The following is a 202,919-nucleotide window of genomic DNA, read 5'->3' on the forward strand; positions in this document are numbered from 1 at the left end:
TGGTCAGCAAGAGGGAACATCACTTGTCATCCGCGATTGATCACTTTTCGGCTAAACTGGCGGAGAAGTTCACGACGGGTTTTACGGTAACTAAAATCATCGGACCTTCCGTATACGAGGTTACCAAAGAGGGTAAAACCTTCACCGCGCATATTAAAGACTTGAAACCTTTCCATGAGGGAAATCCCCCGGAACCTGACCATGAAAAATCGGACCGTGAACAAATTGACCGCGGAAATCCGGAGCCGGATTTAGATGAAACCCTGGGACCGTGACGTATAACGCGAGCTATGGCCGAAAGGACAAAATTGGCAGTTGCCGCCTGAGAACCTGGTTGAAATCGGAACTTGAAGTTAAACTGATAGAATCCATTTCCTTTGTAACATGTTTTGGGCTCAGTTAGCTTCTGAAAAACATTGTTCCATGTCAATTTCTTATTGTTTAGTAACCTTTAAGGCGGTTTTCTTAAACTGAAAAGTGAACAAGCGTTACGAATCAATCAAAACAAACAGTATACAACTATTCAATTAATCGAAAAAAATATCGAATAAAGAAAGTTTTTTTTTTTTGTTGTTATTATGCAGAAAGAGTAGATTTGGGGTCAAAACTGGTCTTTGCTAACGGTTTAGTCACTAGTTTGATTTTACTTAATATTTAGATTTCACAAAATCGACAACCAATTTACCGAAGAGGAGGAAATATGGTTATTGGAGGAGATGCTGAGCAGGCCACTTCACGTCGTCCTCAACCACCTGCCTGAGCCAACCACATCGTCGAGTCCTAGCACCGGAAATGACTCAGCAGCACACGAGCCTTACGATCCGGCCAACCCCGGTTTTGTAAGACCAGATCGGCATTCAGCCAAGCCGACCACCACCATGTCACTGAATCCCAGCACGGGAAACACAGCGGCCAGACCACAGTCAGAAAGTGTCAGCCATGGGCTGTTTAAACGTAAGAAAGTCAGAACACTGTTCAGGCCCGTCACGGCCAGCATGCTAAAACTGGCCAGAAAGCCAGGAAACTGTGTAAACCAAATGGAAGTAGACGAGATCAACCCGGGCCCACGTCCAAGACGCAGTCCCCAGTTGACCGCTGATCCACAGATGGCGGAACCTGCTACGCCTGTATCCGCCATTGTTGAAGTGGTTAAGCCTGCTACCGCTGAACCTGTCACCGCTGAACCTGTCACTGCAACAGGTCCAAAGGTGTTGGACCTGTTGAATCGATTGAACCTGCTGCTCCGGAATCCACCTTCTCTGAAGTTGTTGGACCTGTTGAAGCATTTGAACCTACCACTGCTGAAGCTGCCAATGCCGAACCTGCCACCGTTGAACCTGCCATGGTTAAAACTGTCATTGACAAAGCTGTTGAACCTACTCCTGTTGACTCGGCTAAACCTGAAAATAAGAGAAGTAGCACCAACCATCCGGGCCCACGTCTAAGATGCAGTCGCCAATGGAAGATACCGAAGATCCGAACCTCAGCGGTTCTTCAAAAGAAAGTATCGATGGTAGCACCACCGAGGCCGAGGGAACCATCAATAGGCCGATAAAAAGTGTACCATCAACCACGACCGACAGATCGACGCACCTTGGGCCACACGACTACTGGGTCATACCAGAGTTCCCAGAACTGGAGGACTATCCAGAGTCCTTTTCAGAGAGGCCTGGAGACCTGTTCACCAATCCCCAAAAGATCCAGACTCCGATGGAGAAACTGAAAGAGACCTTGGCATCGTTGGAAAACCTGCAGAGCCGGCCCTTCCTGCCAGGACAGAAAAGCAAGCGCTATTTCAGCGCCTATGACAAACAAGGGCGGATCTGGAAGGTAACTCAGACCCGAAACCAGGCAAAACCAACTTTTTTTCATAAAAATTGAGATAATAAAGAAGAAAAAAGTCAGTTAATTCAAGCAGATTATAAATGTAAAGCTATATTTTCTCAGTTTTTAACTACGCTTCTTTCACCTACTGCATAGAAAATGTGTTAATGATAAATACTCAGCATGTTAAAATTTGATTGAAAGATAAAATAAAAACGAATCTCGAGTTAAAATTAAAATTAAAAGATAATTGTCTTGAAAACTTCTATTCTTTTGATGTTAGGCTTGCCGCTTAATAAAAAATGTTCATTAGACTCTCAATACTCTCACGATATAGCATGAAAATAATAAGTAACTCATGACTTTAGAATGATATTTAACATTCTCAAATAATTGTAGTTAAAAAAGGTAATAAAAATAAAATATAACTAATTAAGAACATTTATTAGAATTGATTTGCATAAAGCAATTAAAAATAAATAGTGCATGTAGAGTAATATAAATTGATACTAAAACTCTTCAATGGTAGAATTAGCCCTAGATTGTTAATAATCATTGATAAAAAATTTAACTTGATTGAAAGACGAAAAATCTTGATCCATGATTTTTTTAACTAAGACTAAAAAATCGAACGCGCTTTGTGCGCTTCTGTCAAAATGTTTAATGTCGCCAATTTAATTAATCGTTGTTTTTACAAATTTTACTCATTTATAACTGTTGCCATGGTAACTGTTGCCATAGTAACTGTTGCCATAGCAACCGTTGATATGGTAATTGTCACCATAGTAACCGTTGCTATGGTAACTTTTGCTATAATAACCGTTGCCATGGTAACTGTTGCTATGATAACCGTTACCATAGTCACCGTTGGTATGGTAACTGTTGTCATGATAACCGTTGCTATGGTAACTGTTGCTATGATAACTGTTGCCATGGTGACCGTTGCTATGGTAATTGTTGCTATGATAACCGTTGCTATGGTACATGGAAAAAAAAATATTGCTACTGGAGCCATCTACTAGAGAGCTACTCCTAGAGCGCTACGACAGCAAAACGTCTTCCTACAGTAGCAATACTGTATGGCTCTGGTAGGAATACTTTAGTTAGCTAAAATGGCTAACTACATTTTTTAACGGCGCCATTTAACAAACCACATACACACGTACCTATATCTAATAACTGAATAACAATATTTATAAATAATGATTTCAATATATAATAATATTTATAAATAATAATCCGAGCAAAAACAGTTTCACTGTAAAAAAATCGCGCCAAGTCCACGTTCATAAGACTATTAAGAAAAAAAAATTTTATTTCTTTACAAAAAGATATAAAATTAAAAATTAAAAAATCCAAGTAACCGATATGGTTGTATATGATTTTCGGAAATTAAAAAAAAATTTTTTGTAAATTTAAAAATTAAAAGAAACAATTTTGGAACGTATTTAGTGTGCGTGGTTACAAAATATTTCACTTTTTATGAAATTCCTAAAATCTATCTACTAGGACTTTAAAAAAAAATTAAAGTACACAATCATGCACACCAAGTACGTTCCAAAATTGGTTTCTTTTAATTTTTAAATTTACAAAAAAATTTTTTTTAATTTCCGAAAATCATATACAACCATATCGGTTACTTGGATTTTTTAGTTTTTTATTTTATATCTTTTTGTAAAGAAATAAAATTTTTTTTTCTTAATAGTCTTATGAACGTGGACTTAGCGCGATTTTTTTACAATGAAACTGTTTTTGCTCGGATTTCAGTATTTTTTGTAATTATAATAAAAATTGACAATTTAAATTTAATACATTTCCGGTGGCAAACTATCCCCTTTAAGCTATAGTTCATGTAAAAGTTATTCTTGCGCCGCCTGGCATATGTAATTGCAAGCTGTCAAATATCTTTTTTTCACTGTAGTTTTCCATCTATTATAAGATTAGCATGCATCCTTATATTATTTAGTCTCTGGCCGTCCGCTTTTTACATAAGAAAAAAGTTAAAATCTAAAAATCTGGGTCACTATAGTTTGTGCTGATTATTTTTAATAATTTTAAATAGAAATTATAAAGATAATTGATAATAATCAAGTAATACGCGTAATAAAAAGCATGAACTACCATTATAAAATATCATATAAAAAAAAAATCAAAATAAATTTGAAAAAAAATTTGTAACCTCAAAAAACCGTTCTGCTTACGGTATATACACACTCGGTAGTCTGGCTTGAGAACGGAACTTGGCGCCAGACTCTATCGAGTCTGTTGATTTCAACAATTAAATTTATTAATTGATGAATTTCAAATTATTTATTTAATGTTGATTGAATAAAAAAATTAAATTAAATTACATAAAAAAGGTCAATAAAAGATTTAGATGATTATCATAATAAATTATTATAAATTATAATTTAAATAAAAACATGGTTCCATATTATTTATCACTAATAAATATAAATGAAAATTAATTTAGCAGATATTTAATAATTTTTAGAATTTTTTTTAACAAATAAATTATGGCAAAAAAAATGAAAAAAAAAAAATTGACATGTAGAAATTTTAAAAAATCATAAATGCAATTTTTTAAAAATAATTTTTCAGAAAAAATTTATTTGTTAATTAAAATTAAAAAATTATCAAGTGACTGTTAACTTTAATGTCATTAAATATAATTATAACCAGAAGTTTGACAGTTTTAAAAAAAGTAATAAATAATATACGAAAATAACAATTTTAAAAAAACGCCTAAAACTTAGAAAAAAAAATTGTTTCAGTACAATTTTTGTGAATTAAAAAATGTTTCTTTGAGATCATATAAATAATATTTTATTGAGTAGTCATCAGTGGATTCACGATAAACAAAACAAATACAAGACTGCGCGCGAAATCTGAGACTACAGCGAGGCGTTTACTGCTCACAGCAATCCCATTTTGCTCTCCCAGCGATACGGTTTAGCTATTTTAGCTAACTAATGTATTCCTGTCAGAGCGATCTACTAGATGGCTCTAGTAAGAATCAAAGTTAGTTAAGTGGGGATAGCTACAGTAGCATAACAGTATGGCTCTGAGAGCGATATTTTTTTTTCCGTGTAACGGTTGCCAAATTGGTCACCATAGCAACGAAAAGCGACAACAATGAAAACGTCACATCAACTTTTTAATAAAGCATATGATTATTTTGATTTATTTCTTCAAAGCTTGTCGAAAATAATTATTTGTATTTATTTTAGTTTGTAAAAGATAATTTTTAACTTACAACTGTCAATAAACATATTCTTACAAATCATATTGATAAAAAACTAAATAATTAATAAATATATACTAGGGTGTCCGTTATTTCCCAAGTTGATTTTTTTTTCGCGATCGCCCCCTTGATTTTTAGTTCTTGGCCTAAAAAAAAATATCTTACACAAATAAGCTCTTAATTACCAAATTGAACCGTGCCGAAGTCGAGTTACATTTCCCATTTAAATAACATGGGAATTTGGAACTTTTTGCAATTATTTTTTTTTCTTCAAAAAAAATGTCACTACGATTATGATCAGTACATATTCTGATGAGAATTTGAATGCTCTACAAAAAAGTTTTCCTATAATTTTTCGATAAAATCATTCCTTTAGAAGTTATTTGTGGTTAAAGTTGTGTTTATAGTTATTATCATAGTTTTGCAGTCTTGCTGTAAAGTTTTTTGTGTTATAATCATTTATTTTATCTATAAATGTTCCAAAAATTTTATCAAAATGATTAATAGTTACAGTAACGTTAACAATACGATGTATTGAATACATTTTTAATAATATTGCCGCTTATTTGTATTTTTTCTGTCTCTATTCACATTTATTTGTTAAGCAATTTTTAGTCGCATTATTAGAGTGCCAATGAAATCAAATTTTATAAACCAGTTGCATTTCACCATGCACGCTAGATGTCAAAAGCGATTTATTCACTGAAATATATTTTTCGGGACATTTTCGAGTTAGATCTTGAAAAGCAACAAAATCTTTTGGATATTTGTTCATTCATAGTATTTATTTATGTATCATTTTGGTTTTTGGCACCTCTTGCAGCATCAGCTCTATACCAAGATATAAATTACATAAAGACTGTATCATTACAGGACGACCGTTAAGAAAATTTCTGAGGCAGTATTGCACAAATTCAAAAACCATCTGTGGTGTTTAACTGGTGAAAAAGCTGATTTGACTTTTTTCGATTCAAATACATAACTTCACGTAAAACGAAAAATGATTAAGACCGTTGGGTTCTGCAAGGCATATTCCAAGAAAATTATGAAATTTTTTTTATCGAAAGATAAATATATTAACAATTCACTACCAAAATTTCAGATCGGTTCACCACACCGTTTTTGAGAAATTAATTTTCGAAATTGCATCATTTATACGCAGAGGTGTAGAGAGATGGTAAAGTTAGTATGAAATCTTCCATACCACTCGAGTGATGCAAATAATTTCATACTATAGTATATAACTTCATACTATAGTATATAACTTCACATATAAAAGTTATATAACTTCACCATCTTTCTATACCTTTACGTGTAAATGTTGCAGTTTCAAAAATTCATTGCTTAAAAACAATGTGGTGAATTGATCTGAAATTTTGGTGGTGAATCATTAATATAATTATCTTTCAATAAAAAAAACTTCATAATTTTCTTGAAATATGTCTTGCAGGATCCAACTACGTTAAATTATTAAAATGTGATGAAAATTTCGATTTTGATCCCCCCTGAACGCTATATAGTTAATGCAGATAATGAAATTATCAATTCAAAAAAAAAGATATTGATTTCTTTCTTAAATAAATTAATTTTTATTAATTCAAATTCGATGAAAATTTTTTTTTTTGATTCAACATAAATAAAAAATTGCTAGAGATTAACTTTGAGACATGAGCCACCAATAATGATTGTTTGGAAGGATTAGACATTGTTAATAATCTACAATTGTTAACGATGTAGCCGAAAGAGCGCTTCGATGAATTCAAAAATACATCAACAATTTAACGCATAAAAAAGAACAAAAACAATATTTAGTGCAAATTATTCATGAAAACAAAAACAAACAAATTCATGAATACTTATCATAATGCGACTAAAAATTGCTTAACAAATAAATGTGAATAGAGACAGAAAAAATACAAATAAGCGGCAATATTATTAAAAATGTATTCAATACATCGTATTGTTAACGTTACTGTAACTATTAATCATTTTGATAAAATTTTTGGAACATTTATAGATAAAATAAATGATTATAACACAAAAAACTTTACAGCAAGACTGCAAAACTATGATAATAACTATAAACACAACTTTAACCACAAATAACTTCTAAAGGAATGATTTTATCGAAAAATTATAAGAGAACTTTTTTGTAGAGCATTCAATTTCTCATCAGAATATGCACTGATATAATCGTGGTGACATTTTTTGTGAAGAAAAAAAAATAATTGCAAAAAGTTCCAAATTCCCATGTTATTTAAATGGGAAATGTAACTCGACTTCGGCACGGTTCAATTTGGTAATTAAGAGCTTATTTGGGTAAGATATTTTTTTTTAGGTCAAGAACTAAAAATCCAGGGGGCGATCGCGAAAAAAAATTCAACTTGGGAAATAACGGACACCCTAATATATACAAATCGATCCTTGAATAAAGTGACAGGATTTTACATGGCGCAATGAACGTACATTGGGTGACATTGTTCGAGTTAACATACCATTGTTGTCAATGGCACTTCATCTTTAAAGCAATGTCGTCGAGTCTCAGGAATAAAATTTAATTTTTTATGTCGAGAACAAGTCTCCATATTCAGCACACACGACACACGACTGGGTCTAAAAGCTTGGATGTTTTGCAACTCATTGACTGGCAAATTACATTAGATTACTCGAAGTATTGGTTTTGATTAGATATAGAAAGCATTTCCGAGTCAAGTGATAATTATTACTACCACGAGTTGGTGGTGTTAGTTAATAGATAATTGATGTTTCGAATAAGCCAGTTGGACTTCTCAAATGTATTTCTGTGTCTTGAATTTCCGCTAGACAATTGTAAATTTTTAAACATTTGACAATTTGTTAATATCAGTCAGTACTTTACCGATCTTTATGAAATTTTGCGGGCTCATTCTGTGAATTAATACTAATATTAAGTTCGGAGATGAGAAAAATCGGCCGCTTAGTTTACGAGTTGTGGGTATTCTAAAACTTTTTTTATTTTTAAAAAATTTTGAATTTCGTATATTTTATGGAAGTAATTTTTCAGATGCAAAAGATAGATAAAATCTATTAAATTTATCTCACACTTCATTTAATTATCTTCAATTTAAGCTATTATTTGTCTAGTTTTGATGATTTTTTAAATTAAGGAGGTACTGCGAAAAATCACTTTTTTTTTTAGAATATTCTTCAATTTTTTAATACGCGTACTTTTAAGTGTCCTCTATACAAATAAATTTTTTGTAATAGTCCTTGCGGGGCTAATTTTCGAAATATTAGCAATTAAAAATCGTACATCTAACATGTATTCCCTATCCTGATCGTAGTTAAAATGAACATTTTATTAAATAACAACCATAATTTTCTTAGAATTTTTTTGAAAAACTGAGAATATTTAATTGAAGTTATAACAATTTTTTATCAAAAATAACATAAACGAGCGGTATTTATTTTTTTATAAAAAATGTTTAAAGTTAGCAAGTTTCGATATTTTATATGAGTGGAAGTAGGTGAGCGATAGTCTGTAAAGAGAAGCAGCACTAGTGTGTAAGATAGAAACCAACAGCCATAACATATTTGTGTCTTTATTTGCCGCAGTACCTCCTTAATTCCGTGATTTAGAAAATTTGAAAAAAATTTTCAATGGACTTATTTCGGCCCTTTTTCTTTAAATAATTTTTAAGCCGTACAAGTTAGCTCAAACCTATTAAATTATTCGTCGACTTTTGATACTTTCTTCAATTTATTTCGTAGTTGGAAAAATTAAAAAAAAAATAATAATAAATTAATTTTTAGTTTTTATCATCAAATGACTTTCATCTGTTACAAATCCTATTTTTTAGGTAAATTTCTTTGAATATCTAATTGTTGTAGTCGATTTCATATCGTTATTTGCAAAAATACAATAAAAAATAAGTATTAGGACATTATTGCCTTTTAATAACGCGTTTTTTTCAATATTCTAACAAGAAATCTACCTATCCATGTCGGGTGTGGCCGGATGGCGCTTTTTTATTTTAAAAAAATTGGTACACGTAAAAAAGTAAACTGTAATAAATAACAGTCGATTTATAATAAGCAATGATCAACTGCTAAAAACTACTATTTCAAAAAGTAAAATCGTGATTTTACTATTCACTTTATAATATTTACCATTTAAACGTTACAATTTACTCTTTACATGGAAGAAAATATTATTTCAAACAGTAATATTCGCTATGTAAATGTCTAAAATGTTAAAGTATAATTCAAGTATAATTCAAAATTAAGAATTCAGACTTTGATACTTATCATTTCGTACCTAAAAAATGATCTTATGATATGTAAAAAGTATAAAATAAAGTTAGTAAATTTCTAATACAAGCAACGTCAATATTTACAAAGTAAAATGGTAAATTTTAAACGCAACGCTAAAAATCAAACTGTAATTATTGACTTGCTTGGACGGGTAAAATGAATATTTTAAAAGTATAATTTTTACTGTTTGAAATATTAAATTCTCCCAGAGTGAGACCCCCTTCTCTTTCATCTAAGTTCCCCTTCTCCTCATAATATGGACTATATATTGAAATGGCAATTTTTACTGTTTGAAACTGTAATTTTTTAAGATAAAAGAGTCGTTATTTACTACAGTGATAGCTACTAATCACTTATTTTGGATATTAAATTATAAATTGTGGCTTTTATACTCTCTACATTAAGTTCTGTAATATTTATATTTTTGCCATCCCGATGTCCGCTTTACTGTTTGAAACTATAAAAATTAACCGGAATCCGAGTGAATATTACAATTGACATTTTTACGTGTAAAAATTTTTCTTTCAATCTTGGAAACACATTGTTGATATTTAGAATCCTACTACTAACAAGAGTTTCAGTTGTTAAATCAATTTATCATGCTCTTGCGTTAATTTCCGTAACTTCCCTGTAATCATCTTCACTACTGCTACTTTCCGTTATTTTATTCAACGCCACTGTGATTTCGTCTGTAACATCTCCTTCATTACTAATAAACGTTACTTACGTTGGAACAAATCCACTTATACTTGCGTTTTTTTCATTCTCATTATTTGAATTTTTTTCGTCTCCGTAATTCAGAGTTTCCGTTCCATTTAATTTTTCATTATTAACCGATACTTGACATCAACTCTGAATTGAAACGATTTTTGTTCCAATAATGCGTTTAAAGGCCACTCACGAATTATTATCACCGAACTACTTAATCTTCCTATTCAGACTAGGCCGTAGTAAATGTATTTTTTGAAATTTTATTTTTCTTATCACTTTTTGGAAAAATTTTTCAATCATAAAGTAAGAAGTTGTAAAAATTTAATGAAAATAGTATTGAGGTAAAGTACCCAGTAATTGAACAGGTTTCAAAGTAAAACGTATTTGACCCTACTTTTAATATATAAAGATGTAATTATTAGTTTAAATTAGTGATTTTCATGAAAATATAAACAATTTTGAATTTATTGAAGTGCAAAATAACGCAGACAATTGAATATTTATATTTTGACAACGTTTTTAAGATAAACTATCAAGGAGTAGTAGTTGAACAATCAATTTTGACAAGCCGCAGTAGTTGAACACTCCGGGAGCATTAGTTAAAATAATAAAATATATGGCAATAGGCACAGCAGGCTACCCCTCTTTACATCTCAGAAATAACGTCTCGAGACAATAATATCTCAACAATAACATCTCAGACATAAATGTCTTGGTGCAATTTTGAATTTGTGTGCTAATTTTATGCTCAAAAATAGACCAACGAACGCGCGTAATCGTGTTGCGCTCTTTTAACATGGTTTTTGGTTGTGCTTATGCTCGAAAATATAGGCCAACATAGACGAGATATCATTGTCTGAGATACAGTCGACGCTCTCTGTATTGGACCTCTCTGTATTTGACCGCTCTCTGTATTTGACCACATTCTTCCTCTGTATTTGACGATTTTACACAGCTCTTATGGACAAGGACGAGTCAAATACAGAGAATGGTCCTGTACGGCGAGTCAAATACAGAGAGCGTTGACTGTATGATTGCCGAGATATATTTGCCAAGACATTATAGACTGAGAAATTATGAGGGGTCGCCGGCACAGCAAAAATTTTCAACGTTTTATTGAAGTATCAAAAGAATTATAACATATTATTGATTAATATTAAAAATAATACTATGAGTATTTAATATGTTCATTGAAAAATGAGAAATATTTGTATTTAATTTTTTAATTACATTTTTTATGAATGACAAAGCGAGTTTTCAATTATAAATAAAAAAAAAACTCAATTCAAAACGTTCAATAATTTTTAACTGAACTAATTTTTAGCTATAAAACTTATTTAATTTGCTGTAATTAATACAAATCACAATGCTGATCACTAGTCTATAAACCTATTAGAGATTAGAATGCTATTAAAATTATACGGCCCCAGCTTGTTCAAGTTCTGGGTACCGCTTTGAAAATTTGGAGGTATAGTTAGACGCTAAAATTTAATATAAAAATTATAGTTTATGTCTTTGCAAAAAAATATGTATTATTTAGAAAAGACTATTTCATTGGGTGGCACAATTTTTTTTACTTAAAGTGATGATATACCGTTTTTTTTTACTGATTGTTCGGTTTACGGTTTAGTACCTTTTTCATAAAAAAAATAGCATCCATCGGCTATTCTCGATATCTCAACTTTTAATTTAACAAAAATATAATTGTTTTTTTGTTTTATTTATAATTGAAAACACTTACAGAAATCAATTACTGTATCATTGAATAAATATAATATGCGCATATTACTTATAATAAATATGCGGATTTTGTATTACAATTCGAAAAGTCTGTTCAAGTGCTGGTCCCATTTTTATAAATGTTCAAGTACTAGATACTTTACCTCAGGAGTCAAGCAAAAATTTTATGACTGATGGAAGCAAGATCATGTAATTAAAATAGAAAATTAATTTTTGTACGCATCAACATAATTCGCATCATTTAGCATTCAATTTTTATTAATGATACCTTTTTTACACAAAGTAGCTAAGCTTGTGGTCAACTAATCCAGCTTCCGACTATATTTCTGCCGTCTGTTGGCAATTTACGCAAAACCACTGAAATTCTTGGATTAAGAGAACAAACATCTAAGTCTGATAGGGTTTACTAAAAAAAATGAAGTTAGATTACCTTGTATTGATCTATGAGTCATCCTTGGCATGAAATTGATAGGCATCTTACAAAAACCGTTTATAGTCATGATCATCACATTCTGGAACCGACTAATTTTCTTTTTTCAAATTTTGATATTCGGCTTTAAGGGCCGCATTGGGGCTCATAGTTATAGACTGGTTTTCTATTGATCGTAAGATTATCTATCATTGATCAATAGTCAATCATAATTGAATACGTTACGCTTTATTAAGCCTTATATCCCTTGATGTACAATCTGGGATACAATTTTCAGGTCAATCTGTGACGAGATACTCTAACAAGTGCTCAATTTTTATATCCATTGAGTAGTTAATTATTTATTTAATGAAAATTACAGTAAATAAAAGTTTGAAAAATTCAAAAGTGCACGCCTCATAACGCTTATTTATTTTTTAAGAAAAAAATAAATTGTATAATTGATTATTAAAAGAAAAAAAAATAATTAATGAAATTTTTTACAGAATATTTTATGACTTTTTTTTTAATTATACCACCCATTTTTCGTTTCATTTGCGCGAGTAATCTAAAAAAAATTAGTAATATAATTGCTCGATCTCGTTTTAACTTGATTAAATGCCGTCACAGTTTTCACGTGAGAAAAATAAGAAAAGTTCTTTTAGATTTGTACGTGTGTATCATAGTGAATTTTAATAAAAATTCATTAAAAGAAAAAAAAACTACGTAAACTAGGCTATTGATATAAAATAGGGCAGCAGTTTATCGAATTCTAAAACTAATAAAAAAAGCCCGGTCTCGATACATCAATTTTTTCGAGAGTTATCGTGAGTACATATAAAATTAGCGTACAGACATCCGGACTTCCAGGTAAAATTTTTTTCGAAACGTTTTTTTTTTTCAAAGCAGCAACATGATTATTATTAGAAGCTATAAGATGAATTAATTAGAGTACTTTTTCGATGTACGTCTACTGGTATTATCGTATAAGTGCAATATAGTTGTGATAGAGGTATTTCAAGACCAGAAAATTGATTTGCCTTGACGTGTCGGGAGTAAAGCAATACACTAAAAGAAAAAATTTTTTTTGAAAAAAATTGGCATTTTTTTTATTGCTATTCGAATGAAATATCAACCTATACGTTAATTAAACTTGTAAATATAAAGTTTTAATGTCTAAAAAATCTAATTTTTTAGTGTTTCTTGAAAATTTGGCACATATTTGGAAAAAATAAAAAATTTTGAAAAGTATGAGCATTTAATTTTTGATAAAAAATACATTCTGTTGAAAATTTTAAACGTAAAATGGAAAAAAATTAATTTTATCAAAAAAGTTTTAAATTGGGTACATGTTATTAAATATTTTACCTTTTCATGAAAATGCACGGAGAGAAAATTGTTTTTGAAAAAAATTGGCAATCTTGTAATAAGAAATTAATTTGTTAAAATTTGTGAACAATTTTATTTCTTAGTTGAAGAAATAAAAAATTTTCTCTGTAACTTTGTTATTGAAAAAAAAAGTTTTCTAGACTTTGGAAAGAACAATTTTGGATAAAAATTCACAAGTTGTTTATCTAAAATTATTTTTTCCCAAATCTAGAAAATTAAAATTTTGTCGGGATAAAGCGCTACCTTGGCTTCACGCTATGAGTTGTGCAAAAGAATTATATGAAAAGAAACTTACATTATCTTCAATTTCAATTATTGCTCCGTGTGCAACGGGACTAGCGCCAGAGGTGACAATTTTTAAAACTTTAGGTCCAATCGGCGCTCATCATAAAAAATAGAAAAATATTTAGATAATTTAAGATAAATGATAGCTTATCCATTATGGTTTTATCTAATCCGTCTTTGATGATGGAACTTCATTTATTGAAAATAAAATTTCTCACCGTTTAGTGTAGGCAGCTCATTTAATCATTACCACACCTTTAGGAAATAATTTACATAGCGTAAGAGAAAGGCTTTGACCGAAGAACTAACATTCTTTGCCATCTGTAATGTAATACCTAATGTTAGCTGAGCAGGTGAATGATTTGCAGAAAAGAGTCGATGGCCTGGAGAAGAATAAGGATTCTGGGAAATCAAAAGCTGCTGATAAGGTTGCTAAAGTAGCCGAATTATTAGTTAGTTGTAATTTTGAACAACATGCTCTTCAAATGGAGTCACAGGCACTTGCGGATGAATTGTCAATTTCTGGTCTACAGGAAACATCAGGAGAAGATCTTAAGAAAGCTGTTGAGAATTTACTTATCTTGACAGATACTTCAGTTGATGCATCGAAAATAAAGTTTTTTGCTCGACGGGCAGAAAGCGTCAACTTTCGGCTCGCTGCGCTAAACGAAAGTGCCGCTTTCTGCCTTCGTCGAGCAAAAAAATAGTATACACTCCACGGGAAGTAAATAAGAAAGCCTCAGATCACATGTTTGTCAACCTCGGCTTCGCCTCGGCCGACAATTACATGTGATCTGAGACATTTCTTACTTTACTTCCCTAGGTGTGTAATATACTATTGTTCGTCGAATTGGTAAGCCAGCGGAACCGAGAACGCGTTTTGGAAAGCAGAGAGATCGAGATGTTTTGGTTAAATTTGAAAGTAAAGAAGTAGTAGATCACATTATTGGGAAGGTAAAGGATATTATGATTCCGGGCAATAGACTTTTAGTGGATGATGATGTGTCATCTCAACCTATTCGTATACATCGCAGGCATCCATCGGCTTTGTATAAATTTCGGCAGCAGGTCCTTAATACGTATTCGAAATTGATTCCAAGGAATATTTGGATAGCTGGAGCAGCTGTTTATGTTAGATTTTCATCAGAGAAGCCACCGTTGAGATTGTTACCTTCATCAGACATGGAGGTTTTGCAAAAGAATCTGCAATAACTTATGCTCACTCAGTCATTATCAAGTTCGGATGTATCAGCTACTTCAATTTCAGTGAATCGACAGCCTCTAAACATTTGTCATGTGAATATCCGTTCGCTCAACAGTAATTTTTGTTTATCCAAGGAGTTTTTTTAGAACATATTCTTTTGACATCATAGCTGTCAGTGAAATGTGGTTAAACTTTAACATGTCAGATGCTCAGTTCAAAATTCCATCGTTTACCTTATTTAGAAATGATCGTACTAATAGAAATGGTGGGGGTGTTACGTTGTATATTCGGAATCTTTCTGGAGGTCTCGCTGGTAATCACGCTGATGGTCTTTCTGGAAGTCTCGCTGGCCATCACGCTGACGATCTTTTGAAGTCTCGCTGGAAATCACGCTGACGATCTTTTGGAGATCTCGCTGGTGATTACGCTGACGGTTTTCTGGGAGTCTTGCTGGAGATCACGCTGACTGTATTTCTGAAGGTCTCGCTGGAGATCACGCTGACGGTCTCTCTAGAGGTTTCACAGGAGATCACGCTGACGATCTTGCTGGAGATCACGCTGACGATCTTTCTGGAGGTCTCGCTGGTGATTATGCTGACGGATTTTTTGGGAGTCTTGCTGGAGATCACGCTGACGATCTCGCTGGAGATCATGCTGACGATCATTCTGGAGGTCTCGCTGGAGATCACGCTGACGGTCTCTCTAGAGGTTTCGCTGGAGATCACGCTGACGATCTTTCTGGAGGTCTCGCTGGAGATCACGCTGACGATCTTTTTGGAGATCTCGCTGGTGATTACGCTGACGGTTTTTCTGGGAGTCTCGCTGGAGATCACCATCAGCGTGAATACCAGCGAGACCTCCAGAATGATCGTCAGCATGATCTCCAGCGAGATCGTCAGCGTGATCTCCAGCGAGACTCCCAGAAAAACCGTCAGCGTAATCACCAGCGAGACCTCCAGAAAGATCGTCAGCGTGATCTCCAGCGGGACTCTCAGAATGACTGTCAGCGTAATCTCCAGCGATACCATCACCGTGATCGCTAGCAAAATTACCAGCGAGACTGGCAGCAATACCATTAGCACAACTTCTAGCGAAACGACCTCCAGCGAGACCATCAGCGTGATCTCCAGCGAGACCTCCAGAAAGACCGTCAGCGTGATCTCGAGCGAAACCGTCACTGTGATCGCTAGCAAAATTACCAGCGAGACCGGCAGCCATACCATTAGCACAACTCCCAGCAAAACGATCTCCAGTGATACCGACAGCGAGACCTCTAGAAAAACTATCAGCGTGATCTCCAGCGAGACCGTCAGCAAGATTTCTAGCGTGACCTCCAGCGAGACCTTTAAAAAGACCGTCAGTGCGATCTCCAGCAAAATTACCAGTGAGACCGGGAGCAATTCCTTTACGCGATCTCCAGCGAAATCGCCAGCTTGTCACTGTTCACTTTTATTCATTTCATTAAACATTTTAGTTACAACACGGTGTTTCAAATTCTCTTCTTTATTTATCTGAGCAGCACAGACTTGTATTTGTTTACAAGCACCTTCACATCTGCAAACTAACCTGTTTTTTTTTGACATATTTTTTATATTTTCATGTTGGATTAGCAATCTAAATTTTATTTTTTATTCAAGCTGCTGTCTACATTTAATATCGATAAACAAAAACAATTTATTTATTACGACCAATCAGAACGCTTGGCTACGCCTATCTTCTGTCTCTCTCCTTTATAAAACTAAATTCTCGGCCCTAATAATTATAGATCTTCTTAGAACCAGGAGTGAAATAATTATCTAGTTTTGTTGAGAAATTTATATTTTTACTGTTGGTCGAGGAAATCTGAAGATATTAAGAGAAAAGAACAATAAAATTGTTGTCAGTAAATTGTAAACAATATTTTTTGAATCAAATAACTAATTTTTTATTTTTCAGTATTTATTAGTTTTGCAAATTTAAAGAATAATTAGATTTTAAATGCTTACAGACAAAAAATATTAAAGGGTCATTCTGGTTTGTAACATTAAAAAAAAATTATTTCTTTTTTTCTTTCTATCTAAAAGTATTGTGTTACAATTTTTAAGTGATTAGACTATTATAACTATACTATTTTACGATGTTTATGTTTTCAAACTAAAAAAAAAAAAGTTGGCAATCTTGTAATAAGAAATTAATTTGTTAAAATTTTCGAACAATTTTATTTCTTAGCTGAAGAAATAAAAAATTTTCTCACAGTAATTTTGGTATTAGAGTGGAAGAAAATAAAATTTTTGAAAAGGCTAAAGAGATTTTGTATAGTACCGGCATCGCTGACTAACTTTAGGTAAGATTTTTTTTTTTTTTAATTAAAAAGCTTTAAACGCGTTTATCTCAGAACTGTTTTTCTGGTTTACGTACATGATATCTTCGGAACCACTGACCCAATATTAATGAAATTTAAACCAAATATTCTATATAGTAGTAGCTATTGTATCAGCTACAACAAAATCAAAATTTTGATTTTTACTATTTTTTTGGCACTAAAAACTGGGTAAAAAAGCCGCATTTTTCTTTTTTTTTTTAAATGTCCGTAATTTTATTTATCAATAAATATTAATCTCCGTAGCTGGTGCAATAACTACATATACATTGAAGGTAAATATTTTTGGTTTTTTTTGTTTTAGATGAGCCGTTATCAAGTTATCATTGACGTCAGCGATATACCAACTTTTGGAAGAACTCCGTTCACTCGTTGTTTATTCATATAAAAAATAAAAAAAATAAATTTAAATATTTTTTGTGTAATTCAAGAGTGTATTTAATGAACTGAAAGAATTTTATATTAATATTTACAATAGTTTTAGTTTAAAAAAATCATGAATATTTACTTTTTTTTCAACGCCAGAAAAATTAGAATGACCTCTTAAGGTATACAGCAAAAAATATTGTGTTAAATACGGTCAACACAAAATTAGTGTTATTTTAACACAAAGTGTGTTGAATTTTAACACTAATTTTGTGTAGACCGTATTTAACACAGGAATTGTGTTGATTTTACACAGAATTTTTTACTAGTTGTCGTGGTTAAGGCATACCGTAAAAAATTCTAAATTTTTGTATACTTATTAAGGACATGATGATACAAGTACCCTAAAAATTTGAAGTCGATTGACCACCCATAACCCGAGATGAATTCAATTAAAATTTGAATATTTAACATAAATTGCATACGCTCTCGGCAGTTCTGTACCAGTTTCTTAGTTATAAAAAAAAACTAATTGTCAGAAACTTTCAAAAAACTGACAGTCTTTTAATGTATTTGTTGTGAGTTTAAAAAAAAATAAAAAAAAATTTTTGACCGTCTAATTATTTATAAATAACAGATTAAAGTTCAACAATTTATGAAAAAGTATATGGGTGATTCTCTGTAAGGATGTTTTTTGCTGTCACAGGTATTTTTTTTATTAGAAAAATTGTTATTTTGTTACTAAAAAAAATTTATTACGAAAGTAAAAAAACATATCTATTTGGAGCATTGAAAACTAAAATGAAATAAATTTTGGTTTTTTTGCTATAAATTCGAAAACCACCGAAATAACAGTTCCCTGGGCTGTCCCATTCCCAAAATTAAAACTTTAAGATTAAATTTTAAGTTATTCGTCCATAATATATAATTTGGTCCATAATGTTTATAAACTTAATTAGTTAACTAACAATCTTCTTCAATAAAAAGTACCGAAAATTAATTTGTTTCATTAAATTCATTAAACCAAAGTTTGTCCTAGGCATTTTAAGAACAGTCCCCTACCAGAAGTTCAAAGCAAAAAAAAAAATCCAGCGTGTTTTTTTACCTTTTGTAAGGTTTATAAGGACCTAACTAGCTTCAGTTAATAACCATAGGGCTGATAGCGCTTTATCGCCATTTTATTTAGTGTCAAAGCACCGCTTGTGCTGGAAACATGTGTCTGGGCCACTTCAAAACTCAGTCCCCTGACAACTATTTTTATTTATAATTTATTTATAAAATTGGATCGATAAGTCTTATTATTATTCTAATTAAGAGCGGTTTATAGTTGATTTTCAAACGTGTTTTTCTCATGTATGTGATAAAATTTCGAAAAAAAACGCTTCGCTCTTCGATAGATAATTAAATTATCTATCGAAGAGCGAAGCGCTTTTTTGGAAAATTTTCATTTATTTATGCCTAAAATGCGTTTTAAGATTCCATTTGTTGTACAAGTATGACAGAGATACTTTCGTTTGTCCAATAGAGGGCGAGAGAGAGAAAAAATGTAAACCCTTCTTAATGTAAACATTTATTGAGAACTTGAAAAGTTGAATGCATTGAAATAGTTTGCTTGATTTTTCTCAATTTGATAAAAAAAACAGTCCCCTGTGATGTTATATGGCAAAAGATACACAAATATCGAAAAAGCAAAAATTAAATCGGATGTTTATTTATTATGATTAAGCTGATAGTTTTGTAGCCCTTGTTAATTTTTTTTCTAATAAAATCAAAAATAATTTGGTCGGACAATTTTGTACAGATTTAAGACGTCCTTACAAAGAATCACCCATATATCAACGGAGTCGGACAGAAAAAATTGTATGGGTTGCGTTTCCACGGGTACAGTCTTGCGTAGAAATTATGAATTACTTAGCTACAAGCTCATATACTTTTGCGGCGCGTATAATCTCTAATTTTTGACAATATTGTACCTTAGCAAATACCTTAAAAAAATAGATCAGGTATTTTTATTCAATTCTTCGGTTTCAATCCTCATAAATAAACACTAAATTATCTTTATAATATTAACAAATAATTAATTAACAAATTCCATCCATTTTATATCAATTCTTTATTTTTCATACAAATTATAAACATGTTTTTTTTATTTATTTTTTTTTTTTTTTCAAATACTGTACATATACTGAATTTAATTATACTTTTAAATCTCTAATTTAATGATATATCTTTTATTTTATTTTATTCTCATTTACTCGTAAAATCGTCTACTTTGATCCTCATTTCGTTCTATTAATAATTATTAATAATATACAAGTGTTTTTCTTCACACAATGCTTTTTTTTATTTATTTATTTTTATTTTATGAACAAGCTCAATTATTTGATATGGCAGTTCCAGGATAGAAAAAAACAAATAGTTTTTTAAATTATTTGACAAAAAAAAAATTACTTATTATAACAATATTTTCTTCTTTTAATTAATTTAAATTATACGATCAATGCACCCTCACAAATACGATTACAAAATAACCATTTTTTTATTTTTAATCAAGTATATGTATATTTTATAAATTTTATAAATTAGTCAGTAAATTATCAAATTTAATAGTAACTTAGTTTTATAAACAAATAATAAAAAAAAATTCATTATTTTAATGATAATTATGTAGATGTGTGTGTCTATCTGTGTTTACCTCTCTCAAATTGAATTTATCACAATAAAAATTTTTGAATTTCTCTTAATGGCCTCTGGAACTTGATTAATAAGAATGATCGTCATCTATTTACAATGTTTAATTATTTCTTCTTTAATTTTTTTTTTAACGAAATTCAGTAAACGATATATCGCCTGTATTTGAAATACAATTACGAGCTGCTATTTAAATTTTTATTTATTGATTTTTTATCTTAAACTACATCTGCCGATATCATTAATAATTTTATTTAAAATTTTGATATCATCAATATAGAATGAGAGAGTACTATTTGCTATCTTCGCAGAAGACATAGATAAATATATATTTATTTTTTCATAATCTTTTCTTATGTAATTTACTTAATTAATTACTGTTAATAATAATCTTGTCGGTGCTCATTTTTTTTTAATTTATGTACTTCTTTTTATTTATTAGTATAATTATTATTATATTATAACTGTTATTATTAATTATTCCAACAAAAAAATTTTGACTTTAAATTTTACATCGGACCGATTTTTTCAATAATACTATTGAGAATTGTATTTATTTTTATACACTATTTATCTATCATCTCAATAGTATAATTGACTAATTAATTTATTAATCAATATTTTTTTAACTGATAATAATTAACAAATTAACAGCTTACACGGAAAGAATAAGATTACACTAGATATCATCCCAGATCATACTCAGTGATATCTGTGGCGAAAAAAATTCCAGATAGTAGCTAGTATAATTCAGATTATACTCAGTATAATCTTGAATTATACTCAGTATAATCTTGGATTATAACCAGTGATAACTCCGCCATTTTTTTTCTAGCACCTGCGCACTTAGCATTATCATATCTATTATGTACTTTAGATATTAAGACAGTCAAATGTTGTTTTAAATATTATCTGAAATTTTTTTTCACCACAGATATCACTGAGTATATCTATATATCTATATATCTTGTTCTTTCCGTGTCGATATCAAAAAAATAAAACTAAGAAGTACAAAAGCTGCCAATGAATTTTTTACCATGCAAATTTAATCAATCAAATTAATTATTTTATTACACAAAATTAGTAAAATAATTTTTTTTATTTTACTCTTATTTTAGGTAATTAATTAATTAAAGAAAAAAAAAAAAAAAAAAACAGGAAATATTTCTGACTAAAGAGAGATCAAAATAAATTGCCACTTATTTGTCCGTAAAACTTAGTTAGAATACGGTAATTATAATGAAATATATACTTAAAATATGTTTCAATTAATCGATTCTTTTTTTATCAAATTAATCAAATTGTTAAGCTAATTATAAATCAATATTTTTCACAAGAGATTCATGAAAAAATAATTTTATTAATTATATAATTTTAAAAATTCAATTGCTTAATTGTGAATCGATTGTTTTAATAGTACTGAGTTGTGTATTTTAAGTACCAAACTTAAATAATTACATTACAGCTGGTAAAAATCTGTTGTAAGACATGTTTAATTGAAAAATTAGTTGATAGAATGTTTGTTTTTTTTTTTTTTAATGCTATGAGTAACCAGAGCAATTGTTATAAACTTTAATAACTATTTGAATTGTTTAGTGTGTAATTACTGTAAATAATAAAAAGATAAAAACAAACAGTTACACTAAGTAAGAAATTCAGCCACGTTATAATAAACTATAGAAAAAAAATATTTATGAATCCTTACAGTACACAATACAATTATAAGAATTACAAACACATAGAGCCTATTTGCTACCTGAAGTTTGGGTGGGATCGCACAAAAAATTATTATTTTAATTAATAATTAAGAAATTACCAACCAAATTAATTGAACAACATATAAACATTAAACTGCGCGATTTTACAGCAACACTTTTTTTTTTCACTTTTTTTAAAGTACAAAAAATTAATTGTTCCATTCATTTTTATTTTGATAATTATTTACGTGGGATTTTTACGGCGCATTTATGATAAAAAAATGTAAAAGAAAAAAAAAATTTTGAGTTTTTTTGCCTTAGAAAGTTGGAAAAAATTTTGGCTCTCATTTTTTTGGATAAAATTTCTATTTTATCTTTTTTTTTTTTTTTTGAAGTACATAAAAAAAACAAACAATTAAAATAAAAAAAGTTGAAAATTTGTTATCAACTTTTTCTTTTTTAATTGTTCGTTTTTTTATGTATTTAAAAAAAAATATATCAATAAAATCAAATAGAAATTTTGTTCAATAAAATTAAAATTACTCACTTGTAAATATTTACCTTTATTTTTACAAAATTTTTTTATTTTTTAAAAATACCTGAAGAATTAAAAAAAAAAATTTTTCCAAAATATCAAATAATTTTTTTTTTATAAATATACAAATTTTATTCGTAAAAAATTTTTGTTTAAATTTGAATAGAAAAATTAATTTTTAATAAATTTTTGTGCATTTTAAAAAATGATGAAATTTTACGTTTTTTAAAAAAAAAAACAATTAAAACTTATTTTAAATATTTTATATGCTATGAAAAAATAGTGAATAAAAAATCTATGCTGCAAAATGACAGTTAAACTGTTTGATACAAAAAAAATTGATAATTGAAAAAATAATAATTAATGTATTGAAAAATTTAATGAATAGTATTTTAAATTACAAAATTTACGTTCTTAAAAGAATTTTTAGATTTCATTCATATCTTATCAACTTTCATTTAATTTTTAAAATTATAATCACTTAGATAGCTTTATACAAGATAGATCATTTATAACAATGTTAATTGTAATCATTGCATTAATATTAATATTTATTAACATATATACTCTTAGCCGCAAATATATGTATATTTCATTTTATTAATAAATGTATATGTATTATTGTAATAATTATTATTGTATGTCCAAAATAGTTGAAGTAACTCTGATTAAAGTATAATACTAAACTGTATTAATCATTTATAAATAGTACTGGAGTCAACCCAAGATCACGTGTGCTAATTTTTATTAATAATTCTATTAAATATTCTTCATAAATACTTTGCGGTATTTTAATTACTTTTTTTTTCTAATTATTGTCAATTCCAACATTTGCACTAAATTTTGATTGCCAAATGTCTCATTTTTTTTTCTTTTTTCATTTTTTCAAAACTAATTTACAGAACAAAAAAACGTACAAACAAGTTACAATTATAATTAATAGTACAATAATTAATTTCACTTAAAATTTTATTTAAACAAGTGAAAATTGAATAAAAATACTCACTGGTAAATAAAGACCCGGGTTGATCCAGTAATCAGTGCATTCAATTTTGAATATATAAATTTCTATATTTATTTATATATATATATATATATATATATATATATATATATATATATATATATATATATATATATATATTTTTAATATTAAAAAAAAATATTTGAAGTTAATTTATAAATATACCCTCGCGGATAAATGAGTAACGTAAATCATTTGAGATCACAGCTTACAAACGAATTCATAAGTATTGATTTACGTTATCACGATAAAGTAACAATATAAAACAAAAAAGTTAAAAGTTTTGATCCAAGTACACCATACCTGATGATACATTTAATACACAAGTATGTAATAATTACATACTAACAATGTGTATTGTAGTGGTACCAGTTTTTACTATTATAGTTGTAGTTGCAGATAATTAGTGAATAATATTTATATTATTGTTCTTACTTTTTACTGATAGATATATAAATATATATCTTAGTGGTGATATATATGTATATATGTCGCGTAAATGTATGCGAATTAATAAACATTTACAAGCGTAAATGTGTGTATTTATAAATGAATGATTAAATGTAGTGGTGGTAGTGGTAGGCACTGATGGGGGTGGATGGCTGCATGGCGAGCAGATTTTATCAGACTAATCTTTGACCAGTTTGTATATGTGATGCTGAGCACCATGTTCAGACGTCGACACTTCAAAGACATACGCTGTACACAATAACGTTTCTTGTGTATCTCTATTTGTAACAATCTAGAATTTATTTTTTTTTATTAGTATTTTTATATAATATTTATTAATAGATATATTTGTTGAAGTAAAGCTATTTGGTTTGACACGTAATTAAATTATATTTTATTATTTATTGGATAATTGTCATCTGTGGCATTATTTGTGTTTTTAAAATATTAAAATAATTGAATTATTTATTTATTAAAAAAATAAATAAATAAAATAATTTAATTAATTTTTTTTCAGTTTTTATTAATTAAAGACGATACAAATAATCAAAAAAAAAAAACTATTAATTTTTTACTAAAAAGCTTTTCAATAAAACTAATTTTTTTTAAACTGATCGCGTTATTAATGCCAAAGAACGTATAAAGAAAATTTTTATTTTTTTATCAACTTGGGAATGTAAAAAAGTAAAAATTAGGTTTAAAAATGCAAAAGAAATTTTTTTCAAGTCAAAAAAGCTTGAAAAAAATAGTTTCAGGACCTCAAAACATTAATATCTAGTGAAAAATTGATTTTTGGTAGACTGAAAACACTAATCCCAATTTTTTGATTTTTTTTAACGAAAAGTTAACAATTTTATTTCAATTTTTTTCAATCAACTTCCACAAAATATGAAAAATTGAAAATTTTTTAAAATTGCCTGTATAATAAAAAATTTTTTAAAATTGTCATTTGTTTAAGATCTTAAACGTGACACAAACCAAGACTCTTTTAAGACGCCAAAAAAAAAATTCCAAGAGCAAACAATTAATTTTTAGACATTTTTCAGACGATTTTGCCAGTTTCTTTAAAAAAATCTTAAAGAAAAATTTAGAGAATATTTCAATATGAGCTCACAGCGACGGCGCTCCAGCAAATTTTTATAGAGCGTCTTAAAAAAGTCTTGAAGTAATCTTAAAATAGTCTTAAAAAAATCTAAAAAGCGAATTTTTCACCGCAACATTTTTGAGGGTTGTAGTCAACCAGTCAGATCGACAATATTTCGAATTATCAAAACTCCAGAAAATTAAAAATTCCGCTACATTCAAAGTTTATAAAATACATTAGCTTAAATAGAATACCAGCCGAAAAACAATTTTGTAAATTATAAAACACCGAGTTATCGAATATAGGTAAACATAAATCTTTTATTCCTCAAGAGTTAAAATTAATTTAATTTCAAAAAAAGTTCGTTCCGAAGTATATTCATCCGAATACTCATCCATACGAATAATGATTTGGCCGAAAATTACTCATCCAAATAACTATATATTTACATTTCTCGGCTAAATGAGTGTTCTTCTGTTCATTCATTTTGACGTAAAAATTTTCGTTGTTATGTTTTTTAATTTATTGAGACTTTGAGACTTTAAAAGATTCTATTAATATAGCTTTAGTTTTTTTTTTATTCAAGTTTACATTTTTCGGAATTTTAAAATTTGTAAAATTAATTATTTTAAATTACATTTTATATTTACTTTCTAAGTTCTAGTAATTTATTAATTCGGAATTTTATCAGTCTGACTAGTTGTCTGCAATCCATTTTTGAGTATTCTCTTTTTAAATTGAATTTGAAATTGTTCAATAATTATTATGTCTTGGTTTGTGTCACGTTTAAGATCTTAAACAAACGACAATTTTAAGACACTTTTAAGACGATTTTTTTTTTTACACGGGCGGAATGTGTTAATGTTTTTAGTCTAGCTTCAAAAAATCAATTTTTTATAAAATCAAGAAATTTTGGAGTCCTTAAAAGCTATTTTGTTCATTTCTTCATAAAAGCCCTCTTAGCTTACAAAATTTTTTTGCGTTTTTTTAAACAGATTTTTATTTTTTTTATTCCTCAATTAATTGAAAAATAAAATTCTTTTCCTACACGCTCTTTTGGCATTAGTAATTTTTTGTCATTCTGTAATTTTGTAATTTTTCTAATAATTAAAAAAAAAATTAACTCTGAATATTAAAAAAAAAATTGTGAAAAGTAAAAATTTTATAATTAAAGGTTAAAATTAATTTGAAAAAATAACCATGAATAACAATCAGTGATTTTATTAAATTTAAATATACTACGATAAGAATTTTAATTCAATTATTTTTAAAAAATATTTTTCAATCAATAATTAAGTGCTATCTATTTAAAATGTCGTCCTAGAATTTAAAATAGCAAAAATTATTTTGAACCAAATAGCTCAATCTTTCCCATAAAGCAAAAAATTTTATAAAAAAAAATTACCTGAAGAATTGTGAAATTCTCAAGCACGCTGTTCATCATATATTTTTCTGGCAGATGCTTGAGTTTGTGAATAAAGTTTATCATGTATTCACACATAGGCGAACGACTGATACGATAAACAAACCTTCCATTCTCAAACCTTGCATATTCAGTCTCCACCTTCTCTACCACTTGTTTTCCAAACGAACATACCTTTGTCGAACATGTTATCGTCATGTTCTCGGTGCTTTCATATCTGTAATTAATCAAGTAAATTCCAAAATTAATCATATTAGTAATAAACAAACAATTAAAGTTACACTAAGAGAAAAAATTTATCTTAAAAAAAAAATAATGTTATAAAAAATTAATCTGTTGAAAATTTTAAACAATTTTGTTTTTTAGCTGAAGAAATAAAAATTTTTTTCTCAGTAACTTTCTCATTGAAAAAAAAATGTTTACATTAAAAAAAACAATTTTGCAAATTTTAAACTAAAAACTTTTTTTAAAAAAATTACTGTGAGAAAAATTGTTATTTCTTCAGCTAAGATATAAAACTTTCAACAAATTAATTTTTCGTTATGACAATGTCAATTTTTTCTCTCACTGATGAAGACAAATTTAAATAAAACATACTGGCTTGTTACACCATAGAAAGCGCCAGCCTCGTCTTGGATATTTGTATTGAGATCCGCCCAAAATTTAACAAGGAAGAAAGCTGCTTGTGGTCCCTTATCATAGAGCTCTTTTAAACCTCCTTTCTTTTCTGGAAATTTGTCATAAATTTGCCTGACATCAACGGCTTCTAGAAGTGGATCCGTATAAGTCGCTGATCCTCCTATGTGGACGAACAAGTGTTTATGGTACTGAAAAAAAAAAAATATTAACGAATTTATAAAAAAAAATTAGAAAAACGGTAGACCCTGAAGGCCATCCGTGCAACTTTTCCCGCTAATTTCATACCTAGGTGCTTAAAATTGCACCAATGATGTTTTTGAGCTTCCTGAGCTCAAAAATACAATTTATGTGTTATTTTGAGCTCTCTGAGCTTAAAGGGATAGCTTTTCTATGCTTTTTAGCTCAAAAGTGTGATAGAAGTTTGATAAAACACAATTTTTCAAATTTTCAAACTGCAGTAACTTTTGAATAAATGAATTAATTTTTACGCGGTTGGCAGCATTCGACGCAATTTTTCAAGCCCCATGAAGATTATGTAAGTTTAGTTTGATCGAACCAGGATTTTCGGAGTAATTCTGAAAAAAAACTTTTTTCGGTTTTCTTTCGTCAACGATAACTCACGAACGAATGAACCGATTTTGACCGGACCGGTGGCGATCGACATGGTTTTTTGATGATAAGAGCTGATTAGTTTTGAGAATCGATCGGTAGAGCTGTTTAAAAGTTATTCTAAAAAATGTCGGAGTTATGTTGAAAAAGTTATGTTTTATTTTTATGTAAAATGAAAACTTGAACTTACAATGTCTTGATCTCGATGTTGATCCATATATGCTGAAAACTCGACAAGTCTCAGCTTATGTGTGGCAATCGAACGTCCTTCCCAGGGTGGAGGTGGTTGTGCCTGTACCATGTCACCGCTAGATACCGCAGTCGCTGGTTTTCCCGTGTAAGCTGGCTGTGAAAATGGCTTGACATCTTGCGATGTTCCGGGTTGCAATCCAGGTTGCCAGAAGTTCTGAAAACAGTAATTTATTATTCAACGAGTCAAGTATATTTTTTATTAGTAAGTTAAAACACATATACTAGTCTATGTAAGTATAAAAAATTTTTAAAATATCACAAACAGAAGAATAGCATTTTTTATTTTTTATTTTGGTATAAGATAATTAAAACAAAGAACAATACACAACAAGTGCCCCCTAAAGGCGAGCAACAGCGCGGGGTATTATTTTAGATTAGGAATTTATATTGTAAAAGTTAGTGTAGGTCAGAAATAAATAAATATGAAGCAACAGAATTACTTGCGTTATTCAGTTTTAAGGGATCATTGTACAAAACATGAAAATAAAGTTAGCCGATATTTCAAAACTTTTAGAAATTTTTTATTGAAAAAATTTCAATTAAAGAATTAAAAAAAAAATTTTCACATAAAAAACTTGAAAAACTATAAATGTAATTTTTTAGAAATATTTTTTTAGTTGTAATTTAATTAATAAAAAAAAAATCCAAATTTTTTAGACGTCTGCTAACTTCAGTGTCATGTACAAAATTTTATTAAGGTAAAAGTCCATATTATTGATAGAGCCCTACTAATGACACCCTATTTAATTTTATTCTTTTATTATTAAATCTGTTAAGGTAGTACCTCCGCGAAAAGCATATTCAAAGAAACTTATGGAATTTTTTTTTATCGAAAGATAAATATATTAATAATTCACCACCAAAATTTCAGATCAATTCACCGCACCGTTTTTGAGTAGTTAATTTTCGAAATTGCATCTTTTACACGTAGAGGTATAGAGAGATGATAAAGTTAGTATGAAATCTTTCGTACCACTCGAGTGATATAAATAGATTTCGTACTAACTTTACCATTTCTCTATACCTCTACGTGTAAAAGATCCAATTTCGAAAATTAATTACTCAAAAACGATGCGGTGAATTGATCAGAAATTTTGGTGATGAATTATTAATATATTTATCTATACTAATATTATAAAGAGGAAAGATTTGATTGTTTGTTTGTTTGTTTGCATTGAATAGGCTCCGAAACTACTGAACCGATTTGAAAAATTCTTTCACTGTTGGAAAGCTACACTATCCCCGGGTGACATAGGCTGTGTTATATTTTCAAATTTTTGCTAAATACCCGTGCGAAACCGGATTGAACTGCTAGTCTTTCGATAAAAAAAATCCCATAAGTTTCTTGAAATATGCTTTTCGTGGAGGTACTACCTTAATAATCACAATTGTTGATGTTTCATCACAATTTTACATGATTTTAAAATTACAAAATAGTAAAATTTAATTCCAAGGTATAAACTATTTACCGCAAAAAAATGTCATTTTTTCAAGCAGGACAAAACTGCTTATACATTTGTAATTTCTATACAATATCGTTAAGAAAGACCTTATTTTCAAATCCAGATTTCTCAATGTTTTTTTTTTATGTAATGGCATTGCTTAAAATTATTTTAGATTATTTATAGTCTCAATAATCATATAATCATTTATTTATACTTTATCTAGTTAAAATTAATTTTAAAATAGCGGATGTCAATGATGGGGACACAAAAATTAACTTGCGTCAACTAACGACACAGGCCATAATGTAAGGTAACCAAACCCCCTCAACAAACATATCAATGTATTAATGTTTACATACTGTCATGAGATTTTATAAGAATCAAAGTATTTAAGACTAGAAAAAATTGCTAAAAAAAAACCTGGTAAAAAATATAGAGAAGCTAGGTCTTAAACGAATTTTAAAATAATAAAAATTATTGATAATTTTGCATTAGTTAGTAAAAATGATTATTGTTAATATAAATTTAATAGTAATAAAAGACCTGTCATTAATAGGGTGAATAGTAGGTCAATAATCGGCTCTTTGAATTTTTTGCGCTGTCAATAATACATACATTCGACCTGTTGGTTTTAAGTTGATATAATAATTATTAAATTTATTGCAATTAAAGTTAATTAATTTAATTATATAAGTAAAAACAGTGATTAAGATATCCTATAAAAGAAAAAGTTGACAATATTGATTTGAAACACGATAAAAAAATTCAAATATTCATAATCACTCTTATAGTGTCAATAATCGGGGCTTTTACCTTATATAATAGTAAATTGAAGTATTGTAACAATCAGTATACGTATAGCGCTGAACAAAATACCACGTATTGTTAGTAGAGGAACACCAAATTTTTTCTCAATATAAAAAATATTGTGAGTGGAAAAATACTATTTTTCAATATGGAATTATAACCAAGTAGCATACAAAAATTTAAGCAGAGTCATGATTAAGTTAAAAAATAGATAATTTCATCGAACACCGGACAGATGTATCCTGATGAGCAATATGCATCAGATAAAATGAAAAATACTGAGAAAAAGGAATGTCAGTAGAAAAGCTGTTTGTCAATAAAATAGTTTAGTCATTTAGGGATCGACGATTATCTGGATCTGGAACTTACCGGTCCAGGATAGGAGGGGTTGGAAGCGTGAAGGGCAAGGGTCCCGATGAAGGCAGAGGGCATCTTGTTGTGTATTATACTCCCAGCTGACACAATCTGTGCACTTGACATACTCGACATTGTCTGTAGAGTTTTCTCCTTCGTCATGTGATCCTGACAAATTCAAATTTATTACAACCCATCTACTTAGCAAAACTTTATAAGAGTTTGGAGAATCCAAAAGTGCACGCCTCATAACGCTTATTTACTTTTTAAGAAAAAAATAAATTGTATAATTAATTGTTAAAATAAAAAAAAATAATTAAGTAATTTTTTACTGAGTATTTCATAATTTTTTTTAATTATTGCACTCATTGTTCGTTTTATTTGCGCAAGTAATCTAAAAAATCTAGTAATATGATTGCTTGATCTCGTTTTAACTTGATTAAGCACCGCCACAGTTTTTACGTGAGAAAAATAAGAAAAGTTCTTTTAGTTTTGTACATGTGTATCATAGTGAATTTTAATGAAAATTCATTAAAAAAAAAAAAAACTACGTAAACGTGGCTATTGATATAAAATAGGGTAGCAGTTTATCGAATTATGAAACTAATAAAAAAAGCCCGGTCTCGATACATCAATTTTTTCGAGAGTTATCGTGAGTACATATAAAATTAGCGTACAGACATCCGGACTTCCAGGTAAAATTTTTTTCGAAACGTTTTTTTTTTTTTAAAGCAGCAACATGAAATGATTATTAGAAGCTATAAGATAGATTAATTAGAGTGTTTTTTCGATGTACGTCTACTCGTATTATCGTATAAGTGCAATATGGTTGTGATAGAGGCATTTCAAGACCACAGAATTGTTTTACCTTGACAGATCGGGAGTAAAGCAATAAACTAAGAGAAAAAATAAAAAAAAAAAAAAATTGGCATTTTTTTTTTATTTCTATGTAAATGAAATATCAACCTATACATTAATTAAACTCGTAAATATAAAATTTTAATGGCTGAAAAATCTAATTTCATTTTGGAAAAAATAAAAAATTTTGAAAAGTATGAGCATTTAATTTTTGATAAAAAATGTATTCTGTTGATAATTTTAAAAGTAAAATAAAAAAAAAATAAATTTTATTAAAAAGGTTTTAAATTGGCTACAAATTATTAAACATTTTACACAGTAAAAAAATTTTCGTAAAATTTAACATAAAATTTTGTGTAGATGATTTTTTTACACAAAATTTATGTTAATTCTACACATACTGTTTGTATTGATGAAATCAACATAATTCTGTGTTAAAAGTAACACAAAAATATGTTAAAACTTTCATTGGCTGATTCTCGGATTTCTACACACTTAAATGTTATCCATAACACAAATAAAGTGTTGATTGTAACTTTTTCTTTGTGTTACTCAGATCAGCTGTCAAATATGTGAGTTTTACTAATAATTTAAATATATATATATATTTTGTGATTAAAAAAAATACATGAGCAATTGAAAATAATAAATTAAAGGAAAAATGCACATGTAGAAAATTAAAAAAACTGTAAGTTTATTTTCTAATAATTTATTAATTTCAATTATTTATTTTTTTGTCTAATTCAAAAAAATAAATGAAAATTAAGTTAGCCGACATCTGAAAATTTTTACAATTTTTTTTTAATGAAAAAATTATTACAAAAAAATTAAAAAAAAAAAATTTCACTTGTAGAAAATTTGAAGAATTATTCGTGTAATTTTTTAAGTATTTTTAACTTGTAAATAATTTGTCAAAAAAATCAACATGTCTGCTAGATTCATAATCATAAAATTTATAATTTTTCTTATTTTATTTATTTCCTCATAATTTAAAATTTATTCTGTCTTCTAGATTCACACTAGAAAGGACATTAACTTTGTAATGAATTTTAAGGTTACAATTCTGTTATCGGATGTTTTAATATAAATTACCCTTTATTTACTTAGTTTTTAATTGCTATACACTACAATTGTATATTTATTAGCTGCATTTAAGTATTTTACGTAATGACACAAATCAAAATCCACCAAATTAAAATGACGTTGAGGCTATCACATTTACATGTCTATCTTGTGTGGCATACGTGACTATATATGAAGAATTCTTTAACATAAATTTTGTGTTGGTTGGCCAGTAACATTAAAAAAGTGTAGTTTTACTTTGAATTAACACTTGAGTGTGTTAAAAAATGGATGGATTGATCAATACAAACCGTTTGTGTAGAATTAACATAAATTTTATGTAAAAAAAACATCTACACAAAATTTTATGTTAAATTTTACGAAAATTTTTTTACTGTGTACCTTTTTACAAAAATGCACGAAGAAAAATTTTTTTTTGAAAAAAATTGGCAATTTTGTAATAAGAAATTAATTTGTTAAAATTTTTGAACAATTTTATTTCTTATTAGTTTATAATAATAGTTTATTTAGCAATTTGCTATTTCATTGTATCACAAAATGAATACATTAAGTTTTACATAAGGTAAAAGCCCCAATAGATGATCACGTACCAGTATATGATCACTCCATGTATCTGTATATCTATATTCACAAATATAGGTATACAAATACATGGAGTGATCATATACTGGTACATGATCATCTATTGGGGCTTTTACCTTATATACAAATATAAAAATATCACATTTTTAAAATATCGTTTTTACATATTCTTTCAATTCTCTTTTAAAATAAGGAAGTCTATTTTCTGCTTTAATGTTTTCAGGGATCTTATTATATAAGTCGAAACCTTTGTAGATTAAACATTTCTCTGTGGAGCGTGTTTTCGTATGTTTAATATTTAATAATGATCGATTTCTTGTGTTATACCGATGATTTCTTAAGGCTTTTGTCATTTGGTCATACATATATTCCGACGCTTTGTTTAAGATAATTTTATGTACAAATATACAACAATTATACACCATCTGCTGTCTAATATTCATCCAGTCTAACGTCGATATCATGTTATTTATACTATTTATACTAGTATATTTGTTAACACCTAATACAAGTCTCACAGCTCTATTTTGAACTTTCTGCAGCTGATTAAGCTTATTTTCACTGAAATTGAGCATTAATGAGCTGCAATAATCAAAACATGGAGCAACATCTGATTTATAATAATATTTGTTCTATATGACACCGTATTTTCTATTTTATCCATAATATTTAATTTTCTCGCGGCTTTTCCAGCTTTTCTTAGCGGAAGAAATAAAAAATTTTCTCAGTAACTTTCTTATTGAAAAAAAAGTTTTGTAGACTTGGAAAAGAACAATTTTGGATAAAATATTACAAGTAATCGATCTAAAATTATTTCTTCCCAAATCTAGAAAATTTTTTTTTCAACAAGAAAAATTTCCATTTCTTCAGCTAAGAATTAAAATTGTTATAAATTTTCAACAAATTAATTTCTTATCTCAGAAATGCTTTTTTTTAAACAAATTTTTTCGCTCATACTATGTATACTATGAGGCGTGCAATTTATTCCTCATCCGTCACAATGCAATATAAATACGTTATTAAATAAAAAAATATTAGACATAAGAAAAAAGTGAAACGTGGGTTGAAAGTGAGAGGTAATATAATGTCTTGGCTTATCGTCTTCGTTTTTCATTTTCAAGCTACATTTAACTCTGTACATCGATGCACCATAATAGTGTGCTGTCATCTTCCTTTTTATACATATCATCATTTTTATCATCATCCTCGTCCATTTCACTCAACTCATACTTTAGCGTTACCTCGCAACCCTCACAAGCCAATACCAACATCCTATATAGAATAGGAGTCCTGGAGTGTTAATCGCAGTGTGTCTCGCTGTCTCGCGTGGGACTCGATCATTCGTCACTGTGAGTAATCGAGTACTTTACTCTCGCGCTTCAATCAACCCTCCCACGTCTAACCCCTTCATATAATAATAATTTCGCTTTTTTTTACGTGCGGTAGGATAAAAAAATGTCTCCAAATAATTGATGAAACTTTTTTATATTTTATTGCTGAATATTTTTTTGGAATTAACATCATCAGTGAATTCCAATCTTTATACAGAAGCTATCCAATCAAACCCAACAATTTTTTCAGTATTAAACATTGAAGCTCAATAACATTGAAAAAAAAAAAAAAAAAAAAAATATAAAAACGGAAATGGGAACAAAAATAAAAAATTGGATTGGGATGCGAACGAAAGTATATATAACTATGACTGCAGCGAGTCTATATTTATTGAACGCATACATTGTTCAGCCAATGGGAAAATAAAATGGAAAAAAAAAGTAAATAAATAGAATAAAAAAAAAATTGTTGAGAACAGTAAACCGTACATTGCACGCGTGCTGATCCACCACTACCGCCGCTACTACCACCGAATCGATTCGTTTAATTGAGAAAGGCTCGTGTATTTTATTTTTTTATTCTCTTTTTAACCAAAACCGTACGCGAGTGGTATGTCGAATTTAGCGAGTAGAGTGACCATGCACTGTTTATCGACATTCTCCAACATTTTGTTCATCGCATCGCTCGCAATGTCAATTTTATCTCCCTTACACTACGCTTTTTTTTCTTGTCAATTGTTTCAACGTTTTCATTGGAATTACATACACAATAAAAATTATAAGTATTCAAACAATGGAAACTATTTTCTATCTACTATAAAACTTCGTTTATCATTCAATCCACTTTAACTGGAAAAACTTTTTGTTTTTAAATATTCAATTATTTTATGAGTTCAAGATAATATACTCTTTTACAAAAAATTATTGATACATAAGGTAAAAGCCTCCATTATTGACACTATAAGAGTGATGAATATTTGAATTTTTTATCGTGTTTCAAATCAATATTGTCAACTTTTTTTTATAGGACACCTTAATCATTGTTTTTACTTATATAATTAAATTAATTAACTTTAATTGCAATAGATTTTGTAATTATTATATCAACTTAAAACCAACAAATCGAATGAATGTATTATTGACAGCGTAAAAAATTCAAAGAGCCGATTATTGACCTACTATTCACCCTATTAATGACAGGTCTTTTATTACTATTAAATTTATATTAACAATAATCATTTTTACTAACTAATGCAAAACTATCAATTTTTATTATTTTAAAATTCGTTTAAGACCTAGCTTCTCTATATTTTTTACCAGGTTTTTTTTTAGCAATTTTTTCTAGTCTCAAATACTTTGATTCTTATAAAATCTCATGACAGTATGTAAACATTAATACGTTGATATGTATGTTGAGGGGGTTAGTTACCTTACACTATGGCCTATGTCGTTAGTTAATTGTCGTGTCCCCATCATTGACATCCGCTATTTTAAAATTAATTTTAACTCGATGAAGTATAAATAAATGATTATATGGTTATTTAGACTATAAATAATCTAAAATAATTTTAAGCAATGCAATTACATAAAAAAAAAAACATTGAGAAATCTGGATTTGAAAATAAGGTCTTTCTAAATGATATTGTTTAGAAATGACAAAGGTATGAACAATTTTGTCCTACTTGAAAAAATAAAATTTTTTGCGGTAAATAATTTATACCTTGGAATTAAATTTTACTATTTTTTAATTTTAAAAACATGTAAAATTACCATGATATATCAACAATTGTGACTATTAACAGATTCGAATAATGAAATAATAAAATTAAATAGGGTGTCAATAGTGGGGACCCTGTCAATAATAAGTGCTTTTACCTTAAATAATTTTTTTATTCAATTCATATAGATATAATTTGCAATTTTAGTTGGACGAGCGAAATAAGAATTACACTTTACAAGAAAAAACTATAAACGACCCTTATTAAAAAAAAAGATTTAAAAAGATTAAAACTATTTAAAAAGATTCAAAAAGATTTGAGTTGACTGCTATATATAGATATACAGTTGCCTAGAGTGAATCTTTTCAAATCTTTTTTTTTAACAAGGGGATCTAGAAATGAATTTGAAGCTAATTATTCACATCTAAGTCTAAAAGTTTTATCAATTATTATTAAAAAAAATAATTTATAAGACTAAAAAATCTAAAAAAAAGATTCAGTTAATTTTTTATTGTTAAAATATCAAAAATTAAATATAAATTGGGTAGTTAAAAGCTTGTTGTTATCCATCAATTGTATATTTTAAGAGTTCCGACAGATGGCGGCAAAATGCCATTTCTGGAACTATACTACACGGGAAAAAATCTCTGGGAAAATTTACGATACAACTATTGTAAAGCTGGACTATACTTTTATTACTATTAATTGTCAAATATTTTAGAAGAAAAAATACTATTTATTCATGAAAAAATACGATATTACTATTGTAAAAAGTAAGAGATGAAAATTTCCAGTGCTGCCTCTGTATCTTTCCAATAGAACTATAGCAAATTTTACAATAGTTGAATTGGAATGTTTCTCAATTAGTCTGAGTGATGGCCGTGCACAGCGCTAGACTCCGATTTTATGTAAATGTTAAAGGATATGGGTCTTAGTTTATCTCGGATAGCGTAGAGGGAGAGTCTCTGGCTGCCAACACAGAGTTCTCTGGGTTCGATTCCCAGATAGCACGAAAATGTCGGTTTCTTTTTTTCATTACTGTACAAGTACCAATTAGTCCAACCTTCTATCTCTCTCCCTCCCTAATATTTTTTTTAAAAAAACCAACTGTGAATTTTTACAATAGTTGAATTGTAAAGTTCACAAACACATATTGTATAATTTGCTCTATAGTATTCGACTTTTTAAGACTTGTTAGTCTTATTTGTTGGATAAAATTTACAATAGTAGATCGTAAAAATTACTAAATGAGAAGTATAGTCCACCGTTACTATTTTATTTAGTAAAAATTACAATAGTAAAATAGTAAAAACTTCTTCAATTTTCATTCCGTGTAGAAAAAGGCGTTTTGTAAGTATAAAAAAAAATATTCAGACATTTTGAAATTCTCATTGCAAAAATTTCTTCATATTTTCTCATGTCAGAAATTTTATAATGCTACCTTAAGCTTTCGTTTCAACTTTTTGTTTTTTTTTTAATCCCTTCGTAATAGATATCCGTTATACTCGATAATAAATTGAAATTTTAAAAAACGTGTTCTGTACATCAACAGATATTTCTAATATACATCGACCTGCAAAGGATTTTTTATTCTTTTTATAATTTTCTATTCATTCATAAAAATAAAAATCCTCCAAACTTAAATTGACAGTCTACAACTAGAAACTCGGTTATTTGATTCCATAAAAAACATATTACAAATAATTTCCTGCAAACTATATTAAATTTAAAGTAATTACATTAATTAAAACTGTTATCCGGTTAGAAAACTTTGAATTCATAATTGAGGAGCTGAGTTTCAAAAGGGTATCTTTTGATAAATATTTGAATTTTTTTTTTTTTTTAATAATCGGGTGCAAAATCCTGAACTCTATTGATATTTTTCATTAAATTTTATGAATTCAAATTTTTTCAGTATAAAAAAAAATAATAAAATTTACGTTTTGGATCAAAAGGAGATCTTTTTGTAAAATTTAATAAATAATTCAAAATTTATTATTATTAGTATTAAATTATACAAATTTTATTTATATATTTACTATTATTAGAATGTTATTTATGTTTTGATTTTAATTTAAGATTACAAATTATCAAAATTAATATTAATATTAATCGCTTTACCATTAATATCAATTTTTTAAAACAAAAATTTGAAAATTCGAATTTCTATTCCCGCACGCCTCACAAGCGCCACTTACGGCTACTTTTAATACTAGATTTAAGCGACCTCTGCTTCCCTGTTTACTAACTGTATAACCCATTTTTATCCACTTCAGTTTGAATTTATATTGTGATGTTTACTTCTTGTAACTTTTTTCTTATGAATACGAGTTAATTTATTTTGTGATAATTTAATTGATGCTGATAAAAGTTAAATCAAAACTAAGAATTTAAAAATTTGCTTTATAAAAATGAACAAGGCAAATGTGTCATTAAGGTAGTTGTTGCGTGATAGGCATTTCAACAGAAAATTATGAAATTTTTTTGATCGAAAGATAAATACATTAATAATTCACTACCAAAATTTCAGATCAATTGACCGCACCGTTTTTGAGTAATTAATTTTCAAAATTGCATCTTTTACACGTAGAAGTATAGAGAGATGGTAAAGTTAGTATGAAATCTTCCGTACCACTCGAGTGGGCCAAAGATTTTATACTAACTTTATCATCTCTCTATACCGCTACGTGTAAAAGATGCAATTCCAAAAATTAATTACTCAAAAACGGTGCAGTCAATTGATCTAAAATTTTGGTAGTGAATTATTAATATATTCATCTTTCAATAAAAAAAATTTCATAATTTTCTGTTGAAATGCCTATCACGTTACAACTACCTTAATTAACAGTGGAGTAAGAAAAAAAACACGGACTAGGCCGCAACCAGTATCAACTCAACTTACTAAGTATTTATCGTTATTAAATGATATATTTAATAATTTATATAGTTAATTGTTCTAATGTTTAATAGTGAATTTTTCATAATTGGTTTTATAAAATATGTTATTATTTCCAAAAATAAAAAATTTGTTGAATTATTTTTGTTTGTTTTGAATAAAAAAATATTATTCGATGATTATTCTGTCAAGTAAGCCAAAAATACCTTTTTTGTCACTTAGGATCAAAAAGGTACTTTTTTTTATCACTTTAGATCAAAAGAGTACTTTTTTTTTATCACTTTGGATCAAAAGGGTACTTTTTTAGAAATTCGGATCAAAAGGGCACTTTTTCTAAATTCAATTAATAACAACATTGAGAATTATAAAGTTTTTTTCATAAAAATTAAATTACGCCTTTATCACCACGAGCAATATGCATGAGAATAAAAAAAAAAAGTTTGGAAAATCCAAAAGTGCACGCCTCATAACGCTCAATCATTTTTTAAGAAAAAAATTAATTGTGTAATTGATTAAAAAAAAAAATTATAATTAAGTAATTTCTTTGCGCACGCAGTCTAAAAAAATCTAGCTTGATCAAGTGGCGCCATAGTTTTCACGTGACAAATAAGAAAAGTTCGTTTGGCTTTGTACGGTTGTATCCGTGAATTTTAATAAAAATTCAATTTAAAAAAAAATACATAAGCTAGGCCACTGATATGAAATACGGACCCAGTTCATCGAACTCTTAAACTAATAAAAAAGGCCCGGTCTTGAAATATCAATTTGTTCGGGAGTAATCGTTGGTACATCCAAAATGGGGTGACATCCGGACGTCCACGTAAAATTTTTTTCAAAACGTTTTTTTTTTTTCAAAATAGCAACATGAAATGATTTTAGAAAGTAAAAGATGGTTTAATTTAAGTGTTTTTCGGTGTACATCTACTTATATTATTAAATAAGTGTAATGTGGTTGTGATAGAGGCATTTAAAGATCACAAAATTGCTTGATCTTGACGAGTCGAGTATAAAGCACAACCTCACGCGCTTCGCGCTATGAGGCGTGCAATTGATAAAAAAATTTATAGTTTAAAGTAAACAGTTTTTTACTTGTATTGAAAAAAACTAAAAAATAAAAAGATACCCTTTTGAAAATCAGCTTCTCAATTGCAATTAAAATTTTATTTTCAGAGGGAATGAAAAAAATAAAAAAAAAATAATGTTTACTTTAAATATTTTATAGAATTACATGAAACAAGAGAATAATAAAATATAGACAGGTAAAACGAAGTTTAGGTGAATAACGTTCATGGCATGCGCCAGTGCGGTAACAGAGGCGCTCAAACGGGTAAAAGCACACGATACTAACAAAAGCTTTAATCCACCATATCAACTGTGAGGGTATTAGGTATAGTTGTACGAATATACAAATATAGGTACATATGTACATATAAAGGACCGGCGTTGTTAAATGTGAATTTTACGTAACCCCAACACGTTTCTAGACTTCGACACTGTATATACCTTCTGTGGCATACTATTCTCCCTCCGCAGTTTTGACAAGCTATATATCTGGATAATACTGTTGAGGAAAACGTTTTACCCAGGCAAAACAATCGCCCAACCGTTTACTTACACACTCGGCGGTCATTCTCGGCTCTCCTTTATGTAGCATACAGTACATCACTGATTTATTAACCCAACATGATTGTTATTGCTTATTATTTATCTATGTAATGTGTTTTAAGCAAGTTACAAGTCACATGTTACTGTGATTTCAATTAAAAAATTTTTATTTGTTTTAAGACTTACCACTTTAAGCTTAGCCTGTATTTCACGAAGCTTTCTCCTCGCTAGTACTTGAATGTGTGAGGAAACCTGCTTTCGCGTTCTCGTTTTACCGGTCCTAAGCTTTATATATCGAGCAATCAGTTCATTTCGACCTGGAAATGAAAAAAAACAACTATTATTAAATAATTAAATCAAGTTTAATTACTTTTTTTATACACGGAAAAAAAAATTTTTTTTTAAAAAATGGACATTTCTGGGACAAGAAATGAATTTGTTAAAAATTATAAGCAATTTTATTTCACAGCTGAAGAAATTAAAATTTTTCTCAAAGGAACTTTCTTATTAAAATAAAGATTTTCTAAAAAATAACTTGCGAATTTTCAACCAAAATTTTTTTTTGCCCTAAATGTATGAATTTTTTTTCTTTTTATATTTATTGTATGCATTTATATCTTCATATTTATTCTCAAAATTCTTAAAATAATAATAAATATGTAACCTATGACTTTACTATAATTTATTTTGAAAAATGAACAATGTTTTATTAAGAAATTAATTTGTTAAAAATTTTCAATAATTTTCTTTCTTAGCTGAAAAAATTATAAATTGTTCTTACAGTAAATTTTTCAATGGAAAAAATTTTCTAGATTTAGGAAAAAAAATGTTGGATAAAAATTTGCAAGTTATCTATCTAAAACTTAATTTTTCGAAATCAAAAATATTTTTTTTTCTACAAAAAACACGGAAAAAACGAGAATATAGTTAATAAAATTCCAGATCATACTCAGTGACATCTGTAGTGAAAAGAAATTTCAGATAGAAGCTAGTATAATCCAGATTATACTGAGTGATATCTGGATTATGCCCGATGAAAAAAGTTTTTGTCTAATTATATATGAATATATATAATCATGTATAATTATATATAAGCATGTATGAAATTATGTATAATTATAAATTTTTATACATGGGATTATATTTAGTTATATATAAGCTTATACATAATTAGATCCGATCATACCTAGCTGTTATAACCCTATATATAATCACATATAAGTCTATACATGATCAGATCTGATTATATAGACGGAAAGAACAAGATGACACTGGATATCATCCCAGATTATACTCAGCGATATCTGTGGTGAAAAAAAATTTCAGATAATAGCTAGTATAATCCAGATTATACTGAGTGATTTCTGGATTATACTCATTGTAATCTGGATTATACTAGCTACTATCTGAAATTTTTTTTCACTCAGTATAATTTAGGATGGTATCCAGTGTCATCTTGTTATTTCCGTTTATGAGTCTAAAAATTTTTATTTTTTTAACTAAGAAATAAAATTGTTCAAAAATTTCAACAAATTAATTTCTTATTACAAGATTGCCAATTTTTTCCAAGAAAACTTTTTCTCTGTGCATTTTCGTGAAAAGGTAAAATGTTTAATAATATGTAGCCAATTTAAAACCTTTTTGTTAAATGTATTTTTTGTCCATTTTATTTTTAAAATTATCAACAGAATATATTTTTTATCAAAAAATAAATGCTCGTATTTTTCATAATTTTTTACTTTTTCCAAATATGTGCCAAATTTTCAAGAAAAATTAAAAAATTAGATTTTTTAGCCATTAAAACTTTAGATTTACGAGTTTAATTAATGTGTAGGTTGATATTTCATTCGCATAGCAATAAAAAAAAAAAAAAAAAAAGATCTAAAACAAGTTGTGAAATGAGAAAGTGTAGAAAAAGATATATGATATCTATGCACTCGTATATATTATGAGATGTTTTGCTTTTCTACACTACCGCTATTGCTACAGAGTTAGACCTTTAGCAGGAACTCTGTTTATTTGCGTCATTCGCTCGGTTTGAGGCATGATAAAATTATAATTTTAACGCCTCAAATCTTACAGTAGCGCAAATTAAAAATAAATACCATTAGTTAAATTTATAAACCGAAGTATAATATTAAATATGAACATGGACGTAAATATAAAAATAAATAGTGTATTTATAATATGACTTAACTTTATACTTAATGCTTGTCTACATCAATTATTTTATTTTCAGAGTAATGGACTTTTCTCCTGTCTACTGTAGTAAGCAATTTAGTGGTCAAAGTAATTATTTATCGATCCGGAAATGAAAGGATAGAAATCGAAGAGGCGAAACAACTGTCTCATTAGATTTAGATCATTACAAGTAAATCAATTTGCACGTCTAGTATTTAATCGTTATCGTTCATTTTAATTCACTGTAAGGTAAAAGCACTTGTTATTGACAGGACCCCCACTATTGACTCCCTATTTAATTTTATTATTTCATTATTGAAATCTGTTAATAATCACAATTGTTGATATTTCGTAACAATTTTAAATATTTTTAAAATTATAAAATAGTAATATTTAATTCCAAGGTATAAACTATTTTCCGCAAAAAAATTTCATTTTTTCAAGTAGACCAAAATTGCTTATACGTTTGTAATTTCTTAACAATATTGTTAAGAAAGACCTTATTTTCAAATCCAGATTTCTCAATGTTTTTTTTTAGTTATTTTTTATTTATAGTCTAAATAACCATATAATCATTTAATTATACGTTATCGAGTTAAAATTAATTTTAAAATAGCGGATGTCAATGATGGGGACACAAAAATTAACTTGCGTCGACTAACGACATGGGCCATAATGTAAAGTAACTTAACCCCCTCAACATACATATCAACGTATTAATGTTATACTGTCATGTGATTTTATAAGAATCGAAGTATCTTCATCTTTGGGTTTACTTGTATACCGTTATCTGGTTTTTACAAGGCTGATAATCCCCACCCTTTTTAGAGCATCAACAATCTCACCACTTTATCTCTCCACTATATTGCGACTGTGGCCCGACTCGTGCTTTCTGTACCGTATTCACCCTGAACCTCACCTTCTCAGGCTGTTGGAACAGAATCATGGGGAAACCACAGAGAAAACCCATGATAGTACCGTCGGAGCTGGGCTAAGTCTACAGTGATTGATAAGAAACTCTTCTTTATCGACCACTGGAGCATTAAGCCCCTCTCCTAGTGTGCAGAGATCCCTCTCGCTAGCCAACGCTGACTAAAGTAGTCACCCATTCAAGTTGTTGCTTAAATGTGTGATCGCCCAAGTCAGACGTGTGCCGCCCGGCTATCTCTGCCACTTCCAGAGGTTGGCAACGTAACGTAACGCACATATCTTTAATTATAATCACTGAAAAATATTGGTGCGTGCTGGGATCGAACCCAGGTCCCACTCTTTCGAAAAGCGAGCACCGAGCCGACCAGGCCATTGCCAGCCTCTAAGAATCGAAATATTTGAGACTAGAAAAAATTGCTAAAAAAGAACCTGATAAAAAATATAGATAAGCTAGGTCTTAAACGAGTTTTAAAATAATAAAAATTATTGATAATTTTGCATTAATTAGTAAAAATGGTGATTGTTAATATAAATTTAACAGTAATAAAAGACCTATCAATAATAGGGTCAATGGTATGTCAATAATCGGCTTTTTGAATTTTTTGCGCTGTTAATAATACATACATTGGACCTGTTGGTATTAAGTTGATATAATAATTACAAAATCTATTGCAATTAAAGTTAATTAATGAAATTATATACGTAAAAATAATGATTAAGATGTCCAATAAAAAAAAGTTGACAATATTGATTTGAAACATAATAAAAAAATTCAAATATTCATGATCACTATTATAGTGTCAATAATAGGGGCTTTTACCTTAATTATTTCTCTTGAATCAAGATAGTTTTTTCATCAATGCATTAAAAATGAAAACATTACAAACAGATTTAATGAGACTTAATTGTCAAAATCTTACATGAAAATGAAACATGCAAAGCTCAATGAACTGGCTCTGCAAAACACACATTATAAATTGATGTTAGATTGCGTAATTAACAGTAAAGTACCATGAATAAATGATTATTTTAACTGAACAATGGCATAGAAGTAAGAAATTCGTTAGTTTTAATTGATATTCCGAGTAAAACACAAAAATGAAAATTTAAAAAAAATGTAAAATAAAGTTAAAGTGTATACTAAAGGGTCTTTGCAATTAAATGAAACGTTTTCCTCATGAAATTTAATATTTCCGGGAAAAGCATCCGCCTACTTTTCCTTTGAAGACTCTCGAGAGACTTTGCCCCGACACTCGTCAACCCCGAGTTGCTTGGCTTTACTTCCCCTACTTTTTTCTCCTCTCGTCTCAACCTCATTCCCACAGCCATCCGCGAGCACGATGAGCACGAGGACCAAGTATAAGTCTCGTTTTCTCTTGTCAGAGCTCCTTAATGAATTTTGAGGGCACCCCGGGAAATTCATTAAAGTCTAATCGCACCCACCCTCTAACCACGTTTCTCTCCACTTCTCTTCCTCCTTTTCCTCTTCTACCTGCTTCTCTGCGTCGCCTTATTTTATTTTTTTTCACTACTTTCATTCCACGATCATTCTGCAATATTGATTACACTGGGATTTTATTTTAATCGCTGGCGTCCACTGTCTTTCATATTTCAACGATATTAAATCCTCGACAGCTGAATCTTCAGATGGAAAAAATACTTAAGCAAGAGCAAAGAATAATGAAGACAGATATTGATGATAATATTGTCAAGTGAAAAACTGTTCAAGTTATTTAAATTATTTATGAGGCATATAACGTCATTGTGTGCCAGTTGATCAACATTAAAAGGGTATTATTGAGGTTAATTAGCAGATACTTGAGGCATTTCGGGCAGTAAGTACTTGACCTCTTGCTTCAACCTTTTACGGTTCCAAACCTTGATCAATTATTATTGCTACTGTTATTGTCATCTATACAATTAAGAGAATAAGAAAAATTTTGGCTCCGGCGAATTTATGTGATAAAATGAGTTTTTTTTAACCCTTCATAGGTCGCATAATGAGCGCGGCGCCGCCTTTTCGGCATTTTTTTTTTTTTCTCGAAATTGAGTTCATTGATAATTTTGAAAAAAATTAAGTGCATTCTTTTAACCTTTCTAAAAATTGTGACGTTATCAAAAAGCATAAAAATATTTACGAAGTAACTTAAAAAATCAATTTTCGGAACCGGGCGGCGCTATGCCGCCCGGTGCGAGTGAGCCTCCGGGAGATTTTCTAACTGCGCTGTTGCCAAATGTCGTTACCGCCACTATTTCAATCTGTTTTACCGCATGTGAGGTACAAAAATAAAGTAATGTTTGAGGTTAGTTTCACTGTTTACATTATAACTTGTGATTTGTTCAAAATACTGTAATAATTACACTCATATTAAATATTATTTATATAAAAATAGTAATAATAATACAATTGGTAAATAAATTATTTTATAATACATCATACTAAAATTAACAGATGTCTGGCTTTATATATTACTAATTATTTAAATAATGAAAAAACAAAAAAATTTCAGGTGAACAAATTAAAAAAAAAAAAAAAATAACAATGGATGCCAATTTTTCAAATTATTTTTTTTGATTGAATTTAATTCTAATTATGATAGATAGATAGATAGATAAAAAATTTATTTGGCTCTGGAACCTAAGCTCCCTCAAAGCCATCAATATTTAAATTACATTGGTTTACATAGGTTACAAGATTACTTAACTAATTAAAGGTTTGCAATTAGATTTAATTTCAAATATTATAAAATCCAAATAGATTATTTAATACAAACAAATAACTTAATTTAAAGTCATAATAATTCTACAATAAAAAATATTTAAATAAGATCCAAAATAAAGATTGCAATTGTTAATTGTCATGTTCAAAAAAGTGATTGAAGCAAGCATTTTAAATTCAACCAAATTATCTACAGCCACAGTCTCAGCTGGCACTGCATTCCAGATACGTATGCCATGAATTAAGAATGAATTATCATACATGACACAATTAGCCTGCGGTATACGAAGATAGTCTTGTCGGACATCACCTCTACGCAGTGCTACAGGCAAAAAGTCTAGTTTTGAGCCGAATAGCTGCCGATAATTTAGTCGAATTTCCTTATAAAACAGACAAGCAATGAAATAATCTCTTCTCGCTGCAAGCTTTAGCCAACCTAACTTTTTAAAATATGGAGTAACATGTTCATATTTTGGTACTTTATAGATAAATCTAACACATGAATTCAATTCACGCTGCATCTTTAATAATAATTTGTTTGACATATTCGTATACGCCGCACAACAATAATCAAAGAGAGGAATTATTAAAGTAGATACTAGCTTAATACGTAAACTTTCACTAAATATTTCATTGTTTATTTTTAGTTGTGCTAGAATACTCATAGCGCGATTGCACACATTTGTTACTTGATTCTCCCATGAGAGAGTACTATCTATAGTCACCCCAAGGTATTTTACAATGCTACTATAAGGAATAGCACACCCCTCTACAAAGATTGTGTCGGCTAGTCTTAATGATAATTAATTAATGATAATTAATTTAGCGGATATTTGATAATTTTAAGAATTTTTGTAGCAAATAAATTATGACAAAAATAATTATAAAAAATTGACATTCAGACGTTTTAAAAATTAAAGATGCAATTTGTTAAAAATAATTTTTGAAAAAATTTGTTTGTTAAAAAAATTAAAAAATTTTCAAGTGACAGCTAGATTTAATGTCATATTATAATTTTATAATCTGGTCTTAGATGTTAAATTTAATCACATGTGATAAAAATAAAAAAAAAATTTTGTTATTCAATTAAATTTATGATAAAATATAAAAGTAAAATTATATTTAATCATAAAACATTGAAAAAATACTTTATCTCACAAGGAAATAGTATTAGTTTACATTTGGCAACAGCGCGTACATTTTAACACGGCGGCGGAGCGCTCACCATGCGACCGACTTAGTTCGGAAAAGACACGCTACCTACGAAGGGTTAATTAAATTTAGTATCACTGGAAAGGTCTTGACCTGAATTTGTGCCTTTTTAATATTTCATATGCTTTTCAGCAATAATTAATTTATCATGATAAGTTTTTGAAGTAGTTCTAAATAGATTCAAATTTCATAATAAACATCATTATGAATGTGGTTATAAGTCAAAAATTAATTTTTGATATTTTTTCAGCGATAGTTATTTATGATTTAAATAATTGAAAGAATAAAGAAAATTTTTTGACGAGCATATTGTTTTGGAAGGAATTTTTAGGTAAATTTCTTTAGAAATCTATCTGTTGTAGCCGGTCTCATGTCGTAATTTTAAGAAAATTTTGTCATAACATGTTTCGTTCCATCGAATGATCTAGAAAAATGGCATAGGTTCAAAAGTTTATACATATATGTAAAATGTGATATAACGCGCCATGTCAGCAGGGTTGCGCCCACAGTTCTCAACCGATCGTTATGAAATTTTGTGGGCTTATTCTGTGGATCAATACTAAGATCAAGTTCGGAGATGAGCGAAATCGGCCGGTTAGTTTACGAGTTGTGGGTGTTCGAAAATTTTTTTATTTAAAAAAAATTTTGAATTTCGTATATTTTATGGAAATAATTTTCCAAATGTAAAAGATCGATGAAATTTATTAAATTTATCTCAAACTTCATTCAATTGCCTTCAATTTAAGCTATTATTCGTCTTGTTTCGATGATTTTTTTAATCAATTCCGTGATTTTGAAAATTTGAAAAAATTTTTCAATGAACGTATTTTGGCCCTTTTTCTTTAAATAATTTTTAAACCGTAAAATTTAGCTTAGATCTATTAAATTTATTTTAAAGTTCACACGATTATCTTCAATTTAAGCTATTGTTCGTCGACTATTCATACTTTTTTCAATTTATCTCGTAGGTGGGAAAATTAAAAAAAAATCAAGAATAATTAATTTTTAGCTTTGATCATCAAATGACTTTCATCTGTTACAAATCCTATTTTTTAGGTAGATGTCTTTGAATATCTATTTGTTGTAGTCGGTCTCATATAGTTATTTGCAAAAATATAATAAAAAATAAACTTTAGGACATTATTGCCTTTTAATAACGTGTTTTTATCAATATTCAAACAAGAAATCTACCTATTCATGTCGAGTGTGGCCGAATTGCGCTTTTTATAGTTAAATTTAGTATCATCAGAAAAGTCTTGATAAGAATTTGTGCCTTTTGGTTTTATTTATTGTTTAGTAGTCAGTTTTTTATGTCAAGATTTAAATTTACCCTTTAAATTTATTTAAAAAGTACCGAAACTACGTATAGTGTTTATAAATATCAAAAAATCATTAAGCCAAAGTTTTTTTATTCATAATCCGTAAATCTCGGTGGCTACATAGAGACTGCAGGTTGCTAGTTATTAATATAATAATAACTATGTTCGCTAGTAATCATAAGTAACGATTAAATGAATTTTGTAGGTCACTCTAGTTGGTACACGTTAAATAAAGGAAACAAAAATGAGTAGTTATTTTAAGAATTTTTGCAGCTCTAACAATGGCACGTAGACGAGGATTCCACGTTCTCGGATTCTCGATCGACAGAGTTATAACTAGAGAAGCTGGCTCAAGTGCTTCTACAGTGGGATGCAGTTTTACGATTAGAGGTTATCCTTGTGCAAGAGAGACAAAGGGCTCACGGGGGTATAGTTACTAGAACGAACATTGTGGAAGCATCGGGAGGAAAATATCCGAGATTCCAGGAGAACCGCGTGATGACTCAATTTCGCAAGGACCGTTAAATGGCTCCAGCATCAACTTGTACTTAAACTCCTTCTATACGCCGACTCTCTCCCCGTTATCATTTACTACATCGTATCTCCTGAATCAGCCCTTCACCACCACGACTTATTCAGTGTTTTTGAAGCCCGAGCATTCTTCGAGGGTTGATTACACCCTCTCACTTCATTTTATTAATCTGTTTTTTCATCTCGCGCGGAACTTTAAATACTTATTCGAGGGTAAAGTAAAAACAGAAATAACACACGTTGTACTTCAGTATGAAAGAAAAATAATTATTTTAAATGATGAATCACTTGAGCGCATGAAATTGAGTGGGAGTACGAATAGAGTTAAAAGCCGTGCTAAGAGATAAAGACAGTGTTGTTATTATTATAATTATTATTATTATATTTGTGTTATGGAAGATACACGTGTGTATAGACCTAAATGGTGGTGTTGCGTAGAGTGTGGTGAATAAATATACACAAGAGGAAAGGAAAGACTATCCATAGATATATTAGATGTACAATGCTGGTGTATGTATATATACCTGTAGGAGCAAGCTTGTGCGCAATGGGACACGACAAGCAATCAACGTAAGTCACTTGGTTGATGCTCAATTTAACAAGAAGGGTCATTATGATCTTAGAATCAAGTAACGAGCACGAAAATGCCTCATGCTGCTTCTCAATATTGCAACAAAACTTTTCTACTTAAAGTTATTCAATTTATTTTCTAAAATATTATCAATATTTTTTGTTCAAGTATGTAAGAGTTAAAAATTCGGCGTGTAATTTTATTATTTACTTTTAAAATTATGCGACAGATTTTTGTGCACTGATATAAAAAATTATCTTGATCCAAGAGGGGATATTCTTGTTCTAAGAAACTTATTTTGAAAACAACCGTTTGTCTTTATTTAGGAATTTAGTGTCTTGAATATCGTCGTATTGGCTTGAAAAATTAAAATTTTAGATCGATATGAAGACTTAACTCAAGTATGTGTTATTTTAGATTGAAACACTCAAATTCTTTATTTTACACTGAGAAAAAATTTTTTTGTGACAAGAAATCCATTTGCTGAAAATTTTATACAATTTTTTTTTTTAGCTTAATAAATGAAAATTTTTTCATAGTAATTTTCTTGTTAATTAAAGAAAAAATTTTTTGAGTTGGAAAAAAAAAACTATTTTAGATAGACAACTTGCTAATTTTCATCCAAAAATGTTTTTTTCCAAGTCAAAAAAAATTTATTTTGAATAAAAAAGTTACTGTGAGAAAAATTTGTATTTCTTCACGAAAAAAATTATATTATAGAATATACACGGAAAGAACAAGATGACACTGGATATCATCCCAGATTATACTGAGTGAACAAAAATTTTAGATAGTAGCTAGTATAATCAAGATTACAATGAGTATAATCGAGATTACAATGAGTATAATCTCGGATGATATCCAATGTCATGTTGTTTTTTCCTCGTAACGTGGCGCTTCATATAAAAAACTGGAAAAATTCGTTTCAGTTGTAATTTTTACAGATTTTGTAAGAATTTCATTGTAAAATGTAAATATTACATTAAAACTGTGAAAATTAACATTCAAAGTTTGAATTTTAAAAATGTTACTCTGCAATTTTTCTAGTTTTAAATTTGAAGCTACACTTATTGCTATTTATAATGTAATTTTGCCTTTTATATTTTTTTAACAAATTAATTTCCTATTATAACATTTTTTCAAAAGAAATTTTTTTCTCCGTGTTTAAAATATTTTTCAACGTATTTAAAATTATTTTTTTATATAAAAAGTTAATGAATAATTTTATTTGAAAACAGTACAGTGCTTTATTTTAGAGTGAAATTCTTGAGTGAAGAACTTTCTGCTTTTGATTAGAAAGTTTCAATTTGTTGACTTGCGAGCTAATTTCTTGGATGAAGAAAACTGAAAATCTTGATGCAACAGCAAAATTTTCAAGCACATATTTTTTTAAAATTAAGTAGTTCTTGAAAAGTGACTTTTATGATTAAAATTGAAGGATTAATAATCTGGAAAATAGTTTTGCTTTGTCATAACCAAAATCAAGATACTATTTAAAATATTTAGCATGCATTAAAAATGATGTGTGAGTTGAATATAGGATAGATGGCTAACTGACGTTTGCTTCATGGGAAACTTTTTCCTATAATTTAAGTGTAGATCAACGTATGAAACGTGATGTATTTTTTCTTGTCTTTCGAGTAGTATATTAGAGGATGCATCATATATTTATTTATATACAAATGAGAAAATGCATGCGAGTTAAACGAAATAAAATGTGACGTAAAAGAGAAAATAAAACAAACAAATGAAAAAGAAGAGCATCAACAGAAACACGAATATATAAGAGGAAGCAATAACTTGAGTATTATAGCAGCAGATCTTTATCACCAACAAAGTAACGGTTTTGCAATCCGTAAACCGCAGCACTTTTCTTTATTCAACTCGTTTTATGTATCACACTAACACACATTTCAAATTCGTCATGGATTTCTGTTTTTCAACAATAATTCAAAAAAAAAGTTAAATAACCTGGCAGATAGAAAAGGTATAAATGATCTTAATCCCCTTAAGAGGAAGGTCCAATCTGCGGGAATTGAACTTGACGGGGCCAAGTATATTGATGATAATTGATGATGATGCCGATAGACAAACAGAAAGCAAGTCAAGCGGTTGAGCAAGTCCTACCTGAGTTCCGAGTGTGTTTCAAGCTTGTTTATCTGATTAGTCAGACTCAAGAGCTAATACTGATGATATAGAGCTAGGTTGAGTTTGAACTTTGATTAATGTTACAATTTATAGCCCTTAAGATAGTGCATAACCCATTTCAATACTTGAATCTATCTCAGAGATCTGCAAGCGCACAGAAAAAAAAATCTCAAACTAAGAATTTTTTTGATTTAAGTAAATTTTTCTTGATTCAAGATAATGAAATTCTTTAAAATTATTTTCTTGGTTCAAGAATTTTTTTCTTCGTCGTGGTTTGCCATTCGAAAGGACTTGACCAAACTTAGATTTTGAATACAATTTAGACCAGTAGATTTTGAAAAATTTCGAAAAAACTACAAAAAAATTAGGAAAACGGTTGACCCTAAAGGCCATCCCTGCAACTTCCCGCTAATTCCGTTAATACCTGGGCGCTTAAAATTGCAGCTACGAAGTTTTTGAGCTCGTCGAGCTCAAAAATACAATCTATATGTTCTTTTGAGCTCCCTAAGCTCAAAAAGATACCTTTTCTATGCTTTTGAGCTCTTTAAGCTCAAAAGTCTGATAAAAGTTTCATAAAACACTATTTTTTTAATTTTCAAACTGCAATAACTTTTGAATGAATGAACCGATTTTTACGCGGTTGGCGGCATTCTACGCAGTTTTTTAAGCGTCATAAAAAATTTTTAAGTTTCAATTGGTCAAACTAGAAATTTCGGAGTAATCCCGAAAAAACACTTTTTAACTTCCCGCTAAGAAAATTGAAAATTTAAAAAAATCGGGAAGTTATTGTTTTCACCCCGTTTTTCGAAAATCGAGTTTTCATCAGATCTCGACGTTTTGAGGTCCTAGGAAGCTTTCCTGACTATTTCCGCAGTGATGTCACCGTGTCTGTATGTCTGTGTGTGTGTGTGTGTGTGTGTGTGTGTGTGTGTGTGTGTGTGTGTGTGTGTGTGTGTGTGTAAATCTCTCATAACTTTTGAACGGATCATCCGATTCAATCGAAATAAGCGGCGTTCTGAAGAGTTCCTTTGCCCCTAGAATTCTGATACCAATTTACAGAATTTGAGTCGATCAATTTTGAGAAATCTCAAAAATAAAAATTCCAAAAATTCGTTTTTTTGAAATATCTTTTAAACGGCTGAACCGATCAATTCCAAAAAGTAATCAGCTCTTAACCTCAAAAAACCACGTCGATTGCCACCAGTCCGGTCAAAATCGGTTGATTTGTTCGTGAGATATCGTTGTCGAAAAAAATGGAAAAAAATGTTTTTTTTTCAGAATTTCTATGAAATTTTCAGTCTGACCAGTTTACGCTTAAAGATTTCTCAAAGAACTAAAAAAACTGCGTTGAATGCCGTCAATCGCGAGAAAATCGGTTAATTCATTCAAAAGTTATTGTGGTTTGAAAATTCAAAAAATAGTAGTGTTCTATAAAACTGCCATTAGTCTTTTGAGCTCGAAGAGCTCAAAAGCATAGAAAGGCGATTTATTTGAGCTCGGAGAGCTCAAAATTACACAAAAATTATATTTTTGAGCTCGAAGAGCTTAAAAAATAAGTGAATTGTTGAGCACTTAGGTATGGAGGTAGCGGGAAGTTGCAGGGATGGCCTTTAGGGTCAACCGTTTTCCTAATTTTTTGGGTTTTCTTTCCTGCACGATACACTGATAGAAGGATTTGTTTATAGTTAAAAATATTTGTTAATATTTAACAAATCATTTATTAGAGACCACTTTTTAGTCCTTAACAAATATTTCTTAGTATTTAAAAAGATTTATTAATATTTAATAAATGAATATCTGATTTATTAAATACAAACAAATCATTTTAAATACTAAGAAATATTTGTTTGATACTAAAAAATGGTCTCTAATAAATGATTTGTTAACTATTAACAAATATTTTTTTAATACAAATAAATCCTTCTATCAGTGTATCTCTCGAATGAATCAACCGATTTCGATCGGATTAGCGGCAATCGACGTGGTTTTTTAAGGTTGAGAGCTGATTAGGTTCTGATGAAAACTCGATTTTTGAAAAACGGGGAAGTTAAAAATTTTTTTTAATGTGGTTTTTTTGGAATAACTTTTAAACGGCTACACCGATCGATTTCAAAAACTAATCAGCTCTCAACATAAAAAATCATGTCGATCGCCGCCAAGCCGGTCAAAATCGGTTAATTCGTTCGTGAGTTATCGCTGACGAAAAAAAGTGATTTTTTCAAATTACACCGGAATTTCCAAGTTGATCAATTTGTGTTTAAGGTAGTTTACTCTCGACATATAGTTTGTGCTATTTCTTTCCTTTTCACTCGCCAATACTGCCTTTGTCATAGATTATCTCTTATTCGCTTTTACTAATTTTTATTTTTGTTAAACTAGCCAGTTTATTAATAATTTATAAAAAAGTACGTGGTTAAGATGTTGAAAATTTCTTTGGGTTATTTTAAGCATATTATTCTAACAGGTATCAGTTTTTTGAAACGATCATAAAATCCTTTCAATGCAATAATTATAAATATTTGTGATTTTTTCACTCTCCATCCATACTACCTGTGCTAAAATGTTATTTTTAATTGCAATTATCTCATTTCTGGTACGGTCAATTGATTTCAAATTTCAACAGCACATGTAGTGCATATTCTATTACCCATATTTCAAATCTCGAAAACTTTATAAAATTTGCATCTATGACTGAACTACCTCAAGGTAGTTGGGTTATGCGAGCAAAACTTCAAGAAACCTTCCAAATTTATAATATAAGTAATTAAATACATAATGTACATGCTGTTAAAATTTGGAGACGATTTACCACTTCTAACCAAAGATAATTGCAATTGAAAATGTCATTTTTACACAAACGGTATGGGAAAAGAGAGAGAAAACCGCGAAGTTTTATTATTTTTGTATTAAAGAAATTTTAAGAATGTCACGAAAAACTAACATTACTTAGATTAATACATGTATAACTACCCTAAAAAATTATGGGATTCCCTACCATTGAAATTATTGATAAACTAGTAAAGTAAACAAATAAAGTTATATGTGGAAGTAAGTGAGCGATAGCCCGTAAGAGAGGCGACACTAGCGAATCAAAAAAACAGCGGTACCATAAACTATAGATTAGGAAAGAACTACCTTAAAAGAATATTATAGAATTTGAAAAATTGCGTCAAATGCTGCCAATCGCGTGAAAATCGGTTCTTTCATTCAAAAGTAATTGCAGTTTGAAAATTTAAACAATAATGTTTTATTAAATTACTATCAGACTTTTGAGCTCGAAAAGCTCAAAAACGTCATAAGTGCAATTTCAAGCGCTTAGATATGGAATTAGCGAGAAGTTGCAGGGATGACCTTTAGGGTCAACCGTTTTCTTAATTTTTTTCAGTGTGATTGACGAGAAAAAGGAGTAGTTACTTTTTATTTTCAACAAAAAGCAAATGCTCTTCTCTATCTAGGTATGGGAAGGAAAAATGAAAATGAATTTGACACGGTGACTTCTGCAAGATACGTGACACTCTTCCTCGGTTATCGAATAGTCAGTGCTCTAGCAAAACTACCCTCTACTGAACCCTGAGTACCATCCATGTAGCGCCATTACTTTATCCATCCTCTGTTTCGTTCTTTCCAAAATCTTTCTTTCTTTTAGCGTAGTCTGGCTCTATGTCTGCATCAGTTGTTAGCTGTGTCCCACACCCATCCACACTAAAACTCCTACATCACCTACACCGCACCTACACCCTCTTGTGCTTTCTGAACCCTCCGATGACTCCAACATGCTCGTCCGGCTTCAGCAGAGTCACCCTTCTTCCTCTCTGTTCCCCTCTTCTATATTCACTCCACCGCTCTGCTCACTAATTGCACATTCTTCGCATAGTTTCGCCATCCTCTAACGTTCAAGGGCGAGAAGAGACGTCAAGGGGGATACGACGGTCTTCGTCGTATCGTGGATGCACCCAACCCGACTTTGCTTTCCTCACTCGTTTAGTATCACCCTACAAATACGAACTACTGCTAGTCGTAGTAGTGGTAGTAAAATGTTAGAGTGGTAGTCGTAGTCTTCTACAAACGTTTTAGTCAGTTTTTTCCTTTCTATTTTACTTCTTCCTATCACATCCTTCTTCCTTCCTTTACTTCCTTTCAAGACAACTTTAAACTGTCAACTCGCCACATACATCACGATTGAATAAATTTAGCTTCACTTAGAGCACGGAACATGAGCATTAGATTGTCATTGAGTAGGTGCCTTTTGTGCTACCCATTCAGAATCTTCGGGAATTATTTTATCGTCAAAAGTATGTTGAGTCGAACTTATACGTCAAGTATTTTATATGTTATTAGCATAACCTCTCCACTTTATGAACAATAAACGAGTATTAACCTGCCTTTGCAAATACAAGATAAAATTTATAATTTTAATTATTCTCAAACTGCAATAATTATGTTAATTAACTCAAATTTAAAAAAAATAAATGCTTTGTTTTTGTCCATCACTGGCTGAATAATTGATTGAATTGAGTTATTTGCATGCCTTAAGCGTGATCGCGCGATAGATCTACTGGGGCCTAAAAATCAAGTTTCTTATCTCATCGAGAGAAATTGTATTTTTAATCCGTAATCCTCGTACAAATGTTTAAAAAAATACACTGGTGACAAGAAGAATGATTATTGAACTAATTAAAAACACTGCTTAGTAAATTAATTATCAATTTTAGTGAAAAAATCCGTTTTTTAAAACTTATAGTGGAAATAACTCAAAATATGGTGGTGTGATCAAGATAACTAAAAATATATACAATTTTAGAACTCGTTTTTTTTTCAGCCCTGTCATTAAACTTTTATGAAGAACCCTTTTCAATATCAAAGCTTGATATTGCTTCATTTAGTTGTAATTAAAACATTTTGATTGGCATTCACACCGAATTTTCCCATTTTGGTCGGCCATATGTTCATTTTTAGTAAACCGAGTTCTCACAGTAACGCTGCGACCAAGACAACATATGTATGCGTATCAACTTGTAAGTAGTTGATATAACGGAACATGTAAGGGTGTTTTGTTCGCATCATAAATAATTACTGCACGCAGGGAAACCAAAAATAAATTAACAAATATTTAATTGGATGTAAAACATGAGTGCTTAAGGCTGCACATTTGGATTTTCAAAACTTTTTTTAATATTATCGATAACTAATTTTACTGTGGTAGATCACTTACTGAATTAGTAAAGTTTTACAGTAAAAAAAATTTGAATCGAAAGAAAAATTTTTGAACCAAGAAAATAATTTTGAAGAACTTCATCTTCTTGATTCGAGTAGGAAAATTCTTATTCTAAAAAAGTTTTCTATAAGTAAATTTTAATTGATTCAAGAATTTTTCGTTTTAATTTAAGACGATGAAACCACAGTAAAATTAATAAAACTTGAACAATTAACATCGGGAATACATCGTTTGCATTTACATCATAAAGAATTTAAACTTGAATGTTACAGCCAACACTGAATAAACTATCATAAATTTTATTTCAGTACATTGCATTTAAAAATTTTCCATATCGATGAAATTCTATTTTTTTATCGGCTTCAGATCTTTTTTTCAAGAGTTAAATGCAAGTGAATCACGGATTCCATCGTAAAAGCCATCGTAAAATGAAAGGAGATTAAATCGACACTCTGTACACGTAAATTTACGAGAACGATAAACGAAAGTATGGGAGCTATAAAAAGCCGAACGATCACTCTACTATGTACACAGAGTGTATAGTGTCCTAAACTCGATTTTACGTACTCTGCTTGTATTTTTTTTATCTCACGACATGTATATAATAGAAGATAATAAAAGAGTTTAGAAACTGTTAAATTTTCCATTGCATAATTTTTATCGAGAGTATACTTCTGTAATAACTAAATTAACTTTTAGCACGTTGCTTCGTAAGCCTTTTGTTAATATAAAATGAACATACTACTTTTTTTTTCAGTATATAATTGAATTTAATTAAACTTCATGACATGTCAAAGTACCCAGTGGCTATATAGTAAACTGACAAAACGCAGCCGCAGATTATTACATAGCCGTATCTTGGCTTTATACGGGAGCAACCAGCTCAACCTCATGATGCTTATATCCTTGTCATTCTCTGGTTGCTTCTGGTCTTTTACCAAACTTAGAACTTGAGATCTAACTCATGCGCATGGGTATTAATCTCAGATTCTAGTCTAGAGGGTCCCTTTTCCTGATATAACATCTAATAGAATATAGCAGTGCAATAACAGCAGTTGGGTAAACCTTTCATCAAATCATCACATTTAATTATTAACTTTTCGATCCAATTTACGAACCAAGATTTAAGATGACGGATATTGAAATTTAAAAAAAAAAAAAAACAATGGCAGGGAAGAATGATGTGATGATATAAAGTCTCCTCATAAAGGTTTGGCTGTTGAGATAGAGCATTAAAGTCAGACGGTCAATAACTGGACACTGGCGTCCTTCTCCACTTTCCCTCTGATCTTGTCGTCGTGCTCATCCTGGCTTGTAGTCCTGGGCTGTGCTGGCCAACGAGCGAGCCCGTAGAATACGACTTAACCCCGTACCGTTGCCAGGAAGATTGCCGCACCGACTCAGAAACCGCGTGTAGTATGTCACCTCCACTACTTTACATATACTGCTATCTTCCTTTGCTAGCCAGGCCATCCCGCCGGACATGCAAATATTGAATTTCTTTCCACCCCTTAAAAGTCATATTCTAGAATTCACTGTCTCCAAACATCCTCTCACAGATTTTTTTCATCTTATTATTTATTTTTTCTTTTTCATACGAATATTTTGTTACTACGCTGAGAAAAAAAAATTTCTTTTGAAAAAATGAACAATGTTGTAATAAGAAATCAATTTGTTCAAAATTTTCATCAGTTTTACTTCTAAGCTGAAGAAGTCAAAATTTTTCCAACAGAAACTTTCTAGTTGAAAAAAGTTTCCTAGATTTGGAAAAAAAACAGTTTTACATATTAGAAAACTTGTGAATTTTTCTCCAAAATTTTTTTTCCCACATTTAGAAAACTTTTGTTCAAAAAGAAAGTTGCAATGAGAAAAATTTTTATTTTTTCAGCTAAAAATAAAATTTTTAACAAATCAATTTCTTATTAAAAAATTGCTTATTTTTTTCACGAAATTTTTTCTTTCACACTGATAAAAAGATTAGCTCGACTAAAGAAAAAAAAAATTAGGGAAACGGTTGACCCTTTAGACTATCCCTGCAACTTCCGTCTAATTCCATACTTAGGCGCTTACTCCTGCACTTAAGACGTTTTCAAGCTCTTCGAGCTCAAAAATACAATTCATGTGTTATTTTGAGCTCTCTGAACTCAAAAAGATAGCTTTTCTATGCTTTTGAGCTTTTCGAGGTCAAGAGTGGTAAAACTTTCATAGAACACTATTTTTTGAAATTTCAAACCGCAATAACTTTTGAATGAATCAACCAATTTTCACGCGGTTGGCGACATTCAACGCAGTTTTTTCAGCCGCACAAAGAATCTTCAAGTTTGAATTATTCAAAGTATAAATTTCGGAGTAGTTCCGAAAAAACATTTTTTCGGTTCTTTCGACAACGATAATTCTCGAACAAATCAATCGAAAAAACTGCGAAAAAATTTTCTTTAAATGTGGTTTTTTTTAATAACTTTCAAACGGCTTGACCCATCAATTCCAAAAACTAATCAGCTCTTAACATCGAAAAACCACGTCGATCGCCACCAAGCCGGTCAAAATCGGTTGATTTGTTCGTGAGTTATCGTTGACGAAAGAAATAAAAAAAAAAGTATTTTTTTCGAATTACACCGAAATTTCTGGTCTGATAAATTTCTGTTTGAGAATATATCATAGAATTTGAAAAACTGCGTCGAATGCCGCCAACCGCGTGAAAATCGGTTCACTCATTCAAAAGTTATTGCGGTTTGAAAATTAAAAAAATAGTGTTTTCATAAACTTCTATCAGACTTTTGAGCTCGGAGAGCTCAAAACTACACGAAAATTATATTTTTGAGCTCGAAGACCTCAAAAACGTAATAAGTACAATTTTGAGCGCTTAAGTGCGAAAGTAGCGGGAAGTTGCAGGGATGGCCTTCAGGGTCAACCGTTTTTCTAATTTTTTTTCCTAGTTTTTTAAAGATTTCTCAAAATCTACCTGTCCGAATCAGTCCAAATTGTATTCAAAATTTAAGTTTGGCCAAGCTCTTTCGAATGGCGCCAACCACGATGGAATTGGTCAAACCGTTCAAAAGTTATAAGCGGCTCACATACTCACACACACACACACACACACACACACACATAGTAACATCATCGCGGGAATAGCCAGAGAAGCTTCCTGCGACCTTAAAACATCGAGATCTGATGGAATCTGATGAAATCTTTTCAAAAAATATTAAACATTTCGATTTAAATCTGTTTGAATTGATTGAAAGATAATTTTTGCTTTTTTGGTTCATTGCTTACAGCACACAGTAAAAAATTTAACGTGATTGCGTCAAAAAATTTTTTGTTAAAAATTTTTATTTCAAATATTTAACACTTTTGTGTTGATTTAACAGAATAAATGTAAAATTTTTTACCGTGTAGTCGATTATCAAACGAAAATTTACATAATTTATAATTTGCAGTAAATACAAAATTTTTTACTGTGCAGTCAGTTATCAAATGCAAATTTATATAGTTTATAATTTGCAATAATTTGTCAAAGCTTAATCGATAATCAATACGATAACGCCTGATTATCAAAAGTTAATATTAATTCCGAAGAAATGAAGTTACTAACTTAGATAGTTTTTAAACAGTTTGCATTTCGAAACTTATCAGTCTGCACTAAGAAGCTATTCAACCATGGAGATACAATTTTACATTTTCTCAATTCTCATCTTGGCTAACAATGGCCTTTCGTTAAGCATTCCAATATTCTCCGATCTGCAGGACATCATAAGTTTCGCCCATGAAGTGGTGGTTTTATCATCCGGCAAGAATCCTTTATTTACCACTGGCGTAGACACAACAACCGCGAAATTAGACTGACTTTCCAATCAGATGAACAAGCTGACCCAGGCCATAAACGTCAAGATTGACAGGCTAATGATCGCGTTGCTGAAAAGCGTTCCCAAGATGGTCCAATCCAGCAGCCTTATGAACAAGCTCATTCAAGACGTTTCCAAAAGAAACGACCAGTTTGAGATCTCCGAGGACATTCCCGAGACAAATACCATGTACGACCCGGACACTCTCTGTCCTGTCGGTAAGCATTCATTAGATGATATTTCAGCAGCTTGGATTACCAACAAATCTGAATTTTTCTATTTTCATGATTCAGAGTGAAAACGCTACTGATAACTGCAACCAATTCAAGGTGCCTCAGCAACAGCTCTACGATCTGTATGAAATAGTGGTCCTTTCTGAGGTCGAGGGCTTCGTTATGACCAGTTATTCTTTTGCATTGTCGTCGATTTTAAAAAATAGTGAGTAGATTTGATTCGATAAATAGCCTTGATTTGGTTATGTTGACCAAAAATTTATGATTATTTTTACACTGATAGAAGGATTTGTTTATAGTTAAAAATATTTGTTAATATTTAACAAATCATTTATTAGAGACCACTTTTTAGTCCTTAACAAATATTTCTTAGTATTTAAAAAGATTTATTAATATTTAATAAATAAATATCTGATTTATTAAATACAAACAAATCATTTTAAATACTAAGAAATATTTGTTTGATACTAAAAAATGGTCTCTAATAAATGATTTGTTAACTATTAACAAATATTTTTTTAATTCAAATAAATCCTTCTATCAGTGTAGCAACAATTGAAGACGATTTGAACAGAGCCTTTAAACAGGTGGTTTCAAGATCCAAGAACTACTTGTTTTTCACAATCGAAGCACTGAAAAAACTTCCCAGAGAGCTATTCCTTTGCGATCCACCAAAACATGTCGAAGGTACTCTTTCTGATCTTTCAGATTGTTACAATTTAAGCTGGTATCCTTTGGACTTTAATTGAGATTAATGGGACATTATGTTGATCAGGTGAAACGTACTTCAAGATAAACGCTCTCCGACGAGTGCTCGTTCACAAAAGTATGATAGACAAATCGACGAGTTGCTCCTCAACTTGCAATAATATTGATACCAGAAAGTACGAATACCATGATGATAAGAGTAAAACGGAATTGAGGCCTAATAATCCTTGTCGCGGACGTATCTCCGGGTGTCAAGATATCGGTGAATCCCAGATTTGCGAGCAAGTAAATTAGTAATTCATTATTTTTTATTATTAGAAATGCATTGTTGCATTATTTTACAGCCAGCAAACTCCGAAAGTTGGCACTCTTGGATACAATCTGACATTGGAACATTTGGTGATAAAGACAGCTGTAATGGTCGCACATATAAAGCACTCAATAACACATATATTGGTTTCTATAAATGTACGTCCTGCTTCTGTTTATGCTCTGAAGAGAACGCCGACTTAACAGCCATTCGGACTTTCAGTCTCAGACCGCAGATAGCAGACATAAAAAACAACATGTAAGTACCTAAAATCAGCCACCTAAATGAACTTGTTAACCCTTCGTAGGTCGCATAATGAGCGCGGCGCCGCCTTTTCGGCATTTTTTTTTTTTTCTCGAAATTGAGTTCATTGATAATTTTGAAAAAAATTAAGTGCATTCTTTTAACCTTTCTAAAAATTGTGACGTTATCAAAAAGCATAAAAATATTTACGAAGTAACTTAAAAAATCAATTTTCGGAACCGGGCGGCGCTATGCCGCCCGGTGCGAGTGAGCCTCCGGGAGATTTTCTAACTGCGCTGTTGCCAAATGTCGTTACCGCCACTATTTCAATCTGTTTTACCGCATGTGAGGTACAAAAATAAAGTAATGTTTGAGGTTAGTTTCACTGTTTACATTATAACTTGTGATTTGTTCAAAATACTGTAATAATTACACTCATATTAAATATTATTTATATAAAAATAGTAATAATAATACAATTGGTAAATAAATTATTTTATAATACATCATACTAAAATTAACAGATGTCTGGCTTTATATATTACTAATTATTTAAATAATGAAAAAACAAAAAAATTTCAGGTGAACGAATTAAAAAAAAAAAAAAAAAATAACAATGGATGCCAATTTTTCAAATTATTTTTTTTTGATGGAATTTAATTCTAATTATGATAGATAGATAGATAGATAGATAAAAAATTTATTTGGCTCTGGAACCTAAGCTCCCTCAAAGCCATCAATATTTAAATTACATTGGTTTACATAGGTTACAAGATTACTTAACTAATTAAAGGTTTGCAATTAGATTTAATTTCAAATGTTATAAAATCCAAATAGATTATTTAATACAAACAAATAACTTAATTTAAAGTCATAATAATTCTACAAGAAAAAATATTTAAATAAGATCCAAAATAAAGATTGCAATTGTTAATTGTCATGTTCAAAAAAGTGATTGAAGCAAGCATTTTTAAATTCAACCAAATTATCTACAGCCACAGTCTCAGCTGGCACTGCATTCCAGATACGTATGCCATGAATTAAGAATGAATTATCATACATGACACAATTAGCCTGCGGTATACGAAGATAGTCTTGTCGGACATCACCTCTACGCAGTGCTACAGGCAAAAAGTCTAGTTTTGAGCCGAATAGCTGCCGATAATTTAGTCGAATTTCCTTATAAAACAGACAAGCAATGAAATAATCTCTTCTCGCTGCAAGCTTTAGCCAACCTAACTTTTTAAAATATGGAGTAACATGTTCATATTTTGGTACTTTATAGATAAATCTAACACATGAATTCAATTTACGCTGCATCTTTAATAATAATTTGTTTGACATATTCGTATACGCCGCACAACAATAATCAAAGAGAGGAATTATTAAAGTAGATACTAGCTTAATACGTAAACTTTCACTAAATATTTCATTGTTTATTTTTAGTTGTGCTAGAATACTCATAGCGCGATTGCACACATTTGTTACTTGATTCTCCCATGAGAGAGTACTATCTATAGTCACCCCAAGGTATTTTACAGTGCTACTATAAGGAATAGCACACCCCTCTACAAAGATTGTGTCGGCTAGTCTTAATGATAATTAATTAATGATAATTAATTTAGCGGATATTTGATAATTTTAAGAATTTTTGTAGCAAATAAATTATGACAAAAATAATTATAAAAAATTGACATTCAGACGTTTTAAAAAATTAAAGATGCAATTTGTTAAAAATAATTTTTGAAAAAATTTGTTTGTTAAAAAAATTAAAAAATTTTTTAAGTGACAGCTAGATTTAATGTCATATTATAATTTTATAATCTGGTCTTAGATGTTAAATTTAATCACATGTGATAAAAATAAAAAAAAAATTTTGTTATTCAATTAAATTTATGATAAAATATAAAAGTAAAATTATATTTAATCATAAAACATTGAAAAAATACTTTATCTCACAAGGAAATAGTATTAGTTTACATTTGGCAACAGCGCGTACATTTTAACACGGCGGCGGAGCGCTCACCATGCGACCGACTTAGTTCGGAAAAGACACGCTACCTACGAAGGGTTAATTATGATCTTATTGGATGGTTCTCAGGGTTGTAACTGGTGTACGGTTTGAACTGCAGGACAACGTGGTCCACGTTCAAATCCAGCAAAGCAAGATGCTAGCAGCATCCTCGATTCAGGCGAACTCGACCAAATTGGTGGAACTTGAAAAATTTGTTTATATGAATAATGTAACTGGAGGCGCATTTGTTATTCAAAATGGCAGCCAGTCAATACCGTTGGTGGAAGGCACAGACTATTCATGGATACGCAGTGGCCAGCAAGATATCAACCTAGATAGCCTGTACATCCAAGAACCTGGTTGGTGTGTCACCGGACTGAGGTTGGCCAAGGATCCCAACAACGCTAAAGCAGTGCAACTGGAAGCATATATGACACCCTTCAATTTTTCCAATGGCTTGCTTGTTCCTACTGATGCCAAGCCTTCTAAATAGATAACCTATAAGGACATACCTTATCACGTACCGGGAAGGTAAGATGGCAATTTACTGAAAGTTTGTGTTTCAAATTAAACGATTGTCTCGTTCACAGAAAAAAGATCGACGTCGAGGATAGAGACGTTCCTACTAAGCACGAGAATTCGGAATATAGTAACGACTTCGAGGGTACGAGCTTCGCGCCTACTGAAAAGTGGCACGGCATGGGACAAAAAACTATTTCGTTTTTTGACAAGCGATTGGTCGCTTCAGACCCTCCAGTTCCATTAGACCGTGTCACCCTCGACCTTGGCAGCAGTGAAAAGTCTGGCGGGATGCTTGGATTTAAAATTAGTGCCCTTAATCGTGTCCTGTATTTGAACAAGACAATGGTACAGAAAAATATGATTGGAGATAATTCCATAAAAGCGGCTATTTGATAAATGAAATTTTTGTCAAATTATGAATATTTTCATACAGCAATTACGAAAAGTATGAAAAATAAACCATTTTATTAAAAACATTTGTGAATTTACAGATAATTAAATAAATTTTTTATTTAAATAAGGTTTTCTATTGAGTGATTAAATGAAAAATCAACGCATATTCTTAGGAGGTTAGAAACTGAAACTTTTCTCATAATGCCGATCGTTTATTCATTGAAAATACCTGTAATAAAAAATTTTCTGATCATAGAGAAATCGAAGATGCAGCTGTAATAAAAAATTAGGGAAACGGTTGACCCTGAAGGCTATCCCTGCAACTTCCCGCTAATTCCATACCTAGGCGCTTAAATTAAAATTAAAATTAAATTAAAATTGCACTTATGACGTTTTTCAGTCCTTCGAGCTCAAAAATACAATAACTGTAAGTTTATGAAATGGCAATCCTGGCAGGATTGCCATTTCATAAACTCCGCCGTCCATCTTACGGCAATAAATAAACATCATATTTGTGAAATAACTATTTATATACTAAATACGCATTTTGTATCTTCTGGATTTTCTGAAAGTACAGTTTCTGCCGAACAGAAACGTACTACAGATGTAGATTTACAAGCATGTTTACAAATATAAATAATGCTGTGAAGCGGGAAAGAATAGGAGTTACGGTAATTATTACATGAAGCGTTCCACATTCACGTAACAGGATATTGGTAGAAAAGGATTGAGAAAGGAATGTGAAGAGGATCATCTTAATGTGAGTTTATAGAATATGCGAGAAAAAATTATTAGATAGCTCGGACTGGGATTCGAACCCAGAACCTTCCGAAAACATGTCGGCTACTCTACCATTTGAGCTATCCGGTCTATGCTAAATTTCCTTTCGCTTATTCTATATACATTAAGCCACACCGTCCATCTTACGGCAAGCATTTTTTACAAATATAAATAATGATGTGAAGCGGGAAAGAATAGGAGCTCATATATGAGCTCAGATAGCTTTTCTATGCTTTTGAGCTCGTCGAGCTCAAAAGTCTAATAGAAATTTCATAGAACACTATTTTTTGAAATTTCAAACCGCAATTACTGATAATTGCCTTAATTTTTTTTTTTTTTTTTTTTTTTACCAATAAAGAGATGTAAGAAATTTTTTCAAAACATCTAAAACATTTTTGATCTAAATCTTTCTGAATTGGCCGAAAGATAATTTTTGATTTTCTGGTTCACTGCTAACAGCAGTCACTTATCAATTGCAAATTTAGATAATTTATAATTCGCAATTATTTGTCGATACTGGAACGATAATTAATACGATAACGCCTGATTATCAAAAGCTAATATTAATTCCGAACAAATAAAGTTACTAACTTAAACAGTTATTAAACAGTTTGCATTTCAAAACTGATCAGTCTGCACAAAAAAGCTATTAAACCATGAAGATACAAATTTACAGTTTCTGAATTCTCATCTTGGCTAACAATATCCTTGATAAGAAGAATAATAAATTTCTTGAGTCAAGAGAAAAAATTCTTGGTTTGACAAAAATTTCTTAGCTCAAAAATTTTTTCTATTGTCCTCAGAAAGTTATTGTTTTCCTTATAGTAGTCTGTTCAAAGATTATTGTTTTGAATCAAGCCGACCTCTCTATAAGTGCAGTGTAAATAATGGTTGTTAAAATAAATGGATATGACATAAGGTAAAAGCCTGGATTATTGACACTATAAGAGTGATCATGAATATTTGAATTTTTTTATCGTGTTTCAAATCAATATTGTCGATTTTTTCTTTATAGGACATCTTAATTATTGTTTTTACATAATTTAATTAATTAACTTTAACAGGCGAGACCATCTTTTTCTCGCTTTGCTCTCACGGAGTTCAACGGAACTATCTCTGTCGCACTCCCAACAGCAGAGCAATTGCAGTTTCGATTGGTTTCACGAAACGAATGAAATTTTTGAAAAAAACGCTTTGTGGTGAAATAGTTTATTAAATTATCTATTATCTCTAAAAACGTTTTTTCAAAATTTCCATTCGTTTCGCTAAGCCGATTGAAACTGCAATCACTGGTCTCGGCTGTTAATAGCAATAAATTTGATAATTGTTATATCAACTTAAAACTAACAAGTCGAATGTATGTATTATTGACAGCGCAAAAAATTCAAAGAACCGATTATTGACATACCATTGACCCTATTATTGACAGCTCTTTTATTACAGTTCAATTTATATGACCAATAATCATTTTTACTAACTAATGCAAAACTATCAATAATTTTCATAATTTGAAAATTCGTTTAAGACCTAGCTTTTCTATATTTTTCACCAGGTTTTTTTTGCAATTTTTACTAGTATCAAATACTTTGATTCTTATAAAATCACATGACAGTATGTTAACATTAATACATTGATGTGTATGTTTACGGGGTTAGGTTACCTTACATTACGGCCTATGTCGTTTGTTGACGCAAGTTAATTTTTGTGTCCCCATCATTGACATCCGCTATTTTAAAATTAATTTCAATTCGATAACGTATAAATAAATGATTATATGGTTATTTGAACTATAAATAATCTAAAATAATTTTAAACGATGCAATTACATAAAAAAAGTATTCAGAAATCTGGATTTGAAAATAAGATTTTTCTTAAAAATATTGTTTAAAAAATACAAACGTATAAGCAGTTTTGTTCTACTTAAAAAAATGAAATTTTTTTGCGGAAAATAGTTTATACCTTGGAATTAAATATTACTATTTTATAATTTTAAAAATATGTAAAATTGTTATGAAATATCAACAATTGTGATTATTAACAGATTTCAATAATGAAATAATAAAATTAAATAGGGTGTCAATAGTGGGGGTCCTGTCAATAACAAGTGCTTTTATCTTACATCACTTGTAATATGATATGACTAATTATTGTACATGAAATGTATGCTCTCTAATAGGTGATTCCTGGTGAATTATAGGCAACTTATAACCGTTCATTTAATAGTGAATTTACCCTAACCAAGTACAAATTATAAAATAGTGATAAAATAACTATCGAACGTAAAAGCAAATGTTTTATATTTGAAGCAACATTACGTTTTCTCTAAACCAAACACGTGAATATTAACAAATACTTTAATAGAGAGAAATTCTCTAATAACGCAGAGATTATGTATAATTAGTACTTACGTCATTCACGTATAATAGATATAATACCGATAATAATAAAAAATATTATATAATGTAATTGGACAAATTAAAAATACACTCGAGACTTTTATCTATGGAGCCTTCGTATCGAGGTTATAATTTATAATTAAATTAATAATAAAAATATAAGACTAAGTAGAAAAAAAAAGAAAATTTTTAATATGGAATAAATTTAATAAACGAATAAAAGATTGAGAGCGTCGCGTAATACCGTAAAGTTATTGCTTAGGTGGAGAGTAGACGTAGTTACAAGGTGGTGATAGTGGAACAATGTGCTGGTGTATAGTAGGAAGCGTAGGAAGCAATATCGAGGCGGTCACGTAGACTGACCTCAGCACTGAGCAATAACGACGCTCGTTCTCAAACCGTCTAACCCCTCAGTTGCTGACGCCTTTACATTTCTAACGTCCAAGTACGATTCAGAAGGAAATCCATTGTACATTCAGCGTCAATATCTATACTTCTATTTCAATTTCATTTCAAAGGACATCAATAAAATGTCCATCATACATTTTATTTTTTTATGGCAATAAATATTATTGAAGAAAATCTATTTATTATTATTTACTTACCATACATCTTTCCTTCATCGGAGAGGATAATTTTACGTCGACCGCAAGGCGGATATATTGTAAGAGCTTCCTGGAAGCTCTGTTCGATATCCGGCGACCATACGCCTTCTGCATCTGCCGCCGATAAATCCTTTTCGTCCTGAAAATCATTTTAAATGTATTTATTATTATCGATCTATTTACCTTTCACACGAAAAAAAATATTTGGTAAAATTTACGGAAAAGTTTAGAAAATTCTATCTGTAAATCAATTTATATAAAATTTACAGAAAATATATTATTTTTACGTGGTGAATTCTGTGATTTTAGATCCTGTAAATTTTTCATCTTGAGTCTGTAATTATAACAGAAATTTTTCTGTAATTAAGACTGCAAATTTATGGTATTAATTGAAAAGTGCTACTCGGATCAGCGTCAATGCAGATTAACTTATATCAACTTTTTGAATTTCTTTCAAGAAATCTAATTTTTCTAATTTTTTACAGTGTACTCTTAGACAAATTATTTTTTTATAATCAGCAAAAAAAATATTTATTCACATATAATGAAAATTTGAAATTTACTACTAACGGATCATTATTTACATTTTTTATTAATAATCAAACTTAATTTTAATTCAAGAAGTTACTCTGCAACGATAACATAATAATCTTGTAGACTTGACAGAATTTAATTGTAAATTTTACAGTCATTTTTTCCGTATGCAGTCAGCTTCCACATCTGGCTATATATGGCCTGTTCTTTACCTATGGCTGTATATGTGAATATAAGAGCAAATCTGGAAATTACGGCGTAAATTAAACTCTGAATTAATGTCAAATATGCTAGTTAGGAGAGTAAAAAAATGATTTTTACTTAAGAACTTGATAAACTTAACTCTTTCTGTTGACTGAAAACTCTATTGTCTTGTAAAGTAAAAAAAATCTTGAATTAAGAAAATAGTTGATCAATTTGAAAAAAGAAAATCTGATTTACCCAAAGTAAGATTTGAACTCAGTTCTTTCTAACCTCGAGTCGAGTTTTGTATCTACAAAAAATTGAACGTACGGAAACTTGTAAGTAGGTGAAAAGTTTATTTTTCCGTGTCGGAGAATGGAGACCTGCAGCCTGAGTCGATGTTTTTAGAAATTTGAGAATAGAGACGCGGCAAGTAGTTCCATCTAGTTATCATTGCATAGCTAGAATAAGAAATTCGAATGATTTCTTTTCCAAAATAAAATCGAATCAATTACCTTGTAGAGAATTGAATAAATAAAACGATATCGATGTCTGTGATAATGGTGCGTAAACTAGGAATAGTGTAAAAACCCTAGGACGCATCAATCTTTTTATACACTTGCTGTACTCTAACAATTGACCTGTCTGTACCATCATAATGGTAAACATTGGTGTGTAATCAATTGATTAACAGCAATGAAAAAGCCCTGGATTCACTCGAATTTTATCAACCCTATTGACCAAAATCTTAGTGTTTGTTCTCTCACGTCTTAAAGAACAATAAACTCTAAATAAAGTACTGTAGAAACTTAAGATTTTGATAATGAGACTGACTTAATGTAATGTGTACTGTGATAAATTTAAACTTAACCATAAATTTAAAGTCTAAACATACATTATAAGCCTACTGTTACATCGCTATTTTATACTAGATTTAAATTAACACAGTTGTACATAGCTGTCACTCTGTAATATAAAGCGACCCTGTTACTGGCGCAAGCTGTTGAGTCTTTGTACAAAAAATAAAGAAATAAATCAAATTTACTATCTTCTTAATAGTATATTGTGCAACTAGTACGGTAAGTTATCAATTTCCGCATGAATTGAAAATACTATTTTTTCTTATTATCAGTACGGAGAAAATTCTGATACAAAGTTGCAGTCTAGGGCAGTCAAAAAAATTAAAAGTTCAAAAATACAAAGCGAAAAAATTTAAAACGATGAGACTAATTTAATTTAGAAAAACGAACAAGGTTTTAACAAAAAATAATTAATAAAACTTATACAAAGGGTATATTCTTTAGTAATTACATAAATAGCTTTGATTATTAAAGTGTAGTTAGTGAAGGTTTAAAAATAATAGTTTCAGTTGAAAGGGTTCGTAAGCATCACTTAAAGAGGTTTTTCGAAATGAAGGTGTCAGGGCCTGAAAAAATCTCGATTGCAGAGATTTCTCACTTATTCGGTTTCGACTTATCCAGGTTTCATTGTAATTCTATTGACATTGAAATATATTGAAAGATTTATATAAACTGTTGATGAAGTATTTATTCAAATCTTCTTACGAAATAAATTTTAGCAGTTTTGATCATAAATTTTCGTGCAAAAAGTAAACTTGTCACCTCCAAATAGCAATTTAATTTAAGCAAGTAATGTTATAATTTTGAGATGAGCAAATAGTTACTTACCAACCGTAACAACGAGCTCTAAGATACGGTCTATTCCGCATGAGTAATAAGAAAAAATTTTTCCTGCTATTTTGGATGAAGAAACTACTTCTTAAACTAAAAACATAGGGTTCTTAGAAGAAAACGGAGTTAATATTAGTTTGCGAGAATTTTTAGATGAAGAGTTTGATGGTATCGATCAAAGTTAATATCAACTAGGAATTTTAATAGTGAATTTCGACCTATCCAAATTCGATAAGATACAATCTCGTATTACATCCAATGGATATGAAATTTTTTTCACTACAGATGTCATAGAGTATAATATGGAATGTTATCCAGTGTAGTCTTGTTCTTTTCGTGTACCAGTATATGAATTCTTATAATATAGAAACGAATTTTTATGGTATTATAAAATAGAATTTGTATGTAACTAATGAATTTTAAAATGTAAAATAATAGAACTTGATATTGAAAAATGGGTCCTGGATTACGATATTTATCTCGTAATTTTTAGTATAATTTTTTTTGCCATGTAGTAATCGACCAAAGATCATATTTCTTTAATTCAAGATAACGATATTCAAAATAAGACAACCGACTGTCTTCAAAATAGCTTTTTGGATCTACATTATTCCTCTTGAATCAAATTAATTTGAATGGCAATAAAAAAAAAAAAAAAGATTATGAATAAAAATTCATTTTTTCACAAATTTGTAAATTTGAAAAAATCTTGAGTGACCTTAAAAGATTTATCAAAACAATTTCCAAAGAAGGTTCGTAAAACATGGCAAATTAACATATTTTGATAAGAGACAAAATATTAAAATTTTTTAATAAAGTGATATTAAGAATTTGTAAAATATTTAGTGAAACTCAAGACCTTATTCATTGGTAAGTTAAAGAGTCTCAAAGTAGTATGAGTATCTCTCGGGTCCTTTATAAAATACCATGAGGATTTAACGTAACTTAAAGAGTAGACGAACAAGGTGAAGAAGGTATCCTTTTGTCTTGATTTTAAAAACACTGGTACGCTTAAGGTGTGTTCGATGAAAATAGTATCAGGAGCAGAAGCACCACCGTACCCAAGAGAGTCGGGTGGTGTTTCTGCTACAGCTAGCTGCTGGTGGTGCTTCTGAGATGAACAAAGGAACATTCTTGGCACGCCACCCGCTACGATGCTAAGGAGGCAACAGAACAAGCTATAGTTTAAAAGCACACCAATAGAAAAGAGACTCAAGAGCGAGTTTTTATCCACCATATGCCAATCTCTCAGATCTACAATTCAAGATCCTTTTTCACCCTATCAACTTATTTCTTTTTGCTCTTCCTTTCGTTCCGATCTGTTCCATTTCTTCATATCATCCAGTGGACTATCAGTTGATTATTAATCTTGGCATCGCATTAAATGAATAAAAATAAAAATGACAACTTACATCGCTGATATCGCCAACATCGAGGTTCTTCGTATCCGAGCCGGAGCCGTTGGCATCGGGCGGCGGCCCGGAACTCGCAGGTGTCCACGGCGAAGAAATGGTGTCGGCTGCAGCCACCGCACTGCCTGTAATTAACAAAAATGAACAAACAAATTTAATTAAATAGAATTTAATTATAATGAATAAATTACAAAGGGACATTTAATAAAATATTAAAGCTAACCGTGGTTAAAGTACACAATAAAAGAATTGATAGAGAAAAAAAAGTAATGATGTGAAATGAAATAAATGAAATGAGTTAGACCGAGAGAATAGTGTTTTAAGCTCAACAAGTGGTTGCTGATATTACGTATCAGTAGAGTAACACGAGGTGGGGGCTGACTGTTTGCTGTTGCCCCGCCTTAGGGTGGAGTGAACGTCGAGCCTCCATCCGAAGAATCTTCCCACCATCGACAGCTACCACTGACGGTGCTCGACACTGCAACCCCTCGAGATGCATCTCGTTGAATTAACACCATCCGCCAGATCTAGTGCCTTTCCTTCACCCACCGCTCGTCCTCGTGCCCTACGACATCCTCGTAAACATATGCTGTGTGTCATCCAAACTATATCCACCCTCTACTGATACTTTGTTACGGTACAAGCCCTTCAAGTTTACGCACCATTATCACAGACATCGATATCGTTTTATTTATTCAATTCTCTACGAGGTAATTGATTCGAGTTTATTTCAGAAAAGAAATGATTCGAATTCCTTATTTTGGCTATGCAATGATATCTAGATGGAACTACTTGCCGCGTCTCTGTTCCCACATTTCTAAAAACATTGACTCAGGCTGCAGATTTCCATTCTCCGACACGGAAAAATAAACTTTTCATCTACTTACAAGTTTCCGTGCGTTGGATTTTTGGTAGATACAAAACTCGACTCGAGGTTAGAAAGAACTGAGTTCAAATCTTACTTTGGGTAGATCTGATTTTCTTTTTTCAAATTGATCAACTATTTTATTAATTCAAGATTTTTTTTTACTTTACAAGACAATAGAGTTTTCAGTCAACAAAAAGAGTAAAGTTTATCGAGTTCTTAAATAAAAATTATTTTTTTAGTCTCCTAACTAGCATATTTGACATTAATTCAGAGTTTAATTTACGCCGTAATTTCCAGATTTGCACTTATATTCTCATATATGGCCATAAGTAAAGAACAGGCCATATATTCTCATATATGGCCATAAGTAAAGAACAGGCCATATATTCTCATATATGGCCAGATGTGGAAGCTGACTGCACACGGAAAAAAATGACTGTAAAATTTACAATTAAATTCTGTAAAGTCTACAAGATTTTTATGTTATCGTTGCAGAGTAACTTCTTAAATAAAAATTAAGTTTGATTATTAATAAAAAATGTAAATAATGATCCGTTAGTAGTAAATTTCAAATTTTCATTATATGTGAATGAATCATTTTTTTACTGATTATAAAAAAAAATTTTTCTAAAAGTATACTGTAAAAAATTAGAAAAATTAGAATTTTTGAAAAAATTTAAAAAGTTGATATAAATTAATCTGCAATGATGCTGACCCGAGTAGCGCTTTTCAATTAATTATGATAAATTTCCAGTCTTAATTACAGAAAAAGTTTTGTTATAATTACAGACTCAATATGTTGTTGAATAAGTTGTTGCATAGTTCATAGTAGAATGCTTATATAGTCATTATGCGGCCCGTGCAAGTGACCCTACAACTCGTACTAAAAATATTACCTCTTGTCACATAACGACTACCGTAATATTCTAACCATAAAACATACTAATTTGTAATGAACCCGATTATATTAAACAAAATCAACTCAGTTGAAAAAGTCATTAGAGCTTTATCGTCGTTACACCCTACATCCAAATCACTGATCGATCGCCGTCGATACCAAAAAGTAAAGAAGTGATCAAGGATGTCAACATTATACGTCACATTAACGACACACGGAAAAAAAAAGTGATATAAATTTTACGTCAGGCGATGCTATATTCGGTTCACTAGTATAGAAAGTGATGTATCATAGTATAGTAAAGTATAGGTTATAATACATTAGATACAAAATTAGCGTCTACAGTGATACAAATTTTGCATCACCTTTTTTTCCGTGCAGACGGAAGCTGTAGTCATTCCAGATAATTTATGTTACAATTGTTGATGCATTGGCATATTAGTTAATATTCTGTAATAATTGTCATCAGAACATACGATGAATTCGAACTTTTTTTCTGTGTGATGATTTATTCAAAATCCTTCATTATAGAAGAATGCAGAGGACATTTGACAAACAGCATCACGGAACATAAATGCGGATATAGACATGCCATTGATAAAGGATAACTTTGATAAAATAGAATAAATAAAATAAATTGAAATTTTGTTTCCAGCAACCGTTTTAACTATCTCTGTATGCACTTGAACATTTGATTGTTTACAAAAAGCATCATCCAACGATTGTCGACGTATTGATAAAATTTAAACTAAAATAAACCAAATGAAATGAATGCTGTTGACATATGTCACACGCTACGAGAAATATATAATAACATTCATCTCTTTCTCATTGGCTTGGCCTTCCATTGACAATTCTCGAGCTATCTCTCTGTTATTGACATGTGTGACAATGCTTAATTGAATACAATATATATTTCTCCTACAATAATAATAAATCAGTGTACTACAGCGTTTTGAATTCAAGTTGAAGTTTTAATTTATATTTTATTCAAAAATTAATTGAAGAGTTTTCACGTGAGAAAATTATTTAGAACAAGTCATGCGTCAAAGTAATACAATTATTATCTATAAATAATAGCAAATGTACTGTGTGAGGATCATAATAGCAGTTAATCCTGCACGTGGACTGAGGAGAGAATAATTAGACAATCGTGATGTTGCAACATAAGGGGAGGGTTTGTCATATTTACTGCAATAGCAATAGAATATATGGCATATGTCACCATAAGCCGCAAGCAAGTAAACAGTAGCAGACAATAAAAAAAATTGATTCGAACCAAGACAATAATTGAGTAATTTATCCGGTACACTTGAATATATTTGTCTTATTTTACTCAATAAAATATTCATAAATACTTTATTTAATTTGACGCTAAACGGAATTTAATTTACTCAACAGATTAATTTGTCAGTTGACATTTATATTTTAGTAAAAGTCATTGCTCTGATGGTTTAGCTTCTCAGTTTTGTACTTAAATATTTCACTTTTACTAAATGTAACTTATAATAGCATACAGTTAGTAGTTGTTCTGACAAAACTATTAACAGAGAGCATATTTTAAAAGAGAGGAAAAAAATTGCTGGTTAAAAGCTAAATCGACATCTTCAAATTTTCCAAATCATGAATGAAGAATATCCGCAAAATCTTTAATCGTCTTCGAAATTTACTTTAATGGTGCTAAGAATTTATTTTTTTCCCCATTAACTTACATTTTTGGTTCAAAAGCTATAATTTCTTTATTAAAAATAGAAACAGAAATCTTCTAAATAAAGAAAGAAACGCAATTTTGATTTCAACATCCCGTGTAAAAAAAAATCGTCTTAAAATTGTCGTTCGTTTAAGATCTTAAACGTGACACACACTAAAACTATTTTAAAACTCTTTTAAGACGCCAAAAAAAAAAAATTCCGAGAGCAGATTTTTGAAAATTTGGTTCTCGAATTTGTTGTGAAAATTAATTTTTAGACATTTTTTAGACGATTTCACAACTTTCTAACCGCAATATTTTTGAGTAAAATGTTTTTAAATTGAATTTAAAATTGTTAAAAAATTATTATTTGACAATTTTAAGACTTTTTTAAGACGTTCCGTTTTAATGTTCCGGGGCTCTGTCGCTGTTAGCCCATCTTAAAATAGTTAAAATTTTTTTTAAGATTTTTTTAAGACTAATTTAAGATAATTTTAAGACAATTTAAAGACGCTACATAATAATTTTCCGGAACTGTCACTGTGATGTCATCTGAAAATAGCCTAAAGATTTTTCAAAGAAAATTTAAAGACGCTCCATAATTATGTTCCAGAGCTCTGTCGCTATAAGATTTTTTTTAAAACTATTTAAAAATTATTTTAAGACTTAAATCTTAAAATAGTCTTAAAAAATTCTTAAAATCGTCTTGAAAAAATCTTAAAATAGTCTTAAAAAAATCAAAATAATTATTAAAAAATGTTTAGGCTATTTTAAGATGATATCACCGTGACAGCTCTAGAAAATTATTATTATGGAGCGTCTTTAAATTGTCTTAAAATGATCTTAAATTAGTTTTAAAAAAATCTTAAAAAAAAATTTAGACTATTTTAAGATGGGCTTACAGCGACAGAGCCCCGGAATATTAAAACGGAACGTCTTAAAAAAGTCTTAAAATTGTCAAATAATAATTTTTTAACAATTTTAAATTCAATTTAAAAACATCTTACTCAAAAATATTGCGGTTAGAAAGTTGTAAAATCGTCTAAAAAATGTCTAAAAATTAATTTTCACAACAAATTCGAGAACTAAATTTTCAAAAATCTGCTCTCGGAATTTTTTTTTTTTGCGTCTTAAAAGAGTCTTAAAATAGTCTTAGTTTGTGTCACGTTTAAAACCTTAAACGAACGACAATTTTAAGACGATTTTTTTTTTTTACATGGGGTATTCTGAAAAATTTTTTGGTTATTTTGAAAAGAAGTAAATATTTAAAATTTTTTAGTTTCAACGGAATTCTTGATAAAAGTTAGATATATCTCAAAATATTACCGAGTATCTTTATCAAAGAGAAAGATATTCTTGATTGAAACATGTTATTTGAGAACAGCGAAGTGTTTCATAAATGAATACAATTCTCAAATAAAGAACTTTTTGGATTTATTTATTTATTTTATTTCCCGAAAATACATATATAGTTGTACATATGACTACATATAACCCCTGTAGAGACAAAATATCCCTATAGAGACAAAATATTGTCTGTACATAGGGTAGGAAAAAAGAGATAGGCCTAATGCCTAGTGACAAACAATAATATTAATTAATAACTGAGTTTCTCATGATCCCTCCAAGGAAAAATTACAATTAAATTTTGATATATTTCATACTTGGTTTTTAGTATTTTAAGCCTTACTTTATCTTGTATTTAGTAACTAAGATTGTGTTATTTTAGAAACTTAGTTGATTCTGTGTATTTATTAACCTTATTTCTATTTTAACCATGTTCGTTTTATTAATTTCCGCCAATTCTTTATATTCAGTTGGCAAAAGATTAAAATATTTTATAGCAAAGTAGTATGGACTTTTACAATATCCAGTTTTATTGATTTTACATAGATTTATCTTTTTGTGTCTAGATCTTCCATCATAACCATTGTACAATTTTTTGCATGCATCATACACGGAAAGAACAAGATGACACTGGATATCATCCCAGATTATACCCAGTGATATCTGTGGTGAAAAAAATTTCAAATAGCTAGAAAAATCCAGATTATACTGCATGATATCTGGATTATACTCATTGTAATCTGGATTATACTAACTAATATCTGAAATTTTTTTCACTTAGTATAATCTGGGATGATATCCAGTGTCATATTGTTCTTTCCGTGTAGTAGTAAAATAAACTATTCAAGATAAAAGTTTGTTTAATATTTAGTGATGTGTTATGTTCCAGTTTAAGTTTTTTGATTATTCTTTTCTGCATATACAATAGTGGGTTGATTACATTTCTGTAGGCACCCCTCCAAGCTATGATATCATAGTTTATTATACTTTCAAATAATGCATGGCATATCATTTTTAAAGTCCTGGTAACCATAATAAGATCTAGTTTATGTTTTATAAATTAAAAGTATCTAACTTTCCTAACTTGTTCTTAATTTGATCTCACTGTCTTAATTTGTCAAATCGTGAGAAGAAAACAAAATCTCTTGAAAGAAGATTTCAATTTTGAATAAAATATATCTCTTGAATCAAGTAATTTTTCTAGTGAGTAAAATAAATTGAGCATCCTTTCAAGTTTTTATCCGCCTGTCTCGATATTAATCCAGGAATTTTCTAAAATAAATTATGACGATTGATAAAGATCGATGATTATTTTTTGAGGACACAAATATAGGGACAAGGGTAGAATATAACGCAAAAGCATTAATAGTAAAGGCCAGAGGGTGGCTTTGGTGGAATGTGTCCCGTTTAATATCGTGGAACATTATATATCGTCTATCTTGCCCCTGCGTTACACATTCTCTTCATACTCCTGCAATACTATACTCTATATTCTTCGTATCATCCACTTTTTCATGCTTTTGGCACCGCTTACTAACCCTCTTTAGTCTTGCCATATTCCCACGTTCAATAACAATCTCACAACACTTGATGATAATATAATATAAATAAATAATAATGAACACAATAAATAAATAACTATTTATAATTGTGTGGATGCTGATGAATAAAGCGTCAAAAAATTAATGAGATACTGAAAAGATTTGTAAAGCCAGAGTGTATGAAGAAGCAGAAAAAGTGCTTGAAAATAAAATAAAAAAATGAAAATGAGCTCGGAAGCGCGACAACTCGACGCAATTAATTTCACGGTTGAAGTGAAAGCTCTCTGGAAAAGTTTCGCACGAATGCTATTCGTTTATACACAACTCAATCTTTCCTCCGCTGTCGTACTTTCTGTCTCTTTTCTTTTTCTGTTGTACTGTACGCTGTTTTTCTACACTGTGTGACAAGTCAACGAAACGTCAAAGGTAAGTAAAAGGGAATCCAAAAGAATCGTGCTAACATTGTCAATTTATGAATACGTCATTGAAAAGGAGCTAATTGTATAAATTTAAAACCAAATAGACCTTTTCAAATCTTATGCTTATGAATTAAGTTTTTAAAATAAAATATAAAGGATTTCATAAGCCGGATTGAATATGCTGTATTTTTTTTAATTCATTTATAACACATTTTTATTTTTTGAATAAAAAAAAAGAAAAATTTGTGAAGAATTAAATTATAATTATAATTATAAATGTATAATACTAATGATCTCGTTTTTGATTCACAAAAGAATTTTATTTTTTAACAAAAGAAGACTCAAGTTAAATAGAAAAGTAAGTAATAGCTAAAGCTCAGCTTTGTATGTTAATATAAATATCTATTATTTTTTTAATATTGTCTCTTTTCACGGTACTTACATATTCGTTGAACACCAATTACTCGGTTCAGTCTGTATTTGAATGAGCAATAAAAAGGTAGTTTTAAATAAACTCTACTTTGTTTTACCTTTTAATTATAAAAAATAAAATAATTCTTTTTAAATAAGCTCATTTACAATTTTACTTAAAAAGTTATACATAAATATTTATGGATGGAATATTATTAATAAATTAATAAAAAGGTGTATGAATGTACACGTAGAATATGAATACGAAGAAAAAGGTAATATAATAAAATGAAATGAAAACGATGGCAATACTAAGTAAGGGGGTTATAATAGAATTGGTGAGAGACGATCTTATTCTCTTATAGCATTATCAAGTTTTGTCATTCGCAATTAGAGATATTAATTTACATACCGCCGGATTAACCGTTGGTGCCCATGCATTATTCATAGATGAATGCTAATGCGTCGCGGTTGAATTAAAGTCAATAATTTAATACTTTGAGTTTATATATATTTATATGGATGTATAATAGGTATATCAGATAATGTAAGCAAGACAACACATACCTTTATCATCTTTCGTTATTCATTACACTGAGAGAAAAGATTTATTTTGTAAAAAATAAGCAATGTCGTAAAAAGAAATTAATTTGTGGAAAATTTTAAACAATTTTATTGCTCAGCTTGAAATTGATAATTATTTACTAAATTTAAAATTAAATTACTAGATTTTTTTTAATCAAGTTATGCTGCCTGGTCAATATTGGGTTTCTTTACCTTAAATTTTTTTTAAACAAGAAAGTTATTGTGTGAAAAATTTTCATTTCTTGAGGTAAGAAATAAAATTTTGAAAAATTTGCAACAAAATAATCTTGTCACAACAATGCTTATTTTTTTTCGTAAGAAATTTTTTCTCTGTGTACTTTAGAGGAATAAATGTAATAAAGAATTTTTGAAACACATTGTCTGATCGAATTTTCCTGCAAATGTCTGTCATAAAGTAGTTTTTCATAAGAGAAAATCATGCTTACAAATATTATTAAATTAATTTGACATGACAATGTCAAATGTTTTATTAACTTGAAAATGTAATTTGTAAGTCTAATAAATTTTCCAGTTCAAGTACTGTAATATTCCAGCTCATATCAAATGACAAATTTGATACAGTTGACTTCAACTTTTCCGAATTTGAAATTATATTCAATATTTAATGTAATAAAAAACCGAACAAAAACAGTTTCACTATAAAAAAGTCGCACCAAGTCCACGTTCATAAGACTATTAGGAAAAAAAATTTTTTTTTTTCTTTACAAAAAGATACAAAATAAAAAAATTAAAAAATCCGAGTAACCGATATGATTGTTTATGATTTTCGGAAATTAAAAAAAAATTTTTTGTAAATTTAAAAATTAAAAAAAAATTTTAGAACGTATTTAGTGTGCGCGGTTGCAAAATATTTTACTTTTAATGAAATTCGTAAAATCGATTTACGAGGACTTTAAAAAAATTGAAATACAAAGTGACCCACACCAAGAACGTTCTAAAATTTTTAATTTTTAAATTTACAAAAATTTTTTAATTTCCGAAAATCATAAACAATCATATCGGTTACTCGGATTTTTAATTTTTTATTTTGTATCTTTTGTAAAGAAAAAATTTTTTCCTAATAGTCTTATGAACGTGGACTTTGGTGCGACTTTTTACAGTGAAACTGTTTTTGTTCGGATTTTAGTATTTTTTGTAATTATAATGAAAATTTACAATTGATAACAACTTAAATCTCGTGTTGACTGCATTTTTTACTGCAAACTATCCCCTTAAAGCTACAGTTTATGTAGATGTAATTCCAGTGCACCCTGGCGGCCATAGATGCAAGCTATGAATCACTTTTTACTGTAGTTGCGTGTCTATAGGAAGGATTACTACACATTTTTTTTTTATCTAGTCTGTGGCGCTGATATTCCCCATCGAAAAAAAGTCAGGATCGAAATTTCTGGGCTTACTATAGTCTGTGCTGATAAAATTTAATAATTTTAAGTGAATTAAGTGTTATAATTGATTATAATTAATTAATATCAGTAAAATAAAGTATAAATTACTTTTATAATATATTATTTTGGAAAAAGGAGAACCATATAATTAAATAAAATTTTGCAACCTCGAAATACCGTTCTGCTTACAGTAAACACAGTCGGTAGTCTGGCGCTCCGTTTACAACGGATTTGAACGGAACTTGGCGCCAGATTCTACCGAATCTGTGGATAGACTTTCAAGTATCGAAGAGATCATTTAATTTGGCGATAGCAATTAATTGACATTAGACACTTATTTTATTCCCAATTATCTAATTAAATATCTTCGTTTAAAAGTAGTATTGAGTATTTTATATATTATCCATCATTTGCTATTATAAACTCGATTGTCAAATTTTTTTGGCTTATCTTTTTAAAACAAAAAGGTGTATCACGACGTCAAAAGGCGTTTTTTTAATGCACGCCTCATAAGCGAAGCGGATGAGGTAGTGCTCTACTCTCGCCTTACAAAAATCAAGTGATTTTTTTAACTAAAATTGTCCCTATTTATTTTCTATCGCACTTGTAGAATAATATTTACACTAGGATGTGCCAAAATGTAACTTCCTTGATGGACCTCTTAAAATTGGAATTTTGAGTTCCACTTTCAACAGGAGTTGTGTTTGGGCATTTCCTGACATATTTTGAGCATTAAGGATTTATTTGATTTTTATAGAATTTTTTAACAGTTTTGTTTAGGCATTTTTGCTAAAATTTCAAAGTTTCAAAATTTATACGAACAAAACTCCTGTTAAAAAATTCTATGAAAATCAAATAAATCCTTAACGCTCAAAATATGTCAGGAAATGCCCAAACACAACTCCGATTAAAAGCGGAACTCAAAATTCCAATTTTAAGAGGTCCGTCAAGGAAGTTACATTATGGCACCCACTAATTTACACATTAATGTCATGGAAAAACACTAGTTTCAACAAGTATGATATTTTTAAAAGACATTTTGCTTTTTAAATAAATAAAAAAATGTTTAAAAAAATTATTCTGTGGACGTCCGTGTGTCTCATGAATGTACGGAAATTGGTGTGATCACGATAACTGCCGAAAAACTTAACTGATCAAGTCCATTTTTTCATACGCTTTAGTATTAGCCAAAACTAAATCCTTTTGAAGATCACGGTCTAATTCAATGTAGTTTAATTATAATTAGCAATAAACTAAAATCCACTTATCGTTTGTATGTCTATATCCATGTAAATAAGGTTCGTTTACAACACATGTGCAATATACCTTTCTTTTCTGGGTGGAAAATGGCGCGAAAGATTTAAAAGTATTTGTATTGTATTTCAATCAATTTTATTATGGAAATCGAGATTATGAGGCGTGCACTTTTGGATTTTCCAAACTTTTTAGAACTTTTCCTTAACAATTTTCAAAAATTGCAGTCTTACATCGTATCTAAAACTAAGTTTGTAAAAAACGCTTAATTTAATAAAGTAGAATTATTTTTAAGAGAAAATCCGAAAATATAAAAAAGAACAATGTTTTTAAAATTTTTTTCCCCTCCGGGCGTAAAGCGTCAACTTTAGCCCCACTGCACTAAACGAAGTTGCCGCTTTCGCCTTCGTCGGGGGAAAAAATAGTATACACTCCTCGGAAAGTAAATAAGAAAGCCTTAGATCACAGGTTTGTTGACCTCGGCTTCGCCTCGGCCAACAATTACATGTGATCTGAGACATTTCTTACTTTACTTCCCTAGGTGTGTAATATACTATTCCATGATAAATTATTTTTTCAACTACAACAACGAATAATTTCTACTAATGGTTTTCTTTAAATTAATTGCAGACCAAAAACGTGAACGGATTAAGTATATATTTTCCACTTATTCACCAATCATTACTATTATGCTTAATAGAATAAAAACAGTTATAAAGCTGACCTATTTTGTTACAATTTCAATGGATTATGCTCCCTCTCAACGACTGGAAAAATAATGTTAATATATTTTTCGCAGGACGTTAAAGTACGATCATTTGACCGAACATGAACAGTAACCAAGAGGGTAAAACTTGAGTGGTGTGAACGCTAAGCCAACATAACGGGATAAAATAAATAAATTGAGAGCAATAAATTATAAATGTGAATCGATTAGAGTTTGTGATCAAATGTGGGGTAGTTTGTTTGTATACAAGTCACTGAAGAGCGGATCGAATAAACAAAAAAGCTAATAATGTATATAAGGGTCAGTTAAATCGAAAGGGGTGAAAGAGCAGGACAGAGGACAGCAGAGAGATTGGAATGAATGAACAAGCAAGAACCATTTTTGTATCGATCGTATTCCTTTGCAATGGCTCACTGACGCTCGTATTATTGTATTTACGATAAACCCGGTCTCTACAGCAGTTATAGTGGTATTTAAGAGTGTGTTATAGTATACGATGCCGTTGTATAGTGTGGTGGTGGCGGCGTTTTCCCTCAGTTTACTTTCCCAGTGTATCTATAGATTGTAGCTTCGTTTATTCGTATGAGTATACACCGTATTCTGTAACCAGTCACGCGAGAGCTTACAAATTGAAGTCGCTAATTTACACACGGCTTTGCACTCGGGACTCTATACACTCAGGGCTACTTATTAACTCTCATCCAAGTTTACTAGTCAGCTTCCGACTAACAAGCCAAACAATGTTCGGTAATTATCTCGGTTAAATAATTATCTAATGATTCAACAGCCGAATTTTAGTATCCGGACAAATATATATGTACACTATTAAGACTTTAGACTTTGGATAGAGAAGTTAATTCAAGTAAAATTTGTAAGCCGATATATTGATAGAAAAATTGATTTTTAGAGAATAGTATATTGTGTGACTAGGGATGAAACAAAACGATTTCAGACCAGAGTGAAGCTGCCTGCCCGAGCGAAGCGAGGGCTGGCATCACTCGGTCTGAAATCGTGTTTCATCCCGCGTCACACATTATATTTTTCATATAAGTTGCATTAAAAATGCTAGTTTCAATTTCTGGAGCCAACCAGAACTAGATAGTTTCAGACAAACAGCGAAAATACCATTTTATTATAAAACTTATAATAAAATACAAAGTAATAGTTTATTTTTTATCAAACATTATTCGTAAATTGACAAGTTTTCTTTTATCATTCTTATTTATGCTTAGTAACAGAATTATACTATATATTATATACACGGAAAAAAAAATTAGGAAAACGGTTGACCCTGAAGGCCATCCCTGCAACTTCCCGCTAATTCCATACTTAGGCGCTTAAAATTGCACCAATGACGTTTTTGAGCTCTTCGAGCTTAAAAATACAATTTATGGGTTATTTTGAGCTCTCCGAGCTCAAAGAGATTGCTTTCCTATGCTTTTGAGCTCTTCGAGCTCAAAAGTCTGATAGAGATTTGATAAGACACTATTTTTTGAATTTTTAAACCGCAATAACTTTTGAATGAATAAATTGATTTTCACGCGGTTGGCAGCATTCGACGCAGTTTTTCAAGCCTCACAAATAAACTCAAATTTTAAATTGATCGCGCTAGGAATTTCGGAGTTATTCCGAAAAAACACTTTTTTCGGTTTTCTTTCGTTCACGATATCTCTCGAACGAATCAACCGATTTTGACCGGACTGGTGGCGATCGACGTGGTTTTTTGAGGTTAAGAGCTGATTAGTTTTTGGAATTGAACCATCAAGCCGTTTAAAAGTAATTCCAAAAAAACCACATTTGAAAAAATTTTTTTTTTTCAGTTTTTTTAAGATTTATCAAAATCTATTGATCTGAATCGGTCCAAATAGTTTTCAAAATCTAAGTTTGGTCAAGCTCTTTCGAATGGTACCAACCGCGATAAAATCGGTCAAGCCGTTCAAAAGTTATAAGCGGTTCACATACTTTCACACACACACACACACACACACACACACACACACACACACACACACACACACACACACACATACAGACACCGTGACAACCTCGCGGGGATAGTCAGAAAAGCTTCCTGTGATCTTCAAACGTCGAGATCTGATGAAAACTCGATTTTTGCAAAACGGGGTGAAAACAATAACTTCCCAATTTTTGAAAATCTTCGATTTTCTTAGCGGGAAGTTAAAAATTTCGTTCTGGTAACGTAACTGTAGAGTTACCACAACTATACACAGTTTACTGTTCGTTGTAGAGTTACAATAACAAAATGTTATTTAGTTCTGATAACTCAATGTTGTTGAGCTCTCAGAGCTCTACGGGATTGTTCTCAGAGCCAAACGGTATAGTTGAGAGCGCTCTACGTTGCGCAGTAGTAGAGTGCGCTGACATATTTCATAATCTTCTAAAATGCCAAACATAATTATTTTGTTACTAATCTATATTATTAAAAATATATAAGGACAATTGGACACTGTTATGCATTAATGTGTTAAGTGCTATGGAAATCCTATGAACTTAACACACTATTGCATAACAGAGTCCAATTAAGTTCCCAATTTATTTATTTAAGGAAATAGGTTTTTTTTTTTTTTTTTTCAAATTGAATTTCGTTAGAACAGTTTTGTATTTATGGTTTTTCAAGGTTCATTTGCAGTGACTTAATTTAATTTATTAGTTGAATATATTCTGATAAGTGATAAGTTATCGGAATACATTAAAAAGACCCCATTTAACACAAAATAAAATTTGTTTTCGTTTATTTATCTTTTCTCGTGCATATACGGTAATGATTTTATGTCCAATATTTATTGATATAATTAAGAAAATAAGATAATTTTGTGACGACCATATTTTTATTTTACAAATAATTTTTATTTGTAATATAAGTTCTATTATTATTTTATTTATATTATAATACTATTCTTATTTGTCATATACAATTATTGTTGGCAATATAAATTCATTCTGCTGCATGTATTTATTAAATTATCAATGCTAAATCGTAAAAAAAAATTACTAAGCAAACTTCCAAAAATTTGTTATAGTCTCAGAACGATCCTGTAGAGTTGTGAGAGGTAAATAACGTTTAGCTCTCAGAGCTCAACGATGTAGAGTTGCAGGAGCCAAACGGTATTGTTACTATAAGAATACGTTAACCTACTGGAACTTTTTACAACTAACTAACTACTATAGAGTTCTTATAGCAAAATTTTTTTCTCCGTGTATTATAATATGTCAGTACAGTTAACGGTTAGAATGACAATTATAAAGGTATAAAATAAACAAACAATTGATAGGATTGAAAATAAAGCTGCAACTTCACCTCGCGGACAGAAAATCGTCATTTTCTGTCCGCCGGGAAGAAATAATTGATTCCTGCCCGGCACAGTCGCATTGGTCTGAAATTGTCTAGTTTCGGTTGGCTCAACAGGCATTGAAACTCGCATTTTCAATGCAGGTTATATGAAAAACATTTTGAATCAAGAAAATTAATTTGAAAAATTTTTGTGTTCTGAATGAGGCAAATTCGAGCTATAAAAATAAGGGGCATTCAACAGCTGGAATTTAAGTAAATTTTTTTAGAGCTAACCAAACATCCAGGATTGCTTCAATAAATTGAACTTTTTTAATGTTTTGAACGTAAACTGAAAAGTTAAAATAAAGGTTTAGCCTTTCGATTATATTCAAAATGTATCACGAATCAAATGAAATCTATCTCAACTACAAATTAATATACATTATAAATTTTTTTGAGTAATTAGATGTTTTTAAGCCAAAATACATCTTGATATATTAAAATTGCCAAGAAATAGTAATTAACGTCATAAAGCCGTAAAGGAGTGATTATCTTGACAACGACGATGTTACGATATGAGCTTAAGGTTCGTGGTGGGAATGTACGAAAAATTAATTTTTTATCTAAATTGTGGGTTGGACCAGCTGTTTATTGTTTAGAAAAATGACCATTGATGTTTTCGTTTATTGTGGTATGAAGGCCAACTGACTTTAACCACTATATTATTATTTATTTAAATAAAACTCAAAAAAGGGGGAAGCGAACTTTGCGGCCTAGGCCGCAGCAAAAAGACGGTATGGTAAAGTCTTTTGAAATGAGTATCTTTTTGGACGCCACCCAGCGTTCGAAAGTTGAACTTTAGAAGCAAATATGACAAAATAGGGACCGAGCCTCTAGACTGTCACGCCAACTGGTGACTTAAATGTACAAATTACGGGCAAAAGTTTTGAATTTTAACATGAGTTTCACTTTTTATTAATTTTTATCTTAATAAATTGATAGATTTTTGGCAGTATTTTTATCAATATAATTTAGTTATACTTTAAAGTATATAATTACACTGGACTGAAAGTGTAAAATAAATTAACCACTGAAATTTTGATGTTTTTCTCTGACTGGCTGTGGTTCGCGGTCGAAAAATGGTAGACAAATAACCTCGATAGAAGTGCAACTGGAGTGGGACATAACCTAGCGCTCATGTTTTCTCAGGTATTTAAATGTTTTTCTTCAACTAGATTCCATAAATATCTAGGTTCAAAAGTTTTTTCACAATTTCAATCATTTCTGCTTTGAATACGATCGGTTGTTACCCGTTAAAAACTGTAATTAATTATTTTTTCCTATTTTTCATTATTATTTCATTAACAATTGCAATATTTTTGCCCGTTTTTTGTGTTAATTTAACACCAGAGTGCGCCACTTCTGGCAGATGTGCTGCCTCTACAGTTAGGGCTCGGTCCCTATAGTAATTTACGCCTCAAGGCCGTAAAGGAGCGATTTCCTTGACAACGTCAATGTTGCGATATACGCCTAAGGTTAGTGGCCTAAAATTTGCAAAAATGATAGTACCAGTTTTTGTCATTATCGCTCAGAAAATTCAATTTGAAAGGGATACAAACCTATTAATTGAATGTTTACATATCAATCGAATTTCGGTATGCAATTATTATGTTCAATTTTTTAGTAAATCTTTCACAGTATTTCTATAAAAGGCACAATAATAATCTAGGTTCCGTGCATTGTAAACGAATTAGTGTTGATATTCTACTGACATGTCTTGTTTGCAGAAAAACTCAAGCAGAGAGAGAATAAGCACCACTCAATAGTAACTAAATTGATAAACTATTCAAAATCTTCGATCGATAAGCTAGAATGTGATTTTTATTCACAATTTCTTTCAATTTCGTCCGGTTGAATCCAGAATAATACAGAAAAAGAAGGGGAGGCAAACTTTGCGGCGTAAGACAAAAAACAGCCAGTAAAGAAGATCCTTCAGAAGTAAGTACCTTTTGCGGACGCCACCTAGTGCTTGGAATGTAAACTTACTGAGTAATACGAAAATAAAGTGTTTGGGTATATTACAATAATATCAATCATGATCAGATATTAAGAATTACTTGAGTTGACAAAATACGTAAAGCATAATTATAATAATTAGTAACATAAAATAACTCGAAGCAAGAAAATGTCTTAAAGATTTAAACTTGGAGATAAATGCACACATTCGTTGGTTATGGATTCGAGGATAGGGCTGTGTTATACCTTAGCAATAAATTCCTCATGCATTCTCTATCATGAAATACTTTTAAGTGAAGAGAATCCACATATATGCAGAGAATGTTAGAGCTCGGAGAAAACGATACATCCTTTTTAAATACTTTATTTCTTTTTTCATATTATAACTAAAAGTAGTCTCAAGTACCGGGAAAATCAACAACACAACTCGGATAACTTTATTTTAACCGATCAATGTATGTACATATTATCATTAAGAATCTTACTTTCGAAATAAATTTATTTACTTTATTTAATTAGATAAATGACTTGAAGATATTTTTTTATTTATAATAAATTTTATCGGCCGTTTTTTCATTGCAAGAGCTTTTAAATTGAGTGACATGCGCAGCCAATAAAAAAATTGATCATTAATAGCCGAAGCTGTTCTATTATTTCCACATCTGTATACAAAATTACAATACATAATTAAACCTTTATTGATGAGTGTTTAATTAAATTATCTCAAGTCTTTATTTATCTGAGTTTAACTCTTAACACCCAATTAATTTTATGCTCCAATGCTAACGGGCAATTTAATTTGAAAGAAAAAGTAATAAATTTATAAAACGTACATTAATTAATACTTATTAACTCACAAATTTAATATCTGGCTCTAATAAATAAAATAAAATAAACTCTATCAGTGCGATGAGATAAAGAATTGGTACAAAGGACAGAAAAGATTGAAAGTGAGAGACGAGATTCCAATTTAAAGCACTTTAGCCCCGACTAATTAAGGTACGAACTGCAGAATAACGTAAAAGAGCTAAATTTCTCTCTCTTACTCTCGCAGACTACTAGTCTACTGCTGTAGTCGCTTTAGAGAAAGGCGTGAATTACACGGCAAGGTAGCTGAAGTCAGTGGTAGATAGGCTCATTGTCCTCAGCTAGTTTAATTAATGCAACTTAACTCATACTTTACCTACATTCATTTTTACCTTGCTTCCGTTAAACTATCCCACACTTCAATAACAATATTATTTATTTTTTTGCATAATTTTCTTGACTCTTACTCATACTTAATTACTCAATAATTTTGTTTTTATTTTCATATTTTAATAATTAAAATTGTTTATAAAGTACCAGAGGTAAATTAAACTTTACTGTGCTCTATTTTCAGAATGTTTATCGTGCAAAAAGCTTCTTTTGTTGGTTCTATTGTTCACATTTTCAATCAATTATTTCGTTTGTTGACAAACTAATTTTGACCGTTTTATGCATAACTTCAATACTAAAGTTCTGAACTTTGACATTAGTGCGATAATTATATTCCGTGCATAGTTTTTACACTTTTTGATGCTACACAGTAAGTGTAGAAGTGACAGATTTGTCAAATTGAATAAACAATAAACACGACGTCAAATCAACGACTAATTTATAATTACTGATTTCTTAAAATAGTTGCCTAAAAAGTATTTCAAGTAAATAAAAAAAATTATAAATCATAAAATTTTTGATAAGGTAAACACCCCCATTATTGGCACTATAGAAGTGATCATGAATATTTGAACTTTTTTATCGTGTTTCAAATCAATATTGTCATCTTTTTTTACAGGACATCTTAATCATTGTTTTTACTTATATAATTTAATTAATTAACTTTAATAGCATTAAATTCAATTATTTTATGAGTTCAAGATAATATACTCTTTTACAAAAAATTATTGATACATAAGGTAAAAGCCTCCATTATTGACACTATAAGAGTGATGATGAATATTTGAATTTTTTTATCGTGTTTCAAATCAATATTGTCAACTTTTTTTTTTATAGGACACCTTAATCATTGTTTTTACTTATATAATTAAATTAATTAACTTTAATTGCAATAGATTTTGTAATTATTATATCAACTTGAAACCAACAAGTCGAATGTATGTAATATTGACTGCGCAAAAAATTCAAAGAGCCGATTATTGACATACCATTGACCCCATTATTGACAGGTCTTTTGTCACAGTTCAATTTATATTAACAATAATCATTTTACTAACTAATGCAAAACTATCAATAATTGTTATTATTTTTAAATTCGTTCAAGACCTAGCTTTTCTATATTTTTTACCAGGTTTTTTTAGCAATTTTTTCTAGTCTCAAATACCTCGATTCTTATAAAATCACATGACAGTATGTAAACATTAATACGTTGATATGTATGTTGAGGGGGTTAGGTTACCTTACATTATAGCCAATGTTGTTTGTTGACGCAAGTTAATTTTTGTGCCCTCATCATTGACATCCGCTATTTTGAAATTAATTTTAACTCGATAAAGTATAAATAAATGATTATATAGTTATTTAGACTATAAATAATCTAAAATAATTCTAAGCAATGCAATTACATAAGAAAAAAACATTGAGAAATCTGGATTTGAAAATAAGGTCTTTCTTAACGATATTATTTAGAAATTACAAACGTATAAGCAGTTTTGTCCTACTTGAAAAAATGAAATTTTTTTGTGGTAAATAGTTTGTACCTTGGAATTAAATTTTACTATTTTTTAATTTTAAAAATATGTAAAATTGTCATGAGATATTAACAATTGTAATTATTAGCAGATTTTAATAATGAAATAATAAAATTAAATAGATTTCAATAGTGGGGGCCCTGTCAACAATAGGTGCTTTTACCTTATTAGTTTAAAATTTATCTCAAGATCTCAATAAATTTCATAAAAAGTTAGTCCTCATTTGAACTGGAGTTGGACAATTTGTTAATTAGAATATCGTACTCTTTAACGGCAAAAAAAGAAAAATTAGATTTTCAGTATACCGAAAAATAGTTGAAATAGCTTGAACGAGGAATTCAACCAAACCCGGATGTGTTCGATACCACGCGGAGTACTCTTTCAGTTTAGCTGCCTAACACTCCAGACGATCATTCGATTGAGATATAAATTTCATTGTCACTTCAAACGTCTCGAAATGACTTTGATTTCGTTAACTCATTAAAGATAACTGAGCCTCCAGTAAATTCATAGATTTAGTGTTTAACAAGCGTTTGTATTCAAGCATAAAGCGAAAGCACTTAAAGCGTAAATTTATAAATTTTTGGGTTCTTAAAGTGTACTTTTATTATAACTTTAAATAAAATTATGGCTAAGTATTGAGAACCACTGACTCGCGGTTGCTATAATCGAGGCGGAGCCAGACAAGCGAGAAGAATAAAAAGAAGAATATAAATAAAAAAAGTACATTATCTTTCTTTCTCTTTCGCCTTTCTCGTTTATATATTGCATTGAACATCTTTGCTTCACTCGTTTAAGCTGCAAAAGTAAAGAGATGACTGTGTGTGCGTGTATTTGAGAGTAAGAGACTAAAATAACAAAATAAGAACGACAGAGTTTTACTACACTAGACATACTAACAGAGGAGACTCTGTAAATGTTGAGAGTAAAAGAGTAGATTGAAGCGGTAGAAAATGAAAGACGAGAGAACTAGGGGTCAAGGTGCTGGTGCTGGTGCTAGCTCTGTTGCCGCTTCTCTTTTCACCGATCGAGATAAATTTAAGTTGACTTTAATTGAAAGATTTTATTATTTATACAGCTAATGAACGCTTCAATATTCATTACTACTGTTTATTCATTTTTAATTTATTACACTTTAATAAATTTTATTAATACACAGAAAGAAAAATTTCTTGACTGGAGAACAAAATTCTTAGCTCAAGAAAATTTTCAGGTGCCTGAAGGAAGACCGAAGTTGTGTTGGCCGAAGTAAAAATTTTTCTTGAAATTCTATTCTTGGTGGAAGAAATTTTTTCTTTATTCAAATTATCATTAATACTTGATACAATAAATTTTTATATTTGATCAAGATTTTTAGATACTTTAGGGAAACAGCGCCACTTACTTCAGCTGAGAAAAAAATTTTCTCACCTTTAGAAAATTTTTCTCCTGAATATTTGGTACCCATTTTATATTATTTTAGCGTGCAATTACACATATTGAATGAAAAAAATGATTCAATATTATTTGATCTTCCCATTTGACATGTTAATCAATAAAAATATTAATGAAAATTAACTTCTATCTTCATATTTAATTTTTTGAAGCAAGAGAGAAATTTTCTCAAGACAAGAAAATTTACTTCTATCAAGAACTGAATTTTTTAGAGCAAGAGGCTGAATTTTCTCAAAACAAGATCTTCTTGACTTAAATAAGACTTAAGAAGATTTTCTTGGCTTAAATAAATTTTCTTGGATCAAGATACGTATTTCTTAAAACAAGGGGATTAATTTTGTTGAAATAAGTGAAATTTCTTACGTCAAAAAAAATTTTTTTTCGCTCAAGAAAATAATTAGGAAGAATAGTATATTACACATCTAGGGCAGTAAAATAAGAAATGTCTCAGATCACATGTAATTGTTGCCCGAGGCGAAGCCGAGGTCAATAAACATGTGATCTGAGGCTTTCTTATTTACTGCCCGTGGTGTGTATACTATTTTTTTCCTCGACGGAGGAAAGCGGCATTTTCGTTTAGCGCAGCAGGACGAAAGTTGACGCTTTCCGCCCGGAGGTGAGAAAAAATATTTTCTTGACTCAAGTGAACCTTTTTTTCTGTGTAGTCCCAATTATTTACACGTAATGAATAAGTGAAAACCCCAATTGAAATGAACTTTTGGAATCGGTAGAACAATTAGAAGGATCCTGAGCGTGACAACCCACTTTTCTTTTCTTTTTCCTTATACTTTTCATCTACAAATACACTCCCTTTTTCGTTTCTATTTCATCACGCAACTTGTCGTGTCTTGAAGTCGTGAATTTATTTTTAAAGCTAGTATACGGTAATACGTTTTGAATAAACGACTTTAGTGTTAGAATTACTTTTTTTATTTTTTTCGTTACCATAAAGGTATGGAGATAAATTATTACTATTTAATTCAATTTATTTTAAAGGGCATCAAGGAATAACCATCAGATCACATTATGTGAGTTAGTCTCCAGAGATATCCCAGTAATACGGATAAGGATTTAAAAAGACATATCTTTTATGCAATCAGATTCTGAGTAGATTGAAATTGAAATGAAATTAATCATGTGAGTGCCCTGTGATTTATTAATTAACTAATTAATAATGTAAAGAGAGTTAAAAATAAATAAAATCGATCAACTGAAAGACGAAACTGCTCTCGGAAATAAGAGAGAGGAAAGATAAGAAGGAATATATAATATATATAAGGCAAGGTGCGTTATCGATTTTGACATACCAGACACGGTGCTTCTGCTTTCTCGGCGATAATTCGCTGACTCGGTCGCTCACGGGCCAACTTGTAAACTTCCTAACTGTTTTACTCTCTCTGCTCTTCTACCCCCTGCACATCCGGTATCCATGGATCTTAACTTATGAACATATCGGGTGGTACCAAATATACTCTATCCCTTTAGGTTGAAAATTAGAGAAGTAGACATATGTATATACCGAAATTTATTTATATTCAGAAAAACGGTGGAAACTCGCGCCAAGTATTTAAAAGAGTTTTAAAGTCTCAGAAACCTCTAATTGTAAGCCTCACAACGCGCGAGAGTGTGAAAGTGTTCTACTAATTTGAAATAAGCACGAGTTACAGGGATAGCCTGTAGGGTCAATGATTTTACTTATTTTTAACTTCCCGCTAAGAAAATTGAAAATTTTTAAAAATCGGGAAGTTAATTGGTTTCACCCCGTTTTTCGAAAATCGAGTTTTCATCAGATCTCAACGTTTTAAGGTCCTAGGAAGCTTCCCTGACCGATTTCATCGCGGTTGGTGTCATTCGAAAGGGCTTCACCAAACTTAGATTTCCTGTAAGTTGGAACCGATTCGGACCAGTAGATTTCGAGAAATTGCAAAAAAAGTGAAAAAAAAAAGTTGTTTTTTTTTCTTTTCATTTTTTTTAAATATCTCTGAATTGTCTGAACCGATCGACTTCAAAAACTCATCAGCTCTTAACCTTAAAAACCCGCATCGATCGCCACATAACGCGTCAGAATTGGTTGATGCGTTCGTGAGATATCGTTGTCGAAAAAAATCGAAAAAAGTGTTTTTTTGTAATAACTCCGAAATTTTCCATCAGATCAATTTTTTTGTTCAGAATTATTTATAGAGCTCAAAAAACCACATCGATCGCCGCCTACCGCGTGAAAATTGATTGATTTATTAAAAAGTTGTAGCAGTTTGAAAATTAGAAAAATCGTGTTTCATCGAATTTTGATAAGACTTTTGAGCTCGAAGAGCTCAAAAGCATAGCAAAGCTACCTCTTTGAGCTCGGAGAGCTCAAAATAACACATAAATTGTATTTTTGAGCTCGAAAACGTCATAAGTGCAATTTTAAGTGCCTAGATAGGGAATTAGCGGGAAGTTGCAGGGATGGCCTTCAGGGTCAACTGTTTTTCTAATTTTTTTTTCTGCGGCTTCGTTTTCTTCTATTTTATAGTAGAATAAGCGTGTTAAGTGTGCTGTTATGGATTTCCCAAACTTTTTATTCTATTTTATAATTTTAAGTAAGAGTTCTTGAAATAGATTGTAATTTATTTTTCTTTTATAGTGAAAATTAACATCCACTTACTTAATAAACGTGTACTTGACTCGTATCGAGCATATGTCTATAAAACATATGAGAGAATCTATTTTGTAGAATGATATATTTATTATTAATACGGTAGAGTAACTTTTGAGTTGCTTCCAGAAGTTATTTTTAAATTATATGAATCCACCGCTTCCATCGCCAGGGTTAAAAAAATATCTCATCGTCTAACATTTTTAAATACGGAAGTGTCACCTCGAAGAACGTTAAGAAATATGATTATCGGTTTTTATTTGAAAGATATTAGTCACACTTTTTTTAAATTCAAACTTATTTGACACGTGTGTTCTCCATATCACTTACACTGTATACTTGTCAACTGGATATTTTGTCTGATAACGATGTAACTAAATGCCGTTATTTTTTTATATAAATTGTTTTTAAAGGCTGTCGAAAAGCAATTTAAAAATATATTGTTGTTGAAATCAAGAGAGCGGCAAAGATTATTATTATAATGTGAAGTCAAAAAAATCAATAGAGAAGAAATGAACCTATTTTCGAGGCGCTATCAAATTTCCCGACAAAAAAATTATTTTATCTGCTGCGAATAAAAAGACAATCGACACATTTATCCATTAATTGAGACATAAAGAGAAAAGTAAGCAATAAAAAATTAGGTGGAAAATAACAGCTAGATTTAATGGTGAGACATAAAAATAAGGATAACATAATTGGTAATACAAAGTGGGCAAGTTTTTGGCCAACAGCCAATCCTAATGTCGTTCAGTCGCGTATGTTTTCCTTTAGTCAAGAATAAAAGGGGTTATAGGTTGTCGAGAACGAATGGAACAGAACAGAACTGAACAGAGTTGAGAGGACAAAAGGAACATGACTTAGACGCAATACAGTCCAACATTAACCGACATTGTGACTGTCCTCTCATCGCCGCGACTAGTTTTACTCTGCAAATTTATTTCTGGATACCACTTGCGTCGATTCTCTCTCAAGATCCTCAAGACACCACACCGCGTCAACATTTTCGACACTCTAAGTTTATGGGTTTATTTATTCAGCGGCTTAAGAAACATTAATCTCATGATTTAAAAATATAAACCTACTTTCCGGAAATTTCAATGAATTATTTTGTTAAAAAAAATTCTTTAGTACTCAAATAAATAGTTTATGCAGTAAAGAAACTAGTTGAAAGCCACTGAGCGCCACCAAGAGGCGCGATGCACTTCTGGTTGGGTTCAAATGTCACTGAATGACTCACCACTATTAATTCGCTGTAAAAAATCAAACACCTCTCTAATCCTTTTATAACCTATGGTCACTATTTTCTATTTGTCTGTTAAAAATTTTCAAGAATTTTAAAGATCGTGAAAAAAATTTTTTTATAACTTTTCATTATATTTAAATTTAAAAAAAGGAAAAAAAAGAATTTTTTTTTTTTTAAAGTTACAAAAATTTTTCTTCCCTAAAATTACAGTTTGATTGCGTGTTAACGTCCACCTGTTTCAATTACATAATGAATAAATTTAATAAAATATTTAATGATAAAGTTTAGTGTTGCATTGAGACTGAATAAAAGATTGGTTCCAGGTAAAGGGTCTTCCCTTACCTCATAAACGTGACGCTGTTGCCGGTTTCTTTTACCGGAGAATCGCAGCCATGAAGTGGGCGTAAAGAGAACGAATGTAACCACCAACACGTGTAGGAACAAAGTGAAGCGCCACTGACCTGACTTGTGATGCTGCTATACACCAAGAAACTGCACTGGTGTGGGTTAACGTCTTTTGTACTGACGGATATACGGATGTTCACAAACTACCACCAACGCTCTTTGTCTGGCTACCAGTCACTCAGTACGTGTACTTTGTTTTTGTTGAGCTTGTTCTTCTTATTTCAATCATTACGAGGGTACGGGTTTCTTTTTCTAATTTCAGTCAATTCTTTTTTGTTACTCCAAACGAGTTGAGGCCAGCGTTGCTTGAAGCTAAGACGCCTCCTTCAATAGCCATTTAACGATTCGACGGTGATTCTTGCGATTCATTGAATTTGCAATGAATGGAACACAACTTGGATATATCGTAGTACTTCTGACCCGCATGACTGAAGAAATTAATTATAGAGCTTTTAATATTGTTTTTTCGTTGTTGAAGGATGCGATAAATTAATTAAAATAATTTCCTTGATAGGAGTACAGACAAAACTTTTTAAATTTATGCTATCATTGAAATTGAAGCTTATTAAAAATAAAAGCTTATTTTTAAAACAATAGGTTTTCTTGATTTGAACAATTTCTTGTCTTGAATTTTATTATCTTGGCTCAATATATTTGATAAATATTGTCACTTGATTTAAAAGTACATTAGTTGTAATCTATATACTCAAATTTTTCATCCATAAACAATCAGCGAAATATTAATAACTTCGTTTTCTTTTAAAAACTATATTCTCGGTACAAAAAACTAGTTTCTTCATTCGAAATCTTCGAAATAGCATAATAATCCGTTAATATAACAAAATTCTCACTTCTTCATCCTACACGGAAAGAAGATTACACTGGATAACATTACAGATTATACTCAGTGACATCCGTAGTGAAAAAAAATTTCAGATAGTAGCTAGTATAATCCAGATTATACTAAGTGACATCTGGATTATACTCATTGTAATCTTCCATTTCCCCCAGTAAAATCTCCAATTATACCACGTAAGATTCCACTAGATATAATCAGAGATTGTATCCTGTAGAATTTGGATTATACTCAGTAGAATCTTGGATTATATACATAAATATTTTGTTGAAGGGCTGCATTTTGAAATTTTAACTTTCAAGTGTACTGAAAAATTTTGAATAGTAAACGTAAATAAAGCAACTTGTGAATATTAAAGTTGCAGTTAAAATAAATGGGTATACGTGTATATATAATTCATCAGTATAAATTAAATTCTTGAGTTCAATAAACTTGTTATCGATGAATTAATGATCAAATTTAATGCGTGCGTTAAGAATAAATAAAAAAGTAAGTAGGTTAAGAGAATGGAATTACACTGATAATAAAACCTTGACGCAATTATCATCGTTCACCACTTTGTTCTCGATACATTACAGCGATATGACAATTTATCGGTCGACTTGCTACACACATGTACTATTTATTTAAATAGTCGTTGTGAATAAAACATCACTCTATGTATACACTACTGTATATTCACTATTGACTTTGTAAATTACCATGACTTTACTGCACACTGTAAAAGTATATACTTCATATATCTTTAGACTATGTAAACGGAAGCGATTTTATCAATTAATAAATTAATAAAAAACATATTTAATAAATAAATAACTTTATCTTTTAATTTTATTAATTTATTATCTAAGTAATACAAAACCACCGCGAGAAATTAAAGTTAACAATAAACTCGAGTCTGACCCCTCAAGTGATAGCTGATGGCTTTGCTGAGTTCTTCAGTAGCGTATTTGTTTCGTCTGACATTACTTTTCTAATAATAGTATACCAGATCTTATTGGTAATCTCGAAATTCCAGGCAGTTTGGATATAATCAGGTATTGTAAAAAACTGCCAAACAAATGGTCTGCTGGTACAGATGGTATTCCTTGTTGTATTGTGCGCGAATGCGCTGGAAGCATTCAGTATTCCACTAACAATTATTATACAATCTTCAATTATTCATGGAACTTTTCCTGATATCTGGAAACAGTCCAAAGTATGCCCCATACCTAAGACTGGAAACTTGACAGATGTTACTCTGTCCAGACCCATAGCAATACTTTGCTCGTTCTCCAAAGTACTGGAGATGTATATCTATGAAACAGTCTTCAGTGAGTTTCAGCCCATTGTCTCTCCACTTCAGCATGGCTTTATGCCCAAACGCTCAACAGTAACTAATTTAGTATATTTCACTCAGCTTGCTAATGAAACTCTTACTGCTGGGGAACAACTTGACGTATTTTGTGCAGATTTTGCTAAAGCATTTGATAAGGTTGACATCAGAATATTGCTTAATAGACTGCGTGAACTAGGATTAACTACTCACTTCATGTGCTTATTAACTTCATACCTAGTCAGCAGGGAAAATATTGTATATTATATGGGATATAGGTCTAAACCCTATATTTCTACTTCGGGAGTTCCTCAAGGATCCAACCTTGGTCCTCTCTTATTTCTTGTCTTTATCAATAATCTAGCACGGCATACTTCCTGTTTCTTTTGATTTATTTGCTGATGACTCTAAGCTGTATATGAGAATACATAATTTAAATGATTGCATATTTTTACAACGTAACATTGAATGTATGGTGCAATGGTGTAAGGACAATGGGCTGCAACTCAATGCTGACAAATGTTGCGTATTAACACTCACTCGGAGGAAAAATATTATCAACTTTGACTACAACATATCTGGAAAAATTTTAGATAAGAGTACTACAGTCAAAATACTTGGGGTAACATTTGACAGTAAACTTACTTTTGCAACGCACATTAATAATATTATGTCTGAAGCCTGGAAAACGCTAGGTTCATTACTCGAGTTTCAAAAACTTTAATAATCTTAATGCCATTAAATTGTTATATAATACATTTGTTAGACCAAAACTTGAGTATGCTTCGCTAGTATGGTCTCCCTACTCAATCAGGACAGTCCACTAAGATTGAAAGAGTTCAAAGAAGGTTTTTAAAATCTTTAATATGCAAATAAACTGGACTTTAACCGATTCGGAGAATTGCAGATCTCACGCTATGCAAAGAATGCGAATATCTTACTCTCGATGAAAGACGCATCTGTGCGGAATTCTCCTTTGCAACTAAATTATTTAACAACTTGGTGGATTGTCCTCAATTGCTAACACTGTTTAAATTTAAGATACCAGTCTTAGGTATGAGAAATCAAACTCCAATGTACATACCTATTGCTAAATCTAACTTATCACAGGCAGCGCCAATATATCGCATCTCTAATACAGTGAATCGCTTTTATCAATGGGAACCTGCACTTGATATGTTGAATTGTCCTAATGGCTATGTAACTGCGTTACTTGGCAAACTAGCAACTAAGTGGCGTTAAAGATGTGCAATTATGAATTAATAGTTAATAAGTAAGTTTTAATAGGTAATAATTAATAAGTAATAAGCAATAATTACTCAGCAATTTTTATGAGTGAAAATGAATGAAATCACTATGCTAGCTATAAGTCATCTTGTTATACATCAAAAATTTATTTTTCTTATGTACTAACAATTGTATTATTAACCCTGTTAATGGCCTAGGCTGTTGGGTTTGTTTATTGAAATAAAATAAAAATAAAAAAAATAAATCTAACAAAGTATATAAAAGAAATATCTTGACATGAATAAAAAATAAATTGAAAAATTAATCTTCAAGTAGAAACAGTCTTTCGAGGAAGCCATCGATCTTATCCCGAAGCTTAAGAGACTACAGTTTTATTCGCAGAAAACGAGGACGGAAATATATTCTGCTATTCATTGAGAAATCACTGAATACATCTCAGCAGCCAGGAACACACAAATAAGTGGATAGGATATAGCTAAGTTACATTTATGTTGTGATAAATACAATTGAAAGAACCCTACACTCTAGTAATGAGAGCATGAGCTTATTCATCTTTGATTAAACTAGAAGGTGATACTTGTGAAGATTTATGCACGCGATTTGTGAATATATGTACCGTTGTTTTGTTATTCTAGGTTACGCTAGTCAATGAAGTTCCTTCTTGTTTATATTTCACTTAATTTCCTTCCTTGTGCATTTTTTTTTGCAGAAAATTTTTTTACAAAAAGAAGAAAATGATTCAGCTATTTGTGTAGCTTTTATACTGTTTTAATCGATCGGAATCAACTCTTCAATTAGCTGAAATGTCGGACAAATACTTCACACGGAAGTAATTAAAATTGTCCATAGCAAAACCGCTTTTAAAAGCTGTTTTTAAAAGCTTACAAAAAAGTGTCGATTACAGCTTCAAGATTCGAATATATAGAAATTGACAATCAAAAAAACTATTTTTTTTCAAATTGTCACTTTAATTCGAAAGTATTCATTTTTATTAATTCAAGGAATTAATTACGAATCAATAAATTTAAACTTTAAGACAGAGCAGAAAGTTCTCTTTTCAATAATTTCAAGATGATGAAGCACTTTACTGTATTCAAACAAGATACATATATACTTCGTCTAAGAGTTTCTTTCTCTTGAATTAAGACAGGTGGCAAAATTGGTAGAAAACATTACCAACGTCTTCCTAGAATGCCATTAATATCATCAAAAATTATCGATATATATATCATTAAAAAAAAGACCTCAATACGTTTTAAAATGTATTCAAGAAATTTTTTTTCTCTTAAAAATTTATTTTTTCGGAAGAATTATTGAAGTGAAAAAAATTGATTATCTTTAAAATGAGTCTATTGAAGGAAATTTATTTTTTTAAAATCAAGATAGTTTTTTTATCAGAGCAAGTAAGATATTCTATGTGTATGTTTGCAATATATGATTTTCAACTCTGAGTGGAATAATTTTGATGATTAAACATATATTTAGTTATGACCGCTATCGATATTTCAACCACAATTTAGTACACCGGAAAAAAAAAATTCATCTTAAAAAAATGAGCTATGTTGTAATAAGAAATTAATTTTTTAAAAATTTTAATTTTAATTTTCTTGATGAAAAAAAATTTCTTTGATTTAGAAAAAAACAATTTTGAATAGACAACTTGCGAATTTTCATTTAAAAAAATTTTTTTTTTTTCTAACTGTTGGGGTCTTTTGCGGGTTATGAAAATCTTAAGAGCGGGATAAGGGTTTTCACTTTTGAAAAATCGAATTTTTTTTTTGTCTTATCTTATTGTTTAACATTTCAAGAATATGTCAAGAATATATAGGTTGTTTAACATTTCAAGAATATATACGTTGGGGAGAAGATTTGATTGTAATTCAACTAAATTTTCATGGTTTTTCATTTTCAGATAATTTCCGGTCGAGTTGTAGTGAACACCGCAAATTGATTTTTTTCCAAGACGTTCTGGGGGAAGCTCTGTTACGGACTTATGCTTTAATATTTCTGCGTGAAAAAATTACACAACATTGTCAAAAGTATGCTCAATAATGTACAAAGGGTTCGAATAAAATTGCTCAATTCATATTTGAGAAAAAAAATCGCAAAAAAATGTTTTTTTACGCTGAAACCCTTACCCCTCCCTCAACCTTCGTGATAAAGGTCAAATTTCAACCAAGCTGGGTTCTAAGACCATTTCTGGCCGGAGTTAGTTCAAATGCTCTATAGTTTTTTACCAAATCTATAAAACTTTTTTTTTCACAAAAAAATTACTGTGACAAAATTTTTAATTTTTTTAGCCAAGACATAAAACTGTTTAAAGTTTGCAACAAATTCATTTCTTGTCACAACATTGCCGATTTTTGATAAAAGAAATTTTTTCTTTTAATGTGTTTATCAAGTTTTTGGAGAAATATATCGTAGTTTAAAAAATTCGTAATTATGTGTATTATCTATCATTTTGTTATATTGAGATCCCTTCAATCCTGCATTCAAAGCATGCAGTTGATAAAAGTAGCGAGATATTTGCAAAACTCGTTTTTCCCTCTACCCCTACATTTTCTAGTTGATTACACATCAGTCATTAGACGTAAGACATGTTTTACATTTTACCATTAAAAATAATAATTTAAATAAATATTTATCTGCAGGGTAATAAATAATTCTTATCTCCACACGAGCAGTATACTTATAGTAGTTTTAATTTTTAAAAAATGATAATAGATAGAGTAATAATCACTCAAATGAAACATAAACATCAAGTGAACTGGAATCAGTAAATTTTCTATGTCAATATTAAGATCCTGCTTCGCTATGCTGTTTATTACTTAATTTATTTATTTTTGATACAAATAACGTGTGACGCAATATTAGAAAGAGAAAACAATGGTATGTGCTAGATAAATGAAAATTACACGTGGGCACGACACGAACATTCCGTTATCCATCGTCGCCTTGGACTAGCACAACACCAGGAGGTATCAAACCGTGTACACTAAGCAGAGAAAGTTTACTACCGGTTAAACATGTAATGATCAACGCAATTTTATATTTTTAGCCGAAATCTGCATTCTGCTAACAGTTTCCTTAAAATTACAATTCATATATATTTACGCAAAAATATTATTTCTAAATTATCACCCTGCAATCTCGCTTTCAGAATAATTGCTAAATAAGTACTTAGTTTATACCGACAGTTTAGTAAATTATCCTGAGGTTTTGTCTCTAAATAGATGCACCGCTAATTCATCTTAATGCACGACATCCGGCCAGTATTACATATATTAACTGCAACACTAATTTACCAAATGCTTTTTGAATGAATAAATTTAATGACTTCATACTTGAACGTTTAAAAAAAATTAATTATGAAAAGGAAGTGTCATCTTACAACCGAAGAAATCGTTTAATAATAAATAATAAAATACAAACAATGTAACTTTGATCTAAAGTTTATGATTAAATAAGAATAATATAATATAAATGTGTGTTTATACAAAATTATTTATCATTGTTCGAAGAAAGTGTATTTACAATTCCAAATGTCAGGCACTTTGTATATACAGTATATCAAATGATGTTTGATAAGATACACGGAAAAAAAAATTTCGTTCTGGTAACCTAACTATAGAGTTACCACAACTATACACAGTTTACTATTCGTTGTAGAGTTACAGTAACATAATGTTATTTAGTTCTGATAACTCAATGTTGTTGAGCTCTCAGATCTCTACGGGATTGTTCTCAGAGCCAAACGGTATAGTTGAGAGCGCCCTACGTTGCGCAGTAGTGGAGTGCGCTGACATATTTCATAACCTTCTAAAATGACAAACAGAATTATTTTGTTACTCATCCATATTATGAGGTTATAATTGAGGATGGTTTTACTTGTATCACTGTAGAGTGTTTTACAAGGGAGGGTGGGGAATTATTGTCTCTCCACTTTTTTCTCCGCAATATAATCTCTCAACCCCGTCATTATAACTCTCAACCACTTTTTCGTCCCCACCCCCCTGCATGTCGGGATTTTTTTTCTTTCATGCTCGACACACATGTGCTGCGACTGTGGCCGACTTACGCGTTATAATCAGTACCTGCATTTGCATTACGGTCTTAAATAGTATGGAGGTACTTCTATAATGACATTTTACCTCCATAACTATACGGGAAAACCACAGAAAACCCGACCGGTACAGAGGCTGGCAATGAAACGCACATATTCTTAGTTTATAATCATTGAAAAATATTGGTGCGCGCCGGAATCGAACCCTGGTCCCACTCTTTCGAAATGCAAGTACCGTGCCGATTAGGCTATTGCCAACCTTTTACTCATCCATATTATTAAAAATATATGAGGACAATTAAGTTTCCAGTTTATTTATTTAAGGAAATAGGTTTTTTTTTTGTCAAATTGAATTTCGTTAGAACAGTTTTGTATTTGTGGTTTTTCAAGGTTCATTTGCAGTGACTTAATTAAATTTATTAGTTGAATATATTGTGATAAGTAATAAGTTATCGGAATACATTAAAAAGACCCCATTTAACACAAAATAAAATTTGTTTTCGTTTATTTATCTTTTCTTGTGCATATCCGGTAGTGATTTTATGTCCAATATTTATTAATATAATCAAGAAAATAAGATAAGGGGCCGTTCATAAATTACGTAAGAGGTTTTGAGGGCTAATTTGACGCCCTCTCCCCCTAATGTAAGACATCATAAGATTACGACTAGTCCCCCCTACTCCTTGATAAGAAATTTTCGTAAGAAAAGGTTATATTGATAAAATATAACTCCATTTATTCTGAAAATAGACTTTATTGCAATCATACTATTATAAATATTATTAACTAATTGTAATAATGTTAATCTTATTAACCTATCACAGTTTTGACCAGAATAAGTTCAAAAAACCTAAGGTGTTGAAAGAAATAGTTAATAAATCAAAACTCTAACTATTATGTACCCACGGGCTAACTAACCAGTCTGATATTGATTTAATTACCGGAATGACTGATTCTTTTTGATCTTCTTGAGAATCTTCCAATTTTTCGATATCAATATCTTCATTGTCGTACCATTCTATATCATGAGTATCATTATTGTATGATGTGAGACACATGCTCTGTCCAGCTCGTCGACGCAATAATTTAATCGGTTGTACATTCTCAGTTCGAGCACACTGATACTTGTGAGCTGACTGACGATGGATTTTCATATTTTTATTTGATGCGAAGTACAATCCACACGTTGGACATGTACGCGCAATTAATTGCGTTTGAACCGTAGGACAATAAAAGTCATACGGTGTGAAAATAAAATCTGGACGGCTAGGAATCTCAATGTTTAGAGATAATTGCACAAATAAAGGACAAAAATTAGCATTTGTTTGATCTTTTGGAAGTGGAATATTTAAAGTTTGCGCTTGTTGAAGAGGATAAGGTGGAGGAATAAATCCATCTGGTAAAATCATTCGCAAATTACTCCTTAATTTCCCACAGCATCTTAATTCTGTGCATTTGCTAATTTGCAATAAATACTGAGATTCTCTTACATGTCGGTAGTACCAATCGGGAGTCCATTCTGCCAGGCTTACATCACCATTATCACGACCAGGTTCTATATATTCAGCAACAACTGATTTATCATCAATAATTAACTTACTCCATATTTCCGCTAAAATATCACCGGCCATTTTGAAGTTTTTGAGTTCAAGTTCATCATCAACTGTACGTCGCTGATCATCAAGATGATTACCAAAAGAATCATAAGGTAAGACAAGTCCAGATAATTGATGACTCAATGGAGCCATTCTACGCTCTACTCGATTAAAACAACTTCGTCCTGGAGCATTGGTGATGATAAATATAGCATCAAGATCGAATTTACGAAAATGAGAAACGGCACGAGAGATAACTTGAGGAAAACGTGGATTTTCATCGGGTCCTCCGTCAACAGTCATGATTACAACTGGTTTTACACCATTACAGTCCGTTTTAGCCAGGGATTGGAATTCTGTTAGCTCCATAAGATGCTCTAAATCTATGCTATGAGTGTGCGCAGATGATGATGAATGTTTTCCTGATCTGATTGCAATGTACGTAGGCCCACTGTATGTTACTGCTTCAGGTCTGCCCATTCCATCAGCAGTTATTTCAATACCAGCATATACTGAAGGTATTAATTTGTGTTTTTCTGCTACAACCCAGTCGTGATCTGGTAGTCGCACTCGATATTCCATATGCATCAAAAAAGGTGCTTGTTTTTCTACAGCAGTTTTACCAATTGGAATGCGTGCTTTGTCATCCTGTGATATGAAGAAAACTTGAGCAGGTCCAAGCATTGAGGTGAGAGACTCGATAGCCCGAATAGATGCAGTACAAAATTTACCATCTGGATGGCTTCTGTGTTCATCATTTGTTGCTCTAGCTAATTTCACCGGGACTGTTACTATGTGTTTTTTTCCTTCAATTGTATTAGAGCATCTAGGTAAAAGACGAAGATACGTAGCACTTCGTGATAAATGAAAACCTGACACCTGTAGTTGTTTAACCAAATCATCTAGAGTTCTACAGCTTCTTACCATTTCAGTTCGGCGTCTCTCATCTGCGCCACCTCCAAAGCTTGCAATTTCTGCTAAAACTTTCAACAGCTCAGGTTGAGTTTCCTCCAAACGAGGGCGACCAACTGTTTCATGCATATTTAATTGTTGTTTTACAACTGGATTCTTGATAACGTCTTTTATTAATGCCTGTCTTTTTTTTCTGAAATTTTTTTGATATTCAGCGTTGCGTTTTTTGGTTCCAAGTATTTTTTTAGCTCCATCAAGGTCTTTTTGCATTTTAGCGATTTCTTGGCTGATCTTTAGCCCTCCAAGACCCGAATCACGGCGTAAAATACTTGTATTTAATTCACTCTCCATCACTGAAATTTTTTTTTCAATTGCATCTTGTGCTGGAGTTGGATGAGATGTTGATTGTGATTTATCAGGAATCGTCTCTTTTGGAATCAGTGTGTGTGCTTTATCGACTTCTCTAATGCATAATGCCATAGAGGAATCTGTCGAGTTTTTGTTCATCAAAGCAAGGGGTCCACTAGATACATTTTGCTGTAAAAAGTAATTTTGATTATAGTTTATAATAAAAAGCAAAATATCCATAACTAATAACTTTGCTTGAGTAGATTTTAACAGATAACAATTACTTAAAAATAATATTAAAACATTGATAATATTTTGAAAAAAATATACAGAAATAAGGTGTCAACTAACCTGTTTAAAAAAAAACTGAGCATGCTGGTTTTTCTTTTTAGCAGCAAGCTGTTTTAAATCATTTATTTTTTGAGATATAAATTTTGTAAAAGCACTTTCATCATTTTTGAAAACTTTTTTGTTGTTTGTCCAGAATAAGTTTGACTCTTGTTGACAAACTTTTGGTGTTTTATCTGGGAAAGCTCCTACCCATGCTTTAAATAATATTGGATGTAAATATCCGAACAAAAACAGTTTCACTGTAAAAAATTGCGCCAAGTCCACGTTCATAAAACGCATCTCAATAACATTTGCACTTTACAAAAAAAATAAGACTCGTTTCAATAATTTTCATTCTCTACAAAAAGATGTGAAATACAAAAAAATACCAAGAAACCGTCATAATGTTGAAAAAATTGAAAAAAAATTTGTAGAGAATTATCTGGCTGATTGATTAAGCGATATCATTTCTTAACTGAAATAATTTATTGAAAAACAAATAAAATCAAGTTAGGAATATCTGAAAAGGATCCCCAATAACAAATAGTTATGAATTAAAAAATATGTTTATTTATTTAAAACTATACAAATGACAAGCTGTTCACAAAAAGCTTGAATAACTAACTGAAATAATAATTTATAAAATACTATATCAACGAAAATAATGAAATAATTATGCCTGTAATTATTTTTTTTTTATTTAATTGCACAGCATGAAATAATTATGCCTGTAATTATTTTTTTTTTATTTAATTGCACAGCAGACTGTTTATTTAATTATTGAATTTATTCAGCCGCACAGCAGACCGTTATTTTTATTCTATCAGCCGCACAGCAGACCGTTATTTTTGTTTTATCAGCCGCACAGCAGACTGTTATTTTTATTTTATCAGCCGCACAGCAGACTGTTATTTTTATTTTATCAGCCGCACAGCAGACCGTTCTTTTTATTTTATCAGCCGCACAGCAGACCGTTATTTTTATTCTATCAGCCGCACAGCAGACCGTTATTTTTATTTTATCAGCCGCACAGCAGACCGTTATTTTTATTCTATCAGCCGCACAGCAGACCGTTCTTTTTGTTTTATCAGCCGCACAGCAGACTGTTATTTTTATTCTATCAGCCGCACAGCAGACCGTTATTTTTGTTTTATCAGCCGCACAGCAGACCGTTATTTTTATTCTATCAGCCGCACAGCAGACCGTTATTTTTGTTTTATCAGCCGCACAGCAGACTGTTATTTTTATTCTATCAGCCGCACAGCAGACCGTTATTTTTGTTTTATCAGCCGCACAGCAGACTGTTAATATCTTTTTTTACCTTTGTGTAATATTACAAAAAAAGAAAAAGTAAAAAAATATTTTAATTATGTAACAAGAAATGAAAATACAATTGTATGTATACTGCAATTGTATCTTTATGAAAAAATTTATAAATATATATATATATATATATATATATATATATATATATATATATATCTATATTTATTTGTATGTGTATGTAATATAATTGTCCTATTGAACAATTAACGTACACTTACAAATATAGATATATATGTATATTAAAAAATGAAAATTATAAATAATATTTATTTATTAAGATATAAAATAAATAAATATTTTAATTATAATTTAAGCAATAATTTCACCAGTGTTTACTATGTCACAATAAGTAATTCACCAGTGTGAGCTATTTTTTACATTACAGAAAGTAATGAAATGAACTAATAAATTTTTACACAATACTTAAGATATTTTTAGGTTAGGTTGAGTATATTATATATATATATTATACATTTAAATATCCCTAGACATTGGGCGCGCTTGGTTGACGTAAGTTCGAACTATGAGTCCACTCAAATGATTACACTCAATAACTTACTATGTTATCTAAAAACTTACATCGATCGAACGCACCCATTAAGCGCTAGGTTTTCGGCTCACTAAAGTTAGCCCCTCAGAATTTTTTTTCCCAATTTTTAAACTTTTTTCTTATTATAACGTGAGTTAGTCATTAAGTTACTTTAATGCTAGTAGCTACTATGAGAAAAACGAAAATCTTAAATTTATTTATATTATAATTTTATGAACACATAGTTTCCGCGGGAAAATTACAAATTTTGTATTAAAAATTTTTTTAAATATAAAAAATGTTAAAATTTCTTTTTAAATATAAGCTCTTTAGAATTAACTATCATACAACTTTACATATGCAATTTTTTAAATTATATTTTCTCCTAATTAAGTTTTATTTATTAACTAGAGTCCATAACTAAAAGAGCTAAAATTGTTTGGGTTTATTATCATCATATTGTTGTTAGTAAATAACACAATTCGTCAAACTCATAATTAATATAAGTATTATGTAAAGAATATCGTCTTATAAAAGTTCCGCTCAATTCGATTGAAATGCCACCTATATCTGAACACCTCTCGAACAGAACTACTTAGACCTTGATCAGCTGACTTACGATGAAAGCAAACCCAAACAATTTTAACTCTTTTAGGTATTGACTGTTAATTAAATAAAATGTGATTAGAAGAAAATATAATTTAAAAAAATACACATGTAAAGTTGTTTGATAGTTAATTCTGAAGATTTTATATTAAAAAAAATGTTAACATTTTTAAATAGATTTCTATCTTACTTCATTTACGATTATGACTGTTACTATTTTTTCAATTTTTACAACTATAAATGTTACTATTTTATTAAATAAAATTTCGCGACTCCAAAAAACCGTTCTGCTTACAGTAAACACAGTCGGTAGTCTGGCACTCCGTTCCAACGGATTTGAACGGGACTTGGCGCCAGATTCTACCGAATCTGTGGATCCAGACATGTTAGATAAAACAATTATTATGTAATTAAATAACTTATATTATGAAGATTTCAAGTAACAGGGAAATCCCCGGTCAACGAGAACAACAATAGAATAATCGAAAGTCTAGAAGTACTGAGAACATATGATTTTTGTAAGATTCAATATCGAGTTAAAGAGATGAAGTACAGATGGTGCTATTCAATAAAGCCATTTTTTAGCGCGAAAGTGGTAGAATTTTCAATTTCAAATATTACGTAATTTTAGATTCTTTGCCCCCCCTACCCATAGTAAGAAGTTATAATATTCAATCAACACCCCCCCTCCCCGAAACGCCTTACATAATTTATGCACGGCCCCTAATCTTGTGACGACCATATTTTTATTTTACAAATAATTTTTATTTGTAATATAAGTTCTATTATTGTTTTATTTCTATTATAATACTATTCTTATTTGTCATATACAATTATTGTTGGCAATATAAATTCGTTCTGTCGCATTTATTTATTAAATTATCAATGCTAAATCGTAAAAAAAATTATTAATCAGACTGCCAAAAATTTGTTATAGTCTCAGAACGATCCTGTAGAGTTGTGAGAGGTAAATAACGTTTAGCTCTCAGAGCTCAACGATGTAGAGTTGCAGGAGCCAAACGGTATTGTTACCATAAGAAAACGTTAACCTACTGGAACTTTTTACAACTAACTAACTACTATAGAGTTCTTATAGCAAAATTTTTTTCTCCGTGTAGTATATGTTTTTTATTTTTTGTATGTAATAGAGTACCACAAAAAAAAATCGAATTATTTTTTTTGAACTGAAAAAAATTACTTGATGAATCAAAAATATTTTTTTTAAATCTTCAGGCTTTTTCAAAGTATTGATTCAGTTATCTTAATTCAAGAAATTAATCAATTAAAACTCGAGAATGAGCAGAGAATTCTCCAGATTAAATTTGCTTGAACTTCAAAAATGAGATACACAGATACTATGTCTAAAAATTTATTCTTTTGGATTAGATAGACGGTAACGTTGTTTTAAGATATTACCGACATTTGAAAAATGCACTCAGAATGAAAAATCGTCAAGTTTCCGCTACTTTCTATACAATCAATAATAGGCTTAAATGTGTTTCGAAATGTGTTAAAGCAAAAATTAATTTTGTTTTTAATTTCTAGTTTTTTTTAACTTGAAGAATTTGATTGCATTAGTCGGAGACTATGCTCTTAAATCATGTGATAACACTTATATGTCGAAAAAATTGGTTGCTTAATCAAAATTATGAAATCTAAGATAAGAAATTTTAGAAGCTGGCAATTGCACACCTCACCACGCGTGAGCGTAAGGGAGCGCTTTACTCTCTTGCCGTTATGTGACGATCTTGCAATATAAAGCTGTTAGTATCTCCAAATTAAGACACTAAATCAATAAAAAAGGGATGTTTTGAAAACTAGATACATTACACTATAAAGTCAGCGTATTTTTCATTCATTTGTTCACTATATTTACAAAAAATATAGTTAAAACATTGTTAGAACGAGTTTTAGAATCTATGCACTTGTTTGTCTTGACGTTTCATAAAAATGTATATAATGTAATGAAATAAATCTTTTTGAATAAGTTCCCATTCATCGTCAGGACGTACCCTATTGTTGATCGTTATCAGACTTATAAATGTCTAAAAAATATTAATTAAAATGAATTTTCTGTTTATTCTATTCTATTCTAAAATTTTATCTTTAAGGTATTACCCTCGCGACTTCCGTCGTCAAAAGTTTATGCCAGAGCGTACGGTACACATACCAGATAGCCATTATTGACAAGCCTAAAACTTTTTGCTGTTTATGTACTTATTTCAGCCAATCACGAAGGAGATACTGATCGTTTGAAAAGTCTGGCAACACTGCGTGAGCGTTAAGATATTTTATAGTGGTTATACTGTAGTGTTTTGGGCTGGCTGTAGACTTACCTCTGTTTTGATACATGCGTTTATTTATTTATTTACATACATTGAAAGATTAATATGTATTATTATATTATAATTGTTAACTTTTTGAATTTTTAATAAATATAAAAAAAAATGAAAATTAATTCAGCCGACATTTAAAAATTTTTAGAATTTTTTTTTATTGAAAAATGATCACAAAAAATAAAAAAGAAATTTCACTTGAAAAAAACTTCAAAAACTGTAAATGCAATATAAAAAAAAATTTTTTTTTTCTAATTTAATTATTAAAAAAAAGTCAAAAAATTAAAAATGTTGGCTAACTTTAGTATCATAAAAAAATACTTATTTTCATAAAATAATCATAGTTTTTTTTTTTAGAAAAATAAAATTAATAACTATAATATTACACCTAACGTAAATTAAACTTTTCAAATTTGTCAGCGCATGCGCGTTTCATACTTCTTTCGCGGCTAACAAAACTTGCGCTGTTGCCACAGCTTTATTAACGTATCCCCTCCTCAGTTAAAGTCTGGTAAATTTTTCATTACTTATTAATAAATATCTCTGAAACTGTGTGGTGATTATCAATGAATTTTTTTTTTTAAATTGTTTAGTTGTTAGTTAACGTTACTCTAGTTTTTTAAAAAGATCCTAAGAAAAGTTTCTAAGATATAAAAATGTTTGTAAGTAAATTTTTCGATATCTCGTATACCGTAATGTATAAGAGCGTTCAAAACTCAAACTTCAAAATTAAATATCTCGGAAACTAGATGGTAAAAAATTCTCAAATTGCGCCAATCGACGCAGAATTATATGAACATTAATCTACCAAAATTTAAAAAAAATCCTAAGAAAACGACTTTGGCGAGGGTACTACCTTAATATTGACACTAGTCATCAAATCCTCTAACTACGACAAAAATCTAAACTACGTTATGAATAAAATTTGATGACAGTAGTCGATACTATCGGTGATAAATATATTTTTTTTTTCTGCGGCTTCTTTATTTTTTATTTTATAGTAGAATAAACATGTAAGGCGTGTACTTTTGGATTTCCTAAACTTTTTATTCTATTTTATAATTTTAAATCAGAGTTCTTGAAATAGATTGTGATTTATTTTTCTTTTACAGTGAAAATTAACATCCACTTACTTAATAAACGTGCACTTGACTCGTATCGAGCATATGTCTATAAAACATAAGAGAGAATCTTTTTTGTAGGATGATATATTTATTCTTAATACGGTAGAGTAACTTTTGAATTGCTTCCAGAAGTTTTTTTTAAATTATATTAAACAAAATAAATAAATTTTCTAATCCAAGATAACTTCTCTTGAATCAAGGTTTGTTTTCTATCGGTGTATGTTATTAAAGCCTCAGAAATCTTTGAAACCAACAGAAACTTCAATTATTGAAAATTTGAGACGATAAGCTAAATTAATTTCAAAAGTGGCTTAAAATAAAGAAAAGCAGTTAGTTTTTTACGGCACCCTGGTATATTTTTATTAATTATTTTGTTACTCAAGACATTCGCATTACCTCTTTATTTCATTTAAAATAAAATAAAAATAAATAACCCTATTTGCAGGGATCTAGTTCCAACTTGCAAGACACGTTTCGTTACAGTGGTCGCATTTACAACGGCATAATAACCAAGAAGATAGTGGTTTCGCGGTTTAGTTGCATGTAGTGGGAAATGAGAAAAATATAAAATAAAAAAAAAAACGTTTACATTATTTCATTTATCCATCACGATGAAATTTACGACACTAATTATAAACTATAAATCGCAGTTGTAACAAATGAATCGAGTTGTATTTAAAAAGGAGTTAAAATTTCGATCAGAGCAGTAATATTTGCACAAAGAGGTCTAGAACAGTGTTGAGAGTGTATAACCACTATATTTGCGGATATGCACAATGTATAGGAGAGATTTGCAATCTCTATTATGTATCAACCGATGCGTATATCACCCGCGGGACCACAGACAATGATAGATCAATGTGACACGCCCAGATTAATAGCTCCACCCTTGTTTCCTTTTCACTCTTTTATTCATTCCCTGTACTACTCTATACTCTTTTGGGTGCGTTACACTGTGTACTGTACCTGACATTTATACATATGTCACAAATAACAATCTCTAGTTTATCTCGCTCGTAATTTTGAACAAACTGCGTTTCCTGACAATATCACATACCACCGTTTGATTTAATACTGGAGCACGGATTCAACTTTTTAGATGATATTGTAATACCTTTTGAAAAATGTCTTAATAGTGGTAATAAATTTATAAGGAAAGGCAAAGAAAAGTGTCAAATGATGATATTTTTGGTAAAAGAAAATTCAAATTTATATAAATTACTTTACACTTTTCTACACGGGAAAAAATTTCTGGGAAAATTTACGATATAACTATTGTAAAGCTGGACTATACTTTTATTACTATTAATTGTCAAATATTTTAGAAGAAAAAATACTATTTATTCATGATAAAATACGATATTACTATTGTAAAAAGTAAGAGATGAAAATTTCCAGTGCTGCCTCTGTATCTTTTCAATAGAACTATAGCAAATTTTACAATAGTTGAATTGGAATTTTTCTCAATTAGTGTGAGTGATGGCCGTGCACAGCGCTAGACTTTGAGTATATGTAAATATTAAAGGATACGGGTCTTAGTTTACCTCGGATAGCGTAAAGGGAGAGTCTCTGGCTGCCACCACAAAGTTCTGGGTTCGATTCCCAGATAGCACGAAAATGTCGGTTTTTTTTTTTCGATTACTGTACAGGTACCAATTAGTCCAACCTTCTATCTCTCTCCCTCCCTAATATTTCTTTAAAAAAAACCAACTGTGAATTTTTACAATAGTTGAATTGTAAAGTTCACAAACACATATTGTATAATTTATCTATAGCATTCGACTTTTTAAGACTCTTGCTAGTCTTATTTGTTGGATAAAATTTACAATAGTAGATAAAAATTACTAAATGAGAAGTATAGTCGCCTTTATGGTTCGACAAATTTTGAATGAAAGCGAACAATTCATTTTGATTATCAATTAGTTTTTTTGCTAAAAATTTTTATATTTGTGAACATTCTTTGTTATGTGTTAGGCAATAACACAGCAATGAACATCAATGTAAGCGATTTTTTTATTATGAATTTTTAATTTTGAGATAGGCAATTAATTTAAGCCTCTAAGTAATCTTATTTCGTGTGGAAATAATAATTTACCCAACAACTTTTTTCTTCAATTAAAAATTGTTATTTGTAGTTCTAAAAAATGTTTACTTTTTCCAAAATAATTTTTCGAGTTAACAATATTAACTATCACTGTTTATTTCATTTTTTCTCGTAAGTTTTTTTGTCTTCATCTCAAAAACTTATTTTCCATACCTAAAATGAATATCATTAAAACTTAGCGACTTGAAAAAAGTATACTGAAAAAGTTGTCTTGATTTTTCCACATCTCAATTTAATACTAAAAGATCAAATTAAAAACTGGTAATCGAGTTATGAAATGACTGTTAATATCAGCATAAACGCAAAATACCAATAAAATTCGAGCAGAAAACTACTGATGACTACATTGGTGTTTAGCTATCAGAGCATCATAATCAGAATCACACATTTATACCAGCAGCATCCACATTCACACCAACATCCGTTGCCTGAATTAACCGGTCTACGTCATTTGGCTACGTCTCGCCGTCGTTCTCATCACCCCCTTGCAATATATATTACTCCACGATGTCTCGTGCAATTTACGTACGATTATGCAGATGCCACCAGACTCTGACTCTCCTACAACCTACGTGTGCTGTCTGTGTACGTACAAATGTGTTGTATGAGTAGTCGCATGGCTTATCCACTCCCATATCCACATTTCGTCGGGTGAAACGCCTGCCTGGTTGATGTATATTACATTATACATTACTGTATATACGTTACATCCTTGGTTACATGTGCGATTTTGCGAGAGATGAATTCACTGCAGCTCGATTGACATAATGTACCGAGTTATCTTGTTGTCTTATTCACTTGGATTGGCTATACACTATAAGTAACTTCAATAAAGTGGGTAGTGTGTTGTTTAAAAGAGTCACGTCTTTCTTCAATACTCACACACATACGGACACTTTGTTTCTTTCCTTCATTTCAATGTCTGTCTGTCTTGATGCTTGCGGATGTGTGCTCTACTCGAATAATGTCTACAATTACCCGAACCAACGACCATTACTCGCGATTCTCGTATATACTCTTCTGCTCAAGTACACTCAACTGTGGGTGGATTTGTTTTATCAAAAGATTAATATCAAATCTGTTAATTTAATGTTGATTTATTCTTTATCTATTTTTTAGACAATCATTCTTCTATCATTTTTTATTGATGTTGTAATTTTAGAATTTTTATTCACACTCAATTGTAGTATGATTTGATCATGAACTCAAAACTTTAAATCTGATTTTATTCTTTTTTTACACCAATTTTTCTTAGATTAAGTTTCACTCATCGGTTCAAAAACTTTTCTGCTTCATTTTTAACAAAGAAATTCTTCATTACAATGTTCTTAGTTGAAGACATCTTTTTTTCGTAATTAAGGTCATTTTTCTATTCATGTATTAATAACACTGGCTCACAAAAAAATGTTTGGCCAGTACACTTCCAAAATTTTTAGTAAGTTGCAAAAAATGGTTCAAAATCCCGAAAAAATAGTTATGCAAGCGAAAAAAATTTTTTTGAACCAAATTAAGGATATTTCTCAGTACTGAATCCGAATCTGGAAATTTTTCAGCTGCTCAAGCCTTCAAAATTAAGGTAAATTGCAAAAAAACAACGCCAAAAATTGCAACAAAATTATAATTATTATCAACGAACATTATAAGTAAATTCAATCACTATTTGGTTAATCTAGTCGGAGAAAAATATTTGCGATCTAGTATATATCAAGTTACACTACAGCACTTCCATTTGAATATCTATATTTACAATTAATAATATTAATAATAATAATTTACTATTTTTTCCGAAGATCGGTGTTTTTACTAATTAAAGAGTTCTATATTTCAAAGCCATTATCCCCGATCCAAATTGATGTTAGACTAATTTTAAATTTTACATTAAATTTTTATTTATTAAATTTATTTTCACCACTTTTATTGTCGGTATGAGCACTCAATACTGTCTTCGGGTGAATATATCTAATAATTAAAAATTTTTTATTTTTAATTAACATTAAGTAAAGAAGTTAATTTTTTACTCAGTGAAACTTTTTTCGGTCACCGAAAAAATAACTCGGAAAATGCTCAGACCAGGAATCGAACCTGGATCTTTTGGCAGTTGGCGCGACACCTATTTGAAATATAGAAAAAATTAATAATAATAATAATAATAATAATAATAATAATAATAAAACCTCCATATTTGATGAAACTCTTCATTCAGTTAATAAGACTAGCCAAAAAATTTTCATACCATAACCTTACAATCAGTAAAAAACTGGTCAATATATCACCACTTAAAACGTCTTCTGTGGTTTAATCATAAGAGACAATTTTGCACCGGATTGACTTATAATAAAAAGAAGACTATTTAAGTATGTGCCTAATCTAAACAGTCGATTTGCATATCTAAAAGCTTATTTTGGGTGAAAAATTCTATAAAAATATTCCGGCTGAAAGAAATACTCATAAAATCATATAATCAATCTGGAAACAAAATTTGATTGGCAAATAATCTGTGGAATTGACATGAAATAAACATAGAATTTATTGATTGAAATGAGTAGTAAGATATGTTATGAATCATGAGTAATTAAAAATTTTTCAACTACCTATAAGTTGTTGAACCGTTAAGCCAGACAAGAAACTCAGCTAACCAGTAGAGGACCATTATGGTAATATAAAAGTGATTACATAACAAGTACTGATCACGTGGTGGCGGTCTATTAAGCTCCGCGTGTATATTATGTACCAACTGAGATGATCAAATACGTATATAATTAATTCATTTATAAATGTGATAGCATGTTTGTACGATTGTACGATATTTTAGTTGACTGGATAGATGTTTCTATTACGGGCATCAATTCTTAATAAGAAAAAAACACAAATCTACTCCGGTCGAAATATTGGACGTTAATCAAACATTTTTAACATTGAGAACGTATTAAACATTAAAAATGAAGATTAAGGCATACCGTCAGAAAATTTTAAATTTTTGTATACTTATTAAGGACATGATGATACAATTACCCTAAAATTTTGAAATCGATTGACCATATATAACCTGAGATGAATTCAATTAAAAATTGGAGATTCAACATTGATTGCACACCCTCTCTGCAGTTCTGAATCAGTTTCTTAGTTATAAAAAAAACTCACTGTCAGAAACTTTCAAAAAATTGACAGTCTTTTAATATATTTGTTGTGAGTTTAAAAAAAAATTAAACAATTTTTGACCGTCTAATTATTTATAAATAACGGATTAAAGTTCAACAATTTATGAAAAAGTATATATCCATGGAGTCGAACAGAAACAATTTATGAATTGCGTCTCCACAGATACAGTCTTGCGTAAAAATTATAGATCACTTAGCTACAAGCTCATATACTTTTGCAGCGCGTATAATCTCTAATTTTTTGACAATATTGTACCATGACAACTACCTTAAAGTGGAAAACCGAAACTTAGTTCTCTGGTATCAGGTCTTAGGTCAATTTCATGAAGATGCGACTGGATAGTCCGATACTTTATCTTTTAACATGATATTGTACGATCTAAGATGTTATATATGTATTTCTAGAAAGAACTGAACGTCACAGAAGGGTAGAAAATTTCTTATTGTTGGTTTAAGTACCTTTGTTTTTCATTTACAACGTTTAATATGTTATTAATATTAATAAAGTTCAATTTAAGTCTAATATTACACTAAATAAACAGCTTTAACAGTGAAAGTTGGTAATAGAAACTTAACATCATCATTATTATCATCGTCATCAGGACAATGATTAACGTCGTTAATGTATCCAGTTTTTTTTTCAGGATCGGCAATCAGTCAAGTCTAAGCAATATAATATTTTTTCCGTGGCTCTGTCTAAAGATTTCATTAAGGTCATCTTATTTATCAGATGCTCACTCGACCTACTAACCCACATTTAAGCTCGGGTTTCACAAGTAACAAATGTCAATTATCTCTTCATTAGTTTGGAATAATTTAATAAAAAAAGTCGGTTTAGTTGAAATAAATTAAACTTTTTTTATTCAAAAGTTATTTCGCTTGCCCCGATAGGCCGGTATATGTTTAAGCTAATATATATGCATGAAACGTTGAAAATTGTTTGTAGTCGGATTCTCTTGCAGAGGCGAAACCAACCACCGTATGATACTCTATTTCCAACCCCTTAACAGTGCTCTGTGACTCCCTACAGTCGCTTGATTCCACCTATTCTCTCCCAATTTCATTCCCAGCACCCACAATGTTCGCACACACGATCATCGCTGTTATGTACAATGGCTCTGTACTCCATAGAACTCTCAGTTTTAATGTTATATATATAGAACTGATGTATACTGTTGTTCAGAACGGATGGATTCAAGCGTGGACAAGAGAAAGGGGAAGCAAATGATAGCTCAAGGATATATGTTTGCGAAAGGCTAAAGTTATATTTTACTGATGATGCTGGACGGATAATTCATAGTTGACAACTGGAAAACAATACATTGTTTTCACATTATTTTCGACAGACAGTGAAATTTCGTTGGGGAGATTCCTAAAATTCTCTTGACAAGGTTCAAAGTCGTCAAAAATGATGCAAAATCACAATTTTTTGGATCATCCCTGAGAAATCTAAATCCTAAGGATCCAGATTTGAAGATACTAAAGATGCTTTCAAAGTGTCTTAAGAACAGGTAGGACAAGTGAATATTTAAATTTTGAATAAAATACTGGGACGCTTTTGGACCAAGTAATTATTGAATAAAAAATCATGAAACTTGGCAGGAGTACGTAAATAATAGTCTTTCGTAAATTGATTCTTTTAATTTTAAATTTAGTCATTGAAAAAAAATAAAATGATGAATAAATAGGTAGTGTAAACCTGCCTGGTTCAAGCGTAAAACTGCCTTATTTCAAGACCTATCACATCTTTAAGTAAATAAACTTTACCATAAAGAAATTACTAATAAACGTACAACCAATATAATCTTTGAGATTGATTCAATTTTTTGGTTATTCTTTATTTTAGTGTAGATTACTTACAAGACAGAATTATTGAAATGCAGCTAAGTTAAGGTAGAAAACTAATTATCAACAAAAAAATTCCATTTACTATACTTTCATGTAGGCCGCAAGAAAGTGCCAAAAGTAAATTATTTAGTTTAATTTTTTAAGGTGTTTAGACTATTTACAGTCAGTTTGATAACCTCCTTCAGTGCATTTTACATGTGTTTCAAATAAACAAACCGATACATTCAATTGGCATTTATTGTCACTGGTCCAGACTGAATTACCGACATCAGACTATACTACATGTTCTTAAGTTCAAAATTTATTTGAGAAACAAAATTAGTTTAATATCTTTCAAAAGTTGTCAACTACGAATTATCCGTCAGCATCATCAGTGATATACAATTGTAGCCTTTTCTCACAAGCATATATTCTAAAGCTATCATTTGCTTTCTGATTTTCTGGTCCACGTTTGAATCTATTCATTCCGTACAACAATCCTAATTTGCCATCAAAACGCAGCATTGATATTTTTGAAAGATTTCAGACCAATTCCACTGTTTTTTAAACAAATTTTGAACCTTAGATACTTAAAAAGTGTCTATGTGTTAGAAAGTGAATCCTCAAGTTTTAGTTTTCGTAAGAACGATCTAGACAGGTTTTATTTTCCATCACTTTTTTTGACAGATTAGAATACTCTCATTAGAATTTCCCGATATTTTGATTTCATAATTCAATTTTTTCTGGCTCAGTTAATCCGATTATCACTTTATAACATGGAATTACAAGAACAGAACTACGCATTATGTATCAGTGTAGTATAGATTTTATATCGACCAATGTCATATTGAGCTCAGTGGTATAGAAAAAGCCTTATGTTACAGAACACATACTAAATGTAGAAGATGTAATACATTTTTTAGCCTATCAATTTATTTAAACTATAACAAAACTCTTCACGATATTCGAATGAATTTGCTTTTTTGACAGATTAGAATATTCTCAAGAGCATTCAAAGACTTACTCAATTATTGAAGCTCTCTACTTATATACTTAGTAGGCCATTTAAATTATCAACAGTAAAATCGTTTTATTAGTAAATCGTTGTAAGATGATCATTGAAGTAATTAATGAAAAGTATATTGGCAATAAAAAGGTACATTTAAGAATTAAGTGGTATGTGTTGAGATAGAAGTTGTACAGAAGATCGTAGTCAAGGAATAATAGTGTAAAGTTGGTTGGGATATCGAGGTCGACCGGTTCCCGGCTGCCGTTAAAGGGACATTGCAACAGCCTGCACAGTAACCAGCTAAAGAGCCATCGGTTAGGCTGGTTATATGTCCCGCGGTGCATTGAGGACTCCAGGAATTGCAAATAAATTATTATTAGTCACATGTGCACAGCCGGCTTTCGGAGAAAGAAAATGTTCGCGACTGGAATTATTATCGTCGTCAGCGCTAATGCTTCTGAACTGGACGATTGACGAGTTGAAGCTGAGAGTTTATGTCTATATAACTATAAGTTTTAAAAATTGTTTAGATTTCTTGGCGATTTCTCTCTTGGATTTCAATCAAACGCAAACTCTACAATTTTTTATCGCGAATCTGTAAAATCATTTATGATATAGTGAAATTTGATTATCCTGCAATAATTGTTTTAACAATTGTATGTATCGCGAATATAATAATGATTACAACAATAACATCACCAACATAACAACGAATAATATCCTTCTCGTCTTCTACCCGCTCGTTACCATTATATGGAACTCTCTCTCACTCTATCTCTCTCTCTCTTTCTCCGCTTATTCACAGTACACCGACGAGCGGTTTATGATTTTGCTTAATTAATGGTTTCCTCGAGCCCTCGATCCCTCGTCGACACGAAATGCACACGGCCCGACCATTAAACGCGCGTTACGCAATTTAGGAAAATTGCGAAACTGTTGATTCACGGTTATACGAGCCCACGATTTTAGTCGAGAGGGATTTCAGGGATTGCACGTAAATAAAAAATAAATCAGTAACCACTTAAAAAGTTCATAAAATAAAAATAATAAAATTAATAATCTACCAATTGAAATTTACTTTTTTTCAACGCATGCTCTTCCCTTTAAGCTTTTAATTTTGATCCACCACCAGATAATTATTTCATAATAATTAAACATAAACAATAATAGGAATATTAATAATAATAACAACATAACAGTAAATAAAAGAGATTTAGGAAGAAAAAAGAAAACAAAATAAATGTCTACAATACCGATGCTATTTTGAGTACTGAGTTCCCAGTCTTTCATGAGGATTTCTCGGGCAGGTCAGGATGATGGCGACGTGGTTGTACCTATAATACATACAGATTGTTTCGTAGATTTTTATTTATTATCTCTTATTTTTCTATTGTCAACATTAACCCACCCTACGGTGCCCCCTATTTTATAAGCTACTAAATTATAATATCCAAGATAATTACACTCCTCAGAGAGACTGAGCGTTACATTTGCAAAACAATAAATTATGACGGGACACGGTTATCTTAAATCGTTTTATTACTGTTATAATGCCCTAATGGGCTGTAAAACATACTGCTGGTGAGAGGACATTTCAATTTATAAACCTTATATCACTTAAAGTCTTTCACTAAAGATGATTATACAAAACGTTTCATTGAAAAAAATTTATGGTGGGCATAAATTGGACTTTAATTCGACTGAAAATTATAATGTTTGCTTCATAGTATTTAATTAATTAATACTCTGGAAATTATTTTTATTGAATTGCCATATATTTATAGATTACGTATCAAAATAAAGGTGTAGTAAAGTAAACAGTTTCTACTTGATGTAATAAATGATTATAAAATCGTGTAAAAAAATAAATACACGATAACAGACAATGAATATGAAAATAGCGACTAAAGAATGAAATGTTAAGATATTGAGATTATTGATTAACTTCCTATGCTTTCACGTAATACGATGAGCAAACTCGTAAGTGAAATCGTCTAAGATGAAAAAAAAAAAATACATTGCATGGTAGTTTACTGTCGTTACCATGATTATCGTTCGTTTCAAGTTGCAACTCAAACGTCACGCTTGCGAGAATCTTCGGAAAGCGTGAAGACGCGCATTAATGCTATGTATACATCAAGAATTGGATCCCTTCTATTTATGTCCTTATTGTTGTTATTAAACATGAATTCTTATCTAGGCAGTAATGCAAAACATTTTTGCTCCCAATACCTCAACTCTACGTTCCTCGGTCTTTAACTACTACTCTTCAGTGTTTTTATTATTCTTTATCTATGTACTAAAAATTGTATTGTACGAAATTACATAAGAATGCGGTGGAGACTCTTTCGCTTGCCCGATTACGGCTGGTTGTTGGATTACGCGATACGAATTGTTGCCACTTTTGAGATGGTTCGTTGCCGCTTCACGTATCCATGTACTTAATAAAAAGTCCTGTTTTACACCATCACTCATCAAACTATACAATATATTACATACTGTATATCTTTCTGCATGTACTAAATAGTACATAAATATTTGTTTGAGGTAACCTGTTCGCACTCTTCAAAAAATGGATTTTGAAATGTGTAAATCCATCATTTTTAATTATACACAATTATACTCGATAGTTTTCATCATTAGCTGTACAATAAAAATATTTTTCAAAGCTTAATTATAGTCATTATAAATAATATTTTTTAATGATAATGAATCCTCAGTATTTTCGCTCTTTACATGCCCTATATTTAAAATATTAAAAGCGCGATGAAAACTGACTATGACATCCGTAGTTTGAAATTGTCTTATATTATATATTTTAAGTATTGTTCTGATAAAATAAATTTTGCGAACAAAAGCATCTTAAATAATTCCACGATGATTACGCGGAAATTTACTGGTCTATGTAAAAGAAGTAATTCAAGACCAATTGTGCACTTTTTAACTGACAACTTGATTTCTAATTTCTTGGGTTCACAATAAACAAATACGATTTAAACAGAACTAATTAAAGACTGCAATACACAAAACTAATGCAGTAAGCAAAAATTAACCGGTCGTTTTTCTAGGTAAGAATTAATTAGTTTCAACCCTTCAGCATTCCATTTGTCTAAAATTGTTTTGTTATGGAAGATTTAAATAGACATTGAAATTTAAAGTTTCAATGCAAGTGACTCAAAAAGCAATTCGATAACCGAAATGGAAGTAAATTTTTCAAATAAACTGATTTACTGACGACCTACCCGAATACATTACATCTACATCATGTTTATACAATAATACAGCCAAAAATTCTAAAACGGCTGCATCAGTAAAACTGTTTCTTTAAACGATCTCTAAAATGAGTAATATTGAGGATATTACCTCATCTATTAAGGAATAAAAATTGAAGCTTAAAAAAAGAGATTTACGATGCAATTTACTGAATTTCAATATTTTGTCTAACTCAGTAATTACAACAAGTTAGTGGTAAAAACACCAATTTGTGCGATTTTCAAAATCTCAAAATCCTGTCATTTTTAAACTACTCGGCCGAATAAGCTCATTTTCGAACTTAACCTTGATCTTTGTCGATAAATAAAGCATGTTGAATTTAAGATGAATCGATTAGAAATTGTAAATGCTACCGTGCTGACAAGCCGCGTTATATCGTATATATTATGCATAAACTTTTGAACGAACAATATTTTTCAACACAGTTTGTTGAGCTGTCAGAAAATAGCGAAATTTTTAAAATTTGCGCTATGAGGACGAATACAATAGTCAAATTTTTGTCAAATTTACTAAAAAACAGTAGATTGAACGTCTATAGGTAAAAAATATTACTGCAAATAATAAGTTTTGCTTTAAAATTAGTAGCGAACGCGCAAATTGAGATATCCTATCGTCGTGAAAAACATACAAACAATACTTAAAAGTTTGGCAGAAATTTCAGTAACTAGCTCGTATGTTCTGACCATAATAAATGATTGAATTGTATCAAGATAATTGAGTACAAAAATGTTAAACTGAAGCTTTGAGCGATTAAATTTACAAAAATAGCTTTGTGGAGTTAGTTCAGTTGTTTGATGATAGCGTTTGTTAAGAGGATATCGGTAACGATCACGTGGCCACAGTTGACTCGAAAGCACCGCAGATGATAGTAGAGAGTAGAATGGAGTGTAGAGTAAGTACACCTCGTAGAGTTGTACTAGTGAGGGTGGATTGAGAAACTCGAGGGTGTATTTGGGATGTATACACCCCTTTAGCCACAAGTACGGAAACGCAAGGCCCGCGAACGATGTTCAAGTCCTCTGCCTCGTTCTCTGCCTCTTGCTCTTCCGCCGGTCGTTCCTCATACTCCTCATTCGCAATGGTACCATAGATTCTCTTGCTTCTACAGGAAAATGTCCTGAGGGGGTGGGATTTACCGGTGGTGCTAGCAAAGGTGGGTGGGTGGGTGGACAGGAGGAGGAAGAGAGTGGAGCCAGTCGAATTCCGAGCATACCGCGGGCCAACTGGTTAGCGAGCGATTTACGATATTGTAAACCGATGCGACGGCGGGTGCCGACCGCCGAACCTCAATCTAATAGTGGCGACTCTAGCTTCTGCCCAACGGTATGCAGGATACTACATTGTTGCTTGCCGAATGTGATACTACTGCTGTATTCTGCTGCTATCCTTATCTGAACCGGCAAAAAGTTTTCTCTAATTGTTCAAATACAATCGTTGTCAATTACTATTGTTATTATCATTGTTAAGCAATCAATACGATTCAAATGCATACAAAGAAAACTTTAAATCTTGCATGTCTTCAAGTGCGAATGTATATTTTGTTATTACCTAAAAATCATGTTGCCGATTTCGTCACATTAAATTGTATTTTGAATTTATAACATACGCATAAATTAGATCAATTACATATTGTGGAAATGAAAAAGGCATTCTGTATCTCATAAAAATTAAACAATAGAAGCATTTGAAGATCAGAAATTTGTTGGACCTTGATGAGTCGAAAGTGAAGCACTACCTCAACTGTTTCGCGTTATGAGTCGTGCAAAAAAACTTGCATTTCATACCTTAACTTTTCGGGTAGTTTTTTCTTTTAACTTATAGGAAGAAAATGTACACAAAATCGCACTTAATATTGTTTTGCTTGATTATGATTTTAATTTTTTTCGACAGTTGTTTAGTTTAGAGTTTTGAGTAGGTGTTGGAGATTATACATGTCGATAGGGATCAAATCGCCGAACAAATTTGTTCATGACTCGAAGTATCGGCCCTGTTACTCTCTCTTATCACTATTAGTAAGAATGAGAGAGTGAAACCCTTCAAGGAACAGGCACTGCAATACGGACAATTAGTTGTTACTTTTTTTCTGACCACACATTTTTATACGTGTCAACTAATTTCTCATTAAATTCCAAAAATTTTCATTCTTAAGTACTTGAATGTATAATTGTTAAAACAAAAAGCAGTTTATGAATTCATTCATCTGTCCTTGAATTATTTAATTAATATTAAGTTACCAATTAGAAAAATTAAACAGTAACGCTTTCACAAGAAGAACTTGAGATTTTCATCCTTCGATTACTGCAAGATTGCATTAATGCTTTATTTTTTTCAATTCATCTATCAAAACGCGATACGAGGGAAAATTCAAACGAAGTTCAAAATTGAATTAATTAGTTTTTTTTAGTACATATTAATGATTTATATTCATAAAATTTCAAAAAAAAAATTGAAAATAATATCAAGATTTTCAATAAAATGTGATGGTATGTCAGGGCATGGATATTTGTATTTACCCAACTTAACACAATAACAAACTTGTATGTAACCAAAAACCAAAACACATAAACTGTAGATGAGTGAATGAAAATAGCAAAAAAATATCCTACAGAACAATCAGCGTTAGAATTCATTGGTTTCACAAATGAACCCATATAAACAAAGCTTGCACGAAGTATATATAATACAATATATATGAATGAGCGAGACAGAAGACAGTTCGCAGAGGAGAGACGTACTGGGGAGTAATTTCATTAGTGAATTCGGTGTACCAACGAATAACGTGGGCAATGAATACTCTCTCTTTCCTACTCCCTCATCAGAACTATACATACTGCATATATATAAATATATATTGTAGGTACGGTATGGATGAGTGGCGATAAATTGGAACAAAGGTCGACATTGCAGTAGCAAATCGAGAGAGTGAGATCGTGATACTGGCATGTAGACAAAGAGAAGTGCGCAGCAAGCTTGTTGAGAAAACTATAATATAGTCAGAGTAATACGAGGGTTGTGGTTTGACCAGCCACGCGGAATAATGATATGTAATTGTCTTTCTCTCTTTCGCGATCCTATCTCTCTTCATTTGGCTATTCACTTGATCTCACTGTTAGCTCCTGGGTGTGGCCAATTGACAATTAATCGATCAAGATTCATATTATTCCCACAATTTATGAGTACGAGAGGACTTGCGCCCAAATTCGACCATCGCCGTTTGGATTTTGATTCTCTGGATAAAACGATTTGATTTCAAAAGTTTAGTTTGATCGAAACGAAATCATTGTTAAGAAAATTTATCGAGAGCTATTTTGTTAAGCTCGAATTTTATTTAAACAAAAATAAAAATTTAGAGCATTTTATGAATGATTTAAAAAAAAAATCCATCTATTGAAAGATAAAAATGTTCAATGAATTCATTCTTTTGAAATTCATTTCCAAAAGTATTTCGATCAAATTGCAACGGAATTACTGAAATTTTGTTTTGACTTTTCCATCTACATCAGTTAAATTTTTGTGGTTCAAAGCAATCCTTTGCGCTCTTTTATTATTTTCAATACTAGACGAGGTTATATAGAAAATTGGACAAGAAAATATTCGTGCGATTACTTTTCAATCTCCCCTACTTAGTCGTCTACTTGTCTGCCAGTGGTTAACCACGTGGGATGACATATCATTGAACAATTTATATAAAAATTTTAGCTATTATTTACAACGAATATTTCTGGTTATTTTTTTTAAATTAATACTTTAATTATAGGTCGAGTTGCACTAAAGACAAATTTTTGTGAATTATAAATATATATTTTTTAAAATATGGCTTCCATTAGTTCAAAAGTGTTAGAAAATATGTACAGACAGGAAATGAATAATTAAGGCGGTTAAAAAGATGAGTAGAAATGAATATACACAAGAATACGTTCAATTCAAGAGCGAGTTCTTAACTTGGCTTTTTAACTTCTTTACTCTTCTCTTAAGGTGTTTGGATACTAGCCAACATCACCAATAGACACACAACTCGACAAAATCTGTGCCAAAAAATTTCACACTTATTAGTTTTATAAATTTTTCATGAAAGTGAGTAAATATTATTTTCATAACTGATTACATTCAATTTATAAACAATATTATTAAAATATATTCTTTCGGCTGTATATTTAGTATTATCTCGTTAATATTGACTAATTTTTTCATGTTTTGAAAATTATGATTCCAGCTGTTATTAATCCATCAATGACAACCATGAATTATCATTAATCTCAAAATTCAAAAATTCAATTACATATGATATAAATGACTAAAAAAATTACTTTAAAAAAAGATCTGTTTATTTACAGAGTGACGATCCACACAAAAACAATACATTATATAATGTCACGTGGTGCTTCATAAAAAAAACTGGAAAAATTAGTTTCAGATTGTAATTTTTGCAGATTTTGTAGGAATTCCATTGTAAAATGTAAATATTACATTTAAAGCTGTGAAAAAACATTCAAAGTAGAAATTTTAAAAATGTTATTTCGAACTGCAATTTTTCTAGTTTTAAATTTGAAGCGACACATTACTATTTCTAACGTAGTTTTTCCCTTTTTCTGTTTTTCGTACATCTATTAAAGATTTGACATTTTTCTTCAAATTTTTTTGTTTTTTGTGAACTACTTTTTTTATACTAGATTTCATATTTTCCACTTTATTGAACAATTTTTCATATACACTGTGAGAAAAAATTTTTTTTTGATAATGATCTACAATTTTGTAATAATAAATTAATTTGTTCAAAATTTTAAACAAGTTTAGTTTATTCGGAAAAAAAACAACTTCAAATAAACAAATTGCGAATTTTCATCCAAATTTGTTTTAAAACATTAAATTACTGTGCGAAAAAGTTGTATTTCTTCAGCTAAAAAGCTTTTTAAAGCTTTAAAATTTTCAACAAATTAATATATTATTGCATGGTTCATTTTCTTTAAAAAACCTTTTTCTCGTTGTATATAATTTATTTTATCATAACTTGATGACATTTTGTCGTATCGTTTCATTAGAAAAACATTAGAATCTACTTAATCGTCAATTTAATCAAAGCTTTAATCCGAATAATAGATTTAAACCCTTTTTTGGAAATTTTAATACTTCTCTACGAAAATAAAAAAACAATCTTTCAAACAGCTTGGTATACAAAAATTTTCTCCAAATCAACTCGATATTTTTAATTTATCATTTTATTTACTTTCCACTTATTTCCGTATTATTCTTTTTCAGATAACTAAACCAATTCAGCATAAAAACTAACCTCGAACTTTATGCAGCCACAAAACTTCGGTAAACATTGGAATTTTTTATTTCTTTACTCATATGAAGAAAGTTTTATCAGTGCAAGTATATTTTTAACGTTTATTTTTTAGATATTATTATATTTTACGACCCACGAATACTAGCAGGTGCTAACGTCAAGGCTATTGGAAATACTTGAATATTTATCGAGCATTTAAAAGCTCGGGAAAGATTTTTAAAAATAATTCACAAGTTTTCAGGGATTGCCTCAAGAAAAAAATATCAAGTTTTAAAAAATTTCTACGACTTTTGTTTTTGCAAAAATATTTAAGTATCAATTAATTATTATTTTAAAAAAGAAAATAAAATGTAAACGTGCACATAATGCACAAATATTATTGTGAAAGAAAGTGAGCGAAAAAGTATTAAGAACAAGCTCTTGAAAATCACACTTGTTGCTGCAGCACCCTCGATCCTTCCTACACTACTAGGAAGTCGCCTCATTGGAGCAGCACTTTAACAGGCCGAGTGGGTATTAAAAGAATTTACGAAGCAATCTCGAGTCCCGATCGTGCAAAAGCGCCCTCGTAAGTAAAAAAAAGATTTGAGCTAAGTAAAAAAATCATTTAAAATTATGTAATAAAAAAAAGTAATCATTTATCAGCTCATAACTTTTTTTTATTTACCATAAATTATCTCCTACTTTAACAGCTACTACATAAACTTCATATTGTGTAAACTTGGCAGATAAATGTACGAGTTTATAAATTGAATGTGCGTCATTGTCACTCACAATGAACATTTTTATGAATAATAAAAAATAAAAAATGATTAAAATGTTTCTGTAAGTCTTTTGAGATATTGACATTGCAGAGTTATTTTGCACGTCATATCATATCGACACACGTTTCTAAATAACATAAATAAAATAATTATACAGCGAAATTTAAATAACAAAACCGGAATAAAAAATGTTCCTGAATTAATGGTAATTCCATTAGAGTAAATCAAATGCTGGTAGTCAGACACAATATCAGGAATTGGGAAATAAATGGAAAGAAAATAATAATAATGGTAAAAAAAGGTAAAGAAAGTAACACTCAATCACAAAGGAAGACGAATGAAAGACGAAGAAGATAAAAGAGTAGCGATAGGTGTGCAGCCGGAAGTACGAAGCGATTCCGTTTATCGATTCGCAACTGACGCCTCGGAAGACTTGTCTTTCCTTTTTCTGCCCACGTCTTCCGCTTGCCTTTTACTTCTACTACCATCTACCATCTACCTTTTACCTTCTGCCTGAACTTCTTTTCCTATACTATCCACTCTTCTATTCGACTTACACTATTGGCGAAACGATAACTCGGTACGTCTACCATAAATCAAACTGCCAGGAGTACTCTTCTCTTTGCCTCACCTACACTCACCATTTTACCACCCGAGACCCTCGATACTACTCTGCTCTTTTTGCTCTTTTTTTATACATTTCCTCTTCTTCTTTTACTACTAAATAAATAAATAATTTTGTGTATATGTGTGTGATGTGGACATGTATTTATTTCGTCTGGTTCATCCTTCCACGTTTTCACTCAGTTATTTATTTATTTTTATCCTCAAATGTTTATATGTTCGCACATTAGTCTGATTTAATAGTCAAGGGAAATAGACTTCGAATCTTGCACTTTAATGAATAAATTTTGGTCTACTGTTTGTTACGTCTAATCATTAGATCAACTTCCTTAAATTTTATTTGCAAAAGAAAAATTAAATTTAACTAAAAATTTAAATAGCGCGCTATGCGCGCGCCGTAGTTTCAACCAATAAGGAATCGTGGCCCATTTTTTGCGAGTTTCGACCTATGACTAACTTCAAGATTTTCATGTATTTTAATTATAACTCATAACTAATTATAACTAATAAAACTATTATAACTAATAAAACTATTGTAACTAATAAAAACTAGAAATTTAAATAGTGCGCTACGCGCGCGCCTTAATTTCGACCAATAAGGAATCAGATCCCATTTTTTGCGAGTTTCGACTATTGACTAACTTCACACTCTCATGTGATTTTTTTTGTAGGAATTCAGATTGATGCTACATTGAGAAAAAATTTCTTTTAAAAAAAATCAGCAGTTTTGGAGAGTAAATGAACCAAATATTAACCAGACTGCATAACAACTTGATTTTAAAAAATCTAGTGGTTTAATTTAATAGTCAATTCGTTATTATCAATTTTTAATTATACTTGAAATGAAAATTTGTGCATGAACATAAATATATGAAATTATTGTAATAAAGAAAAGAAATTTTCTGTACAATTTTCAAAAAGTTGTAAAAATTAGTCATCAGAAATTTTCTTGAAAAAAAGTTCATTTGATTTGGGAAAAAACAATTTTCTCTCAGTGTAAATGGTTAATAGTCGTGATGCGACACGTGGGCTCAGAGGTAAATAATTGGACGATCGTGTTGTCGCAACATGAGCTTAAGGTTCATGTCGCATACACTAAAGCACCAGTTTGGTAAATGTCAGAATGAGTGATAGGCAAGTAACCAAAAACCACACGAGTAAGTGTAACACAATCCATAAAGCGAATGTTCTGATCACGATCCTTCAATTTCCTCTTTAATCAACCAATAGTATATCTATTGTTTATCGTAAGCTCTGACATAGGAATTGGCTCTTTTTGTATTAATCTCAATTGTCATAATATATTCAATTTTCTTAAAAAACTCACATAAAAAATTATTGAATCAGGTAAAATTTCTTAGTATAAGAATTTTTTTACTAAAATGAAGACGATAAACTTCTTCAAAATTATTTTCTTAATTCAACTTAATTTTTTTTTCTGTGTGTTTATTGTAATCGCGAAGTACTGTCCTGATATACATTAATAGTTATATTTTATTCACTATAATTATATTCTACGGGTTTTATGAATTATAGTGAAATTTAAATAAAATAATTAATTCATTCGAATAACGTGAAGAGCTTTGTTATAGATTAAATAAATTGATGGACAAAAAAAATGTATTACATCTATTTACAGAAATTTAAAACATTGCAAAATATGGTTATGAAGTGTGCTGGACCTTTGTCTTCATGGCCCGAATACCTCGTGGACATTCGAGGCAGAGCAAGTATGTTATGTCTTTCATTTATTTATACATTTATATTTTATTTTTATCATTTTTTAATTATGACACTGAAATTAGTCGACATCTAAAAATTTTTATGATTTTTATTATTAAATAAATTATCACAAAACAATCTTTTAAAAAAATTTCATGTGTACAAAACTTGAAATACTAAAAGTACAATTTCTTAAACTTTTTTTAATTCTAATTTCTATTAATGAAAAAAAAATCAGAAAATTTTTAAAAGTCTGCTAAATTTAGTGATCTTAAATTAAGTGGGTTAACTATTTTTTTTATTAAAACGTAATGTGTTATCTTTACAATTATATTAATCATTAATCAATTAATATCACAGATACATACGAAGAAGCGGAAAAAAGACTGGAAATTCTGGAAAAAAATCCATATGCGTATACTACTGATAATGAAAAATCTGCTGAACTAATAGCAACAAGTGACAAAAAAAAATTAAAAATCAAATCACATGCTGATAATGCAGATAAAATGAAAGATCTATTAAACAAAGGCAGTCTAAAATTTAATAAATCGCCAACAAAAACTGGTATGTACAATTTAAATAAATAAATTAATTCTTTTATATTCTTTTGTATAGATTCTGATGAACCAAGTGACTCAGATGAGGAAAGAGAAACCATGAAATTTCCTAAGAAAATAAAATTACAGCGATCTGGCCAGAAAAACAATTTACCTCCGTTATCATCTTCAAATGAGTCTTCATTTGAAACTCAGTCTATCACGTCATAAAAAAAAAAAACGATTCAATAATATGAAGAAAAAAGATTTGAAGCAATCTGACCAAAAAGTCGACACATCTCTTTCATTTTCATCATCATCATCATTCAATGAGACTCCAGCCAAATCTGGTGCTACTTCACCGTATAAGAAGCGATCATTACATTCAAAAAAATTAATGTTAAGTTCCAACAAAAAAAGAAAAATTCAGGAACAAAATATAAATATTAAAAAATTCAAGCTTGATACGAATAACTTTTTAACAGAGAAAAGTACATCTGCTTGTGTATTGGACTCTATAGGGCATGATATAGGGCAGGGTGGTGAAAATACAAAAAAAAAATTATGACAAATCAAAATGAAAACGCTCTTCAAAGACCAAATGAAACTTTAGCAGTAGATGGTAAGTTTTTTTGCTTTTTTTAATTAGAAAATATTTTAGAAATTTAATGCGTAATTATTGTATTAATTATTATTTTCCATTCTACAGAGAAATCAACTGTAATCAAATATTTCCAAAGTCTGTGTAAGCAGATTGCATGTATAAATTCGCAACTTGTTAACAAAACGTCAGAGTTAAAATTTCAACAAATCGAGATGAAAAAATTAAAAAATTGTTCATGCAATAGCAATAACAACGAAGATATTGGTGAAAGTACAAATGATGACAAGCAAGAGGCAGAATTTAACTTCCTTATTCAAGAAGATGCAATTTTCATTAAATTTAATGAAAAAATTGGCACTGATTCAAAGTTAAATGAGTCTTTGGTAAAGTATTATTCATATTTTTATAAATAAATAGAAATAAATTTATTCAATCGAAAACCAATTTCCATGTAAAAAAATCGTCTTAAAATTGTCTTAAAATTGTCGTTCGTTTAAGATCTTAAACGTGACACAAACCAAGACTATTTTAAGACGCCAAAAAAATTCCGAGAGCAGATTTTTGAAAATTTGGTTTTCGAATTTGTTGTGAAAATTAATTTTTAGACGATTTTACGACTTTCTAACCGCAATATTTTTGAGTAAGATGTTTTTAAATTGAATTTAAAATTATTATCTGACAATTTTAAGACTTTTTTAAGACGTTCTGTTTTAATGTTCCAGGGCTCTGTCGCTGTTAGCCCATCTTAAAATAGTCTAAATTTTTTTTTAAGATTTTTTTAAGACTAATTTAAGATAATTTTAAGACAATTTAAAGACGTTCCATAACAATTTTCTGGAGCTGTCACTGTGATATCATCTCAAAATAGCCTAAAAATTTTTTAATAATTTTTTTAAGACTATTTTAAGATTTTTTCAAGACGATTTTAAGACTATTTTAAGATTTAATTCTTAAAATAATTTTTAAATTAGTCTTAAAAAAATCTTAAAAAAAGATTTAGAGACTATTTTGAAATGAGCAAACAGCAACAGAGCCCTGGAACATTAAAACAGAACGTCTTAAAAAAGTCTTAAAATTGTCAGATAATAATTTTTAACAATTTTAAATTCAATTTAAAAACATCTTACTCAAAAATATTGCGGTTAGAAAGTCGTAAAATCGTCTAAAATTAATTTTCACAAAAATTCGAAAAGCAAATTTTCAAAATCTACTCTCGATTTTTTTGGCGTCTTAAAAGAGTCTTAAAATAGTCTTGGTTTGTGTCACGTTTAAGATCTTAAACGAACGACAATTTTAAGACGAATTTTTTACACGGGTTAATACTAAAAAATTTTTAAACAATCAATTGTCAAAAGTTTAATTACGAATTAAACTAAAAATTTAACAGCTTAATCAATTATTATAATTAAATAAAAAAAGATTAAAAGTTATTAATATAAACATTTTTTATTCAATGAAAATGTTCAATCAAAATTTTGTAAATTTTTTTTTGATAAAAAAATTATTGATTATATTCCTTACGTTCATCAATTTAAAAACAAATTATCGAACAAACAATTTTCAATTTATTGATTTATTAGATTGTTTTAAATCATTTATTGGAAAATAAATTATCGGTTTAACTTTCAAATTCGAAATTATCGATTTAAAATTTAATTGTTAACTACAATATCTGTATTAATAACTGTAATAACCTACTGAAAATTTAAATATTAATGATATTATCATTTCCTGCAAATAGTTAATCGTTTTTAAGAAAATTTCAGGGATCAATTGGTTATATGATAAATATGAGATTGATAAATTATTTTTAATTATTTAATAGAGGATCCTTTAATCTACTGAAATATAAAATATACTAGTTAAAAATTATGTTATAAGTGTTAAATTGTTTGCAGAAATGTCAGATGATGCAGCATGTCAACAAAAACGAGACTCGTAAAAAATATGAGTCGTCTTATTCGAGCATATATTTCCCGTGATATTGCTCTAAAATATGTGCCATCAAACGTGTCACATGTTGATAAAAATAAAAAAGATTTCAAGACATTAAATTTTTACACTTCTGTTGAAGGTGAGTTATTTTACTATAATATTTATTAATTTTATTGAATGTATGTCTTAACTATTGAAAATTAATTTTTTTTTAATATTTTAGATATTTTAATAAAAAAATTGAGCTCAAATGCAGCTTATGCTGTAGACAAACCGGCAATTTTAAATGCTCTGAAATCGGTTTTACAAGGAGCTCGGGATTGGGACGGCCATGGTCTTCTTCGAAAGATAAACAATATGAACAAAAAAAATAACAGTGTAGTGGAATAAAATTATTCTTATTATTTATTTTATTGAAATAAAAAATTAATTTTAGCAAATCTTTTGTATGTTTATATTTTATTGGATTATCTTAGGGTTTCTGCAGGGCTGACCTAATTGGAACCTTATAGAGTATGCCCAATTGGAATATAGTTGGGTAAACCCCTTTGGGACCCAATAGGGATTACCCGATCGGGACCATCTTGGGTGCTGCGTTACATCCCAATGTTGGGTTCCCTATTGGGCACCCAATTGGTTTTACAATTTTTTTTCTAGTCGGGTATACATGAGAGTATAGTAAATGAAATTTTTTTGTTCATAATTAGTTTTCTACCTTAACCTGGCTGCATTTCAATAATTCTGTTTTGTAAGTGATCTAAACTAAAATAAAGAATAACCAAAAAATTGAATCAATCTCAAAGATTATATTGGTCATACGTTTATTAGTTATTTCTTAATAGTAAAGTTTATTTACTTGAATATGTGATAGGTCCTGAGATAAGGCAGTTTTACGCTTGAACACCACCTATTTATTTATCATTTTGTTATTTTTTTTCAATGACTAAATTTAAAAATAAAAAAATCAATTTACGAAGGACTATTATTTACACACTTTCCTGACTAGTTTCATGATTGTTCATTCAATAATTACTTGGTTCAAAAGCGTCCCAGTATTTTATTCAAAATTTCAATATTTCTTGGCGTACATGTTTTTATATATCCGAGGTTGAAAAGGATCATGTGAGATCAAAATTTTAACCTTCTACCTGCGATAATGGAAATAACGGCAATACAAGAGTTGAAGTAAGATTCTAATATACATTTGTCGAGTGTGTGTATCATTAAACCTTCACTGAACATCTTTAACCTTACTATATTATATACTACGTATGGGGTCACTGTGTAGAATCTTGAATTCTTTAGAGATACGAATTTCTGTATTATATATACGATAAATATTATCAATTTTGAACCTAAAATATAAACGAACAATATTGTAATAACAAAGCAATAGTGTAAAGAACTGCAAAAAAGACAGCACATAAAAGTAGAGAGGATGCCAGGAAATGCACTTGACGCTCACAAAACGCTACGTCGCGAGGATGAGTCATCCGAGATACGGAAAACCGGTTTGTCGTAACACGAAAGACCGTTCTGTCTCTATCTTTTTATACAACATCTTCGGTACCTTGTCTTGTTCCTATCCGTTCCATTCCCTCGATACCAAGACCCTCGTCATTACGAGCATCGAATCACAGATGAGACTTTAAAGGCGGCACCGCAAGATTGTCACTTTGTTGTAGATCCGATTCCTACCGCTTTTATACCGGGTGTTTAACTTCACTTTTCACGTTATTTTGCCTACTTAAGAACTTTAATACTTTAAAATTCGAAGAATAAAATTACTAATAAAATCTATTGACAAACCATGTGGATGGAAAAAATTACTCGGTAAAATTTATTAAATTTACCGTACACTAAAAGTCAGATTTTCAAAATTTGTCGATTTAAGACCTAAGTATTGCGTCCTTGCTGAAGGAAGTAGCATTCACGTAGTATGTGCGCTCTATTCACCAAAATGTAAAACTAAGGTTTGCTAGCTAATGATCCTAGATATAAAAAAAGAGTCTTTATCTGCTTTTTGAGTTAAAAATACTTTGTCATTAAATTTTTGTCGTAACATATCAATAAAGGGTTTCAATTTATATCATTGGCGCAGTAGGAAAATATTATTTGTCCATATTTACATCAAAACTTTGATGAAAAATTTAAAAATCTTTAAAAAAACTCGAATTATTGATTTAAAAAAATTCGAAAAAGTTGCTTAAAAAATCAAAGATATTTGAATCCCCATTTGACAAAGGGCTTAAAAATTTTTCTTACAGTCTAGTAAAACATATATTTTTTTCAAGAAAATTAAAAATGTTGGTCTTCAAAAAAGTCAAAATTTGAGTTAAAATGTAAAAAGAAATGGTAAAAAAAAAAGTTTTTTTTTTAATTTTTTTTTCGAAAACTACATTTAAAACTGAAGAAAACAGCCACTTGCAAAATAAAATTACGATAATTTAATCAGGAGTTATGAATCTCTGAAAATTACCTCATCGTTATCTTTTCGCGATTTTCAAAAATTCGTATTTCCAATGTTATTGAAAATTAAGGGCTCAAAATTTAGGATTTGATGTCTTTTTATATGTACAAAAACATATAAAAAATTCGACCGGATCAAAAAATATGATTTTTAAAATCAGGTGATTTGGCATGGAATGACCCATATTTATGTTTGGGAAATAAATAAAAATATAGTAAAAATTTGAAACTCACTATCAATAGGCCCATTGAATTTGAAATTCACTACAAAATGCCCATTTGTAGTCACTTTTAAAACACTTGGATTGACAGTGTATTTACATTTTTTATTAATAATTAAATTAAATTTCAATTCAAGAAGTTACTCTGCAACAATAACATAACAATGTAGATTTTCCAGAATTTATCTATAAATTTTTTTGAAAAAATTTGTAGTTTTTACAAAATTTTATCTGTAAAAATTACATATTTTTTTTTTTAATTTTAGTCATTTTTTCCGTTTAGAATGCACGTTATTTTCTTGTATTGAATTAAACGCTGTTATCCTTGTATAATTTTATTTATAAAATACAGATTAGATGAAGGGATAGAACATGATGTTGGTGTGATAAAATGAACGAAAGGGAACTAAGAAGTGGTGAGTGAAAGGGAAAGAAAGAACTAGAGAACGGTCGCGTCGGTATGGCGCCATCCATTTGTGTCGCATTGTTTCACGCACTGCTCAAGACACGCTTTACTTTAAATACGCAGTCTACTATTTTGCTGAATATATTTACTCCAGATCCGGCACAATAGTCAAGGACAGTGAAAAAAATTAAAACTGCATAATTATCCGTGTAATTGTTTAGTTAAATATATAAAAATTTATTGTTAGACTGTAAAAGTGTTTTAAAACACGAGTCATAGTCAATCTCGCAATGAGATAATTAAACCGCTGGGAATGAGTTAAGCAAAGGGCCAGGTTGTTCTTCTCGTCAGTTAGTGAACGAAAAAAAGTAACTCTGATGGAGAAAAATTCCGGGGATGCTACCGACAGAAAGGTAATAAAGGGAACCCAGGGAGAAGAAAATGACATCGTGGTTTCTCACACTCGTAGAACAAAGAAACAATGTTTCAAGCAATCGCCAGGATTAGTAGCGTATTGTATTTTATTTAGTTTAACCCTTAACTCATGTCAATTTAATTTTTAAAAAAATTTAACCGGTGTAAGATGCTGGCAATGATGAGTAAAACAAGTTGAAAAGTCAAGATGTACATCTTGGCAGAGATAAAGTTAGATGTATAAGATGTTAAATAGAAGAAAATTATAAATCATTTAGACAGTGACATTTGATTAAGACTGAGAAAGGTCGATGTGGCTTGTCTTTAGCCGACTTGTTAGCTTGCTCGTGATGTAATCATCAATTTAATCCCATCTCATGTAAATCTCATCTTACGGATTTTATTATTATATTATACTTTAACTTAACTACATTCCCTTTGAATTTATTAAAACAATAGAATGTCATTAAAGTATATTAAACAATTGGCTATTATTTTATTCTTACACTAATCAAAAAACTATCTTGACTCAGAAATAATCTTGATCCAAAATAATAAACCGGTTATATGGCTTCTAAAATTTTTTTTTTATTTTATATCATTAGTTGGGATTGTAAGATCGATATCTTCGATTGATAACTATTGTCACGTACTTCAAGGATATATAATGTCAGAATGATACTGTCAAATTTATAATGAAAAAACAATTTTTATTAACTTCTCGGAAAAAAGAAAAAGAAACAAATTACATTATTTAATGTAATGTGGCGCTTCGTATAAAAAACTGGAAAAATGACAGTTTCAGTTGTAATTTTTACAAATTTTGTAAGAATTACATTGTAAAATGTAAATATTACATTTAAAGCTGTGAAAATTAACATTCAAAGTTTGAATTTTAAAAATGTTATTTCGAAAGGGAATTATTCTAGTTTTAAATTTGAAGCGACACTTATTACTACACGGAAAGAACAAGATTACACTGGATAAAATTCGAGATTATACTCAGTGACATCTGTAGTGAAAAAAAATTTCAAATAGTAGCTAGTATAATCCACTCTTATAATTTAGATGAAAAATATGAAAATATACACAAGGAAACAAACTATTCGTAACGTGATTGGTCAAATACATCATAAACATGAAAATATATATAAAACTCCATACTAATATTCAGACGCGCGCTTACGCGCGCAACATATACTAGTCCAGCTTATACTGAGTGATATATGGATTATACTCATTGTAATCTCCCATTTTTCCCCCAGTAAAATCTCAGATTATACTGCGTAAGATTGCACTAAACATAATCTGAGATTGTATCCTGCAGAATTTGGATTAAACTCAGTAAAATCTTGGATTATACCCAGTGATATCTCCGCGATTTTTTTTCTAGCACCTCCGCACTTAGCATTATCATATGACTACGAACAGATTAGATCTTATTGTCACAAGTCTAAACATAAAAACATACGTCTTGTAATCTCAAATTATCAACAGCACTTCACGCGCAAGCGTTAGAAAGAAAATAGCGCAAATATGACACTGGGTATAGTCCAAAATTCTACTGAGTATAGTCCAAATTCTACAGGATACAATATCGGATTATATCCAGTGGAATCTTACGCGGTATAATCTAAGATTTTACTGAGGGAAAATGGAAAATTACAATAAATATAATATCACTCAGTATAATCTGGATTATACTAGCTACTATCTGAAATTTTTTTTCACCACAGATGTCACTAAGTATAATCTGGAATGTTATCTAGTGTAATCTTGTTCTTTCCGTGTATTTGCAATGTAATTTTTCCCTTTATCTATTTTCCGTGTAAGCATAACTTTGTTTTCTTCAGTGAAATTTTTATTTTTGGTTTAAAAATTAGATTCTTCATTAAAGATAGCAGAACAATCTTTTGGCAAATTAAAATTTTTATTATACAACATTTTATAACGATGAAAAACTTTTTGGTCTGAATCGAAGAATTTTAATTTATTGAGATAATTTTTTGAATTAAGAAAACTGAATATCTTGAGACATGAGTGAAATATTTTGGGATATATTTTTTCTGACTAAAGTATGACTAAAGTACAGAACTGCATTATGATTTTTACTTATAGAATTTTTCACCCATACACTTTCAATCAACTATCAAAACAGCTTTTTTAAAATGATTATTCTTAGAATAGTGTCTAAGGTCTACGACCGATTGATTTTAAGATTTAATAATCAGATGTCAGCTTCAACAGACTTCTTCAAGCGCCACGCTTAAGATTTTAAATCAGTTGATATCTTCTTGAGATATCGAATGAAAAATTTTATTACAGACACACACGACTGGACGTCTAGTTGTAAAGAGTCAGAATGGTTCCCAAGAACTTTAAACGAGATTTTAGGAAAACTCAACTTTCGAAAATTCAACCAAAATCAATAGCTTCCATAAACTTTTCAAATTTAAAATTTTCATGTCAAGAAGTTGAAAATATTGAAGAACCAATACTATAGAAGCAAAGAAGAAAAAAACAAAAGTACTCTCTATGATGTTTTTTATTTTATAGCGCAATACTTTTGTGGTCAACCAAAGTGGCGCTTCCTACTCTTCTGAGGTTTAAGAAATAAAACAACCAACTATTCTTGGGACAACTGTATACAATATACTTAGTTTTTCCTGGAGAGACCAAACTACTTCTGGTTATATTATATTACTTGTACAACCCACAGCTACTATCACCATAACCGAACTAAGACCATCAATTACGTATGAGTCAGGTAATTTTTCTAATGGCTCTCAAGAAACTGGTAAAATCATTTCCATTAGCCTTTTTATTTTATACTTCTAATTATTGAGTACTATAAGTTAAGTATCGAACTGTATTTTTATTGAAACACATCAGCTTATCAACTTCCCATTGATCATTTAAATTTTATCATAGAAGTTATGAATTTTTAACTATAAATTGAATAACGATATGAATTTAACTTGAAGAATACAAAGTCAATTTTGAGCAAAAAAATTTTCTAATAAAAATAATAAATTCATGAATTTTGTTAGAAGAAATAAAAAAAAAAATGGCGAAAGGAAGACTTGAGCCCAGGATCTCCAATTTAAAAGTCTGATACACTTATTTTTAACTTCCCGCTAAGAAAATCGAAGATTTTCGAAAAATAGGGAAGTTATTGGTTTTACCCCGTTTTTCGAAAATCGAGTTTTCATCAGATCTCGACGTTTCGAGGTCCTAGGAAGCTTTCCTGACTATTCCCGCGAGGGTGTCACTATGTCTGTATGTATGTATGTGTATGTGTGTATGTGCGTGTGTGTGCGCGCGCGCGTGTGTGTGTGTGTCTAAGCATGTAAACCACATAACTTTTGAACGGTTGCACCGATTTCATCGCGATTGGTGCCATTCGAAAGGGCTTCACCAAACTTAGATTTCCTGTTAATTTGAACCGATTCGGACCGATAGATTTCGAGAAATTTAGAAGAATCTAAAAAAAAATAGGAAAAAAAATTTTTTCAGAAATGGTTTTTTTGGGATAACTTTTAAACGGCTTTACCGATCGATTCCAAAAACTAATCAGCTCTCAACCTTGAAAAACCACGTCGATCGCCGCCAATCCGGTCAAAATCGGTTGATTCGTTCGAGAGATATCGTGAACGAAAGAAAACCGAAAAAAGTGTTTTTTCGGAGTTACTCCGAAACTTCTAGTTTTACCAATTGAAACTTAGCAATTCTTTATGAGGCTTAAAAAATTGCGTAGAATGCCGCCAACCGCGTAAAAATCGGTTCATTCATTTAAAAGTTATTGCGGTTTGAAAATTCAAAAAATAGTGTTCTATGAAACTTCTATCAGACTTTTGAGCTCAAAGAGCTCAAAAGCATAGAAAAGGTATCTTTTTGAGCTCGGAGAGCTCAAAAGATCACAGATTTTATTTTTGAACTCGAAGAGCTCAAAAAAGCGGCCAGGTATTAACGGAATTGGCGGGAAATTGCAGGGATGGCCTTTAGGGTCAACCGTTTTCCTAATTTTTTTTTTTTTTAAGTTTATTAACTTAAAAAATTACGTGTTTATCAAGAAAATTTCAAAAAAAAGAAAACTACAATTGAATATGCTTTGTTAACCAAAAAGTAAAAAAAAATGTCGTAAATAAAATTATTCTTCTTTTTAATAGAAATTAAATGGAACTATAAAAAATATTCACAGTGTATCTTACGGTAAAATCTACCTGAAAAACTTCTTAGTAAGATTTATTACAGTGGTAGTCTCAAGTGGTTAAGGCGTTAGGCAATACAAGAGGAACCGAAGAGAATCGACAACCATTAAAAAATTTATAATACGGGAAAGGTAGAGTATAGTTTGCTGAGGATTTGGTTTTACAATATACGCACCTGGAATTTGATTTGATCTTTAAATAAATAGAAACGAGGGTTAAATCAAGTAGGATGCACGGAAAAAGGGGATCAAGTTATTAACAATCGTAGTCAAAAGAAAAAAAAAGTTAATTTTTTACAATAAACAAAATATGAGCTAATATTTTTTAATTAATGTCAAATTTCAATTCGTATAATAAAATCTGCGCTTTAATTGTAACTATCTAGAAATTTGGGGCTAAATTTTTCTAATTTTTTCGAGATTAAACTAAATTCAATCATGAATTTTATAATATAAAAAATTCATATTAATCAGTACCATCATTAATTATATTTTGAATTGTTTACCCGTTTTAAGATAAGATTATCATAAAATTTTCAAAACTTGTAAGATTAAGGGGAGGGGTAGGGTTTTTAAAGCGAAAAAGAAGCATATTTTTGTGATTTTTTTGCGGTAATATGAGTGATATAATTTTATTAAATTTAATTACATATTATTGTACAACTATTGAAGTATGTCAGAAAAGATTTTCAATGAAAAATATTAATACATAAGCCGGTGACGTTGAATCTCCAGAGGCGCCTTGAAAAAAAGGGGTTTTACGGTGAACATTATAACTCGTTACCGGATCATCTGAAACAAAAATATTGATATGCGTTTTGAAGGGGATATATTTCTCGAAGTAATCAGGAAGAGATTTTTTTTTTTTTTTTCTATTTTTTACCGTACTTGAAAGTGGAAAACGTGATTTTAGCTAAAAAAAAAATCGCGGTTAATTTGTTATTAAAAAATAGACGGAAATGAAAAAAAAAAATCTTTCTGATTACCTCGAGAAATTCATCCCCTTCAAAACGCATATCAATTTTTTTGTTTCAGATGATCCTGTAACGAGTTACAATGTTTACCCCAAAACCCCTTTTTTTTTTCAAGGCGCCTCTAGAGATTCAACGTCACCGGCTTATGTATTAATATTTTTCATTGAAAATTTTTTCCGACATACTTCAATAGTTGTACAATAATATGTAATTAAATTTAATAAAATTATATCACTTATATGACCGCAAAAAAATCACAAAAATATGCTTTTTTCGCCTTTATAAACCTCCCCCCCTCCTTAAGACGTGATACAATTTCGGATATTTTTATAACACCTACACTGAGAAAACGGTTTGTTTGACTCAAATACACAGATTTATTTGAAATGAATCAAAAATATTTATTTAATGTTAACAAATTTCTTTTATATAAATATATATTACTTGGAATCAAATACTACTTCGTTTTGGTTTATTTAATTGAATCGACTCATTTATTTCATTCAAATAAAGATTTGTTAACTATTAACAAATCTCGTTTCAAGTAAATTACGCTTGGTGTCGCTATTTTTTAATGTAAGAGTATTGTTTACATTTGACTTTTTTGTGACCAACCACTATTTCTTTTATATTTATTTTATTATGATATTAATTTACCTATTGATCTTAAAGAAATTTAATTTTTTCCGGTTGTGAATTACTATTTTTTTTTTTCACTAATTTTTTTTTTATATTTCATGCAGTTATTGGAACGAAAAAAAAATTTCTTAACTTAAAATCCGTGTCGTTTAGTAATAATTTTTTTACAGAAAATTTTCAAATGTATTATTGAATATAAAATTTGTATATTTTATAACAATATTAGTTTATTTTCGTAAAAAAATATATCTATTACTTATAATACTAATAAAAATACTATGATACTGAAGTTAGCCGTCAGCTGTCAATTTAAAAAATTTTAATAACAAATCAATTACAATAAAAAAAATGCTCCTAAAAAATTTACACTTATAATATTTATTAATTTTAACATGTGAAAATTTTTAATTAAAATTTTTTCATAATAATTTTATTGTTATGAAAGTCGTAAAAATTTACAGATATCTGTTAATTTTAAATAATAAAGTTAGTCGACATTTTTTATTTTTTTATTTTGCTTAATGTGTTAAATTAGAACTAAATAATATTTTTTTTTAATTGCACACTTACAGTTTTTCGAATTTTTTACAAATGAAATTAAAAAAAAATTTTTTTTTGTAAAATTTTTTTCAATAAAAAAAATTCTAAAAATTTTTAGATGTCGGCTAACTTTATGGTCATTGTTAATTTCAGTATAAGTAATAATTCCAAAAGAAGTGCCCATTTTACCCCAAACGTTCGAAATGTCCACTTTTACAACTTTATAACCTAAAACTAAAAATCATTGCTTTGAGTATATTCAAACATACCATTTATTTATAGTTAACAAATCTGATTTGGTTGAAATATACGATTGTTAGCACCATAGAAATATTTGTTAACTATAAACAAATCTGGATTTCATTCAAATATACTATAACTTTGTCTCAAATAAATAAATTTATTTGTATCAAATAAATATTTCTGGTGATATTTAAATAAGAGATCTATTTATAGTTAACGAGCCTCATTTCATTTAAATGAATCGTTTTCTCAGTGTAATAGAAAATCAAGAATACTTTGGAACATGCGTACACGGAAAGAATGAGATTACATTGGATATCATTCCAGATTATACTTAGTGACATCTGTAGAGAAAAGAAATTTCAGACAGTAGCTAGTATAATCCACATTATACTGAGTGATATCTGGATTATACTCATTGTAATCTTCCATTTCCTCCAGTAAAATCTCAGATTATACCGCGTAAGATCCCACCAGATATAATCCAAGATTGTATCCTGTAGAATTTGGATTATAGTCAATAGAATCTTGGATTATACCCAGTGAAATCTGCGCCATTTTCTATCTAGCGCCTGCGCGTGCTGTTTACAATTTGTGAATTATAGTCAACTATCAGTATATTGAACATTAAAAAAATATGATTGATGCATTAATTACTATATGAACATTTATATTTTGTGATATGCAACAATATGTTTTATAGACGGTATAATTATTATAATCACAATATATGTAAAAATAGTGTACAAGACGTATGTTTTTACGTTTAGACTTTTGACAATAAGATCTAACCTGTTCGAAGTCATCAGATAATGCTAAGTACGCAGGCGCTATAAAAACAATCGCGGAGATATCACTGAGTATGATACAAGATTCTACTGAGTATTAAAAATTAAAAATTATCTTCTGAGCACTCTGAAAAACTTTTTTCTCTGGTTTTTTTTATTTCTGATTCAATTGAACTTGAAGTTATAATGTTGAGACAGGTCTAGGACAGTGGGATGTGTAAGCATCAAGAGATGACGCGATCGAATGTACCAATCGGCTATTTAACTCGATTGAACAAGCTATAGAACAAGAGATCCTTCATTATAGAAATTAAATACATAGTTGTCTAGCCGAGTATAATAAACGATTTAGAAAAAAAAAAATTCCCGACGATTTTAGCGTTTGTATCATAAACATATTTGTAAGTAATTTAATGCAATGAAATATATTAACTGGAGTTTACTGATTTATCTTGTCTGAAAGCGGAAGCAATGTCTAATGTTTCTGAACCTCGATAATCGCGGCGATATAACAAGGATAATTATATTTATGATAATTGCAATAAATTGTTTGTGAACTCATTCTTCGCAAATGAAACAAAACTCATAATAATCAAGGATATATTCCTTTAATATAATAGTTATGCAGGTATGTGTTAAATTTATGCAAGTAAAATCGACAAGACACAGTATAAATACCCCTGATTAATTCAACTCATCCATAGTATGCTGTATTATGTTTGATTATTATTATTCTAACTTTTTTGTCCGATTGATCGAAGAAAATAGTACAACAAACCGGCACAGTGACTAGTAGACATAGCAAACGCGACCATGTTAAGTAAAGAGAGTGATCACTAATTACTTTCATGTGTATATCTAACCTGGTGTAATTATCATGGAATGCATAGCATGGAAGTAGAGCTTCTTAAAAATTTAGATGAATGATCAATTAGAAGTCAGGACAGCATTGGAACTTACCTAGAACAATCAAATAAAAAAAATATAAATAATGGTAATAATCATTATCATCAGTCTATGTATCAAATAAATTAATAATAATCATCTATATAATTAAGAAAATAAGAAATTTCTTGTCTATTGAGTGTTTATATGATATTATGAATTTTTTTTTAATTAATTTAATATCATTAGAAAAGTATTGACCTGAATTTGTGCCTTTTCAATGTTTCATATGCTTTTTAGTAATAGTTTATTTATTATGGTAAATTTTCGAAGTATTTATAAAAAGTTTGGGAAATCCAAAAGTGCACACCTCATAATCTTATTTTCCATAATAAAATTGATTAAAATAAATTACAAATACTTTTAAATCTTTCGCGCCATTGTCCACCAAGAAAAAAAAGGTACTGCGCATGGGTTGTAAACGAACCTTATTTACATAGATATAGATATACAAACGATAAGTGGATTTTAGTTTATTGCTAATTATAATTAAACTACATTGAATTAGATTGTGATCTTCAAAAGGACTGAGTTTTGGATAATATTGAAGCGTATAAAAAAAATAGACTTGATCAGTAAAGTTTTTCGGCAGTTATCGTGACCCAGACAGTTTCTATCCATACATCAGACACACGGACGTCCACGTAATAATTTTTTTAAACATTATTTTTATTTATATATAAAGCTAAATGTCTTTTAAAAATGTCGTAAGTGTTGAAACTAGTGTTTTTACATGACATTAATGTGTAAATACTATTCTACATATGCGATAGAAAATAAATAGAGACAATTTTAGTTCAAAAAATCACTTGATTTTTGTAAGGTGAGAGTAGAGCACTTCCGCTACGCTTACGAAACGTGCAATAGATTCAAATTTCGCGATAAATGTCGAATGGTTATTTATTTATTTTGTTTTATACATGTGAATATGGTTAAAGGTCAAAAATTAATTTATATACTTAACAGACTAAGAAAAATTTTGTAACAGGTATCACTTTGTCGTAAATAAGGTTTGATATTTTTTTAGCCATAGTCATTTATGATTTAAATAATTGAGAGAGTAAAGACAATTTTTTGACGAGCATATTATTTTTAAAGGAATTTTTATAGTTAAATTTGATATCATCCGAACGATTTTGATAAGAATTAGTGTCTTTAGGTTTGATATATATTTTAGTAGTCAATTTTTTGTCAAGTTTATGGAGGAGTTTTGAATAGTTTGTTGGTTCTATAAATTTTTTCCGTCACATTTGTCCATTAAACTATTCGTAATTGATCCTATAATAGCGCTATCAATTTTAAAATTTATTTAAAAAGGACCCAAATCATGAATAGTCAAAAAATCATTAAACCAAAATTTTCTTATTCATAATTCTTAACTCCCAGCGGTTGCACAATGACTACAGATTGCTACTAACAATAATAATAATAATAAAAAAAAGATAATAACAATAATAATAATAATAATAATAAGCAGGCAATTAATTAAGTTTATACATATAATAATTAATGATCTTTTGTAAATGCACAATAAAATCGAGCAATGATCTCGAGTGACGTCATGACAATATAGTAATTGGCTACACCGGATATATTGTATGGATACATTTATGCATCGTATAGCATTTATAGACAAAACACGGATTGGTTGGAACGTGATTATCGCAAATTACGTTTGGGTACTTGCAATTCCATGTATGATTTGAATGCGCGTGGGCAATCTCGCGCGTGGGTGACTTGTACAGTTATCCAAACATTCACCATCATATTCACTCTACAACTTTACTTTTATATATCTATATCTTTATCTATACATACATATATATATATATATTATATATATATATATATATATATATATATATATATATATATTATGTTCAATTATAACGTTCTATAATCCTTTCTATTTAACTATAAGTCTCGGTAGAATTAACAAACCAAACTTATTATATATGAATCATAGTAATTATCTTTCTTCTAACGTAATAACTCGACTTATTTGTCTTTAATATATTTTTAGAATCACACTTACTGAGTAAACATTTCACAGAGAACTGAGTAAATATATTATTTAAATATTTAAACAATACACATTGTAAGAAACAGAATATGTTAAATTTAGCGAAATGATTTTTATTTTTTCTTCATTTAAATGAAATTCGTTAGTTATTTGGCAATGGATTTACGAGAGAAAATACGAGATAATTAAATTAGTACGTTAGCCAAGCTTAATAAAAGCAATTCATAAAATGAGTTGATTAAGATCCAACAGGAAAAGAAAATGGTTGCCAAATTTACCACTTAATAAATTCATTCATGAAATTTACAAAATAATTCTTTAAATATATTGTTTTATACATATTGGCGTTTATTTATTGTTATAGATATAAAATATAATTTCAGTTCTTGTAATCTGATGAGCAAAAATTTTCAATACACGTGTACGCTATACTAGGCTATTAAAATTTATCTACATTGGTGGAATACGTAATGTTTAAAAATACTAAAGAGGCATACAAAACTTTATTTGAATGACATAAGTACACAACTACTTGGATGAATACAAATAGTGTTTAACCTTTATTTAGTGATACATTACTTTGTGAAGAGTCTTATCGCATGTTTTGAGATATGTATTTTCATTTGCGAATTATTATTTGACTTAGTGAAAGACGGTAGTTATTAACTAGTTCCAAGAGTAAATATTGTTAATAATTGCATATTTAATTGTTTTATTTTTATAAAAAGAAACTAATTGAAGTTTTTTACTTTCGTCAACGAAAGTATGTCAAAACTTCTATTCAATATAGCTTTTTCTCGAAATAATCTACTCTTTTCTATCAAAAATAATATAGACAGTAATATAAATTCAATAACATCTTAATTATGGAATTAACTGTAATGATTTGTAATTTTTTTTTATTTGCCTGAAATATTATTTAAGCACCTCTATGTAAAATATTATTGATAATAAAATTAAAGAAAAGGATTGTTAATTAAAATTAAATTTAAATCAGAATTAAAATTATGATTTTTTCAACATTTAAAAAATTAAGACACTAAAGAAAATTGGAGTGATAAAAATTGTAAGGCGGCTCATTAAAGATATTCGTTAAAACAGTATGAAAAACATTTTTAAGTAGGTTTAATTATTTAAATTAAATTTCATAATTTTTTAATCGGATAAATTTGAAATATAACAAATAATTTTGCATCAAACATTAAATTTTTTGTTCAGAAATGTAAAACGTGTTATACACGGAAAAAACGAGATTTAACTGGTTTCCATGTTGGACTGAACCTAGTTCCATCTATAGTGAAAAAAATTTACAAAACAAAAATGGTTACTACTTCAATGTAGACTGTTAGTAGGTACAGTTTTCGTTTATTTCAGTTCAATCCGAGATGGGGCTCAGAGCCATCTGAGATTTATTTATCTCAGATGGTTGTCAGTACCACGCGCATGCTCGTCAGTCCCATCTTACATAGAAGTGGCGTCCATTTGGAATTTAACTAGAATCTATGTACCTATTTTTACATTATCATTTTTAAGTGCATTTTGCAATCAAATATATATGAATGAATAATAAGTATATTATACTGAATAATACACATTATAATTTTATTCCAAATCAAAAAACTAATCCTTAATAAGTTTAAAAAAAAATAAGTTTAAAAAAAAATAAATTAAAAAAAAAATTTAATTTAAAATTAAAAAAAAAAATTTTCATTTCAGTGTGGTACTATTTTTTAGAATAAGATGTTGATGAATACCAATTTTCATATTGTTTTAAAAAATAGTACCACACTGAAATTAAAATTTTTTTTTTAATTTTTAATTTTAATTTTAAATTAAAAATTTTTCTTTTAAATTTATTTTTTTTTTTTAACTTATTAAGGATTAGTTTTTTGATTTGGAATAAAATTATAATCTGTATTATTCATTATAATATACTTATTATTCATTCATATTATTCATATATATTTGATTGCAAAATGCACTTGAAAATGATAATGTAAAAATAGGTACTATCTTCAGATAGATTCTAGTTAAATTCCAAATGGACGCCACTTATAGAAGGTAAGATGGGACTGACGAGCATGCGCGCGGTACTGACAACCATCTGAGACAAATAAATCTTAGATGGCTCTGAGCCCCATCTCGGATTGAACTGAAATAAACGGAAACTGTACCTACTAACAGTCTACATTGAAGTAGTAACCATTTGTAAATTTTTTTCACTATATATGGAACTAAATTCCATCCAACATGGAATCCAGTTAAATCTCGTTTTTTCCGTGTATTTTTTGTTATATAGAATTTAATTATAAGATTTAGATTTATTTAAAGCAATAAATAAAATAAAAAGTGCACTAACATTAAACGATTTTAAAAGACTTAACTAAAGTGAAAAATCATTCTTTATAACTGATGAATTTGAATGAAACATAAAAATAGTTTGTAATTTTAAGGATGTTCATGTGCTATGGAAAAGTCAAATGAATAACTTTTTATAAAATTTGGGGTATTGAGAAAAATTTTTAAGTATACCAATAATCATCTTACAATGATTTATAATTTTTTTTTTAATTACCGGAAATATTTTTTAGACATCTATTTTAAAAAACCAGTAAATATAAATTAGTCGCTGATTTGACGTTCATCTTTATTGTTTATTAAATTCGACAAATCTGTCATTTCTAACTATGTAATTAGTTGTATTCAGGGGCTTGTTTTCAGTACGATCAAAAATGAACAAAAATAATTTACCAAGTAAAATAATAAATAATTAATTTAATCATTCGTCAACACTATCTTTTTAATGCATTTATAAAATCTGTATGAATCAGATGGTTTTTTTAAATATTATGATATCTTCTTTAATAATATAAACATTATAATTTTAAATTAAAAAAATACTGATGTGCCATAAGTTTGTATGTTAAAAATCTAGTTATTAATCATTAATAACTTTTTAAAATAATCGATAACCAATTTTCAATTTTTGAGGAAAGATCCCTGTATGATTGAACTTATCAAAATTAAAAAATATAAATTTATATCTGCTATTAAGATTTAAGCATGAACCTTTTTAACCAATCTTTGAAAAAATAAATTTTTTGACAGTGCAATTTCAGTAAACAAGCATCTCTAAAGCCAAATGTTAGTTAAGTCATTATTGCTTATTACCATCCATATAATCTTGAATCAAATAACAATGTTTACTGATCAAAGATATAAATCTCTCAAGACAAGATCACGATATTCTAGCTTCGAAATTAAAGCGTCATATTTATTACAATAGCTTTAAATTTTGTGCAATTCAGATTGAATGATGAATGTCTGAAATTTACAACAAACTGTTAGAAAAAAAATACTGATGCAACAGTTAAGTCAAATAGATCATTGACAATAATATACGTAATTTATACGTCAGTTGATTGCAAAACACCGAATGCGAGAGAGAATAAAAATATATACATCTATAACTATTTATATAGGTGTAAAATGGAAAGGTAATACTTTTATTAAGGACACGTGAAGACTTGTTCAATTTTAAAATTGCCAATCAGCTGAAAGTCGTTAGTTATACTGTAATAAAACGTCTCGCTGAGTGTAAAGTAGAATAAAAAGTAAAAGAATACTGCAATGTGTCTAGTCTTGTATTGTTTTATTTTAATTTTACCGCGGAAAAAACATTTTTTTTTTTCAGTATTTTCTCGACAAAAACAAGTGCATGGAATGGTGCCTTTGGCTACGAAGGAAAGAGTACAGAGATATAACACTCGACTATTTTAACCGTGAAATAACTCAGTTTGTATGGCGACTCTAAAAGAACTGTGTTGAACAGTAGTACAAGGGGTTTAAAGGGTGAGAAGGGAAAAGCGCCATGACATGTCGCATCTAAAGATAGAGCATCAAAAAACAACTATTAAATACTGTGTACTCTAGATGCTTTTTAATTTTTTTATTTAGTCACTTTTATATTCTTATCACTCATATATATTTATATCTGTTTGATTAAATAAACAATTTGATCGCAATTATTGTAGAAATAAACTTTGTATGATATGACAATGGATGTATATTTAATTATTAGTAAATTATACTGATAAAAAATACACAGTAAACTAATTGTTTCTAATTACTGTAACACGTAATTTATTATCGTTATATCTTTTAAAATAATAAGAAAATAATATGTTTGTAAGTTTTTAATTTTTATGAGGATTAACATTCATAAAAAATAACTTTTTTTCTTGAACTGATTAAATGTGAAGACATGATTATTGATGACTAATTATCTAATCAATCATGATAAGATTTTTTATTAAAATTGTATCAAAAGTAAATCGAGTTATAAATCTTTATAAAAAAAATTAAGTTAATTTAAGAGCTCGTGAGGTAAAAGCCCCCATTGTTGAGATTAAGAGTGATCATGAATATATGAATTTTTTTTATCGTGTTTCAAATCAATTTTGTCAACTTTTTTTTAGGACATTTTAATCATTGTTTTTACTTATTTAATTTAATAAATTAACTTTAATAGCGATGAATTTAATAATTATAATATCAACTTAAAACCAACAAGTCGAATGTGTATTATTGGCAGCGCAAAAAATTCAAAGAGCCGATTATTGACATACCATTGACCCTATTATTGACAGCTCTTTTATTACAGTTTAAATTATATTAACAATAGTCATTTTTACTAACTAATGCAAAACTATCAATAATTTTTATTATTTTAAAATTCGTTAAAGACCTAGCTTCTCTATATTTTTTACCAGGTTTTTTTTTAGCAATTTTTTCTAGTCTTAAATACTTTGATTCTTATAAAATCACATGACAGTATGTAAACACTAATACGTTAATATGTATGTTAAGGGGGTTAGGTTACCTTACATTTTGGAATATGTCGTTAGTTGACTCAAGTTAATTTTTGTGTCCCTATCATTGACATCCGCTATTTTAAAATTAATTTTAACTCGATAAAGTATAAATAAATGATTATATGTTTATTTAGACTAGAAATAATCTAAAATAATTTTAAACCATGCAATTACATAAAAAAACATTGAGAAATCTGGATTTGAAAATAAGGTCTTTCTTAACAATGTTGTTAAGAATTTACAAACGTATAAACAGTTTTGGCCTACTTGAAAAAATGAAATTTTTTGCGGTAAATAGTTTATACCTTGAAATTAAATTTTATTATTTTTTAATTTAAAAAATATGTGAAATTGTCATGAAATATCAAAAATTGTGATTATTAACAGATTTTAATAATGAAATAATAAAATTAAATAGGGTGTCAATAGTGGAGACCCTGTCGATAATAGGGGCTTTTACCTTACTTTTTTTTATAAATCATTGAAGATGTTATACATATGGAAAAAAGATTTTTAAAAAATTAATCATCACTGATTTTTTCTCGGAACGTGTATAAATATAGTATAAACAAAATAAAGCACGGATGCAAATAAAAGACGACTTTGAAACTAAATAAAACAATACAACTAGCAGTATAAGTATATATTAACAGCGACGTTATTACAATCGAGTGTTTCATTATCAGCATGTTATCCGAGTCTACTCGTTGACTAAGCAAACGAGCAAACTGAAATCGCTCTAAAGCCATCCTTGAACAATCCCAAGTACCAAGTACTACTCTACTATCTAAAAGACATGCCAACGAGTATTGTCAGCACGTACAAGTGACAATGCTTTCTCATATGCTTTGTATCTGTTATTATTATACATAACAATATTATAATTATGTACACGTATGTATTTACACAAAGCTAAGTGATAGAGTATGTGTACGATGATGATAATTTAAATAATAAATTTATTTTGTTTTACTAGAGCTGTGAATCAAGAAGAGTCATTGCAATTTTTATCACACGATTAAAGTCCAAGTTCAATCTTTACTTTTTATTTACAAAATTAGTGATCAATTTTATTAGAGAAAAACTAGGGAAGAATACTCAATAACTTCGCTGAAGAATAATTGTCAAAAAATGATTGTCGAGTCTGTTGTTTAACGAATTATTTTCAAGTAGAAAAAAATCAAATTTTTGAACAGGCTGAAGGGATTTGTGTGATGACGGCATTCGATTTAAAGAAATCACAAATATATCAATATGTTATAAAATTTAATTACTGAAAAAAAAAAATAAATAAATAAATAAACCAATTATACGAAAAGAAGATATAGCAAGCTAATCTATTACAAAATATGACAACTTAATTATTATTCTTAGTGAAAGGCTAAGTAAAGTTTAGTCATAATAAAATTAATAATTAAAACGGATACGCTCGAATCGATCTGACTAACATTTACTTTTAAAGTAGACTGAAAATAACATTAATTTACCCAAAAAAAATTTATTTATTCAATAAAAAAATTTTTTATACAGACAAAATCAAGAATAATTGATAAAATTAACAAACATGAAAAAGTACGGAAAAAAATCAAACGATCCGCTGTTGGTATTACTACATAATCGTGAATAAATTTGTGTCGCAGCAGGATCTACTTGTCTCACCGACAAGCTGCAACACTTTTTCTAACCACGCATTGGCATAAAACCGGAGTTGAATAACGGGTCTGAGTATACATACGTAAACTGCGGAAAGAACAAAACCAAGGACATACTGTATGTTGAACCCTATCTTCTATAAATATATGTGGATCTTACTACTGTTTCGTAAGATATTAAAAACAAACTTCGGAAAATTCTAAATTGCAGACTCATTATTCATTCAATTAAAAAAAAAAAACACATATTCTATTACTGATTTCTACAGAAAAGTGAAAAAAACAAAAGAAATTTGTCGTCATTAATTTACGTAATTTTTATTTCAAATAATTCGCGGTATTTCTCTTACCAAATAAACTGAGCGTCAACTGGCATTATAACGCGCATGCGCTGTGAAAAAAAGTTTGGGAAATCCACAAGTGCACAACTCATAGTATTTATTTATTTATAAAATATATTCATTGTAATCTCCCATTTTCCTCAGTAAAATCTGAGATTATACCAGGTAACATTCCACTGGATATAATCCGAGATTGTATCCTGTAGAATTTGGATTATACTCAGTAGAATCTTGGATTATACTCAGTGATATCTGCGCCATTTGCTTTCTAGTGCCTGCGCGTGAAGTGCTGTTTACAATTTGTGAATTATAGTCAATCAGTATATTCAACATTAAAAAAATATAATCGGTACATTAATTACTGTGTGTATTTTGGTGGAATATTTTTTATATATTCTGTGGTATATTTTGTGCTGTGTACACGAAAAAAAAAAAAAAAGGAATAATTACAGTATAAAATATAAAATCGGACCGGTCGTAATCAAAACTAGAAAAATTACAATTTGAAATAACATTTTTCTAAATTCAATTTTTGAATTTAATTTTCAGAGCTTTCAATATAAATATTACATTCTACTATGTAATTCTTATAAAATCTGTAATAATTATAATCTGAACTGTAATTTTTCCAGTTTTCATCACGAAGCGCCACGTTGTATTACATACTGTAATTTTTCGAGTTTTCTTTTTTCCGTGTAACAATGATTTATAACCGTTATCATCATTAAAATTACAAGGTATGTAAAAATAGTGTACAAGATGTATGTTTTTACGTTTAGACTTCTGATAATAAGATCTAACCTGTTCATAGTATATAATAATGCTAAGTGCGAAGGTGTTAGAAAAATCGCGGAGATATCACTGGGTATAATCCAAGATTCCACTGAGTATAATCCAAATTCTACAGGATACAATCTTGGATTATATCCAGTGGAATCTTTCGTGGTATAATATGAGATTTTACTGGAGGAAATGGGAGATTACAATGAGTATAATCCAGATATCACTTAGTATAATCTGGATTCTACTAGCTACTATCTGAAATTTCCACTATAGATGTCACCGAGTATAATCTTGAATATTATTCAGTATAATCTTGTTCTTTCCGTGTACTTTGACGTTTTTGGAGTCTGAATTATATCAGGTCAATTTTTTGAGATTACAGAATTGATTTTGATTAAATTATCTAATGGTATGTAAACTGTCTTATTTAATAAACCAACTAGAGTATAACAATAAAATTAGTAAAGAAAATTTTTCGATAGTAAAGCATTATATTTTCTGTATTATGAAATTATACTTTCTGTATTATGAAAAAAATAAAGTGCTAAAATAACTTGAACGATATTAAAAGTGTCGTCACACTTAAAAGTAATACGTAATATTTTTTTATAGCTTATTATTTAATTCGCTTAATAAATTCGATTCTGCTTTAATTATACGGAGAATATAAATATAACTTTTAGTTGTTTATTATATTAATAAAGATATTGGCTAATAATACACGAAAGTATTTCATTATCACGAAGTAGATTAAACTTTCTTGAGTAATATATTTATATTTCAACACTATCCTAATGCATTTCACATGAATCAGCCGATTTACAGCTGGGATTTCATGGAAATGTACCTGCGAAGCTTCTCCCGACGTCACGAGTAGAGTCAAGTCCAACACGCAGTTGATAAACGATCTCGCGTGTTCAGTTTGCTTGACCGATCGTAATTTAGCTCACAAGACTCACCGAGACTTCCACCGCCCGAGTTTCCGTTATTTTCATTACTTCCAAGAAAATAAACCCGCGTGGAAAATTATTTTCAAATATTTATCAACAAAAACTAAATTATGTTAATTCATTCAATTATACTTGAGATTACATTTCCAACTCAATTGTTGAAGTATTACATCGGTAATTAAATCATTTAAGTGAAATCTTTGTTAATTAGTGACTTTATTTGCATATTTTTTTTTGCTAGTAAGTTATAAAAATCAAATTTAATTAGTAACTTATCCAGAATATATATCGAAAGTTATCGGTTTTATCGTGAGATCGTTTGCAGATTACAGACAAGACAACACTTCACATCTGTTGACTATTCACCCTTGGGCCTTCCGATGAGATAAAATAAAGCAAAATTACAATTGAATCCAAGCTATTATTAAAATAGCAATTACAATAAACTAATTAGAAATGAATGAACTCGTTATTTTTATTGAAATTTTACTCAATAAAGCGTAAAAAAAGTTTCAAATCGTGATTCTTCTTTTTTTAGTCGACTAAGATCTTTGTACACAAACTATAGAAAAGTCTTGTACTTTGCAGACAAAATCCTGCTCGAGAGAAAATAAAGAGAATAAAGTTGATTTAAAAAACCAAAATGAAAAAAAAAAAGTTATAAAGACTAAAAAGAGAGTTTAAAAAAAAAAAGAGTTGGAGTAGTGGGGGTGGGAAGCTAGAGTTCTCGGTAAATTGACCGGTACAAAGGGTTCCATGTGCTTGGGCAAACGATAATTCGGAGCCAGTTCAAAGGACCCGCGGTACGATATATCAATGCCCAGCTCGCAAAACAATTCCAACTATTTGCGATACACAAAGAAAAATACCAAATCGAATGCCTGGAATGGCACATTGCCCCACGGAAGGTACTTCTTTCTATCTTTTCTCCTTATATCCTTATTCTTGTTCTTCTTCATCTTTAACTTCTCATCCACCTTCCCCATTCTCCATATCTTAGCCTCCTTCAGTTCTTCTATGCCCTTGTATTTACCACACATTTGTCTTTCTTATTTTATTTTTCACTTCTCCTTTACTTCTTTTATATTTAGCCGATAATAACAACAATATGCATATTAAAGTTCTTTACTTGTCTTAAAATAAAAACTCTAATTGAAAAAAATTTAATTTAAATTTAAATAGTATTATATTTTCATTTAATAATGTTTTCCAATTTTCATTTTAACAACCCACGCAATTGACGCAACACATGATATGTATAAAGCGAAAAAATGGTTTTGTATTTCAATAAACTTTTGGAGAAATATAAAAATATTTTTCATTAAATCGAATATACGTAGAATAAAATGTACGCATTGAAATGACAGCTGACGCATTCAGAATGGTATTTATAAATGATTTTACGATCAATGTGTCGTCGAATACATACAAATCTCTGTATATATTCTATAAATGCACATGATATATTGAACATCACAGACAAAAGACAATATTTCATCGGACGTAACCGGATGTACTCCAATACAACTGTTTCAACAGCAGTCGGATCAAATGGACAATATTAGAGGCATATAAACACAGAATGTCAACTAAAAGAGATTGAATCAGAGTCAGAAAACATTCGTATATTGCCAGTATTGCAAATATTCACAATTCTCACAAAATAGTTTTGATTTTATGATGGAACTCTAATACCAAAGTAACTATGCTTCAGCAAAACAAATTACTTGATTCAAAAGAAGGAATCTGGATGCAAGAAAATTATTTTGGAGAATTTTATTATTTTTAATTGAGCAGAAAAAATATTGACTATAACATTTTCTAGATTTAAAAAAATGTCTTTTTATTGTTGTGCAATAATTTTTCACGTCAAAATTTTTCATCAATAGTTTTTCAAGCTAAAATTTCTTCGTAAGTTTCTCATGTTCAAATTTTTCATCAAAAATTTCAACAGGAAAAATTTTCGGATTAACAGCGATCTTACACGGAAAAAAGAAAACTTGAAAAATTACAGTATCCACTCTTATAATTTAGATGAAAAATATGAAAATATATCATGTAAGCAAACTATTTGTAACGTGATTGATCAAATATATGCATGAAAATATATGCAAACTCTATAGTCAGGCGCGCGCCAATTTAAATTCTAGTAAAATGTAAAATCGGTCCCGTCATAATCAAAACTAGAAAAATTACAGTTTGAAATAACATTTTTCTAAATTCAATTTTTTAATTTAATATCCAGAGCTTTCAATGTAAATATTACACTCTACAATGTAATTCTTATAAAATCTATAATAATTTGAAACTGTAATTTTTCCAGTTTTCATCACGAAGCGCCACGTTGCATTATATACTGTAATTTTTCGAGTTTTTTTTTCCGTGTAGGGAATCTATATAAAGAAATCTTAAAATTAATAATATTTTCCAAAATAATTCAAATTCCAGTAAAAAATTTTTCAGTACTGATCGAAATTTAATTAATTTTAAAAAATCTAAAACAACCGGGAGCAATTTTGTAATAAGAAATTAATTTGTTAAAACTTTTCAACTATGTTACTTTTTAACTGAAAAAAAAAAAAAAAAATTTTTTTTGTAGTAACTTTCTTACTGTAAAAAAAGTTTTCTAGATTTGGAAAAATAAAATTTTAGATGGAAATTTTAAATTGTTTTTTTTTTTTTTTCAACAAGAAAGTTACTGCACAGAAAAAAAATTAACTTAAATCAAATAAATAATTTTGAAGAACTTCATCTCCTTGATTTGAGTAAAAAAATTCTTAAACTAAGTAATTTTTCTCGGTGTAAGTAATTTTACTTGATTCAAGAATTTTTCGTCTTGATTCAAGACAATGAAACTCTTCAAAATTATTTTCTTGGTTCAAGAATTTTTTTCTTGATTCAAATCAATTTTATTTCAGTGTGAGAAAAATTTGTGATTTCTTTAGCTAAGAAATAAAATTAATTCCTCATTTTATTCGAAATAAATTTTTTCTCTCAGTGTAACCAATTAAATTTTGAAAAATTATTGATGAACAAGAAAAAAAATAGTAGTTTTAAAATTTCCGAAAATTTTACCCATTGCAATAAACTAAAAATTGACCTGAGCCTTTAACTTGAATCTTATTCTTATTTGACGGTGAATTTATGCATTATGCCGGAATAGATGTGCCGTGACGTTAGTCGAGCTCAACATTAAACTCAACTCGACGATTATATATATGAATAGAGGTGAACGAACTGTCCGGTTGAGGCGTCTGCTACCGCACCTACCGTTCGAATGCATCATGCATCCACAACGAGTACGACAAGTGCGACAGCACAACGTCCTCATGTCTATACTGACCTTATATTATAATCATAATATAATTATATCATACAAATAATTGTCGATAAATTCCAAATTATTACTCAATGTCAAATTTTTATCGAATGCTTTAAAAAATTATCTATTTTGAATTCTTAAATCACTTTAACTAAGATAAAGTACCCAGTACTTGAACACTTATAAAAATGGAACCAGTACTTTAACACACTTTTCGAATTGTACTAATACAAAATCCGTATATTTATTATGAGTAATATACGCATGTTATAATTATTCAATGATACAGTAATTGATTTCTGTAAGTTTTTTTAAATTATAAATCAAAACAATTATATTTTTGTTAACTTAAAAGTTGACATGTCGAAAATAGCCGATAGATGCTATTTTTCTCATAAAAAAAGTAATAAATCGTAAACCGAACTATCAGTAAAAAAAACGGTATGTCATAATTTTAAGTAAAGAAAATTGTACCACCCAATGAAATAGTCTTTTCTAAATAATACATATTTTTTGCAAAGACATAAACTATATTTTTTATGTTAAATTTTAGCGTCTAACTATACCTCCAAATTTTCAAAGCAGTAACCAGAACTTGAACAAGCTGGGGCCGTATAATTTTAACAGCACTCTAATCTCTGATAGGTTTATGTCTATAAACTAGTGATCAGCATTATGATTTGTATTAATTACTGCAAATCAAATAAGTTTTATAGCTAAAAATTAGTGTAGTTAAAAATTATTGAACGTTTTGAATTGACTTTTTTTTATTTATAATTGGAAATTTGATTTGTCATTCATAAAAAATGTAATTAAAAAATTAAATACAATTATTTCTCATTATTAAATGAACATATTAAATATTCATAGTATTATTTTTAATGTTAATCAATAACATGTTATAATTCTTTTGATATTTCAATAGAACACAGAAAGAAAGATTTCTTGACTGGAGAACAAAATTCTTGGCTCAAGTAAATTTTCGGTCGCCCGAAGGAAGACCGAAGTTGTCTTGGCCGAAGTAATAATTTTTCTTGAAATTCTATTCTTGGTGGAAGTAATTTTTTCTTAATTCAAATTATCATAAATACTTGATACAAGAAATTTTTATATTTGATCAAGATTTTTAGATACTTTAGGGAAGCAGCGCCACCTACTTCAGCTGAGAAAAAAAATTTCTCACCTGTAGAAAATTTTTCTCCTGAATATTTGGTACCCATTTTATATTATTTTAGCGTGCGACTACACATATTGAATGAAAAAAATGATTCAATATTATTTGATCTTCCCATTTGACATGTTAATCAATAAAAATATTAATGAAAATTAACTTCTATCTTCATATTTAATTTTTTGAAGCAAGAGAGAAATTTTCTCAAGACAAGAAAATTTACTTCTATCGAGATATTTAATTTTTTAGAGCAAGAGGCTGAATTTTCTCAAAACAAGAAGATTTTCTTGGCTTAAATAAATTTTCTTGGATCAAGATACGTATTTCTTAAAGCAAGAGGATTAATTTTGTTGAAATAAGTGAAATTTCTTGCGTCAAAAAAAAATTTTTTTTTTCGCCCAAGTAAATAATTATGAAGAAAAATATTTTCTTGGCTCAAATGAACCTTTCTTTCTGTGAATGTTGAAAATTTTTGCTAAGCCTATTGCCATATATTTCATTAGTTAAACTACTGCTCCCAGAGTGTTCAACTACAGTCGACGCTCTCTGTATTGGACCTCGCTGTATTTGACCGCTCTCTGTATTTGACCACATCCTTCCTCTGTATTTGACGATTTTACACAGCTCTTGTGGACAAGGACGAGTCAAATACAGAGAATGGTCCTGTACGGGCGAGTCAAATACAGAGAGCGTTGACTGTATTGCGGCTTGTCAAAATTGATTGTTCAACTTCTCCTTTCATAGTCTATCTTAAAAACGTAGTTGTTTATATTTTCATAAAAATCACTAATTTTAACTAATAATTACATCTTTGTACGTTAAAAGTAGGTTCAAATACGTTTTACTTTGAAACTTGTATAACTACTTGGTACTTTACCTTATACCTCTAAATTTTTAAAACGGTACCCAGAACTTGAACAAGCCGGGGCCGCAGAATTTTAACAGCAATAATCTCTAATAGGTTTATAGACTAGTGATCAGCATTGTGATTTGTATTAATTACTGCAAATTAAATAAGTTTTATAGCTAAAAATTAGTGTAGTTAAAAATTATTGAACGTTTTGAATTGAGTTTTTTTGATTTATAATTGAAAATTTACTTCGTCATTCATAAAAAATATAATTACAATAAAACGTTGAAAATTTTTGTTGTGCTTTTTCATGAAAATCACTAATTTGAACTAATTATTACATTTTTATAAATTAAAAGTAGGGTCAAATACGTTTTACTTTAAAAACTTGTTCAACAACTGGGTCTTTACCTCAAAAATTTATCAAATTCTCTTATAAATTTTATTTCACTTGTAAATAAAGTATCAGGTGTATTTTGTTTACAATATTCACACCAATAAACGTGACCGTCGTTTTGTCAATAAAAAAAATGCAAATAAAAGCAAATATGGGACAAATGAGTTCATAAACCTGAATACACATGACTTTGAGTATTGAGTAGGTACAACAAAAAGAAAAAAAAATAAATAAACAAAAAATATTGTGAAAAGTGTTTGATGAGGTCACGAGGGCAATGAAAGGGAAGAAAAGACTAAACTGGAGATGTGGTGATGCGTGTCCCTGTACAGTAAGGATGCACGTGCACACACAACATATCGAAATAGTGTGTATGTTTGCAAGCCAAAAGAATAACAAAGAAGTAAAGAGAGACGGGAAGAGCATAGGAGCAAGTACCAAGTAACATGAATAAATGCGTACGTAAGTAGATATACATTTGTGTGTGAACGTAATAGCATATTCGCTCACACATGTAAGATGGACTGTCGAACTTGTGGATCACGCGAGGCGTGGTAGAGACGCGGACCCACTGACTCTACACAACTCGGTTCTTCACGATGAATTATTCATAACTTGAGAGCAGGCTTTCTCCCACTACTATCCCGTCATCGCTGGTGTACTGATGCTTTCAGTTATTCTACACTCCTCACTTACGTTTATACATCTCCGCTCCTATCCACTCACCTCTTTTTATTCCATTTTTTATTATTTATATTATTACTATACATACGTTTTTATACGGGTATTACGCGCTCTCTATTATGTTCCCTCAATTTGCTTTTAATTTTTTTCCAAGTACATAGTAGTTTTATGAATACACACACCAGTATAAATACCGATGTCGTAATTTACTTCATCTCACTTTTATTTATTATAGAAAAATTAATACTGAGATGTCATTTTCAATATTATTTATTAGTCCAGTTATTATCATTATTCGACGCGTGCGAATATTTCGCACAATAGTATGATCACGTAAATAACGGTGACACTGAGAAAAAAAATTTGTTTTAAAAAAAATGAACATTGTTCTAATAAGAAATCTGAAAATTGACAATAATTTCATTTCTTAAATGAAGAAATAAAAATTTTTCTTACAACTTTTTTAAAAAAAATTTTTCCTAATTTTGGAAAAAAAAAATTTAAGATGAAAATTCGCAAATTGATTATCTAATATTGTTTTTTTTTCCAAACCAAAAAAAAAATTTTTTTTTAACACAAAATTCATTGCAAGATAAATTTTTATTTCTTCAGCAAAAAAATAAAATTGTTTAAAATTTTCAACAAATTAATTTCTTATTTCAATGCCCATTTTTTTTTTAAAGAAATTTTTTTTCTCAGTGCAGTATGACCATTTGTTTTCAAAAGCCTTTTAACAGTCGTGTGTTGGCGCACTTACTCTGTTACTCAGTTGAACTTGTAAATAGCAAATTTATGTCACATTTATACAAAATGTGCCGATTTTATTCAATTGATTAACGCGATGAATTACAGATTCGCATAAAATATAAACAATTAATAGTCAAAAAGGAACAAATAAATTCTAACGCAAAATTTAAACCTGTTAAGAACTCCGAAAACATAACATAATAAATTATCTATCATCGAAAAAAATACAGTACCCAAAAAACCTATAAGTTCAGGTCAAAACCTTTTTGAAGATGCCAAATGTCATTAATTATATAGAAGTGAAGCTCCACCTATTTTCAATCACAAAAAGTTAAAGAATGAAGATATTTACGAATTCATTTTTTTCAACATATTATAATACTATATATATACATACATATTATAGTACTATATTATAGTACTATATAATTATAATACTATATAAAAGTATACTATACTATACTCTTCAGCAGTTTGATTTCCTACGCAGAAAAAAAAACTTCTTGCACCAAGAAAATTTTAAGGAAGACAAAAGTTATTTTGGAGCAAGAAGAAATTTTCTTGGCTCAAAAAACTTTTACTTCATTCAAGAAATTTTCAATCTTCTTTAATATTTTCTTGAGTCAAGAAAATTTACTCTCCAGTCAAGAATTTTTTTTTTTTCAGTGCAAAAATCGAATTGAAATTTTGATTTTTGATCGGACGTGATACAATTGGAAAAAAAATTTTTTTTTTGATCCATCAAAATTTTTCGAATTTGTCCGCAGAATTGAGACTATCTTATATTATTCAATGTGTAAATCCAAAATTGTAAAAATCCGAAAAAATTAATTGACAATTTTTTTTATTCAAGTTTTACTTTCGATGCGCAACATGAAAAAAATAAAAATTAATACATTAATTTGGAAATAAAACCAATTTTCATTTTTAATTCGCTGAAGAGTATAACATGTCTTAAAAAAAAATAGCTTTTTTATTTTGTGCGGCTGAAAATAGGTGGAACCCCACTTCCATACAATTACCTAAATTTCTCTAATAAAATAAATTTTATGAAATATATATGTTGATTACAAAATTTTTCTCAATCTCTAAATTAATTTAAATCAAGTATAAAAATGAATACTGAGATATAATTAGCATTATTAATTATCAGTCAAATAATCATAATTAAATTCAATGATACTTAATACTTGTTACATCAATTACATATTTAGATAGTTATTATTAGTTTGTCAAAGATAAAACCATCAAGTAGACATGATTTAGTAATGATAAAATGAAAATAAATAATTTTTTTCGAAATAGAATTTACCAATTTATTGAGAATTGAGTAACAGGTGAATCGTTTCTATTTTATTGACTAAAAGTTTTAAATAAGAAGAAAAAAAAATAACTTCTGTTCAGTCACTTGTGTTTGTCCTTGGCAAACGAGCTTACAAGTTAAGTCAAAGTGTGAGAGCAAGAGAATAGACCAGAGACCGAATCAACGTGAGTCAACACAATTGTAGAGTAACCAAACGATAAAAAATAGATTAATATTAACAAAAATAAATTCCACTTCAAGGAAAGGAAAATTTAATAGAAAAAAATCTATTATAGGTTTTAAAAGTGAAATTTAAGGAACGAAAAAATAACAGGAGAAAGATGATGATGATGATGATGAAGAGCAGAGGGAAAGAAACGGTGCGTCAGCTCCTGCCAGAAATAACACGGGTATACTTAGACGGCCCTCTAACCAAACTCAATATACAAGTGAAGCTACAGGGTCTTTTTCTCAGTCTTAGCTGTCTTATGCACTACTATGTATATTCTTTACTATGATCTCTTATACACTCAACTCAGAGTCTGTAGATTTAGCTCGTCGAGAAGAGGAGACTGCCAGAGTATAGTAGCTGCTTGACTCAACTCGTCCTGATGAAAAACGAGCCAACCAGCACAGGGACGGGATTAGCCTTCAGGCGAATCAACTCAAGAACTAATTCACCAAGCGGATTAAATTCATTCGAACCAATTTTACTTCCTCTTATCTTTTCATTGTAATAAGAAAATATTCTTGTAATATTCAATCATCGAGATAAAAAATAGGTTTTTGTTAAATTATTCAATCGAGAACTAACGTTGACAAAAAAATTACCTTGATTCTTATATAATCTTTGACCGAGAAAATTATTTTTTAAAATTTCTTTATCGTTAATCAAACAAAAAAGATAATTGTTAAGAAGCAGGAAAATAACTAGAAAATTAGTGAAAAAAAATTAATTTTTAAATTAGTTTTGATGTTGGGAAAAATTAAATGCCAAAAATTTTTAATAAAATTTGTCCAAATAAATTTAGAAATTTCTAATAATGTTTCTTGTATTCTATATGTGAAAATAGAAGTTGAAAAAAAAAGAATTTTTTTTTTTCAATTTTTACAAAAATTATTATTCAAGCTAAAAAATTTCAATTTTTAAAAAACAATTTTTTTTTTAATTATTCTATTTTTCATGAACTTCAAAGACAAAAAGGAAATATTAAAAAAATTTTACAATCTCCGAAAATCTTTAATAAAATGATCCATAAGTAAAACAATTTCTACTTTGTTCTTTTTTTATTTTACGTAGAAAAATAAACAATTCAAAGAAATGTCAATTTTTAGGTAGATTTCTGTAGAAATCTATCAATTGTAGCCGGTCTCATGTAATTTTAAGAAAATTTTGTCATAATATGTTTCATTTCATCGAATAATGTCGAAAAATGGCATAGGTTCAAAAGTTTATGTATGTATTTATATGTGTGATATAACGCGCCATGTCAGCAGAATTGCGTCCACAATTCTCAACCGATCTCTACGAAATTATGTAGGCTCATTTTGTAGATCAATACTAAGATCAATTTCGAAGATGAGCAAAATCGGCTGGTTAATTTACGAGTTGTGGGCGTTCAAAAATTTTTTTTGGTTTTAAAAAATTTTGAATTTTGTATCTTATATGGAAATAATTTTTCAGATGTAAAAGATAGATGAAATCTATTAAATTTATCTCAAACTTCATTTAATTACCTTAAACTAAAGTTATTATTCGTCTAGTTTTGATGATTTTTTTAATTAATTCCGTGTTTTTGTAAATTTGAAAAAATTTTTCAATGAAAGCATTTCGGCCCTTTTTCTTTAAATAATTTTCTAGCCTTAAAAGTTAGCTTAAATCTATTAAATTTATTTTAAAGTTCACATGATTATCTTCAATTTAAGCTATTATTCGTCGACTTTTGATACTTTTTTCAATTTATTTCGTAGTTGGGAAAGTTAAAAAAAAAATCATGAACAAATTAATTTTTAGCTCTTATCATCAAATGACTTTCATCTGTTACAAATCCTATTTTTTTAGGAAGATGTCTTTGAATATCTATTTGTTGTAGTCGGTCTCACATCGTTATTTGCAAAAATATAATAAAAAATAAATTTTAGGACATTATTGCCTTTTAATAACGTGTTTTTTTCAATATTCAAACAAAAAATCTACCTATCCATGTCGGGTGTGGCTGAATGGCGCTTTTTTTAATTATTTAAAAAAATTACCTTTCAATAATTATTACAATTAAATCGTAAAAAAAATTTCTAAATATTTTTGTGGATAAAATTATTGTAACCGCTAGCTTCTAAATAATTATTGAAAATTTATTAATTCAAAAATTTTTCTGCTTGATTATACAAAAAAAAATGACTTTTTTGATTCAAGATATTTTCTCAATTGAATCAAGAAAAAAAAATATCCATATATTTTTCGTTTGAGTATAGAGAAGAATACATATATGTGAGGAGAATTAAAATACAGACATTTGGTGAAGGACGATGACTCATTGGTAGGTAAATGCGAATAGAATAGAGCACACGTGTAAGCATGAATGAGAAGATGAGTGGCAATGGCGCGGAAATAGCAACTATACGGCACTGTACTGACAAACCGCAGATACAGCGGAGTTGCCGATACACATACATTTAAATTCATCATGTGTGTGATGCGAGCGAATAGAAAGAGCGAACGTGAACACCGAGAATGGGACGGCAAAGACATGAGAGAACGATGTATAGATAGATGGACGGATGGATAGATAGATGGATAGATGGATAGATGGATGGATGGGCGAATGGACTATACATTCGAGTGAGTTTTAAGTGAATAGAACAAGAGCATAGGGGTTAGCTGTTGTACTCACTGAGTAGAGGGGAATGAAACAAATCGTTGTATTGAGTTAGTGTAGCAAACCAAAGAGGACGCGAGCCACTGTTGATAGAGACGTGAGGCAGACGATAATTACTACTTCGTTAATCTAATCTAGTCTACTAGAGCAATAACACTTGATGAAAATAATCAACGTTATTTTATCGCAAATGCTAATCCTATAGATTACTTATGGTTTTTTTTTCTGTCAATTTTTTTCTTTCTAGTTTTCTCTTTCTTTAGAGTAAATAAACGCATATGTACATAATTAGTAATTGCATAAACTTATTTTATTTATCTTGATAATAATTGACGCTTTTAGTTAGATTTTAAAAATTTCAACTACTACTTTGATTAAATTATGGTAAAGTCATGTTAATGATTATGTAGTCGCTTAGAAAGTTTTAGTCAAAAGGGATAAAGCTGCGGTTTTATGCATGAGAGGTCATCTACTGTATGAGCGAAAAAATTTTTACGTGATGTGTGTATGTAAATTAGATATGCTAAATGATCATAAGAAAGTCAAATAGACTTTTTTTTTATTTTAACGACAATCGTTTTAAATGCTAAATATAAATTTATAAGTTATAATTATTCAGGGAATTGATAAGAGTCATTTGATACTAGATATTATCGGATACGATATAATTTGATAGACGTTAATATGATTAAATTTAAATAAAAAATTTTATCAATTCAGTGGTTTGGTTTTTGCTCTTTAATATTGACGTTTAAAAATAAGGAGTTTAATATTTTGAATATAAAAAAATTGTAATTTTTGGAGTCGCTTTTTATTTTGAGCCTAGAAAGAAACTTTCTTGGAAATTTTGATTTCCAATCAAATTTAAATTTTAATTGATTTAAATAAAAAAATAATTCTGCAATAAAAATTGCACGGAAAAAATGACTGGAAATTAACAGAAAATAATCTGCAAAACTTTTTCTTTTGTTGTTTTCTTTTGTTGTTTTCCGGAACCGTCGAATTTAGATCTTCAATATTTCAATACATTTCCTAGAAATTAATGTGAAATAAATATTTATTACACGGAAAGAACAAGATTACACTGGATAACATTCCAGATTATACTCAGTGACATTTGTAGTGAAAAGAAACTTCAGATAGAAGCTAGTATAATCCAGATTATACTGAGTGATATCTGAATTATTCTCATTGTAATCTTCCATTTCCCCCAGCAAAATCTCAGATTATACCGCGTAACAGTCTACTGGATGTAATCCGAGATTGTATCCTGTAAAATTTAGATTATACTCAGTAGAATCTTGGATTATACCCAATGATATCTCCGTGATTTTTTTTCTAGCGCCTGCGCACTTAGCATTATCATATGACTATGAACAGGTTAGATCTTATTGTCAAAAATCTAAATGTAAAAACATACGTCTTGAATACTATTTTTACATATCTTGTAATTTTAATAATTATAACGGCTATAAAACATATTGTTACATAGCACAAAATATAAATGTTCACACAGTAATTAATGCACCGATTATATTTTTTTAATGTTCAATATACTGATGATTGACTATAATTCGTAAATTGTGAACAGCACTTCACGCGCAAGCGCTAGAAAGAAATCGGTGCAGATATCACTGGATACAATTCAAGATTCTACTGAGTATAATTCAAATTCTACAGGATACAATCTCGGATTATATCCAGTGGAATTTTACGCGGTATAATCTGAGATTTTATTGGGGTAAATGGGAGATTACAATGAGTATAATCCCGATATCACTCAGTATAATCTAGAATATCCTAGCTACTATCTGAAATTTCTTTTCACTACAGATGTCACTGACAATAATCTGGAATGTTATCCAGTGTAATCTTGTTCTTTCCGTGTACAGGGAAGTATAATTGATTTAAGAAATAGTTTTGTCGTAAATATAAAATGACTTTAGAGTGTTAGAGAATTGGCAGAATGCAATTTTCATTTACACGACACCAACCAGTGTTTAATAGTTAACAAACACCGTGTAATGCAATAGTATTAAATATAGAGTACAGTAGTTGGACGTAACACTTAATATTAGTAGTATCCAACTCTTATAGAATAGAAAGACGATGTTGTCTGTTGTAAAGCTTTTGATGTTAAAAGATACAGCTTGAAGATACATATACATACTATACAATGTTACCATGCCATAAGAAATAGCATTGAGCTGCTGGATCTTGGCTCGTAACACCACCTCATAACTGTAAAACCCGTTCTACGACTACCATGATTATATTAGGAAACTTTGTATACATGGACATAAACCAGCGTTCTACACTTAACTCTAAATTTATTAATACCTAAATCAATAAATATAGATTTCGTTAACTATCCGATGAAAAAAAAATTAGTGTTTAACAATAGATCAGTTTAAATTCGGCTAATGGTTACAAGATTACGAATGACGGTTAAAGACCTTCATAATTAAATCCAAACAAACTCTTCTAATAATATTAACAGTCAAAGTGGCCGGATTGAAGGCCAGTTGACGAGCATGTCTATCTTATTCTCCTCTCATCATCCTCCTGGCTATATACTAGTAATTTCAAGAACTTAAACTTGCGCAATTAGTTGACAAATAGTTTTTAATAGTATTCAAACATATGTACTCAGGAAATCTGACCAAGGCAATTTAACAATAACCATTTTTAAAACAATCAAATAAATATTCAAAGATCATTTTTAAGGTAGTTGTCATGATACAATACTGTCAAAAAATTAGAGGTTACACACACCGCAAAAGTATATGAACTTGTAGCTAAGTAATCCATAATTTTTACGCAAGACTGTACCCGTGGGGACGCAACCCATACAATTGTTTCTGTCCGACTCCGTAGATGTATACTTTTTTATAAATTGTTGAACTTTAATCCGTTATTTATAAATAATTAGACGGTCAAAAAATTTTTTTTATTTTTTTTTAAACTCACAACAACAACATTAAAAGACTGTCAGTTCTTTGAAAGTTTCTGACAGTTAGTTTTTTTTTATAACTAAGAAACTGGTACAGAACTGCAGAGAGCGTATGCAATCAATGTTAAATATCAAATTTTTAATTGAAGTCATCTCGGGTTATAGGTGGTCAATCGACATCAAATTTTTAAGGTAATTGTATCACCATGTCCTTAATAAGTATACAAAAATTTAAAATTTTCTGACGGTATGCCTTAACCACGACAACTACCTTAAGAAAAATTAACTTTGAATAATTAACCTCTGATTATTAGCAAACATACTTTACAATGTCAAACAAAAACCGAGTACGAAGTAAAATTCAAGATATATAAGTTAAGTACATTACTTTTCTTTGGTATCTAAGTTATACCATCTAAAGTCTACCATCCACGGTAAGTCTCCTTATGTCCTATGTTTTCAAAATAAAAGGGTCGGCACGTAGCAAAGCATGCTATGCAAACCATGAAAAAATAGAAAATACGCAAAGACAAAAGATAAAAGTAAAGAGGAAAATATTTTGATAAAAGATTCTAATATTTTTTTCTACTTTTTAAGCTGCATAGATATTAAAGTTTTACATGAGCTTATATTATTTACTTATTTTTTTATTGAAGTAAATTTTAATTTGTCTTTGTGTACTTTATTTTTAATGTTTGAAAACATTGTTTGAAAATATTTTATGGAAAAAATTAATATAGTCAAAAATAAACTTAATTTTTTGTTAACTTGCGAGAGTATTTATCGTAAGTATTCACGAGAGCAATATTGTAATAAGCAATGTTGTAATGAGAAATTATTTTGTTGAAAATGTTAAACAATTCTATTTCTTAGCTTGGAAAAAAAAAATTTTAGATAGATAGTTTTCGAATGTTCATTCAAAATTGTTTTTTCCCGTAATGTAATAATAATAATAGAGTCAAAAGAACCAGGTTCGACTCCTGGCTTGGTATTGTACCACAATTTTTTAAAAAATGATCTTTACTCTCAACAAATAAATGAAATAAATAAAATATTTTACTTAATATAATTTATATTTTAAGGTTTGTCACTCTTAGCAATAATGATAATAATAATTCACTTTATAATGTTTACACTATAACTTTAATAACAATCGGTTGACTGTTTGAAAAAAATATTTGACTTTTATGAAAAATAAGGGGAATAGAACGATATTATAAAGTGTTTTATTACAAAGTATAAAAATATACAAGGGATGAAAATAAATTTTAAGTAAAATAAAAAATAATATTATTCAAGTATCTATAAGATACGCCCTTTGACATTGATTTGGTAGGGTAAAATTGCCCTGATAATTTATATAGACATGAGATAGCTATGTTGATATTATGTCAGTGGACACGAGAGAGATAAAAGTTGCGTCAGCGTTTATGTTTTAGTTTTACAGAAGAAGCGAACCGTATAACACACGCGTATTTACAGATAGATGTAAAACACAACATTGTGTGTGCGTTCACTAACACAAATCTAGAGAAATATAAAGAGGGTTCTCGATAGCCAGGTGGTTAGTCCTCTTTTTTTCCCTTTAGTTTCTCTAGCACCCCAGACCCCACTCAACTTACTGCCAGCTCCTGTCTCATATGTGTATAAATGCATTCTCCCTTTTATTGAATTGATACAAAGAGGGTTGCAAATAAACTGCACGATAAATTTTTTGATAGCTCATGATTACGCATAAATTTTATGGATATTAAATTAAATAAAATATTTACTATTTTTGTTCAAATAACTTTGTAAATATTATCTACAATGTAGACAGTAGGAAATGGGAAATAGACAATTAAATATTGTGGAATAAAAAAAAGAGCATTTTAATTTGAAATATATTTAATCAGAGATGTAATACTTATAGTTTCTAGGCTCACAATTTATCTGTGCAAAAATACCGACAAATATTCAAAAGACTACAATGTTTATTTTTCAAACCAACAAAACTTTGGTTTTAAAAATGATGCCAGATTTTTTTTTTTTTAATTTATTATGCAAAGTCTGAATTTCCATTAAACTTTTAGTAAGAATATCTTTCGTTTCAAGATTATCTAAATTAAAAAAAAATAAAAAAAAAAAAGCACCATTCGTCTACATACGACATGGATAGGTATATTTGTTGTTTGAATATTGAAAAAAACACGTTCTTAAAAGGTAATAATGTCCTAAAATTTATTTTTTATTATATTTTTGCAAATAACGAGATGAGACCAACTACAACAAATAGATATTCAAAGACATCTACCTAAAAAATAGGATTTGTAATAGATGAAAGTCATTTAATGATAAAAGCTAAAAATTAATTTGTTCTTGATTTTTTTTTAATTTTCCCAGCTATGAAATAAATTGAAAAAAATATCAAAAGTCGACGAATAATAGCTTAAATTGAAGATAATCATGTGAACTTTTAAATAAATTTAATAGATTCAAGTCAACTTTTACGGCTTCAAAAAATATTTAAAGAAAAAAAACCGAAATACGTTCATTAAAAATTTTTTCAAATTTTCAAAATCACGGAATTAATTAAAAAAATTAAAACTAGACGAATAATAGCTTAAATTGAAGGTAATTAAATTTTTAAAAAATTAATTAATCCCAAAAAAATTATTTTTAGTAATAATTACTTTTTAGAATTAAGACAAAAATTTTAAACTAAATTGGTTTCGCTGATGCACTGAGAGAAAAAATTTCTTTTCAATAAAATAAGCAATTTTGTAATAAGAAATTAATTTGTTGAAAATTTAAAACAATTTTATTTTTCTAGCTAAGAAATAAGTTTGTTTAAAAATTTTCAACGAATTAATTTCTCCTCACAACATTGCTCATTTTTTTCAAAAAAAAAAATTATTTCTCAATATGATTATCATTATTTTAATAAGATATTCAGTTTTCAGAAACCTGAACTGATAAAATAGTTACCTTAATCAAAGAGAAAAAAATCTTAACAATTAAATTTTCAAACATGAAATTTTTTAATCAAGATTCTTTCACTTGAATCAAGTAATTTTTTTTATCAATTTAAAAATATCTAAAAATAAATTTTTAACTTTTGTAAAATTATTATATTCTTTGTGAGCAATAAACGATTTTTTTAAACTCTTTGAAAAATTTATAGTTCTAAAGTATTAATTAAAATTGCATGTACAGCAAAAGAAGAATGTAGAGAAAAAGGAAAAAATAGAACAAAAACGAAAAATATAAATAAGCGAGTAAGTCCACCAGAGTTTATTTAAGCCAGCGTTTTTGGCACCGTCTACGGCAAATAGGAAACTACGAAACGAATTATAAGTAAAAGAGAAAGCAGGAAAACTTATGAGAGTCCTAAGTGGTGTAGAGAATTGCAAAGGAGAGATCAAGCAAGAAAAAAGAGAAAAAGAATGAAATAGTGGCATCTCTTTTGGTGTACCGCTGTTTTTTCTTCATCTTGTATCTTATCCAACCTGACTCTATTTATATCGTTAAGGGCGGCTTAATGACTCTTGAGAACTGTCAGAACGAGTGAGATATGATTCTGGGGTGTCATCAGTACACATTCAATAAAAAAGACTTGACATTTAAATTTAAAAAATCGAATAGAAAATATACCTTGTAATAATTGTTTTTAAATTACTAGTAAAAAAAATTAACTTTCTTGATAAGCTTTTGTACACGAAAGTTGATTTTTTTTTAATGATTGTAATTATAGGTAATTGTTTTTCTAAAGACTAATTAAGTTAATAGGTTTCTGATAAGATAACAAACACTAAAAAGAATAATCGAATTTTTATAGAAAACAACGAGCTTAAATTTTGTTAAGAACATCTGATCAGATAGTGAGAATTAGTCATTCAAAATAATAAATCCGTAAGTGCAAGAGACAGTTGTCAGAGATTTAATGCTAGCCTACAGATCATTTGCAGTTATTTATCTGCCGCTCGTGTCGTGGACATATTGCGAATAGAGTATAGTAAAATAAAAGTTTAATACCTAGTGAATATAGGAGTAAGATGAAAAGTAAACACGTTTTATTTGAGATTCTATTTTATCTGAGTATATAAAGTGTATAATATGTCAATTGTTACAGCCAGAACCAACGATAACGCCCGGCCGATCGAAATTTATGTTCCCTATGCATGCCAGTCCATGCGAAATAATATTCATTGATCAATTGTCAAGATAACGCAGACGAGAAATTTGCCCAATCTATTTTTTTATGCTTAGTGATTAATTTTATTCATACTGCACTAACTTAAAAGCGGTTTTTTGTTTAAAAATGTTCATGCGTAAGACTCAATAGTAAATATAAATTTATTAATTAGTTTTGATAAGTTTAATAAATGATCTTTCCTCAAGAATTGAAAATTAGTTATCGATTTTAAAAAGTTATTAACGATAAAAAAATTAGATTCTTAACATACAACCTTATGGCAGATTAGGATTTTTTTAATTTAAAAATATAATATTTATCTTTTTTTTCTACTAGTTTGTTGTAAATTTCAGACATTCATCATTCAATCTGAATTGCACAAAATTTTAAGCATACTGTAATAAAGATGACACTTTAATTTCGAAGCTAGAATATCGTGATCTTGGCTTGAGAGATTCATATCTTTGATTAGTAAACATTGTTACTTGATTCAAGATTATATGGATGGTAATAAACAATAATGTCTTAACTAACATTTCGCTTAAGAAATGCTTGTTTACTGAAATTGCACTGTCAAAAAAATTATTTTTTGAAAGGTTGGTTAAGAAGATTCATGCTTAAATCTTAATAGCAGATATAAATTTATATTTTTTAGTTTTGATAAATTTAATTATATTGATATATAGTGATCTTTTCTCAAAAATTGAAAATTAGTTATCGATTATTTAAAAAAGTTACTAACGATTAAAAACTAGATTTTTAACATACAACCTTATGGCACATCAGCATTTTTTAAATTTAAAACTATAATGTTTATATTATTGAAGAAGATATTATAATGCATGTTTGAAAAAATTATCTGATTCATGCAGATTTTATAATTGCATTAACAAGATGGTGTTTAAATTAATTATTTATTTTGATTGGTATAATTAAAATTATTTTAGTTCATTTTTGACCGTACTGAAAACAAGTACTTGAATACAACTAATTACCTATAGTTAGAAATGACAGATTTGTCGAATTTAATGAACAATAAAAATGAACGTCAAATCAGCGACTAATTTATATTTACTGACTTTTTAAAATAAATTCCTAAAAAATATTTCAGATAAATAAAAAAAAATTATAAATCATTGTAAGATTATTGATATACTTAAAAATTTTTCTCAAGACCCCAATAAATTTTATAAAAAGTTAGTATTCATTTGACTCTCGCATAGCGCACGAACGTCCTTAAAATTACATTCGTGTGTACGAATTATTTTTAAGTTTCATCCAAATTCATTAGTTATAAAGAATGATTTTTCATTTTAGTTAAGTCTTTTAAAATCGTTTAATGTTTATGCACTTTTTATTTTACTAATTGCTTTAAATAAATCAAATCCTCATTTTTTAATTATATAAAACAAAAAATATAACACGTTTTACATTTCCAAACAATGACTTGCGAAAATAATTCACTGACTTTTGATAAAACAATAATTTGCTTTCTAACTAAACTGTCAAACAATCAAAAATTAAATTTAATGTTCATGTAAAATTATTTGTTATATTTTTAATTTACTCGATTAAATAATGATAAACTTCAATTACAACAATTAAACCTACTTAAAATTACTTTTTAATACTCTTTCGACGAATAGCTTTAATGAGCCACCTTCAAATTTTTATCACTCTAATTTTTTTTAATGTCTCCTAATTTTTTAAATGTTGAAATAATTGTAATTTTATTTCTGATTAATATTTAATTTTACTTTATAATCTTTTTCTTCAATTTTATTATTAATAATATTTTACAAACCAAAGAAATAAATTGGATAAAAATTTTATACAATTTTATTTCTTAGCTGAAGAAATAAAAAATTTTCTCACAGTAACTTTGTTGTGAAAAAAAATTTTTTTTAGCAAAAAACAATTTTAGATTGGCGACTTGCGAATTTTCATCAAAAGAATTTTTTTTCAAATCTAGAAAACTTTTCTTCAACAAGAAAATTACACAAAAATGTGACAAAAATTTTTATTTCAACTGAGAAATAAAATTGTATAAATTTTTCAACGAATTAATTTCTTGCCAAAGACATTAAAGTTAGCAGTCACTTAACCATTCTTTAATTTTATTAACAAATAAATTTTTTTTTTAAAATTGCATGTTTATTTTTTTTAATTTTTACATGTCAATTTTTTTTCTACTTTTTTTGCCATAATTTATTTGTTAAAAAAATTCTTAAAATTATCAAATATCTGCTGTATTAATTTTCATTTCTTGCCGCAATGATTCCGATTTTTCTCAAAAAAAATTTTTTCCCTTAACAAACAAATAACTAAATGAAAATCTCAGCAATTAAACTATTTGATTGAATTTACAGTGAAATAAAAAAATAAACGTCAATTTATTATTTTCCTGAGAAAATCCAAACTTTTATGTAAAAGTAACTCGCTTATTTTATTCTGACATTAAAACACAATAGCGTATAATCACCTGCAGTAAAAGTAATTTGAAAATATATGCAAATAAAAGGTATATTTTATAATTTAAAGCCCCATTTGTACTTGAAAACAAGTTGTTTATACAAAACAACTAAACGTTAAACTATATTTACTCTCTGTTTAGAAAATTAAATGTATTCTTTAGTGAAACAATAGCCACAGCTGATGTTGTCATCGTCGAGATTACGAAATATTTGATGTCACACGAAATACAGCCACGCGTCAGTGTCAAAAATAATAGAGTATTACAAACTCGATAAAAAATTAAAATCGTTTTGCGGGTGAAAAATAAAAAAATGAAACTCACTCCAAAAATAATGCACAGTATCCATCCAAGTCGCGGGGAATTCGGGCTTTCCTGCGCGTGACGCGATAGGAGGCCACGGTTAAAAAGTTCGTTGGGGAGCGGCGAAAAACGCGCGCGTCCCAGCTGCTTTTGAGCGCGCGAAGATATTAGTCAGTTAATTACACTATTTTATTTTAAAATTCAATAATTTATCGGTAAATAAAAACACCTCACTCTAAAAAAATCACTGAAAAAAAATCACTGAAAAATCTCAAGTTAATTTCACTTAATTTTTTCTAAAAAATCAAAACAGTTTTTTTATTAATTAAATATAATAATTATTTCATGGAAAAAGATGAATAAAAAATTAAACAGAATAAATTCACTCACAAAAATAAATTTAGTCACAAAATTGGCACTTGATTTAATAAAAAGAAAACCTTATGATTAAAAAAAAAGAAAAAACTGAATAAATATAGAAAAAAAAAAGTGTTAATATACACCGTCTTATAATTATCCGTCGGACACTTAAAAAAACAAGGCTTGCGATAGGACACTATGGCGATGTTGTTTACTGACAGTAAAGACTCTCTCTTTCCCTCTAAAATTCACCTTCCTTTCTTTATCTCCCTCTCAAGCAGAATAAGAAGGATATAGCCGGGTATACCGTGCCGTGTTACTCGTACTCGTGTGTTTAGAGTGTAGTGTGTTGAGTGTTATGTGCTTATACCCTTTCCCTGTTGGCCGCGAGCGCGCGCTAACCCGCTCACTCCCTCTCGCACAACTGCCCACGTTATGTGTGGGCTTCGAACAACTCCCTCTACTCTGCTCTCTCTTCTATCCGCCGAGAGTTTGTCTCGCTTGCTCTTAGCCGCCGTTTTCCACCACGCCACCGGATCAATAATTCACCATATATTATCCAAGTAACGGACGCGAGGAAGAAAACCGCGAGTCGAGATGAGTGTCGCACTGTGGATCAGTCGTACCTGACAATATTTGTAAAAAAAAATTACTAACTATTAATGACACTTGTAAATATTAATTTATAAATTTTATTTAAAATTTATAAAAACACTAAGACACTAAGATTATTTATAAGTGGTGTAATCGCAACAAAAACGACAGCGCGGCGGTTAATCAACAGAGCTGAGTTACATCTAAGAGCCGGGTACTCACTTGTATTGCCGTTTAGCTGGATTTACTCGCGCAGACCAACCCACACGATCACGGATCACAAAACACACTTTTAATTATTTTTAAAAAAATTATTTCATTCGCTCACCTTGATTTTTTTTAAAAAACTTCACTTAAAAATAACAATTGACATTATTTTTTTAAATTTAATTAATACGGTGAATCATTGCAGGAAGTAAAGCGTGGAATAATAATAATAATAATAAATAATAAATATATAATAAAATAAAAATAAATACCAAGTATCGAAATCGGCGATCGCGTTACTGTGGTTCTATTCGCTGCCACGGTACAACGTTCACATTACATACACAATAATTTTGTTATTATTATTATTAGTATTATTATTAATGTATAAGGTAAAAAGTAATAAACAATATGTAAATATGTGAAAATAATAACTCGCGTGAGTGTTTAGTACTTACCACAAGACGAGATGACGTGATAAGCAGGCCGGTTTTAACAAAATTCAGACAGTATTCGGTCCGTAAATATGAGGAGTTACTCTGTTTTTGGTATGCCAGGAATGGCACAAAGAATCTAGACAACGCACAGGCCCGGTGCGCACCCGGTTTGCGCACACGCTGACACCGAGCGGCCGCGGGAGAAACCAGAATCCGAGACCGGCCGAAGTTTAACGTAACCACCCGATACAAAACTCTCCGTTACCCCGATACCTCCTACTAAAGTTGAAATCTGTACCACGTGACGGTTATCCCCCACTTAAAAGGTTTAATAAACGGTCAGTCGCAGCATGCACGTATGAGAAACCGGCTGACTGTTACGGGTAACTCGCAACTCTATACTCTCGACTCAGTACACAAACTTTACAATACTCTATATTCTATACGTATACCTATAACACGGGTTTTGTTGTCTGTACTCTTACCAACAAGTAAAACAGCCAGTGGCTTTCATCGTTTTGTTTCGATCAAGCACTTGTTGATTTTCATTTTCATTCAGGTTCTTTTTTTTTTATTTATACATTTATTAATATTTATCACTCGGGTTTATTGTATTATATTTATTTTCAGGTAGGTAATTCCAAGTAACGGACAACGGTTTATTTTTTTTAATCCCCTGGTAAATAGTCATTCTAAGAATTTTTTTGTAATAAATAACTAATTGTTGATTTTTTTTTGTTTTTCAGCACTAATATTTATAAACTGTTCCTAAAATTCTCAGCAAAATATTCGACAATTAATAATTACTATTAAAAAGTTTGGAAAATCCAAAAGTGCACGCCTCATAACGCTCAATCATTTTTAAGAAAAAAATTAATTGTGTAATTGATTAAATAAAAAAATTATAATTAAGTAATTTCTTACAGAGTATTTTTATTTTTTTAAATATCGGCGCCCTTTTCTTGTCATATGCGCACGCAGTCTAAAAAAAAAATCTAGCTTGATCAAGTGGCGCCATAGTTTTCACGTGACAAATAAGAAAAGTTCGTTTGGCTTTGTACGGTTGTATCCGTGAATTTTAATAAAAATTCAATTTAAAAAAAAATACATAAGCTAGGCCACTGATATGAAATACGGACCCAGTTCATCGAATTCTTAAACTAATAAAAAAGGTCCGGTCTTGAAATATCAATTTGTTCGGGAGTAATCGTTGGTACATCCAAAATGGGGTGACATCCGGACGTCCACGTAAAATTTTTTTAAAACGTTTTTTTTTTTCAAAATAGCAACATGAAATGATTTTAGAAAGTAAAAGATGGTTTAATTTAAGTGTTTTTCGGTGTACATCGACTTATATTATTGAATTAGTGTAATATGGTTGTGATAGAGACATTTAAAGATCACAAAATTGCTTGATATTGACGAGTCGAGTATAAAGCACAACCTCACGCGCTTCGCGCTATAAGGCGTGCAAAATGGTAATTAAGCAGTAGGTAGACGATTCAGAAAAAATAATTTTAAGTTTAAGTACTAAGAAATAAATTCGGGACACAGAAAATGCTGATATAGGTTCTAATTTAGCTAGTAATATTAATGTTATTGATTGTAATATAGAGAAAAACATCCCACATGTAAATGATAGTCTCTTTCTACTACCGACGAACCAAAAAGAAATTGAAGCTACTATACGTGATATGAAAGATAAAGTAGGTGGTGTTGATGGGATTAACAGTAAAGTTCTTAAAACTATTTCTAAAGATATAAGTACTCCACTAGAACACATTTTTAATATTTGTATTAGCAATGGTATTTGGCCGAATGCTTTAAAAAGTGCAGATGTGGTACCTATCTATAAGTCTGGTAATAAACACTTAACTACTAACTATAGACCCATATCATTGATTTCAAACTTAGCTAAACTTTTTGAGAAACTCATTCATGTTAGATTACTTAATTTCTGCTTAAAAAACAAATTAATTTCAAATAAACAGTTTGGATTCATGAAAAACAGAGGTACAACTGATGCTATAGCTTATACTTCTAACTACATTTACTCTAACTTAGATAAAAATTCACCAACTGTTCTAGCTTTTCTAGATTTGGCCAAAGCTTTTGACACTGTCAATCATAAGATATTGATGGATAAACTATGGAGGTATGGAATTAGGGGTATACCACATCAACTCCTAAAATCCTATCTATATAATAGATCCCAAGTAGTTAAATTAAATAATACTATAAGTGATACCAGAATCGTTACTGTGGGCGTCCCCCAGGGTACTGTCTTGGGGCCCCTATTATTTATAATATATATCAATGATATTTTTAATGTTTTATCGAATGATACCATAGTTTCTTATGCTGACGATACAGCCATATTATGCTCAGGAAAAAGCTGGCTAATAGTTAAAAATAAATTAATTGAATGGTTACATAAAATTGATTTATGGCTTAGAGAGAATCAACTCTCTCTCAATGTAGATAAGTCTACATTTATAACTTTCGGCAGTTATAAAGATAGTTACCCAATTGAGTTTGAAGTACATATTCATAATAAGCCGTTGAAAAGAGTTGAACATTGTAAATATCTTGGAATACACTTTGATAATCATATGAGATGGAACAACCATGCTCTGGAATTATTCAAAAAACTCAAATATTTCACTTTTGTATTTTACAAACTGACAGGAATATTAAATCCACAAACTATGAAAATAATATATGGGCTACTCGAAAGCATAATAAATTATGGTATTATTGCCTGGGGAGGTGCATATGATAAGTCAATTAAAATCATCTCAAATATACAAAATAGATTACTAAGTAAATTGTGCGTAACTAATATAAACAACACTACCCTTGGGATCAGAAAAACTTTCATTACCACTGCGTTATCTTTCTATTATCAAGATTGCATAAATCTCTATAATGATAAAATAACTTGTACAAGACATAAACAACTGTCACTACCAAAAATAAGTAAAACAATTTACACACAATGTGCTTATTATGTAGCTTTAAAATATTACAATAAATTACCAATAGAGATGAAAACTTTGAATGATAAGAAGAAATTAATAAACAAAAAACTGAGAGAATGGATAAAAATAGATAATTAGTTAAAAATCGTGATATTAATTTAAGTGCTGCAACAATATTACTTATAAAACTTATATAAATAACAAGCTTACTAGGTTGATTTTCTTTTAGCTTGCACTGTATTAAGTATTACTATATTACTATCTTATATATTAAGTGATTGTTGATAATAAAATATATTTTTGTTAATATGTACTCGTTCTATGCACAGGTGCTATATGCACCTCTATAGAATTTTTTTTGTAACGAGATTTATAAATAAAAAAAAAAAAAAAAAGGAATAAATGAATGGTAATAAGCCGTAATGTTTTAACTTACATTTTCAAAATTATGACGAAAGCATATTCGGGTTCAAAAATGTTTTTTCAATGAGAGTTTACATCAAATATTTACACTTAAATCATTACATTGAAAAAAAAATTCTTGATTGGAGTGTAAATTTTCTTGGCTCAAAAAAATATTAGCCCGTTGAGGTCATACTTCTTAAAAATAACGTAATGGTCATACTGGGTCTAGTTGACCCCATGCACGGAAAAAATTATTGCTACTTCCGTTCTTGTTAATATTTTCACTCGAGCCGTACATGACAGTAATTCTTAACAATTCCATTGAATAACTCAATCGTTTTTTAATTGTTTAATTATAAAAAAAAATGCGAGAAAGTCAAATTTCGAAAAATTTGACTTTTTTTTACTAAAAATTTCATAAAAACTTCATTTTTTAAAATAAATGAAAATGACCTCCGGGGTTCTACTCTGGATATCGCATACTTTAAAAAAAAAAAGTGATGTCATGTCGAGCTTTTCAAAAGTATATTGATTTGTGCAATTAAAATCGTAAATTTCCATGAATCTCAAAAAATCTTCAAACAATAATAGATGGTACCACAGATACCATTTTGAATGATATTTTCGAAGCAATAGCAACTCAAAAATTGTATTAGGTCATTTAAACCCATAATGACCTCAACGGGTCAAGGAAAGTTGAAAATTTCTTGAATGATTAGATTAGATTAGATTTATTATTTTATGCCAAGGCACAACAGCCAAATGGCAAATATAAAACAGATTAATCTATAACAAAAGATTAATCTATATAAGCTAAATGAACTTATTACTCTAAGTACGAAAGTACGATAAATACTGAAATAATAGCTAATATATTTTTCATAATAGTACTCTTAATATCAATCTTAATCGAGTTAACCGAAAAGTTTTATAGAAACAACAATACAAAGTAAACTAAAATTCATGATTTCGAAATTTAGTTAGAATATTTAAGTTTTGGCTTATGCTCATATTGCTTTCTTCATAATTTAACCAAAAAGAAAATTATCAAGTATCTAAATCAAACAAGTAATCAAATATCAAATTTTTATAAATGTCTAAGCTCGATGCATTTATAATCTCTGATGGAAGTTCTTCCCAAAAACGAGTTGACATAACAACAAACGAATATTCATAGTAGTTTGTAGTATAATTTGGAATCTTAAAATTTACGTTATTCCTCTTTACAGCGAACCTTTCAGATCGTCTTTCATCAATGCATTCAATGAATAATTCACGTAAATAACTAGGTTCACCTATAATTAATAATTTGTAAAAATAACATAAAAAATAATAAATACGACGGCTTTTAACCGAGAGCCAATGTAAGTTAAGTTTATAGGGTGTGATATGTTCATCACGTTTCAGGTTATAAATAAAATGAAGTCAAAGTTTTTTGAGCCAAGAAAATTTTTTCTTGCTCCAAAATAACTTTCGTTTTCCTTAAAATTTTCTTGGCGCAAGAAATTTGTTTTTTGTATGCACCTATTTTTTGGTTTCGTTGGATAGCAATTAGTAAACTAAAGTTAACAGACAATAATTTTTTTAGAATTTTAGAACAATATTATCATGAAAAAAATTTGATTAAAAAATTCTACAAATGAAAATTGAAAAAAAAGTATTAGTAGAAATTTTTAGAAGCATTTTTTTGGTGTAATTGATTTGTTATAATAATTAAAAAAATTTACAGTTGTCAGCTAATTTCATTATTCATATTCAACTAAGTTCATAGATTCTTGAAATTTTTACAGGAAAAATTAAAAAAAAAAAAAAAAATGGTGTACTTTACAATATCAAACTTTTCGACTACAATTTTCGAACATTTATTTTATTTGTAATCTCCGCGATTCGACTCTGGAGAGAACTACTAACTGGTCACAGAATCACTCAGCCTAAACTCCTTCAAAAATAATGTTTTTGAATTTTTTGTGAAACTGGAACGAGATAGTGTCCTATAAATGTCAATCAAGCCACTTAAAACTTAAAATTTGCATTACTAAATTGTTATAATTTGTACTTGACATTTAAGCATTTAAATTTACATTTTTAAACTCTATTATTTTTATTTTCTCATTTATTAGACATTGTTCTATTTCTCATCATTAGTATATCAGAGTTTATATCTATATTATTAAAATCATTTCTAATTATAAAGTTTCTTAAACTTGATCCTTCGGCTATTTGCCTTGGCATAGAAATTTAATAAATAAATAAATAAAATTGATTGGTACGAAAAATTCTAAAATTTTTTAATTAATTTCAGTGTAATTCGAAAATAATTTTTGCTTATTATCGTTGAAATATTCTTAGTTCTAAAAAAGACTTGAAAAGATTAAATTAAAATTTTGGTCTGCCTAAAAAAATTTCTTGATTCATATAAATCTTTTTTTTTAATTTGTTAGTTATTTATGGCTTTAAAGTTTTATGATCTTTTAAAGAATCAATACCGTCATTTTACAGCGAAATAAAAAATCCGAAAAGTGAACCAATAAATTCCCACTTTTCGCAATTTTCAGTGCAATGGAAAAGATAGTTTAAAAGATAGTTATCACAAAGAAAGTTAAAAGATGAAAGAGTAAGTTCGAGTGTGCTTAACGGATCTAGGATGTTACGAAGGAATAGCTAACACAGTACAGGCACAAGGATAACTGACCCACTGAAAAGGCGGTTATCTTTATTCTGTTCAGAACACGATTTTTCCCTGTACTGTATATTTTAGTCTTCCTTTAAAATTACAAAGAAAAAAAAGAAACTGGCCTTCATAAAATCTCACTTGTCCTTTTAAACAGTTAAAATGCTATGTTAAATTTCAATTCATAGGGAAACATGTCTTGATCTAACAATCTACCTGAAAAAATTTTTTTAACAATAACAAAATTCATTGACCTTGCTTGCGTGACGGATTATGTTTATTACTAGAATATACAATTGCTTAGTATGTATTCTCACACTGAGAAAACGGTTTGTTTGACTCAAATACGCAGATTTATTTGAAATGAATCAAAAATATTTATTTAATGTTAACAAATTTCTTTTATTTAAATATATATTAGTTTGAATCAAATACTACTTCGTTTTGGTTTATTTAATTGAATCGACTCATTTATTTCATTCAAATAAAGATTTGTTAACTATTAACAAATCTCGTTTCAAGTAAATTACGCTTGGTGTCGCTATAGTCGCCACTTATTTTATCCCGCTAAATTTCACTACCTTTCGAAAAGTCTGAACAAATTTTACTGCTTAATAAAAATGTATATAGGCGATGCATTAAATCCCATGTTACCGGCGATGGAAAAACTGTTGTTTCTCGGCGTGATTTATAAAAAATAAATAATAAAAATTAATTTAGTTTACCAATGTATTTATTTGATTTTTATTTTAGTTATTGTATTTTTAGTACCTTCAAATGTGTCTGATACGAGCGACTAATTTTATAAATATTATTTCTTATGGAAATAAATAAAATACACAAATATATATATATATATATATATATATATCGTTAAATAAATTTCTATTATTGGAATAGTTGACTAATATACGATAATTATGATACTGAAGTTAGCAGACATCTGTCAATCTTTTTAATTTTTATTACAGGAGAACGATAAAAAATATATTTAAAAAAGTTTGCCCTTGTTATTTTTTTTTAATTTTTAGACGTAGAATTTTTAAATTGAAATTTTTTCATAATAATTTTATTGTTATGAAAGTCAAAAAAATTTACAGACATATGTCTGTTAATTTATAATAATAAAGTTAGCCGACATTTTTTATTTTTTTATTTTGCTTAATGTGTTAAATTAGAACTAAATAATATTTTTTTTAATTGCACCGACAGTATTTCGAATTTTTACAAATGAAATTTAAAAAGTTTTTGTAATAATTTTTCAAAAAAAAAAATTCTAAAAATTTTTAGATGTCGGCTAACTTTATTATCATTGTTAATTTCAATATAATTAATAATTCCAAAAAAAGTGCCCATTTTACCCCAAACGTTCGATATGCCCACTTTTACTACTTTCCTAACCTAAAACTAAAAATCATTGCTTTGAGTATATTCAAACATACCATTTATTTATAGTTAACAAATCTGATTTGGTTGAAATATACGTTTGTTACCACCAAAGAAATATTTGTTAACTATAAACAAATATGGATTTCATTCAAATATACTACAACTTTGTCTCAAATAAATCAATTTATTTGAATCAAATGAATATTTCTAGTACTATTTAAATAAGAGATTTATTTATAGTTAACGAGCCTCATTTCATTCAAATGAACTGTTTTCTCAGTGCACGTTGACTTTGTCTTAAGTTTTCAAATGTTATGCGATAAGAAAATAACTTAACGTGTAATTAGTTTGATTAATAACAAATCACCATTACGATATAAATCAAAGTTACTATTATAATATAATTATTTAATTGATAAAATTTTCTGATGTAAGACGTCAAAACTATATTATTTACCCAATTCGCCGACAAATTAAGGTCCGAGAATGGTGGTCCTGATTACCTAGCGTGGTATTACTTAATTAAAGTACCAACTACAGCACCGTAGAGGGACTAGACCTTCCTTTTATTTCTATCTATTTAAACAGAGAATGAACAAGCAACCCTTGTATATGCATGTTATGTACACGACCCTCCGGCAAAATTAAATCGTTAGTTTAATTGCAATTTCACGTACACGCATCAGTGATATTTAACTGTTATCTCTAGCTGTTTACATGCTATATGTCATTGCAAAACTTTTTTCTTTTTGTTCCATTGCTGCTTTAAATTTTTAAACTTAAACTTTTTAAAAATCATTAAAATACAGCTTATAAATGTGGTAGGATTGTAAAAGCTATTTCAAATTTTGCAAAGAGATATTAATTGGAGTTAATTAAATGACTCTAGGCTGATATTAATATAATTATGATTAAAATTTGAAAAATTTATCATTAAATCCGTTATTTATAAATAAATAATATATTATAAATAAATAAAGCAATTGCTTTAATAAAATATTTCTTTTCAAACAAAAAAAATCTGTTAGTTCCAAAGCTGGTAATATAGGTTTCAGAATTAGTACCGATGTTTTTAATGATTTTATTTAATAAGCGATCATGAAAAACAACTATTTAAAAATAAAAAAATTCAAGATTATTCGTGGAAATTAAGATAATTATTCCTTAAAAAATAAAAGCTTGTTTTTAGTAAAAATTATAATATTTTATTACCATTCATTAAAAATTGGATAATAAAAAGAATTTTTCATAAAAATTATTTAAAAAAAAAAAAATTTAGTAATTATTGTCATGAATTTTGATTCATGATCAAAAATGGTTCTTTATGTACTGAACTTTCATAAGAGGTAATATTTGAAAAAATTAAAAATATTGAAAGTTCTATGTTTTAAATACGTTTCAATATCCTTTTGTTTAATCAAGGCATATTTTTATTACTATGAAATATTAGTTACATTTATAAACTGTGACACTCATGGCGAAAATAAAGTTATTAATAGAATAATTGAATTGGAAGGTAGATTTCGATAAAATTAATAGCTAAAAAAATTGTATCAAACAATAAATTCGTAAATTATCAATGAAAAATCACAATTAATTTTTAATCAAACCACCATTAGTTCTATTATACGGACTAATATAACCCGTCTACCAGAAACTGGTGGAAATTGTTAATCTTAATAAAATCATCAATCAGTAAAGGTTTTATAGATCAAATTAAAGACCCAATTTAATTAGTCTAAAGATAAATTTTCAAGAAATGAGCTATCTTATTTCAATTAAATGTTCTTTAGAATAAAAAGACAGAAAATGCAATTTTCACTATCTTCAGAAAAATTCAAATGGCTATTATTTCTAAACTTATTGACCGACTTAGTTCATCTTTGAACTTATTTGAGGCAATCGCCTGAAAAACATATGTACTAAATTTCATTAAGATCCATTATTATAATAGACCATAATTATAATAAACCATTAATAACTATAAGCACAATCGCAGCTATATGCCCTGGGCTGTCTATTTATTTTCCAATTATCAAGTTAGGATTAAAAACGCGATTTTAATACCCTAAATTGATTTTCCGAAAATTTTTAGTTGAATGTCAATAATCCAAACAAAGTTTCACTTGCATCGTGGTCTCATAAAACCACACAATATCTAAGTTGCTGATTATTATTCATTTACTATTGCGCAATTATACTTAAAAATGGTCAAATACACTTGAATAAAATTCGTATTGACTCAGAATTTTTATTAAATAAAGTGCATTCAATAGATACAAAAAGATTTTTACAATAAGCCTGAAAATATTGCTGCAAAATAGCAAACTAATGCAACAGGAGCATTCATGAATGAATAGAAGAAAAAAAAGGTGTAAAATAATCTCCTTGTCATGTAAATCTGTCTCGAGAGATAAATACAAAAGTCAATAAATAACAAGATTGAATTAGTTCTTTAAATAATTTTCATATACTTTCTCTGCATAGAGTATGTACTGGAGCTGGAACAGCAATAACAACATTAGCCGTTAGTTATTTACATTGAAATCCGTGAATAAGCCACTATATTTTCTGTTGCCATTTCCCATTATGCAATGTCGCACTTTGCATTCAATAGAGTTTTCTCATAGCGTATACAAAGAGATACATGTAATAGTGTAGGTTTATATATCAAGAAGCCTCGAGCCTCGAGCGAGAAAGAGGCTACACGAGCAAGTTCATCGACACGAATACGAATACGATCAAGCAAACCGTACTTACCGTCTCTACTTAAACTACTCGAGCTTGAGCCATACCACCTGACTCTCTGACTCCTGACTCGAGCAAGAAATTTAGCAGAGTCGCGATAAACCTCTACCGACCTCGCCACGCTCATATTCCCTCACCTGACTATGCACGACAAACAATTATACATCTACGAAGAAATTTACGAAAAACTTTATTCCTATTAATCAATTATGCCGCTAAATTATTGCAAAAGTTATTTTGCTTCCAAGATTTTCACTTTTGAAAACAATACGAAGAAATTTATGGGAATAAATATGTAAATTTGTTAACAAATTGAAATAAGTTAACTGAATGATGAAAAATTAGAATTACTTTCGTAGAATGGACTCAAAAGTATGTATAATATACTTAATTGAGTTTTAATTGAGCTGATGAAGCACTGAGTTCGGTGAGTTTACTATTGAATCGTGAATATTACGAGTAGTTTCTGGAATTCCGCACTCAATAATCCCATTGGTTATTGCTTTTCCAACTTTGTGTCTGATATGCTTAATCAGTTTAATGTTTAACTAAATAGTACTGTCTCACGTGAGATTGGTGGCGACAATAATAATAATAATAATAATAATAATAATAATAATAATAATAATAATAATGAAAAACTAGCCACTGTGAAACTGCCAAAATTTACAAAAAGTTTGGAAAATCCAAAAGTGCACGCCTCATAATCTCATTTTTCACAGTAAAATTGATTAAAACAAAATAATAAAAAACAGAAAACTCTGTTATGGTCTAGTGGCTATATGGCGCCATAATTCTAAGGTGAAAAATAAAATATTCTAAGAAAATTTATGTACAGATTTACAAATACACAGTAGTATCTTAGTTTTTTATAAATAATAAATTAAACGATAGTGAATTGAACGCTCATATTAAATTAATTGAAAAAGTCCGCAGTGTGTTTTACTTTAAATGATGAAAAAAATTATTCCGGTAGGATAATTTTTTCAGCCAATTTTCCTATCAAATACACGGATTCATAAACACAGACACACGGACGTCCAGGAAAGATTATTTTTAATATTATTATTTACAATGTTAAACAAAATAATTGTTATTGAAATATATTTTATGTGCCTGGCAGATTATGTGACTTCATATAAGTGCACTCATATTATCCTATAAGTGCGATATAAGTAAAAAAAAATTAGGGGAACGGTTGACCCTAAAGGCCATCCCTGCAACTTCCCACTAATTCCATACTTGAGCGCTCAAAATTGCATTTATTACGTTTCCTAATTTTTTTTTTACAATCTCTCTCAATTTCGTCTGTGTTTGTGTGTAAACCTCTTATAACTTCTGAACGGTTTAACCGATTTGATCGCAGTTGGTGGCATTCGAAAGGTCTTCGCCAAACTTAGATTTCCTGTAAGTTGGAACCGATTCGGACCAGTAGATTTCGAGAAATTGCAAAAAAAGTGAAAAAAAAAGTTGTTTTTTTAAATATCTCCGAATTGGCAAAATCGATCGATCTCAAAAACTAATCAGCTCTTAACCTTGAAAACCCGCATCGATCGCCACTTAGAGCGCCAGAATCGGTTGATGCGTTCGTGAGATATCGTTGTCGAAAAAAATCGAAAAAAGGGTTTTTTTTGTAATAACTCCGAAATTTTTCATCAGATCAATTTTTTTGTTCTAAATTTTTTATATAGCTGAAAAAACTAGATCGACTGCTGCCAATCGCGTGAAAATCGGTTGATTTATTCAAAAGTTACAGCAGTTTGGAAATTAAAAAAATTAGGAAAACGGTTGACCCTGAACGCCATCCCTGCAACTTCCCGCCAATTCTATACCTAAACGCTTGAAATTGCACTTATGACGTTTTTGAGCTCTTTGAGCTCATAAATACAATTTTTGTATTATTTTAAGCTCTCCGAGCTCAAAAAAATAGCTTTTGTAAGATTTAAGCTCCTTGAGCTCCAAAGTTTGATCGAAGTTTGGTAAAACACTATTTTTTGAATTTTCAAATCGCAATAACTTTTGAATGAATGAACCGATTTTCACGCGGTTGGTGGAATTCGACGCAGTTTTTTAAGTTTAATGAAGAATCTTCAAGTTTCAATTGATAGAGCGAAAAATTTCAGAGTAATTCCGAAAAAACACTTTTTTCGGTTTTCTTTCGTCAACAATAACTCACGAACGAAACAACCGATTTTGACCGGACTGACGGCGATTGACGTGGTTTTTTGATGTTAAGAGCTGATTAGTTTTTGGAATTGATCGGTAGAACCGTTTAAAAGTTATTCAGATCATCAGATCGCGACGTTTTGAGGTCCTAGGAAGCTTCCCTGACTATTCCCGCGAGGGTGTCACTGTGTGTGTGTGTGTGTGTGTGTGTGTGTGTGTACGTATGTAAACCTCTTATAACTTTTGAACGGTTAAACCGATTTCATCGCGGTTGGTGCCATTTGAAAGGGCTTGGCCAAACTTAGATTTTGAATACAATTTGGACTGATTCGGACCGATGGATTTCGAAAAATCTAAAAAAAACTGTAAAAAAAAATTTTTTTGAAAGTGGTTTTTTTGGAATAACTTTCAAACGGCTTTATCGATCAACTCCAAAAACTAATCAGCTCTTTAGCTTAAAAAACCACGTCGATTGCCGCTAATCCGGTCAAAATCGGTTGATTCGTTCGAGAGATATCGTGCAGGAAAGAAAACCCAAAAAAGTGTTTTTTTGGAATTACTCCGAAATTTTCAGTTTGACCAATTTAATCTTAGAAATTCTTTATGAGGCTTAAAAACTGCGTAGAATGCCGACAACCGCGTAAAAATCGGTTCATTCATTCAAAAGTTATTGCGGTTTGAAAATTCCAAAAATACTGTTCTATGAAACTTTTATCAGACTTTTGAGCTCAAAGAGCTCAGAAGCATAGAAAAGGTATCTTTTTGATCTTGGAGAGCTCAAAACAACACATAGATTCTATTTTTGAGCTCGAAGAGCTCCAAAACTTCGTAGGTGCAATTTTAAGCGCCCAGGTATTAACGGAATCAGCGGGAAGTTGCAGGGATGGCCTTTAGGGTCAACCGTTTTCCTAATTTTTTTTGTAGTTTTTTTACGATTTCTCAAAATCTACTGGTTCGAATCGTTCCAAAGTATATTCAAAATCTAAGTTTGGTCAAGACCTTTCGAATGGCACCAACCGCGATCAAATCGGTCAAGCCGTTCAAAAGTTATGAGAGGTTTACATACATCCACACACACACACACACACACACACACACACACACACACACACACACACACACACACACACACACACACATACACACCATCGCGGGCATAGTCAGGGAAGCTTCCTAGGACCTCGAAACGTCGAGATTCGATGAAAACTCGATTTTCGTAAAACGGGGTGAAAACAATAACTTCCCGATTTTTGAAAATTTTCGATTTTCTTAGGGGGAAGTTAAAAATCGTGTTTATTGAATTCTGATAAGACTTTTGAGCTCGAAGAGCTCAAAAACGTCATAAGTGCAATTTTAAGTGCCTAGGTATGGAATTAGCGGGAAGTTGCAGGGATGGCCTTCAGGCTCAACCGTTTTTCTAATTTTTTTTTTTTTTTCAATAATGTACAGTTTACTTTATTTTTATGCTTTTTATGGATTTTCAATGTGACTAAATCTAATGAAATCGTAAAGTTGATTCATAGTAATAAGCAATTTTAGAATATTAACAAGTTATTGGTTTATTCAAGCCATTCTAATTTATTTAAACTAAGGCAACGTAGAACGAGAGCTTTGTAATATTCCTTTATTCTGACGTCCAAGTGCATCACAACTGTCCCTATATTGATGTGAAAATAGTCTGCTAGGTCAAAATAATAATCATAGTTTTTCGAATACACTGAATATATCAGTCGATAGTTACCTGCAACATTGCTAATTGCCCGTAGCTAACGAGCAATAAAAAGTATGCAGGCTTTGAGTTAGATGTTGAAATTTTACCTCTATTTTGTTCGCATTAAAAATTCACTTTTACGATCCAGTTTGTTGTGGCGACAAAACATTGTTGCTTAGGACGTGGCTAACCCAGTTGCGTTTTTTAAGCAGGAAGACGTGCTCCTCTATTCGACGTACTGCAGGATTCAGTGTATCAACTAGTCATCTAAGTTTGAATAGTTTTATTATGTGGGTGATGAGAGCTACTTTGTATTGTTCTCTCTTGTTTATCTGTAATGTGTCGTGTAATGATATAAAAATTATAAAACAGACCGGAATTTCTTCGCACCTTCATCGCGACGCGGTAAGTTTTTCAATAATTTCAATAATCAATGGTGATTATTAACGAATTCATTTTCAACTTTAGAAAGAGTTGGCTTAAATGTGTTTTAAGAGTAATTCAAATCCGGTTTTTATCTCTGCGGATCTACTAAGCAAAGATTGGAATCCAGGCGGTAATTCGTGGGTTGTGATTGACCATAAATTCCAGAAACAGGCTACGGGCTTTAATTCAGCTTATCCAACATACGTACTCTCATTTGAGTCTATTGATTACTTGAAAGCAACTATTAACCATTTTCGTAAATCGACTGCATGGAGCATCAAGTCTCCATTTTTGATCGTTGAAAGAAAATCATCTTGTTTGAGTGCTGGAGAAGTATTGCAATTCATGTGGAAGCAAGATCTAATGGCCGTCTATTACCTGTGTAGTGATCAAAATACGACGATTGTTTTCACGTTAATCCATTTGTTAAGTCCATTTGCAACCCACGCTCCAGCACCATGGGTTTTTTTTTCGAATTTAACGATAATAGAAAGAAATCGACCCTTTACGATATGGAATACACAAAAGGTAAATTAATGATTTCGAATACTTAATTTTTTTATATTTTTTTTTTTTTTTTTTTTGGACAACTAAATCGGACGCAAAATTACAATCAGTCGTTTTAATCTTTCCGAGTAGGTACTTTTTTCTGTTTTGACCAAGATTCGATTACATTTTTTTCAGACAGCAATATTTGCAGACAATTAACTTTCGATAAGACTAAAAAATTGAATGGTCATGAGGTGAAGTTAGCAGCTTTTATAGATATCGAAAACATCCCTCACAAAAATTTGTCTTCTTAAATGACTGAGTATTTGAAGGAAATGGAATAAAAAGGATCAATGACAGTATGCGAAACATTATCGCTGATGGAAGCCAAGGACAACACATGGTTTTTTCTTCTTCGGCTAAAATGACATCCTTTAAAAACGGATATTTCAGACAATTAGCCGATAAGACGATTGCTGTGCTAGACAAATCGTTCCATTCGTTCCAATCGTTAGCTGACACCAACTACAAATACATGGATATTTTAACACGGTATGACATAAGTACTTACTCAATCATAACGAAAAAATCGAACTATTTGACGACAATCAGTCAAGTTGCTTGCAATTATCGATTCCTGTTCCTGACAATCATCATGTTAATGTTGATTGGGATGATAATCATAATTAACAATAAATTTGACATCAGTAGCGGTATCTTGGATGTAATGAGTCTGACAGTAGGCATGGGAGTGATCACACCTCTAGACCGGTTGTCGATGCGGATTATCTACATTTCCGGGTTCTTGTTTGTCTTCACTGTAATGCCTGAATTTCAAGGTCAGGTGTCTGCTATACTGTCGGAACCGTTGAGGCGCAACGTCGAGTCATTAAGAGATCTTTATGATAACAACTATCATGTTTACTACGATGTAATATTAATGAGAGACATAGTCAATGAAAAATTGTGGGTGACTGATGAGGACATGCAGTACTTTTACCCATCTAATCACTCTGAGCTACACGCATGCGTAATCGAGGCGGTGTGTCTACCGCCATATTAAAGCAAATTTTTAAGGGAGTTGGGAAAGAACGGGTAGGGGAAAGGGGGGGACCTACTCAGTGGGAATTTTTCCGTAATTGAAAAAATAATCAGACAGCCCAGACTGGGAATCGAACCCAGATCTCTCGGTTACGCGCCAAGGGCTCTACCAGTTAAGCTATCCGAGACAAGTACTGACTACTTTATTCAGTCACGTATATAAGACCCACCGAGCAAACAACGCCACCGTCCATCTTACGGTAAAGAGCCATATTAAAGCAAACGACTCTACCGTTGCTTGTATTGGATTAAAGAATTTACAACTATGGTATGCATCGATAATAACGAACTTACATGTATCAAGTGACGTTATTTTCGAAAAATATTTCGTCAATTGCCCTGATAGCCAAGTTGACCGCAACTTTCTGTCAATCTACTGCCGCAACTTGTCACCAACTTGGCGGCAACTCTTGGAAAGTAACTCGGTTGGTGTCAACTTGTTCACCAAGTTGTCACCAAGTTGTCGGCAAAAGTTGCTCTGAAACTTTTTCACACCAAGTTGACGATAAGTTTCTCAAGAAATTTGGCGACATATTGCGGCAGTAGATTGGTCTCTTTTTTCTCAGAAACTTGTAGCCAACTTGGCGCCAACAGTTACAAATTCGGAAGTTGACCGCAAGTTGTCGCTAAGTTGGTGGCAACTATCTGACACCAACTTGGTTGGTCTGAAACTGTGGCTATCAGGGTGGGTCAGAAAAGATTGGAGTCTTAAAGACAAACTTGATAGAGTCAGTTCTTGGACCACTGAATCAGGGTTCCATAATAGTAGGAGATCTCAAGATATCAAGTATTTTTCAAAAAAACTCAAACTAAACGGATTGAAGAGCGTGCTAGTTTTGAGTTTATTGATTTCGATACCTTAATATTGAACTACATGATCGTTCTTGGGCTTTTAATATGGGGACTGGTTGCCTTCGGACTGGAGCTGCTTTTTCACAAGTATGAAAAACGTCGCAGGCAAACTCTAATCAGACGACGATACCGCATGGAACTCAGATCGCAGCTGAGGAATGTTTCTTCTATTGAGCAGATTATTCCGTCCAACCCTGGAACCTCTTTTGGTGGTTGAAAATATTAAATGAGCATATTATAACGTAGAAATTCTTAAATTTCAATAGTCGTTGCTTAGTTGTGTGTTTGCTATGGTCACTTTAATTCTTGGTATCTTGAAGTGTGTAATTACAAGGAAATAAAGTTCGATAATAGCCAAAATTGAAATTTTTTCCTACGATATTTCAGTATTAACAACAAACAACAAAATAAATATTCAAATATCGTCATTTGAAGTACATTTAAATGTTAATTTTTGAACGTATCTGACGGCTGATTAAAATGATAATAATCTATTCCAAAAGCCTAAAGCTGATGACAGAATAACATTCGGGTGTGATTTCTATAGATAAAATAAATAAATTACTATAAAACGAAATAATAACATCAAGATACAATCTTTCATACACATTTTTATTTAAAACAATCAACATTTTCTTATTTAAATTGAATAAAAAAATTCAAAGAAATTGAGGTTTAAAATTGGATTTTCGAAGAGTTATCGTCTGCAGATTTGGAAATCTACACGTAATCTATTATAACCTGTTGTTTAAGTAACAACATAGCAATTTATTAATTTAAAAGTATTTTTAGTTCAGCTATTGATCGTTTCAGAGAGTTGATCAATTTTTATGATTACTTTTTCTTTTTTTTTTTAAGCTATTCTAATTCATTCAAACTAAGTAAGTTAAAAAAAAGTATTGTAATGTTTCTTTACTTTGGCATCGAGTGTATTACAAATGTCTATGTAAGAATGTAATAATATTCTGCTACGCGAAGATAGTAATCATACCTATTCGACTATACTAAGTACATCTATCGATAGCTATCTGCAACGATTAGATGTTCATTACGTGTGGTTAGGGAGCAATTAAAAGCTTGCAGGCTTCAAGTTAGATGTTAAAATTTCACCTATATTTGGTTTGCATTAAAAATTTACTTTTACGATCCAGTTTGTTGTGACGACAAAGCCTTGTTGCTTAAAACGTGGCTAACCCAGTTGCGTTTTTTATTCCTAAGCAAGAAGACGTGCTCCTCTATTCGATGCACTTCGAAATTCAGTGTACTAACCAGTCATCTAGAGTTGAATAGTTTAATCATGTGGGTGATGAGAGCTACTTTCTGTTGTCTCTTGTTTATATGTAATGTATCATGTAATGATATAAAAATTATAAAATACAGCGGAATTTCTACACACCTTCATCGCGATGCGGTTTTTCAATACTTTCAATAATCAACAGTGATTATTAACGAATTCATTTTCAACTTCAAAAAAAGTTGGCTGAAAAGCGTTGAAAGAAAATCATCTTGTTTGAATGCTAGCAGAAGTATTGCAATTCATGTGGAAGCAGGATCTATTGTCCGTCTATTACCTGTGTAATGATCAAGATACGACGACTGTTTTCACGTTAAATCCATTTGCAACCCACGCTTCAGCACCATGGGTTTTTTTTCGGATTTAGCGATAATGGAAAGTTATTGACCCTTTATGGTATGGAATATACACAAGGTAAAATATTAATTTCAAATAGTTAATTTGTTGTTACTCGAAAAAATTGAAACCTGACTTGTTACGGCTCTGATTATGTGTTGGCTAAATTTTTAACTTCCCGCTAAGAAAATTGAAAATGTTCAAAAAAATCGGAAAGTTATTGGTTTAACCCCGATTGTGTGTGTGTGTGTGTGTGTGTGTGTGTGTGTGTGTGTGTGTGTGTGTGTGTGTGTGTGTGTGTGTGTGTGTGTGTCGATGCAGCGTCATACTAAAACTCGACGCTAACGCCCCTACTCACTAACCCCTAAGCCCCTTTTCTTCTTTCCTCTAATCCCTCATGGGAACCGCCGTCAGGCATTACTTCGTGAGGGGAGGAACTAGTTACTGCTCTTCCTTCTGGTGGCTAGGGTGTTAACTTCCTTCCTTCTATCTTCTGATATTTGCTCTTCTTCTTTCGGTGGAACGCAAGTCTTTGAGGACTTCTGTTGCAAATGTGTTGATAGCGTTCCAGGCAGCTTCTGATGACAACATTGCTTCCACTAGTGAATCTGGTTGCATTCTCTGGTTCAGGATCCTCTCCAACTCTTCGAGCTGTGGATCGAAACGAGGACATACAAAGAAGACGTGCTCCGCATCTTCAGCAACTCCTGGGCAGGACGGGCACTCCGAAGGGTCTTCGTGCTTAAAGCGGTGTAGATACTCTCGAAAACACCCGTGTCCCGACAACATCTGCGTAAGATAGTAATTGACCTCGCCGTGATTCTGGTTAAGCCAAATGTCGATCCGAGGTATGAGGCGGGGCCCTTGGCGCGTAACCGAGAGATCTGGGTTCGATTCCCAGTCTGGGCTGTCTGATTATTTTTTCAATTACGGAAAAATTCCCACTGAGTAGGTTCCCCCCTTTCCCCTATCCGTTCTTTCCCAACTCCCTTAAAAAATTTGCTTTGATATGGCGTCCACTTACCCTTCTCTGCAGCATCCCATTGTAGTTGCCATCGGCCTATGCTGTTCTGCCGTTCTTCAATTCTAAG

The 202,919-nt window shown here is 29.7% G+C and overlaps 1 protein-coding gene and 2 long non-coding RNA genes across 11 annotated transcripts; 1 reads left to right on the plus strand and 2 right to left on the minus strand.

Annotated features, from left to right (window-relative positions):
- Nucleotides 1–23,899: 23,899 nt before the first annotated feature.
- Nucleotides 23,900–183,422, minus strand: LOC123272099 (protein scalloped). Of its 9 annotated transcripts, XM_044738741.1 has the most exons (11): nt 183,281–183,384; nt 183,095–183,136; nt 124,442–124,522; nt 73,600–73,724; nt 69,780–69,918; nt 41,094–41,224; nt 30,850–31,002; nt 28,167–28,382; nt 27,326–27,555; nt 26,711–26,945; nt 23,900–24,513 (listed from the first exon to the last, which is right to left on the minus strand). In XM_044738741.1, the coding sequence occupies exons 3-11, from the start codon at nt 124,476–124,478 to the stop codon at nt 24,400–24,402; spliced, it is 1,380 nt and encodes a 459-aa protein (XP_044594676.1). In that variant the 5' UTR covers nt 124,479–124,522; nt 183,095–183,136; nt 183,281–183,384; the 3' UTR covers nt 23,900–24,399. The 9 variants fall into 9 exon arrangements, with proteins under 9 accessions (XP_044594676.1, XP_044594674.1, XP_044594678.1 ...); XM_044738739.1 differs by lacking the exon at nt 183,095–183,136 and having other exon boundaries at nt 183,281–183,422; XM_044738743.1 differs by lacking the exons at nt 124,442–124,522; nt 183,095–183,136 and adding an exon at nt 149,704–149,800 and having other exon boundaries at nt 183,281–183,385.
- On the minus strand, nt 159,482–173,645 carry LOC123272101. Its single transcript, XR_006511023.1, has 3 exons — nt 173,539–173,645; nt 164,292–164,296; nt 159,482–159,576 (listed from the first exon to the last, which is right to left on the minus strand). It is a non-coding gene; the product is annotated as an uncharacterized LOC123272101 (long non-coding RNA).
- Nucleotides 183,423–197,553: 14,131 nt separating the features above from the next.
- Nucleotides 197,554–199,281, plus strand: LOC123271412. The gene is made up of 3 exons (XR_006510861.1): nt 197,554–197,735; nt 197,799–198,284; nt 198,441–199,281. It is a non-coding gene; the product is annotated as an uncharacterized LOC123271412 (long non-coding RNA).
- The last annotated feature ends 3,638 nt before the right edge of the window (nt 199,282–202,919 follow it).

The sequence above is a fragment of the Cotesia glomerata genome, linkage group LG9, assembly GCF_020080835.1.
Source record: "Cotesia glomerata isolate CgM1 linkage group LG9, MPM_Cglom_v2.3, whole genome shotgun sequence".
NCBI lineage: Eukaryota > Metazoa > Arthropoda > Insecta > Hymenoptera > Braconidae > Cotesia > Cotesia glomerata.

Bases quoted from the DNA above. Each gene is read 5' to 3' on its own strand.
- LOC123272099 (XM_044738739.1), bottom strand. From the start codon at position 124,478: ATGAAAGACTGGGAACTCAGTACTCAAAATAGCATCG. The intron at 31,003-41,093 runs GTAAGTCTTAAA...TGAATTTGTCAG, and splicing joins TACAGGCTAAGCTTAAAGTG to GATCACATGACGAAGGAGAA. The intron at 27,556-28,166 runs GTAAGTTCAAGT...TTTTTTTTTCAG, and splicing joins AACATCGAGATCAAGACATT to TACCATAAACACTTGTTCGT.